The 232,147-nt window shown below is 41.7% G+C and overlaps 1 protein-coding gene across 1 annotated transcript; it reads left to right on the top strand.

Annotated features, from left to right (window-relative positions):
• The first annotated feature begins 24,937 nt into the window (after positions 1–24,937).
• LOC139422066 (CXADR-like membrane protein) lies at positions 24,938–143,984 on the top strand. The gene is made up of 7 exons (XM_071173212.1): positions 24,938–25,019; positions 127,734–127,891; positions 133,839–134,037; positions 141,081–141,248; positions 142,167–142,289; positions 142,446–142,587; positions 143,420–143,984. Exons 1-7 carry the CDS (start codon positions 24,977–24,979, stop codon positions 143,772–143,774), a joined length of 1,188 nt encoding a protein of 395 aa, XP_071029313.1. The 5' UTR covers positions 24,938–24,976; the 3' UTR covers positions 143,775–143,984.
• The last annotated feature ends 88,163 nt before the right edge of the window (positions 143,985–232,147 follow it).

The raw sequence follows: 232,147 nt of genomic DNA on the forward strand, positions 1-232,147 counted from the left end.
CTTTTCATCCGGACATGAAAATACTGCCCCCTAGCCTAGAGAGGTTGAGCTACTCTCAATTGTCAAATGACTGTATACTGCATGCCAATGTGTACCACAGAGTAGGTAATGTGAGTAAATGTGTTCTTACTGTAATTTCCCCTGCATAATTGAGACTTGGCCAAATAGCGGAGGCAGAGACGAAATGCTGACTGACCAACAAGAGCGGGCTGTGGTGAATTTGGTTCGGGACAGAAATATATTCTTCTTACATAAATTCGGCAATGACAACATGTTCAACAATGTGTTTGCCGACTATTGCACGCATGCTGAAAAGGCATAAGGTGTCTCTAAAACAGCTATACTGTGTGCCTTTTGAAAGAAAAGCAGACAGAGTGAAGCAACTGTGGACTGAGTATGTTCAGGTATGTTCAGTTTCGAGATGCCTGTTGTGAAAAATTCCCCCAAAACTGTAATCAGCAATTCTCTTTCCAAAATGTCTTTTTAGAGGGTGATGGAGCTGGATGCTGATGAAAACTATCACAAATTCCTCTTTTTGGATGAGGCAGGCTTCAACCTGGCCAAGACAAGGAGGGGAGGTCGGAATTTCATTGGCCAGCAGGCAACCATCCAAGTACCTGGATAACGTGGGTCCAACATCACCTTGTTTGCGGCTATATCGGAAGATGGTGTGGTGGGACGCAGACCTTCTATTGGATCATATAATGCAGCTCTTCTTGTAACCTTCCTTTATGAGCTAAATCAGGTCTGCAGAGCTGATGGCGTGTCTTATGTCATTGTGTGGGATAATGTCAGGTTCCACCATGCTCAAGTGGTGCAAGCATGGTTTCAGGCCCATCCACAATTTACCGCCCTGTACTTACCCCCATACTCTCCTTTCCTTAACCCGATTGAGGAATTTGTCTCCACATGGAGGTGAAGGTATATGATAGGCGCCATCACAAAAAAGCTACCCTTTTCCAGCCCATGGATGACGCATGCAATGACATCACAGCAGACCAGTGTCAGGCCTGGATTCGCCGTGACCGAAACTTCGTCCCAAAATGTTTGGCTAATGAAAACATCCATTGTGATGTGGATGAGAACCTGTGGCCAAATCCACAAGACAGGGTTGATAGAAATATTGAAGTACAGTAATCAATCCTTTGTTTTGCTTTTTACAGTAAGCCAGGTGAGGAATACTGCAGTTGACGTTTTACTATAGTTTTCTTTTTTGTAGCTAATTATTTTTGCTTTGATTCAAAGAAACCCATGTTGTGATTTTATTGTATTTCATCAATACATTTCAGATTTTGTTAAAGGATTCCACTGTGTCTGTAGTATTCTCTCTACTAGTCATTTTACAGTGATGTATTTACGTGTAGTACCATAATAAAACACGTATCACATATTTTGTACTACAATATTTAATGATTGTACGAACAACTACACAGTGACACTATCGGTATCTTGTGTGTGGGTGATCTAAATTAATGTTCCCATGGTATTTCATGATAAATGAGTTATTTGAACCAATGATACTGCAAATGCAAGGTTTCTTTAAAGATTTGACTGCACAATGCAATGTTTTGAACATTGGACAGCCTGTGTTACAAGTGATGACCGTTTTGAGTTTTGTGTCTAGAGTTTTGAAAAATGAAAAAGATTCTGATATTAGTGCCAGGGTAACTGTAAAAAACTGTGTAAGGAATGGACTTTTTTGTAGGTGTTGATACATTTTTCATACTGGAAAATCAAGACTGAAATTTCTAAGTGGAAATTTCAAACCTGAAATACACTACATGTTTTACATTTCCTTCATTGAGAACTTATCTTGCAACCGTGCGTGCGTGCGTGCGTGTGCGTGTGCGTGACAATCATCAGTCATCTTAGCACAAGCTGTTGCACATCATCATCATTCCTATGGAGTACTTGTCATATTACAGATCTGACTTTGTCATTCTACAGGTACTGTATATCACAGGAAAAAACGAATTGTACATTTTGTAGCTAGAAAACACATCTTGGGATACATTGGTAGTCTTGCCACTTTCAAAACCTTTCATTTCACATTCTGATTGTCTGTCTTTTCCAGATTTAATCTTATACTAGATACATATATCTTCAAAGGTAAATATTTAAACATTTGTGGTTTACCTACTGTAATTAGAGGCATAAGATGTAACACTAAATTACATTTAGAATAGACTGCTTTCCTTGGGTGTGTCCAAGACATCATCACATTTGACTATCGCAATGCAGTGAAGAGCCACACACTAGCCTATAGTAGTATGAAGGATTCATTGATAAAGAGGTGTGGGGAGTAACATGTAAGGTGAAAATTTGCTAGGAATCTCAGCAATGTTATCAGGGAGGGTGCTTCATTTAGCTGCTTGATAAACAAACACTTATGGGAGAGTTATGGGTCCCCCTCCAAAGCTTGATCTAGAGTGCCTGCAGATTTACTACAGCCATCCTGCAGTGAGTTAACACACAAGCACATTCACACACTGAACACACACACATTCATCTGGCAGGCAATAAAGAAGAGTGGGGGAAGGGTTGGGAGGAGGTTGTAGGTAGTGCCTGCAGTGCGTCTATCACACATACACACATCCCTCCCATTTTTCAAGGGTATAGACACAAGGCCTCGAAATGAATTTAATTGGAAGCCCTCAATGTACCCTTACAGAAAACCACATGATCTCACATGAAATTTCACGTGAAATCATGTGAAAACGGGCTTTTGGAACACTTCACGTCATGTTATCACATGTTTCTTTACATGTTATCACATTAACTTAACATAAGATCACGTGATCACATGAAAACATGTGTTTTTGGAACACTTCACAAATTGTGTTTTTTTGTAAGGGTATTTTATCCCCAGCTAAGATCCTAATTCAGTTTTGGTCAATAGCAGACAGTGAACTGCAATACCATCACTAGATATTCCAATTAGTTGAGATAGATGTCTGGTTAGTTTGGTGTACCACTGTGGGAATACAGGACCAACCACACAGGTAGCATTCAAGTAAAAAAAAATCTAACAATACTCCAAAAAGTTTAGAACCGTGAAGCAGTTCCCAATAATTACTAACATCACTGATATGAAAAACAAGTGAGGTCTGGTGTTCCTTTTCAGTCAAACCAAACACATTTTCATCATGAGGTTGGGATGCTTAATCAAGAGTTATATTTGTGCATGAGCTAAGCAGTTTAAACAGCCCCTTGCCTGGGGACATGCTATTTAAATGCCTTGTTTACAGGTAAGGCAGAATGACCAAAATAAGGATGCTAAACTTAAATGTCTCGCAACTGAGAACATGAATTAATAATCTCCAAAACCCACTTTCATCCGTGACTTCAGTTTTGTCTTAGTTTGCGAAATGACATCGGCAGTAAATAGTCTACTGTTCCACCGCATGTTGTCATCGACCGTGGGGAGCAGCCTGGGAGAGACGGGTTGAATAATCAACATTGCATCATGACACACGAAAAGCTTCTAAATTGGGCTCACCGTGTCATTCATGACTAAACAAACAAGAGCCTTTTCGGATCTTCTTCGTCTCCAAAAACAGTATAAAAAACAGTCAAGTGCATACTTGTCCTTTGAAAATAGCGTTGCCCTTGAAAACAGTCCTTTGGGCTGTCATGTCTAACAGGGCCGCATTATTGTTTTGCTACCAGTTGACTTTTCTCCCTCTTCTCCTTAATCAGGACATGATAATAAGTTCCAACCTCCCTCTGTGTTCCTTTTTCATGAGAAGGCAAAAAAATACAGGCCATTGTAGCGAAAGGCTTTTGATGTTGTCCATTCCATAACTTGAGAAAAATTCTATGCTGCAAAAAAAAACAAATGTAATTAATATCGCCACCCTCTCTAATCAACTGATGTTTAGAGAAGAGGCCCTTTTTAAAAACAAACTTGCTGACTCTCCGAAATGTGTGCAAGTTTACATTTAAAAATAAATGTCAAGAAAATAAAAAATGGCCCAGTTGTAGCCTTCCGTCTTGAAATAACAAAGGAGGTGACTCCTCTGAAAATATGTTCTAATGATGTACGTCAGGAGTGTGCTCATTACTTTCATCACGTTCCAGAGACAATAACCCACGACAGAGTCCAATCATCCAGGAAGAGAGAGAGAAGTATCTGATTATGAAGTATTCCAAGAACCCAAGGATGCATCCCAAATGGCACCCTACATTCCCTATAGTGTACTACCTGTTAGTGAACTATGAAGGGAATAGGGTGCCATTTGGGAGGCGGGCCATGAAATGAGGTCAAATATTAACATTTTCCAGCCTAATGAGGAACCTCTGTTTCTCATTTCGTCCCGGCTTACAAGTATATCATCAACGGTGCGGCTTGTTGCGTTGAATCACATCGACTTGTCAGTGCTCTTTACTGATGACTTCGGTTCAGCCATGCATCGGATACTGACTGTTAACACTTCAGTACATTATCTATCACTCTATTTTGCAGAATAATATGACGTTTTTGTGTCGTTGGCACAGATGACAGAACCATCTTTGTTCATAAGAAACATCGACATGTCAGTGCTCTTTGCTGATGACTTCGGTTCAGCCATGCATCGGATACTGACTGTCAACACTTCAGTCCATTATCTATCGCTCTATTTTATGACGTTTATTTATTTATTTTTATTTAACCTTCATTTAACTGGACAAGTCAGTTATGAACAAATTCTTATTTACAATGACGGCCTAGGAACAGTGGGTTAACTGCCTTGTTCAGGGGCAGAATGACAGATTTTTACCTTGTCTAGCAACCTTTCGGTTACTGGCCCAACGCTCTAACCACTAGGCTACCTGCCTCCCCGATTGGATTGGAGTGTTTTCTACAAAGTGAAGAGGAATGCATTGTGTATCTGTTTGGAGATAATACGTTGAGAGGATGACCCAGCTCCTTCACTGAAGACAGAGGTTAAAGGGATAGTTGAGTGATTTTACACATTTACACATTTGTTTCTTTACATTGAAAGCTGTCAATGAACAATGAGTGACTACAATCCACAATTTGGTTTTGTTAAACTAGCCACTGCAAACAATTTAGCCACATTTGGGATCAATTCCCGGTGTCAATCTCTCCCATTTAAAATACATATCTAAATGTGTAAAATCACTGATTAAGCACAATAACAGCATGTGGATGTCAAGCACAAAGAAAATCCCCTAACACATTAAGCTGAGAATCACACGATGGAGAACATACAGTACAAGGGCTTCTTCGGGTGGTTGGGGTGTTGCCTATGTGTGTTTGTGTGAAGGGTTTAAATATCTATATCCTGTAAAATGATCTGCACTAGCTCCTCTGAACATCCTGCACAAGGACAGAGGACTGTAAACACTCAACATACTATCAATCAACTAATTTATGCTAGTGTCCCAAATGGCACCCCATTCCCTACATAGTGGCTGGTCCTTGCTACATATTCGTCGTCAAACCCACTGGCTCCAGGTCATCTATAAGTCTTTAATATGTAAAGCTCCGCCTTATCTCAGCAACACCCATCCGTAGTACGCACTCCAGCAGGTATATTTCACTGGCCATCCCCAAAGCCAACACCCCCTTTGGCCGCATTTCCTTCCAGTTCTCTGCTGCCAATGACTGGAACGAATTGCAAAAATCACTGAAGTTGGAGACTTATATATCCCTCACTAACTTTAAGCATGAGCTGTCAGAGCAGCTTACAAATCGCTGCAGCTGTACACAGCCCATCTGTAAATAGCCCATCCAACCAACTACCTACCTCATCCCCATATTTGATTTTGTTTTTCTGCTCTTTTGCACACCAGTATTTCTACTTGCACATCCTCATCTGCACGTCTATCACTCCAGTGTTAATTGCTAAATTGAAATTACTTCGCCACTATGGCCTATTTATTACCTTTCCTCCTTACTTCATTTGCACACACTGGATACAGATTTTTTTATTGTGTTATTGACTGTACGTTTGTTTATCCCATGTGTAACTCTGTGTTGTTGTTTTTGTTTCTCTGCTTTGCCTTGTCTTGGTCAGGTCGCAGTTGTAAATGACAACTTGTTCTCAATTGGCCTACCTGGTTAAATAAAGGATGGATTCTTTTTATTTTTATAAACAGTGCACTACTCAAAAGTAGCACACTTTAGGGATTATGGTTCCTTGTAGGACATAGCTTTAGTATTATGTAAGATTAGTCTTATGTCCATTAGTGGTTACTGTCTTCACCTTAGAGTATTCATTCTAATGGCTGTAGAGGTTGGCAAGTCTTCTCAGCCTGAGAACAGTTTGACAAAAACTAGTTTGAGCTGAGTTGTCTGAGCCAATTAGAACTCAATGTATAACAGTTTTTGACCAATGGTGGTGTACCAGTGACATCCCAGTAGACCAAGTTGTTTGTTGTTAAATTTGATGGTCAATTCCATAATCCTATGAATTGTAATGGTTGTAAACACAAGTGTTTATGGTACAGCTAAATATTAGTTGGGGCAAGTGTAGAGCTCATCATCATTATATAGACTGCCGAGGTTTGCCTAGATTTGAATATCTCCCTGTCTTTGTCTGTCCGTTTCTCTCTCTCTCTCTCTCTGTCTGTATATCTCAGTCTCTCTTTGGCTCCCTCCCTCTCTCATGGTTATCAGAGAAAGTTTGTTTCGTAGAGTTGCCTACTGTCTCACTCCAGATTACACTGACAATAATGCCCTTTTCGTCTCCCCAGGTTTTGGCAAGCTGTTATAACAGTCCATAACAGTTGTACACGCTTGACAGAAACAATGAAGGAATCATGTTTTCTCTCTCATTTTTCACTTTTGTGTTCTATCATGATGGGAATTAAATGTGTGTCCTTCGTTCCGATGTTTTATCTGTTTTGCCCAATGTAGACGAATGACTTTTAGGTTTGTTCAGAAAGAATAGTAGCGGATAACCAAGCAGTAATTTGACGCTGGAATTGGTCATTATTGTTCTTACCGTTTTGGAATGGTTGCTGTAATAAGTGCAGCTTTAATGAAACACATTATTGGGAGTGATGTTAATGTCCTCTGCCATCATTGAGCCACAATGAGAATCTCTGAGCAAGGGGGAAAACACGAAGGCAGATATCCCCTTGATTTATTTTTAATGAGCCTTTGTTCTGCTCTGCTATTTCAAGTCAGATCCACAGTCAACACACATTTAAAATCATGTTCAGCGTTTGTATTGTTTATTCGGGTGGCGCTAGACTTCAGCAACGGACAGGGTGAAATTAGAAGCTATGTCGTAATTATATTTGGGAAGTCATAGGAGAACATGAAATGATGTCATGTGTACAGTGTCCAACATTCAGCATCATTCTCACGTTTTCAAGTTTCAAGTTTTAATGTCACATGCACAAGTACAGTGAAATGCCTTTCTTGCAAGCTCTAAACCCAACAATGAAGTAATCAATAACATTGTAATACTAAAAATAACATAAGGTAGAACAAAAAACAGCCCCTTTCTGTTGTGGCTAGATGATTGGAGACTTCACGCTGCCAGTTATTTGCAGTTTTATCAATGATTTTGTCACACCCTGATCTGTTTCACCTGTCTTTGTGATTGTCTCCACAACCCTCCAGGTGTTGCCCATCTTCCCCATTATCCCCTGTGTTCTCTGCTTGTCTGTTGCCAGTCTTGTTTGTCAAGTCAACCAGCATTTCTTTTCTCGCCCTCCTGGTTTTGACCCTTGCCTGTTCTGACTCCCGCCTCCTTGACCACTCTGCCTGCCCCTGAGCCTGCCTGCCGACCTGTACCTTTGCCCCACCTCTGGATTATTGACCTCTGCCTACCCTGACCCTGAGCCTGAGCCTGCCTGCCGTCCGGTACCATTGCCCCACCTCTGGTTTACTGACCCCTGCCTGCCTTGACCTGTCTACTGCCTGCCCCTTCTGGATTATTGAACCATTGTTAATTCGACGTGTCTGCATCTGGGTCTTACATCCATACCTGATAGATTTAGTAATCCAGCCAGGACTGCTGGTGCTTGCTCTGGTACCTATCAGAAACATCAATACATCATAGGCCAATACACATGTGGGGAAATCCACTACAAAGAATATAAGTCACAAAGCAAGAAAAAAAGCCCATATTGGAGAAAAAAAAGATTGTATTGCCTGAACAGAACCCTGCGGACAAAGGAAGGACTGATATATAGTGAAGCATAGACAGACTGGACATAGGGCAGATCTATCTTTAGCCCAGTGGGCCTATCTAAATTATAATTTTTTGGGGTCCCAGTCAGCCCCTGTACTGTCGATGCCACTGTGTTCTCCATTATGGGAGTCATCAGCAGCACCCCTACTTACACTTCCAATGCCCTTTCTGCTGGATGAACGGAATCAGTTTAGGCTAGTCGGCAGGTAGCCTAGCGGTTTGAATCCCCGAGTCGACTAGGTGAAAAATCTGTCTATGTGCCGTTGATCAAGGCACTTAATTGCAGCTGTAAGTCGCTCTGGATAAAAATGTCTGCTAAATGACCAAAATGTAAAAATGTACAGACATTTTCAGGTGGTGACTAAAAATACTCATAGTTTGTAGTTGTCATTTCCCTATTTTGTAAATAAAGTAGATTCACTATCTTTACCATAATTGGACAACTGAAAATGCAATCATCATCATTAATTTACGCATATGATTTAACAGTGTTTTATTTAATCAGGGAAGCAGGGCCAGCGCCAGAACAAATAATTTGGATGGGCATTTGATTTATATAGGATGGCCAGTTTTTTTTCATGGGATCTCCTGACCATAGTTAGAGTTTCAAATTTGGCCATTTCAACCTATCTGCGTCCTAGTTATGATTATTTTATATGCGCATTTTCATGAAACAGTTTCATTTCAATAATGTTTTAATTTCTCAAAATTATTGTCATGTGGTTTATCATAAACATTTTAATTAAAATCCTTAAAATTATAAAAATCTAAAAGTTAAAATTCAACTAATGCAAGATCACCAGCCTTTGCCATATGGACACATCGAGATCCATTGGCTTCTAAAGAAATTAGCGCATGGAACTCAGAGATAGCCTATAGGCCAATGCAGCAGTAGGCCTATTACTTCCATAGTCAACTAAGTAAAATACATAGGCCTAAAGCCGACAAATAAAAAAACATAGAAAATATCCTGATGAAAATTCAGGTTCTTTCAAATCACATTAATCTCTCTACTCTGCCTGTCTGCCTCCCTTTCTATCTGTCTTGACTTGAGCTACAGTGGTTCCTCCTTTAAAAGTTGCGTCATACTGCAGCTGCGGGCTGCTGCAGCATTCTGTGGCACATTATTCATTTGTCAGCCATTTTTTCTGTTAATGCGAGTTAGTGCTATTTTGACCAACAGAGGGCGTCTTTGAGAAGCATTTGATAGTCTTCCATATTGGCATTACCAGAGAATTTAAAACCTTTTTTGTAATAACATAGTATATGGGATTGATTTTAAGAAATTTGGCTTAATTAATGTAATATTATGGTGTTTCTATTCCAAGAAAAATGAAGCCCTCTGTGTTTCCGTTTTTGGATGGAATGGAAAATATGGAGCTGTACAACATGATGGTCAGGAGTAGGCTACAGCATAAGAGGATTAGAGGATTCTAAATTAAGATCTAAGGGGCATAACATTTCCACACCCTAATTGTAGTGTAACCAAACTTTCAGTTGAGCGTACTTGCTCTTTGCCTTCTCTACTTCTCTACCAGAAGTTGATGCTGTTGCTATGCAACCTCTTTCTAGCTAGTTAGCATTACAAATTACTAGTTAGACATTTTTCAACTTTGGGTGTGTTCTTAAATGCAATCTGGAGTGCCTGTGCTCATAAATTCAGAGCGTTGTCAAATTGTCCATTTGTAAATTCAGACCATTTCACTCATGGAGTGCACACTGGACGTTCGGGCCAAGGAGTAGGGTTGATTTGAGCGTTCTGGCCTTACAACAGCAGTCAAGCACCCAAGCAAACATTGGCTAGCTTGCTAGCTACTTCCAGACACAAAAGAGACCACTCTGACAATTTTACTTACCCTAGCAGAGCTGGTTAGGCAGTTTTCGTGTTAACCAGAGCGTTGGTGACTGTAACTGTGCTGCTGGAAACAATTTAATTATGCTTTTATTCAGATGTTTACTGACACCGGCCATATTCAACTGGTGTTGAGCGCTCGTAAATTCATTATTCAGCACTCTGGTACACTCAGATGAGAGTGCTCTGAAATTGGAGTAGATTGCCAGAGTGAATTTACGAAAGCACCCGAATGTCCATTGAGAACGCACAACAACTATACCATTTAGCTAAGCTAAGAATGACAGGAATAATCACGTCAATAAATGTTGGGTAGTTAGCCTGTATTTAAAATACTGGCAAGCTTGTATAACTACTAACGTTAGGTAGATAGCTAACATACCGGTACATACTGCTGTAATGATACACTATGTGGTTCGTAAGGACAGTGTAGCTAACAAATTGTCAGTCAACATAACATGTAAGGCAACTTATTTGAAAAGTCTACTTTATTACATTGAGTAGCAAGCTACCAAGAGGGTGCGCTCTATCGACTCTGGGGCTTGAGCATGCTTTTGGTGCACAGTCGATAGTGCGCTGGACTTCGGGCAAAAAGGTTGAGGGTTCAAAACCTGCTCCCTGCTTGTTTCATTTGAAGTTGTGCACAATTATTAGTTAATTATTTGGTTTATATTTCATTGTTTTATGCTATGGAGGTACATATTTTTTGTCAAGAGCGAAACGTTTTTCTTTTCAATCAAAAATAATTGTTCGAAAGCAACTTTTTTATTTTCAATCATAAATAATTATTCTTAAAGCAAAAACGGGGCTTCAAAGTGGAAAAAAGTGTCAAATATTTTGTAATAAAACGCAAAACTTTATGCATTTTATTCCCCAAAAATATTATGAGAACAAAAAGTATATTTGAAAACAAAACTCACTGTCAACCACCCTCCATTTTGGCCATTTTTTGAGTGTCAGTTTGGCTACAACCAATACTGTTCAGCCTTTCTTTCCGACACAAAGGAAGTCATAGCGGACACTTACTAAGGACTGTGTGATGATGGCATCTCAGGTAAGTGTCACGACTTCTGCCGAAGTCGTTGCCTCTCCTTGTTCGGGCGGTGCTCTGCGTTCAACGTCACCGGTCTTCTAGCCATCATTGATCCTTTTTTCATTTTCCATTGGTTTTGTCTTGTCTTCCCACACACCTGTTTTCAATCCCATTCATTACCTGTTGTGTATTTAACCCTCTGTTTCCCCTCATGTCTTTGTCAGAGATTGTTTTATTGTCAGTGTGATTGTTGTATAGGTGCGCGTCGGGTCCTCGTACCCATGTTTGTGTGTTTATGTACATTTAGTGTTATGGAGCATACTCCGTGGACTTTATTAAAAGACTCCATTTTACACTCCATTTGACTCTCCTGCGCCTGACTTCCCTGCCACCTATTACACATACGCATGACAGTAAGCAGCACTGGGTGTTCTTCCATCCAACTTCTACATAGCTAGTAGTTAGCTCCTACAATTCAGTGTCAGTTCATAACATAACATTACATACATACATACATACATACCATATAATGATAAATCATGCAATTGTTATTCTCATGCTAACCAAAAACATTTAACTATGAATGCCTGTTCTCACCATTTTCAGTTGAATTCATCTAACTTTCTTTCATGGCAACTCATAAGCAGGCCATGTCATGTTTGTTTCATAGTCAATATATAATCATATTTCATGACAGTGTAACGGTTAGCTTTTTTTTACAGAAGGACTAAAGAACAGAATATGTCTGTCAGGGAATGCTATTCTGATATGTCAGATGAAGAGTTAGACCAGAAAGTCAGCGCCATTAAGGCAAGGATGCCTCATGCAGGCTTTAGAATGGTCAAAGGAAGTCCCCAAGCAATGGGCCATCGTGTACAATGGCGAAGAGTTAGGGAGTCTTTGCAGCATGTAGATGGTGCTGGTATCATTGCCAGAATGATCCAGCTTCTGTTAAGGTTTTCCGGTGAAAGAGAGGAGGACCAAAATGCAGCGTGGTTATTATTAAACATCTTTAATAAAGATGATAACGACCAATACAAAAACAATAAATGTAATGTGAAAAACCAAAACAGCCCTATCCGGTGCAAACAAACACAGAGACAGGAACAATCACCCACGAAACACCTAAAGAATATGGCTGCCTAAATATGGTTCCCAATCAGAGACAACGATAAACACCTGCCTCTGATTGAGAACCACTCCAGGCAACCAAATACTTTCCTAGACTACTATACTACACCACAATCCCATAACAAAAAACCCTAGACAAAACACGCCACCTAAAATACCCATGTCACACACTGGCCTGACCAAAATAATAAAGAAAACACAAAATACTAAGACCAGGGCGTGACAGAACTCGTGACAGAACTCCCGGCCGCACACCTAAACCCATAGGGGAGGGTCCGGGTGGGCGTCTTTCCACGGTGGCGGCTCCGGCGCGGGACATGGACCCCTCTCCAACATAGTCTTAGTCCGCTTACATCGCGTCCTTAGATTGGCGACCCTCGCCGCCGAACTTGGCCTAGCAACCCGAACAAAGGGCCTCACTGGACTGAGGGGCAGCTCCGGACTGGCGGCTCTGGCTGCTCCATGCTGACTGGCGGCTCTGGCGGCTCCATGCAGACTGGCGGCTCTGGCGGCTCCATGCAGACTGGCGGCTCTGGCGGCTCCTTGCAGACTGGCAGCTCTGGCGGCTCCTTGCAGACTGGCAGCTCTGGCGGCTCCTTGCAGACTGGCAGCTCTGGCGGTTCCTTGCAGACTGGCAGCTCTGGCGGTTCCTTGCAGACTGGCAGCTCTGGCGGCTCCTTGCAGACTGGCAGCTCTGGCGGCTCCTTGCAGACTGGCAGCTCTGGCGGCTCCTTGCAGACTGGCAGCTCTGGCAGCGCTGGACAGGCGGGAGACTCCGGCAGCGCTGGAGAGGAGAAAGGCTCTGGCAGCGCTGGACAGGCGGGAGACTCCGGCAGCGCTGGACAGGCGGGAGACTCCGGCAGCGCTGGAGAGGAGGAAGGCTCTGGCAGCGCTGGACAAGCGGGAGACTCCGGCACCGCTGGACAGGCGGGAGACTCCGGGAGCACTGGACAGGCGTGAGACTCTGGCAGCGCTGGACAGGCGGGAGACTCCGGCAGCGCTGGACAGGCGGGAGACTCCGGCAGCGCTGGAGAGGAGGAAGGCTCTGTCAGCGCTGGACAAGCGGGAGACTCCGGCAGCGCTGGACAGGTGGGAGACTCCGGGAGCGCTGGACAGGCGGGAGACTCCGGGAGCGCTGGACAGGCGGGAGACTCCGGGAGCGCTGGACAGGCGTGAGACTCTGGCAGCGCTAGACAGGCGGGAGACTCCGGCAGCGCTGGACAGGCGGGAGACTCCGGCAGCGCTGGACAGACGGGAGACTCCGGCAGCGCTGGAGAGGAGGAAGGCTCTGGCAGCTCTGGACAGGCGAAGCGCACTGTAGGCCTGGTGCGTGGTGCTGGCACTGGTGGTACTGGGCCGAGGACACGCACAGGAAGCCTGGTGCAGGGAGCTGCCACCGGAGGGCTGGTGTGTGGAGGTGGAACTGGATGGACCGGACCGTGAACGCGTACTGGAGATCTTGAGAGCAGGGCTGGCACCAACCGCCCTGGCTGGATCTTCACCCTAGCCCGGCAGATGTGAGGAGCTGAGATGTAGCGTACCGGGCTAAGCACGCATACTGGGGAACACCGTGCGTTCCACCGCATAACATGGTGCCTGACCAGTACCACGCCCGCCACGGTTAGCACTGCTAGGCGCACTGTAGCGCTGAGCTGGCACAGGACGTGCAAGGCTAGGGAGGTGCACAGGAGGCCTGGTGCGTGAGGCTGGCACAATCTTCACCAGCCGACAAGCACGCACCTCAGGACGAGTGTGGAGAGCTGGCCCGTCGGGCGAATTCCGTGCCTCATGCACCAACACAGCAACTCCCTCATAACTCTCTCCTCCAATTTCCCCATTAAACAACTCCTTCTCTGCTTCGCTCACCTCCAACACCGGCTCTGGTTCTGGTTTCCTCATTGGATCCTTACGATAAACAGGGGGAGTTGGCTCAGGTCTGACTCCTGACTCTGCCACACTCTCCCTGTGCCCCCCCCCAAGAAATGTTTGGGGCTGACTCTCGGGCTTCCATCCACGCCGCCGTGCACGTCCCTCAAACCAGCGCCTCTCCGCTTTGGCTGCCTCCAGCTCTGCCTTTGGGCGGCTCCTGTTGCTGCTGCCTGTCACCACGCCGCTTGGTCCTGTTTGGTGGGTGATTCTGTTAAGGTTTTCTTCCGGTGAAAGAGAGGAGGACCAAAATTCAGAGTGGTTATTATTAAACATCTTTAATAAAGATGATAACGAACAATACAAAAACAATAAACGTAATGTGAAAAACCAAAACAACCCTATCTGGTGCAAACAAACACAGAGACAGGAACCTTCACCCACGAAACACCTAAAGAATATGGCTGCCTAAATATGGTTCCCAATCAGAGACAACGATAAACACCTGCATCTGATTGAGAACCACTCCAGGCAACCATAGACTTTCCTAAACTACTATACTACACCACAATCCCATAACCTACAAAAAACCCCTAGACAAAACACACCACATAAAATACCCATGTCACACCCTGGCCTGACCAAAATAATAAAGAAAACACAAAATACTAAGACCAGGGCGTGACAGCTTTGTTGCATTGCTTGGCAAAAACACTCTGTTCCTGCTCCCCTGTCTCTCGTCCACATTGATACAAATCATAAATTGATAAGGTACTAAGATGTAGAATGTCTTAAGTTAACTTTTTTATTCTTACTTATTCGTAGACAAATGTTTAATGATGTATGAAATTGGAGTTGTTCTTCATCAACTGGTAATACTTAAATAATATAGCTGGTTAATTAATAGGTTAAATATTTCACTTTTATTTCCAATGCTTTTTTTCGAGATACAACATTGTCATCTTTGGCGGTATAGATGGATTTTCAAGGAAGGTAAGTATATTATTATGTATGCATATTGCATATTTCCCATCACCTAATGAACAACCACAATACCAGTCTGGTGTTAAGCTTTCTGGCTGTATTGACGTATCCTGATAATGACATCTGCTGCTTTGGATTGAACGGTCGTATCTCAGTTATTGTTTTCATATCTACAAAAAATAAGCTATTTTCTTTACTTTCAGAGTGCGAGCTGATCAAGGGGTCGAAAATGTAGATATTGCCAGATGTATGTTCACTGTCCGAGGAACAGGTCGTGGAAGCTTTATTGCTGGCAAAAGTGTCCATAACCAGAGGTAATTAAACTGTCCTGTGTTCTTTTTCTCTCTTCCTCTCTGCCTGTCTTGTTGTACATGGAACCTGTCTCACATGCATTCAGTAAAAAAACATGCATTTACACCTAAAATGAAATACCCAAATCTAACTGCCTGCAACTCAGGCCCTGAAGCAAGGATATGCATATTATTGGTACCATTTGAAAGGAAACACTTTGAGGTTTGTGGAAATGTGAAAGGAATGTCGGAGAATATAACACACAATAGATCAGGTAAAAGATAACACAAAGAAAAAGAAAAAACATTATTTTGTATTTTTTTGTACCATTGTCTTTGAAATGCAAGAGAAAGACCATAATTATTATTCCAGCCCAGCTGCAATTTGGATGTTGGCCACTAGATGACAGCAGTGCATGTGCAACGTTTTAGACTGATCCAATGAACCATTGCATTTCTGTTAAAAATGTGTCTAATTTGTTTATTAATAACTTTTCATGTTCAAAAATGTGTACTCTCCTCAAACAATAGCATGGTATTTTTCAATGTAATAGCTACTGTAAATTGGACAGTGCAGTTTGATTAACATGATTTGAAGCTTTCTGCCAATGTCAGATATGTCTATGTCCTGGGAAATGTTCTTGTTACTTTCAACCTCATGCTAATCGCATTAGCCTATGTTAGCTCAACCGTCCCGTGGATGGGACACCGATCCTGAAGAAGATGTCAGCTGCTAATTTTGAGATTTACACCACATAAACAAAGAGCCATTTTCACTAGACTATCAAGCCCCTGTTGCTGCCAAGACATGATTTCCCTGGGGGTTAGCCTTGCAGTAACCAAGTGGTGAGACACATAGCCCTCGTATATTTAACTGTTTCAGGTACAATCAGGTAGGTGTCTGCGTCACATACAGTCAGTAACCACTCACAGAGGCACACACAACTTGAATTTCTATAACCTCGGACCCACCTCAGTGTTCACTATTAATGGAGGAAGACCATAGGACCACAGAGATTAGGCTTCTCTCCCCCCCACAAAACCTTTTCTTTCTCTCTGTTAGAGTGGAATGCTTATGGAGAGATGTTTGGAGTGCTGTGACATGTCAGTACTACAACTTGCTACACAGTTTGGAGGAAGAAGGCTACCTTGACCTGTCGAATTCTATCCACCTCTTCTGTGTGGGATATGTCTTACTACCTTGTCTGCGGGCAGATCTGCAGCATTTCACAGAGAGTTGGAATAATCGCCCTTTAAGTACAGAGGCGAACCTGACACCAGCTGTTGTCTTAGGATTTGTGATCTGGTAATGTAAAAGCCGAACAATGACATTATCTTCTATTGTTTGTCTGTTTTTCAGAATAAAGTACTCTGTAGCCACAGTGTGGAAACCAGGTGAGACTACACGCACACAGATTCCTGTTGAACACAGTCTCTTTAATAACTGCCTTATTTTCTCAATAAAATTCTCTCTCCTTCACTTCATCCCTCTCCCCCTTCTCCCTAAATCCTGTAGGTTATATCAGCTGTGTTGGTGAACCACTCCCACATCTGAACTGACTGACACAGAGGGCCTAGCATGATCAGAGTTGAGAGGTCACTTGGTCAAATCAAATCCAAAGTTTATTTGTCACATGCGCCGAATACAACAGGTACCTTACAGTGAAATGCTTACTTACCATTCTGGCCCTAAGCAACAGTGTAATTTTTAAGTAAAAAATAGGTATTAGGTAAACAATAGATAAGTATAAAAAAAAATTATAACAACAGTGAAAAATAACAGTAGTGAGGCTATATACAGTAGTGAGGCTATAAGAGTAACGAGGCACCGGTTAGTTGGGCTAATTGAGGTAGTATGTACATGTAGGTATGGTATGGTAGGTATGGTTAAAATGACTATGCATATACAGTATGATAAACAGAGAGTAGCAGTAGTATAAAAGAGGAGTTGGCGGGTGGTGGGTGGCTGGTGGCGGGACACAATGCAGATAGTCCGTGTAGCCAATGTGTGGGGGCACCAGTTTGTCGGGCTAATTGAGGTAGTATGTACATATGCACATGAATGTATAGTTAAAGTGACTATGCATATATGATAAACAGAGAGTAGCAGCAGCGTAAAAGAGGGGTTGGGGGGGACACTGGGTAGCCATTTGATGACCTATTCATGAGTCGTACGGCTTGGGGGTAAAAACTGTTGAGAAGCCTTTTGGGCCTAGACTTGGTGCTCCGGTACCGCTTGCCATGCAGTAGTAGAGAGAACTCTCTATGACTGGGGTGGCTGGGATCTTTGAACATTTTAGGGCCTTCCTCTGACACCGCCTGGTGTAGAGGTCCTGGATGGTGGGCAGTTTATCCCCAGTGATGTACTGGGCCATACACATTACCCTCTGTAGTGCCTTGCGGTCGGAGGCCGAGCAGTTGCCGTACCAGGCAACCAGTGCTCTCGATGTTGCAACTGTAGAATCTTTTGAGAATCTGAGGACCCATGCCAAATCTTTCTAGTTTCCTACCACTGTTCTGTCGTCTGCAAATGTAATGATTGTGTTGGAGTCGTACCTGGCCACGCGGTCGTGGGTGAACAGGGAGTACAGGAGGGGGCTGAGTACGCACCCCTGATGGGCTCCAGTGTTGAGGATCAGAGTGGCAAATGTTTTGCTACCTGGGTATGGCCTGTCGGAAAGTCCAGGATCCAGTTGCAGAGGGAGGTGTTTAGTCCCAGGATCCTTAGCTTAGTGATGCGCTTTGAGGGCACTATGGGGTGGAACGCTGAACTGTCGTCAATGAATAGCATTCTCACATACTGCAGGTGTTACTTTTGTCCAAGTAGGAAATGGCAGTGTGGAGTGCAATAGAGATTGCATTATCTGTGGATCTATTGGGGCGGTATGCAAATTGGAGTGGGTCTAGGGTTTCTGGGATAATGGTGTTGATGTGAGCCATTCCAGACTTTCAAAGCACTTCATGGCTACGGACATGAGTGCTACGGGTCTGTAGTCATTTAGGCAGGTTGCCTTCGTGTTCTTGGGCACAGGAACTATGGTGGTCTGCTTGAAACATGTTGGTATTACAGACTGAATCAGGGACATGTTTAAAATGTTGGTGAAGACACCTGCCAGCTGGTCAGCACATGACCGGAGCACACGTCCTGGTAATCTGTCTGGCCCCGCGGCCTTGTGAATGTTAACCTGTTTTTAAGGTCTTACTCACGTCGGCTACGGAGAGCGTGATCAAACAGTCGTCCGGAACAGCTGATGTTCTCATGCAAGCCTCAGTGTTGCTTGCCTCGAAGCGAGCTCAGCTGGTAGGCTCATGTCACTGGGCAGCCTGCGGTTGTTTTTCCCTTTGTAGTCTGTAATAGTTTGCAAGCCCTGCCACATAAGACGAGCATTGGAGCCGTTGTAGTACAATTCAATCTTAGTCCGGTATTGGTGCTTTGCCTGTTTGATTGTTCGTTGGAGGGCATAGCTTATAAGATTCCGGGTTAGAGTCCCGCACCTTGACAGTGGCAGGTCTATCTTTTATCTCAGTGTGAATGTTGCCTGTAATCCATGGCTTCTGGTTGGGGTATGTACGTACAGTCACTGTGGGGACGACGTCCTTAATGCACTTATTGATAAAGCCAGTGACTGATGTGGTGTACTCCTCAATGTAATCGGAAGAATCCCGGAACATGTTCCAGTCTGTGTAGCAAAACAGTCCTGTAGTTTAGAATCTGCTTTATCTGACCACTTTTTTTATAGACTGAGTCACTGGCGCTTCCTGCTTTAATTTTTGCTTGTAAGCAGAAATCAGGAGGGTAGAATTGTGGTAAGATTTACCAAATGGAGGGCGAGGGAGAGCTTTGTACGCGTCTCTGTGTGTGGAATTCAGGTGATGTAGAATTTTATCCCCCTCCGGTTGCGCATTTAACGTGTTGATAGAGATTAGGTAAAACTGATTTAAGTTTCCCTGCATTCATTAAACAGAAACATTATGTACAAATTAAGTTACAAATAACGCAAAAAAAAACAAAAACATAATAGCACAATTGTTTAGGTGCCTGTAAAACTGCTGCCATTTTAAATGGTCAGGTCAACAGGAAGTATTATTAAAGATATGCTTTACATTGAAATACAGATAGAGATGTAGTAGTCCCAGAGTTAATGATCCAAGGTCAGTTTTGCATTTCACCTCCTGATGATTATGATGACCGACCGTGTTAGAATAAAAAAAAACGAAGCTTAATCATGCTCTCTCTCTATCGATCTGTCTCTCATCTGCAGGTATGTTTTTGATGTGAGAGAGGAAGCCAGTCCCGTCATCGCCGCCTCACCCACTCTTAAGATAACCTTTGAGCTGACTGGGACCCCTCGGCTGGTTAGGAGACACCGATAGAGACACTTTGTAATTGTGACGAACTGAGAGAATATTAGGGTAGCACTGCAATTCATTAATCATAGGCTGTATTCCCTGCTCCTCTGTTTTACCTCTTTCCTTTTCTGTCTTCTACGCCTCTCCCCACCTCCTCTTTCTTCCTCTTTCTTTTTTACAATGCACACCATATGTGCATTGAAGTACAGATTGAACTTGTATTTATATAATATTACAATTATAATATTTATAATGCATGTATTATGTATTTATAACAGTTGGATAATGAACGTTCAATAAAGCGTTTCACATTCTCCACTGGTTGAAATTAAGTATCTCATTGAAATACTACACTTATCCTGTGTCAGATGAATGTAGATGAAGGGAGTTAGATATGCATAGGAAGTGTAGTGTACTGTTTTCTTCTGTATATGTGAATTACAAATCAGCCTTTACTTAAATAATGTTTCTAGTCTATTGCATAGTTACAATGTGTAATCATTGATGTCCCAGGAGCAGGAGTGGTAAACACTGTTGAAGTGTATAATTGTAATACATACATGCAGACACAGCATCATTCAAAGAATGGAGTTTGATACATCTGGAATTGGATATGACTGAAAAAGAATGTCTCACAGAGATTCATCGCTGAACCACACCTTTATTTGCCAAGGAAGAGTACATGATCAGTGAATATGTTCAATGTACAGGCTACAATGTGGGGATCTCATGCATGGTAATAACTACTATATAGGACTTGCATCCTTGGCACAATAAAGTTATTATACTCTACTCAATCCATAGGCTTCATTAATGCCATTCAGACTTGAAGTCGATACAACAACTATGATAGCTGAGGTTCATAGGTTCTGAACAAATATTCATACCAACCGTTTTAGGGTCCATACACAGATTGGCTACATACTGTAGTTAGCTACACATCCATAGGCATATTTTTTTTTCCCTCCACTACACAATAAGCAAATAAATAGTTAGCTATCAAATCAAATCAAATCACATTTTATTTGTCACATACACATGGTTAGCAGATGTTAATGCGAGTGTAGCGAAATGCTTGTGCTTCTAGTTCCGACAATGCAGTAATAACCAACAAGTAATCTAACTAACAATTCCAAAACTACTGTCTTATACACAGTGTAAGGGGATAAAGAATATGTACATAAGGATATATGAATGAGTGATGGTACAGAGCAGCATAGGCAGGATACAGTAGATGGTATCGAGTTAGCTATGTTACTTCAGCTGCACTGCATGGAAATATAAGCAAGGCAAGCTTACACAATTGTACATTACATTTGCAGTAAATGCTTTAACTAGCTAGATTCTTCACATTCACTGTTTCACAAGACGACAGCCTGGTTTGCTGGTTTTCTCACGAGTCCCTAAAACATTAAACAACACGAATTACAATTTCATACTAATGTCATAAAACTAGCTAGCTAACGTGAACTAACTCACTTTTGTACATCGCGCTGGTCCGTACAATTGAACTTATTTTAGCGCCCCAAAAACGTAATACTTCCAGATCAACTGTAATATCAATACCATTGTAAAGCACAATTTCTCCCCTTTACAACAAAATCAATGACGAGACCTTCATGATGCCCATCTCTGCATGATTCAAGAAGGCAATGAGCGCCGTCACGTCTTTTAAAAAATGGCCGGTGGGGAAGCGAAACCTATTGCGTGATAGTGAGAAGGAGAGACGTTGTGTGGGGAAATATCTGTCCAACTTATCGCCTCCAAAATGTACATAAAACACTATAAAGAGTTTACATAATGTGTTATTACATATCTATTTGAAGGTTTGTGTCAATTTTGAATCAGGTTTTTAGGGCGGTGTTAAAGTGATATTCAGAAGTAAACAACGGCTTTTGAGAGTCATGATAGCTTGCAGTGACGACACAAAAAAATGACTAGGTATCCCCCCTTACCTTGTCCCTTTCTTGTTTTTAAACGGTGAGAGAAGTGCTACACCTGGTGGAGAGAGGCTGTAAGACAGAATTAGTTGCTTTATGCGTCCTGTACACCATGACACTTCACAATGTAACATACATTGTCGGAGGGGTCAGTTTTTCAACTTTTCTCCGATACTATAGAGCCATTACCATGTCAATCAAAGCTTGAATAGAAATGTAGTTCACACCCCAGATTTTGATGTCAACACAGTCACTACAGTCCCATTAGTTTTCTTTGCAGCCTCATTTGAATATTGCGGTTGCGCACATTTGTACGGAATGAGATTAGCGTACGTTAGCTGGCTAATGTTATCTAGTCAGCTAACTTGCTAAATAGCGATTTTCGTAAATGACCTTTATGACAAAAAAATATGCACAATCGTTTGTCTCCTCTACATTAACTAACATATTCCTCTCAATTGTAATTTTTTTGCTTGACTCGTTATGACATTATAATTACTTACATTTGCTTCCACCGTAATGTTTTGCCAGCCTTCTTTGCTGAAGAAAGTCACCAGCGACGGATGGCTCACGTCAAATTCATCATTGGAACCACTCAATATGATTGGTCATATAAAAACCTTGAGACCGAAATGCATAATGAGTGCTCTAACTCCCCCTTGCGGTGGTCTGGAGCAATGAAGCTGTGAAGAGGGGTACCTCTAAGTCCTGCGGTGTAAGCTTGCAAGTTTTAAAGGAGGAACCACTGTATGTAGTGAAGTGCAGCATTGTATCAACTCAGCAGGTTTGCATGCTCAGGCGCATGCGCTCCCTCGACATTATCAGGACAGAGAAACCACACACATGCTCATTGCTCACATGGAGCACTCCAAACAAAAGACAATGAAGAAATTGACAAATCTCCTAAATTATAGTTATGAAATAAACCAAAACTTGTTTCTCACATGTGTAGCAGGTTGTGAACTCTGCAAACAACGTTTCCACTCTGCGAATGAGAACGGTAAATTACCTTAATACATGCATTAAATAACATGAGCTGGTGCACACCCAGAGACAATTATTTAATGTAGAGGTGCTGACTAACGGCGAATAAACTATAAGCTATAACAATAATAAAGAGAGTCGCACACTCTATGTATAACCTCCCAGTAATTTATTGGGTAAATCACCAACGTTTCGAGCAGAAAATATATAATTTTGGCAAAACATACTTTATGGGAAGCCAGCATCCGAACAGAGCACTGTGCACCCGCCAACATACGGCAGGTCAAAATTTGCATGTGAGAGTAGAGAGCTTGAATTCGCATATGCCAACTTAATTGTCATGGGAATCCATAATGAACAATTGTATTTGTTATGTTTGCTATGTAGCCCTGTGAATGATTGTTGTGTGTTCCTTTTGACTCACCTACGGGAGCCACCGTACCTGCCTCCAGTTATGTAAGCTTGTGAACATGAGGAGAGTTGTAGCTAGTAAATCCCTAGCAGTTTATAAAGAATTTAGCTAGTCTCGTTATTTCTACATAACAGTATCCTCTCTTGAACAGAGTTCCACGAGTTTCCCAACTGTAGCCTGCCTAGGCTATATGCCTGTGCTCAAAATCAACAAAGGTAGGCATAAAGTTATTATTTTCAAATATGTTGGCACTGGCAGCTAAACTTATCAACGTTAAATAAACACTTTAACTATGAATGTCAACATTCCAGACCGAACAATGCACAAACAGTCTATTTTCTGACAATTTATCCGCTCATTTTACCAGCATTGGTTTGCATCGACGTGACAAAATAGACTTTGATGCTACAATAGTGTTTTCTCTCATTAATTACCTTGCATTCTAATTCCAGCCTGTACACGCTCGTTCAAGCGTTTGAGCTTAATTCACGTGTCTGAAATCAGAGATCTGTTTATAATTTTTAAAAACAAACTTTAATCTTTATTTAACTAGGCAAGTCAGTTAAGAACAAATTCTTATTTACAATGACGGCCTACCTGGGAACACGGGGTTAAGTACCTTGTCAGCTCTGGGATTCGATCCAGCAACCTTTCGGTTACTGGCCCAATGTTCTAACCATATGCACACATTGATACACCGTGATCCAATCATATGCATAATGACGAGACGCTCATGTCTCCGCCCTAACAATGTGAGTTGTTGTCCCAAAGGTGGGAATGCGAGTGAAGAGTTGTGTTTGAATACCTATACTAACATACTGTACATACTATTAGTTCATTTTAGTATACAGTAAACAAACGGTATCCTTTCAGTTGAATGTACTAGCGCTTCACCTGTATACCAAAAGTTGATTATGTTGCTATGCAACTTCTTGCTAGCTTGTTAGCATAACAAATTACAAGCTAGATATCTTACGACCTCATTATCAATGTCCATTAAGAACGCACAATGACTATACCACTTAGCTAAGCTAAGAATGACGTAAATAAGACTTCTCGCTTCGCCCTTTCCTCTCTGTTGAAACTAGGGAGCGAAACAGCGCCTATCAGCCTAACTATATTTTGCACATGTATCTGATTCGGTCTGGCCTGAAAAAAAGTATGACATGCCGTCCTCCTTTTGTCAAGACATAATCAGATAACGCAGGCCCTGCAGGGAAGTCACATTGACATTGACATTGACATCTCTTTTTAAAGTGAGCCTAAACATACATGTGAATATAACCAGGTATTTGTCACTTTCATAATGTTATAATATGCTGTGCAAATCTCTACTTTTGTGAGAGCTTCGTTTGAGATAACTCCACTGCAGTCACAGTCACTCCAACTCCAGTGCTCTTTCCTCACGCTGCTGCGGCTGTAGTAATGTACCTGCGAATGTGATAAGGAGTGGCCAATCATCATGCAGCTTGTCTGGTAGGAATATGTGTTGGTGTGAAACCGCTCGCGCTGGCACTGCAAGGGCATGTGTGCACTCGCAACTGTAGAGGTCCCCGGTTTTCAGCCGGCTGTGCGCATACCTATTGCACCCGCTTTGTATCCTGTCGAATGAAGAGAGAGTGAGGGGGCATAATTACGGATCCTGCAAGAACGCAGTCCTGTATTCTCGGTTAGGTGTAGTGGAACTCTAATTCATTTACCGGGTGTTCTGTGAGAAATAATGAAAAGGTGCTGCTATATTTGTGAATGAGCACAAGGACATTGGGAGAACGTGTGTGACAACCTGTGTAGCCAACCTATATAGAAAGATTGCCCCACTAACTTCAATTGCTCTATTCCGATTTTTAAAAACAATTTTTTATTTATTTGAGGGCACAGGTATATGATTTAAACTCATTTAGGGGAGCAAGAAGACGTCGTTTTCTGCTCGTGTGTGTGGAAATTTTGTTCCAGCTGAGAGTCTGTGGAATTTTCGTTCCAGATGAGAGTCGTGATGTCTGGCTTATTTCACACATTGTTTCTGGGTAAGTTCAGTACATGAGCCACGCGCTTTTATATTCATGAAATACGACTTGCTGAAGTATAGCGCAATCCATGATACACGAAATGCCGAAATGTTCCCTTAAGGTATGTTAGTGTGCATGTGAAGTCTTGGCTACATTATTTATCATGATGTTGACTGAGCTTCAGAAAACACAATAGCTAAGTTTTAAGATGTGCTTGGGATGAAGGGCAAGGTTCTTGCAATGGAGAGATTTGAACACATCTTAAAACTGCGAGGGCTTTGTAGAAAATGATTTCGATTACAATATCATCTACATGTGAAGTAGCATAGTAGCCTATGCTATACTATAGCATTGTAGATGATATTGTAATCGAAATAATTTTCTACAAAGCCCTCGCAGTTTTAAGATGTTTCAAATCTCTCCATTGCAAGAACCTTGCCCTTCATCCCAAGCATATCTTAAAACTTAGCTATTGTGTTTTCTGAAGCTCAGTCAACATCATGATAAATAATGTAGCCAAGACTATCATTACGAAATCGATTACACATTTGCATATTTGCCCAGATGGGCCAATGTATGTTCAAATTGCCATTGGTTTGAGTGTCCAACAGATATTTTGAACACACTTTAAAATGTTTTAAAATGTATAGTCTATTGTGTTTTTAGGCATTTTCAAAGCTCCTGTTTCCAAATGGTATTCATGTTGATGATGAAACACAACTTCGGAGTAATATCACAACTTATTTCCATTCCACAGTCTATTGCGGGATCCAATAGACTGTAATTATACTGAACAAAAATATAAATGCAACATGCAACAATTTCAACGATTTTACTGAGTTACAGTTCATATAAGGAAATCAGTCAATTGAAATAAATAAATTAGGCCCAAATCTATGGATTTTACATGACTGGGCAGGGGCGCAGCCATGTGTGGGCCTGGTAGGGTATAGGCCCACCCACTTGTGAGCCAAGCCCACCCAATGGGGAGCCAGGCACAGCCATTCAGAATGAGTTTTTCCCCACTAAAGGGCTTTATTACAGACAGAAATACTCCTCAGTTTCATCAGCTGTCCAGGGGGCTGGTCTCAGATGATCCCGCAGGTGAAGAAGCCGGATGTGGAGGAACTGGGCTGGCGTGGTTATACCTGGTCCTGGTCTGCAGTTGTGAGGCTGGTTGGACGTACTGCAAATTTATCTAAAACGATGTTGGAGGTGGCTTATGGTAGAGAAATTATCATTCAGTTATCTGGCAACAGCTTTGGTGGACATTTCTGCAGTCACCATGCCAATTGCATGCTCCCTTAAAACTTGAGACATCTGTGGCATTGTGTTGTGTGACAAAAATGCACATTTTAGAGTGACCTTTTATTGTCCCCAGCACAAGGTGAACCAGTGTAATGATCATGCTGTTTAATCAGGTTCTTGTTATGCCACACCCGTCAGGTGGATAGATTATTTTGGCAAATGAGAAATTCTTATTATAAGAGATGTAAACATTTGTGCATTTCTTTAATAGAGAGAAATAAGCTTTTTGTGCATATGGAACATTTCTGGGATATTTTATTTCAGCTGGGACAAACACTTTAGATGTTGCATTTATATTTATGTTCAGTAAACATTCCAGATATTAGGCTATATAAACATATTAGGTCGCATACTTCCTCATTGTTATATTGCTATAACAAGTTATAACTTCTATATTAATTGTTTCAGTTGATGAGTGGGTAAATACCTAAAATGCTAAAGTTGTCCATGATGTGATTCAAACACACAAACTTTGGGTTGCTCGCAATGATTTATACAGTGCATTCGGAAGGTATTCAGACCCCTTGACTTTATCCGCATTTTTTTGCATTACAGCCTTATTCTAAAATGTATTAAATAGCTTTTTTCCCGCATCAATTTAGACAAATTACCCCATAATAACAAAGCAAAAACTATTTTTAGAAATCTTTTGACATTTATATATTTTTAAACTGAAATATCACATTTACATAAGTATTCAGATGCTTTACTCAGTATTTTGTTGAAACACCTTTGGCTGTGATTACAGCCTCAAGTCCTCTTGGGTATGACGCTACAAGCTTGGCATGCCTGTATTTGGGGAGTTTCTCCCATTCTTCTGTGCAGATCCTCTCAAGCTCTCTCAGGCTGGATGGGTAGCGTCTTGCACAGCTATTTTCAGGTTTCTCCAGAGATCTTCGATCGGGTTCAAGTCCGGGCTCTGGCTGTGCCACATTCAGAGACTTGTCCCGAAGCCAGTTCTGCATTGCCTTGGCTGTGTGCTTAGGGTCGTTGTCCTGCCGGAAGGTGAACCTTCGCCCCAGTCTGAGGTCTGAGTGCTCTGCAGCAGGTTTTCATCAAAGATCTCCTTGTACTTTGCTCCGTTCATCTTTCCCTTGATCCTGACTAGTCTCCCAGTCCCTGCCCCTGAAAAACATCCCCACAGCATGATGCTGCCACCACTGTAGGGATGGTGCCAGGTTTCCGCCAGACGTGACACTTGGCATTCAGGCCAAAGAGTTTTGTCTTGGTTTCATCAGACCAGAGAATCTTGTTTCTCATGGTCTGAGAGTCCTGTAGGTGCCTTTTGGCAAACTCCAAGCAGGCTATTATGTCCCTTTTACTTAGGAGTGGCTTCCGTCTGGCTGCTCTACCATAAAGGCCTGATTGGTGGAGTGCTGCAGAGATGGTTGTCCTTCTGGAAGGTTCTCCCTTCTCCACAGAGGAACTTTGGAGCTCTGTTAGAGTGGACATCGGGTTCTTCGTCACCTCCTTGACCAAGGTCCTTCTCCTCCGATGGCCAGCTCTAGGAAGAGTCTTGGTGGTTCCGAACTTCTTCCATTTAAGAATGATGGAGGCCACTGTGTTCTTGAGGACCTTCAATGCTGCATACATTTTTTGGTACCCTTCCCCAGATCTATGCCTCGACACAATCCTGTCTCAGAGCTCTATGGTCAATTTGTTCGACCTCAAGGCTTGGTTTTTGCTCTGACATGCACTGTCAACTGTGGGACCTTAAATAGACAGGTGTGTGCCTTTCCAAATCATGTCCAAACAATTGAATTTACCACCAGTGGACTACAATCAAGTTGTAGAAACAATTTCGAGTCTCATGGCAAAGGGTCTGAATATTTATGTAAATAAGGTATTTCCATTTTTTTTTTATACATTTGCAAAAAAATCTAAAAACCTGTTTTCGCTTTGTCATTATGGGGTATTGTGTGTAGATCGATGAGGGACATTTTTTATTTAATACATTTTAGAATAAGGCTGTAACATAACAAAATGTTGAAAAAGTCAAGGGGCCTGAATACTTTCCGAATGCACTGTATATACACTAGATGACTAATAAAGGGTGCTGTGTTGAAGCTACTGCGCCACCATCTTGGCACACCCCCACCATGGTAAAACATATTTTGGAAGCTATAGAAATGCACTTATTAATGTCTACATTCGATTTTCCTAAGTTTATTCTATTACGGACACCTTAATGCATACTTTAAAATGATATTATGTGAGCTTAATAGAAAAATGACAACATTCATAACATTTTCCTTAAAGTATATTTTTTGCATTGACTAATGTTGCTGTCCCTGCTACAACAAAAAATACTTAAATACATGTAATTTTGTCCTTGAAACATTTAATTGAAATACTATAGAATTCCGTTAATTTCCACTGGTCGACCAATATGGCAAAGCATCTCAATGGTCAATACATAGCATCAGCAATCCAGGGTTTATATACATCATTGTTTGCTAGATGTTCAGGTAAAATGCCCACACATCCTCCCCGAACAGCCTCCCTCCTTTTGTTTTTGGCTTAAGTAACCTTCTGTCTTATGTAACCATACCAAACGTAACATATAATACTAATTTGAGGCCAGTCTGGTGTGTCATGTGAGGAAATAATGGCTGCATCAGCCAATATTGACAACATGACCATTTGTTTGTATAATTTTTGGTTTTGAGTTGGTTCTTTGGTTAACCTATGTTATTGAACCTTTATTTAACTAGCCAAGTCAATGAAGAACAAACTCTTATTTACAAACTCATATCGAAATATGGGCTTAGACTATTTGAATGATTTGTCCACATTGGATAGCCTAATTTAATCAGCTAAGGCATGTGAGAAGTTGTTGAGAGAAGAAAAGTAGCATGAATTTTTGTGATAACAGCTTTTTACTGAAAATCCCTGGGCACTCCTTGTGTGTAGACTGCAGTATTATCTACTTGGAAAGGTAATTTTATATATATAAATAGGTAAAGGTAATTTATATATATATATATATATATATATATATATATATATATATATATATAAGGCTGTCATTATCTGATTTTATGTTTTATATTCATATGGGATTCAGCAATACGAAAGTAGCAGCGTTCTAGATTGCGCGGTAGAAATGGAAAGGTAATTTTCTTATTGAGCCAATACATGGCTCATCACTTTGCACTTTCACCAAATTCCGTGACGTTCATCATAAATACATTTTTATCTGTAGCCTAATAAACTGCATATCTTCCAGAGTAGTAATGGGAGGACCACACAACATTTCGTCCATCGTCCATTCGAAGTTGATCCATATTTCAAAATGATCAATATTATGTCAATATTTACGCATAAAAGTGTTTCCATCACCATTTCTTGCATATATAATTTTACAGACACAAAAAGATCCCACCTTGTCTAGCGTATTTAGTTTGATCGACATTTGGAATGTTTTACAGACACATTTTTTTCTTAACGCATGCATTAAAAGGTTGGATGGAAACCTGGTTATTGTGACCTCAGACAGTCACAAAGTTGATGGGCCTATGCACAATTCAATACATAGGCATCTCTGTCACAGACATGAAGTCTGTTAACAATTCAGAGAGGCGTGAAAAAAAAATCCCATCTTCTCCTGTCCTAGAGCCTAACCACTGGGCACAGACATCAGTTCAACATCTAGTTTGATTTACATTTGGTTGAGTTGTCAACTAACGTGAATTCAACAAGAAATGTCACCATGTCATTGGATTTAGCTTAAAGGTTTGGTGAAAAAATACCAAATTCCGTGACGTTGATGACTTTTTGCAAATCCAATCAGTTTTCCATGTTAATCCAACATCATCACATTACATTTTTTGGTTGAAATGACATGGAAACAACGTTGATTGGACCAGTTTTTGCCCAGTGGGTATTTTCTCTTCCCTATCCAGTCCCAATCCTGCTGAAATCCAAAATCCTGACTTCTGTCTCGCATTAAAACTTTATTCATAGGTTGCATTATCTCGCCATTGCATGCCAAAATACTGCTGTACCATTTCCCCCGCTCCTCTGCACTGTCTTCTACTTGCTGCCCATGTGAGAGCTTTGGTAGGGAATGTGTGATCAACAAACAGTATGAGAGTAGATATGAATTTTTGGTCCTCATTAAGATACCTTGATATTTAAACTATTTCCACTATTTCCTTCCTCTCCCTGTTATTCATGAGCTGATCTGCGATCTGTGTAATCATCAACTAGATTTAGCTAAATATAGGAGATATTCTGTCATTCGTTGAAGGAGGTTATCTAGTGAGGTTAGCAACTTTAGTCATTTACAAAGTGCATTTACACAGTTTGTATGATTCGACAACGCTCTACTCTATACTTGGGGTGTGCAGTGTGCATCCGGAGCTCGCTCCGTGACGAGATAGCCTATCGCTGAAATGCGCTGAATTAATTGAGGAACATGATAACGCTCTGAATTTATGAATGTCCTGTTTTTCCAGTTCACAACAACGTCATTGGCGATAGTTACTCAATCATTATTCAATATCAGTTTCATTTGCTCTGAAATCTTTACATAAAATGGCACAGCCAAGCCGACAAGGTGGCTCAGCTCCCCTCTTGATTGGGGAGAAGAACCCTGGCATAGTGACCATATCTTGGTTTTAAAACCTTTAAACAGGCACTTCTGATTTTTTTGTGTATTCCTCGGGACTCTCAGGAGAAATATGAATTATTCCCGGGGGTTGAAACTTTTGATAGATTTTTGGGAAGATAATAATCCCTAATATGCAGTGAATGCAGTCTCCGCTGTTGCGTGAACCTTGGCTTTAAATTGAAATCACGCTGGAACGCTGAATTTCCGCTAAACGGATTGAAAAGAGTCCTCAGTCATCCTCAAAGTTCTCCCGCACTATTTTGTTTGTGTGTTTATAGTCGGGTCGATCATAGTAAATTGGTGGGTTTGCCATTAGCAATTTGCCAGAGCAATTAGGGTTAAGTGCTTTGCTCAAGGGCACATTGGCAGATTTTTCAACTTGTCTGCTCGGGATTCAAACTATCAGTCTTTCGGTTGATAGCCCAACGCCATAACTAAGCTATCATGCCTTCCCACTGGGCATACACTGGTTGAATCCATGTTTCATTTCAATGGAATTATGTTGAATTGACATCTGTTCCCAGTGGGTGTGTGTGTGTGTGTGTGTGTGTGTGTGTGTGTGTGTGTGTGTGTGTGTGTGTGTGTCTGTGGTGTTGTCCCAGTCTCGCTGAACCATCGGGGTGGATGGGGCACACTTCGGAAGGGGCATGCCATCGGGACGGACGGGGCACGCCACCGCAATTAGCTTGCTTGTCCATGGGGTGATGAGACTGAGCTTTCATTAGTTGCATTATGGCAGTGAGTTAGACAAGCCATGCAACCCGGCCCGAGCATTCGAAACAACACGCTTTGGTAGTCAGTTTGCCTCGGAGCATTTCAAACAAAACAAGTAGGTTAGGTAGTGAGAAAATAAAGATAATGTCATTAATGAGTATGATCCAACTTTGTCATTAATTAATGAGTATGATCCAACGTTGTCATTAATGAGTACGGTCACAGAACTGTATATAGGCGTAAGTAAGTTTTCATTAAAAGTAATTTAGCTTTTGCCTCTGATAAAGCCCTGACAGTAGCCTATATGCTCTCTATGCTAGGCTATACATTACATCTGATTGAGCTAACGACCTCTTTCAGAATATAGGCTAGCCTAAAGATTATAGAATGATTCTGACCTTGTCTTAATTCCTTCTTCCTGGTCATAGTGTCACACCCGAGGGGATGGAGATATCCGAACAGTGCTACATTTTATTATTATCTGTTATGTTCAATATCCTCCCACCCAGAGGATCAGTGAAATACAGTGGAGTACAGTTAAAGAAGCCTTTCACATCGAATCATCTCGCAACCTCCCTTTTGGGACAAGCTGGTGCCCTCCAAATGTTTTTTTGATGACTGACTGGGACGGTGAATAACCCTGGCACCATTCATGTGTCAAAGAGCTAATGGGGAAAATTAGTCTCCTTTCTCATTGCAGTCAGTCTTGCTCCCCAGTTAGTTCTCCCCTCAGATGTGTCTTTCACCCAGTCACTTTCTGCTATTTCACACTCTATTTCTCTTTCCATTCTGAATGCTCCACATATGAAGTATCACACTTGTAGGAATGGAGTCCCACAGGTCGCACATGACCATATCTCATAGAATGACCTTTCCTGCAACGTAGCCTACGTGTATACACCATTTTGTGTGATCTATCAAGTTGAATGCAAATTTAAAAACCATATCTCTCCCCTAGTCTTGGTTATATTTAGACTGCATCTCCAGGGGCCGGCAAAGTATCTGTCAAGTATGGAGATGACACAAGCCTCTCTAGTCTCTAGAGCCAGCGGTTAGGATGTGACATATTGCTGTGCTGCTCTGGCCTCAAATCACTGGCACTCACTGTCTCTTTCTCTCTCTTTCTCTCTCTCTGTCCTCTCTCTCTTTCTTCCCCTTCTCTCTCTCTCCTTTGCTCTCCCCCTTCTCTCTTTCTCTTCTCTTCTCTCTCTCGCTCTCATCTCCCTCGTTCTCTCCTCTCCCTCTCCCTCTTTTTCTGCCTGTCTCTCGGGTGGAAGCTGCAGTCAAGTGGCTCTAGATAGGAGCTCTGTTGTTGTCTTACAGTGACACAGGGGATATCTGTCGACTTTGCCACAGAGGCGCTCCATCTCACGCTCACGCCATCTTCTCTCCAAATCAGTTAGCATTCACTTTGGGCTCCACGTTAGCGTCAGGCAAACATTTTTTCCCCCTTCAGAAACATGTCATAAGATAAGGAAATAAAGTGGATTTTAAGGTTATCTCATTGATCTAGCCAGTCCTGGTCTTTATTGTGTAGGTGAAAATAATAAAACATTTCAGATTTTCATTTAGAGTTCATTCACGTGTACTGTTGTTCTTCATCCCATATGGTCTATTGTCAGATTAGGCAACCTAATCATAATTACATGTATGCTTGCTCTGGTATGAAACGTGTGGTATGGAATTCATGCTCTGCATACATTTGAGCAATTTGATAGATGATGTGTATTGGATGCTCTGTACTTTTTCCTGTCATGGTGTGTTAAGTTATTTTAACATGTATATTGTTTGTTGACTCCTCTTGTCTCATCCTCTTGTCCCAAAAATGTATTTAATGTCTACTGCTATCAATTGTGTGACTGTCTTGTAATGTCAACTCAACTGTATAGTCTTACATCTGTAATGTATTTTTTGTTGTGTGTATGGACCCCAAGATGACTAGCTGTTCTTCACACTAGAAGGGGGACCCCCATTCAAGCTAATGTGCAGTCATTCTGACTGCGACATTCTAACAGTGGAATTCATACATCGCATATATGCTGTCGCAATAAAATGTTTTTGCTTGTGTTTGTGAAGGTAACATTAGAATACGAGGGAAAATATTTAAATGAACACAATAGCATTTTCATTACTTTATATTACTGTAGGCCAGTCGTTCCCAATATTTAAATTAACACAATAGCATTTTCATTACTTTATATTACTGTAGGCCAGTCGTTCCCAATATTTAAATTAACACAATAGCATTTTCATTACTTTATATTACTGTAGGCCAGTCATTCCCAATATTTAAATTAACACAATAGCATTTTCATTACTTTATATTACTGTAGGCCAGTCGTTCCCAATATTTAAATTAACACAATATCATTTTCATTACTTTATATTACTGTAGGCCAGTCGTTCCCAAACTTTTTTCATCCACGACCCCATTTTGATATCTGAAAATTCTCGCGACCCCAACCATGTGGAAATAATGATGTAATTAACAGCCATGTTGACCTTTTTTATTTGGGGCTATGGCAGTCAATTGCAGATTGAGATTTTCTTCTCAACAAACAATCACATACTTTTAATGTGGGGCTATGACACTCAATTGCAAATTAGTCTGACATAATTTCTCCCTGAAGTCATGATTTGACATTGTTTTTTTTTTCAGATTTCCCAGTGGTATTGAAAGCACCATTATCTCACTACCACTAATAAGATGGGTGTGCCTGATCTTTTCAAAGTCAGAGGGCGTGGTCAACAGTGCGCACCTCATCTCTGCTGTCACATCCAACCTTTAGCGATTTTTGGCACTCTGAATGAATTTTGTCTTTTGGATTTCAATAATGTTCATTTAGATTTTTAAGGTTATTAACCACATTACAATGATTTTGAGATACAAAGATGATATATATATATACCGTTCAAAAGTTTGGGGTCAATTAGAAATGTCCTTGTTTTTGAAAGAAAAGCACATTTTTTGTCCATTAAAATAACATCAAATTGATCAGAAATACAGTGTAGACATTGTTAATGTTGTAAATGACTATTGTAGCTGATTTTTCATGGAATATTTGCATAGGCGTACAGAGGCCCATTATCAGAAACCATCACTCCTGTGTTCCAATGGCACGTTGTATTAGCTAATCCAAGTTTATCATTTTAAAAGGCTGATCATTAGAAAACCCTTTTGCAATTATGTTAGCATGGCTGAAACTGTTGTTCTGATTAAAGTAGAAATAAAACTGGCCTTCTTTAGACTAGTTGAGTATCTGGAGCATCAGCATTTGCTCAAAATGGCCAGAAACACAGTGGCCTCCACAAGTCCCCGATGGTCACTCTGACAGAGCTCCAGAGTTAGTCTGTGGAGATTGGAGAACCTTCCCGAAGGACAACCATCTCCGCAGCACTCCACCAATTAGGCCTTTATGGTAGAGTGGTCAGACGGAAGCCACTCCTCAGTAAAAGGCACATGACAGCCCGCTTGGAGTTTGCCATCAGAGAAACAAGATTCTTGGGTCTGATGAAACCAAGGTTAAACTCTTTGGTCTGAATGCCAAGCGTCACGTCTGGAGGAAACCTGGCACCATCCCTACGGTGAAGCATGGTGGTGGCAGCATCAGGCTGTGGGATGTTTTTCAGCGGCAGGGACTGGAAGACAAGTCATGATCAAGGTAAAGATGAACGGAGTTAAGTACAGAGAGATCTTTGATGAAAACCTGCTCCAGATCGCTCAGGACCTCAGACTGGAGCAAATTTTCACCTTCAAACAGGACAACGACCGTAAGCACACAGTCAAGACAAAGGTGGAGAGGCTTCGGACAAGTCTCTGAATGTCCTTGAGTGGCCCAGCCGGAGCCCAGACTTGTACCCGATCGAACATCTCTGGAGAGACCTGAAAGTAGCTGTGCACTGACTCTCCCCATTCAACCTGACAGAGCTTGAGAGGGTCTGCAGAGAAGAATGGGAGAATCTCCACAAATACAGGTGTGGAAAGCCTGTAGCGTCATACGCAAGAAGACTCAAGGCTGTAATTGTAAAGGTGCTTCAACAAAGAACTGAGTAAAGTGTCTGAATAGTTATCTAAATGTGATCGTTTTATTTTATTTTTTATTATACATTTGCAAAAATGTATAAAAACCTGTTTTTGCTTTGTCAATATGGGGTATTGTGTGTAGATTGATGAGGGGAAAAAAAACATTTAATCAATTTTAGAATAAGGCTGTAACGTAACAAAATGTGGGAAAAATCAAGGTGTCTGAATACTTTCCGAATGCACTGTAAGTGTCGATATGAAAGCAGTCAAAAATAGTAAATTATTTATATGCTACATCGAATACCATGGCTGTCATCTACAGACAGTTCCCAGGCAGAGTCTCCTTGCTCCCTGTGCTGGTGAGTGCATAGCTTTTTTGCTTGAGATGTAGGACCTGCTGTCTCAGTGATTACATTTTGTGCTGATTATCAGCCCGTAGTCACCAGCTTGTTCCTTCCTCCTGTTTGACCGTTATATTTGATCGTGGCACAGACACCTGCTCAGTGCGCATCGTTCTGGCTTTTTTGCGCTTAGGCCTCGGAGGTGTAGGTTCAGGCTGAGGCTCAGAATCAGATGAATAATCATCAGAGATGTCATGATTATTTTCTTCCCCACCATCTCATCATTTTCTTTCAGATCTTGTTGCACTGATAGCACTTTTTTTCAAAGAGTATGTGTTATCTAGAATTGTCTGTCCCCACAGGTGAACCCTTTGAAGAACCCTTTTTGGTTACATGTAGAACCATTTTGGTCCCACCTTTCCACAGAGGGTTCTACCTGGAACCCAAAAGGGTTCTCCTATAGGGACAGCCCAAGAACCCTATTGGAACCCTTTATTCTAAGAATACATCATGTGCATCAATTAATCTTGGTCTTCTTGCCATTTTAAATTACACATACTCTCACTGTGTACTCCAAGTAGGCTCGAGTAGACTGATAAAGCTTGGATTTGTAGGAGTGATCTAGGGTACAAACCATTTTGAGATTATAATTGGAATATACCAATACAATAGAATTACCCGCCCTGTTCATCACTCACAATTGGTGATTACATAATTCTGCATCGTTCACTTTCCCTCGCTCAACAACTCAACCATTCTCCCCATCATATTTTACTTCATTTATTTATTCCATTGTTATGTGTGAAATTAGTTTCGGTATAGTTTAGGGTCAGTTTCGAGTTCATTATCAGGGTATTATTAAATGGGCACGGCACCTTCCCCTGTTGGGAGAAGGAGGGGCAACAATGGAAAACAATTAAAAAAATGAGATGCCATCCTTAAACTGGATATAACTTCCGATCTGTTTGTGATACTGCGATTCTAACAACAGCAGTGTGTTATATAGACTTATTTTAGAAAAGTCAATGGCAGTCAAATTCATGAGCAGTCAAAATGTGTTAAAGTTGTTCTTGCAGTACTGGTACCCACTAAGGAAACCTCACTTTGAGCTGTGTGTGATTAAATTAGAACCAGATTGGGAATGCAGAGGAACAGGAACTGCCTTCTTTACTTAAGTGTTGAGAGATGTTTTTGAATGGTTTGAGAATACTGTAATTCAAACCAAATGCAGATCTTGCGTTCATAGTGAAAAAATAGGGTCGATATTCATTTCCAAAATATTTGTCTTGCATTATCAACCCCACCCTGCAGTTCTATAGACTAGTTAGATACTCTCTCGTGTGTGTGTGATTGTGTTTATGCATGCACCAAACTCAATAGCATGATTTACTGTCATTTTTGCGGATTTGGACTTAACTATAAAAACAGGGTAGTTCCAAAGTACTTAGTGAAGTAACTATCCATGAAAGTCAAATATAATGGGTGATGGAATTTTGTGGTGATTCATTCCATTTCTGTTCATTAATGTTCATTTACTTTAGTCCAAAAACATCACTGTCACTTCAGCTTACATTTGATGGGGTATTATCTAGGGTAGTCAATTGCAGTGTATTAAGTTTAATCTTAGGCTTATGGACTATTTTTACCAATTTTCAAGAGATCATGGCATGATGAGAAGTACACTCATTGAAGCCACATCTATGGTGTCCATATTAGGATAGCCTCAGTCTCAGCAAGAGGTTGTCCTAATATGGACACCACACATATCTTACATGGTTATAGTCAGTCTCCCTTTCAGAACCAGTACGTACCTTGAAGGTGACACGGCTGTGCATTGGGCCTCGACTTCGTCTTTTGGAGATGATGAGATGTGTTTTATGCACAGCAGAGTGCCATTAACTCCTTATGGAAGGGGATTGCTCCAATCGGCTATGCGTGTCAACCTTCTGTGGAAAGGAAAGGTAAACACAGTGGGGATAAGATGTATCCTGTTTGTGCTAGGATATTAATGAACCTATTATTAAGCTCAGGTTAGGGACCCTCCGTGGTTACAGAGTAGGCTTTTCACAGTCGCCCCTTTCTCTCCCCCCCCCCCCCCCCCCCCCCCCCGTCTTCTCTATCTTGCTCTCTCCGAACAGATGATACCACAATCCCTGTTTCTTTATGAGTCGTCAGATGAAATTGAGACTCTGCCGTGCTGGACATACAGATGTGTATCTTTGCTGGTTTTATGTTTCTGTGTTGTGGTGGTTGGATTCTGGGCAGGCGTAGCACAGGCCCTCCCTCCGTAAGTGCCGTTGGTTTTTCAAGTCATAGTTAACAGACCTCACAAAATTCACTCCATGGGTCTCATTTAAGGATTTTGTCCAATGGACCCAGACTGAGGTAACGCAGACTCTCCCTCAGGGAAACTCCCCGAGTTCGTATCCCATCATTTTAAGGCCTGACATGAGTTTGCTCCTTGGAAGGAAAAAAAGAGCCATTGTGGTTGTGTTTATGTACTGCATTTAGCTCCCTTTTATAGCAGTAACAAATTGAGCCTGTTTTGGGATTTAGCGGAAACGTGTGCGGCTAACGCAGGTGCCACTGTTCCCAACCCCCTATTTGCTGTCTCTCCTGTGTCTATTCCTGGCCTCTTTACCTTGGTGATTATGCGGTCTGACAGGCTAACTGCCATGTACATGGCTTCCGGAGAAGACAAAAGGCTAAGGTCCCTCTCAGATGCCTACCCTCTCTTTGTGTTCACTGAAACGTGGCATTTAGGAAAAGACATGCCATTTACAGGAGTCAGAGTAACAAAAATAAATCGATGTTGCTTTGAAAATGTGTAGATTTTAAGGTATGATATTTAAGACGTGACATATAAGATTGTGTCGTTATAATGCTAGAAAGGCCATCTCTGGTTCATATTTTGTGCCCTGTTTTGGAATACAAAGCTTCTGTGGTGTAGTGTATCTGCTTTTTCTGTACCAGTGAATTACATTAGTCAGATAGCATGGCATGCTCATTATTTTAGCTGTGTTATTTCCCAGTGGAATGATAGGAGATAACAAGGGCCTGCCACCGTCTTACGTTACGGCGGTAATGACTGCAGACGTTCTACTCAAAAAAACAAACATTTCCTGTCAGGAGGGGAATATGCCATCCACTCTATTAACGTCCACACGTGGATGCACTCCTAACATTAAATAATGAGGAAACACAGGACCTTCCATTTCCCTCACCCTCCAAAATCCCCCAAGCCACTGTGCACCAACTAGTTGAATCAATGTTGAGTTCACGTAATTTGTCAACCTATTGTGACGTGAAAATACATGGAAAATAAATTGGATTTAAAGAAGAAAGTATTTAACTGTGGTTTTGAGGGTAACATTTCAACCACAAAATGATGTCATCATTGTAACCAATTTTCAACATAGACAAAAATATGTTAAATTTGTATCTTTTGACAATTCATTTTGTTATGTTTTCTTTCCACAGCACCCTACAAACACAACACAAAAACAAAACGCCCACTATACAACACATTCTCCAAGGTGATCAATACATGGTTTCCAAATTTCGTCAAACACTTTTTTGTTTAGTTTTATGATATGCAAAATCCAATGGGATGTTGCTAAATAGTTCAGTCCTCCAGTTTCCAGTTATGAGGCTTTCCAGTTGATGGCCATACATTTCTTTTGCAGCAATTAGACCTAGATTACAAAACTTTCACTGATATTGATGACCAATATTTACATTAACCAACAGACATAATCGTGGAGAAGGATGGATATAAATTCCTAGACACAATGAAATGATAGCACATATTATAAATTATCCCAAAATGGTGTCAGTTTATCACAGGACCACAGCATATGCAATAGGTTTCCTTTGTGCTTTTTACATAACTGTGACCAATGGTACTCCTCAATTTCTTCCTTTAGATCTGTTTCCCATTTTGTCCTCCATACTGTAGGTTCTGAACCATCCAGTAGATTTTCGAACAACCCTTAATATAACTTGGCAATCAACTTTTTTGGCTTAGGGGCTTCTTTCGGGATATTCTTTCTATGCTAGATGCCTTAGGTTCATCCGAATTCTGTTGAAGCAATTGAATAAGATTTGAGTTGAAAGATCTTAAAGCAATTGGCCTTGGATAATCCAAAACTTTCTTGTAATTCTTTGAATGACAGTAGTGATCCATCAAAGTGCACATGTTAAAAATGTATGATGCCACTTTGGAACCAGGACTTAAAGGTGTTGTCATTAATGGAGGTAAGGTGGGTGGGGTTATTCCAAATAGGGGTGCCTGGCGATATTGGTTCTTTCCATCGCATGAATTTATGTACATTTTCCCAAATAATAATGGTATTGAGAATCATTGGATTGTCTCTTTTTTTCCTCAATGCCTTGGACCCAAAGTAGTGAATATATTTTAGATCATAAGGTATTACATTTATGGCTTTGATACTCGCCCATGCCCAAGGATAGTCTGCTGACCAATGTTTAAGTGAACGCAGTTTTGCAGCCCAGTAATATATCTTCATACGACGTAGTCCAAGACCTTCAGCTTTATAGGGTAAGTGTAAAACAGTCAATCTGACTCGAGGTCTTTCCATTCCAAGAAAGGTTGGAGAGCAGGCCATTTATTTCATTTAAAAAGTTGGATCAAATTGAAAATGTCAGGGCCTGGAATAAATACCTCAACCTTGGTAATATAATAATTTGGATTATGTTGACTCTACCTAACATAGAAATAGGGAGAGATCTCCACTTCCGAACATTGGATTCAATCTCATCTATTAAAGGAATGTAATTGATCTTATTTGCCTACTCCAGATTGCATGGTATACTCAGGTGTTTCATATGTGTCTTTGTCCAACTTCCACTTAATTGTACTTTCTAAGCTTGAGAAGTCATAACTGAAATAATGCCTATTTTATTTTTTCATTTTTTTTCCCATATATTTTTTGGGCATTTAATTTTTATTTTTTTACAATCCTCAGCAAAATCTGACACAGATAATACCCCGTTACTTCTCCCACCTACACATAATCGCATGCTACATGGGAGCACATCGTGCAAAACCCTTCCCTCTCCAACACGTGAACATCCCCTCCCTCCCCTCTGCCGGTATTAGCTTCAATGATTAACAACAACAAAAAAAACTAAAAAGAATGACCTTCAAATCCAATGCTAAAAAATAAATTATTCATTGAAGAAAATAATAATGAGGCAGCTAAGGTGACAACTCTAGAAACTTTTCAATCTCCCCCCAGACAGACATCAGTGAATTCAAAAGGGTTTATTACGCGTTACTTTTTCAGATGAAATATAGGTAGTTGGTCATTTTAGCCACATCTGCCTTTTTGGATAATGCCTATTTAAAATATTCTCACAATTGTCTTTGAATCCTGATACAGCACCATATGTGTCCAACAGTAATAAAATAAAGGACAAAGAATGTTCTGGTTCAGATAAATAAAGTAATATGTCATCTGCATACAATGATATCACCTGTTGATCTCCACCAATTTCTATGCTCCGGATTGAGGCATGAGTAGGGCTGTGGCAGTCAAGCAAATAACTGCCAATCTCACGGTAATTGACCGTTAATTAACGTAAACACATTTAGCTTCTCTCGGCTGCCAACCTACAAGCCAATTATGCAGACCTTTGGAGCATCTACTTTTTAAAAAAGTCTAATAAATCCATGTAATATAGTCTACACGTTCACAATAAATCCATTATTTATTTTAGACAGGTCTAAAGAAACATGATACAGTATGAAGAAAATTGAGTATTTTCAGAAGAACAGAATAGCATACTCTGAGTTTTCCCTGTGTTAGGTCTTGATCTGGCTGTGACATATGGCTGTGAGCTGCATTTAGCAGACAATATCTGCTTAGAATTCCATGACATTATTTTATAGTATGAAGAATACAACTGAACAAAGCTGAATAAAGTGGAAAGGATATTTTCTCCAAATGATTTCAGGGAGTGTGCACATGCGGCTATTCTGTGTTGAGAGTTAACAAAGAAACAGGTACTCCTATATGCTTATTTTTTTGTTATTTATGTAACTCTAGTTGTGATACAAATATTGGTCTATATGTTTAGATTTTTAATACATTCTAAGGCTGCATGATGCGCCTCTAATGATGATGTTTTTTTTAAAGTTGCATGAAAGGCTTGAGCTCTGCTTTATTTTTTTGTGCATGCTGTACACACTTCATCAGTCTCTTATTCACAATTTGACAAGCACTTGATAATGCTTCGAATTTCCCAGTGGCGCCGTAATTACGCCTAAAAAAATCCATGTCTTTTGCGGCCAGTGGCCGCTGTGCCCTTGGGCCAGTGGCGCTGTGCCCTTTTGCGCTGTGCCCTTGGTTCAAATATAATCATTGTAATTTCCTTCTCCCTTCGTGCAGTGTGCTACGAAGCACCTCTCGCTCATATGGCTCTCAGTCACCTTACCGGTTCTTTCTCACAGGCTACAAGTGAAGACACATCTGGGACGCAACTGCCCGCGTCTTTTTCCAAATCCAAGATATTGGAAGAACTGTCCACATTTACTTTTCGTCAGCCAACAAGATGAGTAGGCCAAACAAACACTAAAAGAAGTAGCCTATGTTAAAGCAGATTAATGTGCTTAATTTTAAGAAGTTATTTGGCCACTTTAGTTGTGATACAAACCTTATCAAAATGTATAAGCCTATGGGCTAGGCTACATGAGGTGTGGGACTATGATTTGAAAAAGTCACCTTATGCTGGGCATCATTCACAAGTGATGATATATAATTCACAAGTGATAGGCTAATATTGTCATCCATCACACTGTTATTGATTTCATCTTGTCTTTACATGTTTAGAGCGTTGGGCCAGTAACCGAAAGGTTGCTGGATTGAATCCCCGGGTGACAAGGTAAATCAGATCTGTCGTTCTGCCCCTGATCAAGGCAGTTAACACACTGTTCCTCGGTAGGCCGTCATTGTAAATAAGAATTTGTTCTTAACTGACTTGCCTAGTTAAATAAAATAAAACATCTAATGTACATATACTGAATGATATGTGTGAAATTTGATTTGATTTAGAATGGACCCTTATCATGCACCTGTCTCAAAACAGGGACGGGGGGGAAATGCACTTAAATAACACATTTTCCGCGGTTCATTTTCATGCCAGCCAGGTAGGTGTGGTGGAAATTCTACCTTTAACTAATAATGAGGAGAGGCAAAGTCAATAATCAGTCAGTCAAGGTATTACTTTTATTAAAAACATATTATAATAAGGAGATTGGTTGCCCCACCCACGCAGGTGAGATGGACTGAGAGCCTCCTGTACACAGAGTACAAGAGCATTTATATAGTCAAGCTACCCCATGCAAGCATCTGCAAAACACATGACCCTATGTATGTGTATGTGGGCGTGAGGGGGGTGAAACAGTAGCTCAACGGTTTCCCCAAGTTCGGCAAGCAAGTGCCTTTGACTGTCGACCCAGTTGATGTATGGTCGTACTGGTCTCACACACACACACACACAAAACATGAATCTTCCGCCCAGAAACATACTCCAAACGGAACAATATCTTTATCATTGGTGTGCAAGATATAACCTTTTCTATGTGTCCAGTTAACTTAAGAGGAACAAGTCAGTTTCTGTCAAGTATTGGCTGAGTGCCTACACACATAGAACAGTTTGAATAGGCCGTTATTAATGAGCACACACAATTTTCTATCTTATATGAGTTTGTTTAAGAAACTATCTCAAGCCCAATGCCTAGGCTTAAAGAAAGATATTTTAGTACACTAGCATTAGTAAGGTTTAATATAAATTACCCTTCCATAGGCTATACTATATTAGGAAAGTTGAGAAATAAATATAGTAGGCTTAGCCTATAGAATGCTGATGGGATCCTCCTCCGTTTTCTCACGCAATCGCATAGCCTATAGAAATGTTGCTCAACATGAGCTCATGGGCTCTCATGAAGTAATTAGATTTTTGATTACATTTGCATTGATGTCAGAGTGATTAGATGGACAATAGAGTGCTGAGTACCAGGGAGTTAGCAAGTTTGGTAGGCTACTAATGACCATCAGCAGCATCAGAGCTTGGAGAAGCCTAATTACCGTGACTAAACAGTCATGTGGAATCTTATTTGTATTTTTTTTACCACCAATTTCGATCTTGTCTCATCGCTGTAACTCCCCAATGTACTCGGGAGGTGAAGGTCGAATGCTTCGGGGCGGCAGGTAGCCTAGTGGTTAGAGCGTTGGACTAGTAACCGAAAGGTTGCAAGATCGAATTCCCAGCTGACAAGGTAGAAATCTGTTCTTCTGCCCCTGAACAAGGCAGTTAACCCACTGTTGCTAGGCGGTCATTGAAAATAAGAATTAACAATCAGCATTTGAGCTGGCCACACTTTTTTTCAGAAACTATTTACACAAACACAGTCCTTACAAAGTTATGTCCAGAATGTGAGCAGTTTATTTTTGGATGCAATGTTCAGATATTCACAGAAGAATATATAGCATAACTGTAATGGCATTCTTCCTCCTCTTCTGAGGAGGAGTAGCGAGAAGGATCGGAGGACCAATGCGCAGCGTGGTAAGTGTCCATAACGTTTATTTAAAGACATAAACTGAACACTACAAAACAATAAACGTGAAACGAACGAAACCGAAACAGTACCGTGTGGCAACAAACACACACACACAGAAAACAAACACCCACAACTCAAAAGTGAAACCCAGGCTACCTAGGTATGATTCTCAATCAGAGACAACTAACAACACCTGCCTCTGATTGAGAACCATTCTAGGCTGAACTCAAAACCCCAACATAGAAAAACACACAGACTGCCCACCCCAACTCACGCCCTGACCATACTAAATAAAGACAAAACAAATTAAATAAAGGTCAGAACGTGACAATAACAATCATCCAAACCGGAAAAATGTAGGTTACATTTGTCCTAGAGCTAACTGAGGAAAGATTGACCACAAGCGGTAATATTTTCTAAATCTCGGCTGACATAAACTACAATATGAATTAACTAATAACAATTACTACGTATAATTAATCATACCACGGGTAAGCTTACCATTGATCAAAATAACTGAGTAAAACAGTTAGAAATCGAAAGTAATCCAACAATGATTAGTTTCAGCGCATAGCCATGGTTTTTTTCCTCACAGAAACCAAAGATTAATAGAAGACAAGATGAGTTTGGTCTGTTTATAGTATGCATGTTGAAGGGGTGTGTCGTCTACCATCGTTCAAATCCCACCATTCACTTCCTGAAGTTCTCAGAAAATGAGTGAACCCTTACTCACCTCATTTTGTTATAGCATCTTTGGACAGACGATTACATGAAACCCAGAATGCATTGTATGTCAACAAACATGGCTCCACACATAGCTGGAATTAGCTTAGCTCATCATAATTAGTAAAACCTTCAAAAAAGTATTTTAAACACATACTATGTGCCCATTACAATCTATGCAAGAATTGGAATGCATGATTTATCACCGGTATTTGAAAAAAGTGAATAAAACAGTAAATATATCAATAATTACTACACAAAACATTTTCTGATAGTGAATAATTGATACAATTGCGCGTGCAGGCATTCAATCAGGTAACCTCTCACTCCCACTCAGCCATTCAGTGTTGTTGTTTATGTATGTAGCTAGTGAGCTAAGCTATAGCATTAGCAATGTCTTTCAAAAGGACTCCTGGAGTTTAAAAAAATCTGAATCTGAGGACCCTTTGTCCACTGACAAAGTCCCAGTTCCCTTTGAAGATGCTGGTGGTGATGGCGGCAGACCGGCAGTGGATGAAGTACAGGAGTTCTGTGGTAGCTGGAATGCTGCCAGTCATTTCACCCCTCCTGGCCCTGCTGTTTGCTTTGATGAGTCCCAGTCTGGAGTGCAAAGACTCTTGCCATTTCCATCTGAGTCAGAGTGCTTCAAGTTGTTTCTGACAGAGGAGCTGGTGCGAGACATAGCAGAGACCAATCGCTATGCCTTGGAGCTACAGGAGAAGAGAGAGCAGCCAGGAGTGTGGGTGGATAACCACAATTAGAGAAATATATACCTTCCTGGTGACAGTCCTTCTCATGGGAATAGTAAAGAAGAACTCCCTAAGAGAATACTGGAAGTCCCTTCTTTGCAACTCCCTTCTTTTCCACCCTCTTTTTCCAAGACTGCTTCCTAGTTCTGCTGTGATGACTGCATTTCATCAACAATGCTACTGCCATCCTAAATGACCCGTTATACAAAATAAGAAATGTCAACAGCTAGCAGTAAAGTGGCATGACAAACGAGACGTCCATGTCCTCTCTACTGTCCATACAGCAACCATGTCGGCCACAGGGAAGGTGGACCACCTGACGGGAGAGAGAAATCAAACCAGACTTTGTGCTTGACTATAACCTCAAAATGGGGGCAGTGGATAAGGCGGACATGATAAACAGCTTTGTGGAATGCACTCAGAAAACAACCAAGTTGTATAAGAAGATATTTTTTAATTTTTCCAGGGTAGTTTCAAAATACAACAAGCTAATACTTCTCTGACGCAATTAGCATTGTTTTACAGAGCTAATAGAAGAATGTAGCTAGCTACCTAAGCATTGAGTATAACACCATAAAGGTTATGAAATGAGTGACGTTACCTCGCGTGTCCGCGGTTATAAGGAATATACACGTAAATATTATGCTACAGTAGAAACGACATAACACGACATGCAGAAACTATTATAACGTAATAAGGCATTTATTGTAATAGAAACGCACACATTTCCAAAGTTATTATTGGTAACGAAAACAACTATGACTGCGATGCAGGCAACCGACGGAAAATGTGAACACGTGTGTGCAGGACCGGAGATGAGCAAATGTCTGCAGACTTGAACTGCACAAACAATTGGGAAGTGTTTGGGGAATTTTGTCCGGGTCAGAAATGTCTAAAAAATTAATTGGTCCGCAAAAGTAAAAATGACTACTTTTATGTGAATGAATGAGGTGGAACACACCTCAATTAAAACTGTTCTTAGAAAATAAACTTGCTAGAAAATAATTTGAAATTGACAAGTTGAAAACAGCCTATAAATAAAAACAGGCTGCGTGCCTTGGTTTGAGGGCAGCGCGGATTAAATGTACTGTTGCGTAGCAATCACATTCTGGAATGGAGAGAATGTTCTAACATCACCTGCATTAAAAAAAAACTCACGTTGGGGCGACCGTTAGAGGTATTTGGAACTCACGCATGAAAGGGTTAAATATGACTTGCCTAGAAAAATATACAATTTGTCCTACAAAACATGACCCGCCAAACCGTGCTTCTTATTAACACCCGCCCGCTTAACCCGGAAGTTAGCGTGTCAATGTGTCGGAGGAAACACCATTCACCTGATGACAGAGGTCAGCTTGCAGGCTCCCGGCCCGCCACAAAGAGTCGCTAGAGCCACTGCCAATGCAGTGCCTTAGACCGCTTTGCAGATAGGGAGGCCCTGTCACGTGGAATTTCTGCCTTCATGACTTGTGACCACCGGTATGGTGGTAATACTGTCACTGTAACAGCCCTCGGCATGAGTTCTAATTATTGATGCTAGAGGTTCTGTAGCTAAAGAAGATGCATAACTAGACAAATGACATTACTGTCTGGTCCCTCTTGATAACTTAAATGATTCAGAGATCTAGCCATGTGTTCATTTAGATGATTTGGGGGATATGTACAATAGCTTAATACAGGAAAAAAATACCAGACCAAAACCACACTTTTTTAAGACAACCACCAAATATGCCCATTCCACCCTATCAAATGCTATTGATACTGCCACTTTTGGAGCAGTCAAGTTCTTGGTATGATGGATTATATTGAAAAAACAACAGATTGTCAGAAGACATTCTGTTTCCGTATGAACCCTGTTTGATCTGAGTGAATCAACTTTTGTATTACTGCCAAACATAGTTACTGGGGAAGTAGATTTTTCTCTAGAGCTGCTCTGAGCATAAGTAACATGGGCTTTAGTAATTTAGGACAAAAGTGTCTATAGAATTCCACTGAGAATCGTCATTACCAGGAGATTTCCTTTTTAGTATATTTTTTTCGGGCCTCCAACAATTCACCTGGGGTAGTGTTTCTATCCATATAAAAAAATTATCTGATTCACTTATAATTGGTAAAATGGCCTTTTTAAGGAAATTGTCCATATCCTCCTCTGAACTTTTTGTTTTCGGATTGATACAGTTTGTGGTAAAAAAGAAAGAACGGATACATTGTTATGCTACCATCTGGGGTTTGAATACGTTCCTCTTTTGTAATTTGCCAAGCAAGCTTTTTCCCTGCGCTTTCCCCTTGCTCAACATATTGTTGCTTGGATTTCATGGCAGCAATCTCTGCAGATCAAATGTTTGTGTTGTGTTCAGCTGTTGAAGGTTGTGACAACATTTCTATCTAAGCTGTGTTTTCTTTCTATGTCATGAATTTTTTGTTCTAGTATTTCTTATTCTTAATAGGTGTTATTTTTTTTATGTGAAGAGAGAGATGATACCTCTCATATATGCTTTAAGAGCTTACCAGACATAAGTTCAGCATACTTCATTATCTCCATTTTTTTCCAAAAACATGTCTATCATTGTGTTGAGTCGCCATGTCTTTGCTATTGGCATAAGAGATTTGAGCTTTAACGTGAAAGACAATGGGCAATGGTCCATAATTATTCTAGGAAGGTATTTACATTCAGAAACACAGTCAATTAAAGAAAGTTTACAAGTTTACAAAAAAGTCCATTATTGAATATGAATTGTGGACGCGAGAGTAATAGGAGTATTGTCTTTCAGTTGGATGTTTATATCTCCACAGTTCACATAGACCATATCTTTTGATGATGTGGTTTAATGCCTTAGACGTGTTAGGAAGACGATATAGTTTAGATGATGACTTGTCTAGAGTTGCAACAATCATGTTGGTCTTTCCCCTCCAACCCTTTCCCTTTTGATGCTTCCGGCATGTATCTGTCCAGTACTGTTGCACAGGTGAGAGAGCAACCTTATTGGTGCCTCCGTAGTGGCCATTCCCTTTAATGCAGATCAGTCGGTCTCTATATACGCAGTATACAGTATAGTTTTGGCCAGACTTGCAGTAAATGCGCTCTAGCCACACATTTCCTATTTTATGTAAGGTTATGAAGGAGAAAAACATAAATATAGAATATGATAATACGACGTATGATTCCATTGGTAGGTATATTTTGCCCAACTAGGACTAAATGAAAGACTTGTAAAAGTTTTAAAATATATATTAAGTATGGGAGCTGTGTGCTCCGCTCCCATACCCATTCCCAACCACTATGGAGTGAGTGTTAGTACTATGTGTCCATGCTATGTGCAGTCAACTAGTATAATTAGTGTTTGTGAAGTAAATATAGTGATTATTATTAAGGAGTCTTGTCTAGAGCTGGTTCTACCTTCTGAGACATATGAGACCCTTCTAAAGTATACAGTGCATTCGGAAAGTATTCAGGCCCCTTTACTTTTTCCACGTTTTGTTATGTTACAGCCTTATTCTAAAATGGATTACATTGTTTTCCCCCCTCATCAATCGACACACAATACCCCATAATGACAAAAAATGCAACAAAACTGAAATATCCCATTTACATAGGTATTCAGACCTTTTAATCAGAACTTTGTTGAAGCACCTTTGGCTGCGATTACAGGCTTGAGTCTTCTTGGGTATGATGCAACAAGCTTGGCACACCTGTATTCGGGGAGTTTCTTCCATTTTTCTCTGCAGATCTGCTCTGTCAGGTTGGATGGGGAGCATCGCTGCACAGCTATTTTCAGGTCTCTCCAGAGATGTTCGATCAGGTTCAAGTCCAGGCTCTGGCTGGGCCACTCAAGGACATTCAGAGACTTGTCCAGAAGCCACTCATGTGTTGTCTTTGCTGTGGGCTTAGGGTTGTTGTGTTGTTTGAAGGTGAACCTGCATCCCAGTCTGAGGTCCTGAGTGCTCTGGAGCAGGTTTTCATCAAGGATCTCTCTGTACTTTGCTCTGTTCATCTTTACCTCGATCCTGACTAGTCTTCCAGTCCCTGCCGCTGAAAAACATCCCCACAGCATGATGCTGCCACCATCAGGCTTCACCGTAGGGATGGTGCCAGGTTTCCTCCAGACGTGACGCTTGGCATTCAGGCCAAAGATTTAAATCTTGGATTCATCAGACGTTGTTTCTCATGGTTTGAGAGTCCTTTAGGTGCCTTTTGGCAAACTCCAAGCCGGCTGTCATATGCTTCTTACTGAGGAGTGTCTGGCCTCTGCCATAAAGGCCTGATTGGTGGAGTGCTGCAGAAGTGGTTGTACTTCTGGAAGGTTCTCCCATCTTCACAGAGGAAGTCTGGAGCTCTGTCAGAGTGACCATCGGGTTCTTGGTCACCTCCCTGACCAATGCCCTTCTCCCCATATTGCTCAGTTTGGCCAGGGCGGCCAGCTCTAGGAAGAGTCTTGGTGGTTCCAAACTTCTTCCATTTAAGAATGATGGAGGCCACTGTGTTATTGGAGACCTTCAATGCTGCAGACATTTTTTGCTACCCTTCCCCAGAGCTGTGCCTCAACACAATTCTATCTCAGAGCTCTACGGACAATTCCTTTGTCCTCAGGGCTTGTTTTCGCTTTGTCATTATGAGGTATTGTGTTTAGATTGATGAAGACAAAAAAATATTGAATCCATTTTAGAATAAGGCTGTACTGTAACAAAATGTGTAAAAAGCGAAGGGGTCTGAATACTTTCCGAATGCACTGTACATTCATCATTTTTCCTGGCCAGTGTGATTGGCCTAAATCTTTCTTTTTTTAAGCTTAAGGAAAGGAATAGGTTATCCCTCTCAGGGTCAATAATAAGAGACAGGGTTCACGGAAGGTGCTTGAGGTGCTTAAAGTATTTGAATTTGGCTCTCTGAAATACAAGTACTGGAATACCTTGAAAATCAGACATTTTCTCAAATTGGTACTTGAAAAGTACTTGAATTAAAATGAGAGGAGAACAGATAATGATCAAATATGTTTATGAAAAATATACATTTCCAGGCAGACTACTGAGTTTTATTTCCTCTCGCATTTCACACTGTGGTTGCCAGGCAGGTACAGAACTGACAGACTAGGTGCCGCCAAACATCACATCAATAGCTAAAATGCCAGGCAAATGTAGATTCAATCCTGCCTTTTGTGCGTATGGAACATTTCTAGGAACTTTTATTTCAGCTCATGAAACATTGGACCAACACTTTACATGTTGCATTTTATATTTTTGTATAGTTTACTCACCTTTTTTACCACTACATTCCTGGACCCAACCATGCCCACACCATGTAAGGTGCAAAAAATGCTTCAGACTTTGACATTGCGAGCCTTGGTGAATTGGCCCTGAAGAGCCACATGAAAGGGGAAAGATACAACTCTGCATCCTGCGCTGGCACCAGTTCTACTTTTTCTCAGCAACAACCTCCTTTTTCTTTTGCCAATCGCCTCCTTCACAAGGTGCTCACGATTTTCAAGCAGCAGCCTTGCTCCTTTGGGTCACATGCCGTTTTCCTCACACAGCCCACCCGTCCTTCTCCCGACCGGCGACACTAAAGCTGCCAGTCGGAAGCAAGACACTTTCTCTTAGCTATTACATAGTAGATTCCCAAATGCCCAATAAAACCACAGTCATTACGCTGGAATTGTATAGTAATGCGAATAGGAAATGTGCGTTCACCAGTAGGCATGTCCCAAAACTCAAATAAACAAAAATCATCAGTACTGACTTACCATTCATGTATGTAGTAAATAAGTAGTGAACCTATGTTTTATTGAGTAGAACTTGTAAGGTAGTGATTAATAGATCACTAAAGTCTTGTTCACACTACAGGCCTTCCGTTTTGAAATATTGTCTGTCCAAACAGCAAATTAGAAGTGACCAAATCGGATTTGTGTGCGTTCAGACAGCAGTCATTTTCTGACATGGCTATGCTAGTTGTCATAGTAATGGCGGGTATGTGCGCAGTGGTGTAGTCTGATTGGTGGTGGTGCTCATGCTTCCTATCACTCAAAAGTTATGTTGCAAGCAAAGGTGACAACAATGCCTGCCTTGGACGTTTCCCTTTGAATGTTCAAAATCATAATGTAAGAATATTTTTAAAGACTCAAAGGATAAGATGATCCAACTTTCAAAACAAGTCCTTTTCGGCTAGCGACAGCAACCAACTACTGTAGCTAGCTAGGTAGCGGTTTAGCTTTCTAGCACATTCACTCATTTGTTTTTAAACAATTAACTACAGTTGGCTACCACATGTTCTTGTCAAACGGTCGACAGAGTAACTAGCAAACAACAACATATGCCAAAGAACAATATAAAAACCACTTGAGGGCAAATAAATCAGGTTTGACCATTCAGACGAAGGTGGTTTGAAATGTGACTTGAAATATCCAGTTCCATGTGCTTTTTGGATGTTCAGACTACAGGAAAAAGAACAGATGCGAATTGGAAATGCTAAGAAGTTTTATTTGGTTCTCTTCAACTGCCAATGTGAACAAGGCTTAATAGTGGGGTAGTTAATGACTTGTAACATCAGTGCAACATCTGTCCGCTCTGGGCCACAGACAAAGTGATTCGTTCGATTTTTCAGAGTTTATTAGCTACATGTTCAATTGGCCTAGCTACATTTCTTATACATTCCACCTTGGGATTCAGTTAATGACTTAATGTCTATATAACTGTCCAACAAAGAGCTAGAAATAATAGTTAAAAGGTGCATAATTGTAGGCTTCGCGCACAATTGCCTACTTCTTTGTCTTTCTCTTTTCTAAACTCGGTAATTGCCAATGTGTCTTCAACATTCATTCAACCAATTAATTAACATGATTCATTGTACTTTCAATGGGAGAATAAAAAGAAAGTATAATCAACATGTGATGATATCATGTTGCCCACATTGCATTGATAACGCATATTTATCAATTAATGTATACATTTGAAGGTGTTGAAATAAATTCAAACTTGGCACGGTGGAATTGAGCTACAGTGGCAGTACAGGTGCAATGCTTAGCCATCTGAAAAGGGAGGCACCGTGACCCAACCCGTTGCTGGCAGCAGTTCGATAAGGGATGTAGTGAGAGAATCACAGCACTAATTACAGAAATGATTGCAGGTGATATGCAGCCATTGTCAATGGTAAAGGATGTCGGCTTCACTGCACGGATAGCAAATCTAGAACCAGACTACAAGATGCCATGTCGAAAAACCGTGACCGCCTGGATGGAGAAATTCTACAACGGTTGCTCTGCAAGTACAAAGTGCGAGCTCTCAAACACCGTATGTGGCGTTAATAACAGATTGTTGGACATCTATGAACACAAACACGCTGTCATATGTCACTGCAACGAGCCATCACATTGATGAGAAGTGGGACATGATGTCCCATCTACTGACATCGTTGCCGAGTGGATGGGGTGCTGCAGTAAGGTGATGGCTGTCTGGTAAATTCCCAGGACTGCAGTAGATTGAACTGCATCGCCCCCTAGTGGTCATATGCAGGATCATATCTGAATTGTGAATCATCATTTTATGATTTTTTTCTTATCGTTTAAACAACTTTAAAAAATGGTGGTTTAAACATTAAGAATAATTGTACAATTGTCACATCCCTACTTAGGCTGTATGACATTTGATCTCTCTGTCTTTTTTCACATTCTTCCCACCCTCTCAGGCCTTTATAGCCTATCGGCTGGGGAGCGTTCAAAAATAATTGTCCAGATCATAGCAATCATCATGTTGTCTTGTTCACTTGTCAGTTTGTTACTTAAACAAATAGATCATGGCTACAGCCTACCAATGAATGTGTTGTCATTTAGGCTGCATAGCCAATCGTCATTAAAGTGTTATTCATCTGGACAGATCTCTTGAGTGGTGCTGAGATTGTGTTTTCAATAGGCGTGTGTGTGAAGGCATTAACGACACATACTGCACCCTTCTCTTTTGTGTCTTTGATGTGATGGGGTGTAATAGTCCATTGGTCACCTCATTTCAGTAGCCTAAACAGTTCAATAGTCCAGTGCCACGTCTATCGTACATTGTGTGTTGAGGCGCTGTCCAGTAGTCCATACATTTCATTCATCGCTATTTCCACCGTTCTCCTTGTCCAGGTTATTCAAGAATCGGGTAGCTTCTTTTGCTGATTTCAGTGTGATTTTTCTTTCCTTCCATTTGGCCCGTTTGGAAGGAACATTGGGCTAGATTCTATCATATCTGTGCTAGGCGAAACCCGCATAGCGGTTGTTTTGGTGATGTCTGAGGTGAAACTTCGTTAGAGCTGTGAAATCCACAAGCGTCTCCCAGCATTATACGTTAAGTGGACATTTCCATTGTCTGCACGGAATTGCATTAAGAAAAATCCAACGCAGCCTTGTTTACAAGTTTGAACACTGGAATGTGATATATAATCTACACCTCGGTTAGGCTGAAAGAAATTGTCCTTGTTTTGATTTAATGATTTTAAATTTGAGTGTCATGATTTCTATATAGCCTAAACTTTCTTGTTTTGAACTTCTAACACGAGTGGGACGGGTGTGGCTTTGTGACAATGACCAAATGAGCAGCAGTTCTGATTTGACACCTGTTACACCTTGGACACCGGAAATGCACCAGCTATGCGGATGTTGGCTTTCGCCGGTAAATGCTTGATTAGATATAGGCCTTTGTTGTGCTTCTAAATGGTTAAAAGTGCAGTCACAACACATGTTGATGACAACGAAACCAAAAATCCAATATTTGTTTTTTCATTGGAATTTGGTTGTGCTTTTAGATGGTTTAAACACCTTGGGAATTCAAAAAACTTCTGGATGTCTTTTTAAGTGGGTGAATAAAGATTGAAATCTTATTGATCAACGTCTCAACCAAATATTACCCACATTTCCATGTTGAAATTATGTGTTGTGCCCAGTGGGAACAACACATAATCCACCCCTGCAAACAATCTCCTCCTATCATGGTTTGGTTGATCTTTGAGAAAAGCCAAAGAGATGGCTGCTGCCTATAGTGTTCTGTAGATATTTATAACCTTTATTTAACTAGGCAAGTCAGTTAAGAACAAATTCTTATTTACAATGACGGGCTACCCCAGCCAAACCGTAACAAAGTTAGGCCAATTGTGCACAATTGGGACTCCCAATCGCAGCCAGTTGTGATTCAGCCTGGAATTGAACCAGGGTCTGTAGTGACACCTCTAGCACTGAAATGCAGTGCCTTAGACCACTGCGCCACTCAGGAGCCCAACAAAGAAGGTGTTAGATCAAAGGATGCATATTCTGTAGCATCATCATCATAGCTGTAACATTACACAATGGGGAATGTCTGTTAAACAAGCCCCAAGTCTGTACGACAGGGTTCCCCAACTGGTGGCCCGCGGGTGTTTTTTAAAATGTTTTATTATTTTTTATTATTATTTATTATTTTATTTGTTGGACATAAAATACTGTAAAAACACCAGGAAATCTGTTCCAAGTGTTTTTTATTTTAGAAATCTGTTCCCAAGTATTACCACCCACAATAGAGATACACGTGATTGTATACAGGAAGTTTTTAAATTATGTTTCTGTCAAATATTATATATTTTTTGGGTTCTTGTGATTAATTTGCAGTCTACAAATTATTTGTAATTATGTGCCGGCCCTCAAACAATCCGCTCAAGAAAAAATCGGCCCGCTGCTGAATCTAGTTGTTGATCCCTGCCACAGTTTTCTAAAGAAACCAACAATGGCCGCTCCATAGTTTTTCAAAGAAAGTATCAAACCCGTAGCATTTCAGAAAATCAGCAACCCCATAACGCTTCAAAGATGATGTCAACAATGTATTACTTCACAGAGACAGGGCAACAGTGCCTCACTGGACATCTTCAACCTCATAGCATTCTGTGCTCATCGACCACCAAAGAACTTCTCAGATACGGCGAAGACCCAAAGGAGAAGTGTGCAGAATGTGGGAGATATGTTTTAAGAATGGATTACTGTTCGCCCTAACTCAAACGAAGAAATCGCAGCATGCATGGTCAGACGTAGCCTGATCGTCAGCGCCACTGAGCACATGTCAACTCCGTAATACCCCGACAGAGAAAGATTGACATAGCACTGGGTTGAAAATTATTGGGTGTCTGTCCCCAAAATTCACAGCACAGCGGACTGAGTGAAGTGGAGAGATTTAGAGAGGAGCTGCTGGATCACAGGTACTAGATGGGATTCAATTTCTATCATCCCACTTAATAGCACATGGTGCTTTTACACTTTATTTGTGAGAATGAAGCCACCGAATATTAGATATCCCTCTTCCCGGCACACATACCGTACTGTGCTGTCGATTCGTTTCAGTCTTTAGAGTAACTTTCATGAAAAAAAAAAAAATTCATCGGAAATCAGGTTTTAGGCTAAGTTATAGTGAAATACGTAAATTCTGGTCTTCATTATGACAGTTCGTTGCAGAAGTGATATATTTTGGTATTTTGTAGTAAATCTAGCTCTTTATGCCCCTAGCGGTTCAACTCTACCATTGAAATCATGATGTAGAGGCACCTTGAGAAGGTCTCTCTACGTCATCTCAAGGGAGGGGTTCGGTATGAAATAGACTTTAGACTTGGGCGGTATACCGTATATACCGTATATCAGGGTATTTGGAAATAGCCACGGGATGGTTTTTCAATACCGTCTATACCGATGAAACTATTTATTTTGAAATCTTTCAATAAATGTTTATATTTGTAGCAATGTTTTAAATAAATACCTGCAGTCAACTTGTGCCATTGCATTAGGAGATGAAGCAGATCGTGTTCTTATTTCACCTGTCATATTATTTTACATTATGAAGCTTACTTAGTTCCCCAGCACAGTTGAGCCAGTCACATGTTTGATTGCAAATAGCACAACAGGAGAAAGCAGGAGCAGGTGAGGCCAGATGTGTATTGACAGGTGTCGCGTTTTATATTGAAAGTCAAGTGTTTTTTTTGCTTCAACAGTGATCAGAGAAAAGCAGTTACTCGTCAGTCAGTCTGCTGATAGAATGCCCGTTTGTCAATTATCATCTGAGCTTAGAAGTGCAACTGAAGTACAAAATGAGTCTGATGCCGAGCAGAAATTACAATAAGAAGCATTTTAGATCTTTGTTTACAAAACGCAGCAAGATATTTGTTATGCGTTTTTTTTTTCTCCCCGGCATGAAACACACAGCATTAACACAACCCTAGTTTAACTTGCAATCTAAGTACTGTAAGTGGCTGAGTTGAAGGTGATGGGGCATCATATTGTATTAGCCTTCTGCCATGTCTGAGAAGGCAAAGCCCTTTTGGATTAGTTAATTGTACAGCTGCCGCTGCTATATTGATTTCCTTGCGTTTTTCTCCATGCTGTTGGAGAGCCAGTACTGCATGCGTCAAAACTTAGATGGTTTGCACAATGTCTCTTGTAAATGTCCTAACTCACCGAAAATGACATTCGGTAGCTCTTACCTATGAGCTAGATTGCCTGTCTATCTACATAGCGCATTAATGTGAATCACACTGCCACTCTCTATTTTAGCTATTTGTGCCTTACGGATTGTGTTTGTTGTGGATGGCTGTTCACAAATCTATATGTGTATTTGAACCCAATAATGGTTGAATTCAAGAAGTTTAATCTGCCTATCAATCATTGTTTTTGAAACCAGTGGACAGCCAGTGAAAAATGCGCTCTTGCAATAGCTGCATAGTGCAGATCCCAGCCTATTGAATAAAAGTGGGGCTTTTATTGCTCAATCTATTTCATGCTGATAAAAAAATAAATCCATAGGCCTAATGGACACGTGCACAAATTTACACACTTTAGATGGACTTAAAGGGGCAATCTGTTGTTGCCTCATCCATGTATTTACTTATAAATTATTTATCCATTGATTCTTGAAGACACTCTACTCAGCAAATTGGATGCAGTCTATCACAGTGCCATCCGTTTTGTCACCAAAGCCCCATATACTACCCACCACTGCGACCTGTATGCTCTTGTTGGCTGGCCCTCGCTTCATATTCGTCGCCAAACCCAATGGCTCCAGGTCGTCTATAAGTCTTTGCTAGGTAAAGCCCCGCCTTATCTCAGCTCACTGGTCACCATAGCAGCACCCACCTGTAGCACGCGCTCCAGCAGGTATATTTCACTGGTCACCCCAAAGCCTATTCCTACTTTAGCCGCCTTTCCTTCCAGTTCTCTGCTGCCAATGACTGGAACAAATGGCAAAAATCACTGAAACTGGAGACTCATATCTCCCTCACTAACTTTAAGCATCAGCTGTCAGAGCAGCTCACAGATCACTGCACCTGTACATAGCCCATCTGTAAATAGCCCATCCAACAACCGCATCCCCATATTGTTTTGTATTTATTTTAAATTCATGCTCCTTTGCACCCCAGTATCTCTACTTGCACATTCATCTTCTGCACATCTATCACTCCAGTGTTTAATTGCTAAATTGTAATTACTTTGCCACTACGGCCTATTTATTGCCTTACCTCCCGAATCTTACCTCATTTGCACACACCGTATGTAGATTTTTTTCTATTGTGTTATTGACTGTTTGTTTATTCCATGTGTAACTCTGTGTTGTTGTTTGTGTCGCACTGCTTTGCTTTACCTTGGCCAGGTCGCAGTTGTAAATGAAAACTGGTTAAATAAAGGTGAAATAAAAAAGGACTGTAGTAGGATCTCAGATAGGGGGGAGTGAGGCCTAAGAGGGTTTTTATAAATAAGCATCAACCCATTGGGTCTTGGGACGGGTATACAGAGATGGCCAGTTTACAGAGGAGTCTAAAATCTAAAAGTAACAGAATGTAATCAGATTACGTTACTGAGTTTAGGTCATCCAAAAGTAGCGTTAGTATTACAATTTTGGACAGGAAACTAGTAACTGTAACAAATTACATTTAGAGAGTAACCTACCCAATTCTGGCTACATCCATCATAACAAGAAATAGATGACAATGGTGGTCGTGTCAACTTAGTGTAGTTTCAACTGCTGTCAGGATTAGTGGTGCATTCTGCTAAAAGAGTTGGTTCATAGTTCAATGGTTTTGAGTTCTCATTCCACATGGGGCAAATGTGATTTTTTTCTTCTCAAATCCTTTATTCACAATATTCATCCCGTGCCCATAACCTTCTAATTCTGAAAAGTGAAGGCATACCTGTGAGAGGGGTCGCCCTGGTAGTAGTTGTTAGTCTTAGTGAATAAAAACCTATCTGTGAGTTAATTTGACCATTGGAAAAAGAGCTACTGCGTTAACACTGCAATGCGGGTTAGATTGAATTGAGCCCCTAATCTTCATTTTCAAGGTGATGATTGTACGTTTATTACGAACACAATACAGTGTCGACATTAGAAAGATTTATTTTGCGCCCCATGGGAGATTCAATTTACACTGCAAGTGGCAATACAGTGGATATCAGAAACCTGGCGCATTACCACTGTGTGCTAACTATCCAGAGCTATATTAGCTTGCAATGCACATCATTTTATTATCAGAGCGTGCCAGTGGACTTTGGTAAGTATGCTTTAGTGATATAGTGTTTGGGCTCAGGTACAACTGCGTTTACCCACCCCCAGAATTAATATTTATGAGCAACTACCCCCACCGACAACTTTTCACCTGAATGCATTTTTAAAATGTATTTGAAGGGGTTGGGCAAAGGCTGAAATTGGCATTGAGAGTTACCCTTTAAGCCTCTCTTTTACCACTATGGCCACATCTGCGTTTCCTGGGAAGTGAAGAGGTCACGGGGTAGCTATGAGATGTGGCCAAATAGTATTTTCAAGGGTGTTACTGACCTTTTAAATGCTTATTAATGGGAGATATGGGGCCCAGAGTGGGGTCTGTGGGTGCACAGACTGGGGATTGCATTGAGCAACCTATATCTCAGGTTAGACATGGTTGTGGAGCTGATTCTATACCTACCGACATGTCCTGGTGACTCAGTGTAGTGTTATGTGGTTGATGCTAGCTCACTGGATGTTACAGCACAACCTGAGACGGCAGTTCACTACGGTAATGAATACATCCGTTACGAATGAAGGTAGTGATGAAAGTATTTATTATAAATTGTATGGAAACCACAAGGAGGCAAAGTGTTGTGGGAGGCATTTCTGCATCCATATTCATTTAAATTGCTGTCATTTAACTTATGCTCGCATCCACAACCATGTTCATATCCGATTGTGCGGGTATCATCCATCCCCACACTTACACCAGTGGTGGCTGGTGGGCGGAGATATCGGAGGACGTCCTTATTGTAATGGCTGAATTGGAATGAATGGAACAGTATCGAACGCATCTGAAAATGGTTTCCAAGCGTTTGATACCATTTCATTAATTCCATTCAAGCCGTTACAATGAGCCTGTCCACCAGCTTCATTTGCCCCACACTGACAATGTCGTTCAATTGCCATGATTTTACCATGGGTTTACAGTCGTCCATTCCCTCTGACATAAACGTCTTGAAACCATAGCACAGGGGGAAGCTCACACAGCAGTGGGCTGCATCCCAAATGACTCCTTTTTCCCTATAGTGCACTACTTTTGACCAGGCCTTATAGGGCTTTAGGAATGGTCAAAGTTATAACATACTGAAAGTGTTTTTGACATTGCTATGCCTGTCCAACTACTGCTGGCATCCTGTGATAAGAACCTGTGTGCCATTTTTGTGATCAAATTCAATCAAATAAGTGTACTATATAGGGAACAGGGAGTACTATTTGGGACACAGGCGTGGAGATAATTCCTTATTGTTCCCCACTCACTCTCGTCAAGACCAAGACATGCCAATGGCCTGATGTATGTCCACCACTCAGCTGCATCTTGCTCTCTGGGACAGAGTGGTATCTAAAAGCAGTGTTCTCTTCCTCCTCTGCCGCGTCACACTTAGTGTGTTGTGAATGCTGTAATGAATGTATTGTAATGTTTGTTACATTGTGTAACTGCCTTAATTCTGACGGACCCCAGGAAGAGTAGCAGCTAATGGGGATCCATAATAAATACAAATACACATGTACGCACATACACAAACACACATCTCAATAAATATTGACTGTAGTGGTGATTGTGTGTATGGGGGCTTCAGTTCAGAGGGTTTGACCTTCACAACGGAAATTATTATTGTTCTTGTCTCGGCTCAAGTTAGGTTTGATTCCTTTTCTATCACCAGGACTGCATGGCCTGGCTGTGTGCGTGTGTGTTTGTGTGTATGTGTGTGCAGCTCATCCATTATGGACGCTGGCCGTCCCGTACCCTCAGAGGAACATGAAGCTGTTACTGTGACATTGGGCTCATTCGTCCCAAGACAAATAGAGAGAGAAAGAGAGAGAGAGCACTGCACAGCACTCTCACTGCAGCATGCAGCACCAGCCAAACTCACTCTCTCTATTGCCCTCTCTCTCTCTGCATTCACTCTGTCTGTTTCTCCCTGTCTCTCTCTCTCTCTGTTTGTTCCTCCCCACCTACTCTATTTATTTCTCACTCACTCACTCACTCACTCATTCACTCACTCACTCACTCACTCACTCACTCACTCACTCACTCACTCACTCACTCACTCACTCACTCACTTGTTCTCTCGCTCTCTGTCAGTCTGTCCCTTTCTACTTGTGTTTGTCCCTGCCACTCACTCTTTCTCTGTATCTCTGTCTCTGTACAGTATGTCTTTTTCACTCTCTCCTCACTTCTCTCTATTCCTCCGTCCCTCTCTCTCTCACTCCTGCTCTCCTACCTTGACACCACGTTTTGCAGGACTCACTCTCGGACTGTTCTTTTGTCCCTGATCGACGGGTGGGTTGTGTTCCCTCTGTCCTTGACAAGAATCTCCATGTCTGTGTGTTCGTACCAAATGGCACCCTGTTTGCTATATAGTGGACTTCTTTTGACCAGGGTCCATAGGGAAAAGGGTACCATTTTGGGACTTTGCCTGTGTGTGTCGACTAACAGACTCAACCCCATGGTTACTCTGCCTCTCTGTCCCGTGGGAAGGGGACATAGGTGTCTGTTCCAAACACTGCGCCTCTCCCTGCTCATGTGAGCAATGACTCAGGACAACCGCCCCCATCAATCTGTTGACATCCTCCGAGGATGAGGAAAGTGTGCAAACAGAGAGGTGGGTGTGTTTGTTTGTATCTGCCAGTATGCTTTTTGTTCATTATTGTATGTGTGTGTGTGTGTCCTTGTGTTTGTATCTGCATTATGTTTCTGTTTATTAGTGTGTGAGTACATTCGTGCCTGTGTCTGTGTATGAGTGTTTTTATGTGTGCAGGCGTGCATGTTTCTGTGTTTTTAGAGAGAGATCTCAGCTCTGCCTCTCCCTACAACCTCCTGCTGTAGCTGATGGATGTAAAGGCTGGTAGTGCTGTTATGCTGGGCTCTGAATGCCCAATACAGACTCTACTGATAGAAGGAAGACAGAGAGGAGGGAAGGTAATGAAAGGAGAGGGGAAGGGAGGAGAGAAGAGGAGAAGAGAAGAGAGGAGAAGGAGAGAGTGAGCGTGAGAAGGATAGATTGAGGCTAAAAGTAAGAAGAGAGAGAGAGAAAAGTTGTCTGCCCTGGTCAGCACACATCCAGCCTCTCTCTGAGCTACAGAGCACAGGTTTCCGCCTTTCTCTTTTATCTCTCCATCTCCTCTCTTCTCCCTGCATCCATCTGGCACGCTCTGCTCTGGGCTCGACTTGTTCCGGGACTGCTGCACTGTCGTCACACAGGGAGGACCTTTCCACACATACACAGTCTCTCTCTCTCTCTCTCTCCCTCTCTCTCTCACACACACACACTCTCACACCTCACACACGCAGGGACGCACACACACAGTCTCTTTCACACACACAAACACATATGCATGCACGCACACACACACACATAGTCTCTCTCACAGACACGCACACACACACACACACACACACACACAAAGTCTCTCTCTCGCACACAGCCATACACACACATCCCCCTCGCCCCCTCTGCAGAACAGCCTGCCCCTCTGCAGGTTACCAACCAGTTACTGCTCTGCGACCCACTCACATGCTGTACACCCCCGCACTCCCCACAATCGTACCCGCGAGCCACCCACCTATCCCCCCCCACCATCGTGACAGAATCCTTCCACAACCACCCCCACCTCACCTTAACAAATGGGCCAGAAATGTGGTGCCCGTTCCCTTGTCTTAAAGTCAATTCACCATAAAGACCACATCACAACGGCATAATCCTGTTATCTGTCTCTGACATTTTTAGGCATGGCATTGGGGTAAAGAGGGCTAGTCGTGTGTTTGTGTCAGGAAGGCGAAACATATTGGTTGGGCTGCATCCACCAAGGTACCAGCTCACGATTACCCCCACTCATCACCTACCTCGACATCCATGGCTATTTATGCCCCACTCTGTTGACCTACCCCGCAAAGTGCTGGCAGCAAATAAACAGGGTTGCAAATGGTTGTCACAGTTGCACCTCCTCACAGTCACGTCCATCAGCCCGACCGTTCCTAAGTCAGCAGCTTTCTTTATTTTTATGAATCTCTATTAAGAGATGTGCTGGCGCAAGTCAATTGATTGTTGAAGTACCGGTATCTGTGAAAAATCAATGTAAAACCAGTGGAGCTTCTGCGATTGAGTTACGGGCTTGATGTATGCCAGAGAGCACACATCGGCTATGTCCCAAACAGCACCCTATTCCCTATGTAGTGCGCTACTTTTGACCAGAGCACTATGGCCTAGCCTGTGGTCCTGGTCAAAAGTAGTGCGCTATATAGGGAATAGGGTGCCATTTGGGAGGCAACGTAAAGACTTGACCAGAGAAAAGCAGGTTCACCTAACTACTACGCTGCAGGGTTCTGCTTTGAGATGTAGTGTCGCATTGTTAATATTCTGGATGGAAACAACTACAGAGAGCAAGCTAGCAAATGTGCTGCAGCTAGCTGCTACGTGTTTCACGGGGGACAGTAAACAGCGAGGCACATGTCGTGTCTCACTCTCCATTCCTTTCCCCCCTGAAAACCGGATGTCTGAGGGTGGGGCGAGTGGGAATCAAACCCACAAGCGCCATGCTCCACCAACTGAGGCACACAGGAACACCTTTAGATAGGAATGTTTGTAGTAAAAGAAAATCCGCTCATTAGCAAAAAATGCTAAGTCGTTAATAATGATCATGAATAAAATGAACCCAGTTAATGCATCTTTGTGTTCCAGAAAACCATGCCAATCCCAGGGAGCACCAACTGACACTTAACGTCCACGGATGTTGAATATTGGTTGAAATATGGTCAGTCTGCCTTGGCCTCGTCTACAGATGTTAATTATTGTGCCAGCACGGCCTGGCCTTTATTTGACCCTCAAATAGACGTCGAAAATATCTCTCTAACCGTCTATAAAATACATTGTTTAAACTTTCACTCTGCACCAAATTCAGAAATATTTTCTACGTCTTTTCTATTAGATGCTACAGTTCATGAATGGCTGTTATGTCAAGATATGCCATGCTGTTAACTTAATCACCAGTAAAGCCAGTGTGGGAACAACAGCATTGTCAGGCGAGTGACAGATGTTCTAGAGCCGCCCACCCACCAGCTCAGAGAGAGGCATGTTGGGAATGCCCCCCGGGTCTATACTGTGTTTGTATAGCGCATTAATTTGATACAGTTAATATTTGTTTTTGGTCTGAGCTATATATACCCTCCTGTTTATTTTCCCTCTTACTATCTCCCTCTCTCTACTCATACATGTTGCATTCCCCACCTGTTTGGTAGCCTCAGCTGAGGTACATAGAGGAAATAGAGCAAGTGTCCGTTTACTGTTATTCCTTCAAGAGGTACACCAGCACTGTAATACAGAGTTTGTTTCCCCTTTACATGTCGTCTTTGGCTGTTAGATATTGTAAAATCCCTGATGCCTTTAAAAAAAAAAAAACAGTATTGGAACCAAGCATTTTGTTTACCGGTATTATGCTTGAAGATTGTATCTACTTTCTTGAATTTAGGGTAATTTTCGATAAATGTGACCATTGGGATTATGTATATTCATACAGGGTATGGCAAAGTTAATGAAGCAGAGCCACAGTGTCCATGTCTGCAGCAGTGAAATTGTGTTTTCAGTGTCCCTAGTGGGTTAGTCAAAGTTTTCCTTGTTGGCGGTTTTCGCTGGCTTTCACTTTTCTAGCTGTTAATTTTACCGTAGAGCAGCTTAATAACCCTTTACACGCGTGTAAATTGGCCTATATGATAGGGCTAAATTGAAATGTTTCTTACAGGAGAAATATGGAAAGCATATGTATACAGTGCCTTGCAAAAGTATTCACCCCCCTTGGCGTTTTTCCTATTTTGTTGCATTACAACCTGTAATTTAAATGGATTTTTATTTGAATTTCATGTAATGGACATACTCAAAATAGTCCAAATTGGTGAAGTGAAATGAAAAAAATGACTTGTATAAAAAAAAAAAAGGAAAAGTGGTGCGTGTGTATGTATTCACCCCCTTTACTATGAAGCCCCTAAATAAGATCTGGTGCAACCAATTACCTTCAGAAGTCACATCATTAGTTAAATAAAGTCCACCTGTGTGCAATCTAAGTGTCACATAATCTGTCACATGATCTCAGTATATATACACATGTTCTGATAGGCCCCAGAGTCTGCAACACCACTAAGCAAGGGGCACCACCAAGCAAGTGGCATCATGAAGACCAAGGAGCTCTCCAAACAGGTCAGGAACAAAGTTGTGGAGAAGTACAGATCATTGTTGGATTATAAAAAAATATTTGAAACTTTGAACATTCCACGGCGCACCATGAAATCCATTATTAAAAAATGTTTTTAATCGGCAGGGACTGGGAAACTGGTTAGAATTGAAGGAATGATGGATGGCGCTAAATACAGGGAAATTCTTGAGGGAAACATGTTTCAGTCTTCAAGAGATTTGAGACTGGGACGGAGGTTCACCTTCCAGCAGGACAATGACCCTAAGCATACTGCTAAAGCAACACTCGAGTGGTTTATGGGGAAACATTTAAATGTCTTAGAATGGCCTAGTCAAAGCCCAGACCTCAATCCAATTGAGAATCTGTGGTATGACTTAAAGATTGCTGTAAACCAGCTGAACCCATCCAACTTGAAGGAGCTGGAGCAGTTTTGCCTTGAAGAATTGGCAAAAATGCCAGTGGCTAGATGTGCCAAGCTTATAGAGACAGACCCCAAGAGACTTGCAGCTGTAATTTCTGCAAAAGGTGTCTCTACAAATTATTGACTTTGGCGGCTTGAATAGTAATGCACGCTCAAATTGTCAAGACTCCAGCCAGCCTAGTCATAGACTGTTCTCTCTGCTACCACATGGCAAGCGGTACCAGAGTGCCAAGTCTAGGTCCAAGAGGCTTCTAAACAGCTTCTACCCCCAAGCCATAAGACTTCTGAATATCTAGTCAAATGGCAACCCAGACTACTCACATTGCCCCCCACCCCTCTCCACACCACTGACACTCTCTGTTGTAATCTATGCATAGTCACTTTAATTAACTCTACCTACATCTACATACTACCTCAACTAACCGGGGCCCCAGCACATTGACTCTGTACCGGCACCGCCCTGTATATATATTTTTTACTGCTGCTCTTTAATTACTTGTTACTTTTCTCTTTTTCTTATCCATATTTTTTTTAAACTGCACTGTCAGTTAGGGGATCGTAAGTAAGCATGTGACTAATACAATTTGATTTGATTTTCAAGTTTTCTGTTGTTTTGGCCTTATTTCTTGTTTGTTTCACAATAAAAAATATTTTGCATCTTCAAAGTGGTAGGCATGTTATGTAAATCAAATGATACAACCACCCCCCAAAAAAATATATTTTAATTCCAGGTTGTAAGGCAACAAAATAGGAAAAATTCCAAGGGGGGTGAATACTTTCGCAAGCCACTGTAATCATGGTAGCAATTGAAAGGGAACAGTTTGGAGATCATGGGAAAATAATTAGACCAAAGGTGAGGACACAGCAGTTCACCTGACACAAGACTGAATCCAAACATTATACTGTTGATTTCATGTGTATTTTATATTTACTGTACTTTGACACGTTTTTGGATAACAACATCTGAAAATACTCTAATATTCTGAATAAGGCAATACAATGACAAGGGTTTGAGTGAGAGGATTAACGGGTGTCTCCAAGTGGCCACGCACCTATCCAAAGTGTGTCCAGTTTTGAGCTCTCCTAGCTGTGCCATTCAGGAACTAGAGCAAGCACACTTGTAGTTGTTTTGTTTAGAACACAACCCTGCATCCCAACCATCTCACAATTACTGATGTTGGTTACGCAATCCAAAAATGGTCCATTATAAATCGCAATCTGGGTCAGGTGGGCATCATTTCAAAGCTTGTTTTATTGCCAACATGCTTGCTAAGTTATAAAATCCCGCCTTACAGTGTTAGGCTTTCACAAGGCCATTCAAAGAAACAGATTGTAATTTTGGTGCGCATTGAAAGGAGTCACGAGTGCATACAAATGCGTGTGCCGTGGCAAATTTTGTTCACACTAGACAAACATAGGGTCATTCTGTTCAGAACAACCAGGGTATGATGCCATGTCATCTTGTAACTGTACATCAAACATAGTGATCATAAATGTTGTATATGACATGAGTTTTATGTTATGGACTTACATGTGTTTGTCTTGCTTGTATGATATTATAATCCTCAACATCTCATCTTTCAAAATACATAGATTTCTCTTAATATACAGAAATTCCCTCTTTCAAACAAGAAACTGTTTGCTAGAGTTGCCCAATTAGCTTGAGGAATGGGGGCAACTTCTAGTCGTGTGCGGTGCTCAAGTTCAGTACGGCTGTCAGTCAAAACCCATACAGCACCACTTCACAGCCTGAGCTCTGAGGTCATGTATACCATGTTGCTGTACAGCCACTGCGTTCCAATTTAAGAGTTTATCAGTGTCTAAATCTGTTATTTTCAACCCGGTACAAGTGTAAAGAGCTACACAACTTGAAGTCGATCAAGTATGCCCTCATTTGGTTGGGAATATAGTTGTGGTTGTTTGCTGGTCTCGCTTTAGTGAGTAAACTAAGTGATACAACCTGGACAATAATGTCTGTTTAGTCTTTTCTTTTATTCAGCAGACAATACTGCTGAATCTGTATTGAGCGGTGCACAAGTAGGTAACCTAGCGGTTAAGAGCGTTGGGCCAGTAACCGAAAGGTTGCTGGTTTGAATCCCTGAACTGACTAGGTGAAAAATCTGTCGATGTGGCTTTTAGCAAGGCACTTAACCCTAATTGCTCCTGTAGCAAGGCACTTAACCCTAATTGCTCCTGTATGTTACTCCGGATAAGAGCGTCTGCTAAATTACTAAAATGTAAATGCATTATATAGAGAATAGAGTGCCATTAAGGACTCCATGACTGTGTTTACTTTTTGTGTACTTTGAACCTGTTTGTGATTATGAGCTTGGCCTTGCAGTAAGAATGCTATATCTGTCTTATTACACGCCTGTCATTTTACCTTTTGGGTGTTAGCAAAATGCTAATATGATTATCTAAATGAATATTAGCATAGCCTTGCGTTGTGGTTAATCATGGACTTTTCGTTTGAATCCCAAATGGCACCATATTCCCTGCATAGTGCACTACTTTTGACCAGAGCCCCATGTGCCCTGTTCAAAAGTAGTGCACTATAATGAATAGGGTGCTATTTGGAACGTAGCCTTACAGAGTGGTAAGCACCAACAACACAGTGAAATATTAATCACTACATTTTAAGTCTAATTGTGAGCAATGCTTCCTGCTGCTCCCCCTCTTTTTTTCTCTCCTCTTGTCAAGAATAAGATCATGCATGGCAGTCTTGCTGACACTCTATATTGTTTATATCCCTTTTCAATTAATATTCTCTCTGATCTTAATATAATGCCACATCTGCATTAATCATTGTCCCCACTAACTTTGGACTGTGAAATTAGGTACTTCATTAGTGAACTGGGATCCACCCTCTGAATGGATTTTTCACTCGTTGCTCAATAAAGATATCTAGTGTATTCAGAAAAGTATTCAGACCCCTTGACTTTTTCCACATTTTGTTACATTATAGCCTTATTCTAAAAATGATTAAATCGTTTTTTTCCCCTCGTCAATCTACACACCATACCCCATAATGACAAAGCAAAATAAACAATATATTCCAGATTCAATGGGCACGATGCCTCTGGAAAGGATCAAAGGTAAACAAGGCTTTCAGTTCTCCATAGAGCTACTGTTAGACACTCATCCATGATATCCTAATGGCTTATTGCCCTGGCACTGGAGATAGAGCCCTTCTATGGTTCTGTCCCAAATGCTACCTTAGTCCCTATTTGGGGCACTATTTTTGACCATGGCCCATAGAGGTCTGGTCAAAAGTAGTGCACTATATTGGGAATAATGTGCCATTTGGGACATAGCCTCTATCTCATGGCTCTGGACTTCCCTCTACTCACTGAGGGCTGGAGGGAAGTCTGCTCGCTTGTGGTGTCCAACACCCCAGGACTGGGCTTCTGGGCTCCCTCACCCCCCTGAATGGTTTGGAAACCACCCCTAATACACCAGATGGCTGCTGGCTACGATATCATTCTTAGCCCAAGCCTAGGAAATTTCTACTGTAGCTAAGACACAAGCTGGGATATGTGGTACAGCCTCTCAATAGAACAAATGTGACCCACCACCTTGATTCGGGCCTATGTAGCAACATTTGAAATTGTGTTTTTTACATTGGATAAAAGTAGAGACTCAGAGCTACAAAATAGTATATCCTACACAACAGTTGAGGAACAATGGGAATATAATTCTGATTTGCAATTTGATAAACTTGTAACCCCACTTTTGAGAAAATTGCCTGTGAATGTTTAGACCCAACCCATACTACCATGTACCATGCATGAATCTGTAGGTAGCTAAATGTAACCAACTAGGTTCAATGTTAGATAGCTAACATTAGCCTATACCTTCCAATGAAAACAACTTTATTTTTTCCCCTTTTTTTTCTTTTTTGAATTTTACCCCGTTTTCTCCCCAATTTCGTGGTATCCAATTGTTTTTAGTAGCTACTATCTTGTCTCATCGCTACAACTCCCGTACGGGCTTGGGAGAGACGAAGGTTGAAAGTCATGCGTCCTCCGATACACAACCCAACCAAGCCGCACTGCTTCTTAACACAGCGCGCATCCAACCCGGAAGCCAGCCGCACCAATGTGTCGGAGGAAACACCGTGCACCTGGCAACCTTGGTTAGCGCGCACTGCGCCCGGCCTGCCACAGGAGTCGCGATGAGACAAGGATATCCCTACCGGCCAACCCCTCCCTAACCCGGACGACACTTGGCCAATTGTGCATCGCCCCACGGACCTCCCGGTCGCGACAGAGCTTGGGCGCGAACCCAGAGTCTCTGCAGTACAGCACCCTTAACCACTGCGCCACCCGGGAGGCCCCGAAAACAACTTTCTGGCAAAATTAGAAACAGCTCTTACATGTAATGTTAGCTAGCTAGCCAGCCAGCTAACGTTAGCAAGCTATTCAACAGTACGCTTTAACTTGCAATGAAAACAACTTTCTGACAAAATTAGAAACATATAATATCTGAAAATGTAGCTAGACTCTTACCCGTATACATAGATACACTTTTCTCCCTCTCTGTCATGGATGCAATGGTTACCCTTAGTTTGAAGATGTAATCCAGAGACAGGTGTTTTATACAACAGCCTTCTGTGTTCTCTTTTTGACTCCCACCACATTTGCAACCATACCCTGCTTCCACCGGGCATTCCACTGATTTCAAAACTCTGTCAGCTTCTTCCGTGACAACAATACTGTTGATCGCCGTTTCTTCCCCATCACTATCATCAGAAGACTCTACAATGTCTGGTTCAATGAAAATGTTTTTACCTACATCAGGGATTTCCATATCGTCTGATTCATTTTCAGAGTCACTTTTACAGTTCTTCATGATATAAAAAAAATGCTGTGGTAGAAAGTATTATCAACACATAGTGTTAAAGAGAAGTATGCTACATTGCAGACCAATCCAAACTCATATCTTGGCATGTCCAGCCCATCCATTATCTCAGCCAATCATGGCTAGAGGGAGGGTTCCTTTTTCTGTGGCTAAACCAACTAGACTCATAATTTAACAATTTAATTTGTATTTGCAGATGACATACAAGTTTGTTATTAAGGCACATGAAAGTTCACATATTCCAGAAGGCATTTCTGCCAAAAGACGCATTTTGATAAAATACATATTTTGTTTACGTTCAAATGCCTCTCCTGTGAAGTAGTGATGTGTTACATACACCTAGCTTCCTGGAACGGGTCACAAATGTATACACGTGGAGTCTTTTTTTCTTGGCTTAATTGCTGCTTGAAGATTATCCTGACACGACTCAGGATAAGATTCAGATGCAGAAACAGGAGGCAGACAGTTGGAATCTCAGATGTTTATTACAAAACAGGGGGCAGGCAAACAGCAGGTCAAGGGCAGGCAGAGGTCAGGAATCCGAGGCAGAGTCAAACAGGGACAGAATGGCAGGCAGGCTCAGGGTCAGGGCAGGCAGAATGGTCAGAACCGGGCATACTTGAAAACAGAAACTGGAGATACGGGAAAACACGCTGGTAAGACCTGACAAGACACACCGAAAACGCAAGTATAAGTACACAGGTGATAATGGGAGAAAATGGGAGACACCTGGTATGGGGTGGAGACAAGCACACGACAGGTGAAACAGATCAGGGTGTGGCAATCCTTCACCTCCTCACTGGGTTTTGACTCTGACAAATGTATTGTTGCTCTCCAGTAGACAAGGCATTTCAACATCTATTTTTTGGTGGCCCAGGCTAGCGCTTATTGCCTGCCTGTCTGCCTGCTTAGACTGCGTGTGGAGGAGACGTGTGGGAGTTTATTAAACAGTCCAATTGGCCTTTGTTAATGAGTGAGCAGCCTACCGGGGTCACAGGTTGGCCGGTGCTAGCTTCCATTCTTCCAAGCACAAACACCAGCTGCGGTCAGCATGGTCAGCCAGCCTAGTCACCGAGTGTTAGTCGCCTGCCCAGCTCTCTCACTTACAGATGCACTCAGTGCAGGAAGGAGATAAAATAAGAGGCGGGAAGAAAGAAGCTTGGCACAAACTCACTGAGTTTTCTCTTCTATTGGCACACGTGGCGATTTCCCTCTGCGCTAGGCAGTTACAGAAAGCAAGGCGGGGTGAGTGGGCATTGATTACATTAGCTCGCTCCTTCACTCTCTCGCTGACTCAGTTAGTTATTCAGTCATTGGCTCGCCCTGTCTGGTCTTTCTCTCTCCGTTTGTCTTTTTTTCTTTCATGCTGCCTGTTTTGTCTTGCTGTGAGGATTGTACTCAGGCGAAAGTGGACTGAAGACAATCCTCTTCCTCTGTCAACTACTGTTACAAGCTCTTGATTATCATTGTAGTTTCTCCTAATCTGTGCTATTATTTCATATTTGGTACAAAGTAATGAGAAATTATTATTTGAATACCACTTTCTTTGTTTTTTGATTTTGTACTTTTTACCCGTACGGACTCAGGAGAGGAGAAGGTCAAGAGGCATGTGTCCTCCAAAACAGGACCCCGCCAAGCCACACTGCTCGCTTAACACAGCCGTACCACTGAGTCAGAGCAAACACTGTACAACTGGCGACCGAAGTCAGTGTGCATGCGCCCGGCCTTGACAAAGACTCACTAGAGCGTGATGTGACAAGGACATCCTGAACGGCCAAACCCTCCCCTAACCCAGACGACTCTGGGCCAATTGTGCACCACCTCATGGGTCTCCTGATCCCAGCCGGCTGCATCACAGCCAGGGATCGAACCCAGATCTGTAGTAACGACTCTAGCACCGAGATGCAGTGCCTTAGACCCTGAATAGCACTTTTAAGAGTGACAGAATGTCTATAAGGAAACTGGAAACACCTAAACAATCAATTGAAACCCATATAGGCCAACTATCTTAAGGATGCACGCTATGGTCAAGCCAGGGTGGACTGCTCGCCCCATATGACTAATGAAAGGACAAAAACTGGAGCTGAACCATGCTGAATTGAACGAATGAGTGTGTGTTTATGTCACATTGTTGGGGGGAATGTTGCGTTTATATACAGACGCGTATGAGTGAGTCAGACTCATTTGTTTGCTTGCTTATAAACAAGAGGCTGTAAGTTCACATGTGGCTGTGGTTGGCTCATACAGCAGCCTTTATAGGGCTTTTAAAGTATTACTCATCATAACTTGCTCTATGGCCGCTAAGCTACACAGCTGGAGGTTTTGCAGGACCACTAACTAAACACTATCATATTCCATTGGGGAAAATAGGCTATGTGGTTTTTCTATTGTCCTCCATCTTGTTTCTATAATATTTTTTACACAAGAACAGTGGTGTAATATGGCTTGTGTCATTGTAAAGGGAAGAAGTGTAATACTGTAGCCAGGGTCTGAGTCTTAGTGATGTCCGGGCGGGTGAGATACACCCCCCCCCCCCCCCCCCAGACAGTATCTCATTGATTGCTGTAGCTTCATTCACTTCAGTCGATCTACAAACACATAGTCTGTTAGCTATACAGAAATTGTACCAAATTGTATCATTTTAAAAGGCTAATTGATCATTAGAAAACCCTTTTGCAATTTGCACAGCTGAAAACTGTTTTTCTGATTAAAGAAGCAATAAAACTGGTCTTCTTTAGACTAGTTGAGTATCTGGAGCATCAGCATTTGTGGGTTCGATTACAGGTTCAAAATGGCCAGAAACAAAGTTTTATTGCTTCTTTAATCAGGACCACAGTTTTCAGCTGTGCTAACATAATTGCAAAATGGTTTTCTAATGATCAATTAGGCTTTTAAAAGGATAAACTTGGATTAGCTAACACAACGTGCCATTGGAACACAGGAGTGATGGTTGCTGATACGCAGGTATTCTATATTTTTTTTAAATAGATAAAAAATCTGCCATTTCCAGCTACAACAGTCATTTATAACATTAACAATGTCTACACTGTATTTCTGTTAAATTTGATGTTATTTTAATGGACAAGAAAAATAGCTTTTCTATCAAAAACAAGAACATTTCTAAGTGACTCCAAACTTTTGAACGGTAGCGTATATGCAGAGCCTTCGGAAAGTATTCCGGCCCTTTACTCTGTGCACATTTTGTTATGTTACAGCCTTATTCTTGATTCAATTTTGTTTTTCCCTCATCAATCTACACACAATAGCCCATAATGACAAAGCAAAAAACTGTTTTTTAGAAATTATAGCTAAACAGCTCATTTATTAGAAATAACAAACAGAGTAAGATGGTGCCAGAGAAGAAGACGTTTTACGTGCCCCCAGACGATTATGTTTTTTTGTTTGTTTATTTGCATTGTTTGTAACAATTTTAAAACTTATTTTGTACATAATGTTGCCGCTACCATCTCTTATAACCGAAAATAACTTCTAGACATCAGGACTGCGATTATTCTAGACATCAGGACTGCGAATCCTTTTTTTACTTTCACGACTCTGACGAGCCCGACGGGAAGGATATACTGCTTCCTCGGGGAGAGGCCCCGATCCCCGTGATCTGTGTGAAGAGGAGATGGAGAAGGAGAGGCCGAAGGGCGGGCTGCCTTCTGAGAGTTCGTAGGCGATCGAATAAAGCCCCACTTCCCTTATCTTATGCTTCACGGAGTCGTGGCTGAATGATAACAAAATCATTATACAGCTGGTGCACAATATCTAAGGAAGTCTCGAGCTATTGCTTGCCTGAGGTAGAGTATCTCATGATAAGCTGTTGACCACACTATCTACTTAGAGTTTTCATCTGTATTTTAGGTAGCCGTTTACATACCACCACATTCAGAGGCTGGCACTATAGCAGCATTGAATGAGCTGTATTCCGCCATAAGCAAACAAGAAAACGCTCACCCAGAAGCGGCGCTCCTAGTAGCCGGGGACTTTGATGCAGGGAAACTTAAATCCGTTTCACCCATTTTCTATCAGCATGTTAAATGTGCAACAAGAGGAAAAAGACCTCTGGACCACCTATACTCCACACACAGACGCATACAAAGCTCTCCTTACCCTCCATTTGGCAAATCTGACCATAATTCTATTCTCCTGATTCCTACTTACAAGCAAAAATTAAAGCAGGAAGCACCAGTGACTAGATCAATAAAAAAAGTGGTCAGATGAAGCAGATGCTAAGCTACAGCACAGACTATGTTCCGGGATTCCTCCGATGGCATTGAGGAGTACACCAAATCAGTCATTGGCTTCATTAATAAGTGCATTGATGACGTCGTCCCCACAGTGACTGTCCATACATACCCCAACCAGAAGCCATGGATTACAAACAGCATCTGCACTGAGCTAAAGGCTAGAGCTGCCGCTTTCAATGAGCGGGACTCTAACCCGAAAGCTTTTAAGAAATCCCACTATGCCCTCTGACGAATATGGCAGGGCTTGCAAACCACTACAGACTACAAAGTGAAGCACAGCCGAGCACTGCCCAGTGATGCTCGCTTCGAGGCAAATAAAACTGAAACATGCATGAGAGCACCAGCTGTTCCCGGAAGACGCTCTCTGCAGCCGATGTAAGACCTTTAAACAGGTCAACAATCTCAAGGCCGCAGGGCCAGACGGATTACCAGCACGTGTACTGTGAGCATACGCAGACCAACTGGCAAGTGTCTTCACTGACATTTTCAACCTCTCCCTGTCTGAGTCTGTAATACCAACATGTTTTAAGCAGAACACCATAGTGCCTGTACCCAAGAACACTAAGGTAACCTGGCTAAATGACTAACGACCTGTAGCACTCACGTCTGTAGCCATGAAGTGCTTTGAAAGGCTGGTCATGGCACACATCAACACCATCATTCCAGAAACCCTAGACCCACTCCAATTTGCATATCGCCCCAACAGATCCACAGATGATGCTATCTCTATTGCACTCCACACTGCCCTTGCCCCCTAGGACAAAGGAACACCTATGTGAGAATGCTATTCATTGACTACAGCGCAGCGTTCAACACCATAGTGCCCTCAAAGCTCATCAATAAGCTAAGGACCCTGGGACCAAACACCTCCCTCTGCAACCTGATCCTGGACTTCCTGACGGGCCACCCCCAGGTGGTAAGGGTAGGTAGCAACACATCCGCCACGCTGATCCTCAACACAGGGGCCTCTCAGGGGTGCGTGCTCAGTCCCCTCCTGTACTCCCTGTTCACTCATGACTGCACGGCCAGGCAAGACTCGAACACCATCATTAAATTTGCAGATGACACAACAGTGGTAGGCTGGATCACCGACAGTGATGATACGGCCTGGTCTCTGACCTCCTCCGTATAGGCTGTGTGGTGCCTGGACAACAACTTCTCCCTACAGGAAAAGGAGGACCAAGCACGTCCCCATTCTCATCGATGGGGCTGCATTTGAGCAGGTTGAGAGCTTCAAGTTCCTTGGTGTCCACGTCACCAACAAACTAACGTGGTCTAAACACACCAAGATAGTTGTGAAGAGGGCACGCCAAAACCTATTCCCCCTCAGGAGACTGAAAAGATGTGGCATGGGTCCTCAGATCCTCAAAAGGTTTTACAGCTGCACGATCGAGAGCATCCTGACAGATTGCATCACTGCCTGGTATGGCAACTGCTCGGCCTCTGACCGCATGGCACTACGAGGGTATTGCGAACGGCCCAGTACATCACTGGGACCAAGCTTCATGCCATCCAGGTGGTGTCAGAGGAAGGCCTTAAAAATTGTCACCCTAGTCATAGACTGTTCTCTTTGCTACCACACGGAAAGCGGTACCGGAGCACCAAGTCTAGGTCCAAGAGGCTTCTATACAGCTTCTACCCCAAAGCCATAAGACTCCTGAACAGAAATAAGACTCCTGAACAGAAATGTAATTTACATAAGTATTCAGACCTTTTACTCAATAATTTGTTGAAGCACCTTTGGCAGTAATTACAGCCTCGGGTCTTCTTAAGTATGATGCTACAAGTTGGCACACCCGTATTTGGGGAGTTTCTCCCATTCTTCTCTGCAGATCCTCTGAAGTTCTGTCAGGTTGGATGGGGAGCGTTGCTGCCCAGCTATTTTCAGGTCTCTCCAGAGATTTTAGATCGGGTTCAAGACCGGGCTCTGGTTGGGCCACTGAAGGATATTCAGAGACTTGTCCCGAAGCCAACCATCTTTGCAGCACTCCACCAATCAGGCCTTTATGGTAGGGTGGCCAGGCAGAAGCTTCTGCTCACTAAAAGGCACATGACAGCCAGCTTTGAGTTTGCCAAAAGGCACCTAAAGGACTCAGACTAGGAGAAACAAGGGAACTTGGAGACTAGTAAGGGTTGAGGGAAAGATTAACGGAGCGAAGTACTGAGAAGTCCTTGATGAAAACCTGCTCCAGAGCGCTCAGACTGGGACGAAAGTTCACATTCTAACAGGATAACGACCCTAAGCACACAGCCAGTACAATTCAGGAGTGGTTTCAGGAAATGTCGCTGAATGTCCTTGAGTGGCCCAGCCAGGAGAGACCTTAATATAGCTGTGCACGACGCTCCCCATCCAACCTGACAGCTCTTGAGAGGATATGCAGAGAAGAATGGGAGAAACTCCCCAAATACAGGTGTGCCAAGCTGGTAGCGTCATACCCAAGAAGACTCGAGGCTGTAATTACTGCCAAAGGTGCTTCAACAAAGTACTGAGTAAAGGGTCTGAATACTTATGTAAATGTGATATTTCTGCTTTTGTCTAAAAAAAAAAACAGTTTTTGCTTTGTCATTAAGGGGTATTGTGTGTAGATTGATGAGAAAAGAAAACAGTTGAATCCGTTTTAGAATAAGGCTGCAACGTAACAATGTGGAAAAAGTCAAGGGTTCTGAATACTTTCCGAATGGACTGTATAAATGCCCTTTGAGCTTAGTTCAACTGTCGTACCCCATCAGAACTCAAATATGTTTTATTCCAATGTTTGTAACCAAAGTAAATGTAAACAACCACTTTAAACATGGTTAAGACTATCATTTTGATATCATGGATGGTTAGTCCTTGCATCCATAGTGAAATTTATGGATTTGAGAGTGGTTGCTTTTCTCCAGCCCCATCCCTCCGCTTTTTACTGAATCTGGCTGGGAGAAAGCTTCAATTAAGGATCGCTGCTTTAAACACCTTTTAATATAGTAATATTGTTATGACATTGTGCAATCCTCTAGTGAGGGAGTTACTTTAGTTTCATTATTTAATATCAAGCAAGAGTTCTGCAGTTGAGAAAAAATATTCTTAGTATTGCAAACATAAACACAAATGTATTGATAGCAAAACAAAATATTGCAAGGAAATCATTTTGAAAGGCGAGAACAAATTAATTGTAAGTGCATGCAGAAAAAAAACATGTTTTCGGTGATCATTCTTTTATGATAACGAAATTAAATAAAATGCCTTTCTCTTTCCTGCAATTTCCCCTATTTTTGGTTATGTTCCCCTGGCCTTTGCTTTCGCTGCCTTTTTTCTAGTTGGAAGTTTTGACACATTCATTCCAGCAACATAGAAACCTGCATCCTACTGCTGGTTTGCTAAGCAGTGTTGGTCCTGGTTGGTCCCTGGAAGGGAGACCAGATGAAGCTGGAAGTGGTGAAAAATAAGTGTGGGAAAAAAAATATAATAATTTTCAAGGGGAAAACACATGTCAAAAACCATGTCTGAAGATCCCCACCCCCTCTAAAAAATGTTTTAAGTGATTTGTTTACACGTGTTTTTCATGCGATTTTTGTAATTAAATTACATTAAATTAAATGTCCATATCCATCAAAAGCTGTCTCCCGGGATGACCTGTCAATGTGGCTTGGGCAGATCTGATCTATGTGGTGTTGGGGTGTGTGTATGTGTGTGTGTTAATGTTAGTGCCTGTCTATGTGTATTTGTTTGTGTGTATGTGTGTGAGCGTGTTTATTAGTTTGTGCATGCATGTGTGTGTTTATCCTTGTGTCTCACTATGCTGGTGTGTGTGTGTGTCCACTGTATAATGCTCCTAACTCAACACGGGGTGGCAGTGTGTCTCTCTACAGCCCTGTGTCACGCCCTGACCTTCGAGAGACGTTTTATTTCTCTATTTGGTTAGGTCAGGATGTGATTTGGGGTGGGCATTCTATGTTGTCTATTTCTTTGTTTTGGCCGAGTATGGTTCCCAATCAGAGGCAGCTGTCTATCGTTGTCTCTGATTAGGAATCATACTTAGGTAGCCTTTTTCCCACCTGTGTTTGTGGGCAATTATTTATTTTCTGTTTAGTCTCTGTTACCTGACAGAACTGTTCGCTTTCGTTTTGTTATTTTGTTCAAGTGTGTTTTGATAATAAAATAATCATGAACTCTTTTCACGCTGCGCTTTGGTCCACTCCTTCCGACGACAGGCGTTACACCCTGCTGATTGGAGTGAAATGCCTGGGCCATATTTGATGGATGCGCACCATTAACATGACAGCCCGTGAGCATCAATCTCTTCGGCCTGATTAAAATACAAGGTGATGCACAGTATTTACACACCAAGTTCAAGGACAGTGGCCCTTAGAAAAGGCTGTTTCCCAAATGGCACCCTATCCCCTATGTAGTGCACTACTTTTGACAAGGGCACATAGGGCAGTATTTAGACATTTAGAGCAAGGACAGCGGCCCTAAAAAACATGGAATGGGTTACAAAATGGCACCCTATTCAGTGCACTACTTTTGACCAGAGCCATATGGGCTCTGTTCAAAGGTTGTGCACAATATAGGAAATAGGGTGTCATTTGGAATTGTCATCTGCCTGCTATGCTATCTAATACGACAGAGATTGGGACATTATCTGACTAGAATATCTAAGACAGGGGGAATCTATTTCTCTACATAGATACAAAATATGTAGAGAGATAGATATGATTTAGACAAGATATTTCCTTCTGCCTTGGCAATAATTACATAATTATAATGTATAAGCATGTATAAAGGCATAACATGAAAGTTAATATAAAGTGTTAAACGTATTTAATGTATTTAATATTGAATTAAATTGAATCACATTGATCGAGGATACCGCAGAACAAAGGGCGGTTCACAGTCATTGTACAGTAAAGCTCAAGATGTGCCTGTATTTTGAATGAGACCGAGCACCCAGTATTCGTTCCCTTCATACTGCGTTACTTGCGGTGTACTGTAGGGCTGGGCATCAATTGTGGTGTGCATGCGACAGCACTTACCTGACAGAGAGTCAAACCTCTCTGTTACGTACACCGTCGACCTGTCACCAAGAACCCGATGGTCAGCTCCAGAGTTCCTCTGTGAAGATTGGGGAACCTTCTGGATGGACAACCATCTCTGCGGCACTCCACCAATCAGGCCTTTACGGTAGAGTGGCCAGACGGAAAATGTACCAATGTTTGCTTTGTCATGATGGGCTATTGTGTGTAGATTGATGAGGGATTTAAAAAATATATATATTTTAGAATTAGGCTGTAGCGTAACAAAATGTGGAAAAGGTCAAAGGGGTCTGAGTACTTTCCGAATGCACTGTATAGACACATCCTTTGTTTTAATCAAATCAACTATATGCACTGAGCTTGTCTGATGCTTTAAGCGCAATGTTTGATGAAATAATTAAGACACACAAATTATTAGAGGGAGTCCGACCGCAATTGATTTGATCGGGCCGGGGTCAGATTTGCTGCACTGTGTTAAAAGAAATGACAGCATGTGACTGTGTGAGTAGCACCAGTTGTCTCTCTCTCCTCCCTGCTGCAGCGACCAACACAGAACATTAGTGTTTATTTTTTGTTGCTATCTCATGACTAAAGAAATCTTGGTGGACCAACTGCATACCGTCCAAACAATCGACCAGTCGACTAAATGGGGTCAGCCCTACAACACACATGTGCAGTGCTCTCAGACACACTCACACACATACACAAATGGGCACATTAATACACAGGTACACACACTCTCACACACAGACACACTGCTCACCTGCTACTGTTATTTTCTTTCTTTCATTCACATCCCTTCCTCTACTCCGCTTTCTCTCTGGGAGTTGGGCTCTGGACTGCATTGCAGCACAGACTATGACTGGTGGTTTTGTTTCAACTAAAGTGCTGCCAAGAAATGTAAAGAGAGAAAAAACAGAAGCATAGGCAGTTTGTGAGTAGGTGGGTTATTGAGTGTCTTTGCCTCCTTTTCCGCCTCTGATAAAATATGTCTCGTTTTTTGTTTTTTTTTAATCTGCGGAATTGAATTATTGAGGAGTAGATAACTTGACCTTTGCTTTGAGGTATGAATCAAACAGTAGAGATGTGGTCTGGACAAATTTACAGTGTCGAGTGGGTCTAATAAAGGGAAGCCAGCGGGGCAAGCAGAAGTGCTGAGGCTTGGAAACAGGCAGATCCATTGTCCTATAACTCACCATACTGTACAGAGAGAAGGGGGAGGAGGTAAGGGAAGGAGAGGAGGGGGTGGGTGTGGGTGAAGAGAATGGATCAAGGGGGAGGAGATGCAGGCAGAGGAAAGGGAGTGAAGAGGAGAGGAGAGTGGGAGGGGTGAGGAAGGGATGGGTAAGGGAAGGGAAGGGGAGGAGAGGAGAGGAGAGGGGGTGGGTGGAGGTGAGGAGAATGGATCAAGGGAGAGGAGAGGAGAGGGAGGGAAGAGTAGAGGAGAGTGGGAGGAGGAGGGAAGGGGTGTGGAGGTAAGAGGGGATGCAGACAGAGGAGGGGTGGAGAGGAGGGGAAAGAAGAGAAAAATAAGAGGAGGGGCAGGGCTGGACACTGGTGTAGCACTGAAATGTCAAACTGTGAGCAGGATTTGCTTGGTTTTGTTCCACTCGAAACATTAATGAACTGTTCTACGGTCATTGATGGTAAGAAAAAAGGGCCAACTTGCCTTTTCCATATGTCAGGTCAGTACTCAAGTATAATCAGCAACATATTCATTCCTGGATGATTAAATAAGGCATTCATATCTCCAAATGAATCATCTGAATCTCAATTGAGTTTAGGTTTAGACACACAATAATTCACCACTGTCATTGACAAAGCTGCACACTGCTACTGTACTACAGGGAGTATCCGGCCAATATCATTGCATTTCTGGACCAGGTTTGTGACTTCCTAGTATTGTGGTTTGTCCAAGGGTTCATCCCCATGCCCAGCAGGGCCACCATACGGTCAAAACACAATCACAATATGGCCCCTCTCCGGTCCCAAACCCAAATACATCCGTCCGTACTCATTTCAAACACAATGGTCTGATTCCGGTTCAATTGCGGTCCCAAACCCCAACTGCACTTTGCTATCATCTCATAATCTCATTGGCCAAGATTCAAAAGTTGGTTTCAGGTCAGGCTAGATTCTCTATTTCCCTAGATCCAGCATGGTCTTGCTCTCATTGTCCATACTTCCCTGGCATACTGGAGCAATATAGGATTTCCCATTTCTATTGTCTTAGTCCTTTCCCTCCATTATCTCTGACTCAAAGAGACAAGCATTTGTCTAATTTGTCCAATTTGTTCGGAGAAAGCACTCCTCCATTTTCCTTTGAATTCTCATCCATTTGATCTCATTTCGGTGCTGGAAATAATCAGCGTATCGGCCGTTCAAAACGAGCAAAGCTAATTCTGTCAGTGACCCCAACGTGGGCCATTGTTTGACAAGGAACTTGTTGCGTGGAAAAATCTGTAATCCGTTTGTACAATTGTGAGCACACTAGGTGAGCTTTATAGGTGGTTGAAAGGGATGATAAGAGAGGGGGCTAGGAGGCCGGCAGCACCAACCGAAGTCATAATATCCCTTAATAGCTCATTATTCTAAATCATGCTGATTCATCTTCTTTGTGGAGATGTATTATTGCCACCCCTGTGAGAGGCGTGGTGCTGTGTGCTTCGAGCGGCGTCATTACAAACCACTCTGAGAGGAAGTCGTCCATTGGGAGTCGGCCCACGTTTTTCACCGCGTGTCAAACTCAGCTCGAGAACATGCCACTGACTGTGCCAATGTCAAATGGCACCCTGGGCACTGGCCAATGTCCCTGGGTTGGTTAGTGTTAGTCATACTGACTGAGACAGAGACGGAGACAGAGGCACGACATAAGGCTGTGGGGTACGTCCTGTTCTCTTTTCTTCTCCACAGGTACAGGAAGAGGTTATGATTCAGTTTGACTTCAAGCTAGGTTATGCAGATACAGGAAGAGATTATCAGATTTAGGCTTGGGTTGACTTTGAGCTGGGCTGGGATTAGGATTGGGCGGTTTATAGTTTTTTTTACTATAAACCGGTATTCATCCACTGACCGGTGTGGGTTTTATATATTATTTACTTTATGTAACAGTATTTTAATGTTTGGTTTGTGAAATGTCATAATAGAGTAATAAAACTTGATGGCAATCGTCCATTTGTAGCACCAGTAAGAGACTGCTAACAGCTAAGAACTTATTAGCTCATTTCTGAATACGTTGGGACAGATTTGGAAGGGGGAGAAAAGGCTTTAAGTCGGAACACTGCTATTGAATCCATTGTAAATCCATTCTCACAGAGGATAATAATTATTCTGATAAAGGAAAGGTTACTTTTTGATGAATAGAGGCATACAAAGACGAAGAAACATGACACTGTGAAAATGATAACAAATGAAGTCAATTATTGCCATGCTGAAAATTAAGGAACGCAAGAAAGGGCTGGAATTCAACAAATTACTGCAGTGCCAGAAATTTGAGGCTACAAAAGAGGAATTTGATTCCCATGAAAAGTTCTACAAATAGGACAACTTCACTGTCAGTTTTGTCCTTCTGTTATTTTTGGTTTAAGTTCGTTCGAACATTTTATGGACCAAGTATATTTTACATGAGCTATCTTGTTGTTTTTAGTCCCAACCTTCAGCTCCGCAAAACTCCTCCCATTGATCTCTTAAAACCATCCAGTTTTGATTTCTATTTGAGATGTCATTTTCAACTGTGCTGTGATGTTTCACAAAAGTTCTGAAGCTTTCTATTCTCATAGTTTCTACAGATTGTAAATTAAAGATAAAATGTTTTGCTTAAAGTGTTACTATGTCATTGATCAATTGACTATGACTTTTCAGATCCCCCAGGAGTGCTATTTGCAGTTAGCTCTAGGTAAATGTTGCAATTGTTCAGCCATTCCTGAACTTGCGACCAAAAATAAGCTACATACAGTATGGACACAAACAATTTAATAATTCTGTCTCTTTGCACAAAATCTGCAGAGCTGGGATGGTTGTTGTATGCAGTTGAAGTTGTAAGTTTACATACACTTAGGTTGGAGTCATTGAAACTCGTTTTTCAACCACCCCACAAATTTATTGTAAACAAACTATAGTTTTGGCAAGTCGGTTAGGACATCTACTTTGTACACGACACAAGTAATTTTTCCAACAATTGTTTACAGACAGATTATTTCATTTGTATCACAATTCCAGTGGGTCAGAAGTTTACATACACTAAGTTGACTGTGCCTTTAAACAGCTTGGAAAACTCCAGAAGATGATGTCATGGCTTTAGAAACTTCTGATAGGCTAATTGACATAATTTGAGTCAATTGGAGGTGTACCTGTGGATGTATTTCGAGGCCTGCCTTCAAATTTAGTGCCTCTTTGCTTGACATCATGGGACAATCAAAGACCTCAGAAAAAAATTGTAGACCTCCACAAGTCTGGTTCATCCTTGGGAGCAATTTCCAAATGCCTGAAGGTACCACGTTCATCTGTACAAACAATAGTACGCAAGTATAAACACCATGGGACCACGCAACCGTCATACTGTTCAAGAAGGAGACGCATTCTGTTTCCTAGAGATTAATGTACTTTGGTGCGAAAAGTGCAAATCAATCCCAGAACAACAGCAAAGGACCTTGTGAAGATGCTGGAAGAAACAGGCAAAAAAGTATCTATATCCACAGTAAACAAGTCCTATATCGACCTAACCTGAAAGGCCGCTCAGCAAGGAAGAAGCCACTGCTCCAAAACCGTCATAAAAAAGCCAGACTACGGTTTGCAACTGCACAAGATCATACTTTTTGGAGAAATCCTCTGGTCTGATGATACAAAAATAGAACTGTTTGGCCATAATGACCATCGTTATGTTTGGAGGAAAAAGGGGGAGGCTTGCAAGCTGAAGAACACCATCCCAACCGTGAAGCACGGGGTGGCAGCATCATGTTGTGGGGGGTGCTTCACCCAATTTATTGTGGGAAGCTTGTGGAAGGCTACCTGAAACGTTTGACCCAAGTTAAACAATTTGAAGGCAATGCTACCAAATACTAATTGAGTCTATGTAAACTTCTGACCCACTTGGAATGTGATGAAAGAAATAAAAGCTGAAATAAATCATTCTCTCTACTATTATTCTGACATTTCACATTCTTAAAATAAAGTGGTGATCCTAACTGACCTAAGACAATTTTTACTAGGATTAAATGTCAGGAATTGTGAAACTGAGTTCAAATGTATTTGGCTAAGGTGTATTTAAACTTCAGACTTCAACTATTTATATACAATTCTATTGGTTGCAAGAATTTTGTTTAATCATTTAAATTGGAAAATTCTGTGTTTTGAATCTGGCGTTGTTTTGTGTATTTTTATTTATTAAGGATCCCCATTTGCTGCTGCCAAGGCTCTTCCTGGGGTCAGGCAAAATTTAGGCAGTTATACACAGTTTAAAATATTACATGATATTACATTTCATAACACTTTACCCCACAAAATGTGTGTGTTGCCACAACTGTCACATATTCACAATACAACATCCATGTGTATGTGTGCATAGAGTGTGTCTTATCATGTGTATGTGTCTCTGTGCCTGTGTGTGTCTCTTCACAGTCCCTGCTGTTCCATAAGGTGTATTTTATCAGTGTTTTATATCTGATACTCCTGCTTGCATCAGTTACCTGATGTGGAAAAGAGTTCCATGTAGCCATGGCTCTATGTTGTACTGTGCGCCTCCCAAAGTCTGTTCTTGACTTGGGTATTGTGAAGAGACCTTTGGTGGCATGTCTTGTGGGGTATGCATGGATGTCCGCGCTGTGTGCTAGTAGTTTAAACAGACACCATTCAGCCTGTCAACACTTCTTACAAAAGTAGTGATGAAGTCAATCTCTCCTCCACTTTGAGCCATGAGAGATTTACATGCATATTATTGTTTCTAGCTCTTCGTGTACATTTAAGGGCCAGCCGTGCTGCCCTGTTCTGAGCCAATTGTAATTGTAAACTTTCTGGCACCTGACCACATGACTGAACAGTAGTCCAGTTGAGACAATTAGAGCCTGTAGGACCTGCCTTGTTGATAGTGCTGTTAAGAAGGCAGAGCAGAGCTTTATTATGGACAGACTTCTCCCCATTTTAGCTACTGTTGTATCAACATGTTTTGACCATGACCGTTTGCAATCCAGTTACTCCAAGCAGTTTAGTCACTTTAACTTGCTTAATTTCCACATTATTTATTTCAAGATTTAGTTTAGGTTTTAGTGAATTATTTGTATCAAATACAATGTTTTTAGATTATGAAATATTTAGGACTAACTTATTCCTTGCTACCCATTCTGAAACTTACTGCAGCTCTTTGTTAAGTGTTGCAGTGATATTACTCGCTGTAGTAGCTGACATGTATAGTGTTGTCATCCGCATACATAGACACACTGGCTTTACTCAATGCCAGTGTGACATGCCATTAGTAAAGATTGAAAAAAGTAAGGGGCCTAGACAGCTGCCTGGAGAATTCCTGATTCTACTTGGATTATTTTGTAGAGGTGTTCTGTTAGACATGTACTGTAATTCCTTATCCACAATATAGCAGGGGGTGTGAAGCCATAACACATATGTTTTTCCATTAGCGGACTATGATCAATAATATCAACGCCTAACAAAACAGCTCCCACAATCTTTTTATCATCAATTTCTCTCAGCCGATTATCAGTCATTTGTGTAAGTGCTGTGCTTGTTGAATGTCCTTCCCTATAAGCATGCTGAAAGTCTATTGTCAATTTGTAAATAATAAAACAATAAAATAGCATTGCATCTGGTCAAACAATTTTTTCAAAAAGTTTACTAAGATTTGGTAACAGGCTGATTGTTCATCAATTTAAGCCAGTAAAGAAAGCTTTACTATTCTATTTTTGGTAGCTGAATTCATTTAGCTTCCCTCCAGGCCTGAGGGCACACCCTTGCTAGTAGGCTTAATATGAAGATATGGCAAATAGGAGTGGCAACATCGTCTGCTATTATCCTCAGTAATTTTTCATCCCAAGTTGTCAGGCCCCAGTGGCTTGTCATTGTTGCTAGACAACCATTTTCCCCACTACTTCCACACTCACTTTACAGAATTCCGAATTACAACACTCGTCTTTCATAATTTGGTCAGATATACTTGGATGTGTAGTGTCAGAGTTTGTTGCTGGCATGTTATGCCTAAGTTTGCTAATCTTGCCAATTTAAAAAATAATAAAGTAATTGGCAATATCAGTGGGTTTTGTAATGAGCTATCTGATTCAATGAATGATGGAGCGGAGTTTGCCTTTTGCCCCAAATTTTATTTAAGGTGCTCTGAAGCTTTTTACTATCATTCTTTATGTAATTTATCTTTGTTTCATAATGTAACTTCTTATTTTTATTCAGTTTAGTCACATGATTTCTCAATTGGGGTACGTTTTCCAATCGGTTGTACAGCCAGACTTATTTGCCATTCCTTTTGCCTCATCCCTCTCAACCATACCATTGTTAAATTTCTCATTAATCCATGGGGGTATACGTTTTTACAGTCATTTCATTAATGGGTGCATGCTTATTAGTAACTGGAATAAGCAATTTCATAAATGTGTCAAATGCAGCATCTGGTTACACCTCACAGACCAACACATATCCTTTACATCATCAACATACTGTATGAATCACTACAAAACCTATTGTATGACGACCTCTTATAGACTATATTAGTCCCAGCCTATCTGGTTTTCCAAGACATTGCTATTATATTGTGATCACTACATCCTATGGATTTGGATACTGCTTTAAAGCAAATTTCTGCAGCATTAGTAAAGATGTGATCAATACATGTTAATGATTTCATTCCTGTGATGTTTGTAACTACCCTGGTAGGTTGACTGATAACCTGAACCGAGTGGGCAGCTTGATGAAAGCCAGTCAATATTTAAATCACCCAGAAAATATTCCTCTATGTGCAATGGAATCGGTACATCGAAAATCTATTCCGAACTATTTTGCAATGACGTTTCAAGTTAAAATATAGTAATCAATAACAATGTAATAGTAAATATAAAAAGGTAGAACAAAAACATGAAATATAAAAATAAGAAGAACACGATAAAGAAAATAAGCATACTACAGTATATAACAGGGTCAGTTCCTGTACAATGTATACAAGGTGCAGGGATACTGAAACAATAGAGGTAGATATGTGTAGGGGTAAGGTGACTAGGCATCAGGATATATGATAAACAGAGGAGCAGTAGCGTATATTATGACTATTTGAGTGGGTGTGTGTAGAATCAGTATAAATGTATATGAATATTAGAGGTTGACCGATTAATTGGCATGGCCGATTAATTAGGGCCGATTTCAGGTTTTCATAACATTGGTAATCTGCCTTTTTGGACACCGATTATGGCCGATTACATTTCAATCCACGAGGAGACTGCGTGGCAGGCTGAACACCTGTTACGTGAGTGCAGCATCAAAAGGACCTTGTGGCTGCGAGGAGCCAAGGTAAGTTGCTAGCTAGCATTAAGCTTATCAATCTTCACATAATCACTAATTAACTACACATGGCTGATGATGTTACTAGTTTAATTAGCTAGTCCTGCTTTGCATATAATCAAAGCGGTGCCTGTTAATTTATCATCGAATCACAGCCTACTTCAACTTCGCCAAACGGGTGAGGATTTAACAAAAGCACATTCGCGAAAAAAAGCACAATCGTTGCACAAATGTACCTAACTATAAACATCAATGCCTTCCTTAAAATCAATACACAGAAGTATATTTTCTTTAAACCTGCATATTTAGTTCAAATAAATGCATGTTAGAAGGCGATATTAACTAGGGAAATTGTTTCACTTCTCTTGCTTTCAGTGCAAGCAGTGTCAGGGTATATGCAGCAGTTTTGGCCGCCAGCTCGTTGCGAACTGTGTGAAGACATTTCTTCCTAACAAAGACCGTAATTTATTTGCTAGAGTTTAATATAATTATGACATAATATTGAAGGTTGTGCAATGTAACAGCAATATTTCGACTTAGAGTTACCACTCGTTCGATAAAATACGGAATGGTTCCGTATTTCACTGAAAAAATAAAAGTTTTGTTTTCGGAATTATAGTTTCCGGAATCAACCATATTAATGACCAAAGGCTCGTAGTTTTGTGTGTTTATTATAATTAAGTCTATGATTTGATATTTGATAGAGCAGTCTGACTGAGCGGTGGTAGGCAGCAGCAGGCTCGTAAGCATTTATTCAAACAGCACTTTACTGCGTTTGCTAGCAGCTCTTAGCAATGTTTGAAGCACAGCGCTGTTTATGACTTCAAGCCTATGAACTCCCAAAATTAGGCTGGCAATACTAAAGTGCCTATAAGAACATCCAATAGTCAAAGGTATATGAAATACAAATGGTATAGACATAAATAGTTGACGCGTCATAATTCCTATAATAACTACAACCTAAAACTTCTTAACTGGGAATATTGAAGACTCATGTTAAAAGGAACCACCAGCTTTCATGTGTTCTCATGTTCTGAGCAAGGAAGCTAAATGTTAGCTTTTTAACATGGCATATATTGCACTTTTACTTTCTTCTCCAACACTGTATTTTTGCATTATTTAAACCAAATTCAACATGTTTCATTATTTATTTGAGACAACATTTATTTTATTTACGTATTATATTAAGTTAAAATTAAAGTGTTCATTGGTCATTCAGTATTGTTGTAATTGTCTTATTACGGCCGATTAATCGCTATCGGCTTTTTTTTGGTCATCCAATAATCGGTATCGGTATCGGCGTTGAAAAATCGGTCAACCTCTAGTTCATATTATGTGTGTGTGAGCAAATTATGGAGTTAGTGTTTGTATGTGTGTTAGAGTATCAGTGTGCGTAGTGTGTAGTGCCCTGTGAGTGTGCAGTGAGACAGTGCAAAAATAAGAATAAAATACTAAGGTCAACTCAGATAGTCTGTGTAGCTATTTTGTTATATATTTAGTTAGCTATTTAGCAGTCTTATGGCATGAGGAGCTGTTCAGGAGCCTGTTGACGTCAGACCTGAGGCACCGGTACTGCTTGTCATGAGGAAGCAGAGAGAACAGTTTATTGCTTGGGTGGTTGTAGTCTTTAATGATTTTCCAGGCCTTTCTTTCACTCTGCCTGATATAGAGGTCCTGAATGGCAAAGAGCTGTGCCCCAGTGATGTACTGGGCTGTCCGCACCAACCTATGTAGTGCCATGCGATCGAGCGCAGTGCTATTGCCATACCAAGCAGTGATGCAGCCAGTCAATACACTCTCAATTGAACAGCTATATAACTTTTTGAGGATTTGAGGGCCATGCAAAACCTTTTCAAACTCCTGAAGGGGGAAGAGGCGCTGTCATGCCTTCTTCACGACTGTGCGTGTGTGGACCATCACATGGGGTCGGCCCGTCAGGAAGTCCAGGGTCCAAATGGAGAGGGAGGTGTTCAGTCCCAGGGTCCTAAGCTTGGTGATGAGTTTGGCGGGGTCAATGGTGTTGAACGCTGAGCTGTAGTCAATGAGCAGAATTCTCAAAAAGGCTATTCCTCTTATCTAGGTGGGTGAGGGCAGTGTGGAGTGAAATTGAGATTGCGTCGATATGCAAATTGGGTCTAGGGTGTTTGGGATGATGGAGTTGATGTGTGCCATAACCAGCCAGTCAAAGCACTTCATGATAACAGATGTGAGTGCTACAGGGCGGTAGTCATTGTGGCATGAAGCCTTAAGAGTTCTTGGGAACAGAAATTATGGTGGTCTTCTTAAAACATGTGGGGATTACAGACTGGGACAAGGAGAGGCTGAAAATTACAGTGAATGTACCTGCCAGCTGTTCTGCGCATGCTCTGAGAATGCTTCCTGGAATACCATCGTGGCCCAGTGGACTTGCGCGGGTAATGTCCTGGTTAAAGACTTTACTCACGTCGGCCTCGGAGAGCGAGATCATCCAATCTTCTGGGTTGGTGGCAGCCCTCACTCCCAGCACGATGTTGTTATAGTCAAAGCGTTTCTTAAAATGCATTGAGTTCATCTGGTAGAGAGGCGTTGAGAGGCAGATAACGTCTGGGTCTTCCTTTGTAAACCGTAATGGACTGTAGCCCCTGCCACATGCTGTGGGCGTTGGAGCCTGTGTAATATGATTCAACCTTATTCCTATATTATCCCTTTGCTCGTTTGATGACTCTGTGGAGGTCATAGCGGGACTCTTGTACTTGTTCCTGTTCTCAGCTGTAGCTTCAGCATTGTCTGGGATAGCCCTGTGCGCAGTAGCCCTATCCTTTAGTTTAGCGCCAACCTCAGTGTTAATCCAGGGCTTTTGATTGGGGAAACAGCGAACGTTAACTGTTGGGACAGGAAGAGTTTAGCAGATTTACGCTTCAATTCGACTTTGACTTGCCAGAAGATTCCGACCATACCGTTACGCTTGTTTGCACTGAGCTGCACTGGGGTCAGAACGCAATCAGGGTTATTTTAAGAAAGACACTGTGGAGCCGGCGAGAGATATGGGTCGGAAAACGTACCTCAATGCAGGGATGGGATATACCACTCTACTCCAAATTGTATGTTTATCCACACTGCTCCATCTAGAAGATTGACATACTGCTAGTTTCTTGGAAAACTGCCGTTTTCGTCCTCATGCTAGCTAGCAGTAGTGTACCAATGTGGATAAAGGTCAAATTTGGAGTACAGTGGCATATCCCATTCTTAAATCACTATTAAACTGGGGCTATGATTGGGCTATGATTAGGTACAGGTTGTGTTAATCACCCCCTAAATAACTCTCAAGCTCGGAGGGGGTCATGCACCCATTTCTTATGATCAAGCTTGATGGAGATTGTATGAAAAGTAATGTCATTCACCCCACCGCACCATACTATCAAGCTTGCTTACGATTTAGTACATGTGATCTCCACCAAGCTGCACTCTTTTGCGGATAGTCAGCGCATGATGTGGCCTCCGTTACCTTCATCTTGACCACTGACAAGGACAAACGCAGTTCTATGACTACATGACTAACTCCACCACTGTACCAATGGGGCTGATGATGATGATGATGATGATGATGATGCTACCGCTAATTACGGTGTTCATATTAGGACAGCCTCAGTAGCTGATGATGATGATATCAGTCCATCTGCAGTGCAGTGGAATGACATGTCACTGTTGTCCTCATTAAATCTAGTGAATACTAAACAGGCCTTACAGCTGGCTGCGGTCGCACCATGCCAAATCACATCATTAGCGGTTGAACAGATCAATCAGACACAATCAGAAGGGAATGACACAAAGAAACGTTAGTCCTTCAGCAGTATTTCAAAAGGTGAACCTCATTGAGAATGGTTTTGAAGTTAGAGATTTTCTGCTACCAACAAATATGGGTTCTGCTGTGAGACTGTTGGGTGTTTTCAGACCTGTGTCACACAGTTGCGTGCGTTTTGCATCAGTGTCCCCCATCAGTCTGTGTGAGGGTGTGTGTGCGGAGGAGTGTGTCTTGTGTGAACGCTAAACGTTGTAGAGATCAATCATGATCAAAGCCCATCTCTCGGCTGTCAGCTCAGCACTCCACTCCCTCTTTCTCATTCCTCTTTCCCTCTACTTCTCTCGACCTCCTGTTGTGTTGATTTTTATGAAGGAGTTTTAGAGACATAATAACCTTATGGCCTTGAGACATAAGTAGTCTTAAGGAATCCAGGAAGTCTTCTTCTGAATTGAGGGCAGAATTGAAAGAATAAAATACGTTCATGTAGCGGAGGTGAGTCTGACACTTACAATCGGGTCACCCTTGACCCAAGAGTGAATTCCTCTTTGTCTCATGGTTAACACGTTGGTTTCCTGAGCGGGTGACTAGGGTGCAGATCCCACTAGTTAGTCATTATTAAAAAATATATGACTAGTTGAAATACTTGCTGTTGTTTGTGCTCCAAATATGAATGCGACATCAGAAGTATTATGCTAAAATGTTACTTGGCAAGAAACATACCAATTACCTGAGTTATTTTAAGAAGAATCATTCTGGGCTTGATTTTGAAATGTAAATTTATGCATCTATGTGTTTCAGTAATTTCTTAGAATGTAAATGTTTTAAATCAAGGTGCACTGAGATCTCTGAGGTGCGCTAAGAAAAAGAACGTAATTTGGTTACATTCTTGTGTTGATAACTTATTATGCTTTCATAAATGGCCTTCAAATAAGATTTGTGCAAGCTGAGGGGAAAGCCAGACTGAACAGGTGGGTTTTGAGATTGTTTTTGAAAGTGGTGAGTGGTGATGGAGTTGCAGGGTGGCTCAGGGGGGGTCGTGATTAATCGCAATTTTTGAATTTGCTTTGACAACTTCACACATGAAAACAGACATGTTTGAAGATTCTCATGTAAATTTTTCACATGACGCAGACATATGGTTTCCCAACATTTCACGCGTGCTTCTGTAACTGGTGGGATACTTCTGATCACAAACCAGGCTGTATAGCAGGGTTTTCACTGTTGGACAAATTATATTTTCATTGCTGGACATCAACACCAAATTATTTTAATTTAGGAAATCTGTTCCCAAGTATTCCCACTCATAAATAAAAAAAAAAAACACATACACTATATATACAAAAGTATGTGGACACCGCTTCAAATTAGTGGGTTCAGCTATTTCAGCCAGACCCGTTGCTGACAGGTGTAGCACACAGCCATGCAATCTCCGTAGACAAACATTGGCAGTAGAATGGCCTTATTGAAGACCTCAGTGACTTTCAACGTGGCACCGTCAAAAGGATACCACCTTTCCAGAAAGTCTGTTCGTAATATTTTTTATTTCTGTCCTGCTAGAGCTGCCTCAGTCAACTGTAAGTGGAAACATCTAGGCACAGCCGCAAAGTGGTAGGCCACACAAGCTCACAGAGTGGGACTGCCGAGTGCTGAAGCGTGTAGTGTTTAAAAATCGTTTGTCCTCGGTTGCAACACTCACTACCGAGTTTCAAACTGCCTCTAGAAACAACGTCAGCACAATAACTATTTGTCGGGGAGCTTCATAAAATGTGTGTCTCTGGCAGAGCAGCCGCACACAAGCCTAAGAGCACCATGCACAATTCCAAGCGTCGGCTGGAGTGGTGTAAAGATCGCCACTATTGGACTCTGAAGAGGTGGAAACGCGTTCTATGGAGTGATGAAACACGCTTCACCATCTGGCAGTCCAACAGACAAATCTGGCATTGCCGGATGCCAGGAGAACGCTACCTGCCCTAATGCATAGTGCCAACTGTAAAGTTTGGTGGAGGAGGAATAATGGTCTGGGGCTGATTTTCATGATTCGGGCCAGGCCGCTTAGTTCCAGTGAACGTAAATGTTAACGCTACAGCATACAATGACATTCTAGATTATTATGTGCTTCCAACTTTGTGGCAACAGTTTGGGGAAGTCCCTTTCCCGTTTCAGCATAACAATACCCCCGTGCACAAAGCTAGGTCCATACAGAAATGGTTTGTCGAAATTACTGAATGCTTGACTGGCCTGCACAGAGCCTTGACCTTAAACCCATCAAACACTTTTGGAATGAATTGGAACGCCGACTATGAGCCAGGCCTGATCGCCCAAAATTTGTGCCTGACTTCACTAATGCTCTTGTGGCTGAATGGATGCAAGTCCCCACAGCAATGTTCCAACATTTAGTGGAAAGCCTTCCCAGAAGAGTGGAGGCTGTTATTGCAGCAAAGCGGGGAACAACTCCATATTAATGCCCATGATTTTGGAATGAGATATTCGAGGAGCAGGTGTTCACAAATCTTTGGTAGTGTATGTGATTGTATCCCAATGTAATCAAGGTTTGAAATGATTCTGTTTTTGTCAATTACTATATCTGTTTGGGCTTCTTGTGGTCAATTTGCAGTGTACAAGTGATTTGTTATTATGTTCTGGCCCTTTGACCATTCGGTCAAGAAAGGTCTCTGCGTCCTAATGTAGTTGAGGACCACTGCTGTATAGTATGGTATCACATCGTAAAACTATCTTCTTGAATGGCAATTGTTTCCATCCATCCATATCAATTACTGAATGCTTTCATCATACCTCCATTAGTCTACAGAAGGTGACAGGAGAAGAGGAACTGAATGGAGATGCAAGAAAAGGAAAAAAAGGAGAGAAAGGAGAAGGTGATTGTAGAAGACCAGACTGGAGAGGAGGATTAGGAGTGGATGGGTATAATAGGCGTGTATAGCGTGGGGAAGGGCATCCATAGGGCCAAGGTTGACTATTGTGCCACTTCGAGACATCTCCCTCAGACTCTGGTCTTGCTTTAATCTAAACACTGACCTCACACACTTCATTGGAATGTGGTCTGTCACACACTAGCTCACACAGGCATACACATGCGATGAATCACCATCTCCCCATTGTAGCCTGGTTAAAATATGGACTTTGCTTGGAGTTTTGAAGCTTCCAGCCAAACGTTAAGCCTAATGAGCAAGCAAGCTACTCCTCTGTCATTTCAACAGTTAACTTGAACCAATTTAGTTTTGTCATAGCAATGAAACATGTTAACCTCTAAAGGATCGCCTTTTCCCTTACTAATGAGCGGTTGTCAGAATACTTTGAAGACATCAACTTTTAACTTTGAATTTTCGTGACTGTGTTGTCTCAAGCCTCTTCTTCCATAGAGGTTAATGCTGCTGTCTTTCAGAAATGACACCCATTTACCATCTAATTAAAATGGCATGACAGCACTGTGTCAGCTCAAGACCATATAACAATGTGAGGAGGACATTGTGTCTTCATCACAGTATAGCTCTTGAAATATTATATAAGAGTATAACAGTAATGACATATCCATGTATAACAGTAATGACTTTATGATGTTTGGTTAGTAATAACAGAGAGTGGGAGGACACAGCCAATGACTTGAGGGTAACAGATTACCGTACGTGTAATGACTTTTGAACATTTGAACCACACATGCAAGTGTCTCTGTCGTTGTTGAGTACTTTCTGCCACAGACACAGTGGGTATGAGTAGAAAGGAATTAAATAAATAGAACAATAAGACTGTCTTGTCGGTTTTGGTTGAATATATATATATTTTTTGTTTCTCCCCAACCCACCCTAATTACTTGTTCTGTCGTAATCAAGGTTTGCCTTGTCAGGCAATGAAACCAATGGAATGGTCCCAAAAGTACAAATCCTGCCTATCTGGTACTCCAGGTAGACTCAATTGCCCTGGCAGTTCGGCTATTTTTACTGACTCAGATCTTTTCGACTCGTTAGTAAAAATAATGAATCTTTCGACTGATTTTGTTAATTTGAGTCAGTAATGCAAATATAATACCCAGTGCACGCAGGACCTCAGGAAGGAGACGCATTCTGTCTCCTAGAGATGAACGTACTTTGGTGCGAAAAGTACAAATCAGTCCCAGAACAACAGCAAAGAACCTTGTGAAGATGCTGGAGGAAACGGGTATAAAAGTATCTATATCCACAGTAAAACAAGTCCTATATCGACATAACCTGAAAGGCCGCTCAGAAAGGAAGAAGCCACTGCTCCAAAACCGCCATAAAAAAAGCCAGACTACTGTTTGCAATTGCACATGGGGACAAAGATCGTACCTTTTGGAGAAATGTCAGTTACACCAGCTCTGTCAGGAGGAATGGGCCAAATTCACCCAACTTATTGTGGGAAGCTTGTGGAAGGCTACCTGAAAAGTTTGACCCAAGTTAAACAATTTAAAGGCAATGCTACCAAATACAAATTGAGTCTATGTAAACTTCTGACCCACTGGGAATGTGATGAAAGAAATAAAAGCTGAAATACATCTTTCTCTCTACTATTATTCTGACATTTCATATTCTTAATTAACATAAAGTGGTGATCCTAACTGACCTAACAGAGGGACTTTTTACCAGGATTAAATGTCAGGAATTGTGAAAAACTGAGTTTAAATGTATTTGGCTAAGGTGTATGTAAACTTCTGACTTAAACTTGATGTGAATGTGTGGACTAAAATCACCCCTCTCTTCCTCCTCTCCTGTCCTGGCCCCTCAGGTCTAGATGATCAACATCATCTCAGGGCAATTCGTATTATTCTGTGCATAAATCTGTGGCATTCCATTTATTATAATATTTGACATTAGGTTACATTATGTATGGGAATAGCAGTCTTACAATATCATACCAATTTGAAGACGAATAGTAGCATACGTCTTACCTGGTCGTGTTGTTCTGTAACAACAAAGGAGAACAACAATGGAGAATTACGGGGAGAATTTACTTTGGCGGTTAAGATAACTAAAATTACAAAGGTTAGGTGAATTTATGTAGCACGTTAGCGGAATTGGGTTACCTTTAGGGGAAGGGTTAGCTAAAATGCTAAATTTGTGCCTGATGCGACTCGAACTTGTCGCAGATGATACCTGCCCACCCATCCGCCCGACTAACCTCCCTACTTTTATTTCTGTCTCAAGTAACCAGTGGTCAAAGTACTTAAGTAAAGATACTTTAAAGTACTTACTTAAGTCATTTTTGGGGGTATCTGTACTTTACTTTATTATTTATAATTTTTACAACTTACTTTTTTACTTTTACTTCACTACATTCCTAAAGAAAATAATGTACTTTTTGCTACATCAATTTTCCCTGACACCCAAAAATACTTGTTACATTTTGAATACTTAGCAGGACAGGAAAATTGTCATATTCATGCACTTATCAAGAGAACACTTGGTCATCCCTACTGCCTCTGATCTGGTGGACTCACTAAACACAAATGCATCTTTTGTAAATTATGTCTGAGTGCTGGAGTGTGCCCCTGGCTATCAGTAAATATTTCAAACAAGACAATGATGCTGTCTGCTTTGCTTAATATAAGTCATTTGAAATGATAGGTACTTTTACTTTTGTTACTGTCTTGGAAATTACCACCAGGGACTCAAAGTCAAATTTAAATGAATCATTCAAATTCATTTAAATTGACTTACTGGAATTCAGTAGACGTTCAGAGGTTCGCGGATCAGGCATCATCCCCTGGACAGCTCTCAGTAAAGATCTGGGCGGGTCCACGTCGGCTTTGGACAAACGGGAAATTCCCTTACGCTTTCACACTTCGGAATGCGCAACCAGTGTTTCCTTGCAGACAGGTTCAAACAAACTTAATGCACCATAGTACACATCGGTCGGGAGCTCTCCCGGGCAGTCCTGCTAGTTGTCTTATATATGGCTATCCAAACAAGTCTTATAAGCATGATTTTAAATTATTAATTATTCATCATTAACGTTGGTTACTGTACGTGACTGACTTACACCTCACTAGGCTTCTTCTCTCAAAGCTGGGACCTTGAAACTGAGATACTCCTTTTGGATCCCAGAACAATGTTCTGGGCATACTGCCAATTGGTCTGAGGAGGTCACAGTCACCTGCACGAACAAAGATAGAGGGAGAGGCGATGCTGTGTACAATTCAATGCCATCTCTTCAGACAACAAATGTTTTCCTCACAATACTTAAGTACTGTATATTTTAGCAATACATTTACTTTTGATACTTAAGTATATTTAGAACCAAACACTTTTAGACTTTTACTCAAGTAGTATTTTACTGGGTGACTTTTACCTTAATAGAAAGTTACTCAAATAAAAGTATCTATCCTTTTACTCAATTATGACAATTGGGTACTTTTTCCACCACTGCAAGTAACTACACTATTAGTAGTATCATACATCTTAGAGGTGCAAAGTATATTTTGAGGCCAGGCTGAGATGATGGATCTCCGAGCGGTGGAATAGTAGTTTTTTTCCTACTGAAGAGAAAGTCTTATTTCCTTGTCCCCTGAGTGGCCTGACAACAGCCGAGTTGCAGGCCTCATTTTTCGCAGGTGCCTCATGCTGCATCCCAAGTAGCAAACTATTCCATAGTGCGCTACATTTGACCAAAGTCCTAAGGGTCTACTTCAAATGTGGCGTACTATATAGGGAATAGGGTGCTATTTAGGATGCCGCCCCTGTAGTGCCGGGCTGGGTAGGGGGAATGTATATGTGTCTGCCTATGTGGAACATGCGCACACACACACACACACACACACACACACACACACACACACACGCACACACACACACTCTCTCTCTCTCTCTCACTCTAACACACAGACGCACATGTACACAGACACAGACACACCCACACACACTCGCTGTGTTCTCTCTGTGGGTTTTTCTCTGGGCAACCAGATAGCATTGGTGGTTGTAGCCCCCTGCTGTATTGTCCCACTCAACCCTTTCTGAAACATTCATGCAACATCCAAATAACACATCTGCACATTCACGCAATGTCTAGGGCTGATACGATTACCGTATAATGTGTAACCGACGGTTATGGATGAAGACTGTCATGAAAAACAAAAAAACATCATAACCATCATAACCGTTTAAAATAATGCTGTTTTTTTTCGGGGGGGGGTGAAACACACAACTGACTGAAGACAGGATGGCTGGGCATTCATGCGGTTGAGTCCATTTCTGCTGTAACATGGACGTGATGCAACGTTGTTGCTCCCAGAAAAGTGGATGCTGTTATAGCAGCAAAGGGGGGGACCAACTCCATATTACTGCCCATGATTTTGGACGAGCAGGACGTCCACGTACTTTTAGTCATGTAGTGTATCAGGGGAATTGTATAAAACAAATTCTAGCGTGTTGAAAGTTGCCATTGATTCTTGAAGAATATAACTTATGCCTTATGAGCTAAATTCATCCGTCTTAATCTCCCATCCCCCAGCTATTTACCCAAAAAGTTTTGGGTGTATGTTTTGTTGTTGTTTGAATCCCAGACTGCCTCTTACGGGGTTTCTCTGCTCATTTGTAGCCAGAATGTTTAGTCCACCCTTTCAGTAATTCACTACTTTGCGTCTTACTACATTGACTGATGTGTCTGATGTAGCTTATCTCTAGAGCGTTATATATAAAAAATGAACGTTTTAAAACACCATCAACAAGATACTTGGAAGTAGGATTATTATCGCAAGCAAAATCCTCCACACACCCTCTGAGAACAGAGGCTTAGTCCAACTGTCTCTGTCTTTCTAACACACACACACACACACACACACACACACACACACACACACACACACACACACACACACACACACACACACACACACACACACACCCTTTGAGAGCCCAGTGTTTGGCATGGTGTCTCCCCACATTGTTTTAATCTGGGTTTTGGGAGGTGATAGAGATGTAACATAGAAGCCCAGGGAGGGGACGAATGGGAGGTTTAGCCTATAAGCACACCATTCATCTGGTTCCAATCTCCTCTCAGTCTCCATCTCCCACCTCCGTAGGGGGGCGGAGAGTCTGTGCGTGCGTGTGTATTCATGAATGCATGCCTATGTGTGTGTGAGCTCAGCTTCTCAGGTTCTGGAGAGTCACTATGGTCTGGATTCAATCAAACCAAACCCCAACTGAAGGAAACTATCCTTTTACTATAAAAACACACTTCATTCAAACCCAAATACATTTAGTTTCATATCTCTCAGGAAACATTAGCCTGCAGATAATATTTCTCTACACAGCAAATTCTCCAGTGTTAAATCAACACTGACAGTGTTCAATTTAACACTTTAGATTGTTAAATTAACACTACTTAGGGATAATGCTGTTCCTCTTTGTCTGTGTCAGGGAATTAACACTTTCAGTGTATTGCAATATAGTATTTTTAACACAGGGAAGTGTATTTCCTTATGTTTGCACCAATGGTGTTATGCAATAACAGCTCATATTGTATTTTTTATCATTACACCAAGAGATCTGTATCTCTTGACAAGGTCACTCACTCAGTGTTGGGTTAAGGACATTACAATAATAATTACAAGTCTTTATTGTCACATGCTCTTATGTAAGCATTTACTGAGACTTCAGAACTGGTGGCAGATATACTCAAAATGTTATTAACATAACCATAGACCACTTAAACTGGTACAATACTTCCATTCACGTGTGGCCAAAAATATATTTTGTATTCTTTTTTAAAGCCATGCCCCACTAATCCACGCCTCCAATATACTTTCTCAATGTGCCTTTTCAAGCGAATTGTAGAGTTACCAGCCAAGACTGGGTTTGTTCGTGACCAACATGGTTGTTGAATTTGTTAATTTTCAGTTCTTTGGACTTTACCAAGTGAGTTCCTACTGTAGGCAAATGTTATTATTAAAATTAAACCGTTTATGACAACACATTATATATATATATATATATCACAAGGCCTAAATTGATGGCCAAGTTTTACCCCAACAGGAAACTCCTGGTTCCCATTATGCTGGCTTGCAAAGTGATGTACAACCTAAAGTGATGTACAACCTAAAGTGATGTACAACCTAAAGTGATGTACAACCTAAAGTGATGTACAACCTAAAGTGATGTACAATCTAAAGTGATGTACAACCTAAAGTGATGTACAACCTAAAGTGATGTACAATCTAAAGTGATGTACAACCTAAATTGATGTTAGAACATCCGATAGTTTGACGTTTTATTATGAACATTGATAAAGGAGACTAACGAAACCATTTCAACTGGAACAACCATTTCAGTAATGGGCGCAATAAATCGAACTAACTGGTTGGATTAGTGTATGTTATTTATCTATGTGTGGCATACGATTAATCAATCAAGTGATGTACATTCAAAAACAATCCTATAAAATATCTAGCTGCATTAGAGCATGGTGAGGAATATGATAATGATGGGCGTGGTTTTGATGGGAACGTTTTACTCTCCAGAGTAAGCACACTCAACACTGGTTATTAACACCAATACTGGAGTTATTTTACACCCCTGAGTTTTAATTTCACTCTCATAGAGTTAATTTAATTCCTGAATCACACTCGAAAGGTTACACTGGCCAATTTGCTTTGTTTAGACGTTATGACTAGTGAGTGCAGATCTCGAAGTCTAGGCCTGGGGACTGAGGTTATAACCGTGTGGCACCATGCATCTCCACTGACACCATCCAACCTTGCCATCCTCCAGTTCAGTTCCATACACCATCTGGAAGCCTCAGTCAGTGTGGTACTGGAGTAAAGCATTGGACAGTGGTACCAACCCGACCCAACTAGCCCTGTAGACACGGGCTCGTCTTCCTGTCCCTCTGTCTCTCTTTAAGGACCAGACTCATCGCATTGGGTGTTATCTCCGTCTGCTTACCCACAGATTAGAGGAGAAGGCTACACTAGGCTTTCGATGGTGATTACTCCTTTTCAGGACCCAGCGGCCCATTGTTGTGAAAGAAGTAGCGTGTGCTCATGTAGCAGTTAGGCTAGCTAGTGTTTCACCCAACAGCAAGGGCTAATGAACGAGGAAGGTGTGCTGCCTGTTTGCAATTAACTCCAGCAATGCCTGACATTTAGCTTTCTGGCTCTTGGTGCCCTCACTCTCACACCCTGTGGCCAACATGTCGTAATCCAGATTTTCATACCATTCATGTACCATACCGGGGTGTACTGTATTACCGTCAGTGCACACAACGGGCTCTATTTCCAAAATAAAAATCATGATAATTTGACACACAAAACAAATTTAGGCAGCAGGGATCTTGATTCAGGAGGGGATGAACTGTTTCTGCTGTAACCAGTAAGTTTGATCTTGCAAGCTAGCCACTTAGCTAGCAAGTTAGCAAACCAAACGCATTGCTGCAGCCCTGAGCTGGAGATAATTTATTTGCATCATTAACTTATGCTTGGCCATGGTACAGTCCCCGGTATAGTTTACGTTTGGCCGGGGGTACAGTTCAGAGCGGCTGCCTGCACCTCCAATTAGTATTCTTTTACTGTGGGGTGTTTAAACTATGTCCCAAATGGCACCTTATTCCCTATATAGTGCCCTACTTTGGACCAGGACCAATTGGGATCTGGTTAAAAGTAGTGCACTATGTAGGGATTAGGGTGCCATTTGGGAAGCAGACTTAGTCAGGTTTTTATGGCTTCCCTGGAAGTAATGAAATAATGTATATGGCGCTCAGTCAAACCTCCAGGCTATTACAATACAGCTAATGAAAGCCAAACTAACTTGGAGGTTGCATGATGATAATCTTACATTTTTGTATCAGCCAAACCAACTGGGATAGAGAATTGGTCTATGGAAGACAAAGATGCCTTTTTGGAATTCCTCTTACACATAACATTCACAGACATATATACTACCTTTCAAAGGTTTGGGGTCACTTAGAAATGTCCTTGTTTTTGAAAGAAAAACATTTTTTTTTTGTCCATTAAAATAACATGAAATTGATAATACAGTGCAGACATTGTTAATGTTGTAAATGGCTATTGTAGCTGGAAACGGCAGATGGAATACCAACTTAGGCATACAGAGTCCCGTTATCAGCAACCATCACTCCTGTGTTCCAATGGCACATTGTGTTAGCTAATCCAAGTTTATAATTTTAAAAGGCTAATTGATCATTAGAAAACCCTTTGCAATTATGTTAGCACAGCTGAAAACTGTTGTTCTGATTAAAGAAGCAATAAAACTGGCCTTCTTTAGACAAGTTGAGTATCTGAAGCATCAGCATTTGTGGGTTCGATTACAAGCTCAAAATGTCCAGAAACAAAGTACTTTCTTCTTGTTCTGAGAAATGAAGACTATTCCATGCGAGACATTGCCAAGAAACTGAAGATCTCGTATAACGATGTGTACTACTCCCTTCACAGAAAAGAGCAAACTGGCTCTAACCACAATAGAAAGAGGAGTGGGAGGCCCCGGTGCACAACTGTGCAAGAGGATAAGTACATTAGAGTGTCTAGTTAGAGAAACAGACGCCTCACAAGTCCACAACTGGCAGCTTCATTAAATAGTACCCACAAATCACCAGTCTCAACATCCCCAGTGAAGAGGTGACTCCGGGATGCTGTCCTTCTAGGCATAGTTGCAAAGAAAAAGCCATATCTCAGACTGGCCAATAAAAATAAAAGATTAAGATGCGCAAAATAACAGACATTGGACAGAGGAACTCTGCCGAGAAGGCCAGCATCCCGGAGTCGTACGTACACAAACAGATGCACACACAAGCATGCATGCAACCCCCCAAACACACAATGCTTATGCACATTATTCACACACGCACACACACACGCACACATATGCTTGCACACCACCAGTCAGCTATATTTTCCACCTAATGGGCATGAAAGTTGCAAAATGCAGCAAAAAGGACTTGGAAGCACAAAAAGTGTATTAAGTATTGATCTAAAAAGATTAATGATCTGTTTCAGCAGCAGCAGTGCATCCTTAAAGTGACTGCTACTGTTAGTGATAGGGTCATATATAAAAAGACAGTAAATGTGCCAGTTGATGTCAAGCTCACGGTGACGCTAAAGGACTGATGGGTGGTATAAGCTGGAATTCTCCTTTATTGTAAGAATTGGGGATCGCAATGATTTAACAGTTGCGATAACTCATAGTTACAATGGATGAGTTGAGTGCTGTGTCATACCTCTGGAAACCTCAAAGTGCTTATTTATAAAAGTGAGCTCCCCCTCGCTTTATCGCTGACTAGTTTTCAAGTAGGAGGACGCTTAATAAGCAAAATAGGTATGAAAGTGGTATTACAGTAAATTAGCGAAAATGTTTGCCCTAATCTTACTTTTTCAGCAAATAGTCTAAGGCCCTGTGCATACTTAACTGATCTTGTGAAACACCTGACATCTTTGTGATCAAAGCACAGAAAGACATGTACAGTGGGGTATGAAATGATTGCCACCCTTGATAAAGATGAGCAAAAATTACTGTATAAAATAGATAATTCAAATACTGTTTACAAGACAAATGGAAATTATATTATTTTATACAAATACAATTTCTCTGAGAAAGAGATTTTGTTGAACAAGCAATAGTTTTTTTTCTCAAAAAGGTAGGGGTCAGAATTATTGATACCCCTGTTTTCAATACCTTTCAATACCTTACCTTGTGAGGATAACGGCACTGAGCGTTTTTCTAAAATGTTTTATAAATTTGACAACACATTGGGAGGGATCTTAGACCATTCCTCCATACATAATCCTTCTAGATCCTTGATATCCTTCGTATGCGCTTATGGACTGCCTCTCTTCAATTCAAACCACAGGTTTTCAATGGATTTGAAGTCCGGAGAATGAGATGGCCATTGCAAAATGTTAATTTTGTTGCCAATTAACAATTTCTTTGTGGATTTTGATGTGTGCTTGGGGTTATTGTCTTGCTGTAAGATCCACTTGTGGCCAAGTTTCAGCCTCCTGGCAAAGGCAACCAGGTTTTTGGCTAAAATGTCCTGGTACTGGGTAAAGTTCATGCAGTCGACCTTCTCAAGGGCCCCAGGACCAATGGAAGCAAAATAGCCCCATAACGTCAAAGATCCACCACCAAATGTTACAGTAGGTTTGGGATCCTTTTCTGGTCATGCATTGTTATTCCAAAGCCAAAACCACCACTGGTGTGTGTAGCCAAAGAGCTTTATTTTCATGTCATCCAAAAAATGTAAATGCCTTGTAGTTTTGTAAATGGCATTGGCACTTAGATTAGAACCGGTGCTTTGTTCAGATGCTATGAAAATAGAGCTCTTTGGCCAACCTAAACCATTTTTTATACGAGTGTAATACAGTGGCCTGAAACTCACAGTTTACAGGCCACATCAGGCCTGCAAGTCACATTGTGCTGGCTTGCAAAGTGATGCATAATTCCAATTGGAATCAAACCAGAGTGGGAATATCCGATTTTTTATAATTTTTCATCACCCGCAACCTGCATTCAGACTGCCAGGGTTGGGAAGACTAAGATATGAGACTACCTAAAGCCTTTTAATCCCGTGCCCGCCCGATTGCCTTTGACAAATTTAAGGCCCTGCCGAAACCCGAAATAACTTCCTACGTTAGTAAATGCATTAGCTGCTCCTCTCTGTCTGTCTGTCACTCTCTCCCTGCGTACAGCTCGCTCTGCATGTACTCTACTCATGGCAGATCTGAGTCTCTGAGTAACCATAGCAACGTCTCCGCTTCGGCTGCTCTACTCACTGAAGAGAGCAGTTAGCTGTTAGCTACTTTTCGTCACTCTTAACTGCGACAACTCAAGGAACATTTTTCATTTTAGTGAAATAATCTGTCCTGTCTTATATTTGACGAGGTTAAATCACTTCTGACACCATGTTATGATTTTAGTCAGATATGACTGTACTACGCAGCAAAGCACGAGCAAATGGCGCAGCATCAAAATGGTAGTGATCAATTTAGTGTATAATGTATAATGTCGGGGTCCACCGGCCTCAGGTCGGGTAGCAGAGCTCTGTGGCTGATCCCTCCTGGTGACCTTGTTGGAGTCATGTCCAACCGGCATGGAGATCGCCTCAATGGTGCTACCCATGCTGTCACAGAGAAATGTCCACACATGTCTATGATGAATATTTCCTTTTCATATCAAACTAAAGACAACAGCAGAGCTTTTCATATCACATCACCAGGATTAAGTTGATGCTATGAAAGAAGAGAGAGACAATTGATGGCAGAGTGTACCATTATTTAGACTGAGAATAATGATGGAAATAGAGGATTCTTTCTCATTGGGAGGCCATTGGGGGCTACTGTCTAGTTTTCTGGAGGCAATGTTCACTTACTGTGTTTGTGCGTATGTATTTGTGTGCGTGGGTACGTTTGCTCGTGTGGGTGCTCTCTCTCTCTCTCTCTCTCTCTCTCTCTCTCTCTCTCTCTCTCTCTCTCTCTCTCTCTCTCTCTCTCCTTCAATTATCTGGCCAGTTGTTGTGGGAGGCTCATGGTGTATATATGTACTGTAGTGGCTGTCCCTTTGAGGAGCTCTGTGCAGCTGCAAGGTTTTATCTTCAGTCGCAGGCAGCTTGACATTTGGTGACGGCTTTTAACACTGGGCCCTACACAACAGAGTGGTGTTTCAACACAAAAAAAGCATGGCCGCATCCATTCGCAAATCTGTGAAACCTGGTCCAAGTCCACCAACCCCTCTGCCTCTGTTTAGGGAAGATATTGACAGTGGAATCTTTCTTTTGAAGCGAATGGACCAATTTATCGGAGTTTCAGCATTCCACGAAAAGGCCTGCATCCACAAAAGGCCAGAGAAAATACTCTGACAAGTAGCTAACTTTATTTTGTTTTATTTACCCTTTATTTAACTAGGCAAGTCAGTTAAGAACAAATTCTTATTTACAAAGACGGCCTACCAAAAGGGAAAAGGCCTCCTGCGGGGACGGGGGCTGGGATTAAAAATACAAATATAGCCATACTCCAAAAGACTTATATGAGGTGTCTAAACCCTTTAGAGGTAGTAATCACACTGGTGGGGAGAGGGGCATTCTTCTTACCAAACCAAATGACCTTTGTTTTGGAGGTGTTCAGAACACGGTTAAGGGCAAAGAAAGCTTGTGGGACACTAAGAAAGCTTTGTTGTAGAGCGTTTACCACAAAATCCGGGGAGGGGCCAGCTGAGTATAAGACTGTATCATCTGCATATAAATGGATGACAGAGCTTCCTACAGCCTGAGCTATGTTGTTGATATAAAATGTAACTTTCATCAGGAGAGTTCAATTTTGGCCACCGTCCAAGACTTGGGTTTAAATCCCCACCAATTTCAGGTAAAATCCCCACAGATGCAAGCGAGAGAAAAGATAGTCTGAGACCCAAATGGGTCTTGGTCAAATGGAATTGCATATATATAGGGAATAGGGTGCCATTTGGGACGTGGACTCAGTAATCAGGTGTTGGCGTAACGTCCCGCCGGTGATGTTGAGGAGGGCTCTAATTACCATAATCTAATTGGATAAGAAGATTTTTTACTTTTGTAGGAGACCAGCGGGAGGCTTAGCTTCACTCCATCATATCAAGGATCACATCTCAGATATCTTTGAAGATGGATTTCAAGGTTACCGCTTGTCAGGCCTAATTTTGCAGCTTTATTTCAACAAATTTTCTCTTTAGCTTTTCCTCGAGTTAGTGTGTGTGTTGGGGGATGTGTTTCGTGTGTGTTTGTGTGTGTGTGTGTGTGTGTGTGCGTGCGTGCTGGGAGTGAGCTATCCTATGAGCATCCTGATGTTAACACCTGGACAATAAAGAGATTCTCCGGTACCTTTGTAAACCTTTTAGCCGGTAGTTCTGAAAGTAGCCCTTCTGAGCCAAAAGTAGCGCTCAAGAGCCCGAGAATTGTGCCGATATGTGCACCATGTCATTGCTCTCTCTCGCTCTGCTGTGTGTGCATCTTGCTAGCTGTCATTCAAATGGCGTTGGGGCTAAAGCTCATTGGCTGGAACTCGATTTGCTAGAGGGCTAAAACATGACAAGAACACCAAGAATGTACATCTAACTAAGGTGTTTGGTGCAGTATTTCTCAATGCGTAAAGTGTTTTGTTATGTAAACTAAGTTGGTGGTGCTGGGCATGTCTGTCTCTGGCCCCTGCGCTCAAACTGGTGTATAACTGCAGTTAGAGTGTAGCATAACTGCAGTATGCTGCAAATACTGCATTCTAAATAACAGTTTTTTTTTACTGCAGCAATTTTGCAGTGTAACTGCAGTTAGAGTGTAGTATGTTTGTTTTTTCGGGTCAACCAAAGATAAGAAGAGGAGACAAGATGAGTTTGTTCTGTTTGGTATGCATGGGGGTGTGTCATCTACCATCATTCACTTCCCTTCATTCACTTCCGGAAGTTTACTCGAAAGATGAGTGAAACATCCCTCACCTCATTTTGTTTTAACATCTTTGGTCTGACAGACGTTTACATGACACCCATAATGCATTGGATAATGTCAACAAACATGGCGCCACACATAGCTGGCAAATAGCTTAGCATTAGCTCATCAGAAACAGTACAACCTTCAAAAAAGTATTTTACACACGTCATGTGTGTCGATTACAATCTATGCAAGAATCAGAATGCATGATTTGTTATCAGTACTTGAAAACATATGAATAAAACAGTAAATACATTGTACTTTATACATACAGTGCCTTGCGAAAGTATTCGGCCCCCTTGAACCTTGCGACCTTTTGCCACATTTTAGGCTTCAAACATAAAGCTATAAAACTGTATTTTTTTGTGAAGAATCAACAACAAGTGGGACACAATCATGAAGTGGAACGACATTTATTGGATATTTCAAACTTTTTTAACAAATCAAAAACTGAAAAATTGGGCGTGCAAAATTATTCAGCCCCTTTACTTTCAGTGCAGCAAACTCTCTCCAGAAGTTCAGTGAGGATCTCTGAATGATCCAATGTTGACCTAAATGACTAATGATGATAAATACAATCCACCTGTGTGTAATCAAGTCTCCGTATAAATGCACCTGCACTGTGATAGTCTCAGAGGTCCGTTAAAAGCGCAGAGAGCATCATGAAGAACAAGGAACACACCAGGCAGGTCCGAGATACTGTTGTGAAGAAGTTTAAAGCCGGATTTGGATACAAAAAGATTTCCCAAGCTTTAAACATCCCAATGAGCACTGTGCAAGCGATAATATTGAAATGGAAGGAGTATCAGACCACTGCAAATCTACCAAGACCTGGCCGTCCCTCTAAACTTTCAGCTCATACAAGGAGAAGACTGATCAGAGATGCAGCCAAGAGGCCCATGATCACTCTGGATGAACTGCAGAGATCTACACCTGAGGTGGGAGACTCTGTCCATAGGACAACAATCAGTCGTATATTGCACAAATCTGGCCTTTATGGAAGAGTGGCAAGAAGAAAGCCATTTCTTAAAGATATCCATAAAAAGTGTCGTTTAAAGTTTGCCACAAGCCACCTGGGAGACACACCAAACATGTGGAAGAAGGTGCTCTGGTCAGATGAAACCAAAATTGAACTTTCTGGCAACAATGCAAAACGTTATGTTTGGCGTAAAAGCAACACAGCTGAACACACCATCCCCACTGTCAAACATGGTGGTGGCAGCATCATGGTTTGGGCCTGCTTTTCTTCAGCAGGGACAGGGAAGATGGTTAAAATTGATGGGAAGATGGATGGAGCCAAATACAGGACCATTCTGGAAGAAAACCTGATGGAGTCTGCAAAAGACCTGAGACTGGGACGGAGATTTGTCTTCCAACAAGACAATGATCCAAAACATAAAGCAAAATCTACAATGGAATGGTTCAAAAATAAACATATCCAGGTGTTAGAATGGCCAAGTCAAAGTCCAGACCTGAATCCAATCGAGAATCTGTGGAAAGAACTGAAAACTGCTGTTCACAAATGCTCTCCATCCAACCTCACTGAGCTCGAGCTGTTTTGCAAGGAGGAATGGGAAAAAATTTCAGTCTCTCGATGTGCAAAACTGATAGAGACATACCCCAAGCGACTTACAGCTGTAATCGCAGCAAAAGGTGGCACTACAAATTATTAACTTAAGGGGGCTGAATAATTTTGCACGCCCAATTTTTCAGTTTTTGATTTGTTAAAAAAGTTTGAAATATCCAATAAATGTCGTTCCACTTCATGATTGTGTCCCACTTGTTGTTGATTCTTCACAAAAAAATACAGTTTTATATCTTTATGTTTGAAGCCTGAAATGTGGCAAAAGGTCGCAAAGTTCAAGGGGGCCGAATACTTTCGCAAAGCACTGTACATACATACATACATACATACATACATACATACATACGCTATGCTACAGTTGAAACGACAACACGATACACAGAAAATAAGGCACTACCTTTGATTGAAACGCACACACGTCCAAAGTTAATATTTGTAAGAAAAACAACAATGAAGGCAATGTGAGCGCCAGCCAGAAAATGTGCCGGAGGGAAAAGTTTGCACAAATGTCTGCATACTTGATCTGGGGAAACACTGGGGAGGTGCTTGGACGTTCATCGAAGAGAGAAGTTTGTCCAGTTCAGTAAAGCATCAAACATAAATTGTCCGCAACAGTGAAATGGGCTACTTCTATGTGAATTAATGAGACGGGGGAACCCACCTCAGTGCAAAGTGTTGTTAGAAAATAAAACTTGTTAGAAAATAGTTTCTAATTGACAAGTTGAAATATTGCCTATAGATAATTAGCAGGCAGCGTGTGTCTTGGTTTGAGGGCAGGCTAACTGTCCTGTTGCGTAACAATCACATTTTGGAACAATGAGCGCATTCTGACTGACATCAAGCGCATAAAAGGCGGTCGCTCTTTAATACACCACAACCAGACTACAATGGTCCTGAGAGACCTCAATGTACAGTGCCGTGAAAAAGTATTTTCCCCCTTTTTTGATTTTCTCTATTTGTGCATATTTTTTATACTGAAAGTTATCAGAACTTTAACTAAAACCTATTATTAAATAAAGGGAACCAGAGTGAACAAATAACACAGATGTGATACAAAAGTGATATAACACCCAATGCCCCTGTGTGAAAAAGTATTTGCCACCTTACACTCAATAACTGGTTGTGCCACCTTTAGCTGCAATGACTGCAACCAAACACTTATTGTGGTTGTTGATCAGTCTCTAACATCGCTGCAGAGGAATTTTGTTCCACTCTTCCATGCAGAACTGCTTTAACTCAGTGACGTGATGGTTTTCGAGCATGAACTGCTCATTTCAGGTCCTGCCACAACATCTCAATCGGGTTTAGGTCTGTAAATTTGACTAGGCCATTTCAAAACTTTAAATTTGTTGCTTTTCAGCCATTCTGATGTACTGTAGACTTGCTTGTGTGGTTTGAATCATTGTCTTGCTACATGACCCAGCTGCGCTTCAGCTCATGGACAGATGGCCTGATATTCTCCTGTAGAATTCTCTGATACAGAGCATAATTTAATAATGGTAAGTCGTCCAGGTCCTTAAGCAGCAAAGCATCCCCAAACCATCACAATACCACCACCATGCTTGACCGTTGGTATGAGGTTCTTACTTTGGAATGCAGTGTTTGGTTTTCGCCAGAAATGACAGGACCCTGGGCTTGTCAGCAGTAGAAGCAAAGGATTGTGGGATAGCTTCTTCAAAGTGCTGCATGCAGTCACTGAGACAGACGCTTCTATTTTTAACCAATAACAGTCTAAGCCCTGTCTAAGCCGGGGGGTCTACTAAGCTAAATGGAATTGTTTTAAGAAGGTCATACCAAGGATCATTTATCTGTTTGATTTAGAATTATAAAACCCCTTGAAGTATCCCCAAAACTTTTTTTGAAATTACTTGATGAAAAAGTATTTTTGGCCTTGCTATTAGCCCATACAAACGCATTAAATAACACATTCACTACATTGAACAACAGATAGTCCCCAAAAATATCCAAAGGAAGTTTGTTCCAAAGTGTCCATCCTATATCTGAGAGATACAGTGCCTTCGGAAAGTATTCAGCTTGGTATGTGCTGAGTGCAGGGAAAGCAATCACATGTGGCAGTAAGGGGAGAGAGCCATGGATTAGTGAAGAAGGGGGTCGGGGTCAGGTCAGGTCACATTAAGGGAGAAAGAAAGAAAAAAGTTTATGGCCTGTATCACTTAGTTTCCTGCCTAGCTGTAAAGATACAATGTTTGTTCAGATGTGTAGGAGAAGACTCTAGGAGAAAGGGTTAAATATAAGTGCTTGTGTGGATTTGTTTTTGTATAATGCAGCTGTGTTGATCCTCTGGGAAGAATAAACTTGGTTTAAGCTTTCATAGTGTTCGTCGAGTTTTTACCTAACACCCTTTACTCAGTACTTTGTTAAAACACCTTTGGCAGCGATTACAGCGTCAAGTCTTCTTGGGTATGACGCTACAGCTTGGCACATCTGTATTTGGTGAGTTTCTCCAATTCTTCTGTGCAGATCCTCTCAAGCTTGGTCAGGTTGGATGTGGGGTGTTGCTACACAGCTATTTTCAGGTCTCTCCAGAAATGTTCGTTCAGGGTTCAAGTCTGGGCTCTGGCTGGGCCACTCAAGGTAATTCAGACACTTGTCCCGAAGCCGCTGCTGTCACCACCATGCTTCACTGTAAAGATGGTGCCAGGTTTCCTCCAGACATGGCGCTTTGCATTCAGGCCAAAGAGTGCAATCTTAGTTTCATCAGAAGAGAGAATCTTGTTTCTCATGGTCTGAGAGTCTTTAGGGGCCTTTTGGCATCCTCCAAGCGGGCCATCATGTGCTTTTTACTGAAGAGTGGCTTCCATCTGTGCCTTTCCTAATAATGTCCAATCAATTGAATTTACCACAGGTGTACTCCAATAAAGTTGTAGAAACATCTCAAGGATGATCAGTAGAAATCGGATGCATCTGAGTTCAATTTCGAGTCTCATAGTAAAAGGTCTGCATACTTACGTAAATAAGGTTTTTGCAAAAATGTTTAAAAACCTGTTTTTTCTTTGTCATTATGGGGTATTGTGTGTAGAGATTTTTTTTTAAATCCATTTTAGAATAAGGCTGTAATGTAACAAAATGTGGGAAATGTCAATGGGTCTGAATACTTTTTTGTTGTTGTATTTAACCCCCTTTTTGGCACTAAACAGTCTACATATATACAGTGCCTTGCGAAAGTATTCGGCCACCTTGAACTTTGCGACCTTTTGCCACATTTCAGGCTTCAAACATAAAGATATAAAACTGTATTTTTTTGTGAAGAATCAACAACAAGTGGGACACAATCATGAAGTGGAACGACATTTATTGGATATTTCAAACTTTTTTAACAAATCAAAAACTGAAAAATTGGGCGTGCAAAATTATTCAGCCCCTTTACTTTCAGTGCAGCAAACTCTCTCCAGAAGTTCAGTGAGGATCTCTGAATGATCCAATGTTGACCTAAATGACTAATGATGATAAATACAATCCACCTGTGTGTAATCAAGTCTCCGTATAAATGCACCTGCACTGTGATAGTCTCAGAGGTGCGTTAAAAGCGCAGAGAGCATCATGAAGAACAAGGAACACACCATGCAGGTCCGAGATACTGTTGTGAAGAAATTTAAAGCCGGATTTGGATACAAAAATATTTCCCAAGCTTTAAACATCCCAAGGAGCACTGTGCAAGCGATAATATTGAAATGGAAGGAGTATCAGACCACTGCAAATCTACCAAGACTTGGCCGTCCCTCTAAACTTTCAGCTCATACAAGGAGAAGACTGATCAGAGATGCAGCCAAGAGACCCATGATCGCTCTGGATGAACTGCAGAGATCTACAGCTGAGGTGGGAGACTCTGTCCATAGGACAGTCGTATATCAGTCGTATATTGCACAAATCTGGCCTTTATGGAAGAGTGGCAAGAAGAAAGCCATTTCTTAAAGATATCCATAAAAAGTGTCGTTTAAAGTTTGCCACAAGCCACCTGGGAGACACACCAAACATGTGGAAGAAGGTGCTCTGGTCAGATGAAACCAAAATTGAACTTTTTGGCAACAATGCAAAACGTTATGTTTGGCGTAAAAGCAACACAGCTCATCACCCTGAACACACCATCCCCACTGTCAAACATGGTGGTGGCAGCATCATGGTTTGGGTCTGCTTTTCTTCAGCAGGGACAGGGAAGATGGTTAAAATTGGTGGGAAGATGGATGGAGCCAAATACAGGACCATTCTGGAAGAAAACCTGATGGAGTCTGCAAAAGACCTGAGACTGGGACGGAGATTTGTCTTCCAACAAGACAATGATCCAAAACATAAAGCAAAATCTACAATGGAATGGTTCAAAAATAAACATATCCAGGTGTTAGAATGGCTAAGTCAAAGTCCAGACCTGAATCCAATCGAGAATATGTGGAAAGAACTGAAAACTGCTGTTCACAAATGCTCTCCATCCAACCTCACTGAGCTCGAGCTGTTTTGCAAGGAGGAATGGGAAAAAATGTCAGTCTCTCGATGTGCAAAACTGATAGAGACATACCCCAAGCGACTTACAGCTGTAATCGCAGCAAAAGGTGGCGCTACAAAGTATTAACTTAAGGGGGCTGAATAATTTTGCACGCCCAATTTTTCAGTTTTTGATTTGTTAAAAAAGTTTGAAATATCCAATAAATGTCGTTCCACTTCATGATTGTGTCCCACTTGTTGTTGATTCTTCACAAAAAAATACAGTTTTATATCTTTATGTTTGAAGTCTGAAATGTGTCAAAAGGTCGCAAAGTTCAAGGGGGCCGAATACTTTCGCAAGGCACTGTACTTCCATTAACAATTTTCGCTAGTGAAGGGGGACCTTCAGACGGGTCTTGTGAGGCCTGTGGGTGTCCTAGAGCAAAACACTCGTAAGAGTAAGAGTCATATTAGTATGTAGCCCAAACTGTTCGGATGCTATAGATGATTTTGTTAAAATACTGATCTTCGGGATGTCTCATGGTCTGACAAACACTGCTCTAGCTCTGTCACCTTTCACCGCAGATAAAAACTATATCTCCAGCTTAAATTGACAGATTTTAATGGCCATGTTAGGGGGTTAATAGGCAGGAAATATTGATAACCTCAACTCAGCAGGCCAGATACTTCTGTAGAGGGCTAGCACCGCATATGGAATGGAGACAGCTGAGTAATTACAGGAGCACTTACAATAATTGACCCCCTCGTAGATGAATGAGGTAACAGAAGGAGCAACCAGAGCCATGATCTCCAAACAAAAAAAAGTTCAAGTCTGACGATGGCGGATGTTATGTTTTGTATGTCACTTTAGTCTGTCAGTTCGTTTAACATCTCCTTGCCTTGATGTGATTTTTTTTTATACAAAACTCCAACAGACGAGTGTTGTGTTTGTGGAAGTTGAGCACAAAATGGGAATCATCCAGATGCTACTCCCCTCACATCCACCTCTCCTCTCTCCTTTAGGCCTATTCACTTAGAGCTGGTGGCACAATCAAACATTTAGATTGTCGGCAAAAAAAAGGAACGACAGGAAAAAGGTCACATGCTTGACATGCTGTGATTTGATGTGACAAGCTAAAGTGCTTTGCCACATTATGCGCTGATCTTTCAATGTTTAAAGATGTTCATTTCTTATTTGTGACTCGCCACACTTCCCCCATGGCCCCTAAAAACTGTTAAGAATGGGCCTGAAGTTCATATCAAATGTTATTGGTCACATACACATGGCTAGCAGATGTTAATGTGAGTGTAGCGAAATGCTTGTGCTTCTAGTTCTGACAGTGCAGTAATATCTGACAAGTAATCTAACAATTCCCCAACAAGTACCTAATACACACAAATCTAAAAGGATGGAATAAGAATATGTACATATAAATATATGGATGAGTGATGTCCGAGTGGCATAGGCATTGTGCAATAGATGGTATAAGGTGCAGTATATACATATGAGATGAGTAATGTAAGATATGTTAACATTTTTAAAGTGCCATTGTTTAAAGTGGTCAGTGATATGGGTCTCTATGTAGGCAACAGCCTCTCTGAGTTAGTGATTCCTGTTTAGCCTTCGGATGGCCTTGAGATAGAAGCTGTTTTTCAGTCTCCCAGCTTTGATGCACCTGTACTGACGTCGTCTTCTGGATGGTAGCGGGGTGAACAGGCGGTGGCTCGGGTGGTTGTTGTCCTTGAGGATCTTTTTTACCTTCCTGTGACATCAGGTGCTGTAGGTGTCTTGGAGGGCAGGTAATTTGCATTGATGGTGATGCGTTGTGCAGACCGCACCACCCTCTGGAGAGCCTTGCGGTTGAGGGCGGTGATACAGCCCGACAGGATGCTCTCGATTCTGCATCTGTAAAAGTTTGTCCTGAGGTTGAGGAGGAGCTGTTGCGCCTTCTTCACCACACTGTCTGTGGGGGTGGACAATTTCAGTTTGTCTGTGATGTGTATGCCAAGGAACTTAAAACTTTACACCTTCTCCGCTACTGTCCCTTCGATGTGGATAGGGGGTGCTCCTTCTACTGTTTCCTGAAGTCCATGATCATTTCCTTTGTTTTGTTGACGTTGAGTGAGAGGTTGTTTTCCTGACACCACACTCCGAGTGCCCTCACTTCCTCCCTGTAGGCTGTCTCATCGTTGTTGGTAATCAAGCCCACTACTGTTGTGTCATCTGCAAACTTGATGATTGAGTTGGAGGCGTCCATGGCCACGCAGTCATGGGTGAAGAGGAAGTACAGAAGGCTGTGAGCACACACTAGGGCCCCAGTGTTGAGGATCAGCGAAGTGGAGATGTTGTTTCCTACCTTCACCACCTGGGGGCGGCCCTTCAAGTCCAGGACCCAATTGCACAGGGCAGGGTTGAGACCCAGGGCCTCTAGCTTAATGATGAGCTTGGAGGGTTCTATGGTGTTGAATGCTGACCTGTAGTCAATGAACAGCATTCTTACATTGGAATTCCTCTTGTCCAGATGGGATAGGGCAGTGTGCAGTTTAATGGCAATTGCATCGTCTGTGGACCTGTTGGGGTGGTATGCCAACTTAAGTGGGTCTACGGTGGCAGGTAAGGTGAAGGTGATATGATCATTGACTAGTCTCTCAAAGCACTTCATGATGACAGAAGTGAGTGCTCTGGGGCTGTAGTAATTTAGTTATCTATGCCTTCTGGGTACAGGAATAATGGTGGCCGTCTTGAAGCATGTGGGGACAGCACACTGGGATAGGGAGCGATGTGAATATGTGAATATGTCCGTAAACACACCAGCCAGCTGGTCTGCGCATGCTCTGAGGACGCAGCTAGGAATTCCGTCTTGGCCAGCAGCCTTGCGAGGGTTAACATGTTTAAATGTCTTCCTCATTTCAGCCAATGAGAAGGAGAGGGGTGGCTGCAGTCCTTGTTAGCTGGCCTCGACGGTGACACTATTATCCTCAAAGCGGGCAAAGAAGGTGTTTAGTTTGGCTGGACGCGAGACGTAATGTGGCTGGTTTTCTTTTTGTAGTCCTTGATTTCCTGTAGACCCTGCCACATACGTCTTGTGTCTGAGCCGTGTGTCTGAATTGCGACTCCACTTTGTCCCTATATCGACATTTTGCTTGTTGGATTGCCTTGTGGAGGGAATAACTACACTGTTTATATTCAGCCATATTCCCAGTCCTCTTTCTATGGTTAAATGCTGTGGTTCACACTCTACAGTAGGCGCTGCATACCTATTGGCATAGGTGAGTATTGTACCCATCACCCCGCAGACGGAAACTCCGCGAGGTCCAAGCGGCTTCAAATCTGGCTGGAGACTAAATAACTATTTATCGCTATGTTGCAGGGTACTTGGTGTAATGCAACACCAACCCTCAGTGTTTTTTAACAGCAGGCTGACCTGTCAAGCGAGGGGAAGAAATAAGGCGTCTCACCGGCAGGTAGCAGTGGGGCTGGGCCTTGGCTCTCTATTCACCAAGGCCGTCCCCTTGGGCTGGCCCGAAACCGCGACGAGAGGCACTAGTCACTCATACTGTATGTAACACTAAGCCCTTAAAGTGTAATGAGTGCTGTATTTGACAAGAGCCTAGAAGCTGTGTGAACGGCTTTACCAATGGGGTGGGTGTGTGATTGATATAGCCACTCTCAGGCAGGTTGTGTGTTTCATTATGCAGATACGGCACATGCCACAGCATTTACATGCAGACTCACTACTAACACAAAGCACAAAGCAACAAACTCTTCTTCTTGTCAGTTATTCATTGTTATTCATTGCCCTTCACTGAGACTACTACTATACTACTATACATATACCTTTGGGATAGCGTCTATCACATTGAATTTAAGGCTTGGAAGATATACAGTTGAAGTCGTAAGTTTACATACACTTAGGTTGGAGTCATTCAAACTCATTTTTCAACCACTCCACAAATTTCTTGTTAACAAACTATAGTTTTGGCAAGTCGGTTAGGACATCTACTTGGTGCATGACAAGTAATTTTTCCAACAATTGTTTACAGACAGATTATTTCACTTATAATTCACTGTATCACAATTCCAGTAGGTCAGAAGTTTACATACACTAAGTTGAGAGTGCCTTTAAACAGCTTGGAAAATTCCAGAAAATAAATTGTCATGGCTTTAGAAGCTTCTGATAGCCTAATTGACATAATTTAAGTCAATTGGAGGTGTACCTGTGGATGTATTGCAAGGCCTACCTTCAAACTCAGTGCCTCTTTGCTTGACATCATGAGAAAATCAAAAGAAATCAGCCAAGACCTCAGAAAAAAATTGTTGACCTTCACAAGTCTGGTTCACCCTTGGGAGCAATTTCCAAATGCCTGAAGGTACCACGTTCATCTGTACAAACAATAATACGCAATAAATATAAACACCATGGGACCACGCAGCCATCATACCGCTCAGGAAGGAAACGCATTCTGTCTCCTCGACATGAACGTACTTTGGTTCGAAAAGTGCAAATCAATCCCAGAACAACAGCAAAGGACCTTGTGAAGATGCTGGAGGAAACAGGTACAAAAGTGTCTATATCCACAGTAAAACAAGTCCTATATCGACAAAACCTGAAAGGCCACTCGGCAAGGAAGAAGCCACTGCTCCAAAACCGCCATAAAGCCAGACTACGGTTTGCAACTGCATGGTAACAAAGATCGTACTTTTTGGAGAAATGTCCTCTGGTCTGATGAAATAAAAATAGAACTGTTGGCCATAATGACCATCGTTATGTTTGGAGGAAAAAGGGGGAGGTTTGCATGCCGAAGAACACCATCCCAACTGTGAAGCACAGGGGTGGCAGCATCAAGTTGTGGGGGTGCTTTGCTGCAGGAGGGGCTGATGCACAATTATGTGGATATATTGAAGCAACTTCTCAAGACATCAGTCAGGAAGTTAAAGCTTGGTCGCAAATGGGTCTTCCAAATGGACAATGACCCCAAGCATACTTCCAAAGTTGTGGCAAAATGGCTTAAGGACAACAAAGTCAAGGTATTGGAGTGGCCATCACATAGCCCTGACCTCAATCCTATAGAAAATGTGTGGGCAGAACTGAAAAAGCGTGTGCGAGCAAGGAGGCCTACAAACCTGACTCAGTTACACCAGCTCTGTCAGGAGGAATGGGCCAAAATTCACCCAACTTATTGTGGGAAGCTTGTGGAAGGCTACCTGAAACGTTTGACCCAAGTTAAACAATTTGAAGGCAATGCTACCAAATACTAATTGAGTGTGTGTAAACTTCTGATGCACTGGGAATGTGATGAAAGAAATCAAAGCTGAAATAAATCTTTCTCTCTACTATTATTCTGACATTTCACATTCTTAAAATAACTGACCTAAAATAGGGAATTTTTACTAGGATTAAATGTCAGGAATTGTGAAAAACTGAGTTTAAATGTATTTGGCTGATGTCTATGTAAACTTCCGACTTCAACTGTATCAGCGTGCAGCTCACACAGTCAGTTAGTCATCAGTCAGTTAGTCGATGTTCAACCCCTCATGTTTTGGGCCCACTGATGCATTCTGAGGATTCTTCACCCCAAATGATGGGGCGAACATAAATAATAATTATAATCTGAGTTTACAGCCGTAAATTAGGCCCTTTTCTCTTTTAGTTTTCTCTTTGAAGTCGCTGTGTTTTTTTCCTCAGATCTGAGCATTTCTCTGTGGCAGAGCATGGGAGCACGGGCGATGTGCTGACTCGGATGTGCGGGAAGGCTAGTCAGACAGGCAGCGTGACTTTGGACAGTTTGAAGGGTACGGGGCTCGATGTGTCCCACTGGGTCCTATGTGCTCCTATAATAAGACTGGAAGGAGGCTGTGGGGAGGAGGGAATTTACTGGAGCACGACTCCCCTTAGGGCATCTTCAGAGGAACCAGCTCCTTTATCTCTGTCTCTCTCTCTGATGCTCTGCTTTGAGCTCTCACTCAGTGAAGTGGCTTGTTAATAATCGCAGACACAAACAAACACACACAAACTCCCATACACATGTGTGCAGACACGTATACTGCACACACACACTCCTTTTTTTTATATTTATTTTTGTACTGTCCTCATCCAGACTGGGAAACAATACTAACAGCCCAGGCCAGAACATCATAGACCATACGGATTAGAGGTCGACCGATTATGATATTTCAACGCCGATACCGATTATTGGAGGACCAAAAAAGCCCATACCTATTAATCGGACGATTTTTATATATATATTTGTAATGAGAATTACAACAATACTGAATGAACACTTTTATATTAACTTAATATAATACATCAAGAAAATTAATTTAGTCTCAAATAAATAATGAAACATGTTCAATTTGGTTTAAATAATGCAAAAACACAGTGTTGGAGAAGAAAGTGCAATATGTGCCATGCAAAAAAGCTAACGTTTAAGGTCCTTGCTCAGAATATAAGAACATATGAAAGCTGGTGGTTCCTTTTAACATGAGTCCCAGTTAAGAAGTTTTAGGTTGTAGTTATTATAGGAATTATAGGACTATTACTCTCTATACCATTTGTATTTCATATACCTTTGACTATTGGATGTTCTTATAGGCACTATAGTATTGCCAGCCTAATCTCGGGAGTTGATAGGCTTGAAGTCATAACCAGCGCTGTGAAGCAAGCATTGCGAAGAGCTGCTGGCAAACGCAGGAAAGTGCTGTTTGAATGAATGCTTATGAGCCTGCAGCAGGCTACCGCCGCTCAGTCAGACTCCTCTATCAAATATCAAATCACAGACTTGATTATAATATAATAAACCCACAGAAATACACGAGCCTTAGGTCATTAATATGGTCAAATCCGGAAACTATCATTTTGAAAACAAACGTTTATTCTTTCAGTGAAATACGGAACCGTTTCGTATTTTATCGAATGGGTGGCATCCCTAAGTCTAAATATTACTGTTACATTGCACAACCTTCAATGTTATGTCATAATTATGTAAAATTCTGGCAAATTAATTACGGTCTTTGTTAGTAAGAAATGGTCTTCACACAGTTCGCAACGAGCCAGGCGGCCCAAACTGCTGCATATACGCTGACTCTGCTTACACAGAACGCAAGGGAAGTGACACAATTTCCCTAGTTAAAATAAAATCATGTTAGCAGGCAATATTAACTAAATATGCAGGTTTAAAAAAAAATGTACTTGTGTATTGATTTTAAGAAAGGCATTGATGTTTATGGTGAGGTACACATTGATGCAATGACAGTGCTTTTTTTGCGAATGCGCTTGTTAAATCATCACCCGTTTGGCGAAGTAGGCTGTGATTCGATGATAAATTAACAGGCATCGCATTGATTATATGCAACGCAGGACAAGCTAGATAAACTAGTAATATCATCAACGATGTGTAGTTAACTAGTGATTATGTTAAGATTGATTGTTTTTTATAAGATAAGTTTAATGCTAGCTAGCAACTTACGCGAGTGCAGCAAGGAGCCAAGGTAACAGGTGGTCAGCCTGCCACGCAGTCTCCTCATGAAGTGCAATGTAATCGGCCATAATCGGCATCCAAAAATGACGATTACCGATTGTTATGAAAACTTGAAATCGGCCCTAATTGATCGGCCATGCCAATTAATCGGTCACCCTCTAATACGAATGATCACAGTCCAAAGGACAAACAATTTAACATTTAGGCTTTTATCCATAGCCCCATGGTCATTTTACCCTATACACGGTCAGCATATGCATACTGTGGTGCTGCTGATAAGTTTCTGGTAAGCTAAAATCTCCTCTCGGATCCTCTCTCGGTCTATCTTTCCACTTTGCATCTCTTCTATGAAACATCTATGAAACATAAGTAAGAACACAGTGTGGTCAAAGACACAGTAACTTAGTTGTAATCACGATCTGGTTACCTATAAGTACAAACAGTCATGTTTTTGGGTTATTACATACTTTATTTATTTACTTATTTCCGGATATCTTCCCCACAATGCACTATTTCTCAACATCATATGGAGAATCTACTCTGTGCTACCAAGTTTGTATGCTTGCTCGGTAGCTCGCGCAACGTTAGCCTCTTGCCGTGCTAGCATGTGATTACATTCCAGAAGTGTTAGCGTTGTTGAGATAAAATCAACCACTCACGTGGGAGTGTGATGTAAACAAGGAGCAGAAGTGGCACATGCAGCCATGCCGCATCCTAATGCTCTTCACGGATGTGTTATCTAGTGGGAACCCGTTTGCATGGTAGGATCTAGTGCCTTCTTGCAGTGGGCTCAACACGAAAAATAAAATCAAACTTGCTTGCTCTAATCGTACAGTACCTCATCTGTTCTCCTTTTTGTTTTGTCTTTTCGGCATGTTCTCTGTGAGTAGGCTAAACTTTGGTTTACTTTAATGTACCTGTAAGCTAGCCTAGGTGTTGATAGCAACAACGGCATTCTTCGGAATTCTGATCATTTATGTGTAATAACTCGAAAAATGTAAAAGTGAAGTGTAACTTTGCATTGGGACTTTTGATGTGTATAATAATGCAAATCCATATGTTACATGTGATTACATTTATGCTACCTATCCTTTAACCTTCTCTGTCATGTTTCTTTCTTCCACTGACGACCATGTATCTGAATGACACTCAAGCCAGAAAACGTTCCGAGAATGTTTAAAGAACGTTATAAGGGAGTGTAATGTGATAGTATATTTCATTTAATCATAAAAAAATAGAGAGAAAAAAATATATATATATATATATATATATATATATATAGAGAGAGAGAGAGAGCGTCTTGCTAGGTCCCTGCTGAGCTCTCAGGTCCTCCCCTGCCAACTCCTAACACGGCATCGGCAAGTGCAAATGTTACGGATGTCACGTTTCTGCTTTGCAAAGACACGTGACCCCCCTACTTGACAACGTTGTGAAGAAACCTATCTGTGGAGTAAGCTTACTTAACTAAACAAAGATCAATAGCTATGAGAAACACAGTGCTAAAACAGGAACGAGTGGGGAGTAGGGACCCAACACCTTTAGCGGCAGCCATCTTGTTATTATATTCAGGAAGTATCTGTTGCCAGGTTGGCTAGAGAAATTACTTCTACTGGATATTGGACATTGACTTTCCACCATTTTCTAAAAGCAGGAGGCCAGTTAGCCTGTTAGCTATGGTCTTTATTGAGTACAGAGCCCTAGCCTGACTTGACTTAGCATCTCTTTCAGTGGCTTGTGAGCAAATACATTACTTTCACAAAGGGGTCCTGTTCACACCTGCTTGTCACCCCCCGAGCTTCTGAGTGGCACTCAATTTAATCTAATTAGGCCCATATTGAGTAATCATTACAAATGATCTTGTTGTCTTCTCTCCAGCTCCTTCTAATTACATACTGTATCTTAATTGCCACCATCATGTCATGTATGGGGGGAAGAGGGTTGGGCTAATCGGTTAGCGCTCTCTAATTAGCTTTTATGCTAGTGTCATGGAAGCCCTAGACTTGGTCAGCCATGTGGATATATGAGGATATGTGAGAGTGGGCGATATGCAGAGGTGATATGGCTTTAGCGTTCCCGGAATCAAGCATGAAATTATGGACTTTTGTCAACAACAACAACAAAAATCTCGACCAGGCACTGAAAATAGTTTTTGATGGTTGTACAAAATATTAAGAACACCGGCTCTTTCCATGACAGACTGACCAGGTGATTGGATTGTGTATGTGTACCAGAGGGTGAATGGTCAAAACAAGATATTTAAGTGCCTTTGAACGGGGCATGGTAGTAGGTGCCAGGCACTCCGGCTTGTGTCAAGAACTGCAACGCTGCTGTTTTTTTTTTAGGCTCAACAGTTTCCTGTGTGAATCAAAAAATGGTCCACCACCTAAAGGACCTCCAGCTAACTTGACACAACTTTGGGAAGCATTGGAGGGGGGGGGGGGGGGCAACTCGATATTAGGAAAGTGTCATAATGTTTTTTACACTCAGTGTATAATACTCATGTGACGTCAGTATGAAATGTATAATATTACTCCCCATACAGAGCATTGCTGTTTCGAAACTTACCCCATGCTCTCTCACCATTATACTTGAGTTATTTTTTCATAATCAGTCTGTGACTGACATTACACTGAATAATGTTCTAAATTCAAAATGCTTTATTGGCATGGCAAAAAAATCATAAATAATTCTAACAAGTTCTCACAAAAAACCTAATGAAAATATAATTATTCTCTCAACACTGAAGCATCTCAAGTACTGTATATGGCCTAATGTGCCACAGAGACAAATTGGCTGTTGACAGACACTTTTTTGTGGTCTCACCTGTCTCTTTGAGTTGAAGTGATTTGCTTTATTTGCATTCAATTGGGATAGAGTGCGTCCCAAATGACACCCTATTGTCACGCCCTGGTCTTAGTTATCTTTATTATTTTGGTTAGGTCAGGGTGTGACATGGGGGATTTATGTGTTTTGTCTGGTCTAGGGTTTTTGTATGTTTATGGGGTGTTTCCTTTCTAGGTGTTTATGTAAGTCTATGGTTGCCTAGATTGGTTCTCAATTAGAGGCAGGTGCTTATCGTTGTCTCTGATTGGGAACCATATGTAGGCAGCCATGTTCTTTGTGTATTTTGTGGGTGATTGCCTTCTGTCTTTGTGTCTGCACCAGATAGGACTGTTTCGGTTTTCACATTTGTTGTTTTGTATTTTGTAGTGTTATCGTTTATCGTCTATATTAACGATGTTGAACACTAACCACGCTGCATTTTGGTCCTCCTCTCCTTCATCGGAAGAAAACCGCTACACCTATTCCCTAAATAGTGCACTACTTGTGACTAGTGCACTACATAGGTAATATAATGCCATTTGGGACGAAGACAGAAGCTCAACAGAAAATCAGCCGCTCAGGGACATTTCTGTTCTTTCCTCATCGCTTATTTTCTGCCATCCATTGTGATGAGAGTGAGACTGATCTCAGTGTAAATCCCCCCTGATGCCATTTTAATGCCATCCTATCCATGCATTGTACAGTTAATCCAGACCAAGGTCCCAGATGTGTTGCATTGGCCATTAGTCTCTTACTGGAATGAGTGCCTTGTACACAGGCTGCAAAAAGGTTTACAATGTATTTCAATGGAGAGATGTACACCTTAGTTGGATAGAGACATGCTGTAGCGTTGAGGTAGATTTCACAAAGGAGAGGACAGTGAAAAGAACATTGATCACCTATTATGGATTATGCTTTTCTTGCAGAGGTGGTTCGTCCATCAATGCTTGTTTGAGATTATCCTTCTTTGAGGAGTAACCTGTCTGAGACCTGAATACATGTGTGAGCAGCATCACAGCTAATTTCTGGGCTTAAGCTCAGTGGGCTAATGTTATTATTGAGTTATGCAGGTTCAATTCCACTGTATCAAAGCACAACAAAGCTAACCTCTCCATATGCTGTGTGTATGAGGCAGTGAAGTCCATTCTACTTTGGCTCATTATTACCCCCAATACTCTGGTGCGTGCGTGCGTGCGTGTACATATATACAAAAGTATGTTGACACCCCTTCAAGTTAGTGGATTCGGGCTATTTCAGCCACACCCGTTGCTGACAGGTGTATAAAATTGAGTACACAATCATGCAATCTCCATAGACCAACATTGGCAGTAGAATGGTCTTACTGAAGAGCTCAGTCACTTTCAACGTAGCACCATAATAGGATGCAATCTGTCCTACAAGTAAGTTAGTCAAATGTCTGCCCTGCTAGAGCTGCCCTGGTCAACTATAACTGCTAATATTGTGAAGTGGTAATGTCTAGGAGCAACAACGGCTCAGCTGTGAAGTGGTAGGCCACACAAGCTCACAGAACGGAACCGAGTGCTGAATCTGTTCTCAGATGCAACCCTCACTACCGAGTTCCAAACTGCCTCTGGAAGCAACGTCAGCACAATATCTGTTTGTCGGGAGCTTCATGAAATGGGTTTCCATGGCTGAGCAGCCGCACACAAACGTAAGATCACCATGTGCAAACCGTCAGTCGATTGGATTGGTGTAAAGCTCACCGCCGTTGGACTCTGGATTATTGGAAATGCCTTCTCTGGAGTGATTGATCAGACTTCACAATCTGGTTTTGGCAGATGCCAGGAGAGCGCTACCTGCCCCAATGCACAGTACCAACTGTAAAGTTTGGTGGAGGAGGCATAATGGTCTGGGGCTGTTTTTCTTGCTTCTGGCTAAGCCCCTTAGTTCCAGTGAAGAAAAATGTTAACGCTACAGAATGCAATGACATTCTAGACGATTCTGTGCTTCCAACTTTGTAACAGTTTGGGGAAGGCCCTTTCCTGTTTCAGCATGACAATGCCCCCATGCACAAAGTGAGAATTTGACTGACCTGCACAGAGCCCTGACCTCAACCCCATCAAACAACTTTGGGATGAATTGGAACGACTGCGAGCCAGTTCTAATTGCCCAATATCAGTGCCCGACCTCACTAATGCTCTTGTGGCTGAATGGAAGCAAGTCCCCGCAGCAATGTTCCAACATCTAGTGGAAAGCCTTCCCAGAAAAGTGGAAGCTGTTATAGCAGCAAAGGGGGGACCAACTCCATATTAATGCCCATGATTTTGGAATGTGATGTTTGACGAGCAGGTGTCCACATCCTTTTGGTCATGTGGTCAAGTGTATGTATGTGTCTGTAATGTGTCTCTAAGCTCATTTTCCTCTCTGCCCACACAGTTCTGCTGGGTGTGTTGACGGTGTGTGCCCAGACAGAGATGAAGAGGGTTGTCGGGGACAATGCCACACTGCCCTGTCACCACCAGTTCTGGGCAGGCGACGCCCCCACGCTGGACATCGAGTGGCTCCTCCTCAAGCCCAGCTCCAAGCAGAGAGTGGTGAGAGTGGCTGACTTGACTGACGACTTGGGGTGCATCTCAATTGACTAAAGTGTCTTCCTCCCCTTGTGTCCTTTCCTCCATAACTAGACATGCGAAAGAACATTCCTGGTTTCGGAATCTATATTGCTGTCACCTACCCTGTGTCTTCAGATCAGTAGGAGAGGACACAAGAACAGAAAGCAACTCCATACTATTGAGATGTATCATAGAACCAGAGGAAATTATAGCATATATGTGTGTTCCTTTGTACAGGAAAGAGAAAAGTATATGGGAGGAGGGAGCACGAAGCTCTAGAGCAGTGGGCATTACTACAGCATGACATAAGATGACATAACATATGACTTCATGACATAAGATACAGTGCGTCACTATCTCCAGTTCATTGAGGCCAATATTAGTCTATAGGGACCCCCTTTTCTCAATGACTAGGAGGACCCCCAAAGGACTGAATCAAACTCTCATCCACTTCTCTCAACTTCGAAGATCTGCCTCTTTCAGCATGCAGGCTGTCTTGTTTTTGTCATTCTGGTTTCACTGAATCCATCTGCAGCTCTTTTTTATGACCGGGAATTGGCAGGTGGGCATAGTTTTCTTTCCATTTGGCCTCTGGTCAATCTAGCCTCCAAGGTGCTGTCAGGCTCGTTAGACCAATTCGTCCGCCTACTTTCTCCTTCCACTCTCTCCCTGCTGGTTAATAAAAGTGCTGCTACAGTTTGCCTTTGGGCGAATGATCGTTTACTAGGCTTGCGGTTTATCCGCGGAAATAAAATCTCATTCGCCCACTTTACAGGCTCTGCTTGGATATCCATGGTGATTTGTAATACCTGCAATGGGGGTTATACACGTTAAGTGCTGTAGGGGGAAAACATATGCATTTGTTGGTTTTTTGAATTTCCGTACATGGTCAAATTGTGAAATGAAGTCTTGATTTGTTGATTTAGAAACATCCCTACATAGTCAAGTAATGAAGGAATGTTTTGTTTTGTCTTTGGGTCTAAGATAATGCTGTGGTAGACACAGTTTGTTCATGGGTATTTTTATTAACTAGGGTACCAGGAGGGGTAAAAGTAAGGCGGTAAAATAGTGGGGGTACGCCACACCGGTAAAACGTGAGCCTATCACAATTAATAAAACATGCCCCAAAAAACGATAGGCTATTACACCATTATGTAACATTAATGCGTGTCATCCGCATGAAAAATGTGTGAATTGACTGGAAGCCAGGTGGTACACGCTCCAAATTGCTTTGTGGTTGGAGTAGAACATTTACATTTTGTCATTGTGGAGAGATGATGAGCGGCTTTCGGCTCACCGAACCGAGGCGCACGTGGACAACAGTGAATGTGTCAATTCAGGCTACAAGTGTAGGCCTAATGACAATTGCAGAATGCCATTACAATACACGTGGGTGTTTTGTAACGGATGTCTCTTTCCATTCATCAAATTGCGGGTGCACCTTGCACTGTTGGGGTTTGGATGCTGAAATGATTTTGTGAGTGGACGAATGTGCGCAAGTAGCCTACAGGAGTGACTTTGTTATGTGATGAAAACATCATGACTGGTTGTGTTTATGCCACATTAAAAGGCATCGGCGGGTGTCGATAAGGCTAGGGGAAGCTTTCCCTAAAGTAAATTGAATTGCCAAAAATGACATAGCCTAATTAGCTTACTCCTGTCTATACAGACAGAAATAAAGTCGCTCAAAATAGGCTACTACAACAGAAAGCATGATTTGGCCACAGAGGGTCGCTGTGGATTGTTTTAAATTGCATAGCCTACTCTCGTTAAGGCCCGCAATTTGGGCAGCACGCGCTGGCAAATACCAAATCGATGATTGTTGAGTTGCGACTGTCAGTGAAAAAGCAGAGATTCAGACAGGCATATCGCAATATAAAAAAATACAATCGCGGTAAAACGTTTTGGAATGCAAACGGCTATTGCTGTAAAGAGATGACAAACATAAAATAAAATATTTTGATACTATTTCATCCTTCCACAAGATATAGTCCCGACACAAATCTTGGGTTGCTACCCAAGCCGGCTGGTCTTTCGTTCATTTGGTTCGGTTGCCAGACACGCGACCCAGTCATTCAGTTATACTGGCTGGCTACGTTCTTATCCATTGCTTGCTAGCTAGCCACCTACAGCTAACTTATAGTCATGTCAAACAGTGTAGCCTGCTTGTACAATTTATTTTGTGTTATTTTGTATTTCATTTTTTACTTTTATTTGTATTTGTTTACCTTTATTTAACTAGGCAAGTCATTTAAGAACAAATTCTTATTTACAATGACTGCCTACCCCGGCCAAACCCAGACGACAGGACTGTGTCAAGGCATAGATCTGGGAAAGGGTAGCAAAGAATTTCTGCAGCATTGAAGGTCCCAAGAACACAGTGGCCTCCATCATTCTTAAATGGAAGAAGTTTGGAACCACCAAGACTCTTCCTAGAGCTGGACTCCCAGCCAAACTGAGCAATCGGGGGAGAAGGGACTTGGTCAGGGAGGTAACCAAGAATCCAATAGTCACTCTGACAGAGCTCCAGAGTATCTCTGTGGAGATGGGAGAACCTTCCAGAAGGACAAACATCTCTGCAGCACTTCACCAATCAGGCCTTTATGGTAGAGTGGGCAGACAGAAGCCACTCCTCAGTAAAGGGCACATGACAGCCCACTTGGAGACAAGATTCTCTGGTCTGATGAAACCAAAATTGAACTCTTTGGCCTGAATGCCAAGCGTCACGTCTGGAGGAAACCTGGCACCATCCCTACGATTAAGCATGGTGGTGGCAGCATAATTCTGTGGGGATGTTTTTCAGCGGCAGGGACTGAGAGACAAGTCAGGATCAACGGAAAGATGAATGGAGCAAAGTACAGAGAGATCCTTGATGTAAACCGTCTCCAGAGCACTCATGACCTCAGACTGGGGCGAAGGTTCACCTTCCAACAGGACAACGACCCTAAGCACACAGCCAAAACAGTGCAGGAGAGGCTTCTGGACAAGTCTCTGAATGTATTTGAGTAGCCCAGCCAGAGCCCGCACTTGAACACGATCGAACATCTCTGGAGAGTCCTGAAAATAGCTGTGCAGCGACGCTCCCCATCCAACCTGACAGAGCTTGAGAAGATCTGTAGAGAAAAATGGGAGAAACTCCCCAAATACAGGTGTCCCAAGCTTGTAGCGTCATAAACAAGACTCAAGGCTGTAATCGCTGCGAAATGTACTTCAACAAAGTACTGAGTAAAGGGTCTGAATACTTATGTAAATGTGATATTTCAGTTTTCTAAAAACCTGTTTTTGCTTTGTCATTATGGGGTATTGTGTGTACATTTATGAGGGGAAAAAAACTATTAAATCCATTTTAGAAGAAAGCTGTAATGTGGCCTGTGGAATGTTGACACGCTGCTTTTCAACGTCTGTGCAAAGTTGCTGGATATTGGTGGGAACTGGAACACGCTGTCGTAATCATCGCTCCAGAGCAGCCCAAACATGCTTAATGGTCTGGTGAATGTCCAAGAAGAACTGGGACATTTTCAGCTTCCAGGAATTGTGTACAGAGCCTTGCAACATGGGGCTGTGCATTATCATGCTGAAACATGATGAGATGGCGGCGGATGAATGGCACGACAATGGGCCTCAGGATCTCGTCACGTTATCTCTGTGCATTCAAATTGTCATCATTAAAATGCAATTGTGTTCATTTACCTGAAGCTTATGCTTACCCATAGCATAACCCCACCGCCACCATGGGGCACTCTGTTCACAACGTTGACATTAACAAACCGCTACATGTGGTCTGCTGTTGTGAGGCCAGTTGGACGCACTGCCACATTTTCTAAAATGACCCTGGAGGTGGCTTATGGTAGAGAAATTAACATGAAATTATCTGGCAACAGCTCTGATGGACATTCCCGCAGTCGGCATGCCAATTGCACTCTCCCTCAAAACTTGGGACATCTGTGGCATTGTGTGGCATTGTTGTGTGACAAAACTACACATTTTAGAGTGGCCTTTTATTGTCCCCAGCACGAGGTGCACCGTATAAGGATCATGCTGTTTAATCACCTTCTTGATGTGCCACACCTGTCAGGTGGATGCATTATCTTGGCAAAGGAGAAATTCTCACTAACAGGAATGTAAACTAATTTGTGCACAAAATTTGAGAAAAATAAGCTTTTTGTGCATATGGAATATTTCTGGGATGTTTTATTTCAGCTCATGACACATGGGACCAACACTTTTCATGTTGCGTTTATATTTTTGTTAAGTGTATATATTTTTTTTGTATATGCAATACCTCTCTCTGCTTTGATAGACATGAATGAGCATGCAGCTCATCTCTCCAGCGTTTTACTTCATAATTTATTTCCTTATAGCCGGGCGAAGGGTTCTGGAGGAGCTGCAGCACCACTGATACATTGAAATACATTTTGCAAAGTTATACTGGAGGTGCTGCAGAGCCCCTGAAAAATGTTAATACATTTGCCAAAGTTACAGAGTGTTACTGCTGTCTGTGCAGAAATAAATGAAATAATTCAGAATGGCCTACGACACCATGAGAAAGCATATAATTTAGCCACGGAGGATCAGCTTCTTCTTTAAAAAAGCCTAGCTGTACAGTGCAGCCCAATAACAAGGAATAGCCTACAGTCGGGAACGTGCGACAAATCTGTCAGTGAACAAACAGCATACAGACAAAACAGGCCTTTGGCAATACTTAAAATACAATCCCTGGGAAACACAGGTTGGAAAGCAAATGGCTCATGCTGAAAAGAGGACTTTAATCTGTCTGCTGTAGGCCACCAAAATATTTCATACATTTTCTAAAAGGCCTATTGTTTTACAAAGTAAAACAAGCGAGAGGCTCTTGGCACGAGCACATCAGCCATCGCCAGCGAGTGAACACCGCATCATTAGGTGAGTCAGTGAAGCTGGAAAGCATTTTTAGGACTATAGTTTCCTCCTCATATTGTAGGCTACAATATGTGTTTGCACACACCTAGGCCTAGACTATTGATGTATTCAAGACAAGGTCATTTGTATTGATCTCAGTTTGTCAGTGTCAAAGTAGCCTGTCATTTTGATCATTTGTGTGGTATTATGGTGCCTTCATGACAACTGGGAACTCGGAAAGAAACAAGGTCGAATCATGACGTCAGTGATCTTCAGGTCAGAAAGTTGGAGCTCTAGGAAGAGGCCTGAGCTCCCGACTTGGAATTCTGAGTTAGATGACCATTCAAAACTATTTTTTTCCACAGTTCTCAGTTGTCTTGAAGTCGTAAGTCAGAGATTTCCCAGTTACGAGGTCCCATGTTTTGAACGCGGCATTAAAAAGACAAAGTCTCCAGTCATGTAAAATGACGTAGAATTGCATGAAATGCATTTATAAAAGGCCACATTTTTCCCGGACCCTAGGGCCACTAAAAATGTTCTCCATGTGTGCAACTTCTGTAAGTTCCTCTACTCTGCTGCTCTATGCCACTATGCAAATACAATGATATGCATGCAACGCTTTACTATAAAGGGGATTTTTTTTTCTCATGCGTTCCGGTACCTCAGAGCTCCCTTGGTCACCACCCTTTTGTACTGTACGTGTGTGTGTGTGTGTGTGTGTGTGCGTGTGGCATAGTTGCTAGAACATAGTATGAAAAATGTATGCACTCATTACGGTAAGTCGCTCTGGATAAGAGTGTCTGCTGAATGACTCAAATGTTTTTAAAAATGTGTGTGCATGTTCATGCTTCTGTTTATGTGACAGCGTATTTGCATATGTGCATGTATCCATGTGCGTGTCACCTACACACACCCACAACGTTTCCCCAGATAACCATGTCTACAGAACTGTTGCACCACAGTTCCAACTCTCCTAGACAAGTCCTGCTATACACAGCCAGCACCTCTCATCTCTCTGTACCTCTTCCATCCATCCCTTCCTCCCTGCCAGGTGATCACCTACTTTGCGGGCCGGGTTTACGACCCCAACGAGGCGGAGGCCGGCCGACTGTCCTTAGCCGGGGACTACCTCAAGGGGGACGCCTCCCTACTGATCAGTGACCTCACCCTGAGCGACTCGGGTGAGTACAGCTGCAAGGTGAAGAACGGGGGGAAGTACCATTGGATCACGGTCAACCTCATAGTACTGGGTAAGTTCTGGACCCGCTGTGTATTTTTATGATTTTTCACACTTTAAACAAAAACCCCATTAAACAGGAACCATCAAAACCAGTCACCACCACACAAGGTAATATAAAGAGCTCCACCACATGATTAGTCACAAGAACATAAAATACCCTCAGAGAATTGGGTTTGGTTAGGCTGACCCTGAATTCACCACAATACAGTATCATACTTATGTCACTTGAAATGGGATACACTCACACATCTAGTACAGGTGACCGTGGGCATCTCTAGTCAGAGATTCAAGAGATGTTCACACCACCAATATTTCACTGTTAAAATGTGTAACATGGTTTGAAATGCTTACTGTATGTGATGGATAGCAATTACAGAAGTGATACTGTCCCTTGTCCCGTCATATTGTCCCACTAGTCACACACTGATTGAATCAAAGTTGGTTCCATGCAATTTCATTGAAATGACTTTGAACCAATGTGGAATAGACGTTAAATTGACGTCTGTGCCCAGTGAGGTGGTTGACTGGCAATGACCACACAAACACCGTTGGTGAGATGTTTGAATCACTACCTAACTAACCTGTTGGTGTCACTAAAGTATAAGATGGCAGTTACTTGTGACTTACTTGTAAAAGCGAAAACGAACTCCAAAGGGTCGACATTGGACCACTGCCACATGTTGCTACCGATCCAAATCCTTAACTCTCCAATGACAACAAGAGATAAAAGCGGAACTTGCACCAGTGGTGGAAAAAGTACCCAATTGTCATACTTGAGTAAAAAATATAGATACCTTAATATCTATATTAATAAGTGAAAGTCACAGAGTAAAATACTACTTGAGTAAAAGTCTAAAACTATTTGGTTCTAAATATACTGATGTAGTAAAAGTAAAAATATTTTCAATTTCCTTATATTCAGCAAAGCAGATTGCACCATTTTCTTGTTGGAAAAATTTACTGATAGCCAGGGGAAGACTGAGACATAATTTACAAAATATGTATTTGTGTTTAGTAAGTCCACCAGATCTGAGGCAGTAGGGATGACCATGTGTTCTCTTGATAAGTCGTGAATGTGACAATTTTCCTGTCCTGCTAAGTATTAAAAATGTATGGAGTAAAAAGTAGATGTGTCACAACCTGATCTGTTTCACCTGTTTCACCTTTCACTCCAATCATCTGCCTCCTGTGTCTGCATTTGGGTCTCGCCTTGTGCCTTGAGAAGATTATTTTCTTTAGGAATCTAGTGAAGTAAAAGTTGCCAAAAATATAAATAGTAAAGTAAAATACAGATACTCCAAAAAATGACTTAAGTAGTACTTTAAAGTATTTTTTACTTAGGTGCTCTACACCACTGAGTAGCACCATTGACACTGTGATACAGCGTCTAGCTGTGTATAACTCTAATATAGAGCTCTCTCCAGGCTGTCCTACCCTCGTATGGTCTCGTATGGTCTGGGAAGATAATGGTCTTGGGGAAGGGGAGTACTGGGAGGTGATTCTGACACATGAACAAGATGAAGGGCCCCCTGCCTCCTGCTCCCCCTCCTCCTCAGCCCCCCTAATTTCATCCTGGGTAGAATTCGCCCAGCTCAGCAAAATTAGGAGAAAACAGAGGAAGAGAGGTTTGTGATAGAGAGCAGGAAGTGGAGGGGGGGGGGGATCTCTATATTATGTGTACGTGTGTTTGATCATGTTTGTTTGTTCATAGGGATAACTGTTTTCAGCTGGCAAGAATACATTTCTTTGATCTCAATGTGGTTTTCTGAAAGTACCAAAAATACAAAAAACAACACTGGTCCATCCTGGTTGATCTATCTAGTAGGAGATTATGTGACCTCAGACTTGTTAGTGATGCACCGGTCAACTTGGTTATTATTGCATATTTCATATTGATAGATTACTTTATGCTGGGACACAGATAGATAGTAAATGCTTATAGAATGCATTTCATAATATCAAGGTGAAACACTCTTATCAAGGTAACATTCACATTCTGTAATAAAAGGACATTTTATGTGTCACATGCTTCTTGGACAACAGGTTTAGATTTACAGTGAAATGCTTACTTAAGTTTTTTTTTTTTCAACAACGAAGAGTTAAAGATCAAAAATAAAATATTGGCACATTGAGATTTGATGAGCTATTTAGCAGTCTTGTTTAGAAGTTGTGTTGCTTGGGGGTAGAAGCTGTTCAGGGTCCTGTTGGTTCCAGACTGGTGCATTGGTACCACTTGCCGTGTGGTAGCAGAGAGAACAGTCTGTGGCTGGAATTACTGTGATATGAGGAATTATCATAAAGCCTGAAGCTTGCAGGGAGATGCATGTAGACCACATCCTCCTCCTCTGTCCAGGACAGCTGCATAAGATGCATACTCCAAACACCGATCAGCATCTTATTTTTCATATGCGAACAATACTTTCTGGTCATTCTTAAACAGAATACACCCATCATTGTATCCAGGCCACCACCGGAAGTGAATCTGAAGTAGTAGACTCCTCTCACTGATGCTGTGAAGATACCTGTATGACAAAAATAAATATTGCGTATTTATTCATAAGTAAGTGCCTGCTCAAGGGCACATTGACAGTTACCTTCAGTCTCCTCCTTCATCTGGTTCTTTGTGAACTGAAGTTCAGCCTTGGTGACACTCAACTCGATTTTCAGATCATTTAATACATTTTTGACTGTTACTTTTGACTGGTACTGTGTATATATACTGGGGCCTGTCAGGGGTGTGTACATAGGCACCACCTATATTCCCTGTTCACCCACGACTGCCTGGCCAAGCACGACTCCAGCACCGTCATTAAGTTTGCTGACGACACAACAGTGGTAGGCCTGATCACCAACAATGATGAGACAGCCTATAGGGAGGAGGTCAGAGACCTGGCAGTGTGATGCCAGAACAACAACCTCTCCCTCAATGTGAGCAAGACAAAGGAGCTGATCGTGGACTATAGGAAAAGGAGTGCCGAACAGGCCCCTATTAACATTGACTGGCTGAAGTGTAGCGGGTTGAGAGTTTCAAGTTCCTTGGTGTCCACATCACCAACAAACTATCATGGTCCAAGCACACCAATACAGTTGTGAAGAGGGCACGACAACACAGATTTGGCGAAGGTCCTCAGATTCTCAAAAAGTTCTACAGCTGCACCATCGAGAGCATCCTAACCGGTTGCATCACCACCTGGTATGGTAACCACTCGGCATCTGACCGTAACGCGCTACAGAGGGTAGTGCATACGGCCCCGTACATCATTGGGGCCAAGCTTCCTGACATCCAGGACATCAGAGGAAGGCCCAAAATAGGCCCAAGTCATAGACTGTTCTTTCTGATACTGCACAGCAAGGGGTACCGGAGGTCCAAGTCTAGGACCAAAAGGCTCCTTAACAGCTGCTACCCACCCCCAAGCCATAAGAATGCTGAACAGTTAATCAAATGGCCAACCAGACTATTTACATTGACACCCCCCCCCCCCCCCCCCCCCCCACTCGCTCTTTATTATCTATAAACTGGACAAATTACCGCGACTAACCTGTACCCCCGCACATTCACTAGGTACCGATACCCCCTGTATATAGCCTCGTTATTGTTATGTAATTTTCTTGGGTAACTTTGGGATTTTTTTTATTTATTTTTTTACTTTGGTTAATTTAGTAAATATTTTCTTAACTTAATTTCTTGAACTGCATTGTTGGTTAAGGGCTTGTAAGTAAGCAGTTCACGATAAGGTCTACACCGGATGTATTCGGTGCATGTGACAAATACAATTTGATTTGATGAGTATCAAGACTGTCACCTGTAACAAAACGAAGGGCACTATGGTAAATGGCATTCAAAGGTTTAAGAGTAGTAGCACCTGCACTTTGATAAATAATATCACCATAATCAAGAACAGATAAAAAGGTTGACTGAATAATCTGCTTCCTACTGCTTAGAGAATGGAACAATCTGTTTCTTAGCTTCTTAACCAGCTCATCTTTATGTTTTTTAAATGTCAAATCCATATTAATCCAAATTCCTTTATATGTGGGAACACTTTCGATTGGAGAACCATCTAATGAGTGAACCTGTAGTTAATCTGAAACATTCTTACGAGAGTTTGAAAGCAACATATATTTTGTTTTGTCTGTATAAGGCAAGGAATTCCTGCATAGCTATAAAATCTGACTGTAGTTTTGACCCAGTCAGATCAACAGTCGGGGGTATAGCATAGAAAATAGTATCATCCGTATATAGATCGTTTACAACTTTTTACAGATTGACTAATGGTGTTTATATAGATAATGAAGAGAATAGGTCCCAAAATCGACCCCTTTTATTGTAAAACTAAATGCATGCTCTTCAACCGATCGCTACCTGCACCTACCCGCCTGTCCAACATCACTACTCTGGACGGCTCTGACTTAGAATACGTGGACAACTACAAATACTTAGGTGTCTGGTTAGACTGTAAACTCTCCTTCCAGACCCATATCAAACATCTCCAATCCAAAGTTAAATCTAGAATTGGCTTCCTATTTCGCAACAAAGCATCCTTCACTCATGCTGCCAAACATACCCTTGTAAAACTGACCATCCTACCAATCCTCGACTTTGGCGATGTCATTTACAAAATAGCCTCCAATACCCTACTCAACAAATTGGATGCAGTCTATCACAGTGCAATCCGTTTTGTCACCAAAGCCCCATATACTACCCACCATTGCGACCTGTACGCTCTCGTTGGCTGGCCCTCGCTTCATACTCGTCGCCAAACCCACTGGCTCCATGTCATCTACAAGACCCTGCTAGGTAAAGTCCCCCCTTATCTCAGCTCGCTGGTCACCATAGCATCTCCCACCTGTAGCACACGCTCCAGCAGGTATATCTCTCTAGTCACCCCCAAAACCAATTCTTTCTTTGGCCGCCTCTCTTTCCAGTTCTCTGCTGCCAATGACTGGAACGAACTACAAAAATCTCTGAAACTGGAAACACTTATCTCCCTCACTAGCTTTAAGCACCAACTGTCAGAGCAGCTCACAGATTACTGCACCTGTACATAACCCACCTATAATTTAGCCCAAACAACTACCTCTTTCCCAACTGTATTTAATTTATTTATTTATTTTGCTCCTTTGCACCCCATTATTTTTATTTCTACTTTGCACATTCTTCCATTGCAAAACTACCATTCCAGTGTTTTACTTGCTATATTGCATTTACCTTGCCACCATGGCCTTTTTTGCCTTTACCTCCCTTCTCACCTCATTTGCTCACATTGTATATAGACTTGTTTATACTGTATTATTGACTGTATGTTTGTTTTACTCCATGTGTAACTCTGTGTCGTTGTATCTGTCGAACTGCTTTGCTTTATCTTGGCCAGGTCGCAATTGTAAATGAGAACTTGTTCTCAACTTGCCTACCTGGTTAAATAAAGGTAAAATAAATAAATAAATAAATAAATGTACTTCAAGAAATTCAGACTTAACCCCATCAATCACCGTGGCCTGAGTTCTGTCACTAAGATAATCATGAAACCGTGAAGCGGCGTCGGCGCTCAGGCCTATCGAGGACAACTTATTCAATAAAATAGCATGATCAACAGTATCAGGTCCACAAACAAAGCAGCACATTTCCTTTTAGTCTCTAAAGCATTGACAAGATCATTAACTAAAGTGATTGCTGAAATAGTGCTATGCCCAGGCCTAAAGCCTTTACATTCAAACTACGTGTCTCAGATAAAAAAAGAGCAAAGTTGTGCATTTACCAATGATTCGAGAATCTTAGCTAGACAAAGAAGCCTTGAAATGAGGCGGTAATTATTAAGATCACTACTATCCCCTCCCTTATGGATTTGCAGCACAAGTGCTGATTTCCATACTTTTGGAATATTTCCTGATAAATGTTACATAAAAAAAAAGTGAGTTATTGAGGCAACAATGATGGGCGCTGCACACTTAGGCTAGACTCTTTAGGCTACTTTTAGATTTACATTTGATTCCTTTTTAAAACCATAGTATATTCTTTACATGCGGCGCTCCTTGGCACTATTTATCGATTGCCTCTTTTATCCATTTTTATAATTTGACCACGTGTCTTGCTATTATATAAGAGGTTCTTCGAAATACAAACTTTTGGTACACTTACACTTAAGACCTGACTAAACACAGCCAATGCATGCAGACCTACAAAGCTATTTTACTGTTTTTATTAAATAATATTAATTTGTGTGGCTGTGGACAGGTCGAGGATATCGGCATAGTCGAGGGAAGTAGGGGTGCTGAGGGTGCTGCTGAGTTTAAATAGCTGGCCTGGTACATTGTTTGCTGCCTCCATATGGGATGCACTGTTTCAGTTTCATTGACTCAATATTCTGGAGAAAAATGGACAAATGTAACTAAGGGCTCCCGAGTGGTGCAGTGGTCTAAGGCACTGCATCTCAGTGCGAGAGGTGTCATTACAGTCCTTGGTTTGAATCCAGGCTGCATCAATAAGAATAAATAATTGTCTCCATAAGAACTCAAGATATGTTTGACTTTCTGTTGGTCAATATGACATGACTATGTATTTCAAAGCGAACAGTATGTTCTTCGCCTGTGTTCTCTCTCTTCAGCTCCTCCACCTTTCTCACTCTGTCAGTCTGTTCTTACTGCTTGTCCATCTGGTTCCCATGGCTAAGACAACATTCAGTTAGTATATAGTCATTGGTTTACTTATAACATGATTTACTACACTAAATTGATAACATAAAAATATAACTATATTCCATATCTTCAGCTCAAGCTTATCCGCTTGGCTCTTATAGCATGTGAGTTCAGTCTTAGTGATGCTCAATTCTCTCTGCTCCACCACAATGGTTCCCAGGTTCTGCACCATGTCTCTCATGTGTTTCAGCTAAGTCCAGATGTCAGGTTGGGTGGTGGTCTGTGGGTCAGTCAAGGGTGAAGTTTGGGTATCGTCGTAAACTTTAACCCCCTACTCTCTCCCTGAGCCCATGATGAACCATAATATGGACCTGTTATTTATCTAATTCAAAGTCTCTCTCTCTCTCTCCCGCTCCCCAGTGAAGCCCTCTAAGCCACGATGTTGGATGGAGGGTCGGCTGTTAGAGGGTAGTGATGTTAAGATGAGCTGTAAGTCTGCAGATGGCTCTGACCCCATCAACTACAAATGGGAGAGGGTGCTGGACAAGGGAAAGTATGTAGGGAAGCTGCCCCCACTTGCCCTCATAGGTAAGCCCTCTAGTCCACTGCATACTCTTTCTGTGTTTGGATGTTTTTGCTGTGTGCATGGGTGCAACCATAAGTCTTCAAGACATAATGACAAGTCTGTCATAAGTCAGATGAGTCTTTAGTCATAAACTGACTGAAAAGTCAACTTGATACCTGTTCTTAACATTTTCCTGCACTTTTGTGCCATATCCTCTTTTTTCAGATCCCCTTTAAGGGCTTTTGGGGCAGAACATACTTATGTAATTAAAGTATGTGTCAGAATGCCAGACCAATTTCAAATCAGATTTACCACCTCCAGTATCCTTATTTGTGTCCAGTCAAGTCACTCCCATGCAGACTCGACCAAGTTCTTATTCAATAACAATCCCTTACCTACATGTATCTGTTCTGGGAAACTGGCCACAGTCACATCTATTACAGCAAAGGTCTGAGTTGTCCAATCCCAAATCAAACACCAGTCCCTACGCCTTATGTTTTTGTGTACTGTAGATCTTCTAGGATTGGATAGTTTAGGTAATATGGCAAAAACTCCCCCTAGTCTATCAGAGGGTAATGCAATGCCGCAGATTCTTATCGAATCCTATTAGGGGCCGCTAGGCCCTAATAGTTTGGGATTGGGCCAGTGATCATTGGTCCAAAAAGCAGTAGCCTATATCAGGAACAGAGAACAGTACTATTCATCACACATCCACATAAATATTAAGGAAGATGATATTGCAGGAACATGCAGTAGAGACACCAGTTTGGATGGTCACTCTGAATTAGTTTACATTCTTAGCAATCATAATTTGGTGGTTGTTCAAACACTGTCCAAATAACCATCCCCTGCAATGGTGTTTCTGGATGGGATAGTTGAAAAAAGCTTTAAATTGCATCACAATCACTGTATCTTGTCCTGTTGTTTTTTTCTTGTGTAAGATTTGAAGAACTCGGAGATAGTGACACTGAGGAACCTGACCAAGGAGAGTACTGGGGTGTATAAATGTACCGCCAGCAACGATGTGGGAGAGGAGAGTTGCACCGTAGAGGTCAAGATACACTGTGAGTAACCCAGGCTATAACCAACACAGACACACATACTGCCTCATATTATAACCCCATAGATGTTACCAAAAATGATCTGTAGGACTTCAAAACAGTAATAGCTATCACTTTCTCCCAACCTGTGAATCATATTTATCTTTGTGCGCGTTTCAGATGTGCGGGGCATGGGTGTGGTGGCAGGTGCCGTGGTGGGTGTGTCCTTCGGCGTCCTCCTCATCATCCTCATCATCTGGCTGGTGTTCCGCAAGAAGGAGAAGAAGAAATACGAGGAGGAGGAGACCCCTAACGAGATCAGGTACACACACAGACCCAAACACATTTAGGTTAGTGTGGTTAATTTCCCAGAGAATCAAATACACAGAACAAAATCAACCAGAAATAGCAAAAAGTAAATACACAAACAGATAGGGTGGGGGAACCCTCACATCCTCTCTCTAACCTATGTTTTCCATCCCCTGTCCTCCCTATCCCGCTGGTACTGTAGCTCCAGTACAGCCGCACCCTCCCTCACCTCTTAAAGCAGATACCAGCATCCTAAATTATGTCTGATAATGCTGCTGGCAGTGCTTGTTACAACAGCAGCTATTTTTGGCCGATAGCGTAGCATCCACGCTGTTGCCTATTTGCAAGTGTCAGGCTGAATTATGCAGGCACAGGGGGATGGCTGTGCATCAATAATGGAGTGGCACGGCGAGGGAAGAGTCACAGAGCAGACCGTCGCTTCGGTCCTGTTTACATATGGAGCATTAGTGGCGACACACCCACTCGTACGCACACACTCGCACACGGTCTGAGGTCAGACTACTGTTTAGAAAGGGTGAGGGGTTGCAAATGACGTAGTGATGATCAATCACATGTTGTTGATGTGCCTTCGTAACTTGATCTAACTAGGGTTCATTGTAAGAAGTGTATACCAGTTATTCAGCCATTCAGAGTACCATGTATTTGGCCAGCTACTTCAAATAATTATATGAAGACGTAAAAGTTCATAATGCATTGCATTTAAACCATTATAAATGTGCTTTAATGCACTCATTGTGCATTATGTGGAAGGTTTTTATTTTCATTAATATTACCAATTATTCCTTTGATGTTCTGAGCCACGCCTGTCTTTGTCTCTGTCTCAGGGAGGATGCTGAGGCTCCCAAGGCCAAACTGGTAAAGCCCAACTCTCTCTCCTCGTCCCACTCTGGCAGCTCCCGCTCAGGCACTTCCTCCACTCAATCCATGGTTCACAGCAGCGCTCCCCGGGGGCCGCACGCCCGCTTGCCTGCCGTGGCCACCCTCAAGGAGAACGGCCAGCCCCCCAGCTTCCTCCAACAGCCCCCCGCCTACACACAAGTGGTTCCCAAAACCCCAGAGCCCCGCACGGCCCTGGCCAAGCCCAACCCTCCCCCCAAACTGGGCCCCAGGAACCTGGCCCGCATGGGGGCCATGCCGGTCATGATCCCTGCCCAGACCAAGGCCTTCCAGACTGTGTAGAGGGAAGGGAGGGACAAAGGAGTGGACTTAGACAGACAGAAACAAGAAGCACCCGTACACAGCTGACAGCAACCCCCAGCCTGCCCCCAGAGACCCTGTGAAAATCAGCTATACCATAAAGTAAAACTCCCCGTTACTCATAGTCGCCATCTAAAAGTATAATTGAGAGCATTCTTATGAAGGAATATTTTCTTAAGAAGAGCTTTCCCCCCCCCCCCCCCCATCCTGTACAAGCAATACAGAGCCACATCTCACGTTCATATTCCCTTCCCGTGACGACAGAACTTTTGTTGTGTTTTTGTCTGATTTTGCTAACGCGGGCAGTGATGTGTATCATACTCTGAGGTGGCAGGAACAGGGGGAGGACCCTAAGTAGATTTTAGGTATTTTTAAACCGAATTGACAGAGTCGGGAAAGTGGGAGGGTTATGGACGGAGGGAGGGCATTAGAGCAAACAGAGGACTAGAAAAGAACAAACAAAGGAGAAACACAGGCTGCATAGCTCCCCAGAGAACAGGCCAGGGTGTCTGGGTGTCTCACGCCACCTGCTTCCGACCAGATCAAACGAGACAAAATAAAAAATTAAAAACAGACAAGGAAAGTAAACAGCTCTCCAAACACCTGTTTTCCCGGGCTTGCCTTGGCACCACCCCTGCCAAACTCTCAGACCGAGCCACACCGAGCAATCAACATCTCTGAGGCTGCTTTGGTGGCAATCCACACCTCCATGCATCCCTGGATTCCCACCAAGGCCAGCAGGCATGGTGATTGGCTCAGAGGAAGCACCAATCGATCGCCAAACCAATGAGAGTGGATGAAAGTCTGCTGCTGATGCAAGAGGGATGGTTTCCTGTAACTGTACAAAGATGATATAGCTTAAGTAAAAGTAAGTAAGTAAGAGACTCCACATAGACACGTCACCTGTCACCCTATATACCTGTACATGGGTCACTCGCAGCAACATGAACATATCTGTATTGATTTCCCCTGCTTCCATGTTTTCTGTATATCCAGCACTATGCACTTAACAAGTCTGGACATATGTAACGTTATCTTCCCATGTTCATGGACAGTGTCATATAAACCCATAGGAATATATGACATATAATCCCCTAGGGTCATCATAAGGGGTTATTCATGGCTGTGATATGTATTGCTGTGGAGAATAGTTTATTTCATTTATCTCAGATTCCTCAGAATGTTTAAGGATTGTTAATAAATGGATGCACATAAGCCCTATCGATAAAGTGCCACTGTTGATGTTTGATGAAATGTGTTTTTTTGTTTGTGTTGTGTAAATAGCATGTCCGTTAATCCGGTTGAATGAACAAACTAATGAATGTGTTGATATATCTTGCAGTATATAAAGTCATTGGATCAATCCTTCTTATTTTTCAATGAAGAGCAGAGATTTGCAGTAATAAGTTGAATCCCCTGCAGTTGCAACTGTGTATGTAGCTGAAAACATGATAAATATGTTCTGTATTATTGGAAAATTAACAAAGGGCCAGTACACATCATAATATATGTGTTGATTCGGCACCTTGTAATTATAGAAGAACGGTAATTATGATCCTGAAGAGTGCCTTTTTTAATTGAATACATTACAGAAAAGTATTATTCACAAAACATTAAGGAATACAGCTTCACCGTTTTGAATGGTTAACCCTACGGTACGGTACATCTGAGATTTGATTCTATTCAAGCAGATGAGGAATGAAAAGGACAATTGCTTTGAGTGATTTTGTTTAGCCATGTAGTCATACTAGTTTCAGCCAAACTCAAATCATTCTATCAAAGTCTCTTCATGGTGGCCAAACACAGAATTTAAACAAACTCAATAAAATGTCCCGGCTGAATGTTGGATTATGCCCTATCCTTCTCTCTGAATTAATTGTCAATGTTTGCCTGAGCTCTCCTCAGATCCAAAGGCGTCACTTTTGCATAGCGATATTCTTGTCTGCCAGCACGTTGGTCCTTCAGCATTATGACTGCTTCCTCCCGGAGAGACACCACCTTATTTTGGCTCCCTCGCAGTACAGTTCATGTGATGGATGAGATGTCAGGAGGTATTTGAATTGAATGATGCTGTGGCGCCCTCCAGGATAAACCAGCACACTCATCTTAGATCACCCAGGAGGGAGCGGGCTCTACTCACCCCACAGTGCAGAGGGCATAAGAGTGCACTCACCCTCTGGCCTCTGAAATGGTTGGAGCCAGGACAGGGGTACTCAGGAGTCTACACTCCTTGAAAAAACATGACAAGTTAACCTGGCTTTGGTTCATGCCTGGTTGAAATCCACCAGATTCACCTTTAGTATTATTTTATTTTTTATAACGTCACTCCAGTAGGGAAGGTGAAATTATCTCCTGAATCGTGGGCAGTTCCAAGAGCGAAAAGAAATCAGCAACTTTGTCTCGGTGAGTCTCTTGAGTACTTCTAGCTTGCCCAGTGCTGTTTGAAAAGCTCATTTAAACCAGGAGACGGATGAGTGGCAAGATGAGAGGATGACACCTGAGTGAGAGCTCCTTATTAGTGATTACCCATCACAACCCTTTTCGAATTTCCCATAATACTGCTGAAAGCCAATACAGAGAGGCCTATTGGCTGATTGAATGCAGCTTTTATGGCCGTTTGATGGGGTGTGATACGTACCGGGAGTGATTTTCCAGTTATCCGGGTGGCTCTTTACCTGGTTTGCTAGCTACCTTTCGCTGCCCATCTGATTCAGCCGTGGCGGAGCGCTCTGCGTCCTGAATCATTAAGATTTCCACCCTTTTTCATTGGAACATCTTTATTGGCAGACAGGAGGAATGGAAAGACCGTCTGCTCCAAACCATGCTGGGAATTGGAATAACGTGAACCACAGGCATTACATTGCCTTTTCACCATGTGCCGACTCCCAAAGGACATTACCCTCATTTAGCTAGTACAATACGTGCATCTTGATGTCATTCATTAGTGTCTGTCTACTCTGAAGACCTCCACTATCGGTTGAGTGATGGGACATCTCTGTTAGAAACCAACCAGTGTAACGTTAAAGGGAGAAAGAACCCATCCAAAACTGAAAAACGATGGATATGCATGTCACTGATACTTAACTAGAGAAAGAACAAAACGGTATTTTTGCCTCAATTAAATATATAAATAATCATTTTAAAACAAATACTATGACTGTAAATAAGGAAGGTTTTATAATTTTTTTAAATTCATTTTGAGTTTCTTTGTTTGGGTTAAGTATTCAATCTGAAGTACTTTGCACTTTCTTAATGTCCCCTCTGTTTGTGTTTTACTTGCATTAAGTCCTTTTAACACACCGACACCGTTAGAGGGACAATATGTTTTCTCTCACTCTATTTTCTTTGATTGACAATGCCATGCAGTTACTTTGAGTTGTGGTAAACCAAAAAGGCCATATATATACCTCCCTCTCGAGTGAAAATGGTATATTTGTACAATATCTGAATAAGTACTGTTTTGGTTTGTAATAAAGCATTTGATGAAGAGCCACTTGGTTTGATTGTCCTCTACTTCAGATATGCAGACACACATATCGGTTTCCTGAACACATTAAGCTATTTCAATGGAGATTTTCTACTGTCCATGCTTTTTAGTCTAGGACATAATTGGTGTCTGGGAAACTGGCCGTAAAGTATAGAAATACACGTACTAGTGCCTGGAGTTGATCTAGCCTAGCTGTTAAGGCCCCTGCCTCAGACACATGCATGATCCCCCTGCCTGTGTGGGATTGAATCCAGGCCTTTTTGCCTCTGTATCTCCCTTCTATTCAAGTTTGTCACTGTCTAACCCCCCAAAAAATTATAAAAATACATATTTAAAAAATAAAAAAAAGAGTACATAGACGAGTTCCCCTTGACATCTCAGATCATTCTACAATTTGACCCCTGGGGTTTCTCAGACACAAACAATATCCACAGAGCCAATCAGAATACAGACCATTCCATCTCAACATTTGATGGGGCAGTGAAGGGCATATTAGACGGCTGACCATAAAGTTGCTGTGTGAAACACCAGATGGGGTCTGCGTGCTGTTGTGCCCTTGAGCTCGGCCCTTCAACGTAGTGGGCTCGCAAACAATGTCCATCTGCACAATGTCCCTCCAGATTAGGGTGTCTACAAGCAAAGTCATAAATAACCATTATAATCATGGAAACTGCTGGACAGTGAGACAGCTGACCTTCTAATTGATCGAACGAGGATAGTCAATTTGCTGTGACTCTGCAGCAACACACAAGAAAAACAACCAAACAACCAACCACTGTCCTCAAGATTCCCCATCTGTTTGTTTCTTTGGCAATGGCACTGGAGACTACTGCCAAAATATTGGAAACACCAACATAAAGTGTCTTAATAGGGTATTGGGCAACCACGAGCCGCCAGAACAGCTTCAATGCGCCTTGGCGTAGATTCTACAAGTGTTTGTAACTCAATTGCAGGGTTGCGATACCATTCTTCCATGGGAAATTCCATCATTTGGTATTTTGTTGAGTGGTAGCACTGAGGCTGATGTTCCAGAATCACCCATAACTGTTCAATTGGGTTGAATTCTGGACAGAGAGAGAGAGAGAGAGACACACACACACACACACACACACACACACACTTTAAATCCCCTACATTCCTTTGAGACACCTCTTCCAAAGTCACTGAGATCTCTTTTTCTAGCCATGGTAGCCAAAATGATGGGCAACTCTGCATTTTTATACATGACCCTAAACATGAAGGGATGTTAACTGCTTAAGTAATTTAGGAGCCACACCTGTGTGGATTCACCTGCTTTCAATGTACTTTGTATCCCTCGTATCCTCAAGGTTTTTGTTTATTTTGGCAGTTACATGTACATATACTAGTAATACATGCAGAAACATTCTCTGGCCAACTAGAGCGCTCATTTTACAATAAGAAGGACAATGAGGCACTCTAGTGGTAAAATATAGCAATTTCATTACACTGGGTGATACTGTTCTAAAACCTCTCCTCAGGGAACCTCAGCCATTGATTTATTCCAGAGCTAGCACACCTGGAGTGTATTCATTACATCTTTCAATGGGAAACATTTACCGCTTGAGAACCAAATGGAAGCAAACAAAGCAAGCGGAACGAAACGGGACCTACCTGAATTTGTCCAATAGAAACTCGTTTTCATTGCAAAACGTTTTCGGTTTGGAGTAAACGGTTTCTTTTGCAAAACAGTAAATACAAGTAACCTACTATCCTGTACAAGTGATGACCTAGGCTGCGTGCGAGTGCTGTTTTGATTCTGGACGGTCAGATAACTAGCAACAATGACAAGCTGCCATGTGGGGAATCGTAGATGGCTCTTTTCAGTACTGTGCTGACAAAACTTGTGAAACATAGCATAGACATCTATGATACATTCAGATTTGGTTTGGTCCGGACCAACTAAATGTGTACTTGTTTGGGGGTGGAGCTCATTAGAATAATAGCCAGCATGCTTTGCAAGTGTTTGTTTTAACAGGTAGATAAACAACAATATAAAGTATCGTAGTCATAGCATGAAAAAACATTTCTGTATCTTTTAGTGGGAATGCTATTGTAGTTGAACTAGTGTGTGTCTTGTTTTGCACACTTTGTACAAAATAATAATATGCAGTACTACAGGATATTTCTTAATGTAGCTCCGTATTAGCTAGCTACAACTTGCATGTTCACTTATCTCTGACCATGACCCAACTGACCATGACCTAACCATCTGGGTGGTCTTAACCAATCATAGCACAGTATGATACGGCGGTTAAATGCATCCAATTATAATTCAGTATGTTTACACATATGAATTTTACATCCCCCTTATTTTAAAACAAAATAAAATGTTTACATATTCTAAGTGTTTTGAAAACATGCTCTGCAGTTTGAACTCAAGGTAAGTAACCATTTATATTACATACTATACCAACTGAATCAACATAGACTCTGAAACAATGATCCAACATACTGTTACTTTTCGAACAAGGGATTCTCAGCTTTCACAGTAGAAATTACATTTTAACATTTCAAACAAATACAATACCAAAGCATTTCAAGTGAACTTTCTATAACAATTTACAGTCTGGAACTCTTTTAGGGCAGCGATCCGCCTACACCCTTTGACATTTCACAGGTCTAGGACAGCTCTGGGCTTGACCTCTCTTCCGGACCTTGTGCAATATGATGCTGAGCATGCTTCTGAGTCAGTCAACAGCTCTTGTGTTGTTGCAGGTAAGTGTGGTGTATGTTGTGCTGTGTGTGTGTTTAGTCCGTCACGTTCTCTTTCAGGGGAACAGTTCATCTCATCTGTGTGTTGTTCTTTTGTGTTCAGTAGGTGATAACGATTGCGGTGGTACACCGCTCCTTCTGCGGTGCGGACGTGATATGAACGTTCAGTGTCGGCTGGCTGGATGACGACTGCTGGCTTCCAGAGGCCATTCTCCTGGATTCTAACTGACTCTCCGTCGATCAGTGGTGGCAGTGGTCTAGCTGACCTGTCGTAGTATCGCTTTTGTTGTTGTTGTCTCTGTGCGCGGTTTCCATGCATTTCCTTGTAGCTGACGACCTCAGGTTGCAGCTGCTGGTTGGTGCTGGGAAGGATTGAGCGAAGTCTGCGGCTCATCAACAGCTGGGCTGGTGATTTGAAGTTGTCAACTGGAGTGTTGCGGTATTCAAGGAGACTGAGGTAGGAGTCTCTCTTGTCTGCTTTTTTATTTTTAATTTATTTCACCTTTATTTAACCAGGTAGGCAAGTTGAGAACAAGTTCTCATTTACAATTGCGACCTGGCCAAGATAAAGCAAAGCAGTTCGACACATACAACGACACAGAGTTACACATGGAGTAAAACAAACATACAGTCAATAATACAGTATAAACAAGTCTATATACGATGTGAGCAAATGAGGTGAGATAAGGGAGGTAAAGGCAAAAAAGGCCATGGTGGCAAAGTAAATACAATATAGCAAGTAAAACACTGGAATGGGAGATTTGCAATGGGAGAAAGTGCAAAGTAGATATACAAATAATGGGGTGCAAAGGAGCAAAATAAATAAAAAAATTAAATACAGTAGGGAAAGAGGTAGTTGTTTGGGCTAAATTATAGGTGGGCTATGTACAGGTGCAGTAATCTGTGAGCTGCTCTGACAGTTGGTGCTTAAAGCTAGTGAGGGAGATAAGTGTTTCCAGTTTCAGAGATTTTTGTAGTTTGTTCCAGTCGTTGGCAGCAGAGAACTGGAAGGAGAGGCGGCCAAAGAAAGAATTGGTTTTGGGGGTGACTAGAGAGATATACCTGCTGGAGCGTGTGCTACAGGTGGGAGATGCAATGGTGACCAGCGAGCTGAGATAAGGGGGGACTTTACCTAGCAGGGTCTTGTAGATGACATGGAGCCAGTGGGTTTGGCGACGAGTATGAAACGAGGGCCAGCCAACGAGAGTGTACAGGTCGCAATGGTGGGTAGTATATGGGGCTTTGGTGACAAAACGGATTGCACTGTGATAGACTGCGTCCAATTTGTTGAGTAGGGTATTGGAGGCTATTTTGTAAATGACATCGCCAAAGTCGAGGATTGGTAGGATGGTCAGTTTTACAAGGGTGTGTTTGGCAGCATGAGTGAAGGATGCTTTGTTGCGAAATAGGAAGCCAATTCTAGATTTAACTTTGGATTGGAGATGTTTGATATGGGTCTGGAAGGAGAGTTTACAGTCTAACCAGACACCTAAGTATTTGTAGTTGTCCACGTATTCTAAGTCAGAGCCGTCCAGAGTAGTAATGTTGGACAGGCGGGTAGGTACAGGTAGCGATCGGTTGAAGAGCATGCATTTAGTTTTACTTGTATTTAAGAGCAATTGGAGGCCACGGAAGGAGAGTTGTATGGCATTGAAGCTTGCCTGGAGGGTTGTTAACACAGTGTCCAAAGAAGGGCCAGAAGTATACAGAATGGTGTCGTCTGCGTAGAGGTGGATCAGAGACTCACCAGCAGCAAGAGCGACCTCATTGATGTATACAGAGAAGAGAGTCGGTCCAAGAATTGAACCCTGTGGCACCCCCATAGAGACTGCCAGAGGTCCGGACAGCAGACCCTCCGATTTGACACACTGAACTCTATCAGAGAAGTAGTTGGTGAACCAGGCGAGGCAATCATTTGAGAAACCAAGGCTGTCGAGTCTGCCGATGAGGATGTGGTGATTGACAGAGTCGAAAGCCTTGGCCAGATCAATGAATACGGCTGCACAGTAATGTTTCTTATCGATGGCGGTTAAGATATCATTTAGGACCTTGAGCGTGGCTGAGGTGCACCCATGACCAGCTCTGAAACCAGATTGCATAGCAGAGAAGGTATGGTGAGATTCGAAATGGTCGGTAATCTGTTTGTTGACTTGGCTTTCGAAGACCTTAGAAAGGCATGGTAGGATAGATATAGGTCTGTAGCAGTTTGGGTCAAGAGTGTCACCCCCTTTGAAGAGGGGGATGACCGCAGCTGCTTTCCAATCTTTGGGAATCTCAGACGACACGAAAGAGAGGTTGAACAGGCTAGTAATAGGGGTGGCAACAATTTTGGCAGATAATTTTAGAAAGAAAGGGTCCAGATTGTCTAGCCCGGCTGATTTGTAGGGGTCCAGATTTTGCAGCTCATTCAGAACATCAGCTGAGCAGATTTGGGAGAAGGAGAAATGGGGAAGGCTTGGGCGAGTTGCCAGGTGGAAAGCATGGCCAGCCGTAGAAAAATGCTTATTGAAATTCTCAATTATGGTGGATTTATCAGTGGTGACAGTGTTTCCTATCTTCAGTGCAGTGGGCAGCTGGGAGGAGGTGTTCTTATTGTCCATGGACTTTACAGTGTCCCAGAACTTTTTTGAGTTAGTGTTGCAGGAAGCAAATTTCTGCTTGAAAAAGCTAGCCTTGGCTTTTCTAACTGCCTGTGTATAATGGTTTCTAGCTTCCCTGAACAGCTGCATATCACGGGGGCTGTTCGATGCTAATGCAGAACGCCATAGGATGTTTTTGTGTTGGTTAAGGGCAGTCAGGTCTGGGGAGAACCAAGGGCTATATCTGTTCCTGGTTCTAAATTTCTTGAATGGGGCATGTTTATTTAAGATGGTTAGGAAGGCATTTAAAAAAAATATCCAGGCATCCTCTACTGACGGGATGAGATCAATATCCTTCCAGGATACCCCGGCTAGGTCGATTAGAAAGGCCTGCTCGCTGAAGTGTTTCAGGGAGCGTTTTACAGTGATGAGTGGAGGTCGTTTGACCGCTGACCCATTACGGATGCAGGCAATGAGGCAGTGATCGCTGAGATCTTGGTTGAAAACAGCAGAGGTGTATTTAGAGGGCAAGTTGGTTAGGATGATATCTATGAGGGTGCCCGTGTTTAAGGCTTTGGGGAGGTACCTGGTAGGTTCATTGATAATTTGTGTGAGGTTGAGGGCATCAAGTTTAGATTGTAGGATGGCTGGGGTGTTAAGCATGTTCCAGTTTAGGTCGCCTAGCAGCACAAGCTCTGAAGATAGATGGGGGGCAATCAGTTCACATATGGTGTCCAGAGCACAGCTGGGGGCAGAGGGTGGTCTATAGCAGGCGGCAACGGTGAGAGACTTGTTTTTAGAGAGATGGATTTTTAAAAGTAGAAGTTCAAATTGTTTGGGTACAGACCTGGATAGTAGGACAGAACTCTGCAAGCTATCTTTGCAGTAGATTGCAACACCGCCCCCTTTGGCAGTTCTATCTTGTCTGAAAATGTTGTAGTTTGGAATTAAAATGTCTGAATTTTTGGTGGTCTTCCTAAGCCAGGATTCAGACACAGCTAGAACATCCAGGTTGGCAGAGTGTGCTAAAGCAGTGAATAGAACAAACTTAGGGAGGAGGCTTCTAATGTTAACATGCATGAAACCAAGGCTATTACGGTTACAGAAGTCGTCAAAAGAGAGCGCCTGGGGAATAGGAGTGGAGCTAGGCACTGCAGGGCCTGGATTCACCTCTACATCGCCAGAGGAACAGAGTAGGAGTAGAATAAGGGTGCGGCTAAAAGCAATAAGAATTGGTCGTTTAGAACGTCTGGAACAGAGAGTAAAAGGAGGTTTCTGGGGGCGATAAAATAGCATCAAGGTATAATGTACAGACAAAGGTAAGGTAGGATGTGAATACAGTGGAGGTAAACCTAGGTATTGAGTGATGAAGAGAGAGATATTGTCTCTAGAAACATCATTGAAACCAGGAGATGTCATGTGTGGGAGGTGGAACTAATAGGTTGGATAAGGTATAATGAGCAGGACTAGAGGCTCTACAGTGAAATAAGCCAATAAACACTAACCAGAACAGCAATGGACAAGGCATATTGACATTAAGGAGAGGCATGCTTAGTCGAGTGATCAAAAGGGTCCAGTGAGTGGAGAGGTTGGTTGGGGGTCACGGCGATTTAGACAGCTAAATCGGTAGCAAGCTAGCATAGGAGCAAGCTAGCATAGGATGGAGGTCTGTTATTAGCCAACTCTTGCGTTCCGTCAGTAGATTAGTGGGTTTCCGTGTGGTAGAGGGGATTAATCCAAATCACACAACAACAACAAAAATAAAAACAATAGATATAGTTATAGAGGCCCAAGAAGAAAAATAAATAAGTAAATAAAAATAAAATAAAAATTGTCCGATTGTCTATTCAGATAGCAGCCGATAAGATAGCCAACGGCTAGCAGGCCGCAGATGGGCGCCCAGGCAACGTTGCGCCGGAGGAGCCAGCCGGACAATTCCCTCGGGTAGACAACGTCGGCAGTCCAGCTGTGAAGGCCCGGTGGGGCTCCGCGTAGGCAGCAAAACGGGTCCGGATAGGTGACTGCAGCCCAGGAGTGATTGATGGAACTCTTCAGCTGGCTAGCTCCGGAACAATTGATGTTAGCTCCGGAATCGACGAAAGCCGATAGTCACACGGATAGCAGCTAGCTAGCTGTGAGATCCAGGTATGGATGTCCAGAGCCAGCGGCCGAAATCCAGGGACATGGAGAGAAAAATTGGTCCGGTATGTTCCGTTCCGAGCCGCAATGCGCTGCACCGCGCCGTACAAAACTGGCGATAGATTCTCGAGCCAAAGGACAGCCGATGACCACAAACCGTGGTTAGCTGAGTACTAACGATTAGCCAGTAAAGAAGCTAACTAGCTTCTGAACAACACCCGGTCGGTGTTGGTCGGATGCTCAGGATAAGGCTCTGCTGTGCACCAATGGGGCTTCTGCTCTGGCTAGAGCAAGGCCCGGCTCCAACCCTTTGTAACCAGTCAGAAGACCGAAACGACAAGACTCCACCTACTTTATTCTATGTATAAAAATGAATGTAACCGTTGCATAAGGCCTCTTTTTCACCTGACTCCTTGCCGAGTTATGTGAACTAGGTCCGTGCACGTAAAACTGCAGAACAAGATATCTTTGACTCATTAAAACTGTCTTTTGTTACAACTGAAATCCACTCTGTCCAGCGTCCGTGATTTGCTCTCAACTCTCCAGTATTTAAACACTAACAAAATGGTAGCAGAGGATGGTTGTTCTTGAATTCGATCTATGATAAGTTAGTGTGAGAGGACGAGACTGATCACGGCTCAAAAATCAGACGGAAGAGTGAGCCATTCATCTTGTCTCAGGAAATCTGATCGGAGCGCTCTAAATAAGGTGAGCAGAGCCTGTTAAATCGAAATCTGCATATTGTATTATAGCCTAAACCAAATTTTGATCAGAAAGTACTGGGCGTGAGTATGAATCGTTGCCAAATTTTTACATAAGAACCTAAGACATTGTTCGGGGAGATCTTGTTTTGCTCGTTTAAAAAAAAAATATATATATTTTAACTTTTAATTTTTTAAAATTGTTTTTATTAATTGGCCTATTATGAGATTGAAATAAATATGCACGTAAAATATCCTATTAAATAAGTGCTATACTGTTTAATTGGTTGTGTTTAGAGGTGTAGTATGCATGTAAAAGATCCTATTAAATAAGTGCTATACTGTTTAATTGGTTGTGTTTAGAGGTGTAGTATGCATGTAAAAGATCCTATTAAATAAGTGCTATACTGTTTAATTGGTTGTGTTTAGAGGTGTAGTATGCATGTAAAAGATCCTATTAAATAAGTGCTATACTGTTTAATTGGTTGTGTTTAGAGGTGTAGTATGCATGTAAAAGATCCTATTAAATAAGTTCTAAACTGTTTAATTGGTTATGTTACAGGTGTAGTCGAATAGATATAGGATATGTAAGTTTGGCGTTCCACAAGACAGTGATCGGGAATGATGTGGCTATTGCACATCAAACAATAAACATAATATGAACCAGAGTTGACGTTCCATGATTTTGAGACCGGGGAAATTAAATTGAAAGAAACGTTTGTCGCGGAGTAAACCGCTAGGTTGGGATACGTAACTGGGCTATTATGCACACGTGCTGATAGACAAAGCTACCTTAGTAGTCGAATGGCCGTGCAACTTTGATTGACAGCAGCCGGGCTGAAATACTGATTTTCGCTTTTTTCATTCCTGTTGATATTGCCTAAAGTTTAAAATTATTCTGACAATTGCTATAGAATCGCTGGAATTTACTGATATAAGTTCATAAAGGAACTTACTGAATTGTTTCTAGAAAGTATTTAAATAAGCCGCCGAGCTTAGTACAGACTTTGTTTGACAGATGCTCTTAAAGAGCTAGAATTACTCTGAAAATTGTTATAGAACCGCATATATTCACTGATATATTGTTCCAAAAGGAAATCGCCGAATCATTTCTAGAAAATACCTAAACGAATCGCTGAACAGATTCGAATTACATGCCAGAGAGGCACACACGTAACTGCAACCACATTACTGATAAGATCTTTGTGTGCGAGGAGTCTGAGCTAACGCCACAGTACGGGTGGGGTATACAAAGATAGAAATAAACACCACACAAAGGACTGACTAAAACTTAGATAAACGCATTATACACATTATCAGACGACTTAGATAAAATGTCTGCAGCCACCACGCCCAAACAAATGATTGCAGTAGAAACTCAAGACCAAGGGAAGCAGCCAGATAACACTCAGATCGTAGCACAGACTGTCTCTCAGATGATCCAACAACAGGCAGCCCCACCACCCCATTACCCTCCCCCACAGCGGTATATCCTGCAACAGCAACGGGCTCAACGAGGCCCCTACACTGGACCATACAGAGGGGGAAACTACCAGTGGTATAACTGCGGAATTCCCGGTCACTATGCCAGATATTGCACGAAACCACTCTCCCCGCAGCAACAGCAATGGAGAGAAAGAGGACGTGGAGGGGCACCAGGAAGAGGAAGAGGAAGAGGAGGACCCTCTCCTAGCCACATGCAGCAGGAGCAGCAAGATTACAACCAACCCTCCCACTTCAACACCTGATCGCCCAGTAAGAATGATGAGGATGCCACTCCTGCCGATGCCCGCACTGTCTGAAACCCAAGAAGTGTACTGGCTAAAATGCCTACCCACAGGGCCTGCCACCCCTCACATCCAGTTTAAGTTCAACCAACTGAAAGCTCAAATCTACACTCTGCACCCATATAAGACTCCCCAAGCTGAGATCCATTGCACACTCAATGCAACAGAAACTGATGACTGCCTCTACACTGCAGACTGGGACGAAGACATGATGCACCTGACCCCACCTATCAGCTGTTGTACCATTGTGTGTGGCCCAGAGGGGGTGGCAGCACCGGTCATCCTACGATCAAGGAACCTCCATGCACCCCTGGCCTGGACGGCTGAAGCATCAACAGCCATAGCCCTCCTGAAAACAGATCTATCAGCGGCAGCAGCTCTGACTGCACCTGACTACAAGAACAAGTTCCATTTGGATGTTTCTGATGTTTCCTATTCCAGAAACAAGAGGGGGAGAGAAGGGTCTTGATGTACTACTCTTCAAACTTGACCACATTGAGGTAGGACGAACAACATGCTCCAGATACGTTGCTGCAGTAGCAAAATCTATTGAAAAAACAGCTCACCTCGTGATGTCACCCTTCAATCAGCCATCATCCCTCAACCAGCATCGGCCCAATTAGCTGAAATCATCGGATTGACGCAGGCCCTCATCAGAGGAAAAGGAAAGACTGAATATCTATACAGACTCAGCCCATGCCCATGAAGCAGTCCACACTGATGGACCCAGAACTTTTATGAGAAACACATGGCCCCACACACGAAGGCAAACTAAAGACCCTCCAAAAGGCCTCGCACATCTGGTGGCACCCTCACATAAAAAATATGACTGACTTATTTTATGACAATGATTTATTTTGTGACGAATGCAATGTTTGTGACAGACACAACCCAAAGAAACCATATCGAACACCAATGGGCTCATACTTAATACCTAATGCATGTTTTCAGGATATTAGTATAGACTACACCGACATGGGCCCCGAAAATGTATCTAAAGGCAAACTCTATCTCCTAGTCATAGTAGATAGGTTCTCCAAATGGGTAGAGGCAATACCAACAAGAGGGGAGGATGCTGGGTCAGTCTTTGAGTGGCTACAAACCAAACTAATACCCAGGTATGGCATCCCAAGACAAATCAAATTTGACAAATGGCTCACATTTAACAAACACCTGAGACAGGTGGAAGAAAGATTTGGCATAACCCACAGATTTGGATCTGTGTATAGGCCCCAATCCCAAAATCTGGTGGAACGTCAAACCAAAAGCTGAAAGCTAAGATAGCTAAAGTGTGTGCAGGTTCGAAGTTGACATGGGTTGAAGTCCTGCCTCTGGTGTTGATGGCCATGAGAGCCTCACCAGGAGCAGGCACCCATCTCTCTCCTCATGAGATAATGACTGGTAGAGTCATGCCTGGTCCACCAAGGGAGGGAGGTCATATGCCCGCCCTTGATGTACAACAAATTGTAATGTCTAATTATGTGAAAAAACTGACGGTTCTCTCTGCAGCACTCTCTACCCAGGTTCACAAGGTCCAGGAGGGGGAGCTGCCGGGGGACACGCCACTACTGAAGGTAAAGGTTGGTGACTGGGTGAGGGTTAAAGTCCACAAGAGAAAGTGGCTGGAACCCAGGTGGACTGGACCGTACGAAGTGAAGGAGGTTACTTCACACTCAGTCCAGGTCAAAGGTAAATCAGGCGCACCTTGGCACCACCTTACACATTGCACCCCAGCCCCAATTCCTTCTAGAACACTGACTGAAGTCAGAGCTGATTTGAGCGGCCTAAATTCGATTCCAAATGAAGACACTCCTTCCTCAGGTGATGCAGCATCAAACTCCGCCTCCCCTGAGAAGGGAACCTCGCCCAGTTAGAGGGAAATCTCTCCCTCTCTGGGTGAGGCTGGGGATATCTGGTCCCTTATTTGTGATATTCCTACTGATATTTGGAGTAACCCTAGGACTTTCACATGGTTAATTGAACAACTATTTCACCCTGCCACATCACGTACACCAACCCCTACACATGTCCCTAACTCCGTTCCTGATATCACTCCCTCCAATCACTCCCGTCCCAAACGTAGCACTACACCTACAGACCCACCATGCACACCAGACAAGGTTAGAAGCACCACCTTATGTATACCCACGATTGCAACCGGCTATAGTTTTCACGTCTAGTAGATGTGAAGAGGGGGATTTGTTATATAAATATTCAGACACATAGCTCATATATTATACAGCGCTAAGCTAAACCGCCTGACTCAAGTCATCTTACGTACTCTTGCTAAAACAAGGAACTAGCTCACACAGCCAGCAATAAAACTACCCCCTAACACTATCCCCTCAGCTCTGTTGTCTTACCACCCCAGGAAACAAAGACATTCCATCGCAAGAACACATACACCCAGCCACAAGACTGACCCCCTCTGTTCTCTTCATTCACGACCCCCTCTGCTCTCCTGTATCAGATTTCCAGACACACATATCTCCTTGTATAAACACACATCTCACCCCTCTATTGGTCGGATGCTCAGGATAAGGCTCTGCTGTGCACCAATGGGGCTTCTGCTCTGGCTAGAGCAAGGCCCGCCTCCAACCCTTTGTAACCAGTCAGAAGACCGAAACGACAAGACTCCACCTACTTTATTCTATGTATAAAAATGAATGTAACTGTTGCATAAGGCCTCTTTTTCACCTGACTCCTTGCCGAGTTATGTGAACTAGGTCCGTGCACGTAAAACTGCAGAACAAGATATCTTTGACTCATTAAAACTGTCTTTTGTTACAACTGAAATCCACTCTGTCCAGCGTCCGTGATTTGGTCTCAACTCTCCAGTATTTAAACACTAACAGTAGGGATATCCTTGTCTCATTGCGCACTAGCGACTCCTGTGGCGCGCTGGGCGCAGTGCACGGTGTTTCCTCCGACACATTGGTGCGGCTGGCTTCCGGGTTGGATGCGCACTGTGTTAAGAATCAGTGAGGCTTGGTTGGGTTATGTTTCGGAGGACGCATGGCTTTCGACCTTCGTCTTTCCCGAGCCCGTATGGGAGTTGTAGCGATGAGACAAGATAGTAACTACCACGAAAAAGGGGGTAAAATTTACGGACAACAACACAATTTCATTTTATCAATGGCAATTTGAATGCACAGAGATTCCGTGATGAGATCATGAGGCCCATCCGCCATCACCTGGAACAATTTTAAATCCATGTAATGCATTTAATGTACATTTTACTGTATTTTATTAGCATTTAAGTATATTTGCTACATTTAAAATGATCTAAATTTAGACACTTTTTTTGTTCTTAGTATATTCTTAGTATATTAGATAAAGAGCAAAACAAAAATACTTTTTTACATTTGTCATGTATATCTCATAAATTCAAAATATTTTAAATAGTATTTGAATCAGAATTCCTGAATTTTCTTTACAAAAAAGTGAATTTTAATTGTGTTTCTAGTACAATTGAACAAGTACACTTATACTCCTTCACCATAGTAGTTATTGTCATTAGCCATGTAAAGTTACTTTCATTGACCAAGACATCATCTCAGCTATTGCTAAGATACTATTTACCAAGCAGTTGCGTCTGGATTAGAAATGTACATGCAACATTGTTGAGAACTGTGCATCAGTCAGATGTCACACTTTAGTTGTAGATATTACGGTGATAAATTAACATTTCAATAAAATGTGTAATGTGTAATATGTCACTTGTAATTAAAAGTACAACATTATTCAGTTTGAAAATGAACATCAAATCATTTGAATAACCTAATTATGAGGAACAATATCACATTATAAATCAAACTTCAGTTGCAGTAAAGATGCTCGGTATTATGCAAAATATTTTTAACATGCGTTTCTGAAAGTATACTTTAAATATATTTTGTGGACATTCGCCACTGTCGCCCTGTGCTCTTCACAGATGAAAGCAGGTTCACACTGAGCACATGTGACAGACGTGACAGAGTCTGGAGACGCCGTGGAGAACGTCCTTCTGCCTGCAACATCCTCCCGCATGACCGGTTTGGCGGTGGGTCAGTCATGGTGTGGGGTGGCATTTCTTTGGGGGGCCGCACAGCCCTCCATGTGCTCGCCAGGGGTAGCCTGACTGCCATTAGGTACCAAGATGAGATCCTCAGACCCCTTGTGAGACCATATGCTGGTGCGGTTGGCCCTGGGTTCCTCATAATGCAAGACAATGCTAGACCTCATGTGGCTGGAGTGTGTCAGCAGTTCCTGCAAGAGGAAGGCATTGATGCTATGGACTGGCCCGCCCATTCCCCAAACTTGAATCCAATTTAGCACATCTGGGACATCATGTCTCGCTCCATCCAACAACGCCACGTTGCACCATAGACTGTCCAGGAGTTGGCGGATGCTTTAGTCCAGGTCTGGGAGGAGATCCCTCAGGAGACCATCCGCCACCTCATCAGGAACATGCCTAGGCGTTGTAGGGAGGTCATACAGGCATGTGGAGGCCACACACACTACTGGCCTCATTTTGACTTGTTTTAAGGACATTACATCAAAGTTGGATCAGCATGTAGTGTGGTTTTCCACTTTAATTTTGAGTGTGACTCCAAATCCAGACCTCCTTGGGTTGATAAATTTGATTTCCATTGATAATTTTTGTGTGATTTTGTTGTCAGCACATTCAACTATGTAAAGAAAAAAGTATTTAATAAGAATATTTCATTCATTCAGATCTAGGATGTGTTATTTGAGTGTTCCCTTTATTTTTTTGAGCAGTGTATGTTTTTTGGAAAGTATACTTAAGTATATTTTCTTAGGATATTAAAAATAAGCATGTTCCTCAGCTGTGCATATTTTCTTATGTGGAATAGGTAATCGTTACCATTATCAACTTTCTCTGCTCTCTTCTGAACAGGAATTCAGAAAGTACTTCAAAACTCATATGTAAGGAGTGCGTACTGGCGGCAGAGAAGTCAGGCGCAGGAGAGCAAAGACTGTGTTACAACGGCAGAGTTTAATAATAAAAAATCACTGTGAACAAAAACAATATACATGTATATACAATGGGACAAAACCCCTTCGCACGCCAGACTTAACGTGCACATGCATTTACAATAAACAATTCCGGACACGGACATGGGGGAAACAGAGGGTTAAATACACAACATGTAATTATGGAATTGGAACCAGGTGTGTGGGAAGATGAGACAAAACAAATGGAAAATGTAAGGTGGATCGGCGATGGCTAGAAGGCCGGCAACACCGACCGCCGAACGCCGCCCGAACAAGGAGAGGGACCCATTTCGGCAGAAGTCGTGACATGTGCCTTGCCAAAATTTTCATATCCCTTTATTTCTTCACATGTTATTCACATGTTATTGTTACAAAGTGAGATTAAAATGTATTTAATTGTACATTTGTAATCTATGCAAAATACTGTGTCAAAGTGGACATTTTTTGTTATATATATATTTTAAAGATTGATATAAATTAAATATTGTCATTGCATAAGTATTCAGCTCTTTGAGTTAAAACATGCTAGAAACACTGTTGGCAGCGATTACAGAGGTGAGTTTTCTGTAAATCTCTAAGAGCTTTACACACCTGGATTGTGCAATATTAGCCCTTTATTATTTTCATAATTCTTCAAGCTCTGTCAAAATGTTGTGGTTCATGGCAAAACAGTAATTTTCAATAGCTTTACAAGCAGATTTAAGTCAAAACTGAGCCACTCAGGCTCATTTACTGTCTTCTTGGTAAGCAACTCCAGTGTGGATTTGGCCTTTTGTTGTAGGTTATTGTCCTGTTGAAAGGTGAATTCCTCTCCCAGTGTCTGTTGTTAAGCAGACTGAAGCAGGTTTTCCTCTAGGATTTTGCCTATGCTTAGCGCCATCCCGTTTCTTTTTATCCTGAAAAACTATTTGACGACGTCAAGCATACCCATACCATGAAGCAGCCTGCACCATGCTTGAAAATAAGGTGGCAGTTACTCAGTGATGTGTTGTGTTTGATTTGCCCCAAACATAATAAGGCTTTGCATTTAGGCCCAAACTTTTTTTGCACTATTACTTTAATGCCTAGATGTATACAAGATGTATGTTTTGGGATATTTTTGTTCTGTATACTTGTATTGTTCTTTTCACTCTGTCACTTAATCATTATTGTTGAGTCACTACTGTTTTTTATCCATCCTCAGTTTTCTCCCATCACAGCCATTGAACTCTGTAACTGTTTTACAATCACCAATAGCCTCATGGTAACATCCCTTCGCAGTTTCATTCCTCTCCTGTAGCTCAGTTCAGAAGGATGACTGTTTCTTTGATGTGTCTTGAGTGGTTTTATACATTATCCACAGCATAATAATTAACTTGACCACGCTTAAACATATATTCGATGTCTGATTTGATATTGTTACCAATCTACCAAAGCACTGTCCTTTTATGGGGCTTTCCAAAGACTCTCTGGTCTTTGTAGTTGAATCTGTGCTTGAAATTCAATACTTGACTGAGGGACCTTAAAGCTGTTGTATGTACGGGGGACAGAGGAAGGGTTAGTCATAAAAAAATTGTGTCAACCCCTATTATTTCACACAGAGTCCATGTACATATGTGATTTGTTAAGCCAAGAGTTACTGCTGAACTAATTTAGGCTTGCCTAAACAAAGGGTCTGAATACTTATGCAACAACTATATTTGAGTTATCTCATGTGTATACATTTGTATTCATCTTACTTTGCTTCCACTTTGACATTTGAGTATTTTCAGTTCACTGTTGACAACAAATTACAATTAAATAAATGTTAATCTCACTTTGTAATACAATAAATGTTGAAGAAATACAAGGGGTATGAATACTTTCGCAAGGCACTATACATATAGTATACTTGATTACTCACAAGCAGAGTTTCATAAAAAAATGTAAATGTATTTTGAATGAATATACAAAATTACAATTCAAGCATTTGAAAATGTACAGTTTTAATGAGTGTGTTTAATTTTAATGATAGTGAACATATCATTGATATCATATCATTGATTATGAACATATATCATTCAACATACTTGAAGACTGAAAACAATTAGTTTAAAGTACACTTTTAATAAGTGTAGTATATTTATAGTATAATAAAACAGTGAAAACTATGCATTTAAAGTACACCTTTAACATGTGTATTGAAGTGTAATGATATTATATTTAAAGTACAGTATACTTAAGATATACTAGAAGAGTGCATCTCATATTTTAAGTATATTATTATAATTTTTGGTATATTTAAGTATACTTTAGTATACTTGTAATATATTAAAATGTACTTTTTTCCCGCTTGGGGATGCATATCTATCTTCCCAGTCATGTTAAATCCATAGATTAGGGCCTAATTAATTTAGTTCAATTGAACTGTAACTCAGTAAAATGTTGCATTAATATTTTTGTTCAGTGTACAATAGCTAAATTATTTATACAATAAAAAAGTTTGGCTGGGTGGCAAATGGGCCGAATCAAGCGCTAATTGAGCAATGTCTGTTTGATGAGCTGAGCTGGGGATCCCTCCTTTCAGCAGCCAGGGCAAAGTGGGATAGACCATTTAAACGCAAGGTTCTACAGAGGGTAGTGCGTAAGGCCCAGTACATCACAGGGGCTTAACTTCCTCCATCCAGGACCTCTATCCCAGGCGGTGTCAGAGGAAAGCTCTGACAACTGTCAAAGACTCCAGCCACCCAAGTCATAGACTTTTCTCTCTGCTACCGCACGGCAAGTGGTACCGGAGCATGTCTGGGACCAAAAGGCTCCTTAACTGCTTCTACCCCAAAACCATGACTGCTGAACAGTTAATCAAATGGCTACCCGGAGTATTTGCATTGACCCCCTAATTTCTTTATTATTTATTATAATTTTTTGCACTGACACTCTTGCACAGGCTCGATGTACACTCACTGGACTCTATCCACACAATTACACATACTACACTGACACTCCAACACACACGCACACATGGACACAGACACAAAACACACACACACACATGCGTATTGACGCCACACACACATACAGTGCATCGGAAAGTATTATTTTTCCAAATTTTGTTACGTTACAGCCTTATTCTAAAATGGATACAATTTGTGAGAATTCTTGTTTTTTGGCATGTGGAACATTTCTGGGATCACTTATTTCAGCTCATGAAACATTGGACCAACACTTTACATGTTTGCGTTTATATTTTTGTTCAAGATAATTACAAATAATTTGTAGACTGCAAATTGACCTCAAGAAGCTAAAACATAATAATGTTAAACTTTGCTTACATTTATATACGATCACATCTCGCTATTATTATATGTGAGAATAATTACGAACAGATTTCTGAAATTATAATAACTTGGACCTGAATTCCTGGTTTTTTCACAGTCTTTTATGTCCAACCCCAAAAATGTTTAACTTGTTTTTATTTTTTTGCTCAGAAAGCTTGACAAGACACATCACCTTTTTTTTAAACGGTACCAAAATGTGAATGGTTCATTCCACTGTCACTCCAAAATTCTCCTCTAATAGAGTTGAATAGCAGAGGCCTTCTGTCCAGCTTCTGAAGGCCTAGCCAATGGCTGGCTGAGCTAGCCTGGTTTTTCTACCCAGTCCCGCCATTCTCTTCAGTATTAACCTTTCTCTTTCCAAAACAAACTGAAGAGATGAAATCAGAAGATCATAAAAATATTGAAAATATAAAATTGAAATGAAATGTAATAAAAAAATGTATGCTATAGCTAGCATTGGAAGCTAGGCTATCTGTTAGCTAACCCTCTACTAGCATAAGCCTTGACACAAAAATATAAAGGTGAATATCATTATTTAATTAGATGACAGACTTGCTTAAAAATTTAAGATCATGATCCTCCTTAGAATTTCAATTAGTGCAGTTAAATCCTGAACAAGCCATGTTTGCCTGAAGAACAAACACAGGAAAGTGGCTCAATCTGAGATCATAAAAATAGCTGTGCTAGTTTTATTATCAGCTTGTAGGGAGGGAGGAGACTGGAACATCTTTCCCGTGGAGTGCAATGACCATATAAGGTACATTCTCTTCTCTACACAGTATTGTGACGTCAAAACCAGCTGCCAGTAGCAACTCAATTATTCTGTGTGTGATTTTAAAGTAATGGTTCAAGGACAAACATCTGGTGAAATAGACAAAATTATTGGTACATGAATGTGTTGGATTTTTTTATATCCACGAATATTGACTACGAAGATCACCATTCTCCCCACCCCCCATTTTTACACTGCTGCTACGCTCTGCATTGTCACTTTACCTCTACCTACATGTACATATTGCCTCAATTACCTCGACTAACCAGTTCCCCCGCACATTGACTCTTTACCGGAACCCCCTGTATATAGCCTCGCTACAGTTATTTTATTGTTGCTCCTTAATTATTTGTTATATTTCAATTTTGATTAAAAAAAATCTTAAAACTGCATAGTTGGTTAATGCATTGTAAGCATTTCACTGTGAGGTCTACACCTTTGTATTCGGCCCATGTGACAAATTCAATTTTATTTTATTTTACTATGATGGGGGGATCCTGTTTTCTGTGAACAATTGCCTGCAGTACCGTGGTCGGCCTTGAAATCCTCATTCCTTCCATTTCTCTCTGTCACATGGTTATTTCTTATGACTGAAAAATCCTTGTGTTGCATGCTACATTACAACAGTCATTTGTAGGTATAATATCATGCCTTATGTTTATACATCTCCTTACCGTGCATGTAGAGTTTGTATATTATTACTATGGAGTATGTTATTGTGTATTGCTCTGCATGGATCCTAATGATTGTTTACTCTGCCTTTTTTAGAACCACAATCATATAAATATCTTCATATGGAAGTAGCTGTGTCCGCGTTTGTGTGTGTATACGTGTGTGTGTGTGATGACGAACTGTATAGCAATGGGCCTAACTGGACAACGCTGTAGTGAGCAGAACCTAAGCATTCAGCATTAAGTACTAGCGGGTGAAGGCATTCACAGCCGCCCACTCAGACGAGCTCCAGCTAGCCATTTTTTCATAGTCATTCGTATCGCCGGATTCTGACCTGCTGTAGTTGAGCTGTTGAGGTGCCCCGAAGAAGAGTCTGTGCGTCTTGCCAAGATATGCCTGTCACCACCCACCTCAGCCCACACTGCCCCACGAAGCCATCATGAACCTGAAGAAGATAAGCTGCGAGGCCCTACTCACCTCTCTCATCTAAGAGGCTACCAGCCAGGACTTCCACTGGTCCTGCTATTTACCAGATCGACGTCCCTCCAGCCCCAGCTGGAGCCTACATTTTAGCTACCAGAGCGTTGGGAGCGCCACTTCCCCCCGAGGTGGCCCAGCAGCTCTCCCGACCGACGTCCCTCTAGGCCACATCTGTCAAACTCATTCCACGTAGGGCAGAGTGTCTGCGGGTTTTCACTTCACCCTTGTACTTGATTGATGAATTAAGGTGACTAATTCGTAAGGAACTCCTCTCACCTGGTTGTCTAGGTCTTAATTGAAAGGAAAAAATAAAATATTGCAGACACTCTGTCCTCTGTGGAATAAGTTTGACATCCCTACACAGAGCGGCCTAGCTCCCTAGCAGATAAAGACAACTCCAGAATGCACAGTCCACCACAACAAGGTCTGCACCCCCCTCAGCCAGCGCCTCGACTAGTCATAGTTACTCCAGTTGTGGAGCAACATTCAGCCGTGGGACCTGTTCTGGTTGCCGTTGGGTAGTCATCCTCTCTTCCCAGTGGGGACTCCCTGGTGGCAGACGCTCCGGTTACCGAGGTTCAACTGTCTGCTAGCCTGTAACCTTCAGCCACAAAGACTCCACCTGCTCTCCCTCAGGAGCCGCTCCCTTGCCCAAAGCCTGCGGTGGATTTTTTCTCACTCCTAGGATGAAGCCATAGCCTGCAGCTACTGCAAAGGTCAAGTACAGCCCAGACGTTGGAGTTCCTCCAGTCACGGCCTGGTGGGATCAACCCGGTCTTTCATGGTCAGCCTGCGGCCACAAGGATTCAGCCTGGCCCCATCAGCCCACCTCTGATCACTACTTTGTTTCCTTTTCTGTCTCCCTTTCCTTCAACCCTAACCACTCAGTTTCGACCCAGATGTTCATGCACAGTAGCAATCTTCGCTCTCTCTCTCCCACTACTCTCTCCGACGAAGGTTGAAAGTCATGCGTCCTCCGATACATAACCCAACCGCACTGCTTCTTAACACATCGCGCATCCAACCCGGAAGCCAGCCGCACCAATGTGTCAGAGGAAACATTGTGCACCTGGCAACCTTGGCTAGCGTGCACTGTGCCCGGGCCTGCCACAGGAGTCGCTGGTGTGCGATGAGACAAGGATATCCCCACCGACCAAACCCTCCCTAACCTGGACGACGCTAGGCCAATTGTGCGTCGCCTGGGTGGCGCAGCTGGCGCTGCAGTAGAGCACCCTTAACCACTGCGCCACCCAGGAGGCCCCTAGGAATTTGTAGTCTTGCAGTCTTCTCTGTTGCTAGCAAGAGAGTAAATTGAGGCGAATATATTGATAAAACTCACCTTGTCTGAGAGAGAATTACACGGTTAAGTCTACACCAAACACATACTTAGTTTGAAGTGTTTGTAAAATTCACTATGTGAAATATTTACGGTGAAAAAACGATTGGAACCATTTCCGTGTTTGACCGCTCGATTTTATGGGTATTATGACACATCCACTGTGCCAGACTATTGTTCTTGGATGTGCTTGGAGTGAAGCCAACTCCAAACTGGCTTCCCTTAACACCTTTTTGGAGGTGAGCCAGGACCATTCAGAGTTTAGCTCAATGCTGATTGGCTATTATTTTATACTTTTTTATCAAGGGAGGCCAAAAGCTTGCTGGCTGCCCTTGAATTCAATGCTACAGGCGGCAACAATGTCATGCTCTTTTTGACCAGACAGCATCAGATAGATGGCCTACACATACAATGACAGAGGGGAGCTGTTTCGCTCGCTCGAATGCTTTCTCTGGTGAGGTATATTCAGCCGCTTGCGAATTGAAGGACAATTATGAAACACAGAGACACGAAAGATACATTATTTTATATATTTTTGTTTCTTGGTAGGCCTACATTTTTTGGGGAAGCCGGGCATTCCTTGTCATCCATGAATACACGCCACTGAAATTAGGGGAATTTCCCCCATATTAACACACTTCATTCTATTTTGGGGCAAAACAGGCTATTGGCAAAAAAAGTCTAAAAGCCTATAATTTTTATGTTTTATAGCCAGACTCTGGGCTCAAACTTTCTCTTCGATGGCGCTGGGGCAGGTGCCTGTGAAGCACCCCATCTGTGTCACGTCAACTCACTCCACCCACAGTGAAGTGCAGCTCCTCTCCTCTAACGCTACTCTGTCCCGTGCCCCTCGCTGTCGGAGAATAGGCCAACCTATCGATACAGGGAGGAGGGCAGGCAAAAACAGAATATTTCACCCGGCGCAACCTCTAACAACGCTTGTAGACCCCCATTTTAACAACCTTACGAAGTGCAGCGTCGCATTTATTGTGTAGCAATAAACCAACCAAATGGCTTTTGCAAATCACAGTCATTTGATCCCCGAGCTGAAGCTGGAAGAGACTGAGGACGAATATTTCCAGAGGAGCATTAGTCTGGGGCACCTGCAACAACTACAACGAAGCAAGCCGCCGTCACCGACTCCGTCGAATTCGAGAGGACACAGGTAGGACACAGAAGAGAAGACTGTCTTCCTTCACTTCGCTCAAACGAAAAACGAGATGGTGGTACACGAAAAAAAGTGCTCATTCATAGCCTAAAACATTCCGTGATGTTTGCTGGGTTTGAGTGAAACATATGCTTCATATATATTTTGATAAAACTAGTGGCATCAATGGATAGTTTTGTAAACAGAAGAAGCATGCATTCAGAAGACCGAATGCAGCGTTGTGAACAATTGTGTTTTTTTGTGCTACCATGGTTCTTTTTTTGGATAATGGTACCTAGTAGTCTACATTTTAAAAAATATCATTTTTTTTGACACTACCATGGCAGGAAAATACCATGGTAGTACAATTAAAAAACGACCATGGTACTTTTTTTTCAGACGGTACCATAGCAGGAAAATACCATGGTATTGCTACAGTACCATGGTATTTTCCTGCCATGATAGTGACCAATTTTTTAAATTTAAATTGTACTAAAATGCTACATTTTTGTAGGGGTCTTGTTAATTTCTCATTTCAATTCCAAGCACTACAACACCAAGTCTAGTCAGTCCAACTCTGTGACGTTGCAGATAGATCTGTCCCCCTCTCTAAAATAGCTCTATTTCAGCATTGGCCTGTAAATAAACCTTAAACGTAGGCAGTTGTTTAAAGTACTTAGGTATAAATACTAGAAAGTACTACTGTACGTAAGTTGTTTTTTTGGTATCTGGATTTTACCTGACTATTTATATTTTTTGCTAACTTTTGCTATTACTTCCCTACATTCTGAAAATAATGTATTCTTTACTCCATACATTTTCCCTGACACCCAAAAGTACTCGCTACTTTTCCACAGGAAAATTGTCCAATTCACACAATTATCAAGAGAACATCCATGGTCATCCCTACTACCTCTGATCTGGCAGACTGTGGGAGTGTTCCCCTGGATTTCTGTTTTGGAAATTCCATTTACTTTTGATATTTAAATATATTTAAAACCAAATACTTTGTCTTTTACTCAAGTATTATTTTACTGGGTAACTTTCACTTTTATTTGAGTCATTTTCTATTAAGGTATCTTTACTTTTATTCAAGTATGACAATTGAGTACTTTTCCCACCACTGAATGTAGGAAGGTAACCAGATAATGCAGTAATTTAAGCTACAATATGTTACATTTTGGGCAACCTGACCAAATGGATATAGAAATGTGAGTTATAGATCTGTCATTCAAATTGAAAGCAAGTCTAAGGCGCAAAATATCTGTTCTATGTACACTTCCTGTTCTTAAGTTTAGTTTTTGCATCTTTTTATTTTGGTTCAGCTCAGCACTGATGCCATGTCTCTATCCTCTGCTGTTTGTCCTTGGTCTGACAGGAGTAGGCCTTGTGCATGAATTCGTCTCACGATCAGGTCATTTTTATTAGTCTGAGCCTCTCCGTTATTTAATGTTCCCCAGCTGAGTGCTCTCTGAATTTTCTCTTTATAAAGCATCAAACTAAAATGGTGGTCATGTTTTGGTGCTGTTGATTGTATACTCATCAAGGTGAAGTGCTAGGAGGAGGCAGCACAGTGTTGTTTTTTCCCAGTATTCCTTATGAACCATGTTATTCCCTTAAAGTATTTCCTTACATTGAAAGGACATATATGTAAATATGTAAAATATCTGAACTATCTGAACATACCGTATCTACCTTTATTGAGTTAAAGCAAGAGCGAACGTTGATGCTGTTGATCTGAAGTGATGGATGACGGATCAATCAGGCATTGATCTACCAGATATAGGACCAATCAAAGCTGATCAGGGTACACTCTGTTTTTAACAGCTATCACTGTTAATCAAGCCATTAAAACACTGTAGTACAGCTGCCAGATCCCTATCAAAGTCAAATCACTGCCAATATGCCCTCATATTAATTCAAGGCCTCCTGCCATGTCATTTGACTCCTGTGCAGATCAAAGCAATCTACACATTTCAGATCCACCAGCATGTCATGGGAAGTCAATGGGTCCTGGATGGGAAATGCAGGAAATGACTGATTTGTACCGAGTGGCAAAGCAAGATAGTGGCAGATCCCCTCTTTGGGTTGGAAAGGTTTAATTAAATGAAAAGAAAAGTGGGATGATTAAATGCTTTATCAAGGTCCTACCCATTCCTAAGAGGCCATAGAGGAGGACTCTGAAGCTTACTTACAGATTGCTTTCAGGTGGAATAAAGCTTGCCGCCCCGCCCTGACTCCTACAAAGCCTACATTAAAAACGATGAGATCGGACAATTTTTTATTATTCAGAATTCTAGCTGATATTCAGATGCATCGCAGCATGCATTATTAACAATACACTGGTATGAAGTTTTTTTTGTGATGGATTTAAGAAATATTATGTTTAGGCAAAAGGCACTTCACTTTTAAGCGAAGCCTTTTTTTCAATGGGATTCTGATTGTACTTCCACTGTGGCGGAAATTATTTTTCAAATATACTTTTAATGCCAGAGCAGTGTCAAATTTGGGTATTGCATGTGTCTGATGGGACATCTCATTTAAAGCGGAGGATAACTCTTTCACCATAGGCTAGTAATACACAAGTGCATATCCCATGCATAAGCCATACAGGGCACCTCCATAAACTCTGCATCAACATTCAGATAGCATACCTTTCCTGCTCTACATTTGAATGGTCTAATATTATCTATATACTTCTCATAGTGGCTGGGGGTGGTGGTGGAGAGGTTTTTCTGCCTCTTGGCACTTTGTCAAGTGAACCTTGGCTGGAGGCCATGCATGAGATTGAGAGAGTACTGCTGCGCTCTGATTTGTGTGCTGCTGACACACGGCCACACTCCTGACACTACTGGGCAGCTCAGGCACTGTGTGAGTTTGTGTTTGAATACATTGCCGTTGGACTGCGCAGAATCACTGATCTACAAATCACCTAGCATCCCAAATAACAACGCATTATGCGTTCAAGATTAGCAATTCTGCACCTCACCTTGCTCCAACTGATCCCCCCCCAGACATGCTGACAGGCTAAATCCAAGGCCAGCTAGGCTCTTTCTCAACCCACTTGGGATTCTGCCTCAGAGGTTTGTCTGGCTCATAGTGCAGCATTGGTGGGCCAACCAGGGAGGGAGTAGGATCAAATTGCCCCTAGACACTGATCTGAGGAAAGTTGTGTGTTTACCCACCGAATGGTTAAGGTTGTGGTTTGGGGAGAGTAAGCTGATCCTAGATCTGTGACTTTTAAATGGAGCATAGGCCAGTCTTGCATCCAGGCTCTAAGGCAGGGTTTCCCAAACTCAGTCCTGGGGCCCACCTGGGTGCACGTTTTGGTTTTTGCCCTAGCACTACACAGCTGATTCAAATAATAAAAACTTGATGATGAGTTGGTTATTTGAATCAGCTGTGTAGTTCTAGGGCAAAAAAAACAAAACGTGCACCCATGGGGGGCCCCAGGACTGAGTTTGGGAAACCCTGCTCTAAAGCACCAGTGGAGTGATGTCATCGCAATCTTCGTTGGACCGTTTACAATAACTCAAGAAGTCTTTCTTATTGCAATTTTCTTTACAGATGCTCAATATTTGGTTGTACAACAAAAGGACTGCAGGATTCTTTTTTCGCCAGGCTACAATAAAAAACGGACACTTCAGCACAATCTTGATCAGACCCATTTCAGTGGCAGACCCCTTTTTGTGTTAAACTCAGATTGTTTAGACTTGGCTTGAAGGAAAGCATGCAGACAATCGCCTTCATGACAATAAACCTCATGTGAATGCAAGTCTTACAGATGTGCATAAAATGCACTATTTTGTTGTGCTTATGAAAAGCCTAGCATAACAAATGCTCTATACACATTAGTGATTCATACCTCTCCAATTGTTCTAGGCGGACATTGTGGTGATTTTGTTTTTGAGAAGTTCTCTAACTGGGTTTAAAAAATAAAAAAGTAATAGTAAAAAGCATTTCGTAAAATAGCCTGTAAATACAGCAGTGTAGGTCTAGTTCGGTAGAATATCTAACCGGTGAATGGTAGACTCAACACAGAATACAGACGAGCTGAGCTGAAATTAATCCCAGACTGCAGGCTGTCTGCATCTCAGTTACATTGTCGACTCCTTAGCCATTATCTGTGACCTCTAGGAAAAGACCGAAAGTGCAGTAGCCTAGCTAGCTGCCAAAATTAGATGCGGATCTAGCATCCTTGGGAAAAGCAGCAGTGTAGGAGCCAATGGATAAATAAGGGCTCAGGTTGTTGTATCCAGCCCAGGCCTCTTATTGGAATGGAATGTCGATATTATGTAACATTAGGACATGAAATCCCTAATGCAACACTCAGTATCCTGTTTCACTCCATCTGCACAAACAGGACATGCATTATGTAATATATATATTTCCTTGTCTGTACTGTATCAGTAGCCATGCTGACTTAGAAGAAGAAAACGCATGATGAATGAATACACTCTGTAAAAAGTCTAAGGCAAAAAATTTGACAAAGTAGCCTACACTATCTTTTCCTGGTGGATATTTGTTCACCCCAAATAATCATTGTTCAATGAAAAGAGTGTCTTTTGCGTCCCTTTGATATTTTAAGTGGAAATCGTGCACCAATATTGCATTTTAAAAGCCTGTTATATTAAATGAAGAGCCATTGAATATAGACCACATGGATAATTAAATAAATCTGTTTTTTTTTTAGAAAGAATGGCGCCGGATGTGATGGCTGCCGTTTTACTGGCTCCTAACCAATTGTGCTATTTTGTGTTTTTTTCGCATTGCTTATAACTTATTTTGTAAATAATGTTGATGCCACTGTCTCTTATGATCGAAAACAGCTTCTGGATATTAGAACAGCGATTACTCACCTCAAACTGGACAATGATTTTTTATGTAATGAGCCTGATGCGTAAGATATAATGCTGCTCCCAGACAAAGCCCAAATCCCCATCATTCGCATGAAGAAAATAAGGAAATACAGTGGGTGGAGATCAGGGTGCCTTGTGAGAATTAGTCGGCGAGTGAGTAACCCGCCTCTACCATCCGTTCTATTGGCCAATGTGCAAACACTGGAGAATAAACTGGATGAGCTCCATTTGAGACTATCCCACCAACAGGACATTAAAAAACTATAAAATCTTATGTTTCACCGAGTCGTGGCTGAACGACGACACTGATAATATACAGTTGGCTGGGTTTTCCATTCATCGGCGGGACAGAACAGCTATGTCCATTAAGACGAGGGGTGGGGATATGTGTCTATTTGTCAATAACAGCTGGTGCGCGATGTCTAATATTAAGGTAGTCTCAAGGTATTGCTCGCCTGAGGTAGAGTACCTCATGCTCTAGACCACACTATCTACCAAGAGAGTTTTCCTCTATGTAGTGTAAAAGCAGGTTCTACTCTTTTTTTTTTTTTTTTTTTTTTTTTGTGGAAATGTTCTGGGGTTTTTGGTGGAAAACTGAGCATGTTGAGCATAACACGTTAACCTTGTTACCCATCAATAGACAATTACAAATGTTTGTGTAGCTTGCATTCAATTGCCATTCCGTGTTGCACACACTAATCTTCCATTCCTCCTGTCACAAGGGGATTTATGGCTGATTTAACCCAGTTACAGTCAACACTGTTACTTTGTTTGGCACTTAATAGGTTGTCTTTTTTTAGTTAACCTGTTGGGATGGTATTTGTTTCATTAGTCCATTGTTGACACAGTCCCAAAATGTTTTGTCAGCAATCAAGTTTTCAAGATATGTAAAATGCATCATATGGGAATTATTTATTTTCAAGTTACATATCTTGTTAACTTGATTGCTGACAGTCCCAAAATGTTTTGCTCATGTCAACAATAGACTAATGAAACAAATACTAAAATATAGTTTTGGGTGGAGTTTTCCTTTAACCTCTGATGTTCACTCAAGACCACTAGATGGCAGACTTGGGTAGTACATAGAAGCTGGCTGTGCTATGGTATTCCCATGTGAAACACACTGCTCTGGGGTCTATTCATTAGTGCACACCGTAGTAAAACATGTTGTAATGAAAAGTTTTGCAAAGAAAACTAGTGCTTCTTAATGGACAGATTCAGGTTAGTGTCTCCCCGTTTTGGCAAGTTTCCTTCCATTTGGTTCCAAATGAATATACTGCCCTGTAGATAGAACTATTCTGTTCACGGAGAACCAGGTACACATGACTCCCGTCACTTGTTATGTTAATGATGACAAGGAGATGAAGTCCCATCATGCACTCCTTCACGAGGAGAGCCGTGACAGGCGGTGATGTTTCCCCCGTGGCCAAAGCAGTAATGATTGACAGGTCGTTTTCCACCAGCTGGGCCTATATGAGAGATGCACCATAAGATTAGTGGTTGTCAATCAGAGCATAGGCGTGACATTGTGTGGGTGTGTTTGGTGTTGTGAGCTCGATAAATGGACTCAAGCCTTTGTCGGAACAGACAGTGTCTTTGTCATACAGACTTGCGTCCATTATGTCCTCATATTATCCAATACTGCCCCTTAGGGGAGTTTAATGGTTTACACAAAGCTTTCCCATGAACACTGCAAGGAATAGTTCACTCAAAACGTATGATAGAGCACATCCAGCATAGTCTGTTTTTTTCCTCTATCTTGAAAACTTAACTGCTGACAGTGGACTAATGAACTAAAAATAATAATATATTGTTTTTGAGTGAATGATCCCTTTAAGTGTCACAGGACACATTTCCCTACACACACAGGGCACGTTCCTCTTGCCAGGAATTGCTGATGCATGCCAGATCTTACAACGCCTGGATAGGTATTTTAAGTATCAGCTAACCACATATGTTATAGCAATCTGTTAGTCGATGTCAGTCGTTGGCGTGGCTAGCAACCATTAGTTGATGCATGCAACGTCTGAGCAGGGGAACACGACCACAATCCGCCTCGCGTTTCCCTACAAAAACGCTGAGCCTGCTCCATCCACTTACCATTTTTTATTTGACATTTTAGTCATTGATGTTCTAAACTAGAGCGACTTGCACACAGTTCAGACGCTACATTTATGGCCAGTTGAACTGAATAGAAATTAAGAGTGGGATGGCACGGTTAAGAGCTTTGCTTGACGTACCAATTGGTTTCATGCAAACGCTGTCAACACTGCAGCAGACTTCCTCGTTGATTTTGGGTTTGAATTCGTGCGTAACTACAAGAAGTCCTCCACCTGCAAATCCGAGGTCATGATTGTGCTTCAGTTGTGGGTGTGGTAGAGGGGCTACTTTAATTTGCATGCAGTTAAGATACACTACATGACCAAAAGTATGTGGACACCTACTCGTCTAACATCTCATTCCAAAATCATGGGCGTTAATATGGAGTTGGTAAATGCTTTCTAAATCAAGTAACAATCAAATTGCAAACAACTTACTTTAAGATTTCATCTTTCTTGTAACTGTAAAATGCAGTACAATACTGGCACTATTTCATAACTGATGACAGAGAATGTTCTCCAAAACATCCACTGAGCGGCGCAGAGACACCATTCAAATGTGTACAGGCTCATTACAACTTAAGCTTTAAGCAAGAAGTGATTTTTTTTCCCCATCTGTGTACAAGGAAAAGAGGTCTTGTTTAAATTCTATGAAACTATTTAGTAAATTTTCATGTAGAGCTCTAAATCTGTAGGAAAATATCACAGCGAGATGTAACCACAACTGTTGGATTCGCTAGACTGTCACCTTTCATATGCCATAGGCTGAGCTCCGTTGTTCAGAGGAAGAGAAAATCAATTCTTTGTCTGGATCGGACAGAAAATGGGATACGTGACTCCCTATGCAAATGTACAGTATGTTCTGAAACCTGACACTTCAAGTCAGCTCCTCTGAGAGAATGGAAGCGGAGAGCAGACAGATGGGGCTTTCCAGCACGATAAGGCACGGGAACCTACGGCGTTCACATAGTGCTTTGTACACCAAAATGTCAGTTGGAACTGGTCCAGAACAGCTCAAAGTCCCCCATATAGGGGACTTAACATATAAAGCCTTGTTCACAAATGCTCAAATCATTTTAGTTTTTCAAATTCGTTTTTGACTATAGACTGTCCAAACAACAAGTGTGTGTCCACAGTAGAGGTCGACCGATTAATCGGAATGGCCGATTAATTAGGGCCGATTTCAAGTTTTCATAACAATCGGAAATCGGTATTTTTGGGCGCCGATTTGCCAAATTTACATTTTTGAATTTTTTTAATTAATATATATATATATTTTTTATATATTTTTTTAATTTAACTAGGCAAGTCCGTTAAGAACACATTCTTATTTTCAATGACGGCCTAGGAACTGTGGGTTAACTGCCTTGTTCAGGGGCAGAACGACAGATTTTCAGATTGGTTCCCCCGAGCTGACAATCTTGCAACCTTACAGTTATCTAGTTCAACGCAATAACGACCTGCCTCTCGTTGCACTCCAGAGACTGCCTGTTACGCGAATACAGTAAGCCAAGGTAAATTGCATATAATCTGACTGAGTATCTAAGTATCTGACTGAGCAGTGGTAGGCAGAAGCAGGCGCGTAAACATTAATTCAAACAGCACTTTTGTGCGTTTTGCCAGCAGCTCTTCCTTGTGCGTCAAGCATTGCGCTGTTTATGACTTCAAGCCTATCAACTCCCGAGATGAGGCTGGTGTAGCCGAAGTGAAATGGCTAGCTAGTTAACGCGCGCTAATAGCGTTTCAAACGTCACTCGCTCTGAGCCTTCTAGTAGTTGTTCCCCTTGCTCTGCATGGATAACGCTGCGTCGATGATGGCTGTTGTCGTTGTGTTGCTGGTTCGAGACCAGGGAGGAGCGGGATGGAAGCTATACTGTTACACTTGCAATACTAAAGTGCCTATAAGAACATCCAATAGTCAAAGGTTAATGAAATACAAATGGTATAGAGGGAAATAGTTCTATAATTCCTATAATAACTACAACCTAAAACTTCTTACCTGGGAATATTGAAGACTCATGTTAAAAGGAACCACCAGCTTTCATGTGTTCTCATGTTCTGAGCAAGGAACTGAAACATTAGCTTTCTTACATAGCACATATTGCACTTTTACTTTCTTCTCCAACACTTTGTTTTTGCATTATTTAAACCAAATTGAACATGTTTCATTATTTATTTGAGGCTAAATTGATTTTATTGATGTATTATCTTAAGTTAAAATAAGTGTTCATTCAGTATTGTTGTAATTGTCATTATTACAAAAAATAAATACAAATCGGCCGATTTAATCGGTATCGGCTTTTTTGGTCCTCCAATTATCGGTATCTGCGTTGAAAAATGATAATCGGTCGTCCTCTAGTCAACAGCAGTAATTTGCTGACATGGCTACACTAGTTGTCATAGTAATGACCTGTGTGTCTGCAGTGGTGTAGCCTAATTGTTGGTGTTATTGGTGGGGGTGCTAATGTGACAACAATACCTGCCATGGACGTTTCCCAGTTTCTTTGAATGTTCAAAATCACGAGTTTGAACACTTTTTTAAAGCCTCAAAGGATAACATGATCTAACTTTCAAAACTAGTCCTTTTTGGCTAGCCATAGCAGTCAACTAGCTAGCTAGGTAGCTGCAAATAAATCAGATTTGACTGTTCAGACAAGTCACATGGCCAGGAATCAGATTTGTATCAGAATACAAACACCTACAGTGAGGGAAAAAAGTATTTGATCCCCTGCTTTTTTGTATGTTTGCCCACTGACAATGAAATAATCAGTCTATAATTTTAATGGTAGGTTTATTTGAACAGTGAGAGACGGAATAACAACAAAAAAATCCAGAAAACGCATGTTTATAAAATGTTATAAATTGATTTGCATTTTAATGAGGGAAATAACTATTTGACCCCTCTGCAAAACATGACTTAGTACTTGGTGGCAAAACCCTCGTTGGCAGAGGTCAGACGTTTCTTGTAGTTGGCCACAAGGTTTGCACACATCTCAGGAGGGAATTTGTCCCACTCGTCTTTGCAGATCTTCAAGTCATTAAGGTTTCGAGGCTGACGTTTGGCAACTCGAACCTTCAGCTCCCTCCACAGATTTTCTATGGGATTAAGGTCTGGAGACTGGCTATGCCACTCCAGGACCTTAATGTGCTTCTTCTTGAGCCACTCCTTTGTTGCCTTTGACGTGTGTTTTGGGTCATTGTCATGCTGGAATACCCATCCATGACCCATTTTCAATGCCCTGGCTGAGGGAAGGTGGTTCTCACCCAAGATTTGATGGTACATGGCCCCGTCCAACGTTCCTTTGATGCGGTGAAGTTGTCCTGTCCCCTTAGCAGAAAAACACCTCCAAAGCATGTTTGACGGTGGGGATGGTGTTCTTTGGGTCATAGGCAGCATTCCTCCTCCTCCAAACACGGCGAGTTGAGTTGATGCCAAAGAGCTCCATTTTGGTCTCATCTGACCACAACACTTTCACCCAGTTGTCCTCTGAATCATTCAGATGTTCATTGGCAAACTTCAGACGGACATGTATATGTGCTTTCTTGAGCAGGGGGACCTTGTGGGCGCTGCAGGATTTCAGTCCTTCACGTCGTAGTGTGTTACCAATTGTTTTCTTGGTGACTATGGTCCCAGCTGCCTTGAGATCATTGACAAGATCCTCCCGTGTAGTTCTGGGCTGATTCCTCACTGTTCTCATGATCATTGCAACTCCACGAGGTGAGATCTTGCATGGAGCCCCAGGCCGAGGGAGATTGACAGTTCTTTTGTGTTTCTTCCATTTGCGAATAATCGCACCAGCTGTTGTCACCTTCTCACCAAGCTGCTTGGCGATGGTCTTGTAGCCCGTTCCAGCTTTGTGTAGGTCTACAATCTTGTCCCTGACATCCTTGGAGAGCTCTTTGGTCTTGGCCATGGTGGAGAGTTTGGAATCTGATTGATTGCTTCTGTGGACAGGTGTCTTTTATACAGGTAACAAGCTGGATTTTGTTGTTGTTATTCTGTCTCTCACTGTTCAAATAAACCTACCATTAAAATTATAGACTGATAATGTCTTTGTCAGTGGGCAAATGTACAAAATCAGCAGGGGATCAAATATTTTTTTCCTTCACTGTACAGAGCTTTTCGACAGTTCAGACTGCAGGAAAAACTAACAGATTCGTATCAGATATGAAAATAAATAGGATTTGAGTCACTTCAAACTGCAATGTGAAAAAAGCTTAAGAGGTTCATAGTCTCTTGTCATTCTGTTTAAAAAAAAACACATCTTTAAGATATTTTATCATTTCTCTCCCTCAGGAGGATAATGAAAGTTCACAGAAGTAACAAGGTAAGGTAGATCTAACAATTAGTTATAGCAGGACTTGACATTAACTTGTTTTAGCCACTTGTCCATCAGACAAGTAGCTAGATTTTTTTTAAATAACAAAAGTATCATATTTCTAACAACATGGGCTAAAACGGTGACTGAAAATTGTGTTGTATCATGCAAGGAACCTCTTCACAAAATCTAATTCATTATTATTACTGGTATTTTCAATGGAAAGCTGCTGATCTCTGATCCCAAGTATTATATTTCCTGCCGTTGTGGCCTTGAGCAAGGCACTGAACCCCCCACAAAGTAAAATATTGCACTGATAGGCTACTGTACACCGAGTATACAAAACATTGACACCTGCTCTTCCCAGTTCTCTGCTGCCTGTGACTGGAACGAATTGCAAAAATCGCTGAAGTTGGAGACTTATCTCCCTCACCAACTTCAAACATCTGCTATCTGAGCAGCTAACCGATCGCTGCAGCTGTACATAGTCTATCGGTAAATAGCCCACCCAATTTACCTACCTCATCCCCATACTGTTTATATTTATTTACTTTTCTGCTCTTTTGCACACCAGTATCTCTACCTGTACATGACCATCTGATCATTTATCACTCCAGTGTTAATCTGCAAAATGGTAATTATTCGCCTACCTCCTCATGCCTTTTGCACACAATGTTTATAGACTCTCTTTTTTTTCTACTGTGTTATTGACTTGTTAATTGTTTACTCCATGTGTAACTCTGTGTTGTCTGTTCACACTGCTATGCTTTATCTTGGCCAGGTCGCAGTTGTAAATGAGAACTTGTTCTCAACTAGCCTACCTGGTTAAATAAAGGTGAAATAAAAAATGACATAGACGGACTAGGTGATGTCACTTTTTAAATCCACCAATCTAGATGAAGAGGAGGAGACGGGTTAAAGAAGGATTTTTAAGCCTTGAGACATGGATTGTGTATGTGTGACATTCAGAGGGTGAATGGGCGGGGGTACAACTCAATATTAGGGTGTTCCTAATGTTTGGTATAGTCAGTGTATAAAACATATGTGGTCAACCCTCCATCTAGAGCGGTACTGGGTTTGCAGGCTTTTCATTCAACCCTGCTCAAACACACCTAAGTCAGTTTATCAAGAGACTGTTGAGCAGCTGATTGTTTTACAATGTGTTAGAGCAGGGCTGGAGCAACAGCCTGTACAACCTGTAGCTTTCTAGGACTCAATGGAGGATGGTTGGCAACCCCGAAACATTAGAATTATAACCAAATACTTTTTCTGTCTTTATTTGGATTTGGCTTCACAGCAATCACATCACATCCTAAGCAAAACATCATCATTGTCAGAAAAATTGATATTTGGATTTGTGGTTTTGACTTCATTCTCTGTACTGGCTGATGATTATGTCAGCAATTCTGATCTAACCATAAATTAATATGCCACTGAAGTTCAATATGTAGCCTAGATATAGCCTAGTAAGCTCATGTTAACTAGCTAGCTAACTTAGCTGTTTCATTGTTGCCCATGCAGGGACGTTAGGCTAGCAAGCGTTTTAGCTAGGTAGCCTATGAAAACAAAAACTAAATGACAATGTATGACATAGCCATAGACCTTTTTGCCAACATGGAAGAGAGGAGGATGGCACATGCATTCAACTGATCTACAAGTAGGGTGAATCAACACACACACACACACACACACAGAAATCAGTACCATGGACAGGCACATGATATTTACACTGATTGGACTAAATTGTTTTTGGTGTCTTGAAGTTTGTTTTCAGTGTATTAAACTAAGCATATATAGCCTTGTTGATTTGATGATGTTAACATTTTTGAAATGGTGCTGGAATAGCAGAGGCAGTGCTCCTGTTTTCTTTCTGCTGACTTGTGGTAACTCTGGTTCTAGAAAGGAAAAGGGGATACAGAGTCAGTTGTACAACTGAAATGTGTATTCCGCGTTTAACCCTACCCCTCTGAGTCTGAGTGGTGCGGGGGGCTACCATAATCGACATCCACGTCTTCGGCGCCCGGGGAACAGTGGGTTAACTGCCTTGCTCAGGGGCAGAACGACAGATTTTTACCTTGTCAGCTCAGTAGTTGTTTAGTGAACTGTTGAAAACATTAACTTGCTTGACCGTGCTGATGGTCACATAACTGTTTGTTACATGCAATATTTGCTTTGTGGACTTTACCGGACAGATGTTGCTCTCCGCTTTTGTGATGAAACAAACGTATGTGTAGTTGAATTTATTCCGCCACTGTGTGACTGTTGTCTTTTTGTTGTCAAGGTCTTATTGCATTTAACAGTGACGTATGGGTTATAGAGCAAACAAGGCAAATATCACAACAGGTTGCAATATGGCTTTTTTTACTAGCTTGGCTTGCCCATTGATTTTACCCACGCATCTACAGTACAGTAGAGCATAGTAAAGTTTAGCACAGTAAATCACTCTACAGTCGAGTACAGTATAATTTACTGTATTGTACTATACTGTATTATTGTAAATGAGATCTGCTGTACTGAAAACAAAAACTAAATGACTGAACTATACTCTACTGTGCTGTCCACTTTTGAAACATAGATGTCTATGATTGGTACAGATTTGGTCCGGTCCGGACCAACCAAATGTGGTCTTGTTTAGGGCCGGAGCTCACTGGAATAATAGCCAGTGTGTAGAATAATACCTAAACATGCAAAAGAGGATATTACATTTTTCGACCTTTTTTTGTTTACCTATTCAGGATACATCACCATAAAGAGAGTGGTATATTACAGATCAGGGACCCATGATGTCATTCTGTTACCATCATTCTGTTACCATCATTCTGTTACCTGGTGTTAATCCACTTCACTTGCTGTAGTTCAATAACCAAAAAAGAGATGTTTTCAAACTCAAGGTGTCATGCCATTCTTTCTGAGAAGACGTGGTCACATATAAAAAACTGAGGGAGATTTTACTGTCATTCTGTTACTAAACTTTACATCTGTACTGTTATTCGAGTAAAAAAAAAAATCTGTGCAAATTGTTAAAATTAGCACAGGCATAGAGCTGTATGGTTTGTTTAACTCCTTACACTCGTGGGAATTGGCCTATATGGATAGGGCTCAATTGAAATGTTTCTTACAGAAAGTTTTTTATTTATTTTTTAAATAAGACAAGCATATGCGTAATTGCTAGGGAACGGTTTGGAGATTATGGGCAAAGTATTAGACCAAAGGTGAGGACACAACAGTTCACCTGACACAAGACTGAATCCAAACATTACACTGTTGATTTTATGTGCATTCTACATTTACTGTGCTCTGACACATTTGTTGATAGCAAAGTCTGAAAATGGTCTGGATACATTAAGTAACGTGAAAATAATATTCCTGGAAAATGTGGGGTAGGTGCAACATAAGATAAAAAAAATGACAAGCGTTTGAGTGAGAGGACTAACTGGTTTCTCCAATTAAGTGATAATGCCTGAAAAGCCAGTGTTTGTTGGAAAAAAATCCAACAACCACTGGCTTCAAGGGCACTATCACTTTTATACAACAGGTTAGCAACATATTCAAATGATGACTGACATATTTTCATTAAAAATGTTATTTGTATTAATGTATTCGTACTATTTCATCCCTCCACAAGATATAGTCCCGACACAAATCTAGGGTTGCTAGAGACTCGACCCAGTCGTTCAGTCTTTTTGTTCTGTATATATGGACACGACCCAGTCGTTTGTTCATTTTGTTCTGTATCTATAGACTCGACCCAGTCATTCATTCTAAATGTTCCATTGCCATCCTGACTGGCAACGTTCTTATCCCTTGCTAGCTAGCTAGCTAGCTAGCCAACTACGGCTAATTTAAAGTCACGTCAAAAAGTGCAGCCAGAATAACAGCAAAGTAGCTGCATTTGTTTAATAATGCTTGAACGCGCACGCACTCAATTCTTCATTGCTGCGACTTGCATGCTTGTTGAGATTTCTGTTTGCGTTAGGCTGCGTTTCATTTGATTTTTCATGTCGATTTGATCGTTGGGGGGGCGCTAGTAATGTCTGCAGTTTTTCGGTTTGGCTATTTGTTTCAAGTGTATTAGTCTATAAATAAATCTCTTTGCCAAAATCCTTCATCTCTCCCATGTCTTTTTGACTAGTAGTTGTTCTGAAATGTTTATTGCTTGCCTACATTTTACTCCCTCCTCTATGTTTAATATAACACACAAAGGTGAGGACACACTATTCATTGTGGTTGCCTATCCTGATGTGAAGTTTTTTCTATAAAAAGTATTTAGGCAAGAAAATAGCCTTGCTGGAATTATGCCATTCTGGCAGGGGGGAGCTTTTCGGCACAACACCGGAAAATGTTCTTAACAATAGACATACATAGGCACATTCTGTTCAGAACAATACAGGGTATGACACCATGTCATCTTGTACATCAAACATAGTGATCAAAAACGTTGACACTGTATATGAAACAAGTTTTAGCTTATACAAGTTTGTATGCAACTCCCACTGTGCGCCGGAATGCTTTGCCAACTCGAGGGAAGTGGAAATGGGATTTGTGCAAAATGCAGGACTGCTTCTGAAAGATGAGTGTGTCCCAACCCCTGCCCCTCCAACCGCTATGTCCCAATCCCAACTCCTGCAGAACCTACACTGGCATCTCTCAACCTGGTGAGTGTGTTAGCAACCTAACTTGCTAACTAGATAGCTAATCCAGCCACCATGCTTTTGCTATCTAGTTAACATTACCAATGAATATCTTCTTTAAACTCACTCAATGTGCTATGGGGTCTTGACCTGGCAAAGTGTAATGTGTGATCAAAGTGCATAAATATTTAGCTAAGCTAAATGATCTGCATCAACAGTGTTAATGTTTCCACTGTAGAGACGGGTTATATAACTTGCTGAAATCTGGATGCTAGCTAGCTAGCTAAGCAGTCTTCGCTACTGTGTAGATTCATAATGATTACACTATGAGCCAGCTCCATAGTAGCCACACGATTTACAATAGTCCATTTTAACTCTACTTGCAATTTCTACATTATAGATCACGTGTCAAACTCATTCCACGGAGGTGCTGAGTGTCTGCGGATATCCGCGCCTCCATTGTACTTGATTAATGAACCGGCAGACACTAGGCCCTCCATGGAACGAGTTTGACTGCCCTGTTATAGATCATTACCAATAAATGTTCTGTTTCAGCCTAAAAGCACCTGAGAGATTGGGTGCCCGACCGAACCTTGCAGTCTGCAACCCACCTCTGTGCAGGTTCATCTGAAGCCCTCTAGAAGAAGCAAGGGTGAGTATCAGCTCTCTGTCGTAAGCAAGAGGCAGGCTATGATTTTGTTGTAAGGAAGTGTTGTGAATGAGCTATTGATATGCACTAGTTGTATTTTATTTATCTTTCCATTGCAGCCTCTGAAAAATGTTTGCCTTTTCATTAAGATGATCATTGCAGTTATCAAAGGCCATTAGTACAATGTTTTTTGGAATCATTGCTGTGTTTCCTTCTAAACTGCATCTGGCAGCGATGCATTATAATAAAAATGCATCAAACTCCGATATGCCATTTTCTATCCAGAATACAAGCGGGGGAACTGAAGAGACATCCAATTTACAGTGAGTTATTTTTTACACCAATGGTCATGACAAATGGCATGTCAATGAAAAGAAAATGACTCAACTCTGCTTTCTCACAACCCACTCTAGGCTATGTTGATACCCTCTAGCATCTGCTGTTTGGAGATGTTGTGGAAATGCCACAACCCTATCAGGAGCTGTTGGAGAAGGTGCCAGTTCTTGAATAACTCTGCGCACAATTCAAGAGACCTGACAAAAAGACACCAGTCACGCTTCAGATTTCCCAGTGAATCATATACAAGAAATGTGAATTTTTACTTTGTGTGTGTGGCAAGTAGCTCACACTAATATATACACACAGTTTTCTTTCTCTGTGTCCAGATGTCCAGATCAACCAACGATTATGGTGACTGCTCCAGAATTCCAGCATCTGAAGCTGCTGATGGAGGTGGCAAGTACCAGGGTGTACAGTGCAAGGAGGAAAATATGTCCAACATGAAGGAGACTAATATGAGAATGCACACACACACACACACATTTGTCTGTTCTTAGAAGATGTACTTAGTAGTAAGCCTCCTATTATCCTGTAAATCCCCTTAATTCCAGAAAAAGTAGTCTTAGAAGAGGTTCCAGTTTGCTTCGAGCTGTGCAAAGGAAGATGAAGGCTGAGATGTATAATTTAGCTATCTTAAAACAATTCCATATGTTAGCTTAGTGGAATCCCTGGGCTGGACCCGGTATGAACTGATACGACTCTGGACTGGCTGTGTTGTGAAGCTATCCACAATAAGGATTAGGCACAATAGTGGAATTTGCGGTTTGCCTTAAAAATAAAAGTATGTAATTGACAGTGATGCAAATGAATACAAATAATATATTTATGCCATACTTTTATTTTGAAGGCTAACCGCAAAGTCCACTATTGTGGCTAATCCTTATTGTGGCTAACTTCACATAGATGGGTCCGACCACCGTTAATCAAATAAGAACTGTCTTATAAATTAGGGTTATTTTAGATGATGACACCTAGCTATATAGTCAAATCAAAATCAATCAAATCATATATAGCCCTTCGTACATCAGCTGATATCTCAAAGTGCTGTACAGAAACCCAGCCTAAAACCCCAAACAGCAAGCAATGCAGGTGTAGAAGCACGGTGGCTAGGAAAAACTCCCTAGAAAGGCCAAAACCTAGGAAGAAACCTAGAGAGGAACCAGGCTATGTGGGGTGGCCAGTCCTCTTCTGGCTGTGCCGGGTGGAGATTATAACAGAACATGGCCAAGATGTTCAAATGTTCATAAATGACCAGTATGGTCGAATAATAATAGGGCAGAACAGTTGAAACTGGAGCAGCAGCACGGTCAGGTGGACTGGGGACAGCAAGGAGTCATCATGTCAGGTAGTCCTGGGGCATGGTCCTATGGCTCAGGTCCTCCGAGAGAGAGAAAGAAAGAGAGAAGGAGAGAATTAGAGAACGCACACTTAGATTCACGCAGGACACCGAATAGGACAGGAGAAGTACTCCAGATATAACAAACTGACCCCAGCCCCCGACACAAACTACTGCAGCATAAATACTGGAGGCTGAGACAGGAGGGGTCAGGAGACACTGTGGCCCCATCCGAGGACACCCCCGGACAGGGCCAAACAGGAAGAATATAATCCCACCCACTTTGCCAAAGCACAGCCCCCACACCACTAGAGGGATATCTTCAACCACCAAATTACCATCCTGAGACAAGGCTGAGTATAGCCCACAAAGATCTCCGCCATGGCACAACCCAAGGGGGGGCGCCAACCCAGACAGGATGACCACATCAGTGAATCAACCCACTCAGGTGATGCACCCCTTCCAGGGACGGCATGAGAGAGCCCCAGTAAGCCAGTGACTCAGCCCCTGTAATAGGGTTAGAGGCAGAGAATCCCAGTGGAAAGAGGGGAACCGACCAGGCAGCCGGTTAGCTAGCTAGCTAACTATATAGCTACTGAAACAAATTGTCATTTTGCTGTGTTTTTGGGGAAGAATTTTTTTTGCATCCATTAGCTAGCTAGCTTTTTTTTATGACCAGCACTGTAGGTGCGCGAGACAACTTTACCAGCATCATAGCATATGTATCGATGAATCCTTGTGACATATGAAATACGAGTGATGGTGTAATCAATGTGTAATAACTACGTAAAAAAAATATGAACGCGTTTAATTATATGACGTGCAGTCATATTCAGGTCCTGGTTGGTCAACAAGCTTATTTGACAGGTCAAATAGTGTTAAATAGTATATTTTTTGACACGCAAAGACGCAAACGGTGTTCCATAGAAATCCTGGTTGAAAATGAACTGAACTAATGAACAATGAAACAGCACAGCAAGTTAGTGAAAGAAATAGGTTTTGATTATGTTTTACTGGTAATGGGGACATGCGTAAATGCCAACAAAATAACTTTTTGGTCAGTGTGGTGTGTGTGTAACCTTTTATTTAACTAGGCAAGTCAGTTAAGAACAAATTCTTATTTACAATGATGCCAAACCCGGACGACGCTGGGCCAATTGTGCGCTTCCCTATGGGACTCCCAATCACGGCCGGATGTGATACAGCCTGGACTCGATCGAGGGTAGTGACACCTCTTGCACTGAGATGCAGTGCCTTAGACCACTGCGTTCATGTGTGTTTGTTAACTATTTAACTGTTCTAGAAAGCTTAAAAGGCTGCAACTTTTTTTATATATCGGTTATCTGTATCGTTTTTTTTTGGGGGGGCCAGGAAAATATTGTGTATCGACCAAAAATGTAATATTGGTGCATCACTACCGATCACATGATGGATATCCATGTGAGTGAAATGAGAGGTGCCTCAGAGCGTGCAGCATTTAAGGAGAAAGGCTGCTAAAGGCATGGATTTTTTTAGAATGCATTTAGGGTGCAAAGGTGATGGCGCCGGGAAAATCGAGGCATTATCAAGTGAATGAGAGACTGATGAAGTGTGTATAGCTTGCGCAAAAAAAAACAAAGCAGAGCTAATGCCTTTCAAGCGACTTTTTTTCAAATCATCATTAGTTGTATCATGCAGCCTTACAATGTATCAAAACAGCCCAACATTGTAGAACAAATAAAGTTACATTAATAACTCTAAATGAAGCATATATGAGGACCTATTTCTTTGTTAACCTCTCAACACAGAATAGCTGCATGTGCGCACTCCCTCAAATCGTTTGGAGAAAATATCCTTTCTATTTTATTCAGCTTTGTTCAATTTTATTCTTCATACTATAAAATAATGCCACGGAATTTTAAGCAAATCTTGTCTGCTAAATGAACTAGTGTAGCCCACAGCCATATGGCAGAGCCAGATCAGGACCTAATATAAGGACAACTCGGAGTATGCTATTCTGTTCTTCTGAAAAGACTCAATCTTCTTCATATCATGCTTCTTTAGACCTGCCCAAAATACATCATGGATTTAGGCTATAGGCTAAAATTAGGTGTAGGCTATATTACATGGATTTATTAGACTTTTTAAAATGTAGATGTTCCAAAGGTCAGCATCAGTAGCTTGTAGGTGTGTGGAAGCCGGGAAATGCTTACTGTGTTTTATGTTAATTATTGGTCAATTACCGTGAGACCGACACTTCTTTGCTTGACAATCACTGGCTAACGGCCCTACAGCCCTACTAACGTCAGAGTAGCATACTTTACACGCTATCTGCACCGCAGAACAACAACAACAACACATGCACGTACACACACACGTACACACACACATACTGAATCTGCTGAGGGGAGGATGCTATATATACCATGCTATATAATTTTGGTTGTGATGGCCCTGACAATGCTAGACTCCTTACAAGAGGCATGGAGAAAATGATGGTTTCCTGTTTTCCAACCGACTTAGTGTTTGATATCAGTAGACCTTGAGAATTTTGAATGTACAAATAGCATATGAATCACATTATTTGTGTAGGCTATTTTTGTTCAAGAATCTTGTGCTTTCATTATATTTAGGCTAGGGTAATCGTACGTTAAGCCATGTACCCATTAAGCCCTCTTCCGTCTTCGGGTTCAAAGAAAAAAGGAAAAAATAACATTTTCTGCTGTTCAATGTTTTAACCAATTCATATGCTTCTTATATCCATACATGTTTTATTCTAAGCTAATCAGATGTTTTAAGTTATTTACATTTTATGTGTAAGTTCCCACTAGTGGCCAATTTCAAAGCTGCAAATAAACACATTTTTCCCTATATTTTTTTTTGTACCTTTTCACATAATTAATTATACTTTATGTAAAATTAAGAGATTCATGTGCTGATATATGCACATGGTAGAATTTTGTCTTATTTTACTGGTAAAATAACCTTGCATTGTTATACATAGATGCCATATTTGTAAATTTGACATTTATCTCAGGGGGGCTTAAAGGGTACAGTAGCACAAAAAGCAGTCCCTCTCTACAGAATGTAAATGGCAATAAAGAAATATTGTTCAATATGATCAATACTAACTTTGCATAATATTATAGTTTATTTTTATACTCCAAACCACTGGTTTCCAAATAGTTTGAGTAGACTTTACTATTCTTTTCACCATGAATCACTGTTGTTCCAGTTAAGCCCAGTATGCTCCTATTAAGACGGGGTTTGCATTGAAACGCATGAGGATAGTGTGTTTATTATATTCCTAATATTCATTGAACATGAGCATGAATGTTTTTTATTCTGATTTAATTTGATTAAAACACACAAAAACTAAAGTTCTGCTTCTAGCCCTGGTGCCTTTACCAAGATTAGAAACAAGTAAGAATAATTATAAACTGGGTGGTTCGAGCTCTGAATGCTGATTGGCTCACAGCTGTGGTATATGAGACCGTATACCACGGGTATGACAAAACATTTATTGTTACTGCTCTAATTACATTGGTAACCAGTTTATAATAGCAATAAGGCACCTTGGGTGTTTGATATATGGCCAATATACCACGTCGTGTGTGTAAGAACAGCCCTTAGCCGTGGTATATTGGCCATATATCACAAACACCCAAGGTGCCTTATTGCTTAATTAGAAGCCTCTGTACTCTCCAAGACGTTTGGAGTGGACAAGTAGTCATTGATGCAGAGAGAATAATAATATCAGGCATGAGAGATATCAGGGATGGAAGACCTACAAGTGATGGACAAAAATGCAAGCAAATGAGGGATAAGAAGATGACCATTGGGTAACTACCCATGCACTTTTGGGTGGGAGCATTGTCATGTTGTCCTTCATTCACCCAGATGATTCCGTATTTTTGTCCACCACCTATACCTTTGTAATACAACAGTAGAGAGGTAGATTACAGATGATTCATTTAAAGTTGTGTGTGTGTTATGGTCTTTGTTGCATGGCTTCTTATCCACAGAGAGCCAGTGTGGGTACAGGGTTGTGTTCTAACCAAGTAATAACACACCTGATTCAACTAATCCTGTCTTGATTGAAGTCTATGATTAGTTGACTCAGGTGTGTACTTGTTGGCAAGAACAAAAGCCTATAGGGTCTTCAGAAAGTATTCATACCCCTTCTTTGACTTATTCCTGAATTTAAAGTGTATTAAATAGATTTTCTTTCCCACCCATCCACACACAATACCCTATAATAACAGTGAAAACATGTATATATACATTTTTGCAAGTGTATTAACTAAATACGGAAATATCTCATTTACAAAAGTATTCACACCACGGAGTCAAACAGTCATTCTACATAAGTCTCTAAGAGCTTTGCACATCTGGATTGTACAATACTTGCACATGATTCTTTTTACAATTCTTCAAGCTCTGTCAAGTTAGTTGTTGATCATTTCTAGGCAACTATTTTCAAGATTTTCAACCAAACTGTAACTAGGCCACTCAGAAACATTTAAAGTCGTCTTGGTAAGCTACTCCAGTGTATATTTGACTTTGTTTTAGGTTATTGTCCTGCTGAAAGGTGAATTTGTCTCCCAGTGCCTGGTGGAAAGCAGACTGAACCAGGTTTTCCTCTAGGATCATGCCTGTGCTTAGCTTTATTCTGTTTATTTTTATCCTAAAAAACTACTTACAGATGACAAGCCTAATCATAACATGATGAAGCTCCCACCTTTCTTGGAAATATTAGGTGTGGTGCTCAGTGATGTGTTGTGTTGGATTTTCCCCAAACATAGCTCTTTTTATTCAGGACATAAAGTTTCTTAACCACATTTTTTGCAGTTTTTTGCCTTATTGAAAATATGAATATTTTTATTCCGTACAGCCTTCCTTCTTTTCACTCTGTCATTTAGGTTAGCATCGTGGAGTAACTAAAATGTTGTTGATCCATCCTCAGTTTTCTCCTATCACAGCCATTCAACTCTGTAACTGTTTTCGAGTCACCATTGTCCTCATGGGGAAATCCCTGAGCAGTTTCCTTCCTCTCCGGCAATTGAAGGGCACCTGTATCTTTGTAGTGACTGGGTGTATTGAAACACCACCCAAAGAGTAATTCATAACTTCACCATGCTCAATGGGAAGTTCAAATGTCTGCTTTCTTTTTACCCATCTACCAATAGGTGCCCTTCTTTGAGGCTTTGGGGTACAATCTGTGTTTGAAATTCACTGCTTAACTGAGATGAGGTAGTCATTAAAAAATCCTAAAGTCCATGCAACATATTATTTATTAAGCAAATGTTTACTCCTGAACTTGTTTAGGTTTACCATAACAAAGAGGTTGAATACTTATTGACTCAAGACATTTCAACTTTTAATTTTTTATTAATTTGTAAACATTTCAAGAAACATAATTCCACTTTGACATTATGGGGTATTGTATGTAGTCCACTGACAAAAAAATCAATTTTAAATTCAGGCAGTAACACAACACAATGTGGAAATTGTCAAAGGGTATGAATACTTCCTGAAGGCAGTAGAAATCCACATTGATCTCTGTGGATACAATGTGTGCTACTTTCATGATGAATAGCAATGATCAGTTTATTTTAATAACTTTAGTGGAATTTAATATAATCTTATTTGACATAAGAAATGTCAGTTTGTAAGTGTTTAACATTTGGAAATAAATTCAAATTGATTCTTTAAGAGGTAGTCTTATTTGTTACACACATGGGCTTAAAGGGATACTTCGGGATTTTGGCAAAGAGGCCCTTTATCTACTTTCCGATGAAAGTTGTGGATAGAATTTTTATGCTAGCAGATACCCATAAACTTCCAGTCATTGCGCTAACGCTAATTAGCATTAGCTCACGCAACTACCTCTAAATTCCTTCATACTGAACACAGAGACATAAAAATGGTATCCATAAGTTCATCTGACTGGGCAAGTAGATAAAAGGCCTTCATTGCCACAATCCCGAGGTATCCTTTTAAATTATACATTAGGTACCCATTAAGCCTAGTCCGGACTTCTCACATATTTTATCAAATATTTGTGTCTTATAAAATAATTGTCATAAAACTTCACATGATAGATTAATATTTAATTTTATCTCCACTTTTCTTAACAAAATTAGGGAAGTATATGTTTAAATGTTTAAACTTTGATTTTAGTGGCCTTAAGGGGGGGGTTACCTATTATGTCACTGTAAACAGGTTGCTTTGAGAATATTTATATTCAATAATTGACATGCCTGTCTATAACTCTGTGGCTAAATATGGGGCTGCAAAAAAAAAATCTGCCCTGTTCTAGATAAGATTGCGAGGCACTTCCATTGAAAGTAGGTCAGAAAAAGCTACTGACTTGATGGAAAACAAATACTTGGCTCAGAGATATTTTAGACTAATGTGTTGCCAGGAGCGTGTTGTCAGTATACTGTATCAGTATACTTGGTCATATGAGCATAAAGAATGTTCTTGTGAGAGTGCTGTCAATTAAAAGAGAACCTTGTCACGGATGGGATGTTTGTTTTGTTTATTGTGTCTGAATAATAATGGTAAACATTTTGTAACGGGAAATAGAAACAAAAATCAGTGCCCAATGTTTCAGTTGGTTCCACACCTCTTTGATTTAGAGGGGTTGGGTTAAATGTGGCGAACTCATTTAGGTTGAATGCATTCAGCTGTGTAACTGACTAGGTATCCCCTTTTCCCTTTTTTTATTTTTGTTTACAATGGGTATATGACAAATTATTGAGATAAACTTTTGTTATTGACCAAATACTTATTTTACACCATAATTTGCAAATAAATTCATTAAAAATCCTACAATGTGATTTTCTGGATTTTTTTTCTCATTTTGTCTGTCATAGTTGAAGTGTACCTATGATGAAAATTACAGGCCTCTCATCTTGTTAACTGGGAGAACTTGCACAATTGGTGGCTGACTAAATAATTTTTTGCCCCACTGTAAATCATTGCAGCCTGCAGGTAGAAAATATCCTTATAAAAATATATATCCTATAAATCACATTGGCTACGCATGGCCTGTCTGCAACATATTTGAAACATTGTATCAACTATTAACTTGAGTTCGGCCTGAAGCTTGTGATAGCAAACTTGCAACGTTGTATAAATTATTCTGGGCCCTCAGTTTCCTGTGCCACTGAGCTCTGACACAGCTGAAGGCTACTTGCGCAAGGGATAAGAAGTAATCAGGTAGGCCTATTTTATGACGTTTCCACTGGGTCAGAGCATGGCATATTCTCCTTTCATTCTGAGTGTTATCGAAAGAGAAAGAGCGGGAATGATTTTGAAATACATTGAGGAACTATTGTCATACTCAATGGATGTAAAAACAGAATTTGTTTGCTTGCTGTTTGAGATGAACAAAACATTACTTTGAGAAGCTCCACAGCTCATTAGTAGTACTGAGTTAAGCCAATCGGAAATACTATCAGATCCCCAAATGGGCACATTTATATGCCTACGTTTGCGTGCAGGCCAAGTAACAACATGCCTTCTATGCGTAATCAGGTGTGCGTACTTACTCAACATTTGCAGGAGCTCTCCAAACAAAACACAATGATTAAATTGATAAAACTCATAAATAGAATGAAACGAACCAAAAGTTGTTTCTCACAAGTGTAGCATAGGTTGTGCATAGGCAAGCAACGTGTCCACTCTGACAATAAGAATGGTAAAAGATTGGAATAATAATATATTGAATGCATTAATAGAAATTGCCATATCCAAACAAACATTGTAAATAAAGTATTTAAGTTATTGTTATACATTTGCAAACATTTCTAAAATCTGTTTTGTTTGTCATTATGGGGTATTGTCTGTAGATAGATGAGTAAAAACATGTACTTAATTCATTTTGAAATAAGGCTGTAAAGTAACAAAATGTGGAAAAGGGGAAGGGGTCTGAATACTTTCCGAATGCACTGTATGTAATGGTGAATTGATAGACCCTACAAATCAAATGCAAACAATTCACACAATGCAGTTATAAAACAATTCTGGAGAGACACATGCATTGTGCATTTTAGCCACGCTCCCCTTCTTAGACAGTCCCCGCGGCCTCAGCAATAGATTAGTCTCGGACTCCGCAATGGATTAGTTCACTGAGATATACAGTACCAGTCTAAAGTTTGGACACACCTACTCATTCAAGGGTTTTTCTTTATTTTTATTATTTTCTACATTGTAGAATAATAGTGAAGATATCGAAACTAAGAAATATCACAAGAAATCATGTAATGACCAAAAAAGTGTTAAACAAATCAAAATATATTTTATGTTTTAGATTCTTCAAAGTAGCCACCCTTTGCATTGACGACAGCTTTTCTCAACCAGCTTCACCTGGGATGATTTTCCAACAGTCTTGAAGGAGTTCCCACATATGCTGAGCATTTGTTGGCTACTTTTCCTTCACTCTGCTTTCCGGCACATCCCAAACCATCTCAATTGGGTTGAGGTCGGGTGATTGTGGAGGCCAGGTCATCTGATGCAGCACTCCATCACTCTCCTTCTTGGTCAAATAGCCCTTACACAGCCTGGAGTTGTGTTAGGTCATTGTCCTGTTGAAAAACAAATGATAATCCCACTAAGCGCAAACCAGATAGGATGGCGTATCGCTGCAGATTACTGTGGTAGCCATGCTGGTTAAGTGTGCCTTGAATTCTAAATAAATCACTGACAGTGTCACCAGCAATGCATCCCCACACCACACCACCTTCTCCTCCATGCTTCACGGTTGGAACCTCACATGCGAAGATCATCCGTTCACCTACTCTGTGTCTCACAAAGACATGGTGGTTGGATCCAAAAATCTCAAATTTGAACTCATCAGACCAAAGGACAGATTTCCACCGGTCAAATGTCCATTGCTCATGTTTCTTGGCCCAAGCAAGTCTCTTCTTCTTATTGATGTCCTTTAGTAGTGGTTTTTGCAGCGATTCGACCACGAAGGCCACACGTCGTGTGCATTCACACATGTCCTCTGAACATGTTGAGATTAACTCTGTGAAGCTTTTATTTGGGCTGCAATTTCTGAAGCTGGTAACTCCAATGAACTTATTGTCTGCAGCAGAGGTAGCTCTGGGTCTTCCTTTCCTGTGGTCGGTCCTTATGAGAGCCAGTTTCATCATAGCGCTTGATGGTTTTTGCAACTGCACTTGAAGAAACTTTCAAACTTGTAATTTTCCCGGATTGACTGACCTTCATGTCTTAAAGTAGTGATGGACTTTCGCTTCTCTTTGCTTCTTTGAGCTGTTCTTACCAAATAGGGCTATCTTCTGTACACCCACCCTACCTTGTCACAAAATAAACTGATTGACTCAAACGCATTAAGAAGGAAAGATATTCCACAAATTAACTTTTCACAAGGCGCACATTGAAGTCACTTGCATTATTTACCATAAATTAGTTTGAAAGTACCAGGTTTTGACCACTAGATGCCACTGTTCATGCCACACATTTCCTTCAAAAAAAGTCTGTATTAGTTATTTTTAGACCATTTCTATGGAACAAGCAAACCATTAGGCTATAGCAGTTCTGATAGCCTTCAATGGTAAAAGTCCAAAACACGCCCTGTTTTAGTGTTTTTCAATGGTGTTGAGTTTAATGGTAAATGTCACTAATCACACTACATATGGAGCTGTTTCATGATAATTGTTTTGAAAAACTTTTTAGATCAAAGTTTTGGGCTTGTAGGACAACTCTTCATATGAGAATTGCACCATAAGGATGGCCCTCTCTGAGAGCTGCCACTTGTCAGACTTTTTAAGGAGATTTGGGTCGAAGCATTAGGTTGTTAAGAGAAGGACAAACTAAACAAAATTGCTTTCATAGAAGACTGGCTTGAATTGTGAGGATGACTACGCCATTTATTTTCATCATGCGCAAAATCTATTGCTTTTCTACTCAGTTGCAAAATCAATTTTGTGATCTATTTAATAAACACAAGAAACCAGCAAAATGAACAAAAGTGTGGCAGTGTAGCAGGAACAGCATCATCTAGTGGTCAAAGGCTGGTATTGTCACACTATTTTATGGTAAATAATGCTAGCGACTTCAAATCAAAGTTTATTTGTCAATTGTGCCGAATACAACAGGTGTAGACCTTACAGTGAAATGCTTACTTACAGGCTCTAACCAATAGTGCAAAAAAGGTGAACAATGGGTAAGTAAAGAAATAAAACACTAGTAAAAAGACAGACTATATACAGTAGTGAGGCTATAAAAGTAGCGAGGCTACATACAGACACAGGTTAGTCAGGTTGATTTGAGGTACTATGTACATGTAGATATGGTTAAAGGGACTATGCATGTATGATGAACAGAGAATAGCAGTAGCGTAAAAGAGGGGTTGGTGGTGGCGGGACACAATGCAGATAGCCCGGTTAGCCAATGTGCGGGAGCACTGGTTGGTCGGCCCAATTGAGGTAGAATGTACATTAACGTGTAGTTAAAGTGACTATGCATATATGATAAACAGAGAGTAGCAGCAGCGTATAAAGAAGGTTTGGGGGGTGAACACAATGCAAATAGTCCGGGTAGCCATTTGATACCTGTTCAGGAGTCTTATGGCTTGGGGGTAAAAACTGTTGAGAAGCCTTTTTGTCCTAGACTTGGCACTCCGGTACTGCTTGCCATGCAGTAGTAGAGAGAACAGTCTATGACTGGGGTGGCTGGGGTCTTTGACAATTTTTAGGGCCTTCCTCTGACACCGCCTAGTGTAGAGGTCCTGGATGGCAGGCAGCTTAGCCCCAGTGATGTACTGGGCCATACGCACTACCCTCTTTAGTGCCTTGCAGTCAGCGGCCGAGCAATTGCCGTACCAGGCAAAAAGCTGTAGAACCTTTTGAGTATCTCAGGACACATGCCAAATCTTTTTCGTTTCCTGAGGGGGAATAGGCTTTGTCGTGCCCTCTTCACGACTGTCTTGGTGTGTTTGGACCATTCTAGTTTGTTGTTGATGTGGACACCGAGAAACTTGAAGCTCTCAACCTGCTCCACTACAGCCCTGTCAATGAGAATGGGGGCATGCTCGGTCCTCCTTTTCCTGTAGTCCACAATCATCTCCTTAGTCTTGGTTATGTTGATTGAGATAAACTTTTGTTATTGACCAAATACTTATTTTCTAAAATAATTTGCAAATAAATTCATTACAAATCCTACAATGTGATTTTCTGGATTTTTTTCCCCTCATTTTGTTTGTCATGGTTGAAGTGTACTTATGATGACAATTACAGGCCTCTCTCATCTTTTTACGTGGGAGAACTTGCACAATTGGTGGCTGACTAAATACTTTTTTGTCCCACTGTACCTACTTATTAACAAAATTAAGGAAGTTCATTTTTAAATTATTCATAACTATTATCCTGCAAACCACTATATGAAGAAGTTGCAGAAAAACAGATATTCAAATTGTACTTTTTGTAATGACCACACAAACGGTGTTGCATCTTTTTTGGCATTGTATTCATGTAAGGAATCTTGTAAGACATTAGTAGATGTTTAATTGAACACATTTATGTAGATTTACGCTATAATGGAGAGATGTACTGCTTGGAATCTTTACCTATGAAACAATTTTATGTAAGCTAGAGGTTTTACTCCGTCCAGACCGGACACTGAAGGCCTGGTTTTAACATGGAAGAAACTGGACACAGTCTCAGTCGGTATTATATATACTGAACAAAAGTATAAATGCAACATGCCAGACGAGCGCAGCAAATTGGATTTTCTTTCCCCCACCATACTTGTGCGCGCGCTGTTTATGAGTCTGATCGCAATTACAGAATTGTACCAAATCAAGTGTATAAAAGGTTGGAATACTTTCTATCTTGACAGCATTCTTTTTACACATATGGTAAAAGTCACTAACAAGATCCAATCACTAGGGCCAGCTCACAAGTATTGGCTTTTTAGAAACGGTTCCTAATCAACACTAAAAAAGCTAAATAATTTTGCAATCATAAAAACAAAAGATCGCATCAACACAGACTGCAAACTGGCTACACAAAGTTTAAGTAGGCTACCACAAAGGGAATTTAAACGCTATTCGCTAGAAGAGTCAGGTGTTTCAGCCTATGTAAAGTTGCCTATTGTATTTTTTTGTAGGGCATACATAATTTCAGATTTTCTAAATTGATAAAATCTCAAATCTAATGCTAAGGCATTTTAGAAGCATTGCCTCTATAGCCAATACCAGACACTCATTCATTCTCAATCGCGCAGTCTTCTAAACTCCCGACTCCATTTAATACCAAGATGTTTATATTTATTTTTTATTATACTTTTTGTGACGTACAGTTACAGTCTATCAGGTTTCGTGATCCTCGTAATGTCACGTGGAAAATACAACTAATTGGAAGCAGAATGAATTGTAAACTCAGCAAAAAAAGAAAAGTCCACTCACTGTCAACTGCGTTTATTTTCAGCAAACCTAACGTGTAAATATTTGTATGAACATGACAAGATTCAACAACTGAGACATGAACTGAACAAGTTCCACAGGCATGTGACTAACATAAATGGAATAATGTGCCCCTGGTTGTTATTCTGGCACCACACAGCCAGGTCTCTGACCTCCTCCCAATACGCTGTCTCGTTGTTTGTTGTCTGTGACAAGGCTACCCCTGTTGTGTCGTCTGCAAACTTAATGATTGTGTTGGAGTCGTGCCTGGCCATGCAGTCGTTGGTGAACAGGGAGTACAGGAGGGGTCTAGGCATGCACCCCTGGGGAGCTCCAGTGTTGAGGATCAGCGTGGCAGATGTGTTGCTACCTACCCTCACCACCTGGGGGCGGACCTTTAGGAAGTCCAGGATCCAGTTGCAGAGGGAGGTGTTTAGTCCTAGGATCCATAGTTTAGTGGTGAGCTTTGAGGGTACTATGGTGTTGAACGCTGAGCTGTAGTCAATGAATAGCGTTCTAACATGTTCCTTTTGTCTAGGTGGGAAACGGCAGTGTGGAGTGCAATAGAGATTGCATCATCTGTGGATCTGTTTGGGCGGTATGCAAATTGGAGTGGGTCTAGGGTATCTGGGATAATGCTGTTGATGTGAGCCATTACCAACCTTTCAAAGCACTTCATGGCTACAGACGTGAGTGCTACGGGTCTGTAGTCATTTAGGCAGGTTGCCTTCGTGTTCTTGGGCACAGGGACTATGGTGGTCTGCTTGAAACATGTTGGTATTACAGACTCAATCAGGGACATGTTGAAAATGTCAGTGAAGACACCTGCCAGTTGGTCAGCACATGCCTGGAGCACACGTCCTGGTAATCTGTCTGGCCCTTCAGCCTTGTGTATGTTGACCTGTTTAAAGGTCTTACTCACGTTGGCTACAGAGAGCGTGATCACACAGTCATCTGGTACAGGTGATGCTCTCATGCATGCCTCCGTGTTGCTTTCCTCGAAGCGAGCATACAAGTGATTTAACTCGTCTGGTAGGCTCGTGTCATTGGGCAGCTCGCTGCTGTGCTTCCCTTTGTAGTCTGTAATAGTTTGCAAGCCCTGCCACATAAGACGAGTTTCGGAGCCGGTGTTGTACGATTCAATCTTAGCCCAGTATTGACGCTTTGCCTGTTTGATGGTTCGTCGCAGGGAATAGCAGGATTTCTTATAAGCTTCCGGGTTAGAGTCCCACACCTTGAAAGCTGCAGCTCTACCCTTTAGCTCAGTGTGAATGTTGCCTGTGATCCATGACTCATTTCTGTGAACAGGGGGAAATAACTACCAGATTCACAGGGAATATATTACGTGGTTTGAAGAAGCAATAAACCGAAGCTTCATACTACTTGTCAGACACAGAGAACTGATACTGTATACTGGTTGTTGGGATGGGATTGGCCTGGGGTGAGAGGGTTCCGTGGGTGGATTTTGACCATTTTATTGGTTGTCATACTCAATGATAGGAAAGGTTTGGTCCAAATTGGATGTTAGGTACTATATTGATTTAATATTATCTGAATCCTATTATTTAAATGGACAATTTTGGTACAATCAATTAGCTTAATTTATCTGGGCTCAAAATACAAAATACAAAATGATGTTTCTGGAATGCCAATCTTGCCTGTTTCTAACAGGGTCGGCAGTGGTTAGAGCGTTGGGTTAGAGCGTTGGGTTAGAGCGTTGGGCCAATAACCACAAGGTTGCTGGATCGAGGCAACGAGCTGACAAGGTAAGAATCTGTCCTTCTGCCCCTGAACAAGGCAGTTAACACACTGTTCCCTGGTAAGCTGTCATAATAAATAAGAATTTGTTCTTTAACTGACTTGCCTAGTTAAAAAAAAAGTTAAAATGAACTTCAGAGATGCTGGGTGTCAAGAACAAGTCCTAATGTTTCTGGTTCTAAGTTTGTTATTTAAAAGAAAATGCTAGCTCCCTTGCCAAGCTTGCCTGCTTGGTGGTGCTTTCTGGCTTGGGCATCGAGATGCACCAATCTCCCAGGAAAACAGGATAACAGCAGGATACGCTGGTTAGGGAGAGCAGGAGAGAGGGGAAGGGAGAGGGACATGAGTGCAAGACCATGCACGGAGTGAGTGAAGAGAGGCAAACAGAGAAGAGAGAGCTAGGAAAGGAGTGAGTGAAGAGAGGCAAACAGAGAAGAGAGAGCGAGGAAAGGAGTGAGTGAAGAGAGGCAAACAGAAGAGAGAGCTAGGAAAGGAGTGAGTGAAGAGAGGCAACAGAGAAGAGAGAGCGAGGAAAAGAGTGAGTGAAGAGAGGCAAACAGAGAAGAGAGAGCGAGGAAAGGAGTGAGTGAAGAGAGGCAAACAGAGAAGAGAGAGCGAGGAAAGGAGTGAGTGAAGAGAGGCAAACAGAGAAGAGAGAGCTAGGAAAGGAGTGAGTGAAGAGAGGCAAACAGAGAAGAAAGAGCGAGGAAAGGAGTGAGTGAAGAGAGGCAAACAGAGAAGAGAGAGCGAGGAAAGGAGTGAGTGAAGAGAGGCAAACAGAGAAGAGAGAGCGAGGAAAGGAGTGAGTGAAGAGAGGCAAACAGAGAAGAGAGAGCGAGGAAAGGAGTGAGTGAAGAGAGGCAAACAGAGAAGAGAGAGCTAGGAAAGGAGTGAGTGAAGAGAGGCAAACAGAGAAGAAAGAGCGAGGAAAGGAGTGAGTGAAGAGAGGCAAACAGAGAAGAAAGAGCTGGGACAAGAGCAAGTGAAGGAGTGAGCTGCAAGAGGCAGAGGGAGAGAGAAAGAGCCATAAGAGGAACAAAAAAATAGATCGCAAATGTGAGTGAGTCAGTGAAGAGATGAGAAAGAGAGAGAGAACACATTGTGAGAGCAGTGTGAGACCTGGAGAGGGTGGCACACATTTTAAGAATGAGAGTACTCCTCTGCTTTCTGTGCAGAACTGAACTGAATTCTCAGTTAGCTTTAATTTGCAGAAACCTGTGCTTCTCTGAGAAACATTCAGAGAGACTGGACGTTAGAGGAAATACAGGAGAGGATACGCATTCTACTCCCTTCACTCTTTTTCCTTCAGTTTTTACTCCAAGGAAAGGGATTTTTAGGCTGTTCATTTAGTGTTTAACAACAAGCCAAGGAATTTGGAGAGAGCGGTATGGGGAGCAAGGAGGAGGTAAATTCAACAGCTTGTGCTTCAAAGTTTTAATTGTAACACATTGTAAAGTCTTGCATTTTTATGACGTTATATACAGTATATGATGATTGTGTATGACTGTGTAGTGGCTGTGACTATGTAGTCTGTGTGGGTGGGTGTGTGTGTGTGCACGCACGCACGCGCAGTGTAGTGCATGTGTGAGGGGACGGAGCACAATGACTACTTCAAATATTGTCAATCATCTTCTAACATTCATGAAATACTGCATAAGTAATGAAACAGAATTCAGAGCCCATGTGAAGTGTCAGTCGGAAGTAACAGAGTTCAACCAGTGATTTAGGAAAGGGGGATACCTAGTCAGTTGTTCAACTGAAATGTGTCTTCCGCATTTAACCCAACCCCTCTGCATCAGAGAGGTGCGGGGGCTGCCATAATCGACATCCACATCTTCGGCACCTGGGGAACAGTTGGATAACTGCCTTGCTCAGGGGCAGAACGACAGATTTTTACCTTGTCAGTTTAGGGATTCGATCCAGCAACCTTTCGGTTACTGGCCCAACCCTCTAACCACTGGTATTGAGTGAATGGGGATAGCTAAAGTGAAAGGGAAAGGGTGTTACCTAGTCAGTTGTACAACTGAATGCATTCAACTGAAATGTGTCTTATGCATTTAACCCAACCCCTCTGAATCTAGTGATAATTAGCTTGTGATTTTGCATTTGTGATGAGTGCACCAGGGATTGATCAGTTGGGCAACAATCTGGACAGGGTGGATTTTACATTGCTGGTTCTCTTGAAAAAGGATACTATCAGATTCGTAATTACTTGCTTCCTCCTTTTCCCTCTGTATTCCTCTTGGTGCCAACCCTAAAGAGCTGCATAGTGCCATGATGACTGCTTACGCAGTCACAAAGACAAAATCAAGGCAGCGGTTTCTATTCCTGGGCATTTCACGTTTGTCACCACTGAGGAGAGCTATACAAGATTAGTCCACTGCATTCTGTGATAATGTGTTCTGTCTAGAGTTCAGGCGCAGAGGTGCCAATGCTAGCGGATCATAAGGGACTGTGGGTCGTGCCTGCCTTTCTCAACATCATGCAGAGGCAATGGGGGAGAACTTGTAATGTGAATGTCGTCACACCATTATACTGTCCCTGATACATAGTGCCTTACTGCTTTTTGAGGTTGGTTCGATTATAAAAAAATAATATTTGTTTTATTTCGTTTTGGTTTAAAAAAAAACAAAAAAAAAACATACATTATGTAATAAAGCTTTTTAATGGAAATTCCGAAAGCAACAAAGAGTGAACATCCAATTGCCAAAACATTGAAAATATTAAATTGTCTTTGTCAGGTCCACTTTGGGTAGATATCAATAGAAAAATAGGAAATTACAATGAAATAAGAAAATATTTAACTTCCTTAAAGTCATCATCTCATCTCTGCTCAGGCGGTAGCAGTCTGTCAGCCAGACCATCTAACGTCATCTCTGTGCTCCCCATACTGTACTGTCTTTAGTCATCCTATTTAGCTAGTCTGCCTAAATAGCCTACGCTGCAGAGCTGTCTGACAAAATCATTTTATTAGTTATTCAAAGTAGATAAGGCATACTTTCACCAACTGTCTCTGTCCCTCTTGTCATTGTGTTGTGTACATTCCTCTCTGATCCATCTCCATCCGAAACGGAAAAAGCAATGGATTATGGGATTGTACTTAATTACCACGTTTCTGAGCTGAACTACACTACATGACCAAAAGTATGTGGACACCTGCTTGTCGAACATCTCATTCCAAAATCAGGGGCATTTAAATGCCGTTGGTCCCCTCGCTTTGCTGCCATAACAGCTTCCACTCTTCTGGGAAGGCTTTCCACTAGATGTTGGAACATTGCTGTGTGGACTTGCTTCCAATCAGCCACGAGCATTAGTGAGCTCGGTCACTGATGTTGGGCGATCAGGCCTGAATCACATTAGCCCTGGCTCATCCCAATGGTGTTCGATGGGGTTGAGGTCAGGGCTCTGTGCATGCCAGTCAAGTTCTTCCACAACGATCTCAACAAACCATTTCTGTATGAACCTAATTTTGTGCTGTCGTGGAAATGTCCTGTATTACCAAATCATGAGAGAGCAAACCACACACAAGTCAGAGTTATCATAAAGTCCATCTTTAATTATATGAGCTTTACCATAGCCCTGTGACTCTCAGATCAATTCAGTGTCCATAAATGAATTCTCTGAGAGTGTCAACATAATGGCAACTGAGATCCTTTATAGCAAAGATCCACCCCCTAGTCGACATGACAAACCACAGGTCTTAGGAAAACTGCACATAGGAAGAATTTTACTTGAGAGAGGAGAATCCCATCGCCAGACAGTATTTAGCTATAAATTATCGTTCAGTTTGCCCTCTTAGACAAAGTTCTTATCTCGTTCTTGGTACCATTTAGGACCAAAACATTACCTCTTCCAATGGCATGTATCAATTGCCAAATACAACCCCTCCTGGACAAGCTCACGGAGACAGTGAGCCTCCTAGGCCATATACTAAATCAAGATAAGGGCAACGTCAGAGGGGACATGTAAATAGTTAGACACATTCCCATAAGAAGACAAGCCTAACCTCTCCCCAGTGGGAAAAGTAACTTTTTTCAGTGGGAAAAGTAACTTTTCCCACATAAGCATACTTAAGAAAATTTATAAAACATCTTATTCATAAATGTTACCTAAAGGATTCTGATTCTGCCACCACAGTGCACAGGGGAATTGTCATGCTGAAACAGGAAAGGGCCTTGAAGCACATAATCATTGTATGTTGTAGCGTTAAGATTTCCCTTCACTGGAACTAAGGGGCCTAGCCCAAACCATGAAAAACAGCCCCAGACCATCATTCCTCTTCCACCAAACTTTACATTTGGCACTATGCATTCGGGCCGGTAGCGTGCTCCTGGCATCCGCCAAACCCAAATTCATCCATCAGACTGCCAGATGGTGAAATGTGATTTATCATTTCAGAGACAGCGTTTCCACTGCTCCAGAGCCCAATGGCGGCGAGCTTTAAACCACTCCAGCCGACGCTTGGCATTGCGCATGGTGATCTTAGGCTTGTGTGTGGCTGCTCGACCATGGAAACCCATTTCAAGAACCTCCCGACAGTTATTTTGCTGAAGTTTTTTCATGCAGTTTGGAACTTGGTAGGGAGTGTTGCAACCGAGGGCAGACGATTTTTATGTGCTACGCACTTCAGCACTCGGCGGTCCCGTTCTGTGAGTTTGTGTGGCCTACCACTTTACGGCTGAGCCGTTGTTTCTCCTAGATGTTTCCACTTCACAATAACAGCACTTACAGTTGACCTGGGCAGCTCTAGCAGTGCAGACATTTGACGAACTCTTCAGTAAGGCCATTCTACTGCCAATGTTTGTCTATGGAGATTGCATGGCTTTGTGCTTGATTTTATACACCTGTCAGCAACAGTTGTGGGTGAAATAGCCGAATCCACTAATTTTAAGGGGTGTCCACATACTTTTGTATGTATAATGTATTTACTACATTTTAGAATGGCCATCTTGTGACTATCCCACTACTACTACCACCAACATCTGAAAGTGCGCTTGTTTTATACTTCAAACATCCGCTCCATGGGGACCCAGAATTATTCTATGGACTTTCTCTTCTGAATTCTCTGCCATTGAAACAAGTAGTCCCTACTCTACTATACATACTGTCCATACAGTGTTCATACGTACTGTGTACGTACTGTACATAGGGCTTTAAAAAAAAAACTCATTCTGTGTTTCGTGAGTAGCAAAGTTACTTTGCTGATCGAGAATGTGTGTTCATCATGTTTCAGGTCTGCAAACCGCCAGCAATGATGAGGGAAACCAATTGTTCCCTTAAATATGTACTCTTTCTCATAACTTCGTCTCAACACTTAGACAATATTTTTGTGTAGTATAATTATGAATATCTGGTCACAGCTTGAACGATTTTTCATTATGTAAGGCAGAACAACACGTTTGCATTAATTAATCCATGAATTTCTTTGCGTTTTCAGCCTTCATCCTTTGCCTAAACACAATTAATCACCGATTTATTATTTCCCCAAAATAGTTTGGGAAGAATCGGTCGGGGCTGAGGGCTTGAAAGACCCTCATTTTGAAAACACCATTCTTCCTCTTTTATAGTACGATGTGCAGTTGCAAATCCTAGATAGCGGTGCACGGCTTGCCAATGAAAAATAACAGACAATGTCAGCCATAAAAAATCTTTGGCATTTTAATGTGTGAGATTTATAGCCTTTTAAGTCCTCTAAATCCTCCTTGATAAGAGTGGATGCTGAGCCAATTAATAATAAGATAATAACAATCTAATTTTACTCCCACATTCCATTGCATTCGTTTTGACTCCTAGTCTCTTATCAATGGCGTGTGGGGAACATACTATATCATACTCATAGTGTATACCCACAATAATCACTTGAATTATATCCCTTATGTTAATGGTAATCCTATGATTCCCAAAAGCACAAAGCTAAACCTGCTGATATACAGATCTTTACGTTAGATTAGTATGATGTTACGTCCAAGGAGGCACATAAGTTATATAGCCTATGCACCCTACAGCCAAAAACAGGGGCCTCAGTTTGCCTCAAATATCTCCCAGATACAAACCTTGCCTGAACAGATTAAATCAGCCTCATACTAGCATGCGTGTTGGGCTCTGGAGGCATTGCTTTAGCATTGTAACAAATCATGCATACAGTACACTACCCTAGCTAGCTAACATACTATTCGTGCTCTGAGAGCATTGCTTTTGCAATGCAACTTAGGTTATTTGGTAGAGTATTCTGCTATTTGCCCTCAAGGAAGGTTGTCTGCACAGCAGGTCTGTAACGGTGCAGCTAAGCGTGCAGTCTGGAGGTGTACGGAAAACATATTAGGAACTTGTCTGGCCAGTCTAGTCTGGTGTCACCTGGGTTGACCCTTTTTACGGAATACATATTAGGAACTTTGTCATTCCTCCTCCTGAGACCTCCTCTAGTTATGTCTCAATCCTGCATTAGTCACCCCGACTTTACTAATGCTGGATTGAAACTGTAGTAGGGGAGGGGTGACGGTTGACTAGTGCACTGTTGAGACACATCTAGGGGAGGGGTGAAGTCTGAGAAGGAGGAATGACAGTTCCAAATATGTATTCCGTAGGGATGGGATCAGTCCAGGTGATGCCAGACTAGACTGATCTATGATGAATCTCTTGCAGTCTAGCTGCGCTGACACACACAGACACAGCCATGATCAACCATCCATCTGGGGCATATTTGTGACCAAATGTGGCTCAGGTGGTAAGAGCATTGCGCTGTCAATGCCATGGTCATGGGTTTGATTCCCGCTGGAACCACCTTTAACCTAAGAAGCTCTTAGAAATGTATCACATAGAGCAGTGATCATCAACTAGATTCAACTGGGGGCCGATTTTTTTCAAGAGTGGATGGTCAGGGGGCCGGAACATAATTACAAATAAACAGATATAACATTTGACAAAAACATATATCTTTTCAAACCGTGCTTACATTTGTATACGATCACATATACAGTATCTCACAATTATGTGTGGGAAAACTTTGCAACCGATTCCCAAAACTGAAATCACTTTGAGCTGATTTGCTGGTCTTTTTTCAGTGTTTTATGTCCAACAACAAATCAGCCACCAGTTGGGGAACCCTGACCATAGAGAGACTATTTTTTAACGTCAGCATGATTAGACACTTATGCACAAGATAATTCTAATTGTTCAGTCGTTGAAGTATAGCAGCCTGCTTACCACCCATGTGGGTTTGATTCCTGAATTATAATACTGAAATTATAAGCAGATGCTTTTATCCAAAGCAACTTGCATAATTTTCTTTAAACTTCTTAGGGATAGTCCCGCTAGTGGGACAACTTACGGTGAAACTGGAGGGTGCGCAATTCAAAATAAATAATCATAAATATTATGGATTTTAAACATTTATGTACATATACATCGTCTTATATCGGTTGAAAGCTTACATTCTTGTTAATCTAACTGCACTGTCGGATTTACAGTAGCTATTACAGCGAAACATGCCATGCGATTGTTTGAGGACGGCGCCCCACATCAACATATTTTTCCATCGGCACAGGTTTCATACATTCACTTATTAGAATAAAATATTCACTTACTTTTTGAAAATCTTCCTCTGATTTTCATCCAAAGGGTCCCAACTATAACATGTAGTGTCGTTTTGTTAGATAAAATCCTTCTTTATATCTCAAAAAGTCAGTTTAGTTGGCGCCATCGATTTGAGTAATCCACTCGTTCAACTTGCAGAGAAAGGAATCGGAAAATCTACCCCCAAACCTTGTTTCAACAAGTCAAAATACGTTTCTATCTACTCCTCAAATACCCTAAAATGTAATCAAACTATAGTATTTCTTACGGAAAGAAGTATGTTCAATAGGAAACCAATTTTATCAGGTGCGTAATGTCAACATGGCACGCGCAAACATGAATATCCAAGACTGTGTCCCTCTACTAAAACTGTTATTTCTTATTAGTTTTTGAAGTTACAAGCCTGAAACCTTTAACATATACTGCTGACACTCTGTGGAAGCCATAGGAATTGCGTCCAGGGAGCTACATTTCAATATGACCTTTCTCTTGAATTGCTAAGAGGATGGTCTCTCTCTCAAACAAAATTCTGGTTGGTTTTTCTTTGGATTTTCTCCTACATTATTTTAACAATTCTACAAACTTCAAAGTGTTTTCTTTCCAATGGTACCAATTATATGCATATCCTGGCTTTAGGGCCTGAGCTACAGGCAGTTTACTTTGGGCACGTCATTCAGGCAGGAAGTGGAGAAAAAAGGGGCCTAGCCCTAAGAAGACAGTCGGAACATATCACCACACTGAACACACCCATGTACATACCATATCACATTGAGCACGATATGACCTAATCTCCAAAAAAACTGCTCCCTCCTCAGCAGAGAGAGTGCGGTGAAATTCTCTCCAAACATTATAGAGAGAACCTCTTCAAACAGCTGTTGGAAAACCGGGCTGGCAAAATGCTGGCCCCATCCATGAGAGGCTATTGATAAAACAGATTCATTAATGATGCCCAATCCTCTCAGGGATTGATGTATGGCTGTTTGCTGGAATGAGGTCAACATAGCAAGCTTGTTTATGACTGGCCTCATTGCTCTTGTCAGCAGCACTGTGCCAAATACCTGTTTTGTGTCTCAATTGGCACCCTATTCCCTACATAGTGCACCACTTTTAACCTGAGCCCTATAGGCCCTGGTTAAAAGTAGTAAACTATTTAGGGAATATGGTGCCATTTGGGACATCATTCTGGATGCCTGAGCAATGCTAATTAATGCAAATAAATGGACAGTGAGAAGAGTATGTTTGCAGTACCCCTTTTGTTTCCTTAAAAATAAGCTGGCCTCTCAACTGTATTTTTGCATAACATGTAACTAAAGGAATAAGCTAAGTCTAAATGATCAGGATTGAAAAGATTGTGAGTGACTTAAGAGGGGTGATGATGTGTTGATGTTTGGTTGGATAAAAGTTTCAAGAAAAAACTGTTGGTTACACTTGAACGTAGCTTCATAATGGCTACATAACACTGTAATAAACAACTTGACATGTCGTTAACAGTCATGACAGTTTATCTGCACAGTCATGATACAATCCTATGATGTATCTCTTGCAGGTTGGCTGCACTAACACACACAGACAATGCCAAGATCAACCATTCACCTGGGTCATATTTGTGGCTCAGGTGGTAAGAGCACCAGCCGTGATTGGGAGTCCCATAGGGCGGCGCACAATTGGCCCAGCATTGTCCGGGTTAGGGTTTGGCCGTGGTAGGCCGTCATTGTAAATAAGAACTGACTTGCCTAGCTAAATAAAGGTTAAAAATAAAACATAATAATAATACATTACTCAAGCGTGCATGTCACAGTGGCTTTGTTTAGGTGTATTCCAGGCACACACAGACAGTGAGAGAATGGGTCTGTTGGCAGAGTTTTATTGTGATGTATTTTACAGATCCAAAGGGCCCATAATACATATGTCAGCTGCAACGAAGCAGTGCTTAAACATAAATATGTCTGTTTGACTGCATTACTTTATCTTAGTCCGCTAATTTGGACATGGACAATGTAGGAAATGGGGTACCATATGGGAGGCAGGTGTTTTATTTCCCCATTTGGATTTATACAGCCTGAAGGGAATTTAGTCTTCGGTGGTACTATATGTAAATTAGAGGGACGATATTAAAGTGTGCTTTGTGCACTATATGTCAGATCGAAGCCCTCGTGGGGGGTTTGAGGCTTTTAACTCGGGCAACGTCCCCTCTGCATATCATCAAACACCCAAGAACAAAGTCTGCTGATTTTAAACCCCTCAAAATGATCAAGTGGAGAGGTTTTTAAGTGAAAATTAGTGAAGTGTCTGAAGTGAAGGTTAAGACGGGATGCATCCACACTGCTGAGGAGATGTGGTTGGTCAATCATCTTGACATGAAACAGGGCCTGATTGTGGATGAAAGGTGTCATACTAAAGCAGGGATTGGACCGAACCAATGCATTTGGAACACAGACATTTTTAAGAGGTATGCATTGTATAGAATATGACGTAGTGCACCTTTTGGTGGCACATGCAGATATTATCATTGACATTTTAGTTGCATCAGGATTGATTATGATTATGATACTGTAGCATAACCCAACATGTCTGTTGTATCCATTTCCCTCAATCCTTGTCAGTATTGGTATGAAACAGTTTCAGCTACTACCTTATGGCCTAACATCTCTTTCACTTCAATCACTGTGGGGGTGGAAAACGTACAGTGAGTAGCCTACTTATCTGAGAGTGTGGTACAGTTCTATCAACTGGCGTTTCCTCACTGACACAGCCAATTCACAATTTATTGTCATCATTTTTTGGCTCAAACTTTTAAAATACGAAGCTCGACACTAAAGGCTATCCGGATGACGTCACAAACATATTGCGCCATTGCCAAGAAGCTTAAAAATATATATATTTGTGGATTTGTCCCAAATGGCACTCTATTCCCTTTGCACTAATCTTAACCAGAGCCCATGGGGTTCATAAGATATAGAGTGCCATTTAGGATGCAAAAGTATTTCACCCCTAAGTCATGTAACCAAATTCTTTGTCAGTCCTAACCTCTTAATGTGGCTAGTGATTGTCTGGCTCTAGGCCATCTTACAATGAGTTTATTTCAGCCTTATTTTAGCCATAAAGCAAATGCTAAAAATATAGATGAAAGAGAATGGCTAGGCAATAGTGAAAGAGCAACTATATGTAGCAGTATAGCTTAAGTCCCTCTCCTCGCCCCAACCTGGGCTCGAACCAGGGACCCTCTGCACACATCAACCACAGTCACTCACGAAGCATCATTACCCATCAACCACAAAAGTCTCAGAGCTAGTGGCGTCACTGACTGAAACACTATTAGCGCGCACCACCGCTGACAAGCTAGCCATTTCACATCGGGCCACATATACACAGCTGCTACTGTATGCTATTACCGTTTGGAAGATGCTAAATTAAATAATCTGACTCAATTTTCTATCACCATGTGAAACTGATTATCTTCATACACCATGAAGCATCGGTCTAATAGGTTATGATGAATACAATCAGACCATTTTCAGTAATGGCTTTGTATTGTTTGTAGGCTGTGTGTGTTTCAAAAGGTCTTCATTATTTCGACTGCTTCTATTTCAGGCCATTTGGGATGGTGTGATTAGTAAGGAGAAGGTATTATGCACTGAAAAGGTGGATTTCATTAACAACTATAGTACGCTACCGAAAAGTATCTCTGAGTTGTGAATAAGTAGCCAATGAGATCATGAATAATCAAATTGATAACTGCATTTGCGTCATTTGCTGTTACATGCTTGCATGGCAGTGGCACTTTCTCTTCGGTTGTGGCACCAAATGCAATGGGACAGACACCACACAAGCCTCCTTACGAAAAGCAGTAGCCTACTTGGAACTTTCTTTTAAGCCTGCTAAATTAACTCGGAACTCGAGATGCCCCGTTTTGAAAGCGAAAGGCAATTCTGATTGCGTAGAGCGCATGCCAATGTAATGCGTTAACACTGGAAATGTATGAGCTTTTAATGCCGAAAATGCAGGGAATATCGTTGACAAAAGGATAAATCACGAATTATAGTTTATTTCTAATATACAACGTTTAATAAATAGTTGATAGTATATGCGTTCACTTGTGATTGATACAACCTACGTTTAATTTGTCAAAACTTCCCCCCAAGGCTGTGCGTGGACACAAACGAAAGGAAATGTTAAAGCCATAGCAGATTATGGCTGTGACAAAGTTTTGAAGGGGGGATTTGACAGCCGAGTCCATGCCTGGGTCTGAAAAGGTAGGAACGCGGATAGCAGGCTAATTGTTTTCCAACGCATGACATGTTGGTGTTTTGAGAAAGTTAGCCATTTTGACATTGTAGCCTATGTCGTACCGTGGGAACTGGTGAAGCTTTTCTCCACTGGTTTTGTATGAAATACAGTAATTCACACACAGTATCTAATTTATTTGACAATACTTTTCCAGTAGTATTACTTTCCTTGCATTAAACTGTGTTATATTGCGATATTGAGTGGTCATATTTGTACATTAAACCTTTAAACATATGCAAACAAATAGTTAAAATGTTAAAAAGCTAATAAGCAAGAATGGGCTAAGACCGGCAGTTGATAACACTTCATGTCCACCAGATGCATCAAACCCTGTGTTCCAGCGGAAGTCATGTATTGACAATGGCGCAGGCCTCAACGCTTCAGGTGATGAGGCACTAGGCTGTGGTGCATTCAATGTACCATGTGAGTTCAGTATTTCCACCTCATTGCGTTGCTTTACCACGCAGTGGTACAAACTGAACTGCACACACAGACTCCAACTAGGTAGTTTTAAACTCAAGTATGGAAAATGCTGGCTAGACATCTGGCAAAACAAAATACATCTGTTGGACATCGGGTGTAAGAATAGGGTACATTTATTTTTTTACTAAGAATACTTATTTAGGTGAGAAATGTGATTGACAGCACACTTATGGTAGTCAACATATTGTTTAATTTAACCACATTTCATGACCCATTGGGGTCAATTAATCAATATTCAGACTTTGAAATGTTATTAAATATTCATTTTTGGACATACATAATTACCATAATCAGTCCTTATTTAACAATGCTTTTCTACCGATGAAAGTCATCTAAGCAGGCCTAAAGTCCTTTTTGTAATATTATTGAAATGAGTAAAAATGCTATGCAAATTGCAATTCTAACATGGCATTACTTGCCATGACCTTCTTTTGACTTCTCAACCGTCTGGTAGAGCTCTGTTATTTCCAAAATAAACAATAAGTTGAAAAAAACCCAAAGTAATTGGAAGTTGAGATGTTAGTAATAGGAATATATGTGTTTTTCAAGAAGAGACAGTTAAAGGAATAAGATTTTAATTCCTAAGGAAATTGGCAATGCTTATAGTTACAATATAACAATGTGAGATGGAACACCTTACACATTCTTGGCATTGTCAAAAAGAAAGTGTGTCACCTGGTAACATTTTGAACAGGGACTCAGCTATGGTTAAGTTTAGGATGTTAGACTATGTAACTTCTACCATGCCTAAAATAACACCAACACTCATTTTATGACAGTTTGATTTACACACCATGACCATGTATGCATGTTTTATGGTACAATGGCAGGTTCTTTTCTGCTGACTTTGCTGTTGTTGGTGCTTTGCTCTTCCTTTGACGGGAAAATGTGCACATTGACAGGAAGTAAAAGGTCCGACCCTTATTCTCTCACAGTGTGTCTTCTGATGATCTCTGATGATGTTGCTTTTCTTTTTATGTCCCAGACTAACTATGATTGTATGCCTCATAGCCCTATAAGCTGTAGACCCTCTATATTTCTTTAACCTACTATTGAGTTCAAGTTATTATCATCTTTGTTCTTTCTTTCTGTTAGAGACCCATTCATTTCACTTTCATTATGACTTTGTGTAAATGGAACCTTATCATTCTTAGTAAGATTTAACAGGGATTCTTTCCTGTCAGGCATCGCTTTGAAAATGAAGAATGGTTTAGGTTTCCCTAAAAGTATGTTTTTTTTTATAGGGTTTCCTCAGACCACATGACTTTTCCTTTTCACTGTCCCTAAATGTTTGATTTTAGGACCTTGACCAAGTACCAGCTTTTTGTTTATGACTCAAGAGACCAGGTTTAAGTTCAACATTGAACAATCAAAGTAGACTTTTTTTGTCAAACTGATGTAGTTTGTCTTTGCCTCATGTTAACGGTTGATACATATCATCGAAGATTCCGTTGATGTATCAGTTGAGCAGGACTGTAGTGGCATTGTATCCGTGGCCATCTTGTGAAGCCGGGAGCTTCCGAGGTGAGCTGGGAACAGGCCTCTCCTGTGTAGCCAGTTACCTGAGCCTATGTGAGGTAGGAGACGGAGTCAGGCAGTGGATTTTCTAATATGAGGTGCTGACAGACAAATTGACCTGGGCCATTCATAAAGCGTCTCAGAGTAGGAGTGCTGGTCTAGGATCAGGTCCACCGTGTCCATGTAACCTTATTCATTGTGAAATTTAAAGGCTAAATTGATCCTACTCCTACTCTGAGACACTTGATGCATGCGGTCCCTGGGGTGAGTTTCCCAAAAGCCTTCGTAGTAGATGAAGTTGTATGTTATTTCTCTTGATGACCCAGACACAGCATTTTTCATTTGACAAATGTCCCTCCTCCACTCACAGAAGATCAATTGACCATCAAACTTTGATTTGGGAATTATTACGCTGTACAGATTGTGGAGAGACATAACCTAGGCCTACTGCACTACCTAGCTAGATTTCACCTGGTCACAGAATGAGGCCCCTACCACACTTCCCTCTGCTTTGCGGCCCATGTGATGTGAGCCTCAAGCAAACCTTCTCAATAAAAGCTTACATCCTTGTCTGTCACCTGAAAGAGCTTATTTGTGTCGTAAGCAAACACTAAAGTGTACTGTATATGCACAGCCTAAGGGTTCAGTACAGCTGTTTTTATCTCAATATCAAATCATTTCTGGGTAACAATTAAGTACTTTACTGTGATTGTTTTCAATTTAAATGGTAAGAAAAAATTGCTTTTTAGCAAAGATACATTTCTCAATCAAGAATTTTGATAGGACTGTCTGGGAGTGATCTGAGTGGGAAGGGGAAGACTGACGATATCCCCAGACAGGCCAAAACTCCATCCCACCAGAACAGGCAGACATTGCAGGTGGTCTTTTCAAACCCTTTTACACTAAAAGGGAATTATCATAATTTTCACAATTTCACAGTATTATTCGAACCTCATAGTGTTGAAATATACACTCAGTGGACAAAACATTCGGAACACCTTCCTAAAATTGAGTTGAACCACTTTTGCCCTCAGAACAGCTTTAATTCGTCGGGGCATGAACTCTACAAGGTGTTGAAAGCGTTTCACGGAGATGCTGGCCCATGCTTCCCACAGTTGTCAAGTTTGCAGGATGTCCTTTGGGTGGTGATACACACGGGGAACTGTTGAGCGTGAAAAACCCAGCAGCGGTGCAATTCTTGACACTCAAACTGGTGCGCATGGCACTTACTACCATAACCTGTTCAAAGGCACTTAACTTTTGTCTTGCCCATTCACCAACTGAATGGCACACATACACAGTCCATGTCTCAATTGTCTCAAGGCTTAAAAATCCTTCTTTAACCTGTCTCCTCCCCTTCATCTACAATGATTGAAGTGGATTTAATAAGTGACATCAATAAGATATCATAGCTTTCACCTGGATTTACCTGGTCAGTCTATCTCATGGAAAACCTGCTCTTTCCATGAGATAGACTGACTAGGTACATAAAGGAAAATCACGTTTTTGACGAGAGAGAGAAATAACGAGAGAGAGATTTGGTGTCTGCTCTATAGTGTTGTGGGAGTGAGATTGATAGGGGTAGGCTAACTACCTGCGCTACAGATATTGCGCCACGTGTTCGTCGACCGAGATTAAAAAGCAGAGGTTGTTGTTTGGTTTGACTGCTCTGCGGTTCAAAGTCAAATATTTGAACTTGACCTACAGCTCCACAGATCAGGGCAGAAAGGTTCCTTATTCAGCCTGCATGACTTGAATAACTTCAGCAGGACTGTATAAACACAGCCAGGTGCTTTTTTTCTTCGCCTCGTTAGATGCCCATTGTGCGGCCAGTCTCAGGATGTGTCCCAAATGGCACCGTAAAGGTATTAGGGTGCCATTTGGGCTAGAGGTCGACCGATTAGGATTTTTCAACTCCGATACCGATTATTGTAGGACCAAAAAAAGCCGATACCGATTAATCGGACGATTGTTATATATATATATATATATATATACTGCTCAAAAAAATAAAGGGAACACTTAAACAACACAATGTAACTCCAAGTCAATCACACTTCTGTGAAATAAAACTGTACACTTAGGAAGCAACACTGATTGACAATAAATATCACATGCTGTTGTGCAAATGGAATAGACAACAGGTGGAAATTATAGGCAATTAGCAAGACACCCCCAATAAAGGAGTGGTTCTGCAGGTGGTGACCACAGACCACTTCTCAGTTCCTATGCTTCCTGGCTGATGTTTTGGTCACTTTTGAATGCTGGCGGTGCTTTCACTCTAGTGGTAGCATGAGACTGAGTCTACAACCCACACAAGTGGCTCAGGTAGTGCAGTTCATCCAGGATGGGACATCAATGCGAGCTGTGGCAAGAAGGTTTGCTGTGTCTGTCAGCGTAGTGTCCAGAGCATGGAGGCGCTACCAGGAGACAGGCCAGTACATCAGGAGACGTGTAGGAGGGCAACAATCCAGCAGCAGGACTGCTATCTCCGCCTTTGTGCAAGGAGGAGCAGGAGGAGCACTGCCAGAGCCCTGCAAAATGACCTCCAGCAGGCCACAAATGTGCATGTGTCTAATCAAACAGTCAGAAACAGACTCCATGAGGGTGGTATGAGTTCGACGTCCACAGGTTTTGGTTGTGCTTACAGCCCAACACCGTGCAGGACGTTTGGCATTTGCCAGAGAACACCAAGATTGGCAAATTTGCCACTGGCGCCCTGTGCTCTTCACAGATGAAAGCAGGTTCACACTGATCACATGTGACAGAGTCTGGAGACGCCGTGGAGAACGTCCTTCTGCCTGCAACATCCTCCAGCATGACCGGTTTGGCGGTGAGTCAGTCATGGTGTGGGGTGGCATTTATTTGGGGGGCCGCACAGCCCTCCATGTGCTCGCCAGAAGTAGCCTGACTGCCTATAGGTACCGAGATGAGATCCTCAGACCCCTTGTGAGACCATATGCTGGTGCGGTTGGCCCTGGGTTCCTCATAATGCAAGACAATTCTAGACCTCATGTGGCTGGAGTGTGTCAGCAGTTCCTGCAAGAGGAAGTAATTGATGCTATGGACTGGCCCGCCCGTTCCCCAGACCTGAATCCAATTGAGCACATCTGGGACATCATGTCTCGCTCCATCCACCAACGCCACGTTGCACCACAGACTGTCCAGGAGTTGGCGGATGCTTTAGTCCAGGTCTGGGTGGAGATCCCTCAGGAGACCATCCACCACCTCATCAGGAGCATGCCCAGGCGTTGTAGGGAGGTCATACAGGCACGTGGAGGCCACACACACTACTGAGCCTCATCTTGACTTGTTTTAAGGACATTACATCAAAGTTGGATCAGCCTGTAGTGTAGTTTTCCACTTTAATTTTGAGTGTGACTCCAAATCCAGACCTCCATGGGTTGATAAATTTGATGTCCAGTGATAATTTTTGTGTGATTGTGTTGTCAGCACATTCAACTATGTAAAGAAAAAAGTATTGAAGAATATTTTATTCATTCAGATCTAGGATGTGTTATTTTAGTCTTCCCTTTATTTGTTTGAGCAGTGTATATATCCAGTGGGGAGAACAAGTATTTGATACACTGCTGATTTTGCAGTGATTTTTATCATATGTACACTTCAACTGTGAGAGACAGAATCTAAAACAAAAATCCAGAATATCACATTGTATGATTTTTAAGTAATTAATTTGCATTTTATTGCATGACATAAGTATTTGATACATCAGAAAAGCAGAACTTAATATTTGGTACAGAAACCTTTTGTTTGCAATTACAGAGATCATACGTTTTCTGTAGTTCTTGACCAGGTTTGCACACACTGCAGCAGGGATTTTGGCCCACTACTCCATACAGACCTTCTCCAGATCCTTCAGGTTTCGGGGCTGTCGCTGGGCAATACGGACTTTCAGCTCCCTCAAGATTTTCAGTTGGGTTCAGGTCTGGAGACTGGCTAGACCACTCCAGGACTTTGAGATGCTTCTTACGGAGTCACTCCTTAGTTGCCCTGGCTGTGTGTTTCGGGTCGTTGTCATGCTGGAAGACCCAGCCACGACCCATTTTCAATGCTCTTACTGAGGGAAGGAGGTTGTTGGCCAAGATCTTGCAATACACGGCCCCATCCATCCTCCCCTCAATACGGTGCAGTCGTCCTGTGCCCTTTGCAGAAAAGCATCCCCAAAGAATTATGTTTCCACCTCCATGCTTCACGGTTGGGATGGTGTTCTTGGGGTTGTACTCATCCTTCTTCCTCCAAACACGGCAAGTGGAGTTTACACCAAAAAGCTCTATTTTTGTCTCATCAGACCACATGATCTTCTCCCATTCCTCCTCTGGATCATCCAGATGGTCATTGGCAAACTTCAGACGGAACTGGACATGCGCTCGCTTGAGCAAGGGGAACATTGCGTGCGCTGCAGGATTTTAATCCATGACGGCGTAGTGTGTTACTAATGGTTTTCTTTGAGACTGTGGTCCCAGCTCTCTTCAGGTCATTGACCAGGTCCTGCCGTGTAGTTCGGGGCTGATCCCTCACCTTCCTCATGATCATTGATGCCCCACGAGGTGAGATCTTGCATGGAGCCCCAGACCGAGGGTGATTGACCGTCATCTTGAACTTCTTCCATTTTCTAATAATTGCGCCAACAGTTGTTGCCTTCTCACCAAGCTGCTTGCCTATTGTCCTGTAGCCCATCCCAGCCTTGTGCAGGTCTACCATTTTATCCTTGATGTCCTTGCACCCTCTCTGGTCTTGGCCATTGTGGAGAGGTTGGAGTCTGTTTGATTGAGTGTGTGGACAGGTGTCTTTTATACAGGGAACAAGTTCAAACAGGTGCAGTTAATACAGGTAATGAGTGGAGTACAGGAGGGCTTAAAGAAAAACTAACAAGGCAGAATTCTTACTGGTTGGTAGGTGATCAAATACTTATGTCATGCAATAAAATGCTAATTAATTATTTAAAAATCATACAATGTGATTTTCTGGAGTTTTGTTTTAGATTCCGTCTCTCACAGTTGAAGTGTACCTATGATAAAAATTACAGACCTCTACATGCTTTGTAAGTAAGAAAATCTGCAAAATCGGCAGTGTATCAAATACTTGTTCTCCCCACTGTATATATACGTATGTATGTATATATATGTGTGTGTATATATATATATATAATATATATATATATATATATATATATATATATATATATGACTTTTATTTAAACTTAATATAATACATACAATATAATACATAAATAAAATCAATATAGTCTCAAATAAATAATGAAACATATATTCAATTTGGTTTAAATAATGCAAAAACACAGTTTTGGAGAAGAAAGTAAAAGTGCAATATGTGCCATGTAAAAAAGCTAACGTTTAAGTTCCTTGCCCAGAACATGAGAACATGTGAAAGCTGGTGGTTCCTTTTAATGTGAGTCTTCAATATTCCCAGTTAAAAAGTTGTAGGTGTAGTTATTATAGTAATTATGACAATTTCTCTCTATACCATTTCATTTACCTTCAACTATTGGATGTTCTTATAGGCACTTTAGTATTGCCAGCCTAATCTCGGGAGTTGATAGGCTTGAAGTCATAAACAGTGCTGTGCTTCAAGCATTGCAAACGCTGTTGGAATGAATGCTTATAAGCCTGCTGCTGCCTATCACCGCTCAGTCAGACTGATCTATCAAATATTAAATCATAGACTTAATTATAATATAATAAACCCACAGAAAGACAAGCCTTAGGTCATTAATATGGTCAAATCCGGAAACTATCATTTCGAAAACAAAACGTTTATTCTTTCAGTTAAATACGGAACCGTTCCGTATTTTATCGACTGGGTGGCATCCCTAAGTCTGAATATTGCTGTTACATTGCACAACCTTCAATGTTATGTAAAGATTATGTAACATTCTGGCAAATTAATTACGGTCTTTGTTAGTAAGAAATGGTCTTCACACAGTTCGCAGCTAGCCAGGCGACCCAAACTTCTGCATATACCCTGACTGCTTGCACAGAACGCAAGAGAAGTGGCACAATTTCCCTAGTTAATATTGTCTGCTAAAATGAACTAAATATGCATGTTAAAAAATGTATATTTGTGTAATGATTTTAAGAAAGGCATTGATGTTCATAGTTAGGTACATTGGTGCAACGACAGTGCTTTTTTCGCGAATGCGCTTGTTAAATCATCACCCGTTTGGCGAAGTAGGCTGTGATTCGATGATAAATTAACAGGCCCGGCATTATATGCAATGCAGGACAAGCTAGTTAAACTAGTAATATCATCAACCATGTGTAGTTAACTAGTGATTATCTTAAGATTTGATTGTTTTATGCTAGCTAGCAACTTACCTTGGTTCCTTGCTGCACTCGCTTAACAGGTGGTCAGCCTGCCACGCAGTCTCCTCGTGGAGTGCAATGTAATCGGCCATAATCGGCGCCCAAAAATGCCGATTACAGATTGTTATGAAAACTTGAAAGCGGACCTAATTGATCAGCCATGCATATTAATCGGTCAACCTCTAATTTGGGCTGCAATCCCATTGATCTGTTTTGATGGTAGTTCTCACACATAGGCCTATGTCTCTTTGTGCGCTGGGCATTATTTGAAATTACTTTGAAATAATTGAATTATCGCACAGAGGTTGTTATACCTTTTTCAGTTACTCTTTTATGGATTAAAACATTAAAGAAGGCCATACTGTTGCTGGAGCAGAACCATTGAAAGCAATTGACAAAGTGAAGATTTGTATTATACTGTACATATATTTTTTAAAAGCTACATTCTGGGATTCGTTTTTTAGGAAAATGGCAGCCCAGCAAACTGTTCTGGTATACAGGTGAGCGGTAGGGCTAGGGATATGTACACTCCCCTAACTTTTTTATTTGGACAGTGAAGCTAAAACGTTTAATTTGTCTCTCCACTCCAGCATTTTTGATTTGAGATCAAATGTTTCATATGAGGCGACAGTACAGAATTTCACCTTTTAAATTAGGTTATTTTCATGCATAGGACTATCTGTTTTACCATTTAGAAATGTTTAGAAATTAAGGAATATATACATTTTTCAACCATTTTCCATCCCGAAAATTAGGAATAAGCAAAAGCTTTGGGATCGGCAAAGGACCGGACCAAATCTGAACCAATCATAGACGTCTATGTTTCACAAGTCTAGACAGTAAAGTAGAGTACATTACTGAACAGTACAGTAAAGTTAAGAACATTCTATGTTAACTGAATTGGATGTCAAATATTACATTACTATGTTTTCACCACATCCTGTGATCACAGCAATAGATGTTGTTGCGCCACAGACTAATATGAACTTGAAGCATTTTGTTCAAGGAGAGATCTCTTTTCAACATTTCATTTTACATTAGATAGATCTTATCTAATACAGAATCTGTAAGTAACCTGGAATGTGGATCAAAGGCTGTACACAGAGGGAGTTTTTAACAGTGCTTTTCAAGTTAAACACAAGTGGCATGATCAGTATGAAAAGTGGATACAGAAATGAGGGGAATAAAGTTGCTGGATATTAACGGGAACTGGAACAAGCTGTCGTGTGTCAATCCAGAGCATCCCAAACCCAATGGGCCTCATCTCGTCACGTTATCTCTGTGCATTCAAATTGCCATTGATAAAATGCAATTGTGTTCATTGTCCGTAGCTTATGCCTGCCCATACCGTAACCCCTGCTCCACCATGGGGCACTGCTCCAGCAACAACGTTGACATCATCAAACCGCTCAGCCACACAACGCCACAGACGTGCTTTGTGGTTGTGAGGCCGGTTGGACATACTGCCAAATTCTTTAAAACGACGTTGGAGACAGCTTATGGTAGAAAAATGAACATCATTAAATTATTTGGCAAACAGCTCTGGTGGACATTCCTGCAGTCAGCATGCCAATGAATGCCAATTGCATGGTCCTTCAAAACTTGAGACATCTGCCTCCCGGGTGGCGCAGTGGTCTAGGGCACTGCGCAGCCGGCCGCGACCAGGATGTCCGTGGGGCGACGCACAGTTGGCCTAGCGTCGTCCGGGTTAGGGAGGATTTGGCCGGTAGGAATATCCTTGTCTCATCGCGCACCAGCGACTCCTGTGGCGGGCCGTGCGCAGTGCGTGCTAACCAAGGTCGCCAGGTGCACAGTGTTTCCTGGCTTCCGGGTTGGAGGCGCGCTGTGTTAAGAAGCAGTGCGGCTTGGTTGGGTTGTGTTTCGTCTCTCCCGAGCCCGTACGGGAGTTGTAGCGATGAGACAAGATAGTAATTACTAACAATTGGATACCACAAAATTAGGGAGAAAAATGGGGGTCAAATTTATTTAAAATAAAAACAATTAAAAAAAACTTCTGACATCTGTGGAATTGTGTTGTGCGACAAAACTGCACATTTTAAAGTGGCCTTTTATTGTCCCCAGCACAGGGTGCACCTGTGTAATGATCATGCATTTTATTCAGGTTCTTGATGTGCCACACCTATCATGGCAAAGGAGAATGCTCACTAACAGGGATGTAAACAAATTTGTAAACAAATTGTGAGATTTTGTGTTTTTGGAATATTTCTAGGATATTTTATTTCAGCTCATGAAGCATGGGACCAACACTTTACATATTGCATTTATATTTTTGTTCAGTAAATACATATATACTTTGGACACCCCTTCAAATGAGTGGATTCAGCTATTTAAGCCACACCCGTTGCTGATAGGTGTATCAAATCAAGCACACAGCCATGCAATCTCCATAGGAAAACATTGGCAGTAGAATGGCACATACTGAAGAGCTCAGTGACTTTCAACATGGCACCGTCATAGGATGCCACCTTTCCAACAAGTAAGTTTGTCAAATTTCTGCCCTGCTAGAGCTGCCCTGGTCAACTGTGCTGTTATTGTGAAGTGGAAACATCTAGGAGCAACAACGGCTCAGCCGCGAAGTGGTAGGCCACACAAACTCACAGAATGGGACCACCAAACGTAAAAATCGCCTGTCTTCGGTTGCAACACTCACTACTGCGTTCCAAACTGCCTCTGGAAGCAAAGTCAGCACAATAACTGTTTGTCGGGAGCTTCATAAAATGGGTTTCCATGGCCGAGCAGCCGCACAAAAGCCTAAGATCACCATGAGCAATGCCAAGCGTCGGCTGTAGTGGTGCAACGCTCACCGCCATTGGACTCTACAGCAGTGGAAACGCGTTTTCTGGAGAGATTAATCACGCTTCACCATCTGGCAGTCGGACGGACGCCAGGAGAACACTACCTGCCCCGATGCATAGTGCCAACTCTAAAGCTTGGTGGAGGAGGAATAATGGTCTAGGGCTATTTTTCATGGTTCGGGCTAGGTCCCTTCGTTCCATTGAAGGGAAATCTTAACGCAACAGCATACAATGACATTTTAGATGTTCTGTGCCTTTTTTTTTGCTTTTTGTGGTAACAGTTTGGGGAAGATCCTTTCTTGTTTTAGCATGACAATGCCCCAGTGCACAAAGAGTTCCATACAGAACTGGTTTGGTTTGTCGAGATTGGCCTGCACAGAGCCCTGACCTCAACCCCATCGAACACCAGGTTCGCCAGGTCCAATCGCCTGTTATAGCAGCAAAGGGGGGGACCAACTCCATATTAATGCCCATGATTTTGTGTGTCTGTGTATAAACTGTGTATAATATGTGTGTGTGTATGTATGTATGTATGTATGTATGTATGTATGTGTATATATATATGTGTATATATATGTGTGTATATATATGTGTGTGTATATATATATATATATATATATATATATATATATATATATATTATATAAAATACAGTACCAGTCAAAGGTTTGGACACACTTACTCATTCCTGGGTTTTTCTTTATTTTTTACTATTTTCTAAATTGTATAATAATAGTGAAGACATCAAAACTATGAAATAATTAATATGGAATCATGTAGTAACCAAAATTCAAATATATTTTATATTTGAGATTCTTCAAAGTAAATCACTGATTGCCTTGATGACAGCTTTGCACACTCTTGGCATTCTTTCAACCAGATTCATGAGGTAGTCACCTGGAATGTATTTCAATTAACAGGTGTGCCTTGTTAAAAGTTAATTAATGCGTTTTAGCCAATCAGTTGTGTAGTAACAAGGTAGGGGTGGTATACAGAAGATTGCCCTATTTGGTAAAAGACCAAGTCCATATTATGGCAAGAACAGCTCAAAAAGCAAAGAGAAACGACAGTCCATCATTACTTAGCCCTGAAAATTTCAAGAACTCTGAAAGTTTCTTCAAGTGCAGTAGCAAAAACCATCAAGCGCTATGATGAAACTGGCTCAAGAGTACCGCCACAGGAAAGGAAGACCCAGCGTTCCCTCTGGTGCATTGGATAAGTTCATTAGAGTTACCAGCCAAAGAAATTGCAGCCCAAATAAATGCTTCACAGAGTTCAAGTAACAGACACATCTCAACATCAACTGTTCAGAGGAGACTGTGTGAATCAGGCCTTCATTTTTGAATTGCTGCAGAGAAACCACTACTAAACGATACCAATAAGAAGAAGATACTTGCTTGGGCCAAGAAACATGTGTAATTGACATTAGAGCGGTGGAATTCTGTCCTTTGGTCTGATGAGTCCAAATTTGGTGATTTTTGGTTCCAACCGCCATGTTTTTGTAGGTGAACCGATGATCTCCGCATGTGTGGTTCCCACTGTGAAGCATGGAGGAGGAGGTGTGATGGTGTGGGGGTGCTTTGCTAGTGACACTTTCTGTAATTTATTTAGAATTCAAGGCACACTTAACCAACATGGCTACCACAGCATTCTACAGCGATACGCCATCACATCTGGTTTGCGCTTAGTGGGACTATAATTTATTTTTCAACAGGACAATGACCAAACACACCTCCAGGCTGTGTAAGGGCTATTTGACCAGGAAGTAGAGTGATGGGGCGCTGCATCGGATGACCTGGCCTCCACAATCACCTGGCCTCAACACAATTGAGATGGTTTGGGATGGTTGGACCGCAGAGTTAAGGAAAAAGCAGCCAACAAGTGCTCAGCATATGTGGGAACTCCTTCAAGACTGTTGGAAAAGCATTCCAGGTGAAGCTGGTTGAGAGAGTGCCAAGAGTGTGCAAAGCTGTCATCAAGGCAAATGGTTGCTACTTTGAAGAATCTCAAATATATAATATATGTTGATTTGTTTAACACTTTTTTTGTTCCTACATTATTCGATATGTGTTATTTCTTTGTTTTGATGTCTTCACCATTATTCTACAATGTAAAAATAAAGAAAAACCCTTGAATGAGTAGGTGAGTCCAAACTTTCGACTGGCCAGAGGGGGTGTGTTATATAACCAATATACCACGGCTAAGGGCTGTTCTTATGCACAATTTACCGCAGAGTGCCTATATACAGCCCTTAGCTGTGGTATATTGGCCATATACCTCAAACCCCAGAGGTGACTTATTGGTATTATAAACTGGTTACCAACATAATTAGAACAGTACAAGTAAATGTTTTGTCATACCCGTGGTATATACGGTCTGTTATATCACGGCTTTCAGCCAATCGGCATTCAGGGCTTGACCTACCCAGTGTATAAATATATATATATATATATATATAGATTTGTGTGTGTATAGACAGTATGGACAGTATATGAATAGAAAAGGTCTGTGTAGGAGTAGTTATATAGTATGAGCCATGACTAACATACAGTATATACACAAAGTGGGTAAATCAGTAGGTAAACATGATTAAAGTGACCAGTGTTCAATGACAATGTAAATGGGGCAAGGCAGTTTCTAAGGTGCAGGGTAGCGTACCGGGTGGTAGCCGGCTAGTAGGTTCGGTGCAGGTTATTGAGCGGAGGCCAGCTAGTGGTGACTGTTTAACAGTCTGATGGCCTGGAGATAGAAACTGTTTATCAGTCTCTCGGTCACAGCTTTTATGCACCTGTACTGTCTCCACCTTCTCGATAGTAGTGGGGTGAACTGGCCATGGCTCGGGTGGCTGAGGTCCTTGATGATCTTCTTGGCCTTCCTGTGACACCGGGTGCTGTAGGTGTCCTGGAGGGGAAAGGCAGTGTCCCCCCGATTGATGTATTGTGCTGACCGCACGGCCCTCTGGATAACCCTGCGGATGTGGACGGTGCAATTGCCTTTCCAGGTGGTGATACAGCCTGACATGATGCTCTCAATTGTGCATCTGTAGAAGTTTGTGGGGGTCTTAGGACCAAAGACAAATGTCTTCAGCCTCCTGAGGTTAACCCTTTGACAAGTACGAGCACATATTTGTGATTATGGTTGAGTGGTCCCTGCAGCGTACCATCGCTAATACTGTATGTGATTGGAACAGTAGCAACAGAATGTATGAAGCAACAAATGCGTCTAAACAGCATTGTTGTCTGAAAAGCATTTTAACAATGTTTTGTACTGATGGGAAATAAAGATATTCACAACTTTATTCCTCAATTTCACCTTTTATTGTAAAAGATAAATGTGAAATTCATCATCCAATCATCACACGGAACACATTCACACCCAAATTCATTCCATAAACCAGTCTAAATAACAGGCAAAAACTAAACATAAGTTAGCGACTTAACAGCTAGACTTGTTTATAGTGTACCACATCTCTGGTGAGCACAAGGCAGTAATGTAATATTGTTTAGAAAAGAGATGCGTGTCAGCTAAGCTAACAGCAGCTAAATTCTTTATGATGGCAGCCATGTTTGTTTATGTTTGACAAGCGAAAACTCCATAATCTCAGGATGCCATTCACTATAAGACGCAAATAAAGAAAGTCAAAGTCGATATCGCAAGTCTTCGATGTACTTATGACAGTGTATACAAGAGTGCATAAACAAGTCGTTTACAGTTTTTGACAAATTACCTCACAGATCATCACCCCAAATACTGCCTAGTCTAACTTTAGCGCGAAAGCTAAACAGGGTTGCCAGATTTGGATGAAACCATTTTATTGGAGTTTATGGGGGGGGTTAATTTAATTTGTTGGGCGCTGTTGTGCCTTCTTCACCACACTGTCTGTGTGAAGGGAACATTTCAGGTCATCAGTGATGCACGCCGAGGAACTTTAAGGTTTCAAATCAAATCACATTTTATTTGTTACATACATATGGTTAGCAGATGTTAATGTGAGTGTGGCGAAATGCTTGTGCTTCTAGTTCTGACAGTGCAGTAATATCTAACAAGTTATCTAACAAATTCATAACAACTACCTTATACACACAAATGTAAAGGGATCGAATATGTACATATAAATATATGGATGAGCAATGGCCGTGCGGCATAGGCAAGATGCAGTAGATGGTATAGAGTACAGTATATACATGAGATGAGTAATGTAGGATATGTAAACATTTTTAAAGTGGCATTATTTAAAGTGACTAGTGATACCTGTTATTAAATCCATTTTTTAAAGTGGCCAGTGATTTAGGTCTGGATGTTGGCAGCAGCCACTCTATGTAAGTTTTTATTTATAAACATTTTTATTTCACCTTTATTTAAGCAGGTAGGCCAGTTGAGAACAAGGTCTCATTTACAACTGCGACCTGGCCAAGATAAAGCAAAGCAGTGTGACAAAAACAACATCACAGAGTTACACATAAACAAACGTACATTCAATAACACAAAAGAAAAATAGAAAAATCGATGTACAATGTGAGCAAATTTAGAAGAGTAGGGAGGTAAGGCAATAAATAGGCCATAGAGGCTAAAATAATTACAATTTAGCATTAATACCAGAGTGATAGATGTGCAAGTAGAGATACTGGGGTGCAAAAAAGCAAGAGGGTAAGTAATAATATGGGGTTGAGGTAGTTGGGTGAGCTATTTACAGATTGGCTTTGTACAGGTACAGTGATCAGTAAGCTGCTCTGACAGCTGATGCTTAAAGTTAGAGAGGGAGATATAAGACTCCAGCTTCAGAGATTTTTGCAATTCATTCCAGTCATTGGCAGCAGAGAACTGGAATGAAAGGCGGCCAATGGAAGTGTTGGCTTTGGGGATGACGAGTGCAATATACCTGCTGGAGCGCGTGCTACGGGTGGGTGTTGCTATGGTGACCAGTGAGCTGAGATAAGTGGGGGCTTTACCTAGCAAAAACGTATAGATGACCTGGTGCCAATGGGTTTGGCGACATTGAGGGCCAGCCAACGAGAGCACACAGGTCACAGTGGTGTGTAGTACATGGGGCTTTGGTGACAAAACAGATGCCACTGTGATAGACTATATCTAGTTTGCTGAGTAGAGTGTTGGGGGCTATTTTGTAAATGACATCGCTAAAGTCAAGGATCAGTAGGATAGTCAGTTTTACGAGGGTATGTTTGGCAGCGTGAGTGAAGGAGGCTTTGTTGCGAAATAGGAAGCCGATTCTAGATTTAATTTTGGATTGGAGATGCTTAATGTGAGTCTGGAAGGAGAGTTTACAGTCTCTAACCAGACACCTAGGTATTTGTAGTTGTCCACATATTCTAGGTCAGAACCGTCCAGAGTAGTGATGCTAGTCGGGCTGGAGGGTGCGGGCAGCAATCGGTTAGAGAGCATGCACTTATCTCCACTAGCGGAAGGAGTGTTGTATGGCATTGAAGCTCATTTGGAGGTTTGCCTAGCACATTGTCCAAAGTAGGGCCAGATGTATACATAATGGAGTCGTCTGCGTAGAGATGGATCAGAGAATCACCAGCAGCAAGAGCGAAATCATTGATATATACAGAGAAAAGAGTCGGCCCAAGAATTGAACCCTGTGGCACCCCCATAGAGACTGCCGGAGGTCTGGACAACAGGCCCTCTGATTTTACACACTGAACTCTATCTGAGAAGTAGTTGGTGAACCAGGCGAGGCAGTCATTTGAGAAACCAAGGCTATTGAGTTTGCCAATAAGAAAGTCGGTAGTGGCCAGTTAGTGATGGCTGTTTAACAGTCTGATGGCCTTGAGATTGAAAAAGCTTCTGTTTCTCGGTCCCAGCTTTGATGCGCCTGTACTGACCTCGCCTTCTGGATGATAGCGGGGGGAACAGGCAGTGGCTCGGGTGGTTGTTGTCCTTGATGATCTTTTTGGCCTTCCTGTGACATCGAGTGCTGTAGGTGTCCTGGAGGGTAGGTAGTTTGCCCCTGGTGATGCGTTGTGCAGACCGCACTACCCTCTAGAGAGCCTTGCGGTTGAGGACAGTGCAGTTTCCGTACAAGGCGGTGATACACCCGACAGGATGCTCTCGATTGTGCATCTAAAAGTTTGTGAGGGTTTTAGATGACAAGACAAATTTCTTCAGCCTCCTGAGGTTGAAGAGGCGCTCTTGCGCCTTCTACACCACGCTGTCTGTGTGGGTGGACCATTTCAGTTTGTCCGTGATGTGTACGCCGAGGAACTTAAAACTTTCCACCTTCTCCACTACTGTCCAGTCGATGTGGATAGGGGGGTGCTCCTTCTGCTGTTTCCTGAAGTCCACGATCATCTCCTTTGTTTTGTTGATGTTGAGTGAGAGGTTGTTTTTATGTGCAGTGTAATGGCAATTGCATTGTCTGTGGACCTTTTTGGGGCGGTATGCAAACTGAAGTGGGTCTAGGGTGGCAGGTAAGGTGGAGGTGATATGATCCTTGACTAGTCTCTCAAAGCACTTCATGATGACAGAAGTGAGTGCTACCGGGTGATAGTCATTTAGTTCAGTTATCTTTGCCTTATTTGGTACAGGAACAATGGTGACCATCTTGAAGCATGTGGGGCCAGCAGCCTTGTGAGGGTAAACATGTTTAAATGTTTTACTCTTGTCAGCCACGGAGAAGGAGAGGGGGCAGTCCTTGGTAGCGAGCCGCATTGGTGGTACTGTATTATCCTCAAAGCGGGCAAAGAAGGTGTTTAGCTTGTCTGGAACAGAGAATGTTACAATCTCTGATCTCTCTCTGGAAGGCAACTCGTGCCCTAATTTTGTCCACCTTGTTGTCTAGAAAC

This window comes from Oncorhynchus clarkii, chromosome 12, assembly GCF_045791955.1.
Source record: "Oncorhynchus clarkii lewisi isolate Uvic-CL-2024 chromosome 12, UVic_Ocla_1.0, whole genome shotgun sequence".
In the NCBI taxonomy this organism is placed as follows: domain Eukaryota; kingdom Metazoa; phylum Chordata; class Actinopteri; order Salmoniformes; family Salmonidae; genus Oncorhynchus; species Oncorhynchus clarkii.

Coding starts and splice junctions, on each gene's coding strand:
- LOC139422066 (XM_071173212.1), top strand. CDS start 24,977: ATGAGAGTCGTGATGTCTGGCTTATTTCACACATTGTTTCTGG. Junction 25,020..127,733: donor ATTTCACACATTGTTTCTGG/GTAAGTTCAGTA, acceptor CTGCCCACACAG/TTCTGCTGGGTGTGTTGACG. Junction 142,588..143,419: donor GAGACCCCTAACGAGATCAG/GTACACACACAG, acceptor TCTCTGTCTCAG/GGAGGATGCTGAGGCTCCCA.